Source organism: Podarcis gaigeae (assembly GCF_964106915.1).
Source record: "Podarcis gaigeae genome assembly, chromosome: 7".
Taxonomy (NCBI): Eukaryota; Metazoa; Chordata; class Lepidosauria; order Squamata; family Lacertidae; genus Podarcis; species Podarcis gaigeae.
Genome location: NC_139683.1, coordinates 65,159,582 through 65,403,374, shown reverse-complemented (window position 1 = coordinate 65,403,374; position 243,793 = coordinate 65,159,582). Strand labels below are relative to the sequence as shown.

Sequence of the window (243,793 nt, the reverse complement as noted above, 5' to 3'; positions counted from 1 at the left end):
CTGCCGCCCAGTGGCATAGCATGGGTTGTCAGCAACCGGGGCAAGGCAAGTAATTTGCGCCCCCAAACCCATGGATTTGCGCCCCCTAACCCGTGGATTTGCGCCCCCTAACCCTAACCCCCAGATGTTGTGCCCGGTGCGGCCGGGCCCCCTGCACCCCCCACGCTACGCCACTGCTGCCGCCCCAAGCCTCACGCGCCTGGCGGGACCTCCCGCCAGGGGCGTAAGGCTTGCAGACACTCGCCGGGGCTGCAGGCTGCTGCCCGCAAGCCTTGTGAGCCCGCGGGAACTCCCGCAGGGCTAGCAAGGCTTGTGGATAGCTTCCTGAAGCCTGGAGAGCGAGAGGGGTCGGTGCGCACCAATGCCTCTCGCTCTCCAGGCTTCAGCGAAAGCCTGCATTCGCCCCATAGGACGCACACACATTTCCCCTTCATTTTTGGAGAGGAAAAAGTGCGTCCTATGGGGCGAAAAATACGGTATGTAGCATTCTGATAATCGGTCCAGTTCATTCACATTTTATTTACTTGCATGACGGCTGCAACACTTCTGTTGCAGAAGTAGCATAATAATTTCCCACTGTTCCCTGACTTGGCTTCATTTCGGCTCTGCAGTTTTACAACACAATAAAAGAATCCAGACAACAGCGTGAAACACAAATGCCTTTTATGTTTGTATCAGACATTTAGACAGAAGACTTTTTCATAACTCTTTTGCAACTACTGTTACACAACGAGTAAATCTGCTGACAAAGCCAGCAGAGAAAGCACCAAGTTGAACTGAAAAAGCATGCATCAGCAGAGCTGAACAGACTGTGCCCCAAAACACTTGCCCCATTGCACTAAACTTGCCCCACTGCACTAAACCACCACCATCCTAAGCCTCGTCCTCCTCGCCTTCCTCCTCAAACTCTCCTTGCTCGTCCGCTGTGGCATCTTGATATTGCTGGTATTCGGAGACCAGGTCGTTCATGTTGCTCTCGGCCTCTGTGAACTCCATCTCATCCATGCCCTCTCCGGTGTACCAGTGCAGGAAGGCCTTTCGGCGGAACATGGCCGTGAACTGCTCAGAGATTCTCTTGAACAGCTCCTGGATGGCTGTGCTGTTGCCAATGAAGGTGGCGGACATCTTGAGGCCTCGCGGAGGGATGTCGCACACGGCCGTCTTCACGTTGTTGGGGATCCACTCGACAAAGTAGCTGCTGTTCTTGTTCTGGACGTTGAGCATCTGCTCATCCACTTCCTTCATGGACATTCTGCCCCGGAAAATGGCCGCCACCGTCAGGTAGCGCCCGTGGCGCGGGTCACAGGCCGCCATCATGTTCTTAGAATCGAACATCTGCTGGGTCAGCTCTGGCACCGTCAGGGCCCGGTACTGCTGGCTTCCGCGGCTCGTGAGGGGAGCAAAGCCAGGCATGAAGAAATGCAGGCGAGGGAAGGGCACCATGTTGACAGCCAGCTTGCGGAGGTCGGCATTCAGTTGGCCAGGGAACCGCAGGCAGGTGGTGACGCCACTCATGGTGGCCGACACCAAGTGGTTGAGGTCCCCATATGTCGGAGTCGTGAGTTTGAGTGTGCGGAAGCAGATATCGTACAAGGCCTCATTGTCAATACAGTAGGTTTCATCCGTGTTCTCCACCAGCTGGTGGACGGACAGCGTGGCATTGTAGGGCTCCACCACTGTGTCCGACACCTTAGGGGACGGCATCACACTGAACGTGTTCATGATCCGGTCGGGATACTCCTCCCGGATCTTGCTGATGAGGAGCGTCCCCATCCCAGAGCCTGTGCCACCGCCCAGGGAATGGGTCAACTGGAAGCCCTGCAAGCAGTCGCAGCTCTCTGACTCCTTCCTTACCACATCCAGCACAGAGTCCACCAGCTCAGCTCCCTCCGTGTAGTGGCCCTTGGCCCAGTTATTCCCAGCACCACTCTGGCCTAGAGGAGGAAGCAGAAAGGTGATGAACGAGCAGAAGCTACAGCTGCCAACACTTTCAATGCATAAAGGGTGGAACTGCTAAAGCAAACCAGCTGGAGCCTAAATGTGCATTTCTTTTTACATTTTGGTTATGACCTCTTCAGGGGGGCACAGTCTGTAACAGCCCTAAGAAATGGTTCTGTTGTGTTCTTGGATAAGCAATCCATCAAGTGCTAGAACATTGGTATTTCCTTCATATATCTTCTCCAAATATTTATTTGCATGCAAACGCTAAACCGCATGGCCAAGAAATTTGCATGCAACAGGGATCCATGGTCAATCTAGCATAGTGTCAGGTCTGCAGATATGGACAGGAATTTCCAATAAGAATTAATGAGCTTCTGACAGGTTTATAGTCTATTTACAATAACACAAAGAGAGCGGCACTGAGCCAACTTCTCTCAGAGTATCAGTTGTTCACTCTGAATCTCCTCCCCTTTTGCAGCAAGAGGGTTCCCTGTCCTTCTGCCCCTCTGCTTTCGTTGCTACTTAACCATTTCCTGCCTCCTAGTCCGAGGGGAGGGAGGAACATCCTCGCCGCTCTCAAAGTAAGAGCCTTCCAAACTCTCCCTCCCTCCTGGTTGCCTAGCAACTTTATCAGGGCTGTCTATCTCCTCCTCCTCTGACTGCGAGGTTTCTTAATCTACTGTTCTCTCTACAGATAGGTAGCCGTGTTGGTCTGCCATAGTCAAAACAAAAAAAATTTCTTCCAGTAGCACCTTAAAGACCAACTAAGTCAGTTCTTGGTATGAGCTTTCGTGTGCATGCACACTTCTTCAGATACACACCCTTGGTATGAGCTTTCGTGTGCATGCACACTTCTTCAGATGCACACTTCTTCAGATACTGTTCTCTCTGTTACTGATAACACTGAAGGAAGGGGGGCAATTACCCCCTTCCTCCTCATTAAAGGCTGCTCTGTGACTGCCTGCCTTCCTTGTCTGAGTCAGACCAGTCTCTGGCATCTGACACTGGCCAGCCCCTGACACATGGAATCATAAAACTGTAGAGTTGGAAGGGACATCGATGATCATCTAGTCCAACTCCCTGCAATGCAGGAATCTTTCACCCTACGTGTGCCTCGAACTCACAACCCTGCAATTAAGCGTCTCATGCTCTATCGACTGAGCTATCCATGGTGTGTTCTGGTTAAGGGAGAGAAGGCTGCCCTTTCTCTTGTGGCCATATGCCCCAAATCCTGGAATATCTCATCCATTTCACCATGGGAGAGATGCAGGAATGATCCCTTGACCCATTTTTCTGCCAATACAGGGGAAACAGGAAATGCATACTTGCCCATCCTACTCCTATTGTGAAAGCTCATAATGGCAGAACCCTACGCAGAGAATGATGCCTGACAACTTTAAAGAGGACCGCACATGCTGATGGAAGTGAATGCCAATTGGCTTCAAGCCAAGCTGACTGTAGCACTCATGCTTCGCTTGGTGGAGGAGAAGAGGAGGTACTGAAGGTGATCTGGAACAGATCGGTAGATTTCTAGCCAGCAAACCCTTGATCTAGGTAGAGAGGACCTGAGCTTCTGAGTTCATTTTCGCTTGGGCCACCCGTTTTAGAACAGCCATGATGAAACACTTACCAAAGACAAAGTTGTCAGGTCTAAAGATCTGCCCAAAAGGTCCAGACCTGACCGAGTCCATTGTGCCAGGCTCCAAGTCCACAAGGATGGCACGGGGCACGTACTTGTTACCTGCAGTGGTGGTGGTGGAGGGACGACAAAAGACACTCAGCGACAAAAGACACTCAGCGTTACAGACCTGCTGTCAGCAGATTTCGTGGGCTGGGGAGGGGAGGGAAATCTGCACAAAACCCAACACAAGGCAGCTCCTATGCTCTTGGCAACCTCATTACTATTCACCGGAGAGACACAGCAACTCTCTAAACAGATAAAAGGAGTGGGGGAGGTGCAGATTTAAAGGGAACAGCCTAATGAAACCAGGCTTGAATTTTAAGTAGGCATTAAAGCGTTGCCAAGGATTTCAGTAGCTGCTTAAAGGCCCCGGCTTGCCAGGGTTTTGTCACGCTTGCTGCTCTCCCAGTGCCCGTGACATTTTTTGAAGAATCTATCAGCAGCTTTCCTCCCTGGCCTCCCTCCCTCCCTCTCTCTCACACCCACACACCCCGCTCCCTCCCCAAGGTTACCAGTTGCTTCATTGTAGTAGACATTGATCCTCTCTAGCTGCAGGTCGCTGTCTCCGTGGTAGCTGCCGGTGGGGTCAATTCCGTGCTCATCACTGATGACTTCCCAGAACTGGAATGGGAATTTTGGAGAGCTATTAGCAACTGCCTTTGAAATGCCTAGAAGGCTGACTCCCCCTCCCCCCCCAAAACCCCCACATGCCGCTTGCTGGCACGCCTTGCCAAAATCCCGTTGTCAGGGCTGCCAGATTCCCAGCTGAAAAGAGCTTCTGCCGTGGGAAATGAGGCAGATCAAGGCAAACGCTTAACAGCTCTGGCAGCCCAGGTGGCTGCCTTGACAGCAGCTCGAAGCACAAAGAAACAGCACCGCTGCAATACTCCACATGCAACCCACAAAGGAAGCCACAATGCACCAGGATGCCATTGACAGCTCTTTAAAATCTCCGTTTATAATTGTGAAATACGTTGCATGGTGGGCAGTGAGGAAAGGATGGCTGCAGAAAAGTCTTCAGTACTGCTTTCCTTAAAAAAAAAAATCACTCCTTATGTTTATTGGTATTTCCTCTGCACTATCTTTTGTAATTCAAGCCTCTGTCTTGAATGTGCTTGGGTTTGTGCAGTTTTAACCATATTTAAAAATTGAATGATGATCTTTCGTTGTGTGCAGGAGTGGGGAGGAAAAGGTGCCACCAAGCCCATGTACACACCCACTTGCGCCCCACCTTAGCGGCGCTAAAAAGGCTATTGTCTCCTGGTGCTGTTCTCTCAAACACAAAACCAAACCAGCACCAGCCTCTCCGCCCATGATCATAACCAAAATGGCAGCAGAAAGCCACTCTTTGCTTCATATCCTTGATAAGGTAAGCTTAGAAGCTGCTAGGGAAACTCCCTTATGAAAGGACCATTGGGCATGTGTCCCCAGATCTGTGACAATGTTTTCTGAGCAAGCACTAAGGTCTAAGGTGTGTGTGTGTGGGGGGGGTGCTTTATGCTCACAGAAAAATGCCCTGCAATGTCGCAGATTAAAGACCACTTTCCATTCACTTGAGAGCCGCGAGATACATGCTGCGTGGACCACACTATTACTGCATAGCCTGCCAAGGTGGTAGCGCCAACTCTAAATATTTTCAAAGCGAATTCAGTATTTCTTCGTTCCCTTCCACAAAAGGGAAGCAGAAAGCCCAGCTGGGGCAACCAGATCCCCAAGTAAGTTAAGCTCAAAATAATAGGCTCATATGATCTTCCCAAACTGAATTCAGAGAAAGCACCTGTGACAATCTACCTACACAAGGGAAGCAACATGGAGATGGTGTACCTTTCATTGAACCTTAAAATCCCCTTTACTGCAGAATCTAGCCCAATACCGTATTAGAAGAGAGGATACCAGTGAGCCTAGAGATGACTATAGGACCCCCCCCCCACTTACTGAAAGCTATATTGTCTCTGTACCAGAATTGAGGGTGTGGCTGGGAATTGAGTTATCAGCTACCCTTACTTGTCAAAAATAAAACAAGCGGCTGGTAAAGCCCAGCCATATGGGCGGGGTATAAATAAAATTGTTAAAGCACCAGATCCTGTCCCATCCACACACAAAAAACCAACACCACCCGGATTTGGTATTTTGTGTGTGTGTGTGTGTGTGTGTGTGTGTGTGTGTGTGTGTCTTTGTGACATGAGCGCTGACTCAAAGCACGAAGTGCCTACAACAAGGCGGGATGAGGAAACGCCTTTTTCTAGACCCCTTATTAGAGCGCCGGTTCCTGCTAGCAGCTCACACATCAAAGGCAAGGAATGGGACTATCCAACGCGACCAGCATTTTCTATTCTCCTCCCTCCCCTCCGCAAGGGGCGTGTAACAAAGGAACCGGCTGCAGCAGAGGATGAACGCGCCGTCGAGGAAGCAGACCCGAGCGGGGGTAGAGGTGGTGAAGAATACATCTCTCAAAATTGTGAGACGAAGACATAAAAAGAGAGAGAGAGAGAGAGAAAATGCTGAGTTGCTGAATAGGCTCCTTCGATGCGCAGGAGGCCGAGGTCATTGAACCCCACCCGAGTTAGAGACGCGTGGAACGCCTGGAATTGGCGACTCCCTGCAGCGCGTGTAACAATAGAGACGCCCCCCTTTCCTCTCCTGCCCCTGTCCAGACCATACCTTCGCCCCTATCTGGTTGCCACACTGGCCGGCCTGGATGTGCACGATCTCACGCATGGCGACGGCTTGACTCCGGGCTGACCCCCCACTCGCTGGCCGCTTCTGCCTCCGGCGCGCCCACCTGCCTGACCTCGGCTCTCTTCTGCACCGGCAACAAGCAACAGGGAGCGCCTCGGCCGGGAGCTGCTTTTTATACGGGGAGCGCCGATCCCCGCCTTTCTGCAGCCCAAGCCCCACCTACTCCCATTCACAGCTGCCTCCTCGGCTCGGGTGATGTAATGCTCCCAGTAGCTGACGGCGGATGGGGGGGACGGGGGGAGACGACGGATCCGCAGAAGTCCGTCCATCCCCTCTCCCCCACCCCCGGTTGATTTTATTTTTTATTAGAATGCACTCAGACATTTGCTTCGAGGTTGTCTGTCATATCGTAATTGCTGACCCATCTCTCCTCTCCCTTCTTTCTGATATATATACAGTGGTACCTCGAGTTAAATATGCTTCAGGTTACAGACTCCGCTAACCCAGAAATAGTACCTCGGGTTAAGAACTTTGCTCCAGGATGAGAACAGAAACCGGCGGCGCAGTGGCAGTCCCCATTAGCTAAAGTGGTGCCTCAGGTTAACTACAGTTTCAGGTTAAGAACAGACCTCCAGAACGAATTAAGTACGTAACCAGAGGTACCACTGTACTTAACCAGAAGTACCACTGTACTGTATATTGGAGTAGCGGGGGTGGGGACAGGGTGGGGCAGCTGCCACCCAAAATCAATAAAAATCCTATGCCCATTTAAAATGTGCTTTTTGTAGGGGGGGCCTATTGGGTCGTTGTTTTATTTTTATTATGTATTTTTTGGTTTTATATCTTTATTTTATTATGTGAACCGCCCTGAGGGCCCCGTATAGGGCGGTATAATTAATAAACACAGTTAATATTTTATTAATACAATTAGTAAATACAACAACAAAATAAATAAAAATATATAGCCAACTGAAGTTCTCCCCCCTCCCCAACAAGAGGCCTGCCCCCTAACAAAAATCCTAGCTACGCCCTGCCCCTCCTTGGCGACGCCCCATGTATTTAAAGGCGGTTGGAAGCTTCAAGTTGAAATGGACCGGAGGAACAGAAACAGCCTCCATCCTCCTCCCTCTCTGTCTCCAGCAGGACTTTCCCCCTGAAATATACTTGGAATCGAAACATCCCCCGACTCTTCTTCTTGTTCTTCTTCTTGTTCTTCTTTTAAAGGATGGAGTGGAGTGGCTTTGTTCTCGACTCCCCCAGTGAGAAAAGATAACGTGATGGGGTCAGGGACAGAGGAGGAAGGGAAGAGAAAAAGAATCTGTTGCGCGCAGGGCTCCGGCATTTGCAGCATCCGGCCGCGCCCTCCGGCTCCCCCCCTCCTTTTGTTTCTTAAGAGAAGCCCCCCCCCCCCGCCCCCCGTTTGCAGCTGCTAACGCTGCAAGGTGGCAGGCAGGCAGGCAGGCAGGCAGCGCGCTCGGGCGCGGCCTCTGCTGCAGTTTCTCTCGGCCGTCCTTTCCCCCATGTGCTTTCCCGAGATTGAGGCCTGGGCCACTCTCTCCCCTGCCTGGCTCCCCATTTCTGCAGGCGGAACACGAGTCTGGGCGTGTTTATCAGCGAGCGAGACCAGTGGGGTGGCTGCATAACGGTGGGTGACTTGAATGAGGACGAGTCTCCCTGTTAGCAAGGTGGTGGTGGGAGGAGGCAAGGACCACGGCGCCTTTTAAGCTCTCGAGTCAGATCCACAGCTATATCTGGGTTGGCACTGCGTGTGGCTGGAAGCAGGCTAGTTCACGTGAACAAAATGAGGAGGAGCTGGTCATACAACTGAACAAAACCCGTAAGGCCCTTTCTCATCCCAGCTACAATGCTCCAAATAATTTGGAATAAGAAGTTTTAAAAAAGCTGGTTCGGACCATAGCCAAATAAGCGCATTGATTCTCTTTGCTCCTTGGATCAAAAGCAAGATATAAGGCAATGCACTGTTGTTGTTTAGTCGTTTAGTCGTGTCCGACTCTTCGTGACCCCATGGACCAGAGCACGCCAGGCACTCCTGTCTTCCACTGTCTCCCGCAGTTTGGCCAGACTCATGCTGGTAGCTTTGAGAACACTATCCAACCATTTCGTCCTCTGTTGTCCCCTTCTCCTTGTGCCCTCCATCTTTCCCAACATCAGGGTCTTTTCCAGGGAGTCTTCTCTTCTTATGAGGTGGCCAAAGTATTGGAGCCTCAGCTTCAGGATCTGTCCTTCCAGTGAGCACTCAGGGCTGATTTCCTTCAGAATGGATAGGTTTGATCTTCTTGCAGTCCATGGGACTCTCAAGAGTCTCCTCCAGCACCATAATTCAAAAGCATCAATTCTTCGACGATCAGCCTTCTTTATGGTCCAGCTCTCACTTCCATACATCACTACTGGGGAAACCATAGCTTTAACTATACGGACCTTTGTTGGCAAGGTGATGTCTCTGCTTTTTAGGATGCTGTCTAGGTATCACGCATACCTTCAAAAAAACAAAAGGAAATGATGAATTTCAGCCAGCCGGATAATTCATCATTAAAGGGTGAGGCTGCTTCCAGAACAAATGCATTCAGTCACCAGTCTCAAGAAGATCTTTTGCTCCGTCTGGAGCGTTTTACATGACCTGGGTAATCTAAACGGCTCACCCAGTATTTCCCTGAGGAGCGATTCAGCTATGTAGATGCATCAATCTCGTTTGATTTGCAGTGCGATTCGTGGGTATAATTTTATTGCTGATGTTATGTTATTCACCGCCATGGTTTTTTTTATTTTAATTGATGATGATGATGATGATGATGATGATTGCAAATAAGGTCTCAGAAGCTATTGTGTTCATTTTTAAAGTCTTTTCTGATTACGCAGAACTTCTTTCCTTCCCAGCCAATAAACACTGTTGCTAATCGGCGTCTTCTCTTTTCCCGTCTACGCCTTGCCCGGTGTTCTAGAGACAATGATGAGGTCAGCTTCCCATCTTCCAGGGAAGAGAGGATACATTTCAAGCTGGCAAGGGAGCTGCTTTCGAGCAACATAATATCGGGACGGGGTGACTCAGGGCTGCCGGCTGCCTTCTGCCAGATCGTCATTGGGAGGGGAACTCCGCCTTTTCCTCCCTCCCTCCCTGCAAAGAGGATGAAACGATCCAAGCCAGGGGGTAACAGTTTGGTATTTGCTCTCCTGCATATTTTGCTGCTGTGCCTGTGGAGGAACGGAAGACAGAGGGCGTGAATTGTATCACACCATATTCCTCGCAACGCAGCCTGAGTGGCTGGTTGCAGCAGCGCTTTATCTCAAACCTGCTATTAACAGAGGCAACGCGTTTCATTCTGTTTCTGTGTGCTCAGCAGACAGACAACAACAAAAGCAAGTGGCTAAAAGGAGCAGCTTATTTCCCCCCTTTGTTTTCTAGCCAGCTAGAACTATAACTGTATCACGTTTCGATCTGGTCCGTGTGTTTACTCCGGGGGTGGGGCAGATCCACCGAATTTAATAGCGCTTATTCTCCATTCCCATAAAACTATCCACCTTACTGAACACAGTGGATCTTCCTTCCGAAGAAACAAGACAAGCGAAACTGCAAATCCAAGATTACGCTTGGGAGTGAAGCCTCACTGAACATAAGTGGAATTGGCCTTCAAATAAAATTGGGTGAAATTTAATGCTCCTCCTTACTACTTAAGAAGCCAATTACCAATTCTTATCCCTTGAGTATTCACTATTTTCAATTCTTGGTTATCATTTATAAGATTTATTACCCACCCTTCTCAAGGAAATCCCAGGGCAAGTTACAACAAATAGAAAATGCAATTTTGTAGCAGATAAAAGTCCGTATAATCTTAAAACACATAAAGGTAAAAGTAAAGGGACCCCTGACCATTAGGTCCAGTCGTGGCTGACTGGTGTTTCGGCGCTCATCTCGCTTTACTGACCAAGGGAGCCGGCGTACAGCTTCTGGGTCATGTGGCCAGCATGACTAAGCTGCTTCTGGTGAACCAGAGCAGCGCATGGAAACACCGTTTACCTTCCCACCGGAGTGGTGCCTATTTATCTACTTGCACTTTGACGTACTTTCAAACTGCTAGGTTGGCAGGAGCAGGGACCAAGCAACAGGAGCTCACCCCGTCACAGGGATTCGAACCACCAACACATACAAGCGTTCTAAAATGGAATAGAGCAATATATAATTAAAAAGTGTCAGATATTCTGCTAAACTACCAGGCTGGTTTTTTTTTGTTTTTTTGTTTTAAAAACACCCTTATATTCCTTTTGTAAGTGACACAACTCCCAGACTACAGGATTTCCAAAAAAAATTGGAAGAAATTGAAATAAAAATAAAAGTATCAGTATTCAATTTTATTTCAGTCACAGACCAGCATAAGATTAAAAAACAACAACAAATAAACTGACTTAAAACAGGTAAGGGATAAAATAACCCTAGTAATTAAAAGGTGATTATATCATGCATACTTTAAAAGATAGAAACAAGGGCCGAAGATTAAAAGGTTATACCCAGATGGGTGGGGTATTTATTATTATTATTATTATTATTATTATTATTATTATTATTATTATTATGGGAGTGTGAAGGAGCACAGCTTCTTGGCCTTTTGGCTAAAATCAAGTGTAAAAATAAAAGTATTATCAAGAGACACCTACCGGTATGTATAACCTCATGTTTTCCATATTTGTGAGACAAGACTTTGCTGTTTTATTTGCAAAGCAAATTTTTAGACCTGAGCATAGAATTTTGTCAACGATATTCTTTATTCCTTTTCCAAGGAACAGAGTAATCCTGCCTTGCCTTATATACTCAATACAGCACTGTCAAATATTGATTATACAGACAGCATAGGATGCTCTCTGCTGCATATGAGCCAATTTTGGTCTATTATTGCGATACACACATCTTCTGTTTGACATGTTTCCTCTAGATATATGAGGGAACCACAGAACAGCACTCCATGGATATTGTATTTTGCTGTGTCTGAATGTGCTGGGATTCCTGACAAACTGCCTTTCCAACACATGCACATGTAGGCAGAGGTTTTCCTGTAGGAGAAAGAAAGGGAGGGAGTGTCTGAAAGGGCATTTAACCCCCTGCAGTCTGAAAGAGAGTTGAGCAAAAGCAGCACTCGTTTGTGTAGGTCGCCTCTTTAAAAAACTGGACTTTCCAGGCCTGTCATCTTGGTGGCGGCAAGGATCAGCCAAACCCAAAACTGCAGTCCTGGATTCACCACCACTCCCGAAAAGGCCTATTATATAATTAACAGTGCAACTTTGATGACACCCAGAGTTCTTGGCATCCGTCTGCCTCGAGAGGCAATGGAGTGTGCCTCCGGGGGTGAAGTCAAACCGCTGTGTTAGCAGCACCAAAGCGGCCTCCCTGGGGCGCAAGCCTGGGCAGCGTGTATGAAGGTCCTGGGCTGCCTAGCTAACACGACCCCCTTCTTGGCCTCACTGATGTGGTCCAAAGGAAAGCAGAGCAAGACGTTTGGCACCAGCTTGGCTGCGGGAATTGCCGGAAGGAGGCGTAGAAGGCGCCATCCAACCATCTTAGGAACTCCACTCCAGATTTGTGTAGGGTTTACTCCAGGGGTCAGCAAACTTTTTCAGCAGGAGGCCAGTCCACTGTCCCTCAGACCTTGTGGGGGGCCGGACTATATTTTGAAAAAAATAATAATGGATGAATTCCTATCCCCACAAATAACCCAGAGAAGCATTTTAAATAATAGCACACATTCTACTCATGTAAAAACACCAGGCAGGAACCACAAATAACCTAGAGATGTATTTTAAATAAAAGTACACATTCTACTCATGTAAAAACATGCTGATTCCCAGACCGTCTGTGGGCCAGATTTGGGAGGTAATTGGGCCAGATCCGGCCCCCAGGTCTTAGTTTGCCTACCCGTGGTTTACACCTTAGCTTTTTCTTCTCCCAAAGATATTTTGCAAGGCAGTGGTGGTTTAGGATCTGAGTTTTCCTTCTCCTAGAAGGGCTACCTTCCCAGGTTGATGAGCCCCGTCTGCCCCTCACTTCCTTCTGCGGCATGTGCAGAAACCGCCTTCTTGACTGTTGGACCCACTGATGGTCTTGTCTGCTCAATCTGCTGGAGCCGGTCTTTAAGTACAGGGGATGTCCCTAGCTGCGGGTTTCAAACCCGTTGGCTACCTTCAGCTAGTTTAGCCGGCCAGTCAAAGCCATTTCCTGGGGTGTGGCCATTGTCACGTGCTGACTGCTCCTAGGAGCTATAGGTAAGAACTGAGTGCAGGATGGGGACCAAAGGTGGACAAACTACCCCAGAAGGAGCACGGCGTGTCCCCCAGCAGAGGTACTACCCCTCCCCTAACACCCTATACTCCCAACACTCACATTATTCCTAAGCCAATGCAGCTGTAGTAAAAAAGGTAAATGTAAAGTTACCCCTGCCCGTACGGGCCAGTCTTGCCAGACTCTGGGGTTGTGCGCCCATCTCACTTAAGAGGCCAGGGGCCAGCGCTGTCCGAAGACACTTCCGGGTCACGTGGCCAGCGTGACATTGCTGCTCTGGCGAGCCAGAGCTGCACACGGAAACGCCGTTTACCTTCTCGCAGCTGTAGTAGGTGGGTTTAATTTTCCGAATGCCATCAGCAGAGTGACATTTAAAAGATCCTAATTTCCCCCCTGGGGACGCAGGTGGCGCTGTGGGTTAAAGCCTCAGCGCCTAGGACTTGCCGATCGAAAGGTTGGCGGTTCGAATCCCTGCGGCGGGGTGCGCTCCCGCTGCTCGGTCCCAGCGCTTGCCAACCTAGCAGTTCGAAAGCACCTCCGGGTGCAAGTAGATAAATAGGGACCGCTTACCAGCGGGAAGGTAAACGGCGTTTCCGTGTGCGGCTCTGGCTCGCCAGAGCAGCGATGTCACGCTGGCCATGTGACCCGGAAGTGTCTCCGGACAGCGCTGGCCCCTGGCCTCTTGAGTGAGATGGGCGCACAACCCCAGAGTCTGTCAAGACTGGCCCGTACGGGCAGGGGTACCTTTACCTTTACTTTACCTAATTTCCCCCCTATTTCTGGGGGAAGTGATTGGAAACAGAATGTGCTCTTTAAAGGAAACAAACACTAAACGCTACTTCCATATATATGTTGAGAAGATGCACCATCATATTCAATACCGATTTCCTCATTGTCTTCCCACAGCTCTGACGCTCCGTCTGGCCATACAGGCCATCAGATTCCACCTTCTGCAGTTTCCTAGGCAACCAGCCTAGTCTTGGAAACAAACTGCATTTAAAACAGGATCTCTGCCACCCAACGCCCTGTAACCTTTTCATTCTTGGCTGCATTCTTCCCTTGCTTAAAAGCAGAGAATATGAAGACTAGCTGCTATGCCAAGAATATAGAATTGTCTTATTTCTCGCATACATTGAAAAAAGACATCTCTTCGAAAGTTGGCTTAAAATCAACTTACAGACCAAATTAATTTTGCTGCCTTTTCCTCATCACACACATGGCTGCAATACCAGACACAAAGGTGATTGTGTAAATTCCTTTATCCAGGTCAGTCAGAAGTGACAGATTCTCTGGACATATATTATAAAAATGGTTTCTGACTTAAGTAATAGCAGCATTACATATGCTGCAACTCGTCGAGAGATCTGGAGGGTGGCAACACAAGAACAGGGCCTTTTCTGCAGTGGCTCCCTGTCTGTGGAATGCTCTCCCCAGGGAAGTTCGCCTGGCGCCTTCATTATACACCTTTAGGAACCAAGTAAAAACATTTTTTAAAAAACTAGGCCTTTGGCTGACCTGGTGGACATCCTATACCCTTTTTAAATGTGACTCATTGTGTGTGTGTTCTTATTTTGATTTTATATATCGTGATCTTTTCTGTGAACCGCCCTGAGACCTCTTGGTATAGGGTGGTAGATAAATTCAATAAAATAAATAAAAAACCCTGTACTGTACCTACTTACCAGTACCTGGGAGCAAGCCTTACTGAACTCAGCATGACTTGTCTCTGATAGGATAGTGCCATTAGCATTTTATTTCCTTTCTATAGGTTATCTTAGTACCCCTTACAACAGCACTGATCGCCAGCTGGAGGAAGGGAAGAACAGGTGCTGAATTCAAAGCAGTCCCCCATTCCCCTCTCCTGACCACAAAACAGGTGACCAGCATATCATCAGGTGACCAGTACATCAAAGATGGCAACAGCCACCATCTGTTGATGGGTGGGTACCGCAAGTGCTGTAACATGTGTAGCCTTCTGATTCTTTGGGTTTAGACAATGACCTCTCTGTAGAAATAGGTTCATTCACAAGACTGAGAAATGTGGCAAAAGTACAACAGCAAGAACTGGTGGGGCTAAGCCAGGGGTCAGCAAACTTTTTCAGCAGGGGGCCGGTCCACTGTCCCTCAGACCTTGTGGGGGACCAGACTATCTATCTATCATCTATCATCTATCTATCTATCTATCTATCTATCTATCTATATATTGGGAGGGGGAATGAATGAATTCCTATGCCCCACAAATAACCCAGAGATGCATTTTAAAGAAAAGCACACCTTCTACTCATGTAAAAACACAATGTTTCCCAGATCATCCATGGGCTGGATTTAGGTGATTGGGCCGGATCCGGCCCCCGGGCCTTAGTTTGCTACAAGGGTGGCAAGGATAGCCTCCCAAACTTTCTTTTCCAGAATTGAAGTCCACTTCCACTTGGTGTGAAGTTCCAGCAAGCCAGGATGAAAAAAGCACCGAGGACTTAAGGGATCTTTGCTTTATTTAAACATGTGCAAGCAGAGCACAGTGGAAGCTTACTTACAGCAAGCAGCAGAATCTCAAAAAACAATGGACTCAGCTACTAATTTGCATCCCTACATTCAAATTGCTCTGCTCCCTTCCCCCAAAGTCCGAAGAGTGACCTTCTCCATGCTCTGCTGAGTATCTCATGCTCAAACCTGAGTTCTCCAGCCATCAGGAGACCAACCCAGCTTAACAGGAATTTTCAGTCAGTAGCTATTAAACTATGTAAATTGCTTTCAACATTTTCCCCTGCGAGGAAAACACGTAGCTGTTTTGGTTTAGTGGTTGAGTCCCCAACTTGGTGCCTGTGGGCCGTGCTTTTCTTCTGGAAAAAGGGGGTGCCGGTACTGTGTACCATTGAGTACCCCCATGTGTGTGTGGGGGAGCACAGCCTGTGGGCACTATGGAACCCTCAAATACTCTCCTGGTGTCCCTTGAGACTCCTTGTGCTTTCAAATTTTTAGTTTTGTTTAAAATGAGCTCTCCCTGCTTTTGTTGTTGTTTTTGGTTGGATCTGTGACAGGTTTTTTTTGCAGGAAGGGGCTTCCTTTTGTCAGCTTTATTTATTAGGGGGAGTGTTGATGTTTTGCCTGGTTTTTTGTGTTTTTGGGGTGGGGTCTCCCCAGCTTTTTACTTCTGTGAAATAGGTATTTTGTGGTGTCCTTGAGTTTCTTTGAAGAAGAAGAAGAGTTTGGATTTGATATCCCGCTTTATCACTATCCGAAGGAGTCTCAAAGAGGCTAACATTCTCCTTTCCCCCCCTCCCCCACAACAAACACTCTGTGAGGTGAGTGGGGCTGAGAGACTTCAGAGAAGTGTGACTAGCCCAAGGTCACCCAGCAGCTGCATGTGGAGGAGCGGAGACGCGAACTCGGTTCCCCAGATTATGAGTCCACCGCTCTTAACCACTACACCACACTGGCTTCCACTTCTTAGACTTCCAAATGTGCCCCTGGACATGAAAAGGGCTGGTGACCTCTATTTTGGACCACCAGCCAGCTTGAAGAGCACCCACGACTCAGGAGTTTACACCCTGTTCTGCAGAGTAGCTTGTTCCCCTCCCATTCTGCTGGACATCTCACACATGCAAGCTCTGTTTATTTTCTCTGCACAAACGTACACGAAGGCACATCCCTGCAATTAAAAAGAAAAAGTCACAATGAACAAGGTGAATTTCTGAACGATGGCAACCCTCAAAACCACAGCCACTAGAAAAAGGAGGATGGAGATTGCAGAAATAACTGTTGGTTATTTCTGTTAAGGCAGTGTAGTGCCAATTTTACAGGATTGTTCTTTCAAGCAAGGGTACATCTTTAAATAGACACATTTCCCCTTTAAATTCAGCACACAGGAACAGAGAAAAAGTTGAATCAGCAACTCCTGGGTCCCTCATTAATATTTATAACAGGCAAGAGACCCCAGGCAGGAATAAGAAGTATGCTCCATCTAGTGGTCAGATGAGACATCACTCCTCTAGATCGCTGGTGCCTGTCTGACATTTACACTCTGAGATGTTCCACAGAACCAATTGATTTGTTGCAGATCTCTCCCCCCGCCGTTTTTTTCAGGAAAGGAATTAAAGCAGTGGGCGTGTAAGCAAACAGATTATAAAAAGGTAAAGGTAAAGGGACCCCTGACCATTAGGTCCAGTCGTGGCCGACTCTGGGGTTGCGGCGCTCATCTCGCTTTATTGGCCGAGGGAGCCGGCATACAGCTTCCGGGTCATGTGGCCAGCATGACTAAGCCGCTCCTGGCGAACCAGAGCAGCACACGGAAACACCGTTTACCTTCCCACCAGAACGGTACCTATTTATCTACTTGCACTTTGATGTGCTTTTGAACTGCTAGGTTGGCAGGAGCAGGGACCGAGCAACGGGAGCTCACCCCATTGCGGGGATTCGAACTGCTGGCCTTCTGATCGGCAAGTTCTAGGCTCTGTGGTTTAACCCAAAGCGCCACCTGTGTCCCAAACACCAACCCTGTGACGTAGGTTAGGCTGCAAGTTGGTCTGAACTACAGCATGGATAACCTAAGAGGTCTTAAAAAAGAGAGCCATATTTTGCTAGTTCTTTGATGGGCGATAGCTAATAAAAAAAGGGAGGGGGACCATTCTGTGAAAAGCTACTGCCAAGTTACCAGATTAAAGCTGTTATCTTATGCAAATTTTCCAGGAAGTGAGTTTCACTGAACCCAGACCTTACCGGTACTTCCTTGTAAGATCTGAAACACACCTATGCAGTGGATTGTGTAACAAGGCTTAGGTGTATTCTAACTATGTATAGGAAAAGGGCTGTACTTGAACACAGGATCTTTGCCTTACTGGGGAGTAATTCCTATTGAACTGCCATTGAGCTTCTCAGTAAAACAGACTTAGGACAAACTGAAAAACCACAATAGGGCAATACCCTATTAGGGCCAACCAGAATGTCACAAAGTTGTGAGCAGTCTTTTGTGTTCTCCAGTACTTTTCCTTCAGCTCATGAGATGGGTCATTAGGCTTAGTCTAATAAAAAGCATTCAGCTTTGAGTTGTTGTTGTTTTAACTGGACCAACATGACTACCTGTACTTTTTGTGTAATTAGAACTCTGCCGCAAAACACCTTTGGAGATGATGATGATAATGATGATGATAATTCATTACTTATACACTGCCCATTTGACTGGGTTGTCCCAGCCACTCTGAGCGGCTTCCAACAGAATATAAAAACATAACGAAACACCAGACATTTAAAACTTTCCATACAGGGTTATGTTCAGATGATCTCATTAGATAAAATAATGCAGTGCACACCCTCCACAGCAAGCACAGTCAGAACCACAGTTTAGACCTTGCTGTGAACATTTAACTACTGGATTTGCATCTAGTCCAGACACTTCGGAAATCTATGATCTCATCTTCATTTTCTGCTCAGCAGGTATATCCTGGAAAGAGAGTTATATGCAACTCAAAGCTTGCACCTGAACTTTAGCAAGTCCATAAAGCCTATGACACAAACACACTTTCTTCCCTTGTTTTTGGAGACCTCACATGGTTGTAAGCCTCACCCTCCGCCAAATTGGAAATAATAATAGTCATAATTTTATTATTTGTACCCCGCCCATCTGACTGGGTAGCTCCAGCCACTCTGGGTGGCTTCCAACACATAACAATCTGACCCAAGTCACAATAACTTTAAAATAAACAACTTTTATCAAATAAAGCAGGGATGCACAACCTGTGGCCCTCCAGATGTTTCTGGACTATAACTCCCATCAGCCCCAGCAAGCATAGCCAGTGATCAGGGATGATGGGAGATGTAGTCCAATAACATCTGGAGGGTGTCAGGTTGTGCACCCCTGAAATAAAGCAATATTCAATAATCCAGTGCTTTTTTCTCGGTGGGGGGGGCGGACACAGGGGTACGCATACTCCTAAACATTTTATGATTATTTTTTTTACTTTTGTCCATGTGCTGTTCTTATTTCCTCCACTTTGAACTACAAAATGGTGATTTTTCTGGAGTCAAAATTAGAGTACCCCTGAACATATTTTTTTTAAAAGCACTGCAATAATCCATTAGGCTATGATAGTTAACAGTCAGTGTCGGATTTACATATAAGCTAAACAAGCTATAGGTTAGGGCCCCACTCTCTTGGGGGCCCCACAAAGATTTAAAGGGAAAAAAACCTGGATGTACATTTCCAAAATATAAGATAAAAAAATAAAATAAAATAAAACCCACATACAGCGTTTTGTGTATACATATAGCATATATTCAACACATATAGCATATATTCAATACATATAGCATATATTCAACACAAAAAACAGCGACAACTTGTTTTTGACAAAGGACAGCTGGACATATAAAGGGCCCCATTGCCTTCAGTAGCTTAGGGCCGCATCAAACCTAAATCCAGCCCTGTAAACGAATACTTTTTAGCTCCCATTATCCTGGCCTTCCGACAAAAGGAAAGGAAGTTGGGCTTGATCTCCTCTCTAAAACCAGCCGCCCTTCAGCGCCGTCTGAACGGGCACACACATATATATATATAAAAGGGGAGTCGAGCCCAACTTGGCCGCCTTTGACAAACTGAAAGTGAAAAGCCTGCCGGAAGGGCTCGGGGATCGCTTGCTTTGGCCTGCCTGCGGCGGCTGAACTGCAGCAATGGAGGAGCTGCCGGAACCGGGCGAAGAGGCCGCCGAGCCGGTCTCGGCTATGGGGGCGGCGGGCGAGCAGATCTCGGTGCACAACTTCTGCGGGCGCCTGTCGGAGCAGCTGGTGCACTTCCACGCCATGCGCCTGCGGGACTCGCTCTTCCTCTGGGTCGGGGAAGAGCCCAAACTCGGCAACCTGGCCGTGGCCATGTGCACCCCGCGCGTGAGTCCCCTCTCTCGGATGCTCTGAACCCCGGTGTTGGAGGAGGGGGGGTGGGACCGGGGGGGGCGGGGAAGATGCGTTGCTTGCAACTTCGCATCTCCCCGTCGCGGATCGGTGGCGCATGCACAAAAGACATGAGGAATGGAGGTTATCCCCCTCTTTTATTGTCCATTCCGGGTGGCCCAGCCCCTGCCACACTGTCCTTTTTCTCTTGGCAGGCAAGTCAAGATGAGCAGGTGACAGCAAAGGTTGCAAGGTTTTTAGCTGGAGCAATCGGAATCAGACCCACTCTTTGACTGTGGATTCAGACCCCCCAAATGTGTTTTATATAATGTGACTTTTTATTTCTATTCTTTGTATATCGCATTGCTGGGGCAATCAGAATCAGATCCACTCTCTGACTATGGATTCAAACCCCTCAAATGTGTTTTATATAATGTGACTTTTTATTTCTATTCTTTGTATATCGCATTGCTATGGCTGATGCAATTAAATATTCGTTCCTTCCTTCGTTCCCCCGTCCCGCCGTCGCACCACTGGCCTCCCTCTTTGCAGGCTGGAAACGGAAAGAGAGCCATGGTGCTACCCGATGTGGAGAGGACGTGCGCGGAGAAAAGCTTCCCCGGGCTCAAATCGGGCTTCTTCTCCCTCTCCCCGGAGAAGCATGCAGAGGCTTTGATGATGATGATGTCCACAACCATCCTATTCTCCTAATAGGATCAGTTAATGGGAGTGTTTTAAGATCCGGAAAGCGCAGCTGCTGACACATCAGACATTTAAAGCAGATGATTCTTCCACTCACCCCAAAGGATCCTGGGAGCTGTAGTTTACCCTTGCAGAAGAAAAATTCCTAGAACTGTTAACAAACGAGCGGGCAGCACAGTTAACAAACTATAGCGTTCCCAGGATCCTTTGGGGAAAGGCAGGTGCTGTAAATGCATGGGGTGCTTGCAAATTTATTAAGGTATAAGTTTTTCTGATGGTGTTTCCTGCTTGGCAGGGGGTTGGACTCGATGGCCTTTGTGGTCTCTTCCAACTCTATGATTCTATGATTCCTGGTTCATGGTCCACTTCATTATACACATACACACACACACACATATACACAGTGCTCTTTTTTAAAAAAAATAAAAAATGTTTAGGGGTACTCTCATTTTCCTATTCATATTGAAACACTGTCCCTCAATGAGACCAAACTTAGATTCACAAGATGTTTAAGGGTATGCGTCCCCCTGCGTCCCCCCAGATAAAAGCACTGTGCACACACGCTCGCACACACACACAGTGAGTTGTGGGAGCTGCAGGATGTAGGGGAGGTGAGAGGGATATGAAATGCAAAAAGAACAAGGAGCTTTTCACCAGCCTGGCCCCCCTTCCCTTTCTTAGATATGTAATGGCTTGTCCCTTTCACCGTATTTGAAGGAAGATTCATTTCCTGGGTCCAGTCGGACACCCTTGGCTAGTTTGCAGGTGAAGTTTGCTTGAGTGGTTCTTCCACAAGTTTCTCTTCTGACATTACAGGGTCAAGAGTTATTACAAGCAAGTGCATCTTTTTTTCTCTCTCTCGCTAATGTGGCAGCCACAGGCCTTTTTCTGTTCCTCTGGATCTCTGCTTATTTTGAATTCTGCTTGCTGAGCTTTCCTTAAGTAGGATACGAAGCAAAATACTCCGTAGCCAGGGAGTGACTGAGTCCTTCTCCAGCTAATCTTGAAGGGGTTTGTGTGACAGGTGTAGCACAGAAGTGACATAACTCCAGCCTGAAAGGGATATTGTGGCACTGCGGTTGGATTCTGGTTAATGATATATAGCAGGTATCTTCAACCTTTTTAGACACAAGACCCAATTTTAACCAAAACATGCACCTGGGGCCCTGCTTCTTAATCTTTTGCACATATTTGCATAGTGGTAGAGCCCCTGTTATGACACACCTTAGATCTAGCTGCAAGGCATTGGCTGAAGACCAGTGATGTATTATAAGGTAAAGGGACCCCTGACCAGTCGTGGTCGACTCTGGGGTTGCGGCGCTCATCTCGCTTTATTGGCCGAGGGAGCCGGCGTACAGCTTCCGGGTCATGTGGCCAGCATGACTAAGCCGCTTCTGTCAACCCAGAGCAGTGCACGGAAACACCTTTTACCTTCCCACTGGAGAGGTACCTATTTATCTACTTGCACTTTGACATGCTTTCGAACTGCTAGGTTGGCAGGAACTGGGGCCGAGCAACGGGAGCTCAACCCACAGCAGTGCTGAGTGAAATGCTTCTGTATACCTCCCTCCAAAACCAGGCTTGGGTTTCTCTGCTAGCTGGATCTCAGTAATAGGACAGACTTTTAAAGTTGTCTTGTGCAGCTATTTAAGAAGCATGGAAACATTTTTCTAGGCCAGGCTCTGATGGCTCTACTTGTGTCTGTGATCTGTTTTAAATTGCCATGACCCAAGTATCTCTTGTGCGCGCTCTCTCTCTCTCTCTCTCTCTCTCTCTCTATCTCTCTCTCGTATCTTTAAGAGATAAGAAGAGAGTCACTCGTGGAGGATGGAGAAAAACTCACCACCCCTTTTTGCTTTCTTTCTAGGACTCCATTCCAGCATCTACCTTACTCTTTGGCGATTCCTCCAGCAGCACCTCCAATTCACTAGCCCAAAAATTAGGTACGTAATTGTGTGCACCTTTAAACCTGCCGTGGTCTGGCTGGATGCAGAGGACTGGTGGGAGGCACCAGCTGGGGAACCCCCCCCAAGGGAAAAAGGCTTAGAGCCTGGAGATTGGTGGTGGGTCAGAGGGAGAAGACTGGGAGCAGGCGGAAGTGTCAGAAGCTGAAGAGGTAACAGGGAGCTGGGAGAGTGTGAGGCAGAGAGAAGTCCAGAATCAGAGGCAGAGGCAGAAGAAGGAGAGGAGGGCATCCAAGAGGCAAAGATGAGTCTGGCTGGAGTCATGTGTCTCCTCTCCTGCAGTAACCAGCTCCGCTCTCTCTCCCCCGCCCCCCGGTCCACCAGAACCAGGAGAGGCACCAAGAAGGTGAAGTTAGCTTCACGCAGGCACAGTCTAAGATTGCTTGGGTAGGAGCTGTGGAAAGGCAGGGGGACCTTTAATCTCTGCCACACAGGGGCAAGCCCTTCCGAGAAGAGTTGCTGTGCTCATTAGGCCTGGCATTCCTGAGCAGACCTTGCATCCTTGAACAAAGAGTTAACTCCACTTACTCAGTGTGATTTATTGCTGGCCTGCCCCTGACACATGAGCAGGGAGCTGTAGGCGTGGAGGTCAAATGTGCCCCCGCCCGGCCTCCCTTGGGACTCTTCCCAGGCATGCACCCTCTGCCTAGGTCTCACCCTTCTCCAGCTCTGCTTTGCATCTGCCTCGAGTATATTTGTCTGGCTGGAATGGGTCCTTGGACTCTGGTTATGCTGCTTGCTTGCCTAGATGGAGGATATAGAGGGGTATGTGTCTAAACAATTTTACTGTCCAAAGCTTAACATTTATATCCATTGCTCCATCCACTTTAGAGATGCGGATGGTGCTGTGGGTTAAACCACAGAGCCTAGTACTTGCCGATCAGAAGGTTGGTGGTTCAAATCCCCGCCACGGGGTGAGCTCCCGTTGCTCGGTCCCTGCTCCTGCCAACCTAGCAGTTTGAAAGCACATCAAAGTACAAATAGATAAATAGGAACTGCTCTGGCGAGAAGGTAAACGGCATTTCCGTGCGCTGCTCTGGTTCGCCAGAAGCGACTTAGTCATGCTGGCCACATGACCCAGAAGCTGTACGCCGGCTCCCTCGGCAAATAAATCGAGATGAGCACCGCAACCCCAGAGTCGGTCACAACTGGACCTAATGGTCAGGGGTCCCTTTACCTTTACCATCCACTTTTGGCACGGGGATCTGGCCCCCAGAAGGGATTGTGGCCCTCAGGCTGAAAATGGCTCCCTGCTCTTCCTGTAGCACAATCGAAGAGAAATAAGCCTATGGCAGTGTGGGCTCTTTTTAAAACATATTCATTCTGAGTTATTCAGATAGTTTGGGGTGTTAGGGGAAGGGAGGTGTAGTACCTCTGCTGGAGGACACGTCATGCTCCTTCTGGGGTAGTTTGCCCACCTCTGGTCCCCATCCTGCACTCAGCTCTCATCTGTGGCTCCGAGAAGCCATCAGCATGCGACAGTGGACACACCCAGGAAATGGCTTTGACTGGCCAGCTAAACCCGGTGAGGGTAGTCGATGGATCTCAAACCCTTGGCAAGTTAGGGACGTCCCCTGCATGCGAAGACAGGCTCCTGCAAATTGAGTGGATGAGACCAATATTGTGTCCCAACGGTCAAGAAGGCAGTTTCTGCACGCAGTGGCGTAGCGTGGGTTGTCAGCACCTGGGGCAAGGCAAGTAATTTGACCCCCTAACCCGTGGATTTGCACACCCTAACCCTAACCCCCAGATGTTGCACCCAGTGCGGCCGGACCCCCCTGCACCCCCCACGCTACGCCACTGTCTGCACGTGCTGTAGAGGGAAGCGAGGGGCAGATCCACCTGGGAAGGAGGTGAAGGAAAACTCTTGATGCTAAACCTCTGTTGCCTTGCAAGACATCTTTGGGAGAAGAAAAGGCTAAGGAGTAAACCCTACACACATTGGGAGCGGAGTCCCTAAGGCGGTTGGATGGCGCCTTACACGCCTCCTTCTGGCAACTCTTGCAGCCAAGCTGGTGCCAAACGTCTTGTTCTGCTCTCCTTTGGACCACATCAGCGAGGACAAGAGAGGGGTCTTGTCTCCTGGGCAGGCCAGGACCTCCATATACACCACCCTGGCTTGCGCCCCAGGGAAGTCACTTTGGTGTTGCTAACACAGCAGTTTGACCTCACCTCTTGAGACAGAAGGATGCCAGCATCAATACAGGTAGCTTACTTCAGATGCCACTAGGTTATTTTATCTCCTCCTCCCCTTAACCAATTGCTGACCCTCCTGTGGGATTTGAAATGCTCTGGTCCATGGCGTCACGAAGAGTCAGACACAACTAAATTGAGTAAACAACAAGAACAAAAATGTATTTTTCATTAGCTCCTTCATTTTTTTTGCTCAGTCTTTGCATCTGTTTTTCTTTCAGCCAGCAAGACGAGAAAGCAGATTTTTGTCAGCTATAATATTCAAAATACAGACAGCAGCTTCACACTACTTGTGGAAAACCGAATCAAGGAGGAAATGGCAATATTTCCAGACAAGTTTTAGCTTTGCATCATTGTGGCGTGCCTGCATTTTTGTTTCTGTGTTTTTTGTTTATTTGTTTTTAAAATAATGAATGGGATGACATGCTTTTTTCCTGTCACTGAGTGAACTTCATTTGCTTTTTGTATCAGGCCTAGAAGCTGTAAGGTTTGGCTGAGGGTGCCATCTACTGGATGTGCTGGGAACTACACACATGATAACACAATCTGTGTTCTTCCCACTATGGCTTCCTTCTGGCTTCTAGTGTATTATGAGGCTAACTTGTTCCAGGGCAGTACCACTTCAACCATGGGGGACTCAGGAAATCCAGTTATCTTGAGAAAAACAAATCCCTTCCTATCAAAAACCACATGGCAAGGAGAAGGGCTGACTGCCAGTTTCCTCTGTGCAAGGAGGTACTGCATTTTATTGTAGAGAGAACGTTAAATCATGTGAGCCTCCCCTGCAGTCTTAAATGGTATGGCCTATAACAGGTTTACAGCCCTGTCTTAATAGGGAAGGAGTAAACATATTGAGTTGCATCTGTAAGAGGAAGTACTGCTGGCATGAATCTAGTGGAGTCATTTAGTGCTTCTTGCTGTGATTCTGTTAACAAGTTCCCTGTTCTTTGTGGGTTTTGTTTTGTTTTTAAATGAGAGGGAGGTAATCTTGCTTTCCCACAAGAACAACAGGAATAAACTATTGGAGCTACTACAGCATCTGGGCATTAATAAAATGAAGTCCATAGGCGCCAGGTCTAGGGGGCCTTGGGTGTCAGAAACCCACAATTTTTTGGGGGGGGGTGTGCTTAGCACCTCATACGCGATGCACCTTAGCACCTCATATGCGAGTTCTGATTTTTTTCTTTTCTTAAATCATTTTTATTGATTTTCCAATAAGAAACATCCAATCATAATACTTCGATTAAAATAAAAAACTAAAATAAAAAAGACCAAATTATAATCCAAATTATAATTATTAATTTTTCGGGGCGCCCCACGGTCTGGATCTCTGAAGCAAATCTCCACATCTTAGTCCTGCTTCTCCTCGTTTTTTTTCCATATTTTCCACATCTCGATTTTAACGCTTCATAATTCTTTGTCCCTGCGAGTTCCGGCTTCTACTGGAAGTCACGTTGGAGCCCCAATGCAGCCTCCCAGAGGACGTTGAAGGCCCTGCCAGGCCTCTGAATGCAACTTCTGGTAGAAACTGGAAGTCATTTTGGAGGCCTCACAAGACCTTGGACATAACCTCTGAGAGACCCTACAAGGCCTTGTAAGTGATGCTGCGCCGCCACGTGATGTCATGACGTCACAACGCGTCACGGCAGTCATTGGGCACCCATAACCCGGGGCCCAGGGATGTGGGTGGTGCTGTGGGTTAAACCACAGAGCCTAGGACTTGCTGATCAGAAGGTAGGCGGTTCGAATCCCCGTGATAGGGTGAGCTCCCATTGCTACTGCCAACCTAGCAGTTCGAAAGCACATTAAGTGCAAGTAGATAAATAGGTACCACTCCAGCGGGAAGGTAAACGGCGTTTCTGTGTGCTGCTCTGGTTCGCCAGAAGCGGCTTAGTCATGCTGGCCACATGACCTGGAAGCTCCCTCGGCCAATAAAGCAAGATGAGCGCCGCAACCCCAGAGTCGGTCACGGCTGGACCTAATGGTCAGGGGTCCCTTTACCTTTAACCCGGGACCCAAGTCAGTGCCCCTGACGAAGGTAAATCTGAAGCTGGAGAGATGCTTCAAATGCACCTCCAACCTAGTGGCCTGTAGTTGGACTACAACTTCCACCAGCTGCTGCCATCACAGCCAGTTGCCAAGGATGGTGGGAACTGTAGTTCCAGTTACAGCTAGAAGTCAGCAGATTGAGGGAGGAAGGCTGCTTTAAACAAATGGATAATGCAAGAACTTCCAAACGGGAAGTTCTCCTGTGTGAGCATGGATGCAGGAGGAGAGCTTAATGAGATACTAGTCATGAAGACTAAGGCTCTCTCGGTTTGAAAAGTTTAATAGGTTGGCGTTTCGCAGGGATGGCAGTGCCTTGTCGCTCATCTTTGATGGGAACATGAGACGTCGCTTTATGCCCGATTCAAGCCGTGGGGCCAATCTAGCTCAGTATTGTGTTCAGTGCCTGGCTATGGTACTGTAGGTTCGTAGACTAGATCCCTTTCCCAGACATATCCCTGAAATGCTGGAGACTGGATCAGGATTGCATGTACTTGGTTAGTGAGCTACAACTCTTAAAACTGATGGGATGGATCCAATGGAGAGCAGGTGTGATATGATTTTTAATGTTTTAACACGCTTTTATGGATGCCTATAAGTTGCCTTGACACTAGACACAGGTATATTTAAATATTTCAGTTAATAATAATAATAATAATCAGGTACCTGCCTAAAGAGGTTGATAGTGTACCACTGGCAAGACAGACGAGTGTGGGGTATTGTTTTTTTCTAATGGGGCAATGTCTTTTATTCCTGTTCATTTACATATAAAGTTGTTCAGCAGGTACAACGGATGTGACATCATGCAGACATTTAGCTTTTAAGATGGTTCTTCAGTAGTTAACTTTTAAGCTTGTGCTATGAAGCACCACCAAACCACCCATGATTTATTTTAATAAAAAAAAGAACAACTGTAGAGTAACAACGATTAGTTAGTAGAATATCATCAAACTGAGGGGAAGGGGAAGGAAATCTCACCCACTACAGACATAAGCACACTACTCCATTCTCAAGAAAATGTTTTCACAGAGTACATTTAAAAATGAGGTTTCGTTAACATTTTTTTAGAAATTAAGTGTGGAAGATCTGCCACGCTTAACTGGTTTCTTTCTGTCCCAGCTACAGATGCAACTTGACATCACATCCAGAATTCATTATAATGGCACTTCTGCGTTTGGTGATTCCCCGCCCCCCTTCTATTTGGCTTTCGGAACTGGCAATATAAATGAAATACTTCCAATTAGTAATAATCAAGCAGCCTGTATCTCAAAACATCCCCATCTCATAGAGGGGATGCATCATTATAACTGCATTCTACCCCATCTTTATAGTGTTTTGGTAACATAAATGGACACAGAAAACCTAAATAAATAAAAATCAGTCCTGATTAATGCTATTAAAATGGGTTTTTAAGTAAAATATTTCAGTGCTAAATTTAAAAATGAAAAAGCTAGACAAACTGACCAATCTTGGCTCATAGAAAAGTGGGGAAATGACTGAAGTCTATACAGTGGTACCTTGGTTGTCGAACTTAATCCGTTCCGGGAGTCTGTTCCTGCACTCCCGTGTCGGACGTTTGGCTTCCAAATAACATTCGAAAACCGGGATACTTCTGGGTTTTCGGCGTTCGGGAGCCAAAATGTACGTGTACTAAGGCGTTTGAGAGCCAAGGTATGACTGTAGTTGATTACTAGTGCTTTCCCTATTAGGATGAACTCAAAGTGAGGTTTCTGTTATCTTCAGACCTGGCAACTACTTGAGGTTTTATTAATTGGAATGACTGGCTGCCTTGGTTCTTGACCTCCACTCCATGGGTTTCTATGAAGAGTACTGAATGTTATGTGTCCATCTAGAATCACCTGGCAATCAACTTTAAGTCATCATCCTGCAGCAACCATGGGTCTTCAGCCATCCTGTGTACTAAAGCTGGTCTTTTAGTTGCATTGCTATAGGCTGAATCAGTCTTTGGCACAGCCCCACTGACATGCTTAGTATGGCTTGTGGTAGCATGGCGGAAACTGACCTGAGCACAAGATGTCCTCAAGCACTCAGCTCCTTCACCTCAGTCACAGCTAGAAGTCAGTAGAGGTGACTGAAAACCACAACTGCTACAGACTGAGGCTGCAGTGACTGCTACAGTCTTCCTTTTCCCATGAACTCTTCCCTTGTATTTACCAGCAAAGGGGGGGGGGGGAACATGGCACCAGATATCTGGCCAATGTCAAATTATTACTTTTAATGGAGTGTTCACTGACTCTGTGAAGGGAACAAACAGCAAACACTACCAATGAAGGCATGGTTGCATGATCTGGTTCCCTCGCTCGTATGAGGGTGATCTTCGAACAGCCTTTTTCTGCTAAGGAAGAACTGACCAGGACCAGCCTGGAGGTAGAAGATTGTTTTTAAGCAGAGATGAAGATGGTGCAACAGAGGATGCTTGCTTGCTTGCTTGCTTTATTTATTTATTTATACCCAGCCAAAGCTTGTGATGTACACAGTTGCTCCTTTTAATCTCTGCTCAAAACAGGTGTGCAGTAAGTGGTTGCAGGCTGAATTATTATTATTATTATTAATTGAATTTAGATAGTGCCCTATACCTGGAAGTCTCAGGGCGGTTCACAGAACAATGTGCAAACAATGTGCACATGGTCAATGGTGCCCCTACAACCTTCCACAAAACATCGCCTGCCTCCCTTGTAAGTAAAAGGTAAAGGTACCCCTGCCCGTACGGGCCAGTCGTGACCGACTCGGGTTGTGCGCTCATCTCGCTCAAGAGGCCGGGAGCCGGCGCCGTCCGAGGACACTTCCGGGTCACGTGGCCAGCGTGACGAAGCTGCACTGGTGAGCCAGCACCCGTGCCGCACACGGAAACGCCGTTTACCTTCCTGCTATAAAGCGGTACCTATTTATCTACTTGCACTTAGGGGTGCTTTTGAACTGCTAGGTGGGCAGGAGCTGGGACCGAATGACGGGAGCTCACCCCGCCGCGGGGATTTGAACCGCCGACCTTACGATCAGCAAGTCCTAGGCACTGAGGTTTTACCCACAGCACCACCCGCGTCCCTTGCCTCCCTTGTACACTGTTGCAAAGCCTTAAAAAGTGAAATGGAAACCAGACAGCCAATGCAAAAACAGAAAGCCAATTCAAATGGCTGACAAGCTTTGATACGCAGCTGACAGGCCTGTCTTAAGGACACAAAGGATATGCGAATGAGGAGCTAACAACTGGGCAGTCCAGAACCCCTGGTTCCTAAGGATATGTCAACATCACATTATGGTAAGGCTTTAACAACTTGCAACCGGTTTAGGTGGTGAGCTGTGTTCAGCTACATGCTATGGAGATATCGGGGCTTCCAGAAACCTTGGTTGCCTGAGACTTACAGAACAGAGCACCTGGCAGGGCACAGTGGAGAAGTACTTTTCACAAGTTATACAGGACCGTAGTGCAGCAAATTCAGTAGAGATCTTTGTTTGGATGGTAAGTTAATGCTAATCTCGTCTCTTCATTGAAAGCTGATTTGAATCTGTTAAGCACCATGAGGTACTGGATGCTATCAAAATAATGTTTAAAGTACCATATTTTTTGCTCTATAAGACGCACCAGACCACAAGACACACTTAGTTTTTGGAGGAGGAAAACAAGAAAAAAAAATATTCTGAATCTCATAAGCCAGAACAGCAAGAGGGATCGCTGTGCAGTGAAAGCAGCAATCCCTCTTGCTGTTCTGGCTTCTGGGTAACTGCGCAGCCTGCATTTGCTCCATAAGATGCAAACATATTTCCCCTTACTTTTTAGGAGGGAAAAATGAGTCTTATAGAGGAAAAAATATGGTATCTTCAGCAAAAGTACTATTCCGAAGGGAAATGAACATTTGCTTTTGGACCGAGGGAAAACTGTAAAATAAGCTGGAAACAAAATGTGAAGTACTGATTCAAAAAGTGAGATTCCCAACGATATAAATAAAAGGGGAGAAAAATCGAAAGGTTAATTTTTATATAATTCTTTTTTTAAAAAAATCACCAAGTGCTCCCATCACTTTACACAGTCCATTAAATATGTTGAGAAACTCCTTTTGCTTTTGTTTGTTTGTAAAGTTAAGGAGCATCACATCAGAACAGGAAAGCAGAAAGCGCAGCAGGCGAAAGAAATGAGCACAACAAAGACTTTAATGGCGTTAAAATGCAATGAACTCCACAGGCTGGCATGTGGTCCACATGATTCGTTACACTATTCTAAGACTATATGCACAGAGACGGGGAATTAAAAATCTGTTTTGTACCACAAGGATTGCAAAAGTGCTCTATGTGTTGGCCTGGAACTTTTGCACGTCCATAACCAAATTCTCTCTCTCTCAAATGCTTTTCAGGGCCCCACTCTAGTTTAAAAACAACGAAAAATTTATATTATACTTCATAGATTTTACTGAAATGCTAGGATGTTCCTGATAGGTCGCTTGCTAACAAGCATTATATAAAAGGCGTTACACAAATTTGGCACATGAATACTGCACAATTCAGAGGCCTTATCTTTTCACTGCGAGGTTGTAATAGTCTCGACATAAAAGAAGAATGGAGAGGAAGAAATGGCCTTTTTGTGGTTGAAGCCAGACAGTTTATTAGAGAGTGTAAGAAAGAGGGGGCTTGCACTTTTTCAAGTCCCACGCGGGTGAATGCAGTAGTGGCACTTCTGGGGGGAAATTACACACACACACATATATAAACCACTGATCTATTCAGTGTTGTTGTCTTTCCCTCAACGGGGCTTGAGAAAGATTTCCCCAAGTGTCTCATCCTCTGTGTGAAAGTTACCAGCTTTACAACAACGTCATTTTTTCTTCTCAAGTACATACATTCTTGCCTCTTAGATCAGGCCAATTTTGCCCTCCTAGCAAAAAGCCAGCACTGAAATGCTGCACAACTTGCTATACGACAAGCCGCTTTGTGGGCTTGGTCGCAGGAACGCAAAAGGCAGCCTGACAGAGGAAGGAAGAAGAAACACAAGCAAGTTAACAGACAATATATAGAGCAAAGAAGGGTCACAGCAGGGAGGAAAGCACACGAGGGGGAAAAGAGTCCCTTTCCTTCACCCACAAATGCAAGGTGTACATCAAACAAAGTGACAGTCAAATGGATGGATCTACACGTCACCACACATCTGGCTGCTGCACTCATTTAAATGGCTGTACCACTGGGCAATCACAAATGCATGGTCTGAGTGGAAGGGGAGGGAAGGGGATAGTTAACTATAAGCAAAGTAGCTGCAACTCCAGAACATCCTTGCACAAAGCTGGCTCTGCAAGGCTCTTGCGCAACAAACACGGCTTGAGCAGCCAACATCTGTTTGTGTTAGGAACATTTAAATTGTTGCTAGCTTTTGGTGGAAGAGGAAGGAAGAGGGCTGTTGGTGGGTTGCTCTTTCTTTTTTTGCTTAGTTGACATCCTGATCCTAAACCCATTTTAAGCAGGAGCAACCTCTGTTGAATTTCAGTGTCTAAATACATTTAGGATCAGGGGACGTCTGTTTTCAGCCAAGTGAACCACACGGGGTCAATGCATTTGTTCATTTGGGGGAGGGGGAGGGGAGGAAAAATCCTACAAGAGCACTTGGGATTTTTATTTTGGTGCACTTCAAGTGGCCATTTCCCATAAGCTTTCACGTTGGAAAATGGCAGCCAGCTGATAATATGCAAACCTATTCTTGGAAAAACACTATTACAAATCTCATAAGGAAACCACTCTGGTCTCCATTAAACATCCAAAGAGCCTGTTTGGTTTATTATTCCCCATCTCCCCATCTCCTCTTCCCCTAATCTGAAGCATTAATTTATCATATCATTTCATTTACAGCTTATCGCTCATATTAGTCCATTAAAATCAGTCTTTGGGGGACAGGGAGGGCTCGCAGCTAAGCCAGTGTTGGGTTAGACAGAACTTTCCAGTCTAACCACTTCTGGACCAAGCATGTTCAAGTCTTAAGCCCTTCTGGCCATCTTTTTCCCTTCCCAAATTGGAAATATTCTCATAGAAAAAGCACTACCTTATAGTCCCTAGAACCTTTGTTAGGTCAGAACCACTTTAGGTAAAGCCTTGTTTACCACTGAGTACCGAATTTTGAAATTGCTTATTGTTGTTATCATTATTATTAGTAAACACTTGTAAGAATTCCTTATAAAGAGACACGTTCCTCTTTTAAATCCACATGCCTGATCTCCATAGGAAAAACCGTAGTTTGCTTGTGCAGTGGTTTCTTTTAGGCTTGAAACTGCAACTTTTCAAGTTTAGAAAACAGCTTTTTAAAAAACAGACTACAGCTCCCTAACCAAACTCTATTTCTGCTGCCTAGAACGGAGTTGGAATTTTAAGTGAGAGCTTTGTATGCACACTTATACAGTAGGTAAACTGCAAGACGGGGTGGTGGTAGGGAGGACTGGATTATCTGGAGAGTCAAAGGAAATTGGTTGAACCTAAAACGTCAGTAGTCAAAGAATTCTTTGTCGCAGCAAGGAGATGCTTCATTCCTCCAACGAAAGCACAAAGAGACAATAAAAAGCAAAACGAATATCATGATTTCTATCTTGGAATGTCTGCTCTTACGGAGAACAACGCGGCTTCATGTTTGTGGTCAACAAAGGAGAAAAGGGAATAAAGTGCTTCATGGCGGGGAGAATCATTAAAATAAATAGAAACATTTCATGGCAGGAAGAAAAGAAAAGTTCCGACAGGCAGTTTTGTCTCCAGCCAGATGCTTTGAGGATGCATTCCCCTCCCATTACTAGTTCCAAAGCAATTTGCACCCCAGTCAAAAGATTCCTACGAGAAGTGGCTTTAGCAGCAGAGTCCAATTCCCCCATTTATCTGTCCCTTTAATTTCACTGGTCTGTAAACCTCTTGTGGAAAGCACTGCCACACCAAAAGTGCCTTCTCCTCCAGCCGGCCAGCTACATCGCCTTCATCCCGTTGGCCGTGACGCTCTCGGTCACTCCATCGTTCACGGCGGCCGAATCATGGAGGCCAGAGTAATCCTTGAGTTCGGAGTTTGTCAGAAGCAGAGGCTGTTCCCCCTTCTTGTGCGGCAGGAGGGGCTGGCGGGTGTAATGTTCGCCGTCTGGAATGTTCTCCGGCAGGTTCTGGTTTTTGCTCTCGGGCAGGAGGAGGATACAGATGATGCAGATGAGGGTGCAGCAGGCAAAGATGACATGGTGGAGGAAGTAACCTTTCTGGTTGTGGAGCTCCATGATGGGCGCCGTGAGCATACCAAAACCTGCGCTGGCCTGGACGAGGCCAAGCCCACCACCCCTGTGGAAATGAGCATGCAGATATATATATATATTTGGGTGACAAAAATCAGTTTGGTTACAGATTTACCAGTTAGCATCATAAACGGATCAGAATTGGATGTGCACTTGCCCGTACGGCGGAGTCGCCTTCGAAACGATTCGCTTCGCTTATGCACCAACTTCTTTTTAATAAGGAAACCCAAAGCAGTTTGCAACAATTAAAACATCGCAATTAAAACACCAAGAGCAACAGTTCTACATGTTTCATAATGTATACTTCTGAAAGGTCTTTAAATGCACCTCAAAAAGCAGAAAGGTCCGACTTTGTGCTAGCAAGTTCTACAGGAATGGGTCCTTAGCTGTGTACCTTCTGCTGCTTCAGACTCCAAAATCATGCTCTCTCTCCTGGAGCATCGTAAAGTAGTTCTTTCCTCCATCCCTTCAGTAGAGAAAGGGCAATCCCACTGGCAACTTAACCAAGCTTAAACTGTGTCAAAAAATGGCAATTCGTAGCCCCAAATGATTCAGACATCTGAAGGCAGCCCTGTTTAGGGAAGCTTTTAATGTTTAATAGATTATTGTATTTTAATATTCTGTTGGAAGCCACCCAGAGTGGCTGGGGAAACCCATTCAGAGGGGCGGGGTATAAATAATAATAATAATAATAATAATAATAATAATAATAATAATAATAATAATAATAATTTAAGTTTCCTCTTGGAATAAGGAGGCTCCCCAGCCATCCAACCTTAACATTCTTCGCCTTCAATTCCTAATATAATTATTACTGTGAATGTATTTTGCCCATCTTTAGCAGGGGGGGCAGGGGGAGCACATGATGGAAGATAGCTCAGATTTTGGATTAAGCAGCTAGTCTCCTCCTCCTTCTAGGCAGGGCTGCCTTAAGCATATACAGTGCTGGGGTGCAAAGATCTGCCCAGATCTGGCTCGATTGCCCCCAAATTCGTGGCGCAGAGCTACCCGCAGCAGAAGAGCCTGTCTCAGCACTCCAACTGATGGGCGGGCTTTTCCCCTGGACTCAACTCTTGGGCCCCGGACTCTCAGCCTGGCGCTCCTGGGTGCCCCGCACCCCTAGCGCCTATAGGTAAGACGGACCTGCTCCTAGGGTTGGCAAGGGCTATACAGTGGTACCTCGAGTTAAGTACTTAATTCGTTATGGAGGTCCGTACTTAACCTGAAACTGTTCTTAACCTGAAGCACCACTTTAGCTAATGAGGTCTCCTGCTGCTGCTGCGCCGCCAGAGCATGATTTCTGTTCTCATCCTGAAGCAAAGTTCTTAACCTGAGGTACTATTTCTGGGTTAGCAGAGTCTGTAACCTGAAGCGTATGTAACCTGAAGCGTATGTAACCCGAGGTACGACTGTAAAAGTAAGAGGCACCTAAGAATGAAAATGGGTTAGACTTCGATTGGTACTCCTCAAATTTATCTGTACTTTTGAAGGAAAAAACTAAGAGTTCTGTAAGAGTTAATTTCATGTCAATTATACCCCATCATCTTACTCAGATTTTACCTGGCCATTTCAATTGTCCTAGATATTTACTATCCTTCACACACAGTTGGGGGGAAAAAATCCAGAAATATCAATTTTTATGCCCTTGAAAATCCAAATTCTGTATGCTTTGAGTAAAAATTACCCCACACAACCCAACCCTGGCCATTTAAAAAATAAGCAGAGACAATGAAGTCTTATAATTGTGAAACTAGTGTGGATATGTTGCCTAGTTTAAATTTGCAGCAATTCACCAAACACCGCTTAATAACATCAATGATGGAAAAGGAGGATACTTATGCTAGGATATAATATACAAAGGGCAACCACTCATAATTGCCCATCTGTTGCTTTCATGAGTGAGTCTACTTTCTATCTCCAGATCGCTAAAAAACTTAACTTGTGAAATTCTCTTTTGTCATCACTAGGGAGCAGGCTTTCCTCAGATTTATACAGAGCCACTTAAAAATAATGAGGAACCACAGTGATTGAAAAAGACATTTTTTTAGTTACTGTTCTTTATCATTCTCCCTCTCTAAAATTCTGAATATTTCTCTTCCCATCAGTTAGTCGTTCAGTCAGCCAACAGGGTGCCATCAGATTAAAGAACTCTCAGCTGACCAATTGGATGAATTTTAGTTGATTAATGAAATCTGCACACATTTACAGATGAAGGAATCATACTTTGTTTTCAGATGATACAAATTCCTGTCACAGCAGTCCCTATCCTGGATTCCATTCCATTCCATGTGTGAGAGGGAGGAATGCCACTTCTACAAGGGCCTGCCACCCTTGGCTTGGGTAGCTTCACATTTTTAAAAGAATATAGTGCTTAAAATTAATTAATCCAAGAGCTGGTAAAGTGCTGCATCTTATCTACAAAAAGTGCCCAGTATGAATCACTTCTCTGTCAGAAATTCGTTAGATGGCATCAGGGAAACCACTGTCTCAGGTGCAACACTGGCCATAGGCAATATGGGGACAAACTGCGTTGGCCCAGTATACCTGAAAGAGCATCTCCACCCCCATCGTTCAGCCTGGACACTGAGGTCCCTTTCTGAGGGCCTTCTGGCAGTTCCCTCACTGCGAGATGTGAGGTTACAGGGAACCAGGCAGAGGGCCTTCTCAGTATTGGCGCCCGCCCTGTGGAACGTCCTCCCATCAGATGTTGAGGAAGTAAACAACTGTCTGATTTTAGAAGACATCTGAAGGCAGCCCTCTTTAGGGAAGTTTTTAATGTTTGATGTTTTATTGTGTTTTTAGTATTCTGTTGAGAGCCGCCCAGAGTGGCTGGGGTATTTTATTATTATTATTATTATTATTATTATTATTATTATTATGATGCTCATCTTGACCTTGCAGTACAGTTGTATAGATTAAAAGATAAACTTTGTCAAAAGCTCTGAATATGCTAACAGGTTCTCTCTAAATGCTAACTGTTATTTTTTCCCTAGCTTTTTCCTCCGATTAATCAACTAAAAACTGGAGACCTAACACTGAAATACCATCCAATCAGGAGCGGCGGCTGCTTACCAGGATAGTGCAGGGGCGTTGCAGGGTGATGGTAAGGCAGGGCTATGCAAAGCCAACCCAACGCTCCTGCTGGCACACCCAAGCAGGCCCAACCTCACCATTATCTATGCCACCACCTCCTGTTACCGCAGATGGCAGCAACACCATTGTTGGGAGAGTGGAGGCATGGCACTGCCCCCCCCCGCCCCCCCCCCACCAGCCAATCCTGCCAAGAGAAACTTCAGTGCTCAGAAATCAGACCCACAAACATCATACCACCCTTCTTTTCTGCAAGAAGAGCATTTCAAGTCTACTTCATTTTTTATTTTATTTTTTGCTGTGGGCTCAGACTTCTGATAGAGCCGTAAGACTGCTTAGTCCTGCACGCTTTGCAAATCCCTATGGATATAAAAATTGCATCCAGATTTATTTTACACTATCCTGTTCTTGTCTGTCCTGGTCCCAGTTAGGAGAGTCCAGCCATGAATGGCTAACCAATGCAGATTCAGAGAGCTGCTGTTCCACTGGCATACACAGATGTAAGCACTGTGCTACTGCTAGTACGAAGGACTTGCGTTTAGCAAAGCCTTCATCACAAGCACTTGGTCCCTGCAGTGAGTCCAAATAGCGGCCCCCAGAATGAGCTGCCAATGTAAATAAATTATGTCACTGTTTGATGCAGATGACTGGAGGCCTTTGCATAAATATAGCAGGTTGTGCCAGCGCTGAACAGAGCAGGCCTCTTCCATCTTTTCATTCACCATCTGGCTGCGGTGGATGAAGGCTGCGTATGCCTTCGCCTCCCTTGGCCAGCCCCCAGAAGTGATGTACAATGGCACAGTACACATCTGTACATGGGCTGCACCTGCTTCGCAGGACTGGAGTCCTGAGAAACCTTCTCCTCTTTACTTACAAAGGGGTGGGGAGCATTTTAGAGCACACCCCCAATCTCTTGCTAGCTGCCTTGGCTCATTCACATCCTTATCTCTATTTCAAATGCTCAGGCTGTGAGTGACACTGCTTAGGTAGCCAAAATACCGCCACCATTTTGCCAACTTGCGTCCCTGCTACTCATCGTTCGCTCTTCCCAAAATTACGGTAACCTGTTCTATAAAAAAACCCTCTCTTGTTCCATTTTGTAGCAGCAAGAACACACACAGCTGTTTCGTCAACAAGTTTACTGTGGCAGGGTTAGGAGTTTCATTTTGTTAAGTGCCCGAAAGAAGCTTTACAAATGAACTCCTTGGCATAAATAATTAGAAGTCTTCAATGACGCCTAAAGTACTTGGCAGCATGGGACCAGAGGAACCAACCAAAACTAAGGCATCAGCATACTAAATGCTGTTATATCAAGGAGCCTCCATTCTGCAGCTCTCAGTGTTGTAGCTTTTGGGAGACAAAACACACTCTGGATGCTTGAATTTGGAGCTGTCCACAACCAGATTTTTGCTTGTGACAAAGGAAGTAGAAGTTCCTATAAATGATATTGACTGACCTCCGTCCTTTACATTTTTCTTTTTGTTCTTGCTTTATTTGAAAAGACTATGTGTGCTGGTAAGATTTCTATTAGTTTCATCTTGAGCTACGACACTCTTAAAAATCCAACTGAGTTGATGCACAAAATTAACCTAAAGGTCAATAATGTATTTTTGTAAGAACAACTTAATTTAATACAGAGAAAAAAAATCTACTTATTTATTAATATATCACCCTTTTCTTATTAGAGTTCAAGGTGGCAAGCAACAGAAATGAAACAAAAGCAAGTGAATTAATTTATGTTTTTACTGATGTAGTGCTTTTTTCTCATATTCAGAGCAATTCACAATCTCGACAATCCTTGCAGCAATTTTAGAAGGCTGAACAGTACTATTATTACTGCCGCTGTACAGTCGTACCTTGGAAGTCAAACGGAATCCATTCTGGAAGTCCGTTCGACTTCCAAAATGTTTGGAAACCAAAGTGTGGCTTTTGACTGGCTGCAGGAAGCTCCCTTCCAATGCTACAATTCTATGATTCCATGACCATGCCGTGCTCAGCGGCTTGCTTTTCTAGTGATCTAACCAAAAATATACAAACACACCTTTATTTTTTTATTATTTTAAAACAGAATCCCAACATGCATCCAAAGAGCTCAGGGCACAAAGTCCATTTGCCTTTGCATCCTCATATCAACCCTGGGATAGGAGGGTAGCAACTGGCCCAAATATTTCCTACTCAGCTGTGCATCCTGAAAACAGAAAACAGCACATGGGGATATATCTTTCTTTCTTTTTTAAAGCTCTTTTTGTCCCATGTTGCAGTACTGATGGAACCTTCCCTGCAAAAGCTACCATTTACTACTAATTGGGGAGGGTTTAATGTATCATTTAATGGAGTTGGTTCCAAAGTGTCCATCCCCCAAAACTACCCCAAAAAGGTACCAGTGGACTGCCTTGTGCAAAAACAAGAGACCTCAGAAGGTCTCCTCAAGCTTGAGTGAGCTTTTCATGGCCATACCTGATAACCGTTGGTGTGATTTCCGCACAGAAGAAAACGCTGAGACTTCCTACTGCGTGGGATGAAAACATACCAACGATGGAAAACGCTGTAGAGAATTTGTCCTTTACAGTGTCGCTCATACCTACGAGACACATGCAAAAAAAAAGCTTAATCTCCATCCCATTCATGATCAATAGGTAGTAGCCTTTTAAAGCTGCTCCCCTCCACCAAACACTATTATTATGTCCAAATAAAACCAGCCATTTAGTTACAGTATTAGTTTTGGTTATAGCTCTCCCATCACTGGCTGGTCTCAGGGCAGTTTACAAAAGTATGTCAGTATAAGACAGATATGGTTCTAGCCAATGCTAGTCCTGCTCAAAGCAGGCTCACTGAAGTTAAGGAATATGACTTAGTTTTATTAGTTTCCGTAAGTCTGTTCTGAGTAGGACAAGCACTGGACAAGCACCCATGCAAATTCCAACAAAATCACTGTCTAAAAACACAAAACTAACCAATGGCAAAACGAAACAGCAGCACAGAACAACAATGCAGGAGACAGTAATGCAGAGAACAGGTTCAGCTATTATACTAGTGGTTCCCTATGTGAACCTTTTCACCATTTCACATAAGTAAACTGTAGTCATTCATTCCTATTGAGAAGGGTAAAGTGCCATGTTTTTGGACACTGTTGAAGGGAAGGCAAAACCTGCCTTCCACTGGATGACCTACCCCTCCCCAAGGATGGAGAACGGCAGGAGAAATGTTTTCCTTGGTGTAGCTTTGTTTATATTATATTCAATTTTCCTTAGCCAACTGAAGCACAGCCACAATTACAGATGCTTGAGGAAGCCAGTGTTTTTCTAAACCTGCACCAACCAGTCTAATGTGTGGCTCAGAACTTGGCTATGCACCAGACTTTACCAATGTTCCAGTGCAGTTCTCAACTTATAAAATGTATCTAAATGGTTTAGACATGCATATTTTGAGAGAAAACATGCCTAAAACTAAATATTTATATATGAATGTAATTTTGGGGCAATTTTAACAGGTTTTTGTTTTTTGCAAATTAATGTAAAATGGACATATGTGTGAACACAGACTGGAAATAGACAGATTCATTCCTATCCACCACTTAAGACCCGTGTAAGAATACTACTGGCCTATATAGAAGCATGTGGAAGGCTGGTTCAAACAACCATGTTCATTACTTGATATCTGCACACTGGCTATGTGTGCAAATCTGCTATCACAGATTTTAAAAAACACCCAAGACACTTTTTTTTTTTTTGCATTTTCTTCTGTAACCTCAAAACATACTATTTTTCAATGAATGAATTTTACATTATTTCCTAACAGTTTCGATTGTCATTGTTAGTGAGGTGCCTCCAGTTCTCTAAATATGGGATTGCTAGCTTCAGACATTCAGCTGGGGGGGGGGGGCGAGGAAAGAAGTGTGTGAGCCTGAGGTGCAGATGCATTGTGGTTGGGAGGGAAGTAATGTCAGCATATCGTGGCTCAACAAAAATAAATCACATTCGAAAATGGACTTGAAAACTATACCTGAGTCTGGAAGTTGACTGTATTTTCCTATCACTGGATTCAGAAGCACAAATGTATTAAAATAAGAGAGAGAAAAAGAAAACGGACCATCAAGAATATGCATAGAAAAACATGACAATTAAATGCCAGTTATTTAAAAAGTAAAAAGCAAATCACACCATAAAATAGCCCCTTTCCCCACCCAACATGACAGGACATGCAATTTTCTGTCCGATTCCCAATGGAAAGATTGAATTCTAATGAGAGATAACAACAATGGAAGGCACACTACTGAAGCTTTCTAGGCCTGAAATTAGTGCAGAAACCAAACAAAGGCCTTTATGCTGATAATGAAGGGAGAATTTTAAAAAGAGTCAAAATTAGCTGTAATTCTCAGAGGGGGTTCTTTAGAAAGCAAAACCCTGAATCTTTCCCCCTCCCACTAAGTTGTCTGTGCCAAAGCTCAACCATGAGTGAACAGATTGAAACACTATTCACCAGCTATTTAAGTGTGTGCGCACATCCAGTATGAACAATGAATGGAACTTTAATTTTTGCATAAGCCACAGGAACTCTGAAAACTTTTACATAACAGAATTTCAAAGGTTCCCACTTGGAAGTCATACTGTAAATCTCAGGATTCGAAACTTTGTGGTGATCATAAACTGAGATCCTCCTCTCCATGCCTTTCCCTCCATTTTCGGCATGTTTGAGCAATTTCCATATGAACTGCTAATATACACAATGAGCAGATAAAAGACTTGGAAGCAGGGGTGGGGAATCTCTGGGGCTCCAGGTGTTGCTGAACGATGATCTCTGACCATTGGTCGTGCCAGAGGGGATGCTGGGAGCAGAGTCCAACAACATATGGAGGGCCACAGGTTCCCCATCGCTGCTTTTAGCTTTTAGATGTCTTTTAGCCTGTATGTGTACTGCATAAGCTAATCATGTAAAGAGCTGTGCTTAGGAAAATGCATTCGACACTATAGGAAGCTCCATGAGACATGCAGTCATTTGGAAAGACCTGCCTCATCCACAAGTATCATGCAATCAGATTTCTCTTGAACAGGCGCTAAAGGGAACTTCCATAAGGCACAGTTGATGCACTTTTAGCATCTGAAAGGGAGAGAGTGCTAGGCTAAAAGTAGGGAACATAGTAAAAGTAGTCTGGTAGTAGTTTGCCCCCAGTGGTGCTTTATGTACTCTGGGAAGAGAAATTGCCTCTGCATCCAATCCTTATGGGTGGCATTCAAATGGCCCAGGGGTGTTCTCCCTTCCTATAGCTGGTTGATGCAACCTACTCCTGCAGCAGCAGAATCCTCAGAACTTGGGAGAGCTCTACTTGCAGTGCTGGAAAAAAGGCACACCAGCCAACCTTCTCTTCTCTGTGCAACCCTTAAAACTTTTAACTTTAAAGAATTGGACTCCTTTTCCTACACTGACTCTGCCCAGTCTAGAGTGTGCAGACCTTTGTAGAAACAAAGGTCAATTTTGTGGTTCATGTTCAACCACAATACACGTTCCATAGAATCACAGAATGCAAGAATCTTTTGCCTAACCTGGGGCTTGAACTTATGACCCTTAGATTAAGAGTCTCAACCAACTGAGCTATCCCAGCTTCTTATGACTATGTTTGAATGTGAATGAGCAGGTGCTGGCGCATGCTGCTCCAAAGTCCTCACTCTGCTCCTCCCTGCACCAGAAGCAACAAAACATTCAAATTCAGGCTTGCAGTTCATTCCCCCCAAAGAAACAATGAGTGGAAAGTCAAGAGCACTGTTTCAGATCACATGGCAAACCAAGGGTTTTGTTTGTTGGTTCCAACATGCTGAGGAGCAAGAGTGCAGCCAAGTGGGGACTTCTATGCACCGAGCACTAGTAATGCATTCATTTGTATTAAACCACTGTAAACATTAACTATGGCTTTAATTTGATATGTGAATACAGTCAAACTGTGCAGTTCAAATGTAGAGAGCGATGGCCTTGAATCAAAGGAGAAAAGGTTCTAGGATGCTTGCACTGAAGTTAATCAATACCAATAATCTATTGGATTGCCAGATAGTAATTTGCTTTAAAAAAGAAACCACTCAAACAAACCTGATGAACTCTGAGCTTTGTCAATATGAATGTATTTGCAATAGGAAGCAAGCAAAGAAAATGGAACAATGTAAAGGCCCTTGCTATAGCCATTAGTTTTATTGGAAGAAGGATGAGTCAGTACGATATCTGCACCCCAAGGTGCTGGATTTTCTAGTGCCAGTTACCGCATGACACTTTTTCATCACACAGACAGTTTCTTCAGCAATACTGGATGCTCAGAGTTCCAGGACTGAGTAAACGCTAAATGAAATAGGCGAGAATCACATGGCAAATCAGTGCTAAAAAATTAAAACGGAGAGGAGGACGATCAACTGCAATGAAAAAGCTGGAATGTGGACAAACCAACCCTAAGGGGGGGAAAGGAACAAAGGGCCAACATGTATTTTTGTTTTCATTGTTCCCTGTTTAGGACTTCACTCTCTCCAAATCAGATTGGCACAGCTAGGTTTGGGGGTTTTTAAAAATACTTCCCTACAAGTGAATTCCCCACCTACAGCTGAGAATAGCAGCAGGCTTGAAACCTTGTACAAATCAGAAACACAGTACTTTGCAAAGTGAACCCAAGGCACACAGAAGGGATGTGGTAATTGGATGCCTGCACTCACAGTTGAGAAGACCTAGTTGTAAAAGTGAAGCCAGAGCAGTGAGGATCATGAAGAGCAGCAATCCCCCTCTTCGCCCAAGGAATCCGACCACAGGGCACATGGCTAGGCAGGATGCCAGCGTTATCCCTGCCATGGTATAGTAGTCCGCATAGAAATTGTTGGTGAGTGACATCTTATCTTCGTGACCCATCATACTCTTTGCAAAGCAGTGGTGTATCCCATAGCCAGTCAGCCTTTGGGAGACAAAACACAAGGATGAACAGAAGAGTTTGGATTTGGATTTGATATCCTGCTTTATCACTACCCGAAGGAGTCTCGAAGCGGCTAACATTCTCCTTTCCCTTCCTCCCCCACAACAAACACTCTGTGAGGTGAGACTTCAGAGAAGTGCGACTAGCCCAAGGTCACCCAGCAGCTGCATGTGGAGGAGCGGGGAATCAAACCTGGTTCACCAGATTATGAGTCTACCGCTCTTAGATAATGACATACAACTCAAAGCTGGAATGCAGGGAGGGGAAAAGACTTAGGTTAGTCCCAAATGCTTTGCTCTTACAAAAAGTAGAGGGAGAAAATCTGAATTCCACATCAATTTATTTTATTGTTAGGGATGCGGGTGGTGCTGTGGTCTAAACCACAGAGCCTAGGGCTTGCTGATCGGAAGGTTGGCTGTTTGAATCCCTGTGACAGGGTGAGCTGCCGTTGTTCAGTCCCAGCTCCTTCCCACCTAGCAGTTCAAAAGCACATCAAGTGCAAGTAGATAAATAGGTACTGCTCTGGCGGGAACGTAAATGGTGTTTCCTTGCGCTGCTCTGGTTTGCCAGAAGCAGCTTAGTCATGCTGGCCACATGACCCAGAAGCTGTCTGTGGACAAATGCTGTCTCCCTCAGCCTATAAAGCGAGATGAGCACGCAACCCCAGAGTTGTCCGCGACTGGACCTAACAGTCAGGGGTACCTTTACCTTTACCTTATTTTATTGTTACATTTATCAGTCATCTGATAAACATGGTTCTTCCTCCCATTTGCTCTAGATGCCAGTGTCAGATTTAAGGACATATGGTTAGGGCAGCTGCAATATCAACTAGCAACCACTGATGAGAGAGCTAGGGTGATATCACCTTTTGTGTTCTATACAACATCAAATGTACCATTGGTACTAGGTTAAATATTAATCAGGGCTGTGAAATGTTATGCTTCACAATTATGTGACCTGTACATGGTATACAAATTTATTTTATACATAATTGCTTGATTTTGCACAGCTTATCCAGTCTTACTAGTTTGGTGCAAAGGACAAGGAACTATGTAAGATATTGAAGCCATGTCCTCTGAAAACAAGAAATCCTAGACCTGTTCTTCAGCAATATTTCACTGGACATTGACTATATCACCGTGAAGCCAGTCTTCAACGAAATAGGGGAAGGCACCCGCATTTAAAAAAGCAAGCAGAGACTCAACACACAGTGTCCAATACAGTTCATTTTCTGCACTTGCATGAGACTGCAGAATACATACAACCCTGAGTGTAAGCCAGGGCTGGCCCTACCATGAGGCAGAGTGGGACAGCTGTCTCAGGTGGCAAATCCTGAGTCGTGGAAAGTGGCTAGAAAGGTGTACCACGTGGTCTGCCCTGCAGCCCCTAAGCTAGTTTACTGCTGTAGCATGGGAATTTTAATCTTTATTTCAAAATGTTTTGCTCCAGTTGCAGGTGACAAAGACTTCTGGCAAACCTGAATGCTTTCAGTCATGGTGAACATTTCCTACAGATGTCTTCACTTTTAACAAGAAGATCTGGATGTTTTGTACTTCCTCCCTCTGCCCCCTTGAGACATCCATTGATTTTTTGTATCATGCTCTGTTCACCTTAACAGCACTGCATGTACGGTGTTTTTCACACACAAAAAATTGCTTTGTGATACTTGCTAACAAATAACACAAACCGCCAGAAAATGCACTGGAAAAAGCCCCAGTGTGAATCTGCCATAACACCCCTCCTGTTGCCTCTCCACCACGAAGCAGTATTGGAAACATGTAACCTGGAGACAGTGGGAGGGTGGATTGAACCCTCCCGCAAAGCTGCTTTCCCCCCAATTAGAGTTGTATTCCAGTGTTCCCACCACAAACATGGAACAGTGGGAGAAAGCAGTTGGTGGAGAGGGAGTTGGAAAGCAAAAACAGAAGGCAGGGAAAGGGCTTCTTCTAAACAGTTGCAAAACATCCCATTCCAATGAAGAGGTGGCGACAACTGCAGGTGTTAACATTCAGTTCTCTTTTGAGTCTGATCCAAGGGCGAACTAACCACTTGGGAGAATGAAGAGCAACCAGATTTTCACTTCCAGAGCTCAAATCCAAGACAGTAGGGGGTACCCAATTTTAGCCATACTCCAAGAAGATCCATAGAAGTGAGTAAGTCCACTGATTTCAATAGGTCTACTCTAAGTTGGAGATCACCCCACTGGGCTTGTGTGCTAAAAGGTAGAGCATTCTTCACCTTTTCCTCATTGCCCCATGGACACCAATATGTTACACACTGTACAGGAATATGGCTGTACTTACGAATTAACACACAGCACAACAATGTTTTTCCACAGGTTCCTGGTTCCCACCACTTTAACAATGCAGACCTTCTTCGGCCTCCTGCCAAGTTCTCTCTCCAATTCTGAAACAAAAGTAACAATTGACTTTTTCAGGGGGGAAATAATCATTAATTTTGAAATGAGGCAGAGCAACCCAGCAATATGGATTCTCCATCACTTCCTTCCAAGTTCCATAATACGGTGAACTCTATTCGAGTTCTTATAGACCTCTCAGGTCTGGCGATTGTGCAATATAAAGAGTTTGGTATGTCTCATTTAATCTTGATCCGATGACTGCACTCTTAGTTAATTGTACCCCCCTATGTCTCATAGCTACAGTCTCACAGAACTTGAGGATTAGATGCTCTTTCTCTCATTATATTTTGCACGGGCATGTAGGCATGTGTAAGAATTGAAAATAAGTCAGGAATTAAGAACTAGGGTACGCTTGTAAATACCCAGTTGCTTTGTTGTACGTTTAGAACTCTCCAGGAGACAATTTTGTATCCTCCCCTGACTTTAAGGGCTTCTGTATGAGAGAGAAGGTAGACAAGTGTTTTGTTTTGGTTGTTCGGGCTGGCAATTTTCTACCTGCAAGCCTCTTCTCTGCCTGACTCCAGCTTCAGTTGACTCCCAACAGTGCTTTGTCTGGTCTTTTACTCTGATGGCTATTGTGTCTGACCACCAATATGTGGACAGCTTGCAGGATCCCCTTTTAATGGTCTTTACCCAAATACCCAAAGACCAGTATGGACTTTTGAGTAACGCTCAGTACTCCAATCATATTAGTCCTTTCTAAAGGCCGCTGATCAGTGCAAATATATCAGTGACATTCACTTTGAGCACTGCTAACTGCCAGAGGTGTTTCCTTCCCTAGTAACTGTAACCAAGGTGTTTTTTTGCCAGACCCACCTACATTATAACCTTCACAAGAGGCCTGACCAGATGCAATTTCATCTCGGGTTTCATCTCAAGTAGAGATATTTAAGCAGAAATCTTAACCTATTCACAATACATTCTCAACACCTGTGCTTTTACCTTAAGCAATAATACACAATTTGCAGTGGGGAATACAAGTTTGTGGATGGGCAGGCAGACCTGACTCAGTTAAGAGACATGTAACTGCTCATCCCCTTTCACTGTGGTGAAAAGAAATGACATTCTTATCCCATAAAATATAGATAGGAAAACACCTGAAACAGTGTGATTTCCCCCCTGTGCAGTGACTTACATAGGAGTAAAAGGAACCAGAGCCTGATTTTATCTTTTCAAATTATTTTTAGAAAGTCCAATGGAATAGGACTTTTTTTTTTGAGGGGGTATTTCCCCCCCCCCTATCTTGAAATGCAGATGTTTCATAAATTCTCCTAGGATCCCTTTGTGTAACTCAGCTTTCCCCAGCCTAGTGCCTTCCAGGTGTTTTGGACTACAAGTCCGATCAGTCATGTTGGCTGAGGCTGATAGGAGTTGTAGTCCAACTACATCTGGGGTGGGGGGAATACCAGGTTGGGGGAATTTAATTTAAAGCACCTTAGCAAATGGATGCCCAATATTTGTCTTCAGCTTCTATCTTGGGTTTATTATTATTTACAGTAACTCAGATTGTTTAATATATGAAAAGTGATTTGCAAGTTGGGGAAGGCTGGTGTAACCAGAGTTCTTTTGCACTATATTAAAATTAGCATGCCTAGGATTTGCCATTATTGCCCTAAGTCTGATACAACTGCAAAGTCAGCTTAACACCATGCCCTTACACAGAAACATAACCCCAAAGCTTATTAACTGATTGGTCCTGTGAAATACATTGCTTTATGGTCCCTGTGCATTTTTTTCCCTTGACATTTGTAACACGTAGGAAGACGAGTCTCTCCCAGAGTAAATTAGTCAAATTCCACTACCCCACTACAAACACAGGAAATTCTATTTGACATTTTCCCTTCACGTGATGTGAGGAAAAGCCCCAAAGGGGAAAAAAGATGTTTTACTCATCTTCTTGCAAACTTTATTGGAGGCTTTCCTGTACACTGCAGGCATCATTCTCTGTAACCTCACAAATTCGAGGACGCAGCTGGAAAACTATCATACAGATAAACCATACCATTTGCTACAAAATAAGAAGTTCCAAACAGCATAGGAGTCATCAGTACACACATGCACCTATTCTTTTTCTTTACTGCTGTGGAAGTGTAGGGCAAAGCAAGCTCATTTTATAAGCATACAAGCAACCTTCCCTGTTACCCTCAAAGGGTTGCATCCAGAATTTCTATGAGTAAGTAGGAGGTGCCGGAACAGAGTTTGTAGAAGAGTTATCTTAAAAACACGCAAACATATTGTGGGAGACTACAGGAGGAGGATGTTCTCATAACCAGAGTGTAAAACAATGGCAGGCATAGGGGCAAAATAATAAGATCAGGATTCTTGGGTATGTTGCCTGTGTTGCTATTATATTATCTGTTTGTTACATTTACACTGCTTTGCTTCATTGTGGGGCTCAGGACAACATACAGGGGTTTCCACCAACAGTCTTCTATCCAGGCACTGACCAGACCTAAAGGTAAAGGTAAAGGACCCCTGGATGGTTAAATCCAGTCAAAGGCGACTATGGGGTTGCGGTGCTCATGTCACTTTCAGGCAGAGGGAGCTGGCGTTTGTTCACAGGCAACTTTCCGGGTCATGTGGCCAGTATGACTAAACCGCTTCTGGCACAACGGAACACCGTGATGGAAACCAGAGCGCATGGAAATACCATTTACCTTCCCGCCACAGCAGTACCTATTTATTTACTTGCACTGGCATGCTTTCGAACTGCTAGGTTGGCAGGAGCTGGGACAGAGCAACGGGAGCTCACCCTGTTGCAGGGATTCGAACTGCCAACCTTCTGATCGGCAACCCCAAGAGGCTCAGTGGGTTTAGAACACAGCACCACCCACACCCCAGACTTAGACTTGCTTAGTTTCGGCAAGACTGTTCCATCATGGAGGCTCAGGCCATGCAGTACAGTAGATTCATTCTACTAGTACAATGGAGGTCTTATCATCAACATAAACAAAGAAGTGCATCTCTAATTGTCAAGCACACCTCATCAGATTCCTTCCACTGTTTAAGGCCTTGTAAACATAAAATAAAAAATTCAGCTGAGTCTTAGAGGAGTCACCACTGGATTTCTCATGATCGACTGCTGTTAAGGCATAGCTAGGTATGATTATATTAGCAAAACAACCAAGCAAACTGGAATTGCAGAAGGGGAGGTTGTTTTAAAAAAAGACCTGCTTTTAAATTTATAATGTTTTAAACAACCCCACTTCCAGTGCAATTTGTTAATTGTTCTATTATTTTCCTTTTTGGAGATGTTTGACATTACATATCACCTGGCAAGGCTCATCAAAAGCTTAAAACCTGTGCCTTAAGATGTGTTGTACCTATATCCAGTGTTGTTGTTTTCTGGGGGGGTACGCATGCTCCTAAACATTTTGTGAATCTAAGTTTGGCCTCATTGAGGGACAGTATTTCAATATGAGTAGCAAAATGAGAGTACCCCCTTTTTAAGAAAAAAAAGCACTGCCTATATCCATTAATTTATCCATTTCACAACCAAACTTGTACAATTGGAAGAGCTCCAGAAGTTGAATGGTTCAGGAGGATAGCTTCACTGTTAAAGAGTCGTGCATAGAACTCTTCTTATATTGTAGTTTGCCTGCATTTGAGACACTGGTCTTGTGCTGTCACAAGTCAAGGAGGCAAAATTCAGAGCCCTAGCCTCTACAAAGGTTTAGAGCCCTAGCTTTACCTAGACTGATGCTAAAATGTATTTTATATGTGCTGAATTGCATAAGAACATTAGAAGAACCCGCTGGATCCCACAGTGGACAATCAGATGCCAATGGGAAACCTGCCAGCAAAACCTGAGACATCAGCGCTCTCACCTGTGATTGCAGAAACTGGTATTCCATAGCATCTGCTCTCAGAGACAGTATGCATCCATTGGTTAAAGAATGAACAATTAATGAGCATGCCTCCATTATATCTACATGAACTATGGACACACCTTATTGGCTGCCTAACCCATTCTACCTGCCTCTTTTCAATATTTATTCAGCAAGCTGCTCTGAAGGTTGCTTACACACCAATATCATTTTCTAAGTTATTTCCAGTCTGCTTCTTGGAATGTTAGCAGTGTCTTGCCAGATCAGATTCTCGTTTGGAGGTAAGAACAGGCAGGTATTGCAAGAGCCAGCAGGTGAGGAATTCCTACAGTGCCTCTGATATTATAAACATCACAATCTGCAGGGAAAGTATCCGTCGATGCCAGTGGGACTGAAACCGAAGGCAATTTTACGGAGCACAGATGAAAAATATATCAACAAAGGGCACATCAATGTAGCCAGAGAGGCAGCTTGTTCAAAAAGATGCCCACAGCCCTCTCCTGTGCACATGTGTTTGTGCATAGAGGATGTATCAGTTGATCAGACAATTCAGCCTTAGAGGGAAAAGAGGAACCACTGTATACCCCCTACTTTGCCAAGCAGCCTGATTGCTGAACTGTTACTTCTTCTTATTGCAGGTAAGGGATCAAATATTTGAGTGCTCCCTATATAGAAAACATCCCCTCCATAGCAAGCGATGGAACAAATTTCCAGCCTAGCATTATCCCTGGCACATAAGGGTATTTTCATGTAACTCTAATTTCATTACATTTCCATCTGCATGTGCAGGATACGTCCTTTGACACGGGGGAGCTTTCAATCATTTGATCCCTACCTCCGGTGCAGCCTGAAGAGATACAGCTGATTCACAAACGAATCAAGTGAGGCTGCTGATCATGAAGCCTGGGTTTGAGGGTGAGCTCCTCTAGGGCTTTTGTAGAACTTCTGTAATCTTGCAGCCTGGAGAACATGGGCTTTATACATTACCTCCAGCCTGGCTGCTTCCCTCATCCCCAATCTGGAACGCCCTGATAGCAAAGCCATTAGCGCTCTGTGACGGGTTGTCCTGTTCGTCACTTCCTGGCATGAGGAACCATTTCTGGCCTGTGATAGGGAGCCAACCAAACAGGTCAATGGAGCTTGGTCAAATAAGTGAGGGAGAGGTGTCAGCAAAGGCTTAGCAGCATTGTCACAGCCTGCCAGAAAACAATAGAAGCAACATGCACATTCCTACCTAAGCCATGTTCATCTAGGCCACTTTGTTTTGCCTCCCCCTCCAACTCATTGCATCCAGTCCCACGGGCCATAGGACATCCAAGCACACAAACTATGTTGACACCCTGCTAGTTCCTTGGATTGCAAGGCTGTGAGCTGAGTCATCCTTATCTTATCTTCTCTCTACCAAGCTACTGTGACTTACTCAGTTTCTCTCTACAACCACAAAGGCTAAGAACTTATTTAAAATTATCTGGATTCTAGGAAGTTATTTATGGACTCAAATAATCACATGAAGGCATGTGATGTGCTGCCATCTCTGGAACAAAATGGGCCCAGCCAGTATTTAGATGGGAGCTCACCCAGGAACACCCAAAATACCACTTTGAGTGCCCTGGCAGGAAGGGCTGAGTACAAATGTAACCGATAAGCAAAACAAACAGGTGCTGTTGAGGGTAGCAGCTTACTTAAGTTCTGCCACCGATCCAACATTTCAGCTGCATTATCCAAGTCTACCACATCAGACCAATTGACAATTCGCACAATCACTTTCAGTGAGGTGAGTTGTGGGCTATTACAGACCATTTAAGGGTTGCAACATTAACACATGGTAGCTCAATTCATAGCCGTACCCAAAATATGAGTGAATTGTTTGTGGTGGGAGTTTTACTCTCAAAGCCACCTCACTGTGGCTAAACTACAATGCAGAACAAGTCATCATACCAATGAGGGCAGTAGAAATTGGCTCAAAATTTGATAAAAATGTGTCAGAAGCTGTTTGGGGTGTGTAAGGTTGTTTTGTAAGAGAAGCTAAAGGGGTACACATTTCTGCTTCGGAAAAGATGGTGCTTGATCAATTTGCACTAGTGAATATGCAGTACTCTTCAGTTTAACACACCATTTGGGAGCTGAAGGTGAGCTCAATAGTGAGTCAAGTGATTACTTATTAAATTGCTGAAGTGTAAAGAATATAGAATGATTTGCAATTATGCATTTTTTTTCCTGCATTGAAGTCATCGTTTTCTTCCCATCCTTTTGTGGGCAAGCACTTTCCCCCTCCATTATATTACATTTCTACTTCGTACATTGAACAGAAATGTTATTTCCTATTTTCTAAGCGATGCACTGCCATCTACATTTAAGTCAGCATGTGCTTTCAGCGATTAGTCATTGTCCTCTCCTCATATGAGATGGTGCAGTACTCACTTTAGCAAACTTGGGGGTGGTTGGGGGGGGGAATCCAATATGCTTGTTGCCCATTGCACTACTATGTTCACCTCTCATGCCTCCCCCCACCCTGCCAATAAATTCCTACAGCAGTGCAGAAAGGAAAATGCTTAATATATGGGGTTATTGAGATGGTCTAATACATTGGAGGTGAAAGGAAAGAACAAGCACTATTGGCTTCAGTAAGAATACAGAAACAGATGTGTCCTGTTTCCTAACAGTAACTCAAAAAAATAATAATTGCAACTAGCAACATAGAAGCATATATCTGGGATGCTTTGCATTCCTGTAGAAGAAGATTAAGCACAAAGAACTGAGAAGTGAGCCAATCTTCCTGTAGGTGGGAGTTAACAGGCCTGGCTTCCTTAGGCAGTCCTGTATTGGAAAGCTTTTAATGTTTGATGTTTTATTGTGTTTCTAATATTCTGTTGGGTGCCACACAGAGTGGCTGGGGCAACCCAGTCAGATGAGAAGCATTAAATAAAAAAATAGTAGTAGTAACAACAACAACAACAGCAACAATGTAAAATCAAGGAAAATGTCACCAGGATAGGGGAAGCAGATCCCTCTTATTCAGAAATGATACCTTATCTCTAAAGCAGAACTTCAGAGGAGGGATCAAACCATTATTTCCCTTACTCCTTTGTATTTGTTGTGTGGACATTCTGAAGTCAAACTGCAGAAAAGCCTAAACTTCCAATGAAATCATGAGAACGCATTCTTAAGCTAGAGTGAAATAAGTTAACTTCCCAAAAGCAAAGCAAGCCAAAGATCATAATATTTCACTCTGTTGAAGTCCAAAGGTTCTATTAGGTAGCATAGAAACCGTTCATATCTTTGTATTTTCATAGCCTGTCCCAGGGACAAACACTCACCGGGCAATACTCCTTTGATATCACATTCCGTGCTTGTCCTGTCCTTGTGAGTGATGTGAAGGATGAGCTTCTTTGCAGCTTCGAACTGTTGGGTGGCCATCAGCCACCGAAGGGATTCTGGGAAAACACTTTAGAGATGAAAAAAAATGTGTTAGTGGAGGCTTACAAAGAACTAAAGCAAGCAGGAACTAAAGCAAGGTTGGGGAACCTATGTTCCTCCAGTTGTTGTTGGACTCCAACACCCATCAGCTCCAGTTAGCAGTGTCAGCGGTCTGGGTGATGTGGGTTGTAGTCCAATAAGGAGGACCACCCCTAAGCTAAACTGTATATCCAACTAGTGATGCCTCTGCTAGTACAATAATGAAGCTGATATGGACATTTCCTGCATGAAATCAGACACTCTCAGGGAAGTTTGCTGTACTTTAAGTCAAGGAACCAATATGTGAGCTTCAATGCATGTGGCATCAGAACCAGTTCCAATGCTGAGAGTGCTTTTGGCATTATTCACGTGGGGAAGAATAAGTAACCAGTGTAGATTTTTCAGACCAAAGTGGTGAGACAGATGCCACCAAAGAGGTAGGAATATCAGTGGCCATGATTTACACCACAGACAAAACTCTCTTTCCCCAAGAGAGCCCTGGGAACTCTAGGCTGGGAGTGGAGGAAGAGGAATAGCTAACCAAGTTTTGAAGCGCCTTGACCAAAACCAATAACACCCAGGATTCTTGGGTTTGGGGGACATCACAATAGTTAGATTGGCATAAAACCAAAATAAATATGTAGATGTGGCCAGTGTGTATTCTAAAATTGTCTCCATAGATCTCCTATGCTGAAATACCCACTGCTTGGACAGTGTGCGTTTGCAAAATCTCTATGTGCAGCCACACACCTGCATCCAGAAATGACAAAATAAATAAATAAATAAAATCCATCCTTATCCATGGAGACTTTTTGCCTTTATAGACTGATGCCAGAATACTTTATTTGGCCAGTCTTACACCCCTGTAAGTCATTTTTATCTTTCTTGACCTCCCAGATTTGCTGATGATCAACGTGAGAAGAGAAGTGAGGGATATACGCTCTTTCAACTTTGTTATCAGCAGCAGCAAGACATGGCAATAGAAACCCAATGGAGAGTGCTGACCTGACATAAACATATAGGAGAAGTGGAATGAAGAATATGCAATGCAAATGGGAAGAGAAATCCAGATAAAGAAAGGGAAATGTGCTTTGAATACACAAAATTATTAGGTACCTCAACTTTAGAAAATTGCAAGCTGGAGCCATACTAAAATTACTTTGATTCCCCGCCCCCAATCCTTTTCAGAAGGAACAAACAGGTACCTCCCCCAACAATCTCAACAGATATTCTTATCTTTTTTTTAGCTGTTATCTTTAAGGGCAGAATTTGCTGATACACTCCAGAAGTAACAGTGATGGGGGGGGGGGTGGAGATGAAGGGGAAGGGGCATTCAGTACATGCCATATTATTATTCTGTGTGTGTGTGTGTGTAATCTAAAGGGGTATTAGGCACACTAACATATTTTTTCTAAAGTACAGTCATTTTTACATTTCCTTTTTTTAAAAAAAGATTTGAAATCCATACTAAATCTGGGTTGCAACTACTTTCTGAGATAAATGCTACCAAGTAATTCTGTAGCGGCCAATATAGCAGTTGTTTTTGTTATTTGAACTCCAAATAACATTAAACCGTTTGCTTACTGGATTGATCTTTCCTCCAAAATAATCAAGGATGATACCACTGGTAGTTTAAATAGCTTTTTCTTTAAAAGATGTAACAAGTTTTGTATCCTCAAGAATTCATCTGTAACTTAGGAGAATTGTTTTCTCTAAAAGTATCAATAAAAAAATCCATCTGCAACAATATGCGTAAAGAGTTAATGTTTCACTGGCAACTGTTTTATATTTTTATGTTGTGAACCAACCTGAGATCTACAGCTGACAGGTGGTATAGAAATTTTGATAATAATTAACAAGAAGTCAAACTTTTGATAATGTTTATTGGAAACCAGGGGGGTGGGGAGCAGACAGTTTTCTAGCATATGTTACATTGCCTGTGGCCAATATAATGCGGCCAATGTAACATATGGCAATTACCACATTTTTCCGTGTATAAGACTAAAATTATTTCCCCCTAAAAAATAATGTCCAACATTTGGGGGTGTCTTATACATGGATAGATCCCCCCCCCATTTTCTTAAATTAGAGTCCCCCAAAATAGGGGGCATCTGATACATGGAGGCGTCTTATAGATGGAAAAATATGGTAATTGGTAGGCACCCACAAATAAGTGTCTCCAAAACACGCTTGGGTTGCAAATGTGATCCGTGCGGCAGGCATGTTCGCAACCTGCAGCGTTCCCAACCTGCAGCGCCACATCTGCGCACGCATGGGTCACAACTGGGTGCTTCTGTGCATGCACAAAGCGTGATTTAGTGCTTCTGTGCATGCATGAGCACCGAAACCCGGAAGTAACCCGTTCCGGTACTTCTGCGTTCAGCACGGTGCGCAACCTGAATACACACAGCCTGTAACCCAAGGTATGACTGTACTGTGCATTCATAAGTTGCAGGTCAGCATCAGGCCCATGTGGCAAATATACGGTCTCAATCCCATGTCTGCTGAGATAAAGGGAGGTGCAAGGGATAGGGGGCATTCACAAAGGAGACTCCATAAACAGAACATCCCCTCTGCCAGCTGATTCCCTTCCCACTAAGTCTGTCTTACTCATGCCTCATTTTGGAGCCTCTCCTACTATTTGCAAGGGAGAAGCTGCAGTTAGGAAAAGGGTTAAGCACCTACTCCTGCCTAGTAATTATCCTATGCAAATGTCCCGAGTCACCACATTAGGAACCCTGGCCTTGGGAACCCATGTTTGGCCCAACATGTCCAGCTTTCTCAGTAAATATTTCTGAAAAATGAGAAAAGGCAAATACTCACAACCAGTACAACAACATCAGCAGGAAGGGGGAGATGATGACAGCCTGGAGAACTTGCCAGTCCCGGCAGAGGGCAGCCAAACCCGGCATGAGGAACTGCCCCGCCATTGCTACAAAACTCGCCACCATCGTTATCATGAAACGGTGACCAGGAGGACAGAGTTCTATTCCTGAAAAATTAAAAAAAGAGTTGAGAGTGAAATGAGTAATGATGAAGGGGGAAAGGATTCAAGTAAGTTCTCTTTGGAATTGCTGTTCTTGGTTGCTTATGAAACTTCAGATGATAATAATAATAATCCTGTGGATTATTTAACAGGGCACACACCTCGTAAGACATTAGAAAATATATATATATTATTCCACAGGTATGGTTCAAAATAGTCATGCAAACCATTGCCATGTCTACATTAACAACACTCCTCTATTTCATTAGTTCTCTCCTGACAGTCATATACTTAAATATACCATATTGGCCTGAATATAAGCCTTTAAAATTGGAGGGGGGAGAACTGCCCCCAATATAAGCCACTCCATTCCTTGCTCTCTCCCTTCCTGGCCTTGGGGGAGAGGACGGGGGACCAGGCATGGGGCAGGCCCCACTTTGCTCCTGGCACTGTTTGCCCCACAGTCCTGGCTGCATACCGTAAGGTAGCACTTTATCTTTTCACGGTTGGAATTCGGGGGGGGGGGGAGAGTGAGGTTTATATTCAGGCCAATATGGTACAGCCACTGTGTGAGAAGGGTTTTTCATTTTCTCCACAAACCACAGAACAGAACCTAAAATTAGGAAGATTACACACCTGAGGGGATGGCATGGTGCCTAGTTTCTCAGCAATTAAAACAGAAAAAGGGAGTAACTTAAACCTACTTGTGTTTAATGTGGTTCCATTATTCACTGCAAATAAATGCAATAGACGGGGGGCTCCAATCCAATGAAAGCAAGTCGTGACTAAATGCTACTGTATACTGTTTGACCCTCTGGTTCAAATGAATGGGACTTAGCTGAGTAGATACATAGGGGACTGCACTGTAAATCCCATCAAAACCAGTTAAAGGCAACAACTAACTCATTGTTTTCAATGGGACTAAGGTTATGACTAACTATATTTGCATCCATTTGCACTAGAACCAGAGGCAAATAAATTATTTATTTGTTTGTAGCCATCACAGAAAATGAAAGTTTGCTTTAAACTGCGAAATATCTATTTGAACACAGTGAGGTCACAATAAAGTCCTTGATGACCTGTCCCACTGACACAGTGAATGGCTGAACTAGATTAAAATTGGTTTATTTACAAGACATTTCTAAAACCAGGTCACAGACACAAATCCAGACAGTTGCTCTGGATGTTATCAGTCAGGCTGCATTTTTATTTCCCTGCAATGAGCACAACTTTTGAGTCAGCTTATCTGCATTTATCCCTGGCGAAATTTAAGCAGAAGACATACTCATGCAGTCCCCTCTTTTGCCAGCAGGACCCAAAAGAGAACCAGAGCAGTGCAATAAACAAAGCAGAATATACAGACATGCACCTAAGGGAGCTCGTGGAAAAGATCACTCGCAGATTCCACAGTGACTCCCATTTTTCACAATCTTCTCTGAAGTTTCTCGACTTTTTAAGTGGTGGTGATGACCACCATATCTTCCCCACCTTCATCACCAAAATACCTCCCAAAAATCCCAAGGGAGTTTCAAATTGTGGCCATTAGATGCACTGCATCTGTTGACCCCATGGCACGTATTGGAATGAAAAGTTAACGTTGAAAATACGTTGTGGCACACTCACATTACATCTCCAGGTGCACGCATAAAATGCTTTTCGTGGGCATAACTTTAAAAGTGCATCTGTAAAACAGCCTTACCTGCAGAACTACCTTGCCAAATAAATCTACACAAGTTACTAGTCCATGGTATTTTCCCTCCCAAGGCCAGTTGCCTGGCACACAAATTCAACTTCTTTGTGTCACAACATTCAGAATGTTTCCTTACCTCGTTACAAGCAGGTGTTTACAAGCTAAAAAAGTAAAATAAAACCAAACACTAAACATTTTTAAAAAAGTAAAATAAAACCAAACACTAAACTCCAGGCACGCCTGGAAGAAGCGGACCATTTGGATCCCTTCCAGTCGGGATTCAGGCCTCATCATGGGACTGAAACTGCCTTGGTCGCACTGGTTGATGATCTCCGGCGGGCTAGGGACAAAGGTGAGAGCTGTTTCCAAGTTCTACTGGATCTCTCAGCGGCGTTTGATACCATCGACCATAACATCCATCTGGACCGTCTTGAGGGGCTGGGAGCTGGGGGCACTGTCCTACAGTGGTTCCGCTCCTTCCTCCTGGGCCGTGTTCAGAAAGTGGTGGTGTTCAGACCCCTGGGCTCTCACTTGTGGGGTGCCTCAGGGTTCTGTCCTCTCCCCCATGCTTTTCAACATTTACATGCAGCCGCTGGGAGAGATCATCAGGAGGTTTGGGCTGGGTGTTCATCAGTATGCAGATGATACCCAGCTCTACCTCTCTTTTAAATCAGAACCAGTGAGGGCAGTGAAGGTCCTGTGTGAGTGTCTGGAGCCGCGGTTGGATGGCGGCTAACAGATTGAGGTTGAATCCTGACAAGACAAAAGTACTGTTTCTGGGGGACAGGAGGCGGGCAGGTGTGGAGGATTCCCTGGTCCTGAATGGGGTAACTGTGCCCCTGAAGGACCAGGTGCACAGCCTGGGAGTCTTTTTGGACTCACAGCTGTCCATGGAGGCACAGGTCAAATCTGTGTCCAGGACAGCTGTTTACCAGCTCCATCTGGTACGTAGGCTGAGACCCTATCTGCCTGCAGACTGTCTCGCCAGAGTGGTGCATGCTCTGGCTATCTCCCGCTTGGACTACTGCAATGCACTCTATGTGGGGCTACCTTTGAAGGTGACTCAGAAACTACAACTAATCCAGAATGCGGCAGCTAGACTGGTGACTGGGAGAGACCATATAACACCGGTCTTGAAAGACCTACATTGGCTCCCAGTATGTTTCCGAGCACAATTCAAAGTGTTGGTGCTGACCTTTAAAGCCCTAAACGGCCTCAGTCCAGTATACCTGAAGGAGCGTCTCCACCCCCACCATTCTGCCCGGACGCTGAGGTCCAGCGCCGAGGGCCTTCTGGTGGTTCCCTCATTGCGAGAAGCAAAGCTACAGGGAACCAGGCAGAGGGCCTTCTCGGTAGTGGCGCCCACCCTGTGGAACGCCCTTCCAGCAGATGTCAAAGCGATAAACAACTACCTGACATTCAGAAGACATCTTAAGGCAGCCCTGTTCAGGGAAGTTTTTAACGTGTGATATTTTACTGTATTTTTGTTTTTTATGGAAGCCGCCCAGAGTGGCTGGGGAGGCCCAGCCAGATGGGCGGGGTATAAATAATAAATTATTATTATTATTATTATTATTATTATTATTATTATTATTATTATTATTTTGGTAATGCTCCCAGTTTCTGTTTCAGCAGGACCTTAGTTATAAGGGCAAAAATGTTGATAGAAAGAAGTGGTCCTTTTAGACAGCGGCATGTTTAATTTAGTAATAACCTAACATGGTGGAAGAAGCAGAGGTCGCACAAGCTATGAAATCTGCATGGCAATTTGGTGTTCCTTCAGCAATAAGTGTCACTCCCCATCAGTCCTCCTCTGTGTATTTCAATTACTGTCACTTTCTGTTCCAGCGAGTTGCACACGGAAAGAAAAGAGAAAGGGACACATATGCCTTCAGCCAGATGGCATGCTTTTCACCACCACCATCAACCTGTTTCAGGTCTGTTAGGCATTTCCAAACCATCTTTGAATGAGAGATTGCGTCTCGCCTGCTGGTGGGGCTATAAAAAAAATTGTGACAGCTAGTGTCTCTGGGCATCAAGTCTATTCAAGAAGCAAGTGCACTTATGGGATAAGTTTTAATAGGTTTCTGGCTCAAACTCCCCTAATAGGATTACTAATTTGCTGGCAAACATGAGACAAGAGGGGTTGATTCTGCTGTAAAATATTCAGCCTGCAACCAGATTCCCACCACATGTTGTCAGATTCCATCAGCCCTGATTCCATTGGCCATGCTGACCGAGGCTGGTGACAGTTTCAGGGCAACAATATCTGAAGGGTACTAAGAGAAGGCTGAAGTAAGGTTTATTGAATCGTAGACTTGTACAGTTGGGAAAGGACCCTGAGGGCCATCTAGTCCAACCCCTTGCAATGCAAGAATCTCAACATGCGGTCCCCCATCCAATTTGAAACCATACCGGACCCTGCTTAGCTCTGCAAATGTGCTAGCAGTTTCATCGCAGATGCTCTATCACTGAGCTATGGCCCTTCCCCAAATGACAATGGAGATCAACACCATTTTGGTAATTTACTAACAAGCCCCTCTTGGCCTATGGTCTGTGATTTTCACAACACGTCATTGGTACAGCTGACTAATTTCCCCATAAAATTTTGTCAGCTAAAGGGGCCCTTCCAAGTGGCCTGGCCTAGGTCCCATCATTTTTCAATATGCTGTATCGTGTTTGTTTTGATCATAATGCTGATGAAAGGTGGGGAAAAAATCATTAAGTGATCCACCACAACCCTCAGCGATTTTCAAGAGGTCTGCGGTGGAAAAGCGTTTTCCCTGCTCTGATGTGCACCCACAGACAATAAACATACAGTACAGCTATACATGATAGTAAAGATACATAATGAGGACATTGTTACAGGTAATACCAGCTGAATTGGAAGGGATGAAGGTAATCTGTAACCAAAGAAATGGAATGGAGGTTTAAGTTTTCCCCTCATACATCCTTTCCCATTAAAACCTCTCCCCCACCCCCCTCATCCGAATCTGCTATCTGACACATGGGGTAAAAATGAAGGAACCTCTATAAGGAAGGGTTAAGCAAAAAGCAAGACCCCACTACTGCAGCACAGACTAGTTTTGAAATGTATGAAAGAAATTGGTTGGTATTCATCAATTTCCATGAAAACAAGAGAGAGAGAGAGAGAGAGAGAGAGAGAGAGAGAGAGAGAGTGTATATGCATACGTGTACATGTGTGCACACAGACAATTTGATTTTTCCTTTGGGGATGGCTAGCTGACAGTGGTAATGCGTTTTCTTTAGCAAACGCTAATCCCCCCCCCCCAAATAACATTACAAATAGTGCAAAACACTGCCAATAAGAAATGAATAATAGAAATGGAAAGACCGAAATTATTCAGCTCCATGTCTTGTATTCTGAAAATGGTATCAGAAGCTGTATCTGATCATATGGAACGAATAACCGGGATGAGGCATATGACTTCAATTGCAGACTTGCTTCACATATCAAGGCATTGTGCTTGAGCTGAAGAGACTGATCCACTCCTGTGCAGCTGATGGCATCAAGCTGTCTAGATGAATTACTAAACACTCATTTATGCATACACGGCTCAAGACGAGTTCACATTTGACCACCTTGCAGGTGCAATTATTTCTTCAGAAGGTCCTTGAATGTGTCGGAATAAGTGTTTGCTTTAAAGGCAAGAGAATACTGGGATCCTGACAGCATAAATATTGCCTGTTGCCTTCTGTGTGCACTCACCTTTGTTCTGTCCGATTACGTCAATGCTAATAGGCGAAGACAAAAATTCTGCAGTAGTGCAGAGTTAAGAACAGGCATAAGCAAACTCTGGCCCTCCAGATGTTTGGGACTACAATTCCCATCATCCCTGACCAGTGGCCCTGTTAGCTAGGGATGGTGGGAATTGTAGTCCCAAACATCTGGAGGGCCGGAGTTTGCCTATGCCTGGTTAAGAACATAAGAAGGACCCAGCTGGACCAGATCAAAGGCCTATCTAGTCCAGCATTTTTTTCTCATGACAGACAAGCAGATGCCGATGGGAAGTCCACAAGCAGGACACGAGTGCAACAGAGATTTCCCCACTAAACTTCCCCAGAAACTGGTATTCAGAAGCCACATAATATAGCCACCAGCACTAGTAACCATTGACAGACTTATTCTTCAGTTCATAATGAAGTATTTGTACACCAGTAGGTTAAAGCCTTGTGGCACTAGAAATCTCTGATTCAAGGAGGTAAATATGTACAAAGGGGTTGAGCTTACTTTCAAATGGCAAGGAAGCCCAAGGGCTTAGCTACAGACAGCTGTCAGTAGGAAGCCGGCATCTGGGAGCTGGAAACCAGGAGGCAAGAGTTGCACTGGGAAGTTAGAACCAAAAGCTGAGCCAAAAACACACACCAGAGCAAGGAAGAGTGTTAGAATAATAGAATCAAAGAGTTGGAAGGGACCATGAGGGTCATCTAGTCCAACCCCCTGCAGTGCAGTAATCTTTTCCAAACATGGGGCTCAAACTCATGAGATTAAGAGTCTCATGCTCTACCGGCTGAGCTACCTTGTTTTTGATCACGCAAAAGTCTTTTATAGAAAGCTATGGTTTTCCCAGTAGTGATGTATGGAAGTGAGAGCTGGACCATCAAGAAGGCTGATCGCCGAAGAATTGATACTTTTTATATATGGTGCTGGAGGAGACTCTTGAGAGTCCCATGGACTGCAAGAAGATCAAACCTATCCATTCTTAAGGAAATCAGCCCTGAGTGCTCACTGGAAGGACAGATCCTGAAGCTGAGGCTCCAATACTTTGGCCACCTCATGAGAAGAGAAGACTCCCTGGAAAAGACCCTGATGTTGGGAAAGATGGAGGGCACAAGGAGAAGGGGACGACAGAGGACGAGATGGTTGGACAGTGTTCTTGAAGCTACCAGCATGAGTTTGACCAAACTGCAGGAGGCAGTGGAAGACAGGAGTGCATGGCATGCTCTGGTCCATGGGGTCACGAAGAGTCGGACATGACTAAACGACTAAACAGTAACAATCTAGAACTACCCAATAGTCAATCTGGGTGGTTGGGGCTAGAGCCTGAAAATACTTCACTGACAGGAAGTGGTTCCAAACCATCATAGGTGAGCCTAAGGTTCCTGGTTTTCCAAGCTCCAGTGACTCTTGACAGGAAATAATGTTTGCTAATACCTGGGCAGCAATGGCAACAGCAACTCTGCCATGGTTTCAAAATGGGCCATGCTCTTGTGGGTTTGATTGTCTGCAAGTAGCCTTTGCTGTGCAAATGCCACAGGCAGTCCACGAAATCGGGAAGAAAATAAGTAAATAATGTGGGAGGGTGCCGGCTGCTTTCCATCACTGAACTATGCAAGCTACCCAAGTAGCAACCAACTCTATGCATATGTTCAAGGAACCTGTCGATTTGGTGTTTTTTTAAAGGAATCTGTGGGAGCATCAAGAGGGGTGCATGCCTTCTCCATCTGCTGCACCCCCAGTCTTCCCACATTGAGTGGAAAGGTCTGAAGGGAACCCTCCCTTACAACTAGAAACCCTCATGTTGTGGAGTTTCTGGCTGCAGGGAGGCTTCCAAGAGCATTCAGCCAAGCTTACTTAGAAGCCACCTTCAATGCATGGAGGTTGAGGGTGGGCTCAGGGTTGGTGGGAGCATGACTGTTACTACTGCACTTGATTCCCTTCCATATTCTAGGAGTGAAATAACAGGACAGTAGGAATGATGTCATAATCACAACCATATCTCTGTTCAATATGGAGTTCTGTGGGAGAGCCACGTGAAAGCAGGTAATAATAAATGGGTTTTGTAAAAACAATATCTTGTTTACACAACCACTTATCCCAAGTCACTAGCTCCATAATCTTCCTCAATATAATTTGATTATGCATTCACAGAGTGTTGATCAGAAGAGAGCTGAAAGCAATAGGAGCATTCAGGATAATTACAGGCTCTTTTGTTTTGTCTCAGCAAAACTAGCCCTGGAAACAGCAGCAGAGTCATTTTCCCAGGGATACAGAGTTGGGGCATCTAAGAATGGAATATATAGTGATTTGCAAAAAGCTCACTATAGGTCATGATGCTTTGCTTGCTGTGGTCTTTGCACCAGCTCCCAGTGCCAAAATCACTGTTCTGTTTAAAGCGACAACTTCCCATTTATCTTCTTCCCCAGATATATGTAGCTACAGGTTGGGCATATTCAAGGTTTCGCTAACTATAAACTATGAACACGCCAGGCCAGTGCCACATGTACCCTAGCAAATCCCCCAGAATCCTTTGCAGTAGTTATGCTGTGAAAAGGGCTCTATTAAAGGTAGCATATTTCAAAAGTCCTGCCTATGAAAAGGAGACAGAAGACATTCAATTATAATTTAACTTTCTCATAAAAGTGATGACAACTGGCTTTGCAAATAATATAGGTCCATGGCTATTCATATAAAATAAGGAAATCTTAGGTGAGGCATGAGCTGCAAGGGAAAGTGAACTTCCCATTAGTCCAAAGGGTATATACACACATGCATTGGTTTTGAACAAGCTGATGGACATCTTATGGATTATATACTGCTCTACTTGTTACAGTGTTTGATATTACTAAAGGAAAAAGAGGGTATCCTTTCCCACTTACACCCACCTTTTCACTTTCCTAAATATATCTATTGTGGACTTTATAAATCATCATGTAGGCTTCCTCCATGTCTTTAATCTGCCTCTCCTCTGACCTGTGACAGACCTAGTTCACGTTGAGATGGTAAGCCAGTGCCTGGGGCCTGAACCACTTTGGGCTGCAGGTAAGAACTTGCATAAAATAATTTTTTCTCCATAAAAATAGGGGGAAATATATGTGTCCACATAGAAAACTTGCTGTCTGGAAGACGAATTGCAGCCTAACCTCCTTACTGACATCTGAACGCAGGGATTTATTTAAATTAAACTTTAAGGAAAGCGCTCTCTACAGCAAAGTTTGACAATCCCTCTCGACATACACACTGCAAATGCTTTGGCAGGTGGAAAGAGGCTACAAAATATCCCAAGATAACTGACGGCGGATAGGCTTCCAGATTCAATCTGTCAGTCACACATACAGAGCTCAGACTACACATGGCATTTCGAAAGAGAAAATGCCAGCAAACTAGAAATATAGGGCTGTAGCCAATGCCAGCCATATTCAGAGTCAACCAATTGAAACTAATAACATGACTAAGTCGGGCCCATTATTTTCATTGGGTCTACCCTGCATAAAACTTAAGTTGGATATAACCCATGCTCTCTAGCGACTTCTGAAGGTTACTCTGAAGGCATCTGCCAGCTCCAACTCTTCGTGTAGCAAGACATCTCGAACACTCCCCACCCTCTGGCTCCTTCCTCGCCCACACCTTCATTTGGAATGTCCTCACCATTCCCCTTCTTGCCCTTTGCATTCTTAACAAGGTATTAAGTCGTGTGCAGGTGATGTTTTCCTTAGATTAGTCACCCTAAGGGAATATGAGCTACAGAGGATTAATTCCTCAAGTTTAGTGTCCAGGGTTTGATTGTTTTTTTATCAACTGCAGCATATCCTATGTGGATCCAGTGCTTAAGCCATCAAGCCAGAGTGGATTTCCAGACCCCACTTTTTTCCCTGATGTAGAAAAGTCAGTAGATAACAAATGGACATCATGATCCCTATCCAACTCCCTCTGACCTTAGCTGCTCTTCTGGCAGAAGAAGTCTGTACTGTGGTGGCTGTATCAGCACAGAATCATTGAATTGTAGAGTTGCAAGGGACACGGGTAGCACTGTGGGTTAAACCACAGATCCTAGGGCTTGCCGATCAGAAAGTCGGTGGTTCGAATACCCGCCACGGGGTGAGCTTCCGTTGCTCGGTTCCTGCTCCTGCCAACCTAGCAGTTTGAAAGCACGTCAAAGTGCAAGTAGATAAATAGGTACCACTCCAGCGGGAAGGTAAACAGTGTTTCTGTGCGCTGCTCTGGTTCGCCAGAAGCGGCTTAGTCATGCTGGCCACATGACCCGGAAGCAGTACGCCGGCTCCCTCGGCCAATAAAGCAAGATGAGCGCTGCAACCCCAGAGTCGGTCACGACTGGACCTAATGGTCAGGGGTCCCTTTACCTTTACCTTTAAGGGACCCTGAGGGCGTCCAAGCTAGTTCAACCCCCTACAATGCAGGAATATGCTGCTGTCCCACCTGGGGATCAAACCTGCAACCTTGGTGTTATCAGTACCATATGGGATCGATGATCAAAACAGAGAGGTCTCCTTCTGTGCTTCAGGAGGAGCATGTTCCTTCCTTTACTTTCCTCATTTTTGTAATGATTTGATTAGGAGGCTCAGGGTGGGCTCTTCCCTCCAGCTTTTTCATAATATCGGGATATAGCCTGTGCAAACAGCCCCTCAATTTTTGCACCGGTTCACAGTAACCGCACCCTTGTTAACAAGCTCATAAGAATTAGTAGTTCTATAAAACACACACACACACACACACACACACACACACACACACGGTCTGCCCATGTGTCCCAATGTCAGTCATTTGGGGCTTGCTTTTGACCTGAAGTAGTTTCTGTTAGCAAAATTTTGAGAATCTCTAAGCTAGCTTCACCACTGCTCTCAAAAAACCTCACTGTTAAAGAGTCACAACTTAGCCTTGGAAAAGGCACTGCACCCTGAACGTTATTCCTCCACTTGGGTTTCTGACTATCCTTCATTTACAGGACCCTTTCTTATTGTACATACAAATGCAATAAATAAACTCAAAGAATATAGGGACATTTGTTTCTTTTCCATATTAGCTCAGTCCTGCGTATGCTTATTCAGAAGTAAAGTTCAATGAAATGAGTTCAATGAAACTTATTTTCAAGCAAGCATATATCGGATCATAGTCTCAATTGCACAGGTATAATTTCTCAAGAATATCTTCTTAAAAAGAAAGGGGGGAAAAGGCCTGCTATATCAAGTTAGCGAAGCACCCAGAGCTGGGAATGTTTTGCAGATCAGGTAACTAAGGAATCTACGGAAGGAAAACTTGTGATGTTCCATGAATATTAATAAATTTTGATGAGAAACAAAGCCATCTGTTTCAGCTTCTATTCTAAATCCAGTTTAGTTTTGATTCCTCACCCATCTGTGAAGGATTCCTCTCCCTCCACAGTCATCTTAACAAAATGCTCTAAAACAAATATCCTGCTGTTGAACACTCATTTAGGTTCTCAAGTTATGTGAGAGGACCCTCAGCCGAAGCACAAAACACCTTGAGAGGGGGAAGAATGAAGTAACCCGTTTGTGTGAAGATCCTCCTGCAGCAGGCAGAATTTTCTTTTCCACTTTTCTACAAGCTAAGAATTGAGTGGGCTGAACGTCCCTTTGGTCTTTACAGAGCAGTTAAGGTTCTATACGAGGGCGGTCCAACTTTTCATACCAAGTGGGCTGCAAGAGTACTTTGACACAGAACCCGTGGGCAACACACTGCCTTGTTGTGCAGGGGGTTAGGGAGCGAGATCAAAATTTGATACCCCTTCCCAGCCCTCGTATTGCTTTCCCAAAGCTGGCTAAGTGAGGCACTAGGGTTTGGGAATGAGGTGGAAGGCTCTGGCAGGGAGAGCGCTAACTAGGTTTTGAGAAGGAGCTGGGAGGACTCTAGGACCCTGTCAGAGCATCATGTCTCATTCCCAAAGCCTTGCTTACCCAGCTTTGGGAAAGCAGTGAGAGGGAGAGGGGCATCAGATGTTGCCAAAGGCCACCAAAAAGACATTGAAGGTTGCATTTGGCCCTCAGGCTGCATGTTGGACCCCCTTGCCCTATACACTCTGTGTGTGTGTATGTGTGTGTGTGTGTGTGTGTGTGTGTGTGTGTGTGTATATATATATATATATATATATATCTCCCTAAACATTTTTTAAAATTAAAGATTTTCTTGTGCAATGTCTCTCATATTTTTTCCATGTAACATTTTTACAAATCAGTTTCATTTGTTGAGACTTTAGGGGGGGGAGGGGGGAAGATGGGTGGGGGTGGGGGGGTCAGGTGGCGATGTTTCTATTTTGCTTAATGTAAGTAGGGTTTGGTGTCAGCGTTGCTTGTGCAGGTTCTCTGCTGTTCACTTGTGTTCCTTTGGTGGTGAGAGAGGTTGGGGTTGGCCTCGGGCGTGGTTGTTTGTTTGTGGTTGGCTGTGGTGATCTTTGTTTTCGTGTGTGAGTGGGGTGGGTGGGTGTTTTGGATCAGGCTAGCCATATTGCCCTATGCACTGTTGACACTGAATGCTAACGTTGATCTGTACTGGAAACAATGACCAGTTCTCTCTCGTGTGCACACAGCTATGAGAGTGCAGAGAATTCTAATTCAGAAAGGGACTAACCAGCTGACAGAATTTTAGCACACCCACAAACTGCAATTTCCTCAGTTCCTTGTGGAGAAGATATGAGCACAGGTGCAGCCTTTTGAGGGTACCCCAGTGGCTTGAAAGGCAAGAGAAACATCTCTGCTCTGGGTGGTGAATTGCTTATGACGTCCATGCCTCCCTGCTGTTGGAGCCAATGTAGCCCAGGAAGACAATGAAGGACTTAGTTTATTTGTGAGGGGAAGCAATGTTAAGAAGTGGCTAATTATATTATATTATATTATATTATATTATATTATATTATATTATATTATATTATATTATATTATATTATATTATATTATATTTTTATATTGCTAGGTCCTCTGTGTGAAAACAAAAATTGGAATTTTTTGTGATGTGAAAGGCATAAGCAGACACTATGATTTTGGGAGTATTGTACCTCTTTATTTCTGCATTTATTATAATATAAATAGTAGTTTATCAGATAGCATCTGTTGCATTAGTTGTGGCTTGAGTACGAACATAATTTATTCAGCATCTTCTCAAATGTTTCTGTTTTAATCACACACACACATCACTCCATCCACACTGAAAATGACAATTTTGCCCCTCCTTTTGTTTTTTCCTAGAGGAAAAGCTTTGTTACAATTGTCTCTAAAATGTTACAAGTTCTGATACTCTTTTAACTAAGCAACACTTTATAATATTGTTTTTCCTTTGGCCTGTAGCTGACAAACCTGAAGGAGCCTTTTAACATGGTATCTTAGCTTGGCTTGCAGCCAAGATCCCCTGTTTATGAAATACATTGCTGCTAGAAGAGGGAAGACATACATGGAAGAAGAAGAAAAACATACCAAATGCTCACTAGATATAGGATATACAAAAGGACTTTGACTGAAACCTTGTCTGAGAAGACTGTGTTTTGTGATTGTTCCCCAATCATTTTGATTACAGACTTCCCGAGATGGGAGCTGTCAGTTTATTCGCCTTCCACACCATCTGGTACAATTACGCTCAACCTGCTTCAGGCTTCTCTAGGCTCTATTCCTGTGTGCATGCCGAATCAAAACAGGAATGGGGAGCTCAGCTTGCAGCTGCTCAAATTCCTGGCAACCAAAGCTGGAAAAGCAGAAAGAAGCCTGATCGAGCTGTATCAATGAACAACAGTTCTAGGCTTTATTTGCAACAAGCGACCACTGCTGTGCTGCCCACTGTTATATTAAGTCAAGCAAAACCCACATCCACTGCCAAGTTACTTCCATTTAAAAAAAGGTAAATATATCTGCAAGAACATGGACCTCACATCCAAAGAAATTTGAGGCCTGCTAAAAGGTAACGCACAACCAATATGAGCATTTGAAAGGCATTTTTTTAAAATTCTTTATTCATATCAGGAGAGATATGTCTACTCAGAAGTAAGTCCCATTAAGATCTGGCTTAATCCCAGATAAGAAGGTATAGAACCGTGGTCCAAGCATGCCGGCTCTACCATTAGGCAGGGTGAAGCAGCCACCTCAACCAGCTAATTTGGGTTGTCATGAAAGGGCAGCAAATGGCTATTCATTATCGTGCTCTTAGTGCCAGGGAAGAGGGAGAGAAACTTGTGAAATTTTCTGCTCAGATGCCAAAATACCTTGACTAACACCAAGTGCTATATATCCTGATGAGGCTCGGGGTGAGACCAGTTCCTGTTCCACCTCATGCAGAAAAATGCCTTGGGTCAGCACTGGGCCTTAAGGCACAGATATCTGAGGGTAGGGCAAACACTGTGCTGATACAAAGAAATGTTAATGTGTATAAACTGCAGCTTTTTCACTCTAAAATACTGCAAGCTGCAAACAGGAACTGATAGGCCCACACTTGTGAGTAATCTGAAAAGAAAAACCATGATATATAGAAGGAGGCACCTTATGTGCCTGAGGCAATGTGCATTTATCTGAAGCTTCGTGTCTCAATCTGATTTACAAAATATCTCAAGAAGTCCAATGCCTATTGCAAATCAGATTGAGACACCAAGCTTCAAATAAATGCACATTGCATCAGGCAAATAATGTGCCCTCCTTCTATATTTCTAGGCTGTTTTACAAACCAGTAATATGTTACTGCTTTGTAAAACAGCCTAGAAATGTTTTCTGCAGGATATAAATCCATAAAACGAAGAGGTAAGATAATAGCAAGAAGAATATCCAGATTTCTCAACCACAAGGAAAACGCAAGAATTTTACTCAGAGAAGCAGCTTACAATATGGCCTTGCCCAGGAGAAACTGTCCTATGAAAAGCTACACTCCAAGAGCAGGCAAGTTGGAGGAGGTGCTCCCCTAGTTCTGGAGAAGTAGGCACAAGGATGAAAGAGAGTGAGAGCGAGGAGAGACTTGGCTAAATGCATGGAGGTGTTGAATTATAGAATCTTGTCCACAGTATAACAGCCTTTCTGCAGTATGTATTCTCTGCTTGGGAACTTGTACATTCTCCATCTTAACCAGCCTATCTTCACAGGCATGCCGAGTCATAAGCAGAGTGTTGGCAGTCGAGGCATATTCAAACAAACGAACAAATTACAACAACCTCACACCTCCCAATGAACAAAGCTGGCTCATGAAAACTGCTTCAACTGGATCTAAGATTACAATTGCTAAGCTAATACCCACCATAGTATAGATTTCAACACACCTCCTGAGGGGGAAAACCCACATTCATCTTTCTGAAAGCTTCTAATCTTCTCCAGAAACTGAGATCACTCTTTTGTGTTCCCCAAACACCCTGTGTTCCCCAAACACCATTGCAAAATCCAGATACCTTTCACCTAATTATGGGATCAAAGGCTGATATATTTGCTGACGGCCTATTTGCCTGGGAGAGTTGAAAGCTGAATAAGAGACAGCTAAACTCTAGGAGTCTGATCCAATCCACCACAGGAACAGCAACTGCATAAGGGGAAAACCCCGTAACAGAGCTCACTTTACCTCCTCTTCCCCATCATTGTAGAAAACGGAAGGATTGTTCAGGTTTCCCATATGATCAGCTCACTCCCTATGATCAGTGAAGGAACATGAGCTCAGATCAATTAAAAAACTCTTACTAAATACAATGATCAGTGAAATCGTAACTTGGAAGAGATAATATAATTCCAGCAGCACAGGACTAAAAACAAAATGAAACCCTGAAGGAACAATAAACAAAACCTATGAAATCTTAGCTGACCTTGTGGATGTCCAATGGATGTCCAACAGATGTCTACCAAAAGATGTCCAATGCCACCTGACCCTTTGTCAACGTGGTACTCTCCATAGATTTTGGACTACCATTCTGATAAGCCCCCTCCAACATGCCCAGTGGTCAAGGATGATAGAAATTGTGGTACAAAAACACCTAAAAGGCACTAGGCTGGAGAAGGCTGGCCTTACCTCTAACAGTGATGTCGTATAATAGAATATCTGACCCAGGCCTCAGTTTAGGAGTTGGGGCCATAGAGGAGCCAAACTGTTTAGGGCCTTAAATGGTCAATTGGAATTTAGCCCAGAAATCAACTGGAAGCTCTCATGAACTGGTATGATATGTTCCCTGTAGAAAGATGAAAAGCCACACTTTCACATTCTAGACCAGTGAATACCCTAAACTGTCTTAGCTCTGCTGGGATAGCTCAGTTGGTAAAGTCTTAATCTCAGGGCTGAGTGTTCTAGCCCCACAGTGGGCAAAAAGATTCCTGCATTGCAAGGGGCTGGACAAGATGACCACTACTGTGGTCCCTTCCAACACTACAGTTCTATCCCATGTAGAATGCACTTAGTAGTTGTTGAAAAGTAACCGGAGCCTGGGGCACAGTGATATGATATTTGTTAATTAGAAAAAAAGCACAGCTAAAACCAAAGGGGGAAAAAATCATGCCAAAGCTTCCACCAGATAGCCTTGATACAAAGCATTATCCAAGAGCACTGTGAAGCTGAAAGTATTGCCCTTTAGCATGACCTCCTATAGGGCAGCTGAATCCTTAGCCTTGCATTGTAAGTTAACTCCATTTTATTGGAGTTGAAAGCCAGTTCATCCTCCTCTTCTGATCCATTATCAACTCTAGGCAAGCTCTCAGAGACTTCATTACAAAACCTGGATCTGATGGAAAGGAGAAATTTAGCTGCATTTTATCAGTATACAGAGGAAACATTATCCATCTCTTTAGACAAACTTTCCCAGCAGCTTCATATGGCTATTATATAGCACTGGATTCCAGGAGAACCCATATAGCAATTGACATGGTATCAGAAAGCAATTAACATGCAAATGAACAGAGGAAGCTGTCTTGTGTGTTTTATGTAAACAGCTTATATATTTTGATGAATAAGTGGCATATAAATCCTAATAAAATAAAATAAAAAAGTAATTATACTGAATCCATTTAGCTGGGTATGTCTACTATGACAGGCAGAGTCTCTCCAAGATTTCAGGCAAAAATCTTTCTTAATCTCACCTGGAGATGCCAGGGATCAAACCAGGGACCTTTTGCATGCAAAGCAGAAGTTTTACCACTGAGCTATGCACAAGATGTCCTCACAAAAGCAAGCATTATTGATGTTATGGATGCAAGCAACCACTAGCCAAGATGGGCATGGATCAAGGGATAGACATGATAGCGTAAAGCCTTGAGGCATTTAAGATACCTTATCAATAGCCAATACCTGAATCACCAAAGGAAAACACCCAAGGTCAGACAGAACAATGGCAGTGCTGATTCATGTGCAATAAACACCACACTAAATACTCAAGAGAGACCTCACTGATACATGCACTGTCCGAAGTACATATGGTTCCTTGTGCTCAGGTAAAAGGACATTTCATACATCTTAGCATCATGGAGGGGGAGCAGTATTCAAGAGCAAGTCACAGAGGTTTGAGTTGTCCCTCAGCTTCCCAGGCCCCAGGTGTCCAACCATTCAAGGAAGAGGATCTGGGATGCTAGAGAAGACAAAGGTTAGCCCCACAAGCAACCACATCAGCTGATCTTTGTCTCTCTTAACAACCAAGAACCAAACAGGGTGTACTTCCTTGGTGGCAAATCAGAGCCTGAAAGAAGCACAACCATATCTATCATTTTCCATTTACAATGGCCCATCCTGATTGGGGCTGATGGAAGCTGGAGTACAACATCATATGGAAGAGAACAGATCCCCCAACTCTGCTCTAAATTACTCTGCAAAGTTATACTACAACAGGACTCACCATTTGGCTGGGACTTACAGCATACTTAGTTTAATGATTAATGCAGACTGCCACAGCAGTCCACATCTTCTAGGTTTCTTTATATGCAACACAATGCAGAACACTAGCACAGCTACACCACACTACTGCTACTTCCATGAAGAATTTACTTATTGCCCCTGTTTATCTTTTCAGTCCTAACTTAATCTCTGTTTGTGTATTTCCCCCAGTGTGTGAACATTTAAAATATGCTATACAAGGCTGCAAGCGTAAATGTGAATTGGGTAGAGGGGGAAAGAGCCAGAACAAAACAAGATATTGCAGACCTGACAGTGCAATTGGTATGCTCAGAAGTAAGCCACACCAAGTTTGACATGGCCTACTCTCAGGTAAGTGTATACAGGATAGCAGCCTGGAGCACAAAAAGCTGAGGTATTAAATTGAAGTATTAAATTGATTCAGTCTTTGATTTTTTACAAGCACAACTTAAATGGCTCCAACAAATTAACAAGTTTCAATTATTGCTGGGAAAACAACTCTGAATTGTATTCGGAACCACAAATCTTCCGGCACATCGTCTATTTATTAATATTGTATTAAGAACCACTTAGGCACTGATTATAGGAAAGCCCCTATAATAATGCACTGGGCCTCGGGCAAGATTCAATTAAATACTAGTAAGGCTGCACTGGATATTCTCATGTGAATACTGTCTGCACAAAAAGGAAGCTTTTGTGGAGTTGAAACGTTACCATAAATCTTTCCATATTTAATCCTTTTAACACCTGCTCACTAGTATTTGCAATGCCTCTCTACTGCTGCTGCTTAAGTGCTTCTTCCTTGTTCCTCCAGTCATGGTACCAGAGGATTGATGTACATGTGGTTAAAGTGATGTCACAAAGCTGCTTGGCAAAATTTGGTTCTGGGTTAACAGCACTTAAGCAATTCAAACTGAGAGCAAAGTTACCTGACCTGAACTGGATGTGTGACAAAGCAGCTTAGCCAATCAGAACTGGCTATATGATGAAAGCATAAGACCATTCAGAGTGAGGACAAAAAGCACTGAGACTAGGAAAAGAGCTGCAAGCACTTTTGCCCTTGTTTGCGCGCGCGCGCACACACACACACACACACACCCTTGCTGGAATAGGGACACTCTTCATGGAGGTGAAAATGTTTGTGAGATATGCTTTCTCCTTTTTTGGCTCAGCCTTACATACCAGCAATAATTGCCTTTTGTCCAAATGCCCCTGAGCAGCCTCTAAAGAAAGAGGGGAATGCAAGTCCCAGCATAAATCAATTCAAGATTTGTTTCTGCAGCCCTTGGCTGCTTCCCAGCTTGCCTGAGTGATGGCGCTGGCCCTCAATTATTTAAAAACTTGGGGAAATAGGAGTGTGGGAACTTTGTTTACACAATTAAAGCCTTGTATTTATTCATTCATTTTAGATTCATAGACTCTGCCATCCCTGCCTCACAGTGACATGGGAAAACACCAAAATTAAATCAGAAATTCTGTTTGCTATGTCTCCTCCTTTACATTGCAGCAATAATTGTTTTTTAAACTGAGATATCTTTGGCTGCTTATTCCTTAAACTCTTGCCATGTAAAGATACGTTTGTTCTATATTCAGTGGATAACATCCAGTTATTGTGGTCACTTTGGCGAGGGTGGGGATCTTCTTACCTCTCTTTATTTTATTTATTTTTAAATATGGACATGAAGAGAATAATGTTCCAGCTACAAGCAGTGGCAGTAGCTGAACAAGCATGTTTATTGTTGCAACGCACAGTTCTAACTTGCTAGCCATTATAACTAATGTACAGATCTAGTCACTTCCTGAGAATAAATCCCAACCCGTATTTTTCTGAATACAAAGCACACCCTCCCCAGAAATGTTGACTTTTGTCACTAGGTGAAGAAACTTGGTTCAGTTTGCATTTTAATATGATCCTACCTAATTTGCCCCTCCCCAAACACACAAACTGATATGTAAGCATCCTTTGAAATTTGCACCTCTCCAAATTTCTCAATCAACAAAAAAAAGTGTGTGGCAGTTCTAAGAAACCTCCTCCCACATTCTATATGCTTGTGGATTGCAAGGAACCCATCCCCATTTACTGCAGCATTGCTAATCAATTATTTCAGGGCATAGGAACCTGCAAGGTCCTGTTGCTAGACCACATGCCATAGGGCTCTATCTTGTCTCCCATCTATACGAAGCCTCTGGGAGTGTACCTAGGGAGTCAAGTACCATCAATTTTTTAAAAAAAGTGTACATTAGGGGAAAGTGCGCCTAAAAATGCATTTATTTGTGAAATAAAATACAAAAGGGCATTGCATTAGGGAAAATTCCTTGCAAAGAAATGATTTCTTTTTTAAAAGGAAAAATGCATATTAAAAGGCTGAAGAATTTTCATGAGGCCTTTTTTTTTAAAAAAGCATCATGGACTAATGCAGAAATGTGGTAAACTGAACTTAAGATTGGAAAATTGGCAGATTTACCCATCCCTATAGGATACCTAATTATTTTCTGCTTTTGCAGAATGCCTTTCAAGTCTGTCCTATCTGGGTCTCAAATAAATACTCTTTTATTTTCCAGGCCTATTTAGCTGGCATCATCACTGACACTTTTTGTTGGATTTAAAAAAAAATGTTTTCAGCAAATAAATTTATTTTGAAACAACACTGAAGATCTAGGCAATGAAAAGCAAGAACACTGCAAAACAATAAATCACTAATTAAGGGGAAAGGTAAAAAGGAAACTCACTAATTATATTCCTTAATATATTGTGGGTGGGCTTGTAGGCAGTCTGAATGAGAAGCTAGCTAACTATCGAGAGTGTTTGAAATTTTTAAGCTATGAAGCTAAATTGCAATCAGGAAAAAGAAGAAGAAAAAGAATCTATCGCTGATTGGAAGCTGGACAAAATTTCCAAGTAGCAGGCTGGTTGAATCAACTGATTTTTAAACCATTTCATTATGGAACATAAAACTGCCTTGAGCACAGATTACAGAAAGGCATGGTAAATTACACAAGCCCACTGCTGAACTAATTATGTCCCAGTTACACCCCAGTAAATGTTTAATTTTCTGAAGCATGGTCAGCGTTTGCTAGTGTCCTAATTAAAAGAAAATGTTCCTAACGACCAAACTTCCTCTGCTTGTAGGGGTAATGCAATAAGTAATGACTGAGATCTTCTGTTTTATACCTGCTGCAAATGCACTTTTAAAGTGTGCAGCCCAAATGACTCTCATGCAACGTTCGTCTGAAGCAGAGCCAATGTTGTTTTGTTTCTCCCCACTGAAATTAGTGTAATCCTGGAGAGTGGTTGGCATCACCTCTGTGGAGAACAGCTGACATACATTGAACCCACTCAAAATGATGAGCTAATTAACATTCTATGGTCTTTCCCAGCAACCGGAGACCTATTTTTAGACCATGGCAAACTACCCTAGGAAGCACCAGCTAAACTTCATTTTGTGCATGCTTCTGTCTTAATATTCTGATAAATAATTCAGCTCAGTTCATAAACATTCTTGTCTCCTTTCGATATTGCTCCTCTGTCAGACAGGAGACAGAAACATTTTACTTATAGGGGGGAAAACCGTATCTGAGAAATGTTTTCAAGCTAGGCTCCTTCACCTCACCTGTTTAAACTCAGGGTACAACCAATCACTCTGCTGCAAATTATAGTTGTGAATTACAGTGGTACCTCTGGTTATGAACTTAATTCGTTTTGGAGGTCCATTCTTAACCTGAGGTGCCACTTTAGCTAATGGGGCCTCCCGCTGTTGCCGCACCACCACCGCGCCATTTCTGTTTTCATCCTGAGGTAAAGTTATTAACCCGAGGTACTACTTCCGGATTAGTGGAGTCTGTAACCTGAAGTGTTTGTAACCTGAGGTGTTTGTAACCCGAGGTACCACTGTATAGGATACAACTGGCATTTTGGCATATACTTGCAGGTCAGTTTGCAAGTGGGATTTTATTGATTTTTTAAAAAAATCCTTCTTAAAAAGATTTTTATTGCTTTAAAACTTGATCCCCCCCAAATATATATATATATATATATATGCAGGTTTTGGTGTCCTCGGGTGTCTTCCCGTGTAAAAGTTGGGGTGTCTAGGCGACGTTTTGACGAGGTCTCACTCGTCATCTTCAGGCTGGTGCTTTCGGCTTCTTGTTACTGGAACAGAGCGGGATCTCAATGTTTGAGTTCCTATAAATACTGTAGAGGGGGTGTGGTGTCTAGCCTCCAATGTTCTGGGCAGAGAGGAAGTTCCCAGGCTAGTGTGCCTTTTCTTCTTTTGTTCCTTAATTACTTGAGAGATACCTTGAGTGATTTCTTGAGTGATATCCTGAGTACCACTTAGGTGGGTCATTAGGTGTGGATTAGTTGCTAAAGTCTTTGTGTCTTGACCTCTTGAACTTTGTGAAGAGTTTTCCTGAGAAGATGGCTGTATTGCACTTAGTTGTGCTTTGGCTTGGCTTCGTGTATAGGGGCGAGCTGTGGTTTTGTGGCTTGTGTCAGCCAGATCTGTGTAGGGATTGCAGGGGGGTGCAGCATCCGGAGGTGCCACCATGGATTGGCTACTGGATGGTGTCAGTAATTCATCTGTGGAGAGGGTCTGGGTTTGGGTCTGGTGTGGTTGATTGGTGTTGGCGTTCTGTGTGCCTCTGGATCTGGTGTCAGTTTTTGTGGGGAGGGCTAATTTCCAGATGTCTGGCAAGCGGGATGTGTCGTCACGCTTGTTCATGTTGTGAGGGTGTTTCTCTATCTCGATGGCTTCCATGATTATTCTCTTGTGGTGATGTTCCGTGTTAAAGAGCAATTTGGAATCTGCAAAATTAATTTCGTGTCCTGTTTCTTTCATGTGTTGGAAAAGAGAGGAAGTTTTTTCTTCTTTTTTGACGGCATTCTTGTGTTCTGCGATACGTGCATTTATTCGTCTGTTTGTTTGTCCAATGTACGTGGCTGGGCAGACTTTGCAGGGTATTTCATAGATCCCTTGGTTTTCCAACTGGATTTTATCCTTGGGGTTTCTGAGGATATTGGCTATTTTTTGGTTGGTGCAAAAGGCTGTTTTGATATTGTGTTTATGGAGGATTTTGCTAATTTTATCTGTAGTGCCCTTGATATAAGGAAGGAGGGCCATGCCATTGTTTTCTTCTGTGTCTTGGTTTTTGGGGGGTGTTTCCTTTTGGATTAGCTTCGTAATCCTGTTTTGCTGGTATCCATTGGCAATTAACACATTTGAGAGATTCTGTAACTCAGTTGTCAAGTGGTCTTTGTCAGCCAGGCGTTTGGTTCTGGAGATGAGAGTCTTGGCTACGGAGTTTATTTGTGCAGGGTGGTGGTGTGATTGTGCATGTAAGTAGCGGTTGGTGTGTGTTTTTTTCTGGTAGATAGTGTGTCCTAGGGAGCCATCAGGTTTTTTGTAGATTAGGACGTCAAGGAAGGGAAGTTGGTTGTTGGCTTCTATTTCCATAGTGAATTGTATTTTGGGGTGTAAGTTGTTGAGATGTGTGAGGAAGCTATCCAGTTTTTCCTTCCCGTGTGGCCAAATTACAAAGGTGTCGTCAACATATCTGAGCCAAAGTTTGGGTTTGTGTTCTGACTTGTCTAAAGCATTGGTTTCAAAGTGTTCCATGTACAGGTTTGCGATGAAAACATCATATGCGGAGTCGAAGCTAGCCTAACCAAATTCAACCCAGATGAAGCCAATAAAATCAGACTTGAAGTCACCAACATCCTCTGCTCCAGCAAACCACCCAGAAGCAATTTACACAAAGAAGAACAGAAAGCACTCACCAACCTGAGGAAAGACAACAACATAATCATTCTCCCAGCAGACAAAGGTAATGCCACAGTGGTGATGAACACATCGGACTACCAAGCAAAACTATCAAAGCTACTCCAAGATCCTGCCTACAAACCTATAAAAACAGATCCCACCACCTATCTGGAAAAAACCACCAAATCCAAAATAAAAGCCTCTCCTATCAGTGAAGAAATCCAGCTAAGAATCATCCCCAGAGAAAAATCATCCAGATGCCCCAAACTCTACGGCCTCCCCAAGATACACAAAGAAGGAACACCACTCAGACCAATAGTCAGCTCCATAGGCTCACCTCTACAAAATCTCGCTAAATTTCTCGCCAAGCAACTTCAGCCCTATGCAGAATCCATCTCTTCACACGTACCAAACTCCTTCCAGTTCATAGAAACAATAAAGAAACAAAACCTACATCCTAATGACCTACTTGTGAGCTTCGATGTTGTATCTCTCTTCACACAAGTGCCCATTAATGAAGCCTTGACAGCTATTCAAAACAAATACAATCCCCCCGAATACATCTTGGACCTGACCAACCACTGCCTAACCAACACGTACTTCATCCACAATGGACAAAGATACAAACAGATAGAAGGAGCACCTATGGGATCACCCCTCTCACCGGTCATCGCAAACCTGTACATGGAACACTTTGAAACCAATGCTTTAGACAAGTCAGAACACAAACCCAAACTTTGGCTCAGATATGTTGACGACACCTTTGTAATTTGGCCACACGGGAAGGAAAAACTGGATAGCTTCCTCACACATCTCAACAACTTACACCCCAAAATACAATTCACTATGGAAATAGAAGCCAACAACCAACTTCCCTTCCTTGACGTCCTAATCTACAAAAAACCTGATGGCTCCCTAGGACACACTATCTACCAGAAAAAAACACACACCAACCGCTACTTACATGCACAATCACACCACCACCCTGCACAAATAAACTCCGTAGCCAAGACTCTCATCTCCAGAACCAAACGCCTGGCTGACAAAGACCACTTGACAACTGAGTTACAGAATCTCTCAAATGTGTTAATTGCCAATGGATACCAGCAAAACAGGATTACGAAGCTAATCCAAAAGGAAACACCCCCCAAAAACCAAGACACAGAAGAAAACAATGGCATGGCCCTCCTTCCTTATATCAAGGGCACTACAGATAAAATTAGCAAAATCCTCCATAAACACAATATCAAAACAGCCTTTTGCACCAACCAAAAAATAGCCAATATCCTCAGAAACCCCAAGGATAAAATCCAGTTGGAAAACCAAGGGATCTATGAAATACCCTGCAAAGTCTGCCCAGCCACGTACATTGGACAAACAAACAGACGAATAAATGCACGTATCGCAGAACACAAGAATGCCGTCAAAAAAGAAGAAAAAACTTCCTCTCTTTTCCAACACATGAAAGAAACAGGACACGAAATTAATTTTGCAGATTCCAAATTGCTCTTTAACACGGAACATCACCACAAGAGAATAATCATGGAAGCCATCGAGATAGAGAAACACCCTCACAACATGAACAAGCGTGACGACACATCCCGCTTGCCAGACATCTGGAAATTAGCCCTCCCCACAAAAACTGACACCAGATCCAGAGGCACACAGAACGCCAACACCAATCAACCACACCAGACCCAAACCCAGACCCTCTCCACAGATGAATTACTGACACCATCCAGTAGCCAATCCATGGTGGCACCTCCGGATGCTGCACCCCCCTGCAATCCCTACACAGATCTGGCTGACACAAGCCACAAAACCACAGCTCGCCCCTATACACGAAGCCAAGCCAAAGCACAACTAAGTGCAATACAGCCATCTTCTCAGGAAAACTCTTCACAAAGTTCAAGAGGTCAAGACACAAAGACTTTAGCAACTAATCCACACCTAATGACCCACCTAAGTGGTACTCAGGATATCACTCAAGAAATCACTCAAGGTATCTCTCAAGTAATTAAGGAACAAAAGAAGAAAAGGCACACTAGCCTGGGAACTTCCTCTCTGCCCAGAACATTGGAGGCTAGACACCACACCCCCTCTACAGTATTTATAGGAACTCAAACATTGAGATCCCGCTCTGTTCCAGTAACAAGAAGCCGAAAGCACCAGCCTGAAGATGACGAGTGAGACCTCGTCGAAACGTCGCCTAGACACCCCAACTTTTACACGGGAAGACACCCGAGGACACCAAAACCTGCATTCCTGTACCCGTGAAAATCTACGAAAGCATATATATATATATATATATATATATATATATATATATATATATATATAGTTGTTTCCCACCAAAAGAAGCAACATGTAGCTTATCTCTGCTCCATGCCTCCTCCTTTATTTTTGATCCATTAAGAAACAAATTAGTACTTCTGGTTGTAGCTCCCTGTTGAGAGTACACTGTGGCAAACTCAGAGCCGTTCCACCTGGCTATAGTAGAGGGAGGGACAGGGCCGTAGGGCTCAGCTGAGATGCAGGAACCTTTGGTTCCTCCTCTCCTTAAACTTTTCCAATTCCATCTGGTTGTTAAAAGAACTCTGGAACTAAAAATGAGTGCTTGAGCTTGCTTTTTTCCTCCTCCTTCCCAACTGCTTTTCCTTTTGTGACATGTCTTTTAGATTGCAATCCTTTGTTTTTTGGCTGAAAAGAATGGCAAAAATACTTTATATAAATGAGCATAGTGTAAAGTGGTTTTGAACCACATGCCTACATATATTCAAAAGGTACAGACAAGCCAGAAGGAATCACAGCTGTCTTGGCCTCACACAGCAACCATGAAAATGGTTGTTGCTTGGCACCATTTTGCCTTTTCTAGTCGCAACAGATATCACAGCCGTATGCTTTATGTCACTTTGGAAAAGGAGAGTGAAGAGCAGACAAACATATATTTATTGAGCACATGCATCTTTCAAGTAAAATTAATAATGCTCTTAATCATTTAACATCCAAAAGCAAAATTGGATTCTGTCAGGCTTTTTGTATGGGGTACAGTCCTAGCTCCCTATTTTGTATTTAGTTCTTTAAATAAATTTATACATCGGTGTGGCTAACATATATCTCTATTGACTTCTGTTATCTCGGGTTTAATGTATGGAACTGGCTTTAGTACAGTGGTACCTTGGATTACATACACTTCAGGTTACATATGCTTCAGGTTACAGACTCCGCTAACCCAGAAATATTACCTCAGGTTAAGAACTTTGCTTCAGGATGAGAACAGAAATCGTGCTCTGGTGGCATGGCGGCAGTGGGAGGCCCCATTAGCTAAAGTGGTGCTTCAGGTTAAGAACAGTTTCAGGTTAAGAACGGACCTCCAGAACAAATTAAGTACTTAACCCGGGGTACCACTGTAATTTGAACTGAACTTTATCATCACCTGAAGCTGTTCTGATTGTAACATGGCACATTAATAGTGTGGTTTGGTGGTTTTCCACGTTATATTTTAAACATATATAAATAAAAAAAGGTTAGCAGAAAATTAAGCACTTGAAGGTTGCTCACAAAGTTCCTGTTACAAGTGGACTGAAAGAAACTTATTTCCACTAATTCCCAACATTTACCAGGAACGGACATTTTGCATGCCACAAGTTATAAAAAGTCAAAACATTCCTGACATCTCAAAGTGGGATTTCCAGCCATTAATCATCAGTATCTTCCCCCTCCCCAAATGTTAAGATGTGCAAGAAAGCAAACAAAGCAACGCTTTACTGAAACAAGCCATCTTCAGAAGTACACATGATTGGTATTTTCATGGTATTGGGGATGAGCTACTCAGGCATAGATCCCAGCAGGAACGCTTAGAAAGCATCAGAAAAGTAGGAACGGAAACTGCTTCTCAGAAAGACGCTAACAACCAACCTCCACAGCTTGCAGCAGGATCCTCCCACCGCTTCTCTGACCTGCTGCAATTAATTCCATAGACCCAGGGCTCCTTGTTTATTAGGACCCCACACAGTGTTTGAGTAACATTACAGCCTTTAACTAGCGGCTTGTTTCATAATTCAGGGCCACCCTGCCCTGCGAAACTGAGGAGCGGGACTTTGTCATTCAGGCTTAACGTGACACAAAGATTACAGTGCCTCAGACTCAGGCACAGCAGCTGCTGTGTGTGCCTGAATGAATAAACAGCACTCGTGTGAGGAGGAACAGAAAGCTTTACTTGGTCCTAAAGAGGATGAGGGAATACACTAAAGCAGGCATGAAAGTCACACAGGGTGAGCTTCTATCCAACTGCATAACAAGGCTCAACGAAAGACAGGCTGCTGGGGCAGGAATGCCCAAATTGTGTGTCAAGGGCCCACCAATGTGCTGTCAGAGGGGACAAAGTGTCCCTTCATAAATTAAGCAATTCTGTTGACGGCATCCGACTCTCCATGCTCCTCTTTAACAGAGGCCCAAGCAGATCTGTCCTCTTTTAATATATTGGTAAGAACATCATCCTGAAGGACAGATGATTAAGCCTTTGAGATGCCCCAAAGAAGCCCCCACTATGGCTGTTATTGGCATGGGGAAATCTCAGGGTCACCGCCCTTGTTCAAAAAGTAAAGTCCCACCTTTGAGACACTGTCCTGGGAGCCAATAGAGAGAGAGAGAGAGAGGATGGAGAACAGAGTGAATCACACCTTCCATTTTAACTGAGAGAAAAAAATGTTTGGGAACCCTTGGTCTGGTCCAAACAACAGTAAAGAAACCATGGCTTATACTGGGAATAAATAAGTGTGCTGGTATGTGTTGTTCAAGTCACACAGCCATTTGCCAATCAAGCACAGAGCTGAACCCCATCGAAGTAGCCACGTCTCAAAAGATTTCTGAGCTCAATCAACTTTGCACAATGGAAGAAGATTCCTGCATCATATGGGGTTAGACTCAATGACCCTTGGGATCCTGTCCAACTCTACAATTCCATGATGCTATATTTCTGGCTTACGACTGCATGCAAACCAGTGCTCATGGTTTGTTTCTCTCCAAAGAAATCACGGTTTATTCTTTTGGTTTGTTCACAACACAACCCAGTCTCTGGATGACCTCTCAGAGTGTTAAGCACATCCTTCTTCAACAGATCTCCCAGGAAGAACCAGTACCATGGTAGATTGATGCTTCCAAGGCCCATCTTGGCCAGGCAAACCAGAAAGATATCGCCAATAGTATCAAAAATGAAGCCAATAGGGATGTACTGCCTTTGTCCAGGTCCTGGGGACCAACCAAAGCAAGTGAAATTGCTTGTTATCAGAGAGCTGGTTTCTTACTTAATGGATCACAACTTCAAAAAATAATAATTAAAATTTAATCACTCCTGTGTCAGTCTCTATTATTATTTTTTCCCTTTAAAGTTTCACACAAAAAAAACATTGAGCACACATCCTGATAGGACTGCCAAGCTCTCTCTGCTTATTATCTGTCATTTCAATTAGATTCCTCTTCGGTCTAGAGCATCTTCATCACTGGGGAGTACTCCTGCCAGACCAGACAGCAAACATGATGGCAAACAACCAACCATCCATCAGATTTTTATTGAATAATTGTGCCAAATAAACAAAGCCAATAAACATGACACAAGGAGCTTTGCTAATGACAGTGCCACCATTCAAGGGAATGTTTAGAATTAGAATTAATGCACCCATTTATTTAAAGATATAGTGTTTTCAAGGAGATGGGGATTTGTTTTGGTTTTTAATTTGGTCTTTCAAAGTTTGCTTGGGTCCTGCTGAGCAGATCACTCCAGATGCCACTTACTGTGTGCACCTGTTCCCTATTTATGGATTACTGTGATCTAGATTGCATACACTGATTTCTCAAGTGTGGGAGCAAAATACTAGAGGGGGTCGGCTAGGAGCCATTTCCATCCCTCCCAATGCTGTTCTTTGAAAAGGTCATATTGATATGCAGCGTTTCACAAAGGTCACTCCAAGTTAATTCCATAAATTTAAAACCCAAGATCTACCCACGCTGGAAGAATGGCAGATGCAGCTGATGGACTATATGCAACTGGCAGAGATGACTGGCAGAATTCGAGACCTGGGAGAAGAGAGGGTTGAAGAAGATTGGAGGAAATTTAAGACTTATTTACAAAAATATTGTGATTTGGTGGAAAGTTAAGTAGGATGTTTGATCATAAATAATTGGCCACCACAAAATCGGATTGGAATGGGATGTAAAGCGAGACTAAGAGAAACAAATTTTCAGAGGACTATATTTAAATAAGCGGTTATAAAATTTGCAAACTAGATGATAAATTGCATGGAAAAAATTTATGATGATGAAAATGGCGGTGGGAGATGTGAGGAAGTCCAAAGAAGTTATGAAACTCTGTTGAGATAAAAGTAAGGTTGTTTATTGTCTTTGTACTCCATTCTGTAAAAAACCCTAATAAAAATTTTTATTAATTCCATAAATTTATAGATTACTTCCTAGCTGAAGCAAATGGAAGACAAACGAGTAAAGTCATCTGGAAATCACTGCCAATGCGCCACACACACAGAAAGGACCAGCAAGCGTTATCAACCATTTCCTCTGGAAATCTCTAAGGACACATTCATTAAGTTTAAAATTGCATAGTTGCATTGACTGAAGTGAACTAAGGAACAAATATATAAGTATTCAGATAATCAGCATTTGTTTAAAGCAAGAGTCTATACACGTTGTGTTCAACAGGCCAAGACCAGCCCAATACATTTCGGCACCTGCGGCGGAAACCAAAATGGCTCCCCTGCCCGCTTCCCCGCCAGGGAAGATGTAGCTCAGGAACAAGGGGGGAAGAAAGATCAACATTGGGAACTGACTGTCACATGCTTCTAATTATTTTAGGATCACTTTTATATAACTCTTCTTACTCCTTTTCAGAAAAGTATCTTCAGGTCCACAAGACAATATAGGATCATGATGCAATCCAGGAGACAGTCCCTAAATTGTGGAACTTCCTCCCCACAGAAATGCACCTAGCACCTTCGTTATACAGCTTCCACAAAATACTGAAGACATACTTCCTTACCTGGCCTTTGACAGTAAATGTATTTTAATGGGCCCTAACTCTTCTGTTTTGTTTAACTTATCCTGTGCTGTTTTTGTTTGGCATTGTTTTGCTTGCTTCAATTGCACGATGGTATTGCTACAACCCACCATGGAACCTTATGGTAAAGGGTGGATAAGAAAGAAATGTGCGACTAAGCAAATACATAAACACTCATAAACATGCATAAAGAAGCACTCTTTGTATCAGGGTACTATCAGAAGGAGCTGAGTGGTTGAGTGGGAGAAGGGACTATTTTAAGACCAGACATGATTGTTCCTCAGAAACACTAATACCTACAGTCATTAATAAGGTATAATTATTATCATAATATACTTCGCTCTTTAATTTTGAATATATCCAAGATGAAGCTTCTGAAGCTTGCTGTGCATTTTGCCACCCCTCCACTGAAATGTCTTTGACCCCCAGCTGAACCCCCAAATGCAACGACATTTGAGCTTATCGCCACACTGCTCACCCTTTGTTTCAAGGACCTGGTGTACTTAACACAATTGGTATATCAAGACTGCCTGAATTTATGAGCCATGACTGTTGTGCTTGGCAAAGAACTAATGTTAACACAGCAGCATTTGCAACGCCAGGGCACTTTGCTGCTTTACAGCAGAAGGCAATCTGCAGGGGCAAAAGACTTTTATACAGTACTCGATTTGACAGAGGGTCAGGAAAGCTTTAATGGAAAATTAAAAGCACCATAGCTTGAAGGCATTTCAAAACGCAGACCAAATGTCTGAGCATGTAATGAAAACACTGCCTGCACCACATTACTGGAGTCCTGAAATACAAATGTTTGATTTACTAGGTCTGTTGACTATCTTAAGCAAGCACATTGTGTAAGGGACACAGGGAGGGGTGGAGAAGCCTTAATCAATTACCACATTTCATAGATAGGTTTCTGTGGTTCCAGGAAGTACTAGAAGACAACACCATTACATCACAGAGTATCAGCTAATAAGCATGTGGCCCATCTAAACTTGAACCAATGGAAATTCTTTCCAATTCAAGTATCTCAACATTATAGACTTTCTCCCCACTGCACAACAGCATAAACACCACACAGCTACATTTAACTGAAAATCAGATTAACATTTTTATTGTCCCATTAAAGAAACCTGGTAGCACTCATTTTCTGCATACCATCATGCAAACTATAACACTGTGAGAAGGTGGAGACTGTGACTAGAGGCCCTGCATTTAATCTTCCTCTGGACCTGTCTTTTGCTGTGAGTATGCAGAAACCAGGAATCTTGTGCTTTTTATTAAATGTACATTTGCACATCTGCAACATTAGCTCTCTCCTAATGTATAAGCCCAAGAGAAGTGAAGGTGCAGAACTGCAATGAAGCCACACTGTAATCTCCTGATCAACACAGTGTTCCTTCAGTGCTGTAATGCTAAACTGATGGTTTATATTTCCCTTCCTGAGGGTAGAGTGACTGCCAGATCCCTGGACAAAATGCCTTACTCCAAGGCCCAGATTATTCACTGGCATCTGCTCTCTGCAGGCTTCTATTTATTTTCGGCCGCGTCTCCTGAAATGCTGTTAACAAAAGCTTACTGTTTGTGACCAAGTCAGACTACAGTCCAGTAATTGAGAACTGGTCACATTGGTTCTCTAATAATAGTTCAAAGACCAAACTGGGGTGAGGGGCAAGTGGGGAGATATAAAGCCCTCGGATATAGTCTTCTTATTTGGAGAACTCAAGTGTGTTAAACTAAATGATAGTATATTAAAAGGACTATCATTCTGTTTAAACATTTGCTGTCCAAGGTAGTACAGTACAGAACTGTAACACATCACAGTTTCTATGTGGGAAATTCCAACTGTTTGAAAGTGACTCAATTTAAACTAACCACTTCAAATACAAGAATGCTTTCCAAAAGTTCTCTCCAAAGCAGTGCATTTTGACACGATGTGTTATTTTATATAGGGGGAAATTTCAAACGCTTCTAAAAATTCAGGGAGTGAATATTTGAACTGGTCAACTGAAGATAGTGCAGCATTTGAAGTGCAGAATACCTAGTGTTACCAATTTCAGATACAAGATGTCTTAGGACACATTTTAATCCACATGATGAAATTTACTTTTGGATCAACCCGCAAGTGAGCATGCTTATGACCTTGTAAACCAAACCAAGAGATTCACTGTTCTGTTTGCAGAAACTGTGATCATGGCCAACTTGCCTTCTGCCCTTGCTTGTTAAATTAATGGAATCAAAATACACATTATCAGCGCATTCTACTTTAGCAGAAAGTTGTAACAACAATCCACATCATTACATCAAAATTTGGCTGTTCGTTGTCCTGCCTTTAATGCTATTGCTTGGTGCATGTGCATCAATACATTCTGTACCCCTTTGCTCCTTTTCAAAAAGTTCCAGATATTGATCAAAGCAGTTCACCAAAAGAATTGCTTAAGCGGAATTATAAATGTAGGAGAATTGATAAGAGGAAAAGGTTCCAGCTGAAGAAAAAGTGCAGCATCTGATGAGCTAATATACAATCAAATTTCAGCACAAATTGGAAACCAGCAGAAATCCTGACTTGTTTGCTCAAAATACAGACAGGGTCTTGGAGTGGATAGGTCTGTGTTTTTATATGCTTTAGAAATGCTCACTTGATTAAATGGAAAGGGGGCTGTGTGTTGTTGTACAGTCAACTGGACCAACTACTCAGCTACAAGATCTCAAATAAGCTTTGTAGTGCAAACATAGCACAAAGCCTTACTTTCTTCATGCAGTTTTAAAGAACAGTCTGGTTAGTTTCCCAGTGAAACCATTCGTTTGTGAGACCATTCATTTTGAAAGACAGAAAATTTTCTTTTTCTTTTTAAAAAATGCTTATTTTTTTTAAAAAATGAAATAAAACAGTCAACAAAAACAATCCAAAATCGATACATATTACAAAAAAAAAAAAAATTAGATTCGTACATAACTACCGGTAATTCCAACATGACTTCCAATCACTCCATTGTGGTTCCTAAATTACATTTTCGACTACACACTTTAATTTATCTCTCCTAAGTTGTTTTCAATTGGCATGTCATTACCAATAGATCTCTTTTCTTAACAAAATTAGAACTTTAAGTAGGTTTTCTAAAAAATAATAATATTGCTATACAACCAGTCTGAACTTTTTATTAAGAAAGCCAAAGTATTAAAATCTTAAAATAAATAAATAAATCTGAAACCTGTTAACTTTTCTATTTTCTGTCTCCAGTTGAGTGAGCATTAGAAGCAACTAAGGCTGCTATGCACACTAAGCTTTGAGTAAACCCTACTGAACTCAGCAGGACTTACTTCCAATTAAATAGGAATATGAGAGCACTGCACGATCCTTTGAAAGCAATGGAATCAGTTAGTAATACCTAATGCAAGTTTGATTTTCTTTCATTAGGACTTAGCAACAGCTCACTTTTGCTGGAATGAGGCCTCTGTGTTTAAATGTCTTATTTCACAAATTTAAATATGGATTATACATTTTCAATGACATTATGTTCTGTAACTATACAACCCATAGTAAGTAGAATACACATCTGCTAAATGTTATTGAAATGACCTTTGTTCTGGGCCAGCTAAGCTTGAGTTGGAAGAGTGACTGGATCACTGAGATTTGCCAAAACCATCTACTTCCAGTATGTTCACATCACTGCTTGTTTCCCTTTCCCAATAAACTGTGTAAAGGTAAAGGTAAAGAGACCCCTGACCATTAGGTCCAGTCGTGGCCGACTCTGGGGTTGCGACGTTCATCTTGCTTTATTGGCCGAGGGAGCCGGCATACAACTTCCAGGCCACGTGGCCAGCATGACTAAGTCGCTTCTGGCGAACCAGAGCAGCGCACGGAAATGCCATTTACCTTCCCACCGGAGCGGTACCTATTTATCTACTTGCACTTTGACGTGCTTTTGAACTGCTAGGTTGGCAGGAGCAGGGACCGAACAATGGGAGCTAACCCCATTGCGGGGATTCGAACCACCAACCTTCTGATTGGCAAGTCCTAGGCTCTGTGGTTTAACTCACAGTGCCACCCGCGTCCCTAATAAACTGTGTAGGCAGGTATAAATGTGAATGAATTTGCCTTTTGTATGCCATCCCCACAATCATAGAATTGTAGAGTATTGTAGAGTTAGAAGGGGCTCTGAGGATCATCTAGTCCAATCCCCTGCAATGTAGGAATCTCAGCTTGATCACATATGACAAATGGCCAATCAACATCTGCTTAAAAACCTCCAAGGAAGGTGAGTCCATAACCTCTCATGAGAGTCTGTTCTGCTGTCAAACAGCTCTTACTGTCAAAAAGTTCTGGTGTTGAATTGGAATCTCTCTTCTTGTAGCTTAAATCCACTGGTTCTGGTCCTAGGAGCCTCTGGAGCCTCTGGTCCTCTGGAGCAGGAGAAAACAAGCTTGCCCCATCCTCCAGGTGACAGCCCTTTGGATATCTGAAGATGGCTCTCCTCTCAGTCTCCTTTTTACCGGGCTAAACACACACAATTCCCTTAACTGTTTCTCATTAGGCTTGGACCTCTACTTCAATTGCCCTAACTTTTCACAGCATGATCACATTTCACAGTTAGGGAAACCTGGGTTAAGAAAGGTTAGTCACACCCGTCTTGAATTTCTTCAGCTATCAATCAGCTCAGCACTTCTGGGAATAAAGGAGCTGTGAGCTCACCAAAGTAATAAGAGATCATCAGCAGTGTATGATATACAAACGAGTCTCATATTTCAGATATCTTAGAAAATATGTCCTGTTACTTTCGGTCAACATTATCAAGGTCCTCTCACTGTCCTCAGCCAGAAGACCTATGAAGACATGACCTACACTGCCAAGGGAGAACTGGAACTTTAGTATGGCACACCGTAACAGGATTTCTTGTGTCACATACACAAGATTTTTTCTCTTTAGAATAGATTACTTGCAAACCAAAAAAGGTTGACAGCTGTAAGTAACTTAGGAACATAGGAAGCTACATTTGGATGTAAAGAATTGTTATCAAACAAAACTGAGCACTTCACCAAACTATAATATCCAGTGTGTGTGTGTGTGTGTGTGTGTGTGTGTGTGTGTGTGTGTTTGTGTGTGTGTGTTGCATAGATATGTCCAAAGAGAAGGGAAAGGCAACAAGGAGAGAGAACATCAAAACAACTAGAGAAAAACACAAGTCTTTTACGAATGCACTGGAATAGCACAATGATATTTTAGTCTTCAAAGGCAGAGCTCTGAATGCTCCACTTGGGAAATCCCCAATTGCCATTAGAAAAAAAAAGGATTTTAGATCTGAAAACTGCTTGAAAAAGAGCCTTGGGATCTCAGAGCCACGGCTAGCTATTCAGCTTCCTCCTGAGCCCAGTGTTCACCCAGGAGGGCGGTGCACCTTGCAGCTGAACCTCTACCTTGGAGCCCAAACTGTCTTTGTGTTTCTAAACAGAAACTTCTACTGATTCACCGGTAAATATCTTCTCTGTGCACAGTCCCAACTGCTAGCACTTGATGTTTAAGTATTATATCTCAACCCCCAACCTCTGAGTTAGAAGATTTCCCATGCCAAAGTCTAACATGCCTTTGTCAAAAACATAATGCTTTCAGAGTAGAAAATTGCAACGAGTGCACAAGAATCCAGTGAAAAGTTGATTAATTTAAATGATAAAAAGCAGCAATGTTTTAAATTTGCAGTGCAGCAAGTTCAGAGAGACAAATGGCCTCTACATGAAACCTCCCAGCTATCCCTGGATCCCATGTAACAAATACCCAATATTACAATTTCCATTATCTTTATTTTTATATTTCCATTATCAAAACAGCACTTCCAGCAGTTTTTTGAATTATGCAACCAGTAAGAGTGTTTCCATGGAGCACTGGCACAGGGATGAGATAATAAGGAGGACATTTTACTAGTGAACTAGCCCTATTACTAGTGCTATTATTATTATTTCCCACCTTTTCTCTAAGGAGCTTAAGGTGGCATACGCAATTCTCCCCCTCTCCAAAAAGTGAGTTACAGTTTTTCTGTGATTATTTTGAGCAGCTTTATATATCTATAATCTTGTGGTCTACAGCCTATATGCATGTTCATTTCCAAATGGTCTTGGTGACAGTTTAAAGTAGTTAAGTAACTGGCCATTCAAATAAACAGGAGTGGAAGATTCACATAGACCAGGCAAAACTGAGTAACAGCAATTTGACTCTAGATCTGTGCAGGAACTCACAAGCAGCAAATAAATTTGAAAAACAAAACGCTGACAATTTTATTTAAGGTATTCATATTCCCCCCTCTTAATCACACTGATTAGGCAGATATCATTAGGCAGATAATGATATAAACATCTCAGTAAGACAGTTTAGCATGGCAGCTGTTAAAGCAGACATCAAATGACAACGGGGGAAAACAGTCGCAGTGTTATACCTGCTAGCCTATGCACACACACTTCTTGGGAATAAGCCCCATGGAACCCAGTCAGATGTACTTCTGATTAAACACACATAGGGCAGATTTGTGTGTTGCATTAGACACTGACAAAAGCTGCTTGCAGACACTTTATGGCTCTTCAGGAAACCTCTTTACAAAACGGCTACAGGAAAACTTTGACAAAAGATTCAAGTGAGATGATCTAGTGTGTCCTGTGGCATTAGGAATTTATGTACCTTGCTCAGTTCCAAGATCCTAATCTTGGTAACTGACAGGATATTCAGGATGGAAACAAGACTTCCCTTTGAATCTACTGCTTCCTTTGGAAAGAGGCTGTAGCCACAGATATGTAGGAGTTATGACTATGCTGCTAATTTATATTCTGTAACATATAGGGAATGTCATCTTTGCGGTTTCAAAAGTTACTCCTTCTGCACCTAGTTTCTTGTAAAGAATACTGCTGGGGCTATGAGGGGGAAAAAACCTAATACATCTATCGGATTTTTGGATTTGTTCAGATATATATTTTCCAGATAGCTATCATTATGATTTTGACAGGGGACCTGGGGAGGGAGTTCCCCAAAACCTTTTGGCACCACAAAGAAGCAGTGAATAATTAAAAACTAATAAATAATAAATAAAACAACAGATTTTGGAGTGGTGGGCACAGAAAATCTTTGGGTGGGAGGCTATGGTCCATGGGCTGAAGTTTAGCCACTCCTGATATAGAATGAGGATCAGGATTGGTTCATTTATCTCTGTCAATGGAGCTGCATGCTGAGCTTGTTCTTCCTGCTTTTTGCTATTTCTGACCAAGAGGCAAACTTCCTAAATGGGGACAGACTCTGCCTCTTCTGTACTCTACCCTGGTGATGGGGGGGGGGAGAGAAATCAATTCAGTTCACATCTAACAGCAAATCTACCTAATTTTCACTTCTCAAAACAATGCAAGAAACTGAAAACACAGCCATCCTTTGAAATTCACAGCTGAAGAGTATTCATTAAAATGCATTGTATTAGGGGAAACGGTTTGCAAAAAAAAAATGTGTTTATATTAGGAGAAAATCACACTAAAATGTTGATGAATTTTGCTGGTGATTTTTTTTTTAAAAAAATTGCAAATTGTGGCAGAAATGTGGAGAACTTAATTTAAGGTTGGAAAGATGTGAAACGGAGAGAACTGAAAGTGATGGATCTGTCCCTACCTCAGCACAGCCTGCCTTGATGAGGTATAGAGATGAAATTAGTTCATGCTTCCCAAAGCAAACACTGATATGCTTTGAAATTTGCATTGCTCTGAATTTTGCAGCACAGTTCAACAACAACAATGCATACAGAAATGTGCACATTGGTGAAAATAGCATACAAAACTGTATTATATTAAGAAAAATTAAGTCCACATCAAAATGTGTACAAATGTTTGGGCAGGCATTTTTTTAGTGGGTTGAATCGAACATTAAGATTAGAAAACTGAGCGAAACCAAATCTGACAGATTAATTCATTGCTACCCAAGCTACCATCTGCTGAGCAGACATCCTGGCAGGAGGGTCTGCCTGCTAGCAGCTATGCCAAATCTAGGAATTATGTTTGGTAAAGTACCTCATCAAGCAAGATTAGGGCAAAAAGCAAAGTGAATTAGGCGTTTGTCAACTGTCCTTTGGTGGGTTTCTTCTCCTTCTTCTTTTTCACCTAAGCCTTTGTAAGAGCATAAGAATAGAATCATAGAATCATAGAGTTGGAAGAGACCACAAGGGCCATCGAGTCCAACCCCCTGCCAAGCAGGAAACACCATCAGAGCACTCCTGACATATGGTTGTCAAGCCTCTGCTTAAAGACCTCCAAAGAAGGAGACTCCACCACACTCCTTGGCAGCAAATTCCACTGTCGAACAGCTCTTACTGTCAGGAAGTTCTTCCTAATGTTTAGGTGGAATCTTCTTTCTTGTATAGTTTTCTTGAGATGGCTGATTCATCGGCTGTGACCCTATCTGGGACCTGCTCACAATAATTCATGTTCTGGTTTCATCTAGATTAGACTAGCGCAAAATGCTCTACACAGGACTGCTTTTCAAGGTGATTTGGAAGCTTCAAGCACTGCAGGTTGTGGCAGACCTGTTGCTCATGGAGGGCAACTGATTGGCACAAACAACAACTATTTTGTACTGGCAGCAATGGCTACTATCACAATTCTACACCCAGTTTAAAGCACCTTTAAAGTCCTTAAATCAGCCTCCCCCAACCTGGTGCGATGCGTATTTTGAGACTACAGCTCCCATCATAACACTAGAACTCATGGGTGTCCAATGAAGCTGAATGTTGGAAGATGCAGGAGAGATGAAAGAAAGTGCAGCTTCATTAAACTATGGAGTTCGCTCCCACAGGAGGCAGTGATGGCCACCAACCTAGATGGCTTGAAAAAAGAATTAGACCAATTCATGGAGGAGGGCTATCAAAGGCTACTAGCCATGTTGGTTATGTTCTGCCACCACAGTTGCAGGCAGTGAAGAAGAGGAGCCTGGATTTGATAACCCGCTTTATCCCTACCCTCAGGAGTCTCAAAGCGGCTAACATTCTCCTTTCCCTTCCTCCACTACAACAAACACTCTGTGAGGTGAGTGAAGCTGAGAGACTTCAGAGAAGTGTGACCAGCCCAAGGTCACCCAGCAGCTGCATGTGGAGGAGCGGGGACGCGAACCTGGTTCACCAAATTACGAGTCTACCACTCTTAACCACTACACCACACTGGCTCTCATGGCTCTCAGTAATGCTTCTGAATGCCAGTTTGCTGGAAGCCACAGGTGGGGAGAGTGTTCTTGCACTTAAATCATGTTTGCAGGTTTCCCACAAGCATCTGGTTGGCTACTATGAGAACACAATGAAGGATTAGATGGATCACTGGTGCGATCCAGCACACTCTTATGCTCTTTGTCCTTGCTGGCTGGGACTGGGGGGGGGGAGTCCCAAAGGGCACCAGGTTGGGGAAGGCTGCTCTAAATAGTTTGAGGCCAGATTACCTTCAGGACCACCTATACCTACACAAACCTTCTCAAGACCTGAGACTGGACCAACATTGAGATCCACCAGAAGGGTTGGCACATGAGGCTAATGGTGCTGCTGGGTTTGTGGAGGGCTTCGGGCAAGATGCTCTCCAGGACAATCGCTGTACCATTTTCTTTCCCCCTTTACACTAGCCTGGTTTTAGGCTCCTCCATCCTCCTATTTATCATTTTAGTGGCAGGAAGGGAATAAAAGGGTCCCTTCTTTTCCTGTGTGAGGAGTGGGGGAGGAGAGAGAAGGCGAGAGAGACAAGGGACCTATCCGTTCCCTTCCTTGCTCACTGGCTGCTTGATAAGAATGGATCCCTTTTTTATTTCTCTTCCCCACCCCCCACCACTGAAAGAAAAAGGGACCCATTCCCCTATCCCCTTCTTATCAAGCAGCAGAAACGGGAATGAAATGTCCCTATTTCTCATTCTTTTTCTGTATTTCTTTTAGAGGTGGCTGGATGCACTGGAGCCAGCATGCATGGCCACTTCAGATCGGAAAGCGACCTCTTCCATTCCCTCCTCAGACAGCTGCTTCCACCTGCCTCTTCTCTCCTCCATCCCCATTTCTCTCTCTCTCTTCCTGCTCCCTCTCTTCCCCTTTACCAGGTAAGCACGATCAGGACTTCTCTTTTCAACTCTGTATAGATCAAGTGGGAGGCTACTAGAAGCAGGGCCCAAACAACTGCACCTGCCATCTTCAGTTTTCAGAGTATCCTTGGACCCACTCTGGGGAATTTAAGTTTTCTTTCTTCTTTTTCAGGGGTTTGTGTGTTACTGTCTGGAGCTCAGCGGAGTGCCTTTGGTTTCCTCCTCCTGCAGCAGCAATGCCAAAGCTCTAGAGACTCAGTAGATGGCAGAGATCAATTGTATAAACTGAACAAGCCTGAAAACCTTGACCTTGGCCCCAGATAGCCTTGTACCCCTTGTGTTTATTCTATTCCGGCTAAAGGTCCGCGAGGTTCGGTGGCTGTGGGGGAGAGGAGAGAAACGTATAGTTCTTTCCCCAACTTAACATACCCATTCTTCAAAGAGAGGCTGTTTCTGGACAGATAACTCCTACTAGCGCTATTAAAACCACTGCTTCCCACACCATCATTGATACTGTGTTCTGTTGCCCCTACCACCCTGGTATGTTCATAGCTGCTGGGAGTGGGAAAGGTGAAGTTCCAATTCAATTGAGCAGACATAGGTGGGGGGGGGGGGAGGAACTGAGCAATCCTTTAAAGTCAACTATATAAAGCACACATGCATTTAAAGATGTTTACCCAACACTACCCATGAAATGAAAAAGAAAAAAAAGAAAAGTCTCTGATTCTCTCCCACCCCCCAGTGGATGACCCCACAACCCACTAGGTCTCCCCCCCCCCCAGGTTCATCCTCTCCCCATTGTGCACTCTCCCCCCCCCCGGCTCATCCTCCTCCTGACTCTGCCAGCCCGTGACAGTTGCTCTACTAAAACTATTTGCTTTTCAGGGAGGGCTTCCTACATCTTCCTCTGCCCCCTGTACACACAGACCACGGTGGTAGCAGGGAGACCTGTGGCAGCGCATCTTCCTCCCCATCTTCGAACTCAGTCAGAGCTCTACTCTGCAGACTGCTTATCATAATGTGAAAACCTCTATTTCAATTGCAGCAGAGGTTACTTTGTCATCGTATTTTTCCTTTGCCGCATTTTAAAGCAGCCCGACAGCATTTTCAATAGGCACAGCGACTTAATTCTCTACTACAACAAGATTATTTTCAGAGGCCAGCCACCTATGCTTCCTAATATTGCAAGATGATTTTTAGCTCGACCATCCATGAAATTACTGAACACGCCGCAACTGTGTGCAGATCTGTGCCACTGTGTATATGCTTTTGTGCTCTAAGGTTAAGGTCGTCATAGAGGTGGACCACAGCATTTTAACGAGGTAGGTGTTAAAAATGACAGGAGCATCTACCTGAAAAATGGAAAATTATTTCCACTTGCATAGATTTATACACTTCACCATTTCGCTAAGAACTACTGCTGTCCTTAGGTGACCCTGTTAGAAGTTTTAAAAAACAAGAAAGGAGGAGAGAGAGAGAACCTTCCTTGTCTTCTAAGAAGAAAATATGACACATTAGCCATTAGGTAATGAGCAAAAAGGCATCTGCCCATGCTTAGATACACTCTTCATAATTAGTTCTTCCACTGGCTGAGCCTTGACTGAAGGGCTCCCATAGTCAGAGGATGCTTGCTTGTCAGATTTAAGGATGATTTGACAGTTCTAACTCCCTGGTGCTCACTAATTTGGCTTTGACTCTCCTCAAACAGCATATCTTTATCTTTCTCAATCCTGTTCTTTCTTAAAAGTTTATGATGGCAGTAAGGATTAAGATTTTCCTTCTGAAAGCATTAGCCATAATCAAATGTTATTGTCTCCAATCACATGACTATTGGGCATCAATGTTTGTACAGTATACTGCATGCCATTTGAGTGACAGTAAGCAAAAGCCTATAAGAGTCTACTCAGAAGAACGCTACATTGACTTCAGTGGCACTGACAGGTAAGTGAATGTAGAGCAAAAATGCATTCACAGCAACAATGCATGTTGAGGTTAAGAGATACAAATTTAGACTTGATGTTCATAAGCGTTCAAAGGACTGGAGAGGATCTAACAAAAAACCTGTCAAACAAAAAAAACTCTCTGCTGATTTTTTGATTGGGTTTGCCATGTGATTAAGGGACTGCCACTGAAGAAACACAAGGCTCAAAATATGGATCCTATCAATTAGTCCATGAGATTTCAGTTTCAATTTCTGTTGAGTGGAGATTATAGGTCTTAAGCTTATAAAATAGTCAGATTCACCAAAATGGTGAAAGAAATTGAAATGCTACAGTGTCAGGTGATTAAATATAAAATATAAAATAATTCCACAATTGCATTTTGTATCAGCACTGAAAATTAACTGCATTATTCTTGTTTGGTGGAATATTTCTTCCCCACCCCCATCCCTTTCTATTCAACTTGGTAAGCTCAGTACATTAGATCTGTGGATAAATGCTATAATGCTTTGAGCATGGTGTAATATTGTTTCTGCAAGCTGCCTTGAGGGCTTTTATGGTGGAAAGCAGTGTATGCATATTTAAACAGACACGCAAATATCCCATACTTTATTGACATTGGCTTGGTTCCAAAGATGCCCTTCCACTAGCAGAAAGCCTCCTCCACTTACAAGAGTGATTTCTAACCAAGCGAAAGAGTGTTGCATTCTGGTTGTTTTTTTAATGTGTCTGTACTAGAGGAGGGGTAAGGGAGCTCACAAGCCTGGGGCTTGTTCAGGTAATGCTAAACCACAGTTTAGTGTTACATCCAAATGAAGCAAATCACCCATTTCCTGCAACTACATGTAAAACTGTATTAAGGATGATGGTTTACCATGTAGGGTAAAATAATATTAACAACTGCATGATAATAATTGCAGAATCCTGCACTCTACTGATACTGAGGCTTTCTTTTTCAACTCGGGGCCTCCTGGAGATACAGATAAAAAAGCAGTACTAAATTATTACCAGAAACTCCTTATAATGAACCAATGCATCAACACACAGCTTTCACTTTAACTGAGGTCTCACTGATCTCAGCCATTTGAAAACAAAACAACATTAGCAAATTAATGGAAAATGTCTCTCTCAATGTATATCGGTTTCTGAGAAGTCAAAGAAAGCTTCCATGATTAGATACAGGGTACCATAGATGACTGAATGCTGGAAACAAATAATTATGCCACATCTGTGATCTTGCAGAGGCACCTGACCGGCCATAAGTGGAGACACACTGTTGGCCTGGGTGGACCTTTGGAGTGATCCAGCAGAGTTCTGCTGATGTTCTCATAGAGGGGTACAGATTTCAGTAAGAAAGCACTGCATTACTACTGCTTCTGTCTTGATACTGTGGTTATGAACTAGATGCAAGACATTCTGTCTAGTTTCCTCAACAACACGACACAAGAAAATGCATGCTGAATTAACATTTCATCTCTCTTTTTTTCTGCATAATGTTGAAACACAGTCTGCAACAAATTCTGGCATACGGAAGAAGATACGTTTCTTAAGGTAGGCAGGATGCATTACAAAAGCAATACTTACTCAGAGCGTACAACGAAAGGATTATTCCAGCCAGGCAAAACCCTTCGAAAAACCTGAGTGTGCTGAACATCGTCACATTCACGGAGAGGGCCACAGATAGTCCAAATATCAAAATGAATAGAACAGAGAAGAGCAGCACTGGCCGACGACCAACCCTACAGAAATAAAAAGAGGAACAAAGCCAAATGTATTTCAAATTCCACACTCCATTTTTCAAATAAGAGTTCTGCTCTGGATGCAACATTCCCCATCCCCCAACAACTTTGATTCTTAAATTTCTCTATGGAGATACTTAGGGAGCAATATCACACAGTAGGTCTGTAAGCAATATGTCTTGCATTTTGAAATAATATGTTTTTAGAACAGCAGGATCCACTCATGTGTTCTTAGGGAGGGGGATGCTACAACCAGGGTGCCCATCTTCAAATGCCACCTACTCCTCTTAGATAGCCTAATACCATTCATGCTTCTTCATGGGTTAAAGGGTGAATAGAAAGGAGACGTGAAGTTCAGTGTGGAATGGGCACCCAGAGAAGGGTCTCCAATAACAATACTGATGAGTGCTAAGGCTCAGATGGGAGCAGCTGATCCTTCAGAAACCTTGGTGCCAAGCTGAATACGGCTTTGCCAGCTCCTTGAATTGTCTCCATAAACAAATGGTAAGCCAGCTTCTCATAAGTCAGGGGCAGGGGGCCTGTGACAATCTATCAGTGTTTGCCAAACTTGGGTCTCCAACTGTTTTTGGACTACAGTTCCCATCATCCCTGACAACAGCTCTTGGTGGCTAGGGATGATGGGATTTGTAGTCCGAAACCAGCTTGAGACCCAAGTTTGGCAAACACGGATCTAGATGTTGTTGGACTACAATTCCCACCAAACATGATCATTGGCTATACAATGTACTGGCTGCGCTGATGGGAGTTGCAGTCCAACAACACAGAGAGCCTCAGGTCCCCCACTTCTGTCATGGGCATCAGGATCTGCTTTCCAGTGGGGCGGTGGGGACAAAGACCCACTGGGTGTGTCTAAAAGCTCTCTAGAGTTCTTTTTTAATTTCTTATATTTCAATCCTGACTGTAGACTTAGCAGTTTCATCAACATTTGGTTTTGATGGGTGGTTTGGGGGCGAGAATAAAAGCAAACCCCTTTTCATTCACAAACATTTTGGTGTCCTTATTATCTAGCAAAATGCACAGCACCCAGTGGCGGAGGAAGAGGAGTGTGGGGGGAGCGCACCGTCCCCAGCAACGTGATCCCAGTGGGGTGCCATCGCGGCTGCCCCCCCCCCGCCTGCACTGGGTGCCACGCCCCCACAGGTGGCATGCCACACACCCCAGGATGTGTGCCAGACCCATTCCTACCTGCTCTCCACCCCCTGGTGCCGGAGCGTGAAGCTCCGCCACTGACAGCACCTACTTAAAATTGAATTTCTCAAAATCGCTATTGCTTTACATTGAAGAAGAAGAAGAAGAGTTTGGATTTGATATCCCGCCTTTCACTCCCTTTAAGGAGTCTCAAAGCGGCTAACATTCTCCTTTCCCTTCCTCCCCCACAACAAACACTCTGTGAGGTGAGTGGGGCTGATTGGTACCTTTCAAATGGCCAAAGATACACACTGGAGCTGTTCTTTTCAAGACATCTTGGAATAAAGGTCTCTCACAACACACACAATTGTTCTAGTGCCATTCACATCTTGCGCACCAGTTCTCAGTCCACAAAGCAAATAGACGCAGCTAAAAGGAAACACCCCTTGAAATCAAAAACCCTACACAAAAACTCTTTCAAGTATGTATGTGTGTATATAATGTATCTTATTCCTTAAGGAGCCTGCTGTGTGGATTACTATTTCCAACCAGCAAAGCAGAAGCAGGTGGAGATGCTATCTATGACCGCTGTGCCATAGATTGCAGCCATTATCCAGATGAGATCAACGTCCTAACAGCTAATCCAGCCTCAAGTAGCGAACATGTTTAATAAACCACAGTTTTGGTTTCTGCTGGTTGCCAAGCAACAGGAAGATGGTCTAGCAGGGGTCTAACAAGGGATTTCTTAGTTTGGTCTATTTACATGTATGTAAGACCATTTGGAGAAATATTTTCCACAATAGCTTTTTTTGTTTTATTTGTTTGTTTGAAGACCAATAAAGGTATTTTTTCTGACTGCAGCATAGATTCAGTGTTTTGCATCTCCTCCCACCCACTGCCTCACTCTTTTTGTTCTCCATGGAACTAGACCTGCTAAGAAGATACTCAGCTGTATCAACAAGTTGCAAGAAAAACTATGCGCTCACTTCCAATATGCAATGTATTTAGGAAGGCTTTTTTATTTAAATAAAGTTCGGGGCGGGGCATTCAGTAGTGCCAGAGGTTGTTAGCCTTTCATTTTACTGATCATGAAACATGCCTGACTATGTAGGTCCATGTGGGTCATCAGTTTCCATGTGCATCACTTGCAGAATCAGGTACTGGAGGCACATTTCTGATGCTCATCAGAGAGTGGGAATTCTATATGGAACACACATCTCCATCTGCATACTTGCATAACTGGTCATGTAAAAATACTTTGTTTTGAAGCACAATTAAATTTGGATTGGGATGCAAGAAGGAAGAGCTCCTTTTGCAAAACACAAGAATTTAAAAAAAAAAATGCATTTTTTATTAGTATTAGAAGCAACTATTTTTTCTATTCAGATTTGTATATAATTTGTATGTCAGTGTTCTCTTCTCTTACATGATTGGGCAGGAATAAATGTATGTGTCTCTGGAGGAATTACATCTTTGTACTGGGGAAATACTGCGTATCATTTCAGATTAAGTAGCACTTTTGTTTTCCTTGCTCTCTCCGTCTTCTTCCCTTTTTTAAAAAAATGTTGTTACATAGTGACCCAAAGCTGGTCCAGCCACCTCTGCAAGGCTACCGCAGTTTAATAAAATTGGGCTGCCAGCTAGCTTTAGTGCAAGTACATCAGGTTAAGCCACCCGTTATCTCAAGCACCTTCTTTAAAAATTTAAAATGACTTCATTTTCCACAACAACAATATCAATCAGCGGCAAGTCAGTTGTGAAATGTGCTGCGCTTGTGACACACGCATTGAAGTGGAATGCCAAGGAAGAGGTAATAGCATTCAAGGGGGAGAGAAAAGCAGTTTCATAATGCTTTAGAGAGACATATTTATCGCTTTTAATCTCTGTGTGAATTTGCACTTACCAGTCAGCTATACATCCTGTTATTAGGTAGCCAAAGATTAATCCTACAAGCAGGGAGAATTTTGCGATGTGGACTTTCCAGGCAGAATCACAAACAAGATCCCACTGGAAAAGAAGAAGAAAACAAGATGCATTTAAAATGTGCACTCATACACCTGAATAGAATTACTTATACCATCAGAGGGCAAAACACTCATCATCCCTGATGGCTGGTTATGATGAAGTTTGGAGCCCCACAACATCTAGAGAGCAAGCTTTTAAAGCATCTTTCCAGAGTATTTTTTATACGTAGCTGTGAATACCAGATTATACACCTGAGCTTGGTCACCTGTAATCATCTGTTCAGAAAATCTGGGTTTACTTTAAACCTTTAGAGTTCTGGAAAGTTTGCATGCACTCACTAACATAAGCTGTTCCAGTAAAACGCCTTTGGCATTAGGTATCAGTGACTACTTTTAATCTAGCAGTTAACAAAATGAATTCTGCCCTAACGTTGAAGCTAGGGCTGTGAACTAATTCATGATTTTCAAATCCAATTTAACTCCCCCCCCCCCTTCTCTTAAGCAGGGTGGATTTGTTTTAAATCAAGATTTAAATCATGATTTAAATCACAATTTAAATCATGATTTAAATCATTAGTCAGTAAGACTTGATTTAAATCTTTTTTCTCTTTTTTTACAGAAAGACTTATTCTTGCTGGTATAATCTTAATATTTACAACCAGATGAAGGTTTCATTTTTGGATTAATAAATTTTCAGAGTAGTTTTTATAATTATATAAAAATTACCGGTATTGATTTGGTTATACTATTAGAAATACATAGACACAGAGAAGGCGGGGGCAGGGCTGGCATGGGGCGCCACCCGCAGGAGCGTGGCGTGCGTCCTGGGGAGCAGCCGTGATGGCAACCCACCAGGACCGCGCTGCTGGGGGCAGTGCACTCCTCTTCCACCGCCAGTGCTGAAGACAAACCACCATGAAAAACCATGGTGCTGTCTGAGGGGCCATTGCTTTACATGCAGATTCAATCCACAACACCTTCATTTCAAAGGTTCTCAGGTAGTTGGGTTGGGGAAGACCTCTCATTGAAACCCAGGAGGTCTGCTCCAGGTTGGAATAGCAGGAGACATATTGGAATACAGACGGACTCATAGCTTGATTCAGTATAAAGGCAGCTTCTTAAGTTCTTATATAAATAATACTTTTTTATAGATCCTGCTAAAATGTATAATACCAGAGCATCACACTTTCTGAGAAAGGTTTTGGACAGGTGACGCAGGATAGGAAAACTTGGCTGATATTCAGCCTCATCATCCAAACCTGCTCAACAAGCTATTTTAAGGGTTTTTTGTTGTTGTTGTTTGTTTTTGCAAGAGTGGGAATGAACAGGATACGGCACCAGGGTGTCTGTTCCTCTGCTGCCTTCAAACAGCTGAGATAACGTTTTCCCAGGCCTAAATGTTAGCTGGAAGGCATGTGGAACACATAGTTGCTGTATCACAAGACACAGTGGCTAAACCACATTAACAGGATTTCCCTGGGTTTCTCCACAAAAGCTCTTCTCATGACAGAAGAACAGCCTGACCACAGTTTTCTGCATGAGGAGGTCTGCAAATGACAAGAGATTCTGAACTCCGTGCATACAGTCAAACTACATGAAAAAGATGGGGGAACCTGATGTGGCCTCCCCAGATATAGTTTTCAGAACCTGAGCTGGAAGATCAAAGGAGGACTACGTATATAACCTCAGAGGTAGTCAGAGGTAGATCTGAGTTGCTAGGTAGCTACTTATGAAAAAAGCTTCAGCATGATTCATGCATGATTATATGAGGCATATTTAGCCCGATTCACAAGACATTACATAGAAAGAAGACATCAGGTACCTGTAGAACAGGGGTAGGCAATCTAAGGCCCGGGGGCTGGATGCGGCCCAATCGCCTTCTCAATCCGGCCTGTGGACGGTCTGGGAATCAGCGTGTTTTTACATGAGTAGAACATGTGCTTTTATTTAAAATGCATCTCTGGGTTATGTGTGGGGCTTTCCTGGTGTTTTTACATGAGTAGAACGTGTGCTTTTATTTAAAATGCATCTCTGGGTTATGTGTGGGGCATAGGAATTCATTCATATTCTCCCCCCCCCCCCAAAAAAAATATAGTCTGGCCCACCGCATGTTCTGAGGGACGGTGGACTGGCCCACCACTGAAAAAGTTTGCAGACTCCTGCTGTAGAAAGCTATAGCATTCTGGCTACTGATGCAGCATTCTGCTGCTAAGGACATTTCCAAGCAAGGGGGCTATACCTTGCTTTTTTCCTGAGAGTCTGACATTTGTTACTTTCCTAGCTCATACTTGCCTTGGTAATGAACTGGAGGAGAGCCAATAAACTGAAGCTCAATCTAAAAAGGACCTGAGACACTGTGAGTGGGTGGCTCCCTAGACCGGATGGGTGGGTGGTTGCCTGTTCTTGATGGCATTACACTCCCTCTGAAGGAGCGGTTGCACAGCCTGGGGGGGTACTTGTGGCCTCGGTGGTGTGGAGTGCCTTCCATCAGCTTCCCAGCTGATGTTCCCCTATCTGGACAGGGATAGCTCAACCTCTGCCATCTATGCTCTGGTAACCTCAAATTACATTGCTGCAATGTGTTATACACGGGGCTGCCTCTGAAAAAGGTTCAGAAACTCCAGCTGTTGTAGAGGGAAAGTAGGTGGCAGAAAGAGAGGAAGGAAGGAAGAAAATGGGGTGCCTAATCCTGGCTCCAGCCCACCACTAAGCATGCACCCTCTGACAGATTACAGTGCCCCCGCCAAGCAAATGTTACCCTCCAAAGAGAAAAAAGCTTCCCATGCCTGCTTTAGCTCATCAGGGTGTTGGCTGGCACTCAGCAAAAAGTAGGTTGCAAAAGATCGCTTCCTACGTTGGCTGCTCCTGCCACCGTTAATGCCCTTTCTGGAACTGTCAGCAGCTGCCTCCAGGTAAATGGCTTTCCCCAAGGTGGCTATTAAAAAATGTCTGAATTGAATGCTAGCAAAGCAGCCAGGGGAGACTGTGCAGACAGAGCATCTAACGCCTCCTAGTTCTGTACACAATTAACACAAACCAAATTCCCAAATTCGCCAGCCTGTACCCTGAAAGGGAACCCCTTAACGAAACCTTGCATGTGTCATGGGACCTGTTAGCTTCCGCCCTTAACAGAGGGCGCAATATCACATTCATTCCCTCAAAAACAGCCAGGTGCCATTCCCATCACGACATAGCACAGTTGCTCATTTCCCTCTAGGCTACTCCACTGAATAATATTTTGAAATGCAAAGCTATGCAGCAGAGCTTTCTTTCTTTCTTTCTTTCTTTGTGTGGTTTTATTTAAAGGAAACAGATTCATGGCTACATTCAATATTTTCCAATCACGTACCACTATGTACATAGCAGCACACAGGACTAAAGCTTAGTTTCAATGAGAAATATTTTCACTCTCTGCTGTCGCTTCTTTGTTGTGTCTGTGGGTTCTGCCTCTGAATGAAGCTTAATTGCATGTCCCCGCTGGGAAGTCCGTCTGAAGCAAGACTCACTAGTCTGGGAATTACTAGGCACATTGGTCCAAATCTCTCAGGTTCCATTTTGAAATTCCATCTTTGAGTTTATAAGCAGCTCATTCCTAAGGTCCTACTGCTATATTTTTTCTCATCCACCCCAGGTGGCTGTGCTTATTCCAATCATAACCCCTCCAAACTCATGGAGCTGAGTAGGCTATTCCAAAAGCGTTCCTATCTCACCTTTGAAACTTGAAGGCTTCTCAAAATGTCCTGCCAGCAACACCCACATAGACCTGCAATCAGTCAGCCCAGGGAGAACATGATCTGAGCTATGATGCAACCATAAACAAGGCTTTCTTCTTTCTATGCTAGCCTTTGCCAGTCTGGTGATCTCTTAGACTTAGACTGTGCAAGACCTATTGCACCCATAGAAAGACTGCCTTGTGTAAAGCTGGGTTTAAGTTGAATGTTAGTTCCTGGAATATCAGAACACACTTACTAGTAGCAGTAAACTCCACTGAACATAATGGGGCGTATTTCCAAGTAAAGGTGATTTGACTGTAAATCTAATTAAGTTAGAATAGAGATTCAGCTATCACAGAACAATATAAAAAGGCATTTTTATATTGCCTGGGAGGAGAGAGCTATACAAAAGCAGGGATTCTGTTACCGTAACAGGATTTAATTTCTCCCCACCACCTTTTAAAAAAATCCTCCCAGATATTTTAAAATATTTTTTTTTTGACATTGCTACTAGTGGATTGTGTGTTGTTGTTGTTGTTTTTAAAAAAGGCACAGCGGAAATTCAAGTCATTTGCCATCTCAATTTACTTGTTTATTTGCCACAGCAGAGAAATGTGCAGACTAATTTAATGAGATAACCTGCCCCTTTGGCATTCTGTCAGCCCTAATAATATTACTTCTTGTTACAGTTCATAACATTGTAACCGATGGAATTCCCCCCTGGCCACAAAGTTTCAGCAATTTAAATGCCACACAGCCAATCTACAGCAGATTTCGAGTCTCTCTCCTGTGGACACAGGGGGGTGGGGGTGGGGAGGGATATACAACACAGCCTTGGCAAAGCTGCCAGCCCCACCAATTTGTGTACTCCAGTAGTAGGCAAACGCATGCTTTTCCCAGCTCCGACGTTGGCTTTACTCCTTGCATTTGGCAATATAAGGAAGCGTATGCTAAGTAAATTCCAGATACATGGTTAACCCCAGCCTTTTCACCAGAGGCAAAAGGGCTGAAGCTGATCTGGCATCCCCATAGCTGACTAGCCCGCTCTGGCAGTAGTGGCACACCTCCAGGTTGGTGTCAGGTATCCTAAGTATGTCAACCACCCTAATATGCTCAAGGGTGGCACCATTCTAAGCAACATGGCGCCACCTTAAAGCAAGGAAGGGCAGAATTCAGGCTAGCAGACTCTCCTTTGTGTTTCAAGAAAATCTCTAACTGGGACATATGACAAAAAGACATATGGTTGGAATCCAAGAACATTGTGCCCCTGAGCAGCTCTGGAGTCTTCAATGAGGCGAGGTGAAGCAATTTGCCTCAGGCGCATAGCTGTCAACCGTCCCTTATTTGGCGGGAAACTCCCTTATCCCAGCGCCGTGTCCCACTGCTGTCCCTTATTGATGATGTCCCTTAAATTTCCCGGGTTTCAAAGGAAGCAGCTCCTCTCCCTCCCTGCCAGCCAGGGAGGAGGGAAGCTCCAACTGTGTTGCTTGGCTGCCTGGCCTGCCCCTCTCCGGCCTCCTGTCACCAGCCTTGGCTCCCGGGAGCCCCTCCCCGCCGGGACTGGCGGGAGCCTCGGGCCCTTCCGCCGCCATCCTCCTTGCGGCCGCTGAACTGACCGTCTCTGCCTGGGGCCTCCCCTCTGCCCATCACCATTGCCACCGCTCCCGCTAGGCCGTACTGCGGCTGCACCACCAAAGGACCTGGATGAGATGGGCAGCCTGGCGCGGCCTATGAATTGCTGAGGAGCCTTGAGAGGAGTGCGAGGGCAACCATAGAGAAAGCAGTTCAGAGAGAGGAGGCGGAGGCGCGGCCAGGTGTTCCAAGGGCTAACCATAGAGGGGGAAAGCAGAGGAAGGACCGCAAGCGCTTCTCCCATAGATTTGTAGTGGTAGACTAGCATAGATGGTCTGATCTGCAGGTTTACTTCGGGCGCTATTCCCCCCCCCCCTTTCCTCCTGCCCCACTTGATGGAACTGAGAGCTGCAGATGGAGCACGAGAGAAAAGATACAGAGCTGCAGCACCATCTTCATAGCTTGGACTTTGTTTTGCACGATAAGTGGCTGCTGCTTGTAGTTATTTAATTGCAGTGTTTTATCAGCTGGTGTCTTGAGCAGCAACCTCTGGAAACGAAGGGCTAAAAACCAGCACTGCTCTCCCAAATTATCTGGTCCCTTTTAACTTCGTATTTCAGCTGGTTGACTAAAATCCCTTATTTTGGCTGCTGATCCCTTATTTTCGAGGCTGTTGGTCCCTTATTCTCAAATCTGTAAGTTGACAGCTATGCTCAGGCGGCAGATCCAACTGCCTCCTCACCCCCGCCACTGCTCCACTGCCAGCCGCACTGCGGCTTTGCCCGCACCACTGGCATTGCTGTCACATGGCCCATGGCCTTCCCACTCATGCTGTATGCTTGCTGCTGCATCGTGGCAGCAGTGCGAGTGCAATTGCAGACAATAGTGCAGTCGGGGGGGGGCATGGCAGCGTAGGTGCAGGAGAGCCCCATATTTATAAGTGGGAGGCAGCAAAATGTCCTGGGGCACCCCTGATGGAGTGCAGCTTTGGAGCACCAGAACTGAGCTGGTCTTACAGCCCTTCCACATCAAAATCCATTCACGATAATCCCAAATCATCCAGCCTCCATCCAGACAAGTAAAGAGGCATTAGAGTTCAAAGACACATCCCAACCAGGCAAAAACCACTCAGAAGTGTGATGTAAAAGGTCAATGAGGGGTGTGGCCTGCAGAGAGTGGGTCTGTCCTAAGGAGAGTCCTGAGGCCCAGACAGAGAAGATAAAGTTTCTCTACACTACCTTAACAGTTTAGAGATCTGTGTTCAGTGATCCTCAGCATGCACTCTTCCTCAAGAACACAAGAAGTACCCAACTAGATCAGATCAAGGTACATCTTGTCCAACATATCCTCCTTTGAGAGGAAAGGTGGAATGCAATGTAATGTAACTACTAGAGGGAGTGGGTGGCGCTGTATTCTAAACCACTGAGCCTATTGGGCTTGCTCATCAGAAGGTCAGCAGTTTGAATCTGTGTGACCAGGTGAGCTCCCTTTGCTCTGTCCCAATTCCTGCTAACCTAGCAGTTTGAAAGCATGCCAGTGCAAGTAGATAAATAGGTACCGCTGTGGCAGGAAGGTAAATGGCATTTCCATGCTCTCTGGTTTCCATCACAGTGCCCCATTGCACCAGAAGCGGTTTAGTCATGCTGGCCACATGACCCAGAAAGCTGTCTGTGGACAAATGCCGGCTCCCTCGTCCTGAAACGAGATGAGTGCCACAACCTCATAGTTGCCTTTGACTGGACTTAACCATCGAGGGGTCCTTTAGTTTTTACCTTACCTAATGTAACTAAAAAGGTTACAATTTTTTTACCTTACCTAATGTAACTAATAGGGACACGGGTGGCATTGTGGGTTAAACCACAGAGCCTAGGGCTTGCCGATCAGAAGGTCGGCAGTTCGAATCCCTGTGACGGGGTGAGCTCCCGTTGCTCGGTCCCTGCTCCTGCCCACCTGGCAGTTCAAAAGCACGTCAAACTGCTAGTAGATAAATAGGTACCGCTCCAGTGGCAAGGTAAACGGCATTTCCATGCACTGCTCTGGTTCGCCAGAAGCGGCTTAGTCATGCTGGCCACATGACCCGGAAGCTGTACGCTGGCTCCCTTGGCCAATAAAGCGAGATGAGCGCTGCAACCCCAGAGTCGGCCACGACTGGACCTAATGGTCAGGGGTCCCTTTACCTTTACCTTTAATGTAACTAATAAATGAACAGCCTTTATAAGTATCCTAGCAATCAGCAAGTCATTGGCTGCCTACTAGAAATGACCCTGTGATCCACCATTGGGTGACAGGCAGCCTCTCCTCCATAGGAACAAGTTCTTATCAGAGTTTTCTCCCAGCCCTTCTCTTAGTTCCCAACTGCATATAGCAAGGCTCACTGCAGATATATTTTGGAAATCAGAAAACCAACAAGTTTAATTAACCATGCAGTTTCACGCGGGGGGGGGGGGGGGGAGGAAGGAACAATTTTGTGTGCAGCAGAGAACAACTGTGCCAAGGACGGAACACATAATGGAGTGAAGTAAGCAAACAAAAGAGGAAAAAAAGTTCTTCCAGTCATATTTTTAAAAAATAGGTATAATTGTCTCCATTCTCTTCCTGGCATGCCCCCAGCTCCAGTAACACAATATCCTATCCCTACACAATGGGAGTGGGGGAAGGCTTAATGTTTGAAGTGGCAGATAAAACATCACTGGCTGCTTTTTAAACAACAAGACAAAAGAGTGAATACAGGTATGGCAGATGCAGAGCATTCAAATAACTGTTTCTTTTAATATACATTTTTAAAAAAAAAACAGAAAGCAGAGTCTTCAGATAATGAGATTTTAAAACAAAAGAGAAAGCAGAGCCTTCAAATAACTAGATTAATTTTTATTTTATTTTTTGAAAAAAGTAAAGCCAAACCAAAATGGCATGGGTAGAACTACTGTCCCTGGGCAGGGTACAGTGAGCATGCTATGGTACTATCCAAGTTTTCCTGTGCAGAATCGTGCTCAACTTTCAAACGTAAAAACAAAACAAAAAACCAAGTTGAAAAAACAGCAGTGGGACTGAGGATCTTCTTTTTTCTGTGGAAGTGGTTTCAGAGGCACTATTCCACTTGACCTGCAACATTTATACAACCCACAGAACTCATGGTAGGTGTGCAATCTGGGCCATGTTCACTGTACAGTGGTACCTCAGGTTATATACGCTTCAGGTTACAGACTCCGCTAACGCAGAAATATTACCCCGGGTTAAGAACTTTGCTTCAGGATGAGAACAGAAATCATGCTCCGGCAGCGCGGCAGCAGCAGGAGGCCCCATTAGCTAAAGTGGTGCTTCAGGTTAAGTACAGTTTCAGGTTAAGAAAAGACCTCCGGAACGAATTAAGTACTTAACCCGAGGTACCACTGTACTTGCTGGGCCTGGCTTGGCTGGCCTCTAATAAATGTAAACCTACCCAATACTGAGCAGTGTAGCTAGCCAGGGTGGGGGAGCGGGACAGTCCACACTCTTGTGGGGGCTGTAGGGCACCACAGGGGTCTGTACTGCAGCACAGTGGCTGTTGTGCATCAAGTATTGGGATCCTGGGCAGCAGAGCTTGAGGGCAGTATGGCAGTTGATGGGTGTTTTGGGCGCTGCAGGGGGGTGGAGCCATTTCCCATCTCTGAAATCGGCGGCTGCCCTAAAAAAAAAAAGTTTGATCTGCCCCAGGTGCTGGAGGGGGTTGCTACACCGCTGCCAATTGGCATGCTTTAGAGTTTTGTTGGCATGCTTTAGAGTTTTAAGAACACAGAGCCTGCTGGCTCGGGCTAATGACCCTTCTAGTCCAGCACCCTCTTCTCAGTGGCCAATCAGAAGTCTATGGAAAACTCAAATATAAGAGCATTCTCCCTTTCTTGGTTTTCTGCTGCCTTCAACCATGGAGGTGGCATATATCCTTTGTGGCTAGTAGCCTTTGCTAGCTTTATTCTCTGTGAATTTATCTAGTCCTCTTTTCAAGCCATCCCAGATAAGAATAATTTTACCCTCCAAGATCCTAGGTGGCAGTTTTGCAAAAGTTTCCTTCAAGGACATGTGCTGTTCTTGTAATAATTTAAAGCCTGAAACAGTCTCCCATGTGTTATTGCTGTTTTTAAACTGTAAATTCTTTCAAGAGGTCAGAAAATGCATAAATTGCCATGAGGTAGTCCCTAGTTGGTCATTAGGGACCCCTTTTAAGTATTTTCCTCAAGGGGTCTAACCAATCCATTACTGAACAGGTGGTGATATATCTGAATGTTGTAATGTCTCTAATGAAAATGATTTATAGGTGGTACATGACACCAGTCAAGCTTGCAAAAAATTATAATTTACCTGACAATAAATGTTGGAAATGTAATGAGACTGAAGGTACATTCTTTCACCTTTGGTGGACATGCCCAAGGATTAAGACATTCTGGGAGATGATTTATAATGAAATGAAAAAGGTATTTAAATATACCTTCCTGAAGAAACCAGAGGCCTTTCTCCTGGGCATGGTCGGCCAATTGGTGCCAAAGAAGGACAGAATTTGTTTTATGTATGCAACAACAGCAGCAAGAATACTCATCGCGAAGTATTGGAAGACACAGGATTTACCCACCCAGGAAGAATGGCAGATGAAGTTGATGGACTATATGGAACTGGCGGAAATGACTGGCAGAATCCGAGACCAGGGAGAAGAGTCGGTGGAAGAAGACTGGAAAAAGTTTAAAGACTATTTACAGAAATACTGTAAAATTAATGAATGTTAGAAAAATGTCGGAATGAAGTTATATGGCTTTTGTAGAAATGTTATAAGGAACTAAGTCCAAATTGATTATTAGTGTATTAAAAGGAAAAAATAAGGTTAGAATATGTAAGATAATTACAGGACAGAAAACAGAGGAAGATGGAAAGGAATTGCTGAAACAATTAACTGAAGTGGAATACAAAAAGGGAGGTGTGTGGAGGTCGTTGAAACAAGTGAATGAAAGATAAGATATTGAAATTGTTTGATGTGTATTAAATTGTTTTTGTTTTGTTTTATTAGTTTAATGTCTTAGTGTTAGTGTTATGTAGTGTTTTTGTATTGTACTGTATTGTTTTGTTTAATTTTTTCTTCTTCTTTTGTAGTGTTTAAATTGTTGGGAAAGTAATAAATATTATTTTTTTAAAAAAATGAATGTTGTAATATCTCCTTGACCTGCTATGGTTGCCTGCTTTTAACCTGTCACTTTTTCTTCTTCTGAGGTTGAGATTATTATTTTTAACAGTTCCTCCTTTCTTTAAGCATTGGCTGACCACAATAAATATTTGATTGGTATTGGGGCGTGAAGGACAACAGGTTAGCATAGTTAATTAATATTCTTTTGAGTGTTAGAAAAATGTGATTTTTTTTCCAAAACAGAAGTGCTGCATTTGTATTAAAATTCCTTAATCTCTTGCAACAAATGATTATTGAGTTCATATGTACTGTACCATACTGGGGGCGAACGGAGTACTGTTTCAAAAGCCAAGCAGCCAGAAATGAGGGTAAAAGGACAAGCTGAAGACCAAAAAATGGCATTTACTCAAACATCTTCTAAATTTAGATCCTATTTAGGAACGTTTTGGAAGAGATAAAATTGCTGTCTTTCCTCAAAACCTTTATACAAAGTGCAAGCTGAAATAGAAAATGCTATTTTAAGAAGACGGGTGATAATTGCTGCGCGGCATACACTGCACTTAAAAAAACCCATACTGCTGTATCACCCAGCACTATATTTACAATCTGACCCCATTAAAGGAAGGAGGAAAAGACTGACCACTGAATTACACAGAAATTAAATGCTTTCTGAGCAGTTGCCTGGGCACATTCCGGTACAAAGACAAAACATTAAACATTTGATTGCACTAAATGTTTCTACCCTGACAAGCAAACAATGTTCCTGCAAAAGTGGAAGGTGCAGAATTAACTGCATCCTTAGGTAGTTCTCCATCATGGGTATAGTAGCCCTTAGCATACACATCTAGTCAGTCCAGGTTTTGAAACAGCTAGCTGCCTGGTGACCTGTGATGAGTAACATATTGCTTCCAGGGGACTAGAAAGGGGAAGCTTTAGTAAAACTGGATGAGAATTGGTTCTTTCAGGCTAGTTAGGGTCTAATAACTTGAGAAATCCAATTATGAGATTTCTGCTTTGTGTAATCCTGGGACAGACAAGTTTAAGCCATTTTACAGTGCAACCATCTGGTATGTCTACTCATTAGTAAGTCTCAGTGAACTCATAGGAATTCGAATCACTCCAAAGGATACATGGGGTATCTACTTTAATTTTCCTTTGGTATTCATAGCTAATTTTCAGAAGCCAAGATAGCAATGATAACTCAGCTGGTAGAGAATGAGACTCTTAAACTCATGTTCATGAACCCTGTGGTCCCTTCCATTCCTACGATTCTATGAGCCACGAAACCTGAAAACATTTTCCCCTATTAAATATACAGTGATTGCGACTGGCCCAAAAGACTTGTCATTTCTTGAATGTGCTGACAAAACTATCACTCAATTGGTTCCATACTCCCAATCACTGAAACAGACTTACACAAGGAGATGGTTCCATCTTAACCAGAACTGGTTATACATTGGAGGTTACATGTTGATCCAAATCTCAGCTAAGAATTTGTTGTGGGGGGAGGCTCCCAAATCACTCACAAACAGGAATGATGGTAGAACTGGCCTATGTCACAGGGTTGATGTAAGATACACTATGCTATCTGGGAAGGAGAATGTTAGCCGCTTTGAGACTCCTTCGAGTAGTGATAAAGCGGGATATCAAATACGAACTCTTCTTCTTCTCTTTACTCTAATGGAGGCAACTGAATGAACACCTGCTCCATGCAAAACATGATTTCAGTGACCAGAAGTTGGCCATCTCCCATTAGCTTCAAGAGGGCTTGTTCAAGAGAACCATTTACTGGATTCTGTTTTATTTCTGTTTACCTATGTACTTCCACATAGCTAGGGCTATTATCTTAAGCATGCTTGGTAATGCTCTCACATTACTCCTCCAGTAATCTCCTGAACAAAAGCTTCTTCCATCGCTACTTTTCTTCTCCTGCAAGGTATAACTACCGGAAAATATTGGGTGGGTTCCAAGGCTCATTCACATCTGTGAAGCTCACTATTGTCTTGCCACTGTCCTACATAAACTGAGAATGCTGTTGAACAGCATTCTTCCACCTTGGGTTCCCCATTGTTGGAGAACTACAGCTCTCATCATCACCAGTCAGTGATCAATGGTCAAGGCTGATGGGAGTTGTAGTCCAATAACATTCGGGGACCCAGGATTGAACAGCACTGCTGTAGAACACATCCCAGAATCCTCTGCAATAATACACAAGGTGTCTTTGGCCGGCTAACTTACATGGTCAGAGTCCTCTGAAGGTTTAAAGATTGAGGACCATTGCACTATATGTTAGCTTAAAAAAAGAAAAAGACTGAAAAGAATGTAATAAATGAGACTTTCAAATAAATGTAGTCAGCAGAGTGCTGTAAATAGGTTTAATTCCCAGGACTGTGGCTTAATTGAGTTGTGGACTGAGTCATTAGAATGTGTGCTTATGCAAAGCATGACAGATTACATATTTTGACATGCACTTGGTCCTGAAAGAGTTGGTGCCAGCTCTGTAAGCACCCTTGAAATAAAATGAACTTTCATGTAGCTCCCCACAGTCAATAAGACTGAAATGAACCAAATCAAAGTGTTCAGGGGGACTCAGCAGTAAATCCATGTCTTCAGACTGATACATCTTATTGTCATGCCAATAACCATATACATGTAAAACCTGGAAAATTCTTAGAATCTTTTCTTTAAAAAAACAACACAGATATGACTTGTTATCCTCATGGTCATTAGCCATTTGCTTAATCTATAATCCTACTTTGCATAGGATAAAACTGTAATTTTGCAGTAATGGATGCTGTTGCTCTAAATTAATTAGAATCTCCAATTCTCCCATAACTATTTATGGGAAGGAAGGAGACGACCACCGTCTCACAATCATGATAGAGCAGTTGCTCAGAATGTAAACCCACTGGATAGGAACCATGTCATTCTATGATCTGTGAAAAATAACTAGTGTACTCTTGGAACTCAATAAATGTTTAATAGTGGAATTTGGGGTTGTTGTTGTTTTAATGCAATTCTTCTTCGGGTTATTGTTGTTTTTAAGTGCAATTCTTCTAAACAGCTGCCTTGACTGACAGCAAGTTCTGCAGGAAGAGATCTTCTTTCTGTACCCAATGCCAAATTATTTTCAACCCTGTAAAATATAGATTGATATATTTAACCCCACTGAACGGTACTAGGACCTCAACGATCCATACATTAGTTCATTTGATGAAGGACGTTAGTGGGGTATACTGCTGTTAAGAGTTGTTGGTGATCTAATAAGGCCTTATAAATAAGCAAAAATAAAAAATGTTGCCTGCCTGCAAAAGTAAAGTTCACTAGCCTACTGATTCCTGGAAGATATGGGACAGAGAGCTCTATCCCTCCTGAAGAAGATCACTACATCTCCTCTTCAGGCAGGCAGCTTGGTTTCTATGCTGGACACAGAAGAGGGCCAGATTGTGCCATTGCTCCTCCACCACCCTATTCACTCATACAAGTTCTCTTTTGCCTATGGCTACTGTGGGTTAAACCACAGAGCCCAGGACTTGCCAATCAGAAGGTCGGTGGTTCGAATCCCTACGGTGGGGTGAGCTCCCGTTGCTCGGTGCCTGCTCCTGCCAACCTAGTAGTTTGAAAGCACATCAAAGTGCAAGTAGATAAATAGATACCACTCCGGAGGGAAGGTAAACGGTGCTTCCATGTGCTGCTCTGGTTCACCAGAAGCGTCTTGGTCATGCTGGCCACATGACCCGGAAGCTGTACGCCGGCTCCCTTAGCCAATAAAGCGAGATGAGCGCCGCAACCCCAGAGTCAGTCACGACTGGACCTAATGGTCAGGGGTCCCTTTACCTTGACCAGGGTAATGCTTAAATACATGGCTGTAATAATAATGCCCAGTGGGTCTCACACTGGAGTTCTATACATCACTCAGAAGTATCTCCTACTGAACTGAATGGGACATACTCCCAGCTAAGTGTATATAGACTACAGCCTAGGCTCACTAGACATTTGGACTTGAGAAGTAAAACAGTAACACCAATGGATTGCTATCTCTTCACAGTTATATTTCCTATGTCATTCTATTTCACGCCTAGTGAAGAAATAACAGCATCTCTTTCCTCTACATTGCTCTAAGATATCAATTCACAATCCTGTGTCGGATAGCTAGCTCTAATGAATACACAATTTGTCTCTGAGAGTTGATTTGATTTATTGCTTTTCTATGTCACTTTTCATTCAAATGAATCTCAGACAGTGTTAGAAATTAGACAGGCACCAAATGTGTTTTGCTACTGGCACGGGTCCAATTGACTGACATCTCCATCTGGCTGCCCTCTCCAGCCTTCTTAAGCAGGTAAGCAGAAGAGCTTATTACTGCAATTATATCCCACCTGCTAATCTCTACAACGACCCTGTGAGGTAGCATAAGTGGCTGTGACTTAATTGGCTTCCAAGAGTACTTTTGCTATATAAATTAAGTAGGTAAATAAGTTATATAAATTAAGTAGATAAATAAATATAGTGTTATGTACTGAGTTGAATAGGATTCAGAATGCTGCAGTCTGATTGGTCCTAGGACAATGCAGCAGTATGATTGGCCCACAGGAGCCACCCAATCCAGCTCCAGGTGGAAGTGAATCCGCAACCTGATTGGCCTACAGGAGAATCCCAGAATTAGCCAATCACGTGCGACCCATTATGTAAATAATGTATATAAAGCAGATATTTTGGGGAAACTTTCATTCCTCACTACTATGAGCTGAATAAAGAGCATGAAATCCACACTCGACTCCGAGTATATTTCATATAGGAAAAGCAAAATGTCACTTATTTTCCTTGAAGCTTGAATTTGTTTTATTCTGTATTATGTTTTATTGTGTTGTAAACTGCTTTGAGGTGTTTCCTTTAAAATATAAAGTGGTATAAAAATGAAATCCAAATAACAAGAAATAAAGTGCCTAGAACATTTGTTGTGGTGACCATAACCTAGGTTTAAGGTGCCATTTGGCAATTAGCTTATACATCTGATCAAAGCGGCTTACAAACCAAAGGCGTAGCTTAAGAGCCAGGACCTTCAATGCCCCATGAGCACATTACCTTGGCCAAGAATATAATGCCGAAGGGAAGGTATGAAGTTTCAGAAGTAATTCCAAACACAATTAAATGTTTCTTTAAAGAAATACAGACAAGATTAATCTAGAGCAAGAGATTTACTGCCACATCGCATTACAAGCTTTGAGTTATAACGCAGTGTCAGGACTTCAACCTAGACCTGTGATTAAATAAACCCATTGACAGTTCCAAACCATATTGTCAGCTCTTTTCCTATGTATTTGTTTGAGTAACTTGGGTTTTTTAAAATCATGCTCAATCCCTAATGACTGCAGGTGACAATTTAATTTGTGGGAGGGCTCATCTTCAAGAACCTGTTCTGAATGCCTGGGTGCAATCCTAAAATAAGCGAGGAATGACAAAGGAGAAAGTGTAACCACATTCAGAGAGCCTTATCTGGGATTAGGATGATAGGGAAGATCTCAGAACAGAGGGATCTTCTAAAACTGCTTGAGCCCCAAATCACCTCACCCTTGCTATAAAAGCTAAGAACATAGAAAGCTGTCTTATATCAAGTCAGGGTATTTGTTAAGCTACTTTATCCACACAGTGCTAGAAACTCAGATATGTAAGCTAGTTGCCTAATGGCACCTTAAACTAGGTTATGGTCACCACAAGAGAAAGTCTAGGTGCCATTTCCTCACTCCGCCCCCCCCGGGATGAGATTTATTATTGTTATTATTACCTATCTATTAATTTCAACGAGTCTACTATGAGTATGACTTGATTGGCTACAACCCTGTAATATGGATGCTGGAGTAGATAGAGCTTTGGCCTGATCCTGCAGGCTCTTATGTTCTTACACGTGTGTACAGAGAGGTGACCAGTGATTTGATGAAGGCTTTGAGGGGACCCCTTATAATATGTATAAGAGTCAATAAGGAACCATCTTTTTCTGCCATGACTGTGCTGGCAAGCACCACATCTGTGATTTTTTAATGGTTTAGCCAATGGAGACAACAGCATCATTACTTGGATTAGCAAAGTGTTTAACAGGATTAGCAGGAATGTGCCGTCTGCCAATTACGGCATTTGGAAACATTGCGGCTGTAACAATATCAAGATGCCTTACCCAATGCACACATTTCCACACACACCCTTTGTTTTAAAAGCAGGTATGATGGACCCTTCACAGGCTTTAAAGGGAAGCTGAAATGGTTCTGTGCCAGTGTTGGTGGCAAGAGAAAGCAAGACCGTAGTTACTTGATTACTGCATACCTAGTTCACAGCACAGTTAATCCGAACGCAGAGTTTCCAGGAGGAATGAGTTTTGCTGAGCTTTGGGTGTTTGGGATTAAGGGAACTACCATGATGATGATGATGTAACAGTTTCATTTCACACTGCAGTTGTTTACTACAGTAACACTGGGAAGGCAGTAGGTAAGTACCCTCCAAACCTATTATTAGGGCAAGTGAGTTGTCTGCAAAGGCAAAGGGCGATCCGGCACCCACACTAATTAGTAAATATGGAAAATACAAGTGGGGATCTGCAACAAAATCTTGCAGCGTATCTCCAGCCTTGGCAATAATGCTCTTCCTGTCCAGTCATCCTACAACAGGAACCATGCAATGCTGTTCAGGGCTAGGAGCGGGTGGGGGGTGGGGTGGGGTGGGAGGAAGCGAGATGGGAGAGAAGGGGAAAGCTTTCTTTCACACCTTCCTGCAACTTCCATCTGCTGTTGAAGGACCAGGCACCAGCTATGACCCTGAAAAATTTGCTATAGAGGTCGGGTGAGGTTTCTGGAAAGTGGAAATGAAAAAGATGTCCTTTTCTTCAACCCCTTCTTGAAAGTGGCCATAATATCATGGCATCCCTCAGAACCTAGTCCCCTCCTCCAGGATATTGTAAACTGTTAGGGGTTCAAGCAGGCCTCATCTCAACCCCACCCCCAAAACTAACACCTTCAATAATTCATGGTTCAGGCACCATGAACTATTCTGTATGTCCTGAAAGTCACTCAGCATAGATCTTTGGCAGACACAAAAAGTAATGCACTTCCAATGAGTTCTCCAAGTATGCAAAAGCTCCCATCCTGTTTTTGGACAAACCCCATTTGATTACATAATGATAGATACAGAACCAGCCAAGTTAGAGGGAATGATGCAGCTGATAATTTCATTTTATTCACCTCAGAGCTTTACAGCTGGTGGCCTTTATGAAACAGCAATCTGTTTAACATACATTTAAATGAGAGAATAGGATATTTTATTCACAGTGTAATCCTGCACAAGGCTACTTATTAGTAAGCCCCATAGAGTCCAGTGGGACATACTACCATTGCAAGCACCAGCTTACAGCCTTAGAGAGTTACAGAAGTCATTGAAAGAGAGGTTATTGCTCATAGTGTGTAGAACATTCATCCTCAGTCCAGCTCTGATAAACAGGTTTTTGGTATTGTTTTAGAAATGCTGCAACGCCTGTTCGACTAGGGCCAGTGTGGTGCAATGGTTAGAGTGTTTGATTACAACCCGGAAGACCAAGGTTTGAATTCCCACTCAGCCATGAAGCTCACTGGGTAACCTTGGGCCAGTCACTGTCTCTCAGCTTGACTTGCTTCACAGGGTTGTTGTGAAGAGAAAGTGAGTAGGGGAGAACTATAAACACCACCTTGAACTCTTTGGGGGAATCAAGTGGTATATAAATGTAAGACAGAAAGAAATAAAAACAGAAATACAAAAGAAATGTGTGCATACTGCAGAGGAGTTCTCACAGCGCCTAGCAATTTTCAGATTATAGGCCTGACTTGCACACACCGTCAAGCCATGGTTTAGTGTTAAATGCATGAGCTTCCCCCATCCTCGCTCTGCTACAGCCACAAAGAGATTGGAATTTTTCAGCTCCCTTTTAAACTAACGGTGGTTTCTTGTTATGTCTAAAATAGAAACTATCCCTTGCGGCAGAAGTTGGATCCCTCTTTCTCAGGCTGTGGGAATTTCTAGATGTTGACTGAATAGTGAGAAAGAGTGGGCTGTTGGAGTATGTTGTTGTCCGAAAGCACCAAGCAGCAAGATGAGAGCATGATGGGAGGGAGTTAATGAGATATTTTGAGGATTCTCCAGGATTATAGCCCCATCCCAGCTACCCTGAAAGACAACAGCAATTGGAGGAATTTTAAGAACTGGACAGCAGACAAAGGCCAAGGACTTTATAATTGGACATATTCAGACAGACACAAAGAGAAAAGGAAAATGATTAGAGAACCTCATTTGAAATCCTCTGGAAAGATAGATAAGGCATTAACACGCATAGTAATTGCTAAAAATGCAGCTATTATCTTAATAATTAATATACCAACTGAAATGTAATCAAAAATATGAACCGCAGCCATATAAGAACTGGACAAAAAACACTGATCAAGGAGTGCAGGAAACAACTTTGATTAAATTGTATAAATTTTGAATTAACTGGAATTATTTTGATGTTAATTGGAATCTGTATAAATGACAAAACTGTGGTAATATTAGGTAAATATTGGGAAATTGCTTTAATTAAAAAAGAAAGAAAGAAATGGTGGTTAGAGAAAGAAGCCAGGATCAGTAACTGTGGTTTGAAGTTGACTATAAAGCAGTGAAACTAGATAACACTAACCACAGTTTATCCAGATTTGGGGAGAATGAGTTATCATATTTAGCTGAAAATGGAAGTGAAAGCTTCCAATTTTCTTCACATGAGCACATCAGAGGATAAGGGGGTGAGAGTATAAGTGCACAAACCCAACTATGGTTTAGTGTTACATGCAAATGTAGCTGCAGCCATAACTAGAATAGAGTTATTCTAGCACCCCTAAAGCTCCAGTGCTTTCTTATCATACACTGTGGCAAGCAAGCTGTCTCAATACAGTACAATCCTAAACAGATTTGGTCATAAGAAAGACCTACTGGACTGAATTGCCTCACATTATAAGCTAACCTTGTTCTAACTTGCCTCCCACTGGCAAATGCCTCAAGTCACATTACTGTATAGGGATGCTCTATTTGTTGTGAGTAACTCATTACAGAAATATCATGGGTGTCAGCAACGGCCGCAGCTCCTGACTGAGAAACATCCACATCTAGACACACTTTTACAGGCAGTGCAAAAGAATGTTTCAGTAGCATGTGATTCAGAGGGTAAGAGTACAGACACTTTATCACAGGGGGGGAAACATTTACCCAACACAGTTGCTGTTCAAAAGCAGAGTGTTGTAACCACTTGTATTAAAATTGGGTCACTGGGAGTTGTAAAGGACCATGAAAACAAATGCAGTATCTTATGGGCTGGAGCCAATAAAGATTAGGCCTGCTTTTTCTCTAGCAAGACCAGACGACACCCCTGGGGTGTCCTTACATGTCCTTACATGACATCATTGAATGCACTAGGTAAAGATATCCCTGCATTCCAACCCTTACAGCACACCCTTCAGAATAAGTTTATACTCATGGGTTCCACTTGATTCACGCTGCTGCTCAACCCCAACATCATCTCCACCACACTCTCACACACAGTATCAAAGAACTTCAATCCTCAGCACAAAGAGATGAGCTGCATTGAAAGAGAGAGACCGGACATCTGATCTGAGGTCCTTTCCCCTTCATTGCTTCGCTTATTCAAAGGCCAGTTTAGACGGCAGCGTTGGCCACACAAGATACTGCCAAAATGCCTTCTCCCCAAGTAGCATAACATTTACAAGTCCTTCTCCCCAGTGCCACACGGTTATTTGGCATGCCCGCCAGAGCTGGCGTTTCAGCAGAGGGGCTGGACTACATACTTTGCATGTTGTTGGACACTCATTGGCCCAAACATTGCCTCCTCCACGCAGAAGGCAACTTTTTGCAATCTAAACCAGGTGGCTTTGCATGGCAACGCAACTCAGGGACTGAGACCTGGCACAAACTGATCCCTGCACCAGATGCCCTCTCCTTTGCAGTTCTACAACTGAAACTGTACCCTCTTGCCTCATTCCAGCGCACAGCTCAGTTGCAGGGCAAAGAGTCTGCATGCAGCAGGTGCCAGGTTCACTCCCAGTTAAGAGGGTCACAGGTGCCAGGGCTGGGACGAACGAACGCCTCAGTCCTGACCCAGCTGCTACTGGGCAGTTTAGGGCAGCTTCAGACGTCTGCATGTACATTATGAGTGCTTACCTTGCTGACTATGTTCTGCTGAAGGCCAGCCGAGATCCGGTGATACCTCTCCCTACAGTCACAGTAACTGTCGTTCTTCCCCTCGGGGGTGGGCAGTTCTGGCGCCGCCAGCATCCCCCTGCTGTAGCTGCTGCTGTGGTTGTAGCTGGGGCTGGTGGCGAGGCCCCGAGCAGCAGCGGGCAGGTGCGGGTGCCCCGTCCAGTTGCCCTGCCCATCCGTGCCCTTGCACCAAGAGACAGGCTGCACCAAGAGGAAGCTGTCCGAGAACTGGCTGAAGCCGATGAACAGGGCCGGGATCCAGGTGAGCAGGATGAGGGTCTTCTGGTGCCCGCCGCCCAGCCCGCCCAGGAGAGGCAGCACCGAGCCATCGTAATCCAAGAGCAGCGGGTTGCACGACCCGGAAGGAGGCGGAGGCGGAGGCAGGCTCTGGATCTCCGCCGCCAGACCCCCGGCGGGAGGGGCGGCCGTCGCCGCAGCAGCCGCCGCAGGGTCCGCCTCCCCGGCCGGCAAAGAGCCATTCTCCTCGGGTAGCTGCCGCCCTCCTCCTCCTCCACCTCCGCCGCCCTCCTCTCGTCGCCGGTCTATCGCCATCCGGAGAAGCTCACATAGAGAAGATCGGGGCCGGTGCTGTTGCTGCTGGTGGTGGTGGTGGCGGCGGCGCGCCGCGCGTACCGGCGACGGCTGCGATCCAATGGCCGGCAACCCTGTGGCGATCGGCGCGATCCGAGGAGGCGGCTTTCCCGTCAGGAGTCTCCGCCAACACGCACATAGGGGTCCGGTTCGCGATTACACGCGGAGAGGGCGGCGGTGGTCTCTCCCGCTTTTGCCTCCCCGCGCGTCAAGGCGCGCCCATCCTCCGCCACTCCCAGCCCGCCTTTCTTTCCTCCCCAGATAACCTTCGCGCGTCTCCGTCGACGTCTTCCCTACACACACACGCCGGCCACCAAGACTCTGCTGGGCGGCCTGGAGCCCAGGGTTATCCGAGCTATTATTTTTTAAAAGGTCCCTTTCAGGTCACTGCGGCTGCAGCTCGCGGAAGGACCCGTCGCCTGGCTCCTCGCGGGCTCTCGCTTGCCGCACATCAGGCTCGTTCGGCCCTGAGGGCGGCGTTTTCCCCCTCGCCCGGCGAGGAGGGTCCGAAGGAGGCGAATCCCTTGCGCAGCGGCGGCGCCTTCTCCTTCTTCGGTGGCGCGTCGCCTCGGCTCTCCTCAGGAGACGGCCGGCTTCCCTTTCTCGGGAAGGGGGTGGGGTGAGTGGGGAGGCCTCGCTCGTCTCGCCCTTTCTTCCAGCGCTCGCCTCGCAACCTGAAAGCCCAGCCCCCTGACCCACAGCCCGCCTACGGCTCCGCCTCTCCCTGAGGTAAAGGTAACGAGGGCTGCTCCGCCGCAGCACCTGCTGCTGCCGCTGCCGCCGCCGCCGCCGCCGCGGTACTAACCCGACGCGACCACCCGGCTCCCCCTGCAGGGGACGCCCGGGACGGCCCCGCCCCCTCGACCCCTGAGGGAGCAAGCGGCGCGAATTGCGCCCCAGAAGTGGGCGCCCGGGGAAGGGGCAGGCGGGCGGGCGGTTCGTGAGGGGACTTCTCGTGGGGCAGAGGGGCGGGGAAATTAGGTCGTGTGGGTCGCAGCCAACACAAACCCGGCGTCTCGTTTCCCCGTTGAGCGTCTCTGCGTATGTCCCAGCCGGAGAACCGAGCGGAGTGTCCTGTGAGAATATAGAGAGGGGTGTTCTCCTGACTGGTTTAAGCTGCAGTCCTGCGCACGCTCAGTCAACCTCGAGTAAATCCCATTGAATTCAGTACGTCTGAGAACAGACGTGAGCTGTCCTGCAGCACCCAGCCCTGTACCTTTGCACCAGCCTAGCTGCCTGCCTGCCTGCAGTGCCAACGTAATATTACCGCAGTGCAAGTCTAACCTTTTGTTCTGTGGCTGATATTGCTGGTATCTCAGGTGCTTTCAGTTAGAACGGGGCTGTGGATAGATTATAAGGGAAACCCAATGGAAATCAGAGGCATTGTGTTTGGTGGGTATCCTGATTGTTCTTAGATGAGCATTTTATTTTTTTCAAAAGGCCCTGACATGTTTGAATTAAGATATAACAACCTGACTGAAATGTGGTTTTTTAAAAAGATTGATTGATTGATTGATTGATTGATTTATTACAAATCCAAGTAGTATCTTGAAGTCAGGTGCTATTTATGCAAGATGTGCTAATATGGCCACATTTCCTTTTACAACACATTCTATCATTATTTTCTGGGAAACCTCATATCCCGTAAGGAAAATAATAAACCAGCAGATGCTCATTTGTGATGCATCATACGTTTAAGAACTACTATAGTTGTATTGTTTGGGCTGCTGGAAGCAAAAATGGCTCAGTCCTGCTCAGGTGAGGAGCAAACAGAAGCAAGGGTGAACCAACAGGGACTGCCTCCCAAAGCATCACCGCACACATGATAAACTGTCCGCCAAAAGAAAAGGAGAAAGAGAAAGAGAGAGCTTCCATAGACAGCATGCAAAACAGGCTTTTGTTTTTACTTGAAATGGATTTTCCGCTGCAAAGGGAAATCTGTGTTAACTTCTTTTTTAAGTACGAAGTGGCTTTTTGGTGACAATTATGTCATGTGAACAGTGTGTGCATGAGCACACCGATTCCACAGCAAACCTCTGACCAGTTTAAGCCACTTTACTTCCAAGTGGACACACACAGGATTGTGCTGTACAAATGTCACTGGCACTGCAATCCTATTAAAGGTAAAGGGACCCCTAACCATTAGGCCCAGTCGTGGCAGACTCTGGGGTTGCAGAGCTCATCTCGCTTTACTGGCCAAGGGAGCCGGCGTACAGCTTCCAGGTCATGTGGCCAGGATGACTAAGCTGCTTCTGGCAAACCAGAGCAGCACATGGAAATGCCGCTTACCTTCCCGCTGGAGCGGTACCTATTTATCTACTTGCACTTTGATGTGCTTTCGAACTATTAAGTTGGCAGGAGCTGGGACCGAGCAATGGGAGCTCACCCCGTTGCGGGGATTCGAACTGCTGACCTTCTGATCAGCAAGTCCTAGGCTCTGTGGTTTAACCCACAGCACCACCCGCATCCCTCACAATCCTATTACTCAGAAGTAATTCCCACTGTAATAAGTGGAACTCGCTCTCAGGTAAGTCAGGATTGTGGCACAGTTTGAGGGGTTTTTTTATCAGCACCCAACATTTTAAGAACATGGCTTCCCCCCCCCCAAAGAAGCCTGGGAAATGTAGTTTACACACACATACACAGAGCTACAATTCTCAGCACCCTTAACAACTCACAGTTCCCAGGATCTTTGGGGGGAAGCTGTGTGCTTTAAATGGATAGTGTGGCTGTAGCCTGAGGCTCTGCTTTGGAAAACCAACCTTGGCAGGTGCACCTCACCCACTTCCTGCTGAAAGTTTATTAATTAACTGGTTGGGCCAGTTTTGAAAAGGTCAAGTGATCACCTAATTCCTGAAGAGCACTGGCCCCAAGTTTGTGCTGCGTGTAAGATTGACTGGTTTTGCTGTTCCTCTTCTCTTCTCCCCTTGTCTTTGCAAATTGGAGCTTGAGACTTTCTTTCTTAGTGGTTGCTGTACAGTGGTACCTCGGGTTACATATGCTTCAGGTTACATACGCTTCAGGTTACAGACTCCGCTAATCTCTCTGAAAAACAAATCAAGCTTTGGGTCCCTCCAGAGTAGAGGTGTACAGTGGTACTTCAGGTTACAGATGCTTCAGGTTACAGACTCCACTAACCCAGAAATATTACCTCAGGTTAAGAACTTTGCTTCAGAATGAGAACAGAAATTGTGCTCCGGCGGTGTGGTGGCAGTGGGAGGCCCCATTAGCTAAAGTGGTGCTTCAGGTTAAGAACAGTTTCAGGTTAAGAACTGACCTCCAGAACGAATTAAGTACTTAACCCGAGGTACCACTGCACCACTTTTAAGTAGCACCAGTTTAGGTAACGTAAGTCATATCTGAATCAGATTTAGCATACATGTGCTGGTGATTGACTAACAGAAATCTGTGTGCGGCTATAACCAGTGGTGCAGTTAGAAAGGTAGCAATTATGATGCTTTAGATAGTAATGTGTGCTTCTTCACTAGCTAGCTAGCTAGACAGACAGCCCTGCTGTGCTTGGAGATTCCCCTTCTCATCCTGTCTACTAGCATGGCTCTGGACCTCTGCTTCCCAAAATTCAGCCATGATAGTATCCCTGACTGCTACTGTTCTGGGCTGCCCCAATTGTGTTTGGGGGGGGGGAGGATTTGGAAAGAGACTTAGTGCTGACGTTACCACTCTCCCACCCACAACATGTTGTCCCAAGTCTTTCTGAGGGGCATTTTGTGGCCACTTACTTTCTAAAGTTTCACATAACCAACCCTGTTCTTGGTGGACTTATCTCTGGGTCTAAGATAACTGATTTGGACGTCTTGGATTTCCTGGGCTAGCCTACCTCTCCCCCCACCTCTTTTTACTTGTCTTTGTTCTTGTACTCCGTCTATATCTCAGCGTATGCTTCTTTCAAAACCCTTGTATCTCTTCTCTGAGTCTGATGTTCTCAGATCTTATTTTTTTACTTCGTTTTTGTTGCGTGTTTAATGTTTCCCTGTGCACAGTTTATTTCTTTTTGTTTTTTTAAAAAAGTAGAAATATACAAAACCACATGCACACAAGTCTAAAAAGATTACAAATCATTATCAGGAAAAAAGGTTACTACTGCTAAAGAACTACAAACCCAGCCTAGATTCTTGTGCATGGGACCTATTTTCTGTTGCTAACGTTCTGTCATTTCCCCTTTTATTTCTTGCTTTATATTATGCGGGAGCATAAGTTTTCAGTCTCACACCGTGCATCTTGATACATAGGCTTTGTTGAAATTTAGCGTGACTGCATCAGGCTATGTCTATGACATCACTGGTAATGCCAATACGACGTGGTATTGATAGATAGATAGATAGATAGATAGATAGATAGATAGATAGATAGATTCTTTATTGTCATTACACAAGTGCAACATTGCACAAGTGCAACGAAATTGGATGCCATCCCTTAAAAACAACAAAAGCAACACAACAACAACAACCAAACAAACCACATTCCAGCCACACCCACACCCACACCCATCAAACTCCCAGGTCACACTATCGAGTTACTGCATTTAAGAAGGCCACAGCTCTTGGATAGAAACTATTTTTCAGTCTATTTGTCCTTGACTTGATGTTTCTGTATCTCCTGCCAGAAGGCAGTAGTACAAACAGACTGTGTCCCGGGTGAGATGCATCCTGTAGGATATTATTTGCTTTCCTAAGACAACGGGAACCGTACAGTTCTTCCAAAGATGGGAGGGGATGACCAATAATCCTTTGGGCTGTGGTTATGACCTTCTGGAGCACCTTCCTCTTCCTAGCTGTACAGCTGGAGAACCAGGCACAAATACAGTATGTGAGAATGCTCTCTATGGAGCCTCGGTAGAAGGACACCAGCAGTCTCTCACTCAGATTGTTCTTCTTTAAAAGTCTGAGGAAATAAATTCTCTGCTGGGCCTTCTTCACCAGAGCAGTGGTATTTGCGCTCCAAGTCATGCCCTGATCGATAGTCACTCCCAAAAACCTGAATTCCGCCACCCTCTCCACCCGTTCCCCGTTCATATACAAGGGCTGAATGTCCGCCTTTTTTTTCCTGTAATCCACCACCAATTCCTTGGTCTTAGTCGTATTAAGAGCCAGATTGTTCTCTCCACACCAAGCACAAAGCCGCTCCACCTCGTCCCGATAGGCGGACTCATCCCCTCCTGAAATGAGCCCCACCACCGTAGTGTCATCAGCAAACTTGATGATTTTGTTGCTGGAATAAATGGCTGTACAATCATACGTATAGAGAGTATAGAGCAGGGGACTCAACACACAACCCTGTGGTGAGCCGGTGTTAAGGCTAAGGGCTGTGGACATATGTGACCCTACTCTAACCCTCTGAGAATGTTCTGACAAAAAGTCCAAAACCCAGAGACAGGTGGAGTTGGAGAGTCCAATCGCCTCTAGCTTGGACACCAGTCTATGGGGGAGGATAGTGTTAAAAGCAGAGCTAAAATCCACAAACAGCAGCCTCACATAACTCCCCGGCTGCTCCAGATGGAACAGAGCAGCATGGAGAGTGGTAGTGATAGCGTCTTCCATGGATCTATTTGCCCTGTATGCAAACTGGTAGTTGTCAAAAGTTGATGGAAGACAGGAAATAATGTGACGGCGCACCAGTTTCTCAAAACACTTCATGATGATTGGAGTCAGTGCAACTGGTCTGTAGTCGTTCAGACTACTGATTGTGGATTTTTTAGGCAGAGGAACAATACGACGTGGTATTGAGCCAGGATGCAGTTGTGATTCTGTAGTCCAGCCTTACCCTGTCCTTCACTCTGTGCTTGGAGTTGTTGACTAATGGAGGATTTGTCAACATTGTGCTTTTCTAGCACAGCAGATTTATGGAACCCATTTGTCTATGTGAGTCTAGCTCCCTTTGCATTATATTTCTACAGGGAGTATCTGTGGATAATGGAGGGATCCACACGGAAGAGGAATGGTGATGCTGACAATACACAGTTAAGATTTGTGATGAATGTTGGCATACCTGTACCCATCTCACACTTTGCACCTTATTACTTATTTCTGAGCCTTGTTCTGCACAATCATACTGGCCCAGCTGCAATGTCCAACTCCTATGCCCTTTTGAAGTGATGGCTAATTTTGCTATGCTGTCACAAGGGCCAATAGATGTGATCCTATCCTGTAGGTTTATTCCATGGGGGGGTATAATTAGACTATGAAACTGTTTGTTTCTTTATGCCAACCCTCATAAAACAGTAGTCAATGATTTGTTAGTGGGTGTATGTCAGTTCCTCTGCCGTTCCACTGCATCAGTTAAAACAAACAACCATAACCAAACCTTCAGCTCATATTTTATATGGCACATATATGCTACGTTGAGAGTTTGCATTCTCCTGGGACAGGTTATTACACTGAAAATGGAATTGGTTTGATCTTTCTACTCCATACAGCAAGACCAGAACATATGAAGGATCATGTCTCTTAAAATACAGAACAGCCAGAAGATATTTTTTTTGTTTCTTGCAATGTTTCATTGTTTAGATTAACAAAAACAAAAAACTTTCAGGGAAGCTGAGAATAGAAACATGAGAATAACAATGAATTTCTTTTATTAAAAAAAGTTATTTAAAAGAACGCTAGTACAAAAATAGAATTGGAACAGAAACAAAGTAAAAGACTCCAGATCATAACAGTGCATTCATATGTACATTTTCGCAGAGGCATTGGTGTCAGCAGGATTCCACCCTGCCCCCCCCCCGGGAGATGGAAGACAAAGTAATTACTACAAAAAAAACACACAAAAAACAACAAGCCTACATAGTGTTATGAGTTGGGGGGGGGGAGTAGACTGTATGCTGAGACCCTACTAATCCTTGGATCCAGCAGGTGTTAAAATATAAGGAAGGATTCAACTTCCTGGAATAGCTTCCTGGTGAGGTGATAGCCTAGGTAATGGGCCATTAAGGGAACAAAGGAAGTGGATCTATGCCAGATAGAAAATGGGCTCCCTCAAATGATTGGTAGTTAGAAAAACCACCGGAGTGGAGAGTTTGAGTTATGTGAGCCAGCAGGCTAAAAGCTGCATGTAGTAGGCTGGGAAGCGAGAAAGACAGAGCGATGCCTGATCTCTGCTTTGAATCCAGGCAGAAGCAATATCCTCTCGGGGTGTTAATGCTGTGAACCCCTCCATCATAGGCTCAAGTTGTATATATGTCCATATATCCTAAAGACGCCTCTGCTGTACCTCATTCCAAAGGTAACACGAACCCTGGCAAGCGCTTGGAACCCCTGGAATCTTGCACCGCACAGAGATTGAGGTGGTGTGCAACAATATGTTCCTAGCAGCAGAGAACTGGTCCATCATGTCAGGTGGATCTGGTGATTGATGGGCCATGGGGCCTGGGTGGCCCTAGCTGCTGAGAAGCTAATATTGCAGGTGTAGCTCTCCAATGTTTCTCAACAGGTATGAACAGCTGTTCATCCATAGACTTGGCATCTAGACAATCTTGCTCCATCAGCAGCTGAAAGGCTCAGTTCTTTCGACCTGTTGTCACTTGCATTGCTGCAACAATAAGCTTCACAGCCACCCCTCCCCGATTTCCCTAAAGTGCACACACCCACACCCCAGGATAAACAACACAGAATGTTATGTACTGAGTTGAATAGGCTCCAAAATGCAGCTGTCTGATTGGTCCTCAAACAATAGGATTCAGATTGCTGCAGTCTGATTGGTCCTAGAACAATGCAGCAGTATGATTGGTCCACAGGAGCCACCCAATCCAGCTCCAGATGGAAGTGAATCCGCAACCTGATTGGCCTACAGGAGAATCCCGGAATTAGCCAATCATGTGCAGCCCATTGTGTAAATAATGTATATAAAGCAGCTATTATGGGGGAAGTTTCATTCCTCACTACTATGAGCTGAATAAAGAGCATGAAATCCACTCTCGACTCCGAGTATATTTCACAGGACTAAACTTCAGAGCTGGCCTATACTACTATTAATTCTTCCCAGTAAAATGGGTACAATAGTATGGGGTTACTTTGTATGGCTGGTATAGTCCATGCACTCTGAGCCACAGCTGCTGCCCCTGCAATATGAGTATAATGGGTATGAGTTTTAACTGCATTGGCAATGGCGAGGGGAGCAAATTCTTTTGGGGCTGAAACAAGCTCAGAGTTAGAGAAATCACAAACTCCCATTTATGGTGGGGGTGGGATGTCCTATTTTGAATAAACGACTGTAGAGATGATACACTGTTATAGGTTCCATTTGTTCTGATTCTCACTTGTTCTGAAATATTGTAAGACAGGGATGATGACACTGAAACAATATTTTGCTTTGCCTGTATCACAGAGGACAATATTCTGGACTCAAATACTTTATCTAACTTATTTCCCTTTTCACCCTAGAAAAACAGATTAAACTATTCCCATACAAAATTCTCTGAAAGTAAAAATATTTTAGATTAATTACACATGCATAAAACATAAGAACTGTAATTTCTTTCCCACAAACAAAAGTGCTATCCAATAGAGCATTGTGGTTAAGAAATCAATCTTTCAAAAATCAATGTTAAAAGTTCAACCTTCATCTCGTTCTTTATGCACTAAAATGCAAACTCTTAGATCACGGTAAATTATCTAACACAATTGTGAACTTTGCTGCATGGCATTACATCTATAGGCATTTGCCAGCAGAACAAAATGTCTTAGCAACTTAAGTGTCAATTACCGGTAAGTATACAAATCAAAATGAAGAGAAAATTAGTCCAACTGAAGCCAAAGAGTTTGAGGCTCACAACTGTGAGCTAGTGTGCATATAAACTTGCCTGCTTCCATCACCCTGCATCAAAAGTGAATAAAGTTTAAACTTTACTTACAGTTGGTATCATGAGCTAGCAGATCATTTCGTTCTCATCTTAAAGGTCTGTCTGTTCCCCATTAGTAATAATAAGAGACAACATAGTTTTAATATCTCTGGTGAAATCAATAGCTGTATTATGACATCATGCTGAACCCTGGTTTGTGTTAATCATGATTTGAGCTTCCAAATGTACAAAAGCCAAGACGCACCAGACCACAAGACGCACCTAGTTTTTGGAGGAGGAAAACAAGAAAAACAATATTCTGAATCTCAGAAGCCAGAACAGCAAGAGGGATCGCTGCGCAGTGAAAGCAGCAATCCCTCTTACTGTTCTGGCTTCTGGGATAGCTGCACAGCCTGCATTCGCTCCATAAGACACACACACATTTCCCCTTACTTTTTAGGAGGGAAAAAGTGAGTCTTATAGAGCAAAAAATACGGTACTTCTCTACTTTTGATTTACATCCTCTCAGCAAGGTTGTAAACTGACAATGTAATAATAGCCATAACTATGGTTGGTCAATTTCCTGTGTGATCCTATACATGTCTGTTCAAAACTATGACCCTTTGAGCTCAGAGGGAGTTTCTCCCAGGTAAGTGAATGTAGGACTGTAGACACCTACAGCAAACCACCATTGGCAGAAACCATGTTTTGCAAACCCACTTCATACAATGGTTTTGGATTATAGTTTGCCCACCACTCCCAGTCATCATGCCAAATCATTTCAGTCGTCATGTTAAATCAGGGGTCACCAGTGGTCCTGCCAGTGGTCCTGCTGGTACCTGCTATGGCATGTGCAAAAGGTCTCAGTAAATATCTCCCCACAAATACACAATACACGAGAGGCTGTTTGCTTTTCCTGCTCAGTTCCTGTTTATGGTGGCTAAGCCTCTCCTGCTTTAAACACATCCCTTTAAACAAACCCAAATTTCATTGCATGAGTGCTAGCCTGCTGAAATTTTGCTCAGTTTCTGCCACCATCACAGACAGTGTGCCAAAAATCTGTAAGGCTATGCAGGCTTCAATGAAACTTAGTTACAGTCGCATTTGTAAATCTCATTAAATAAGATAAATGGTGGTAGTTCACATTCCTTTGGGAAGATTTCATCTTTTTCAGGTGAAACATTTCACAAGGAAATTTTTCCTGAGTGATCTGTAGGTTCTTCCAATTCCTCAGGCCCTAGCTTTTTTTTAATTTTTTTTTTTTAGGGCTCAACAGAATATAAAGCAACTGTCCTTTGTTCCTTTGAATCTTTGCTCTAAGTGAAAGGTAGAATTGTTCAAAGTTGCTTCAGAAATATTCTTTCTGAATTAAGATTCTGGTTCATTTTCAGGGGTAGTGGCAGAACATGACTCCTCAGGCTATTTCTTACTTCTTTTCTTTGGAAATTGTCCCAAGGCCCCCAATAACTTCTCCTGAAAGACATGTTTCCTGCAGAATTTTGGGCCACCAATCTCTGAGTTGTTTTCGTTCTTCAACAATACCAGCAGTGTGAGTTTACTCTGATTCGAGAAATATTCCTCTGGCTTGCAAAAGTTTGTATCTGTCATATATAATGCTTGAAAGAACTTTGGACCAGAACTTAGACAATAAAAGGTTTGAAAATTAACTTTTCGGTGCTTACATATGTTATCAGTGGCAACCAATCCAGTGTTTTCTCTAGTGTGTCCACAAAGCCTCAACTTTGCCAAGGTCCTACCTTACTCGCAGGTAATAGCAGTCCATGTGATGGGCGGGGCCAGCCTCCTGATATCAGCTGAAGCAATGCTTATCTCAGGAGGTTGGACTCACCATCACAAGGACTACTGTTGCTTGTGATTAAGATTAGTGTGTCAAATTTAATTCAAAAGCATGCACTAGTGCTTCCAGAATACTTGGAAGACTGTGTGTTAGTGGACAGGCAGCTTTGGCATGTGTCAGACTGAGAATGGAATGAGCCACATATCTTATCTGTTACAATCTTCCAACACACAGGGCCAGGACTGAAAAACACAAAATGTCACAGGCTACTGCGGTAATAACTCCCAGAAGATTTAGAGAATGGGAAGCACATGGAGCATACACAGCAAATTAGTTTTTTGACACGAACACCTTTTATTTCCCCTGATGTATTGAAGCCATTATCAAATCCTTGACCTCTACAGTTGTCAAGAGGAATGCCTTGATGTGCCAACCTTTCAGTTAGCATTTCAGCTTCCCACTTTTTCCTATTAAGGAAAACAAAAGCATGGGTAGGTAAACTAAGGCCCGGGGGCCGGATTCGGCCCCATCGCCTTCTAAATCTGGCCCGCAGACGGTCCAGGAATCAGCGTGTTTTTACATGAGTAGAATGTGTGTTTTTATTTAAAATGCATCTCTGGGTTATTTATGGGGCATAGGAATTCGTTCATATATTTTTTCAAAATATAGTCTGGCCCCCCACAAGGTCTGAGGGACAGTGGACCAGCCCCCTGCTGAAAAAGTTTGCTGACCGCTGCCCAAAGGTTTATGAACTCAGAAACCTTTATTAATATTCAATGTAAAAAGGTAAAGGTAAAGGTACCCCTGCCCGTACGGGCCAGTCTTGACAGACTCTGGGGTTGTGCGCCCATCTCACTTAAGAGGCCAGGGGCCAGCGCTGTCCGGAGACACTTCCGGGTCACGTGGCCAGTGTGACATCGCTGCTCTGGCGAGCCAGAGCCGCACACGGAAACACCATTTACCTTCCCGCTGGTAAGCGGTCCCTATTTATCTACTTGCACCCGGGGGTGCTTTCGAACTGCTAGGTTGGCAGGCGCTGGGACCGAACGACGGGAGCGCACCCCGCCGCAGGGATTCGAACCGCCGACCTTTCGATCGGCAAGTCCTAGGCGCTGAGGCTTTAACCCACAGCGCCACCTGCGTCCCCGACAATATTCAATGTACCATTGTATTAATTACAAATTGCAGTATCAACTCACATTTTTCCTGGTGGGAGACATCAGCAGTGGGATAAGATTGTTTGTGTTTGTGCCCTTTTCATTCCTTGGAAGGGTGGCATTCTGCACATTGTTGCCACGTAAGTCAATATACTCATTGTGACTCCCCCATGAGTGATAAGCAGCCTGTTCTGTCCTCACAACTGTTCTGCCCTCCTTTTGCTTCTGCTTCACTTTAGCCAAATGATTGCAAAGTATTGCTTTCAGAATGCTGCCAAACTAATAATAATAATAATAATAATAATAATAATAATAATAATAATAATAATTTATTTATACCCCGCCCATCTGGCTGGGCTTCCTCAGTCACTCAGGGTGGCTTCCAACAAAATATTAAAATACAGTACAGTGGTACCTCGGGTTACATACGCTTCAGGTTACATACACTTCAGGTTACAGACTCCACTAACCCAGAAATAGTACCTCAGGTTAAGAACTTTGCTTCAGGATGAGAACAGAAATCGTGCTCTGGTGGTGCGGCAGCAGCAGGAAGCCCATTAGCTAAAGTGGTACCTCAGGTTAAGTACAGTTTCAGGTTAAGAATGGACCTCCAGAACGAATTAAGTACTTAACCCGATGTACCACTGTAATGCATCAAACAATAAAAGTTTCCCTAAACAGGGCTGCCTTCAGATGTCTTCTGAATTATTATCTCCTTGGAATGCAAAGCCACTTGAAGCAAGATTTAAACACTCAACCATCCTTCTGCTATTTCTTTTATCTTGTTGTATCTGTTAATTTATGTTTTTTACCCTCACTGTCCACTTCATGCCCACCCAGCAGTGACTGCAGCGATTCCTTTCACTGGCAGCAATGAGTGTTATGCTCTATGCTCTTTCCATATTCACAGGAAGCTGCCTTGAACTGAGTTGAACCCCAGGCCCAGCTAGATTGGTACATATTGTCCACACTGATTGGCAACATCTCTCCAGGGGTTCAGATAGAAGACATGCTTAAGCCCTACCTGAAGGTACCACACATTGGAACCTGGGACCTTCCGAATTCAAAGCGCATGCTTTGCCACTGAGCTATGGCCCTTCAGGTATTTTTATTATTTTGATTGCAGCATTTCCCCCCACAATTGGTGAATACCCTTCATTTGTTTGCCAACACACTACCAGGAAGAGGATGGAATAAACACAATGCTCAAATGCCACACACTACAACCGTGTGATTACTTTTTAAACTTCTTTTGGAGTGGGTGGTGCTGTGGTCTAAACCTCTTGGGCTTGCCGATCGGAAGGTTGGTGGTTCGAATCCCCGTGACGGGGTGAGCTCCTGTTGCTCTGTCTCAGCTTTTGCTAATGTAGCAGTTCGAAAGCACACCAGTGCAAGTAGATAAATAGGTACCGCTGCAGCGGGAAGGTAAATGGCGTTTCCTTGTGCTCTGGCTTCCGTCACAGTGTCCCGTTGTGCCAGAAACGGTTTAGTCATGCTGGCCACATGACTCGGAAAGCTGTCTGTGGACAAACGCTGGATTCCTGTTGGATCACCTGTGTTTTCTTCCTCCCTCCCCCTGCCTCTGGATGTGTGCCTCTTGGCTCCAACTTTGGGGATATTCAGAAGACAGTTAAAAAGAAGCCTTTTTTATCCAGACTTTTATAAATATTTGATCACTGTTCATCCTCTGTTAATGATTTTACTGGCTGTGCCATTGGTGTTTCCTAAGTGATTCATTATTTATGTACTGCATTTTACTTTTTTATTGTGATCTAAGCTGCCCTGGGACCTTTTGTGAAGGGTAGGTGATAAACTTTTTCTCATCATCATCATACAACTTGCTTCTGTGCTTTTAACAGCAGCCAGACTCACTGCAATTTGACTGCTGAAACTCCCCACCACTTGTCTACTTGGGGGGGATGCCTCCCAAACTGCTGCATGATTAAAGGTAAAGGGACCCCTGTCCTTAGGTCCAGTTGCAGATGACTCTGGGGTTGCGGCGCTCATCTCGCTTTATTGGCCGAGGGAGCCGGCGTACAGCTTCCAGGTCATGTGGCCAACATGACTAAGCAACGTCTGGTGAACCAGAGCAGCGCACGGAAATGCCATTTACCTTCCCGCCGGAGCGGTACCTATTTATCTACTTGCACTTTGATGTGCTTTCGAACTGCTAGGTTGGCAGGAGCAGGGACCGAGCAACGGGAGCTCACCCCGTTGTGGGCATTCAAACCGCCGACCTTCTGATTGGCAAGCCCTAGGCTCTGTGGTTTAACCCACAGCGCCACCCGCATGATTAGGTTATCATTAAAGGCACAGGAGCAGTTCCTTAAAAAAAGAAGCTGCCATGCACTTTGTAATCTACTAGATAATATGAATATCTAAGTGTTTAATGCCTACCAGTCACATTTATTTTTTGCTTGATAAGCTAGTCTAGCTAGATTTCTGAGGTTGAACAAAGATTGAAGTCTATTCCTGAAATCTGCCTTCAACAATACTTAATACTATCTCTATCTCTATCTCTATCTCTATCTCTATCTCTATCTCTATCTCTATCTCTATCTCTATCTCTATCTCTATCTCTATCTACCTCTACCTCTACCTCTACCTCTACCTCTACCTCTACCTCTACCTCTACCTCTACCTCTACCTCTACCTCTACCTATCTCTATCTCTATCTCTATCTCTATCTCTATCTCTATCTCTATCTCTATCTCTATCTCTATCTCTATCTCTATCTCTATCGCTATCTCTATCTCTATCTCTATCTCTATCTCTATCTCTATCTCTATCTCTATCTCTATCTCTATCTCTATCTACCTCTACCTCTACCTCTACCTCTACCTCTACCTCTACCTCTACCTCTACCTCTACCTCTACCTCTACCTATCTCTCTCTATCTCTATCTCTATCTCTATCTCTATCTCTATCTCTATCTCTATCATCTCTATCTCTATCTCTATCTCTATCTCTATCTCTATCTCTATCTCTATCTCTTTCTCTATCTCTATCTACCTCTACCTCTACCTCTACCTCTACCTCTACCTCTACCTCTACCTCTACCTCTATCTCTATCTCTATCTCTATCTCTATATCTATCTATCTATCTATCTATCTATCTATCTATCTAATCATCTATCTATCTATCTATCTATCTATCTATCATCTATCTATCTATCTATCTATCTATCATCTATCTATCTCTATCTCTATCTATCATCTATCTATCTATCTATCTATCTATCTATCTATCTATCTATCTATCATCATCTATCATCTATCGATCATCTATAAAATGCCTGGCATTTCACTTGGTAGGGCTAAGACCTGATTGACTTAATGGACCAGCCTCCACTGACTTTAATCAGGAACTAGGAGAAATGAAGAGTGGAAAAACACAACAAATTAAATTGCTAAGACTCAACTATGGCAATTCATTATTTGCAATCATTTTTCAAAGGTATCCTCTCAGTTAAAAATTGTATACAAATAACTTGCTCCCCCCCCCCCTGCACAGCCAGTGGCATGGTCCCCTAATTCTGCAATACTGTACGTACTTATAAATCTGCCGTTGGTTGAGTAAGCAAGGTCAGACCGTTGGCATAGGAACATAGTGCATAGGAATAAAAAAAAACATGGCACAGAGTGTTGTGGTGATATGAATCAGGAAACATTCTGAATTTACTGTAGGTTAGATACATGAATAGGGGGGAATTAGCACAGAATATTTTTAACCATCTAATGCCAATGAGTAAAAAAACCCAATCTTTATTATCTTTCTACGGCATGATTGTTGTTAGCCCCTTTCAGCTGCTAGGAAAGGCAAGGTATCTATCTGTTCAGTATATCAATATTGCTACTAAATGCATAGTGCTATGCTTGGTGCATTTGGAAGATGACTCACAGGCACTGTCACTGCTGTTGGACACATTTCTTTAGGTCACTGGCTTTTCTGCTAAGCAAATATATCTTCAAAGTCCAGTTTACATCTAGAAGACAGAAAACCAGAGATTACAGCATTAGTTGCAAAATTTTGCATAGCACCCTACAAAACAATCAGTTGTTCTTACCTATTGGGTATACACAGACCATTTATCTCTCTTTTGAATTACCAAGTCTTCATAATAATGATAATAATAATAATAATAACAACAACAACAATTTATTATTTATACCCTGCCCATCTGGCTGGGTTTCCCCAGCCACTCTGGGTGGCTTCCAAGAAAGTATTAAAATACAATTGTCTGTTAAACATCAAAAGCTTCCCTAAACAGGGCTGCCTTCAGATGTCTTCTAAAAGTCTGGTAGTTGTTCTTCTCTTTGACATCTGGTGGGAGGGCATTCCACAGGGTGGGTGCCACTACCGAGAAGGCCCTCTGCCTGGTTCCCTGTAACTTGGCTTCTCACAGTGAGGGAACCACCAGAAGGCCCTCGGCGCTGGATCTCAGTGTCTGGGCAGAATGATGGGGGTTCCTTACTTAGCATTTTATTTTACTTTATTTTCTCCATACTAGTTTTTGTTGTAGTATTAAATAGAGTATACTTTTTAAAAAATTCTTCTGGTGGCCACATTATAGGGTAACTGGTGGCAAAGAGAACTTTTCACTGAGCCTTATATAATAAAATGGACCAGCAAAGGAACCCAACTGTGGTTGTTGCCACAGCTTAGGTTTCCCTTAAGGAAGAGCACCGGGTCTTTTGCAGCAACACTTTCCCAATCTGCAATCTAATTATTCCATGCAAGCCCATGCTTCTTATTAGCATGGAGGCACTGCAGTGGGTGGGAAAGGCTAACTGGGCAGGAAGGAAAATGGGGGAGTTGTTTGTGCACAGCTGCCAGGGATGAACGCCAACATATATTTTTTCCCAGGTAGAGCCCTTGTGTTTTTAACAGATGTGTGAAAAGTAGAAAGATGGTAAATGAAGCCTTTCCTAGCCTACAGTGCTGAAGGCGTAGGAGGTTGCAAGAAAAACTTCAGGTGGACAGCTCCAGGGTATCCCTCTCTTTTACAGTAAAAGGTAAAGGTAAAGGGACCCCTGACCATTAGGTCCAGTCGTGGCCGACTCTGGGGCTGCGGTGCTCATCTCACTTTATTGGCCGAGGGAGCCGGCGTACAGCTCCTGGGTCATGTGGCCAGCATGACTAAGCCACTTCTGGCAAACCAGAGCAGTGCACGGGAACGCCGTTTACCTTATCAACTTGCACTTTGACATGCTTTCGAACTGCTAGGTGGGCAGGAGCAGGGACCAAGCAACAGGAGCTCACTCCGTTGGGGGGATTGGAACTGCCAACCTTCTGATCGGCAAGTCCTAGGCTCTGTGGTTTAACCCACAGCGCCACCCACACCCCACGTTTAACAGAAGTATAAGAATTAGACAGATAACTGCTAGGATTTCAGCCTTCAATGCATCTTCATATTGGGGGAACATCATATGGATGTTTACAGGAGCCCTGGATTATTATTTTTTCTGGTGGGGGGGAGTAGTAGTAACTCAGCATGTCTTCACTGACTGAATCCTCACCCCTCATTTTAGAGATGGTTGTGCCCGATGGAAGGCATAGGAACATAGCCACTCTCTCAACCATAAACTGGTTACACCTGCAAGCTGGCCTGCGAACTCTGGGATATATAATAAAACAGGGCAGTTCCAACAGGTAATTCAGGATAGTGTGGAAAGATAAAGGATTCTGTGCTTATGATTGATTACGGTACTTATATACACATACAGTTTTGGGTTTTTTTAGTTTTGTTTTATAAGGACTTGTAAAGCAAAGGCCGCCAACCTTTTGGAGACACATTTGCAAACTGGAGAACCTGTCATGGGCACCACATATATACCACAATTTTAAAAAATCAATAAATGTTGGCAGCTATGGATTTCACTAGACAAATGGAGTTTCACCCCCAATGAAAGGCCATTTGCAAGACTTCTTGAGCTGTGCAGAAACAACTTATAAGAGTCAATTATTCCTACCCGGAGAGCTGTACTTTTAATACAGAAATAAGCAGGCAAAGCCTTTCGTAACATGGCACTGAATAATGACAAAGTGATGTTAAGAGGATGGCTACAGGGTCCAGTTTAGAAGCTGGCAGCTCCTGGGATTTCCTTCAGCATGCTTGTCATTGCTCTTTTAACTACTTGCAAAAGAGGGGGGTGGGGAATTACTATATAGATCACTCAGCATAATGCACTTCCTTATTGCAGCAAGTCCTCTACAAAATTTCCATTGTTTTCCTCCCAGAATTGCTCCCATTTTACAGAGGTTCAGTTTCTTTCTTTACCAAATTGTACAACAAAGGAGAGGGACACGGGTGGCATTGTGGGTTAAACCACAGAGCCTAGGACTTGCTGATCAGAAGGTTGGCGGTTTGAATCCCCGTGACGGGGTGAGCTCCCGTTGCTTGGTCCCTGCTCCTGTCAACCTAGCAGTTCGAAAGCACTTCAGAATGCAAGTAGATAAATAGGTACCACTCCGGAGGGAAGGTAAATGGCGTTTCTGTGCGCTGCTCTGGTTCGCCAGAAGCAGCTTAGTCATGCTGGACACATGACCCGGAAGCTGTACACCCGCTCCCTTGGCCAATAAAGCGAGATGAGCGCCGCAACCCCAGAGTTGGTCACGACTGGACCTAATGGTCAGGGGTCCCTTTACCTTTACCTTTACAGCAAAGGAGGTGAGACTTTTCCTGGCAGGGAAACGCAGTGATGAGAAAAGCTTCATTATGCCCCACATCCCACCCCACCCCACTGCTGCTGTTAAAAGCTTCCTGAGTTTCAGCAATCTGAGAAGAAATATTGGTGGCGGTCGGAGAAGCTGCAGTTTGTAAAGAGCTTCCTGCAGTTTCTAGGAAGAGATGGGCTGTTCTTTTCACTCCAAAATTTCCCCTGGTCCCCCTCCATCCCACCCCCCACTTGCTGCTTGTTATTAGACATTCTGCTAATGTTACCAACTTCCAGTCTGACGTCTTCTGGGGCTGCTTCTGCTGCGGGAAAAATAAGAATGTGCATCTTCTGTCAAAATTTAGTTTTTCAACACCCCACTCTCATAATACTGTGTTTCTACCCAAAGGAAGCGGGAAATGCATCTAAGGTCTTGGATGAATGAGAAAGTGCCGCAGTAGAACCTATTTTATGCCAGCCAGGAAAATACAGTGCCAATCCCTGCCTCCCAGTCCAAATCATTCAGCCTTTGAATGGTTAGTGCTACCCAGCAACCCAGGACAGGAGAGCCTCCTGATTGGCTGCAGCGAGAAGAGCCCTGCTTTGTGTCTGTGTGCGCTGGGAGACCAGCCAGCGCTCAGCGTCCTAATCTGTATGGGAAGCGGATTGCCACACTCATTCATTTCCCTTACAACCTTCCTAAATCACACACCGGGCATGGCTGGCTTCGACTCTGCCCTGCTGTGCAGAAACTTGAGCAAAGCAGCAGACGTGTCATGTGCTTAATTTCTTACCTGCACCGTGCCCTGAATATGACATGAGCTGCCTCCTTTTCCTTCTCCTCCTGTGCCAGTTTTGTTCAGCATTTTAAGGTTGAGAAATCTGGGGATGAAGACACTGCAGTTTCATGCTGCAGTGAAGTAGAGGTGGAACTACGAGACTGGGATTCCCAGGGCAGCTGGCAGGTTCAAATAAAAATAAAATTCGCCTTTGGGTGATTAGCTCAGTAAAGGCTTCAATGTATTAGGGACTGGTCTATGTTCTAGTCCAATCAATCAATCAATCAATCAAAATAAGGGGTGGCGGTGGCTGGGGATTAAAAGCTTCCTAAAAACTGTAAGGGATGCGGGCGGCACTGTGGGTTAAACCACAGAGCCTAGAACTTGCCAATCAGAAGGTTGGCAGTTCGAATCCCTGTGAAGGGGTGAGCTCCCATCGCTCGATCCCTGCTCCTGCCAACCTAGCAGTTCGAAAGCACGTCAAAGTGCAGGTAGATAAATAGGCACTGCTCCAGTGGGAAGGTAAACAGAGTTTCTGTGCGCTGCTCTGGTTCGCCAGAAGTGGCTTAGTCATGCTAAGTGGTCAGGAGTCCCTTTACCTTTGCCTAAAAACTGTAAGGCATGTTCACATATTACTAGGATCAGCAACTGCGAGACCCTGGGCCACATTTCTTATTTGCCCCCCTAAATACATTAGCAGAAATAAAAGGGATTGAAAGAGTTGCCTCTATGGAAATGGGATTTAGCAGATTCATTTTTAAGGGCAGGGCTGTTTAACTCTCCCTCCCTCCCTCTTTCTTTCTCTAGGTATGTGAAACTAGCTGCTAATATGGGCAGATATCAATTTACCCCAAGTCAAAATAACCCCAACCTTTGCAACCTGATGAAGGAATGCCCCAATAAGTTAGGTTCCTGTGCTCTTATCCTTGCAATCTCAAGCAGAAATTTAATTAGACGAAACTTTCTATTATCACTTATATCAGTCGCAGAAATGTCTGGCTCAGTTGCTTTCCTGTGCCAGCTCAAGTGCCCAGGCATTTTGATCCAGCTGTAGTCTGCTTGGTAAGGAGTAGCTGTGGACCTGGAGTTTCCAGAGGAATCTGTGAACTAATCTAGCCTTGACGAATAGAATTAATAAAGTAAAATAAAAAATCTAGCATTGTACTTTGCATTATGGCCATCTCATCTAAGAAGCACTATAAAGCTGGATGTGATCTTGGCAGGCCATCGAGCAATAGCACCTGAAAAGACCTAGCACATCTCTCATAGAGTCCCACTTTGTCAGCAACATCATACAGGGAGATGCCCCACTTTCTATTGCAAACCTGTTCAGTCATTTGGCAGCTCAGTACAGTGGTACCTCGGGTTACAGATGCTTCAGGTTACAGATTCTGCTAACCCAGAAAAGGTACCTCAGGTTAAGAACTTTGCTTCAGGATGAGAACAGAAATCGCACAGTGGCAGCACGGCAGCAGCAGGAGGCCCCATTAGCTAAAGTGGTGCTTCAGGTTAAGAACAGTTTCAGGTTAACAGCAGACCTCCAGAATGAATTAAGTTCTTAACCTGAGGTACCACTGTATTCTTCTGCAACCTGAACACCTATCTTCCCATCTCTTTACCACAGTGGATCAGAGGATAAGTTGTCAGTGGAAAGTTGAGGCAGAGTGGATTGCAAAAAGCTTTGCTGAGGAATCAAGGCTTGAAGAAGTATTTGAAGAGCATTGTGTGTTTATGTGTATTAAAGTTGGGTTGTTGTTTTAGACTACAGGGCTTGCAAAGCTGCTTGTTGGGAGTTTGTGAAGAGCTGTGATTAGGCTCAGCAAGCCCTTTGAACTTTCTCACCATCCCACCACATGGGTCATCCTTGACAGCTGTCAGTCACCTCTGATGACTGACAGGTAGGCCACCCTGCCCATCTTTCAAAGTTGGCCCACAGTGTGATCCACCCAGCCAGGCCAAAATATTTCTCCTGCTATACAGTATAGTTTTCATACATGACAGTAAGGCTAGCAAGACAGGGGTTCCTCTGGGCCAGCTCTGCAATGTAGGTAGCTGATGTGAACTCCTTCAGGTGGCATCTTGGAGCCTTCTTCGCAGTGTGACTTCAGTCCTGCTTTCTGCAGGGAACATCCATGTGATTGAGTTCCCTATGGTGAACTTTCAGACATATCTCTACCTGCCCCTTACCTGACACCATGTATGACATCAGTTATAGAGCAGTAGTTTGAGGGAAATGTGCAGATAAATTGGGAGTATACTGGTGTAGGAATGATCGCTGGGTGCGGAGCACACTCCCCACCCGCAGGCAGCCTCAGCTGCCTGCACGCGTGACCTTGGGGTGCAGGGCACACTCCCCCTCACAGACAAAGCCACAGCTGTCTGAACATCTTGCCCTCTGTCTGACCTTTTGCGGTCTCAGTAGTCTGCGATGTCCTGTCTGTAACCTTTGTCTCTGAGACCTTTGTCTCTTTCATCATACACTGTGCAAGGGGAAAATGACGCAGTGCAAACAGGTGCCAAAATAGCTTTGTACCACCCCATAATCTCGGGACTGGAAGATGTGTAAAGGTCACAGCCCAAAATGTATCTGCCTGGGTTTGCATATTGTGTCAATAAAAGGAGCCTCCACAGAGCTGGCCGGCAGCTTGCTTGCAGCTCACCTGTGCATAGCTCACCTGCATTATCAACTCCTGCCTCATGTCCTTCACTTCATACTGGGCCAGATTTGGCCTGTGAGCTGGAGGCACTGCACCTTGTTCTGTTCTCACTCACTGTCTGGGACAATTTCCCTTTGTTCTTGGGAGGGATCACCTGGATCACCAGCCTGGATTACACCAGCCAGCTTTAGTAAGCCATTACACACGTGGGAATTGCCTAGCAAATTGTTCTGCTTGCATTCTAACAGAGTGGAGGATAATTTCACCCATCATTATGACAATCAAGGAAAGTACAAAGTTCACCTTGGGAGAGGAAGGGAGAAGGTGTGTGTGCATAGCTTTGGGTGAAAGAAAGTCAACAGCTACTGAAAGCAAACAAAGGAAATGTTCCTTAAAAGAGCTTGTACAGTTTCTTCTATAATTTGCTGCTGATTTCCACAGTTCATGCCTAGATCTGTGTGCCAGTCTTTTCATTACCCCCTGTGGCATTTATTTTCATTTCACATTCTCCCTTGAGCTGGTACAAATTTTTGAGCACTGTGCAAATGTAAATGCCCCACTCCCTGAGGATCTGAGGGTCCACTTTGCCTCTTGAAGAGGCAAGCTGGTGCATCCACATGCAAGCAGAGCCCCAGGCCAGTGGTGTAGTGGTTAGAGCAGGGGTGGGGAAAACCTATGGCTTTTCAGGTGTTGTTGTCCTGAATTTGAAAGGGCATTTTCACAAAGATCTGGACTTGGACCAGAGAGTCCCTTAAATGATAACGGACACAGGTGGTGCATATATATGTATATATCAATCACTCATTTTTCCATTAATATGATCAACATGCTTTTGATATTCTAAAATCCTAACTTTGTGACCTCAGGCATGCGCTTTTAGCCATGCATATAGACAAACACCCAATTAATGCATCTACCCCTAGCATTACAATAGTTTGATGCTGATTAGAAAGCTCCTATCTGCAGCAAATTAACATTTCAATCCAAATCTTTTCGCTCTGCAAAAGTGGCAGACTAACTCCAAGCAATGATAGCCGTTTAATCTTACCTAATTTAGTCAGAAAGGAAATGGAAATAGTAGGGGTTCTTCCCTCAGAGAGCTGTCCAATTTTTTCATCACTCCTCAGCCAATGAGTTTTTCAGTGACTGAAAGGAAACACACACACACACACACACACACACACACACACAGTCTTTGAATTGCTCAGAATACTCTTGCTTCCAGAAGCATGGGATTTTGTTTCTCCAGCAGGGTATCTCGCAGTTTAATTTTAATTTATTTCAAGCTGGATTGCACAAATGCAGGGAGGCAATGGGCAGTTTGGAAGATCAAATTCAGACCCAGGCTCCATAAATTTCCTCCTCTGAATATATATATTTATATATAATATGCTAGCCACAAAATCCCGTCTGTAAATTTCACAGAAGAGACTGGGAGTCAGAGGAGACATCCCAGGAGAGGCCCCTTTCTACAATCTCAGTTCTGATGGCAGCGGATGTTTTCAAAATGGAGCCTTACAACATAGACAAGAACCTCAAAGAAGCACCGCTTTTTTATTTTTTTACTTTTACTCTGTTGCAGAACAGCTCTGATGGGTAGAGACTTCCTGCGTGATGGTGAAAGAGCAAAACACTTGAGAAGAGGTAAATCAGAAGCAGGGGAAGGAAGAGATTCAATCTCTTTTATGGACATTTTGCATATTGAGCTGTTGGTGGTTTGGGCAACAAGGCTATTGAACGGACATCAAACGCAGCTGCTTTCAGAAGTTCTGTCCTGCATAGGGAACTGTGCGGCAGAAAGCGGTTCGAAAAAGAATGACACCACATGACCTTTCGCTTCTCATTTTACTCAAAGCCATCTTGGCTTCGCTTTACACTTAATGGGGAGAAGTTGCTCAGGCCAAAATCAGGAGAGCAGAAAGAACACAAGATTAGGACAGACAGAAAGGATTATCAGTTAATATTCTTGTTCATTTGACATTTCCATTAGTCACTGCCTTTGCTCTCTCTCTCTCTCCCCCCACACACATCTTCAGCCTTATCCACAGCTCTGCTGAAGAACTAAGTCAGCTAATTTTCATTTAAAAATATCCTAGACCCAGGTCTAGGTGTTCCATTTATTTACAAGTGTATTCTGCTGTTGGGCTGAACACGAGAGGGTTGTGTTTCCTTCATGTTCTGCTTATGGGTTTCATCTGGCATTGTACTGGCCACCGTAGAAATGAGGATGCTTTAGTATAATAGATGGTGCATTGGTCTGATTCAGTAGGGATTTTACATTCTGAAGCATGACTGAAGAACTGAATGCCCAGCAAGCACGCTTGTGCAGCCAAACAGCTCTTATTAAATGAAAAACGCTTTGTTTCTTATGGCATTGAACCAGTCCTTTAATGATTGTGAACATTCGTGAGTAGTCTCTCTGGCTTCAAAACCTTCACCACTTCTTATTTCTAAAGGTTAAGGCCTGATCTTGCACCTTCGTAAGCTGGTGAAGGGTCAGTGCACCAATATGACATAACAGCCTATTTCAGTGCATCATTTCTGTTGGGGCAGGTGATCAGGACCAGGAGCAGATAAACAGATAGGCCATTACAACTTTTCTGGCAGCGTACAAACAGGCAAACCCATTGGCTCAAATAGACCCATGCAGAGGAAGAGGTCTACTGGAAATACATCATCACACAAAGCCAATGGTCATTTACTGGGGGAGGACAGTAGTTCATTGCTGGAGCAGGTGCCTTGAGTGCAGAAGGTTTCAAGTTCGACCCCAGTTAAAAGGATTGGAACCTGTAGTTGCACCACACACCTGACCTCCCAACAGCAGAGTCTCTGCTATTTACCGGGAAGGAGAGGGGTCACGCAGTGGGGATGTCACTGCTGTGCAGATGCACTGGCTGAGCCAATCCAATGTCCCTGACATTGTGCCCAAACAGGGCTGCCATTTTACCCCACTGCTGGGAGGTCGGGTACACAGCATCGCCCCTCCCTGCCAGTCACCAGAGACTTTCTCAGCTTTAGCTCTGAAAATCCACTACAGTCAGAGTAGACAATAGATCTACTCTAGGCTAGATCAAGAAGTATAAGTAAAGTATTTTATCATATGTGGTGGACATGTCCCAAGGTGAAAGACTTCTGGGAAAAGATTTATAATGAGCTGAAAAAGATGTTGAAATATACATTTATAAAAAAAAAACCAGAGGCCTTTCTACTGGGAATAATTGGTTTGGAATTGCCCAAGAAAGACGTTAGATTGTTTTTGTATGCCACAACTGCAGCAAGAATTTTGTTAGCCAAAAATTGGAAACTACACGAAATGCCTACAGTGGAGGAATGGCAGATGAAGATGATGGGCTTTCTGGAGCTGGCCGACCTGACTGGAAGAATCTGCGAACAGAAAGAGGAGGAGCACCAAGATGAATGGAAGAAATTTAAGGATTATTTAGTTAAACATGCTAAGATAAGATAAGTAGAATTATTTGTAAGTACCAAATTGGCCTAGGAGTTAAATATGTTAAATTGTATAATATTATGGATACAGGATCATATGAAAAGAAAGAAAGATGTTAATTGACTAAGTTTATTTCATCTGAAAGAAGTATTGGAAAACCGCTACAATGACTTATATGGAAATTCAGCTAGGGGGATTTGAGGAAGTCGCCCAACTATGATAATAAAATTGGGATTTTAACAGTTAGGATAAATGTTTGTTTGTTTTATATTGTAATGTTTTTCTTTCATGTTTGTTATAAATTTGGAAAATTAATTAAAAAAATGGAAAAAAGAAGCATAAGTCAAGTATAAGAAAGAAGTATTAGCTTCTTTCATCTGTGCTGGGACTGCTACAGGATACGGCCAACGATCTTCTACCTTTTTGATTTTAAAAAGTGCAATTTTTCACATTGTCAGCTGCAGAGAATTTTAAAGAAGCAAGAGAAGCAGATGCAGCTGTTCCTTTCGCCATAGGGCTCTGTCAGAGAATTGCATAGCAGCAGGGAGCCCTACATTCCTCGTTTACTTTGGTTACTGTACACAGGATTGAGCCCTGCTCTTTCGATCATCGCTGTTCAAATAAATACACAGCAAGAGAGGGAGGGGAGGTCTGCACCTGCATGCACCGAGCAATGCTGAAAATGTAATTGTGAAGACAATAACGCGAACAGTTGGGTGTTGTGGTATTCAAATGGCACAAGGAAGGGAACAATCTGAGAATGTAATATAAACAAGGGGTGCAAGTGAAGGTAAACAATGGCAGCCTGCTGAAATGTTCCGAGCGACTGGCTGGAACAATACGAAGGAAGCAAAGAATACAAGGAACACAAAAGTGGAACCAACTCTGCTGAAAGCACAGGGTGTTACGGACACCTTAATTAGGCACACAACAGAAAGACACACAGAGTTTTATGTCTATGGAACATGAATCGCTAATACATTGTGAAGGCAACACGCAACAGATGAAACCTTGATGCTGGGGAACACTGTTCCATAATAATAGTCCTGAGATGACCAGGGAGATGGTGACCTCTGAGCAGCAGCAAGTGGCTTGCAAGACATTCTGGTCAAATGTGAAAGGATTAAGAGGGTAGAGAAAGTCTGCATAGCTTTCAGAGAAGGACTGTGTACATGCTGTTGTTGTTTAGTCGTTTAGTCGTGTCCGACTCTTCGTGACCCCATGGACCAGAGCACTCCAGGCACTCCTGTCTTCCACTGCCTCATGCAGCTTGGTCAAACTCATGCTGGTAGCTTCAAGAACACTGTCCAACCACCTCGTCCTCTGTCGTCCCCTTCTCCTTGTGCCCTCCATCTTTCCCAACATCAGGGTCTTTTCCAAGGAGTCTTCTCTTCTCATGAGGTGGCCAAAGTATTGGAGCCTCAGCTTCAGGATCTGGTTGTGTACATGCTATACCTCTAAAGCACATTCAAAGCACATTCCTTCCCTCCAAGAATTCTGGGCCCTTTAGTTTTACCCCTCACAGAGTTACAATTCCCAGCAACCTTTAACAAACTGGGGTTAGTTAGTTGCAAATGTGCTTTAGAGGTACGTTGTGTACAAAGCCATGGAGCAGGAAGGAAGGAAAGTGCTCTATCCTACTGCAGCTTAAATGACAGAGAGTTTAGCCAGCTGTTACGCCAGGAACCTACACCCTGTTAAGATCCATATGGCACATTTGCAAAGTGGAGTCTTGTAAAACAGCTGCTGCATACTTGTATCATTCTATCCAGGGCCAGGCAGATCTCCTATCTGCTGAATTCCTGTTCTTCCTGTCATCTCATGCTGCTGTTCCCAGCCCAGCTAGGCAGCTGTCCCAGCCTAATAGGCAGGGACGTAATGTAGGTCAGGTGTGGTTTGTGCCTGCCGAAGAATAGGGTGGCAGAACAGTGCCAAGGCGAAATCCTAGCCAGCTGCCAGAAGTAAGCTGGGAACCAGGGGTTTAGTCCGGGCAGCGTGCACACACACACACACACATACACACACACACGAACGCACACACGGCCTAACTGCACAATATGCTAATTGCATCACTTGCAATTATGTCAGGGGTCAGCAAACTTTTTCAGCAGGGGGCCAGTCCACTGTCCCTCAGACCTTGTGGGGGGCCGGACTATATTTTGAAAAAAAATATGAATGAATTCCTATGCCCCACAAATAACCCAGAGATGCATTTTAAATAAAAGGATACATTCTACTCATGTAAAAACACACTGATTTCCAGACTGTCCACGGGCTAGATTTAGAAGGCAATTGGGCTGGATCCGGCCCCGGGGCCTTAGTTTGCCTACCCATGAATTATGTCATAATTTTTGTCTTTCTTCAGTGACAGACATGGGAGGCAATGTTCACTGGGAACACAGCAGGTCAGGAAGGGGGACCTTAATCCTTCCCTCTGCATTTGCATTGTGAACCACCCTGTGGGCACTGCAGTAAGCTTTGGAAACAGGTCCCACTCGTGCCAGTATGTCAAGGACCTGTCAAGCAAGTCAGGACAACCACAGGGCAGGCGCGCGCGCGCGCGCGCACACCCACACCCACCCACACACACACACACCCAGAGAGAGAGAGAGGAGGCACGGAATGCAGTTAGCTTTTTATTCACAGTCCGTCTTAAGCCAGCTGAGACATTGCTGAAGCTACTAGCTCTTCCCCTTCCCCTATAGTCTTTCACTCTGGATCTCTCTGAAGCAAATGAAGGCTGCGTCTAAGCGGTGAGCTCCTCCTCTGGGCCTGTCTGGCTCAGCAATGCGCAGGATTCTCCTCATGTGGGGTGTCAGAGGGGGAGGAGAGCCAGCAGGACTGCGACTGGCCTGCTGCTGGGTAGCCAGGACAACCTCTGACTCTTCTCTGTCTGAATCTGCATTCACACTGTGACTCTCAACCTTTAACACTGTCTGGGAAAGGTCTCCTACTCCTGACCTCCGTCCCCCTTGATCGCTCAGACCCTCTGCTTCTAGCATCTCCCAGCTCATCCCTTCTGCAGACTGCTTTTCAGTGTCCCACCACAGGATCCAGGATCTACCATACGTTGTTGTCTTTTGTACCCTCTTGGACAGATGGTTCTCACCACTCTTCCTCATCCAGCCAGTCCCTGACACAATAGTAAGGTAAAGGTAAAGGGACCCCTGACCATTAGGTCCAGTCGTGACCGACTCTGGGGTTGTGGCGCTCATCTTGCTTTATTGGCCGAGGGAGCCGGCATACAGCTTCCGGGTCATGTGGCCAGCTTGGTTCACTCCGGCGAACCAGAGCAGCACATGGAAACGCCGTTTACCTTCCCGCCGGACCGGTACCTATTTATCTACTTGCACTTTGACGTGCTTTCAAACTGCTAGGTGGACAGGAGCAGGGACCGAGCAACGGGAGCTCACCCCATCAAGGGGATTCGAACCGCCGACCTTCTGATCGGCAAGTCCTAGGCTGTGTGGTTTAACCCACTTCGCCACCCACGTCCCTGACACAATAGTACTCAACACCTGATGGAGGGCAGTTCCCCTGGACAGGGTGCTGAGCCGAGGGGGTGCAAAACTGAGAAGATACATGATTGAGAAGATCCATTTGGAGGTGCCAAATTTTGGCCTCACGAAGGGCACCATATTATGAAATATTACCAAAGTCCTCCCACCTGCTTCTTCTTCTTTGGTGATCTCTTGTAGCCGAGTAAGATTGTCTTCCATAAACACAGTTTTAACAATGAGTCCGTAAGTGATGGTGGAGGCCAATTCTGGATCCACACGTCCTTCCACAGTGGGGACATTGGTTTCCGGGCGGGAGTTGATCATGGTGTGGATTTGCCAATAGCCCTTCATCTCAAAGAAAGACACCTGTGCAATTTCCTGATCTTTTCCCTACCGATAGCAATGGAGAAGATGAACCCGGTTTTAGCAATCTATCCACAGCATGATGTTCTTTAGAAGTTGTTGCCATGAGAGTGTCAGGGTCACTGTCAGTAACACTGTAAGCAAAATAATTAGTGTCAAGTGTAGCACACTCTACCCTAGTATATAATAATAATAATAATAATAATAATAATAATAATAATAATAATTTATTATTTATACCCCGCCCATCTGGCTGGGCCTCCCCAGCCACTCTGGGCGGCTTCCATAAAAACCAAAAATACAGTAAAATATCACACGTTAAAAACTTCCCTGAACAGGGCTGCCTTAAGATGTCTTCTGAATGTCAGGTAGTTGTTTATCGCTTTGACATCTGCTGGAAGGGCGTTCCACAGGGCGGGCGCCACTACCGAGAAGGCCCTCTGCCTGGTTCCCTGTAGCTTTGCTTCTCGCAATGAGGGAACCGCCAGAAGGCCCTCGGCACTGGACCTCAGCGTCTGGGCAGAATGATGGGGGTGGAGACGCTCCTTCAGGTATACTGGACTGAGGCCGTACATATGCATTTTTGTATATATGCATTTTTGTACGCATTACTTGGCTGGAGGACAGCATTACAAATCTCGGAGAAGTGCAGATTTCAAAAGGGGGCTGTGTTTTGGTTTGTACATTGTTTTGGAAAATGCAATCTAGGTAGGTTTGCCTTTAAATGCAGACTAAACTGAATTCAAGACAACCAAGGGCTTGATGCCCTTTCTACGGTTTTGCCTTCTCATGCCACTGCCTCTTTGTAGTATTCTCTGCCCCTTGGGAGAGAGAAAATACAGCAAACGGTGGTGCAGCCACCCGGAAGAAATTTGGGAGGCACCAACTCCGTAATTTATTTGTAACTACAGGTTGCTGAAAGTTAAGAGTTGCCAGAAATTAATTTTGCTTCTTATGCAGGGTTCAAAACTATGGGCAGAGGGAGAAGAGCAGAGTATTAACTTTGGGTTGGATCCATTTGCCCAGGGATGGAAAGAAGAAAGAGCCCCATCAAAAGAAGAACGGATAATGAAGATGATGGACCATGTGGAGATGGCAAGGCTGGCCGGGAAGATGAGGCACCAAGAGGATAGCAAATTTAATAGAGAATGGCATAACTTTATAGAATATATTAAAGAACACTGTAACAATCTTAAAAACATTAGCAGGATTGACATAGCACTTGTAATTTAAAATAGCAAAGGATAAAAATGAAGTACAATAATTTGGATAAATGCAATCAGATGCAGTTTAAAAAGGAAGATAAATTTTGGAAGCTGGGGGGGGGGAGTCCAGGGGTTTAGGGAACCCCATAAATGTACTGATATGGGCTATGGTTTAACGTAAACAAGTGTGTGTGTGTAAAAAATAGTTTCTTCTTTTTGAAACTTGGGGGGACGGGAAACCCCCCCCCCCACAAAACTTTGACTTGGATCCAGACTTAGTTGCTCTTAGTTCCAATGGGATTTAGGTGAAGTCATGATGATTGACTTGCCCAGTGCCCTGTTAATTTCAATGAGGCTTCAGATAAATTAACTTAAGAGTCAGTGTAATTGTACAATTCTGCTGAGGCTGTGAACTTAGCCAACTGTCTGTGGTACAACAACAAGATATGCTATACACCCCAGGGAGACAAATACCTCTTTGATATTACTCTCTGAAAGGACGCCGGGTAGAAAAAGATATCTAATAATAGGAGTAAGAGTCAGCAGAGCAGAAAAACGGCAGTGCTGACAAAGCAGTGTCTAATGACAGGTACCAAAAAACTCCCATTGCTCTGATACCCTGAGACCTCTGCCTCAGCAAGTTCCAAGGTTGGATCCTGGAGAGCAAAAAGAGATAACTAAGACCTGGCATCCTATGCTTCTGGTTCAGCATGGTAGCACACAACTGGCAACTTGGGAAGTTCTTCTTTGGCGATTACTCGTAGCCGAGTAAGATTGTCTTCCATGAACACAGTCTTAACAGTAAGTCCTTAAGTGACTGTGGAGGCCAATTCTGGACCCACATGTCCTTCCACAGTGGGGACATTGGTTTCCAGGCAGGAGCTGATCACGGTGTGGATTTGCCAAGCGTGCCTTCCTCTTAGCACGTTTCTTCCTTTCGTCCTGCATCCAAGTGTCTTCAAAGCCCATGGCACCTTTGGTAAAGGCTGTTCTCCAATTGGAGCGCTCACAGGCCAGTGTTTCCCAGTTGTCGGTGTTTATACTACATTTTTTTAGATTTGCCTTGAGACAGTCTTTAAACCTCTTTTGTTGATCACCAGCTTTATGCTTTCCATTTATAAGTTCGGAATAAAGTAGTTGCTTTGGAAGACAATAATCAGGTATCCGCACAACATGACCGGTCCAACGAAGTTAATGTTGAAGAATCATTGCTTCGACACTGGTGATATTTGCTTCTTCCAATACACTGGCATTAGTTCGTCTGTCTTCCCAAGTGATGTGTAAAAATGTTTGGAGACACCATTGATGGAATCTTTCGAGGGGTTGGAGATGGCGTTTATAAGTGGTCCATGTTTCACAAGCATGCAGTAAGGTTGGTGGTACAACAGCTTTGTAAACAAGCATTTTGATTTCCTATGGGAAGTATTATGGGGTTAGCTCAGTTGATTAGAGCAGAGTCTGATAACGCCAAGGTCGCGGGTTCAATCCACACATGGGCCACCTGCATATTCCTGCATTGCAGGGAGTTTGGACTACGAGGTGATCCCTTCCAACACTACAGTTCTAAGCATCTATGAATTTTGGGGGATGCATCAGCTGTGAATGTAGGGATCCTGTTCTGTGGGTTACACTAACCATACTTGTCTGGCTGCTGTTGCATAGGCTAAGGGCCTAAGCTATGGAAACAGGATGTGTTTCTTCTCCCTCTTTCTGACATCAGAGTAGTTTGGCAGTGCCTCCAGGCTGGAATCAAGCACATACCAGACCTTCAGGTTTGCAAATTTAAAGTGGATTGAAGTGCTCTGTCACCTAGCAGAATAAACCCACTTAAAACAAACAAAGCATACTTTTTTTCCGGTTCGGAGAGTGGTGGGGAAATGCATTTAAAAGTATGGGATGAATGAAAGATCAACAAGAAGTTATATAAATGCCCTGCGAGCAAATCAAGATGATTGCTCAGTGTCAGATAAGTGCCCTGTAAACAAATGCTCAGGAAATACCAGGCATAGTTGATCCAGCACTAAGTTTCGTGCAAGTGAATCAGGATGGATATTGAATACTTTTAAGTCAAGAAGCAAAGTTATATTCTAAGATGAGCATACATGTAAATAAAAAGAAGAAGAAGCCATATGCACATTTAGAAAATATTTCGCTAGGCATCTCAGTAATATTAATTCCCCAACCAATTTCAGGTAATGTGGTTAAACGTTATATTTTAGTACAGTCTAAGTTTCCAATAGCCAACAGTTATTTATTGTTCATTGAATCTGAACAGGCAGAGATGTCATGAATCATAATTCAGCCTTCTCCAATATGGTACCCACCAGATGTTTTGGACAGACTGATGGGAGTCATATTCCAAAACAGCTAGAAGCCACCACCAGGCTGGTATAAATACATTAATCTGGCATGCATTGGATTTTGCAATTAAAGCTACTTGTGGGGTGCTCAGTCGTGTGAGTCTTCCCAAGTTTTTTAAAACTGCAAAGCAGTCCTGGAGGCTGCTGTTGAGAGCATGATGAGACTCTAAAGGAAAGGGGTCACCTAATACTTTTCCTTCCCACATCATGTCTACACACAATTTCCTGCCCTCTGGCTGTATCTTGCAGGGGTAGGAAAATGGAGAGTGGGACATTTTGAGCAGCCAAATAACAGGAAGAATTAAACTCCTTCCTCTAGTCACTTCCCACTCTCAATCCCATTCTTCAAAGTTTATAAAAAGTGTTTTATAAAAAGTGTGGGGAGGGGGGGAGAGAATTGCACGGCTATGTGTCATGTGCAATTTGACCCACCATCTATATTGTTTTCGTCTGCTCAAGTTTGTCGCAGGCAGCTTAGAAAGCTGAACGCGGCAAATTGCAGGAGCTAGAGCTGAGCCTGTAACTTGGCACCACTCCAGGCTGGTGTTTTTCTCGGGTTTTCCCTGCAGCATGCCATCCTGCTTCCAGACTCTTCCTATTTTGGACAAACCCAGGCTACACAATTCAAGAAGACTGAATTGGAGCTCCGGCAAAGCACTCTTGCTTCCCCCAAAGATTTTTATTTTTATTTTTGCTGTAAGGAAAGTGACAGGGAAATGCCCTGGACAGTGTGGAACTACATTTGCTTGACACAATGCCATCTGATCTCCTCACAAAGAAATCAGGAAGAAGGCTCGTTAAAAAGCCGAGCTCATCTAATCTCTCTGCAAACAAATCAAGCTTTGGGTCCCTCCAGAGTAGAGGTTTACTGTTATTGATGCAATAATAGTGCATTAGTGGTGGATTCATTCTGTTTTATTGATTCTTTGTCTTGTTGGTTGGAGATGCCATGCATTTCCAATGTTACCATACTACTGCTGTCCAGAAAGGCTGTCCGGATGTGATGTAGTGCAGGGGTCCCCAAACTAAGGCCCGCGGGCCGGATAAGGCCCGAGAGACTCGTTTATGTGGCCCATGGCGACCCCCACTGCCCACTCTTACCACTGCTGTGCTGCGCAGCTGCCCACTTCTGGGTCGGAGGAGCATCAGAAATAGCTTGTGCGCATGCATTATTTGCGCATGTGCAAGTGTTATTTCCGGTGCACATCCAGGTCGGAGAAGGCCCATGCACATGCGCACAAGCTATTTCCGGTGCTCCTCTGACCTGGAAGTGTGCTGGAAATAGCGTATGTGCACACATATGGGCACACACTCCCCTGCCCTCCAGCCCACTGCGCAATCGGCGCTGGAGACACCGACCCAAGGCATGGTAAGTTTGCTGACCCCTCCTGTAGTGCATACATACGCACCCCTGAGAAAATTACATGATTTCAGTAGGCAGTTACAAGATAAGCAATGTTTGGGAAAGAAGCCGTATGACTGGCCTGCAACTTCTGCAGGCTCAAATAGCATTGTAGACAGAACCACATATCATAGAATTGTAGGTCATAGAATCAGGTCATCTACTCCAACCGCCTGCAACACAGGAATCTCAGCTAAAGCATCCATGACAGATGGCCATCCAACCTCTGCTTAAAAATCCCCAAGGAAGGAGAATCCATGATCTCCTATGGGCAGTGGAGGAGCTGCATGATCCAGCACTGGGAGCGGAGAACAGGAGTGGGCGTGGCTGGCACGCCGTCCACGGGGATATGGCACGTTCCCTGTGGGGCATGGTGCGCTGCTTGCAGGGGATGGTGCCTGGTGTACATCCCAGTGGTGCACAGTGGGTGTCTGTGATGGCATCCCACCAGGGATGGTACCCGGAGCAGACCACTCACCCCACCCCCTTCTTCCCCCAATGCCCAAGTGAGACCATTCAACTGTCGAACAGCTCTTCCTGTCAGAAAGTTTTTTCCTGATGTTTAGTCAGAATCTCCTTTCTTGTAACGTGAAGACATTGGTTCGAGTCCTACCCGCTTGGACTACTGCCATGCACTCTACATGGGGCTACCTTTGAAGGTGACCCGGAAACGGCAATTAATCCAGAATGTGGCAGCTAGACTGGTGACTGGGAGTGGCCGCCGGGACCACATAGCACTGGCTCTGAGAGATCTGCATTGGCTCCCAGTACATTTCCGAGCACAATTCAAAGTGTTGGTGCTGAACTTTAAAGCCCTAAACGGCCTCCGTCTATTATACCTGAAGGAGCATCTCCACCCCCATTGTGCTGCCCGGCACTGAGATCCAGCACCGAAGGCCTTCTGGTGGTTCCCTCATTGCGAGAAGTGAGGTTACAGGGAACCAGACAGAGGGCCTTCTCGGTAGTGGCAACCGCCCTGTGGAACGCCCTCCCTTCAGATGTCAAGGAAATAAGCAGCTATCTTATTTTTAAAAGGCATCTGAAGGCAACCCTGTTTATTATTATTACCCTCCAGAGCAGGAGAAAACAAGCTTGCTCCATATGACTGCCTTGACAACATAATGAGCACAAATCATAATGAATGTGCATTAAAGAGGACTTTCTGGAGGGTCCCCTGCTCACCATGATCTGGGGGAAGGCACATAGCCCAGTGGGGTGTCAAACCCAAGGGCACAGCTCAGATGCAATCCACTAGACCAGACAGCCGATCAGAAGAGCCCCGCATGCCTCCTGCATTATCAACAGGCTTCATTCTTTCCCCATGTCTGCCGCACTGGGTGGCTTTTTTCTTTCTGCACAAAGCTCAATAGGGAAACAAAGCATTCTGTGGCCTGATCTTTGAGGGAGGGAAAGGTAAGGGACACAGAAGGAGGCTCTGTGCACAAAGGCAGTAGAGCTGGCACAGACATTCCCAGCACATTGCAGGAGCCAGAGAGGTTGAGATGACAGCTCTCTTATTCTTCAGCAGATGTTTCAGTAATGCTGTTGGAAGGTAGAGCTTCTGAATAAAACCTTACTGGGTGCACACTGCAGTACTGGATTAAAATATTTCTCCTTCTGCGTATGTCCTAAATCAATCTGATTGCTTGTACAGTGGTACCTCGGGTTAAGAACTTAATTCGTTCTAGAGGTCTGTTCTTAACCTGAAACTGTTCTTAACCTGAGGTACCACTTTAGCTAATGGGGCCTCCTGCTGCCGCCACGCGATTTCTGTTCTCATCCTGAAGTAAAGTTCTTAGCCCGAGGTTACTATTTCTGGGTTAGTGGAATCTGTAACCTGAAGCATCTGTAACCTGAAGCATCTGTAACCTGAGGTACCATTGTATATTCAGAAGTGAGTCTTAAGTAACCATGAACGCTGCACTGTGGTGTAGTGGTTAAGAGCGGTGGACTCGTAATCTGGGGAACCGGGTTCGTGTCTCCGCTCCTCCACATGCAGCTGCTGGGTGACCTTGGGCTAGTCACACTTCTCTGAAGTCTCTCAGTCCCACTCACCTCACAGAGTGTTTGCTGTGGGGGAGGAAGGGAAAGGAGAATGTGAGCCGCTTTGAGACTCCTTCGGGTACTGATAAAGCGGGATATCAAATCCAAACTCTTCTTCTTCTTCAGTCCTTTAGGTCTGTACTTGAGACTAAGTCTCACTCAGTTCAATTTGAGCAGCTCCTGAGTGGACATTCAGAGGGCTGGGCATTATTGATCTTGCATTCTGTGAAAGTGAGACAGAAGCTGCTGTTGCTTTGGTCTTCAGTTGGTGGCAGGAGCCACTATTGGTTGAAGACTGACAGTATTTTTTCACTAGTGGCACTCCCACCATGTGGTGGGGAAAAAATCTAGAAATGGAGCCCCAGTGCATGATTAGGTTAAACGTTATCCCAGGTCTTCTGCACTCTTGCTCTCTTCCTCCGACATCAATCCATTACACCCTCGGTTGTTTTGGAAGTAGCAATTTCAGCCTGTGTGCTTGATTCTGCGTCCTCATGATTCGTCCTCATCCTGCACAAAGTGGTAATTACAAAAGGCTAAATCGCGCTCTCATTCACAAACAAAACCGGCCCTGCAAAGACTGTGCCAACTTCCTCTCTGGAGGAGGAGAGAGCAAGGAAGATCTGCTTTGGAGCAAAGTGGAAAAGTGCAAAAAAGAAGCAGCAAATTCATTCAAGACGACAGCACAAAACACACGAACTGAATTATTACAACCTTTTCGTGGTTGCAAATACAAATCTAAACCATCTGCCAGCATGAGTCAATCTCTTTGTCTCTGTCATTTTAGGCTTTAGTTGAAGGTGTCATATTTTCCCCCCGCAAGGCAGTTGTCGTGGCAAAAGTGTGGCGATTCATGCTGTGGTGTTCTATTTGGGCCTGAAAGAAGTACAGTGCGCAGGGATGTTGATCTTATTTTAAAAGACAGGAATGGCTGAGGGCGAAATCCAAGAGTAGTACAGTGCTACCTCAGGTTACAGACACTTCAGGTTACAAACTCTGCTAACCCAGAAATAGTACCTTGGGTTCAGAACTTTGCTTCGGGATGAGAACAGAAATTGCGTGGTGGCAGCGTGGCGGCAGCAGGAGGCCCCATTAGCTAAAGTGGTGCTTCAGGTTAAGAACAGTTTCAGGTTAAGAACGGACCTCCGGAACGAATTAAGCTCTTAACCAGAGGTACCACTGCAGAGACATCCTCTCCATCTACCTCTCCCCCTTCCTCAGCGCATACACAGCTTAGGTTGCCAAATGTGGATATTAAAAAAAAAAAAACCTGGCCTGATGAGCAGATGCAGGGGATAAAGCAAGGCTGTGCAACTGGTGACCCACCAGTCTGAACGTAGGTCACTATCCATAAGTTGTGGCCTGCAACACCTCTCTTGGTTTGTGTGTTTGTTACATTTCTATTCCATCTTTCCTCCAGCAAGCAAAAGGCAACATACATGGTTTCCTGATTTTGATCCTTCAAACAGCCCTGTGAGGTGGGTTAGACTCAGAGACAGGGATTGCTCCAGACACTGTGATACAGTCCAGACATTGTCTGGTGGTACCCTACAGACATTGCAGACTACTGCAGCCCCAGCAAGCATTGCTAATTACATTATTATTATTATTATTATTATTATTATTATTATTATTCCACCCATTTGGCTGGTTTGCCCCAGTCATCAGGGATGATAATAGTTGTAGTAAAACATATCCCTCCAGCCTTCTTAGATACTGGTTTCAAGTTCAACTTCCAGGTTTTTGTGTTGTATTCTGCCATAGCTCTCTTTCTCTCATTGTAATTTTTCAACCAATGAAGATAAAAGCAAGGAAACCTGGTATGCACATTGAATGCATAATTAGATTTCAAGTGTGTTTGCTAATCCTATCGACCCAACAGTTCTTGGACCAGGGCACAAACTAAACACATTTCTTTAGTCCAAAAGTTCTTTAGAATAAGGATCAATCTATGATCTAACATGTGATGTACACTGATGGCCCTATACAATTAACTACCAATCAAAGCATAGATAGTGGTTAGACTACAGCTGGTCTTTATTAAGCATTCACACTGATTTGTTTACAAGGAAGTTATATGACAATGAGCATTCATCTTGATTTATTAGTGGAGTGTTTACACATCTTTCCATTAGCCGTTCACCCTACATTTTCCAATGTATTTCCAAACTGCAAAAAGTCTATTGTTGTTTTTAAAAGTTATGTGTTGTGCTCTGGTGGGTTTCCATTCCAGCATGCATTTGAACACCTTCTGCAAAACACTGATGCTCTGGAGGCACTTGTACTCAGAAGAGACCCATTGAACTCAATGGACTTAAGCTAGCCATGGCTAACTTAAATCCATTGGTTTTAATGGATCTACACCGAGCATTGGTTGTTTTCAACCCATAGTAACAAATGGGGGGGGTGGGTTTTCCCATAACCAGTGACTCAGAGTGTATCTTATCTTCCATGTGGCTTATTCTTTTATGTTCGCTTGCATAAAGGGATTGGCTGGAGGTGAGTCAGCAGGAAATAGCCTTTCACACATTAGGAGAAAAGACCTGACAGAGAGAGACAGGATCTGCCAGGCTAAAACTTTTGACTCACGGGCAGCTTTCACACTTGTGGATCTCGCTCATTCGCTGTTTATTGGGTAGGTGTATAGAAAGAAATTGCACAAACTTAATGTGATGGGTCACTTTGGACAAAGCTGTTTGTCTCCTTTACATCAGTGCTGACTGGGGAGAAAAAACAGCCATGCCATTTTTTGTGGGAGAAGGATAATTATTTTCTTGTAATGGCTTGTGAGGCCTTTCTCTCTCCTAAGGGAATGGATGAATGAAAACCTGAACCAGGAAAATGACACAGGGAGAGACAAAGGGCTGCCTCTCCCATACATCTTCTTCATAACTTGACGACAGCAGCATCATGGGTTGACTTTTGAGTGGAGACTGCAGATATAACACTACAGATAGAACTACTGTTGGCTTTCAGTACAAGGCTTTCAATGGAGTCATTTAGTAGCAAGCCGTCAAATGCACTGCACTCAGTTGATAAACTGAGAGATATTGCTACAGATGTGAACCAACTCTAAGAACATCCTTTTCAGAGGGAAAGTTACCATCAACCTGGTCTGGTTGCTCCAGTTCCTAGGCATTCTTGGGTACAAGAAACCACATATGAGAAAGCAGGGGGAGCCAATCAGTAGCCTGAATGCCAACTTACTCGGTGTTATGGGCTTTCAGTGGCAAAATCCAGCACCCACCACCTCTCTCCTTCCATTCTAAGTCATTGTTTCAGTGCCCAATGCAGGTGAACCGGTTGTTCTCTCCTAAATCCACCCCTGCCCTGAATATACCCTTGAAGCTCAACTCTATGCATGTTTACTCAGAACTAAGTCTCTCTGACTCCTTGGTAAATGTATATAGGATTGCATGCCTAATAATCTGAATGTGAAAAAGTAAGGAGCAAGACAGGATGGCAGAGTAACAACAACAATTGGCCAAATCCAATTTGTGACCTTACTTGTTTGCACAGGACTTAGACCCAGCAGAAGAGGAATGGAGGGGATTTATGCCGATTCTCCCTTCCCTGTGCAGTCCCCCCCCATGCCACCTTCCACCCTGTTCAGGAATTTGTTCAACTCTCATGGGGGGAGGGGAGCTGCTTGGCGTTACAGGAGAGGGGCATTGTCAGGAACGAGCCAGCTCCGAGCAAAGGTTTGCAGCCAACTGCAGAAAGCAGCCAGGAACAGAGAGGCTTAGATGTTAGTCAGGCAGGGGAGAGCCGGCTCTTCCTGACCTTGATGGGCAGATTGATAAGGCTGTAGCTGAGAGCAGACTAGAACGCAGCCAAAGCTCACAGGAAGCATAAATAGGAGCAAATAGATTCAGAGACAGCCTCTCAGAACAGGAAGAGGTTGGAGCTCATCCATTAAGTCCGAAGAGTCGGCGAATGGGAGGGCTGCTAGATAGGAAACAAAACAAGAGACGTAAGGGTCATAAGTTCAATATCTTCTGCTGACACTGGAAAGAGTCTTCAGAAGGGTCATCTTGACTAATGATGTCAGAAGCTTTGTCAGAGTTGTCCGGAACTTTCTGTTTGTTTTTGCAATAAATCTTCCTTTTCAATTACCATGCTTACTGTATTATTAAGCTGGGCACCTGGACTCCTGACAGGCAGCAGCAAAATGCCTTCCCTTCCCCACTCTCTGCCTTACAAGGAGAATAAAGGGACCATTTCGATTCCACCCAACAATTCCTAAGTGCTCTTGTACGGATCTAACCTAGGAGTGATAATGCAGTGTGTTGATGGTTGCTAGGTGAGGGTGTCACACCCTCCAACATTTCAGCAGATAAAAATAGGGACAAATCCCTGCTCTTGCAACAGCAATTACTGCCTGTGTACACCCCCCCTTCAACTATTATCAGTTGCTAAAAATTCACTGCTGCCTGCCCAGTCCTATAATGATGTAAATGCAAGTAGTGGGTCCCCCCTCCTTTGTTACTCCATATATATGTGTGTGTGTGTGTGTGTGTGTGTGTGTGTGTATCACTGTTGTTGTTTAGTCGTTTAGTCATGTCTGACTCTTCGTGACCCCATGGACCAGAGCACTCCAGGCACTCCTGTCTTCCACTGCCTCCTGCAGTTTGGTCAAACTCATGCTGGTAGCTTCGAGAACACTACCCAACCATCTCGTCCTCTGTTGTTCCCTTCCCCTTGTGCCCTCCATCTTTCCCAACATCAGGGTCTTTTCCAGGGAGTCTTCTCTTCTCACGAGGTGGCCAAAGTATTGGAGCCTCAGCTTCAGGATCTGTCCTTCCAGTGAGCACTCAGGGCTGATTTCCTTCAGAATGGATAGGTTTGATCTTCTTGCAGCCCCTGTGACTCTCAAGAGTCTCCTCCAGCACCAGAATTCAAAAGCATCAATTCTTCGGCGATCAGCCTTCTTTATGGTCCAGCTCTCACTTCCATATATAACAAACACTATAGTAAAATGGGTCTACTGCAAGTCAACCTGCTAGGCACCAGATGAAAGAAGAAGGCAAGAGTGGTTTTCTGTAGATGGTAGAGCAACTTAAGTTTTCAGGAAAACATTTGGTTCTTGAAAACCAAGTCTTGATTCTCTCCTGCCACATATGCACCACCGCCAAAAGAGGGAATAGATCCCCACAAATTGCAGCAATTACATATAGATGGGCATCTATTTCTTTAAATTAGCATGTGCAAATTTTATTCAGAACTGCGCCAAAACTGTCTTCTTTTTTTAAAAAAATTGATACATTTCCTCTTTAGGGTGCAGTGCATAATCATACACCCTACTACTGAATCAGCTGAAGAACTAAAGGGAAAATGGTTTTCTGGTGACAACATGACACAAAAAAGCGAATTCTTTCTCTAAACATCAGAACCCAGAAACACATTAATTCCCTCTACAGTGAAACACAAACAAACCGCAATCTCCTGCTGGGAATGGCAGCCAGGGAAAGTTCAGATCTTTTCTTTGGTATGGTAAACCATGAACAAATAAAGAATAGGCTTGTCAAGGGTATGTGTCAGAGCAGGGAGTTTTTTTTATCATCTGGAAACGCCCGAAGTTTCACTGTATGTGTCAGACAAATTACAGGTTCTAAGGATGGCCATTTTTATACACAAATGTGCCCTGAAGGACAAACCGTATAAATTTGCAGCACACTTTGAAAGCCAGTGCAAAGACTATGAGAATAACATCACCATCCTCTCTGTGTTTACTTGAAAATAAATCCCTTTGGATTCAATGAGGATTATTCCCTAGTAAAGCTATGTATGCACTAGCGGCTTAAAATGCAGGGAGGTCGTCTGTTCCTCCTTCCATGTCACATTGCTGTACAGTGGTACCTCAGTTTATGAACTTAATCTGTTCCGGAAGTCTGTTCATAAACCGAAACCGTTCTTAAACCGAGGCTCACTTTCCCTAATGAGGCCTCCCGCTGCCGGTGCCCTTCCACCGTTCGGCTTCCATTCGTAGACCGACATAAAGTTTGCAAACCAGGACAGTATTTCCAGTTTTGCTGCGTTCATAAACCGAATCCTTCGTAAATAGGACTGTTTTTAAACTGAAGTACCACTGTACTCGAAGGGACGCAGGTGGCGCTGTGGTCTAAACCACAAAGCCTAGGACTTGCCGATCAGAAGGTCGGCAGTTCGAATCCCGGCGATGGGGTGAGCTCCCGTTGCTCGGTCCCTGCTCCTGCCAACCTAGCAGTTCGAAAGCACGTCAAAGTGCAAGTAGATAAATAGGTACTGCTCCAGCGGGAAGGTAAACGGCGTTTCCGTGCACTGCTCTGGTTCCCCAGAAGTGGCTTAGTCATGCTGGCCACATGACCTGGAAGCTGTATGCTGGCTCCCTCGGACAATAAAGGGAGATGAGCGCCGCAACCCCAGAGTCAGTCATGACTGGACCTAATGGTCAGGGGTCCCTTTACCTTACCACTGTACTCACCAGAGAGGGGGCAGGTATATCTTCCCCCATGTTCTTTACCTGTTTGGTTTCTCCACCTGGCCAACTCTTTATAAGTCTTTAAAACTTTGTGAGTCCTCACCATCCACATCCCTTTTTGTGAGGCAAGCCCTGCTCTCTAATTATTCAGCAGTGAGAGAAATGCACTCTGTAGTTGCTCTGTGGAACTTTTATCTGTTCGATAGGAGGAAGGAGCTCTGGCATTGACAACAAATGCTGAATCTGAGCCTTACATTGCAATTCTACTAAGAACTTGGCTTCGCTGAGTTCAGTGGGACTTACTCCCAGGTAAGTCTGCACCAGACTGTAAGGTAAAAAGTAAAGGACCCCTGGATATTTAGGTCCAGTCAAAGGTGACTATGGGGTTGCAGCACTCATCTCACTTTCAGGCCGAGGGAGCCAGTGTTTGTCCACAGACAGCTTTCTGGGTCATGTGGCCAGCATGACTAAACTGCTTCTGGCGCAACAGGACACCGTGACGGAAACCAGAGCACATGGAAATGCCGTTTACCTTCCTACCACAGCGGTACCTATTTATCCATTTGCACTGGTGTGCTTTCAAACTGCTAGGTTGGCAGGAGCTGTGACAGAGCAACAGGAGCTCACCCCGTCGCGGTGATTCAAACCGCCAACCTTCCGATCGGTAAGCCCAAGAGGCTCAGTGGTTAGACCACAGCGCCATCCGTGTCCCAATCACCAGACTGGGTGCTGTAGGACTGTAGCCCTAGTGAACACAAAATGGACTCTGAAATGGCTACATTTTAAAAATCAGCCATTTATTTTATTTAAAAGCCCATCTTCATGGTGGCTTACACAAGAGGCTCTGACTGGGCAAACTCCAGACCTGGACTCAAAGACAGGATTTAAGAATATAACTGGATCATCCACCCTCTGAAGGGAGCTGGAATAACTATGTGATTTGGACATTTGGCAGACAGATAATAGAATTAACAATGATTCATTCCAAACTGAGGGGTTGTGTTTGGGTAGATTTCCTAGAAATGTGTGGCTATGCTCAATATTTTGATAGGCTCAAGATTATTTCTCTCTCTCAACATTTGATCACAACTGAAATATACTCAGAGTCCTGTAGTGATTTCATGCTCTTTATTGCAACTTGTAAAACAGTGATTCAATTGCCCCCCCAACCTCAGGCTTTTATATACATTATTTAAACACAGAGTCCCATCTGATTGGCTGATTCTGCTTGCTCCCCGAAGCCTGATTGGTCTTTTCCTGCAGGCCAATCAGTTGTTGCATTCTACGATCCTACCAGCCTAATAGGCTGATTAACTTCTTCCTGGAGCCTGATTGGTCTTCTCCTGCAAGCCAATCAGTTGTTGCATTCTAGGATCCTACTTGCCTATTGTTCTAGGATCCAAGGTTAGTACATAACACCAATGAAGTCTGTTGCTTTGCAAATTTGCATCCCCCTCCCGCCCTTAAGAGAATGGCACCTTCTACTCTGTTAAACAATATTGCAGAGTGCAATGCAAATCTGAGACCTGCGAGGGCAGAACACAGCTTTCCATCGCAGTAAAAAGAAAAGTGTTCTGCTAGGACACAGAAAGAAACAAAAAGTTGCCGATGTAAGAGATGGTGGTAAAGCTCATTATTATCAGGTGGGGTCCGATAACAAGCCGCAGCACATGCTGACCTCCTAATTCTGTTCTTGCTGTTATTTTTTTCACACACTCCCTTCTCATAGCTGCATGTAAAAATCCTGGTATCAGGATTAAGGTAAAGGTAATGGGACCCCTGACCATTAGGTCCAGTCGTGGCCGACTCTGGGGTTGCAGCGCTCATCTCGCTCTATTGGCCGAGGGAGCCGGCGTACAGCTTCCGGGTCATGTGGCCAGCATGACTAAGCTGCTTCTGGTGAACCAGAGCAGTGCATGGAAACGCCGTTTACCTTCCCGGCAGAGCGGTACCTATTTATCTACTTGCACTTTGATGTGCTTTGGAACTGCTAGGTTGGCAGAAGCTGGGACTAAGCAATGGGAGCTCACCCCGTTGCGGGGATTCGAACCGCTGACCTTCTGATCAGCAAGTCCTAGGCTCTGTGGTTTAACCCACAGTGCCACCCGTGTCTCTTATGGTGTCAGGATTAGCCTTATGTAAATGGTGAGGTCGGCTGGAGGGAGAAACTTCAAACCAATCAGAATATGGATTCTGTTTTCTGCTCAAAACCAGCCCTCTGTATAAGAATCTGCCACCAAGAATGGGTTGTTCCAGTTACTAAAGTTCCTGTCCTCAGGGAACCTTTCCCCCCTTGCGCTAAGGATCTACTGTGCTTCGGTCACTGAACTCCTGTGCAACACAGAGAACATTCTGGGTAATGTTCTAGAGCACACATTTAGTTCATGAGGGAAACCAGTCAGACCTGTTGGACTTTGCTATCACCTCATAAAGAAATGGAAGTATTTCTGAGGGCCAAACTAGGCATGAATATTTGTTGTTCTGCTGCTGGGGGAACCAACTCCAATCTAAGCAAAGGGAGGAGAGGAAAGGCAATCAGTTTCCCAGTCAAAATCGCCCCCAGCTGATTCATACCCTTATAGGGGAAAATATCATTTGAACCAATATTTTTTTTCCCACCATGGGTAGGAATGTAGGTGGGGAGAAGGTTTTTTTTTAAAAGGAAATGTCGGCTGAGGAAAAGGTTAACCACACATCTACACCTCTTGCAATCAAATTTGGAGTTCCCTGTAGCTTCGCTCGAGTAAAAACAAGCCCCCATATGAGATGTCCACATATCTCCTACGTCGTGTGTTGTTTTGCCCTTAGAACACACCCACGCCATCTTCTGTCAATGCACATTCCAGGAGACTATCGGCAACAGTGAGCATACTGTGACAAATTCATCCATCATGGGATTTGTCACTGGCGTTGCTAAAATCAGTTTGAATCATGTGGTCTGGGCACTGGTTTACATCAACAACTTATCATCCTTAGCAGATAAAACTCACTGGGTCTATTCCATGGTTCACCCTTTTAGGAGGGCAGTAAAAAGCCTGGATTTTCATCAGCCTTGGGGGTCATATTGATGTGCCTTGCAATGAATGCAAAATTCAACACACACCTTTTAATGGGAAAGCAGGGTGCAAATTGGTAGAAATATAGGCCTTTACTGTACTTCATGTTTTCTTGTCTATTGTGATAGGAATTTTGAGGTCTTAGATATATGGTAATGTTCATAAGTGTACCAGCCAAGCACGTGCACAGATCAGCACAGGAAGACTGACCTGGAACCATTTTGATTCCTAAACTGAGCAAATGTTTTCTCTGCAAGGTCAAAGTGGGAAACCTCCCATTGTCTCTTTCCTCACAAATCCTGTCTTAAGGGCACATTTAAGATATGAATAGGGTGTGAGCCTGTGACCTGGCCCAGGAACTAAGTATTTATCACTACAAAAGATTGGCCAGGCTCCCCAGGCAATCCAACCTGCCAGACAGGAGGAGATAAACAAGGACAGGAGAAAAACAACATTCAAATTTCTGTTTAGACCGCCTTTTCTGTGATGTAGGTGTGATGTATCTGAGGGGTGGTCTTAGGTTACACCCCTTCTGTGATGTATGTATGATGTTTCTGGGGGTGGTCTTGATCTACAGGGTGGCAATTTCAAAAGTCTTTATAAGGCCTTGCACGCCATTATTCTGGGTTCCTCCTCCTCTCCTGCGGGTGAGGGGAGCACCCTGTTGCAACAGATCAATAAAGATCAAGCTTACTAGCTGCTTTGCTTCTCAATATTCTCTGGTTGGCCTCTGTTATTTTCTCCTACCAATAGGGAACCTATGTAAGGACTCTATATGGGCTCTTGGATACCCCATAAGGGAAAAGGGCAATTTTTATTTACAGCACTATAGGGGCAGACCTAATTTGTCAGAGCTACAGATGCATTGATAACATCTGATTCTAAAATAATAATAATAAATCAGGGTGGGTCCAAATAAAGAAACTGACCCTCATATAATTGCCTTGTGTTTTTCTTTGACATGCCCCTTCTGGGTTTTCCATTTGCACAATCTGTTGGTGTATTGAATGGGCACTCTGCACATGCCCCAACACTCCTGTCCTGCTTGTGGGCTTCCCATGAGCATCTGGTTGTCATGTGTGAGACCAGGGTGCTGGGCTAAATGAGGTTTTTTTTGTCTGATCCAGCAAGGCTCTTATACTAAATCAATTTATGCAGCCTTTAGGGAGACAATAAGGCATCATAAATTAATAATAAGTATTATTAACCTATAATAATATACATCTAATATTACTACTAATAATAGAGCACACTCATCGCAACAGCTTTTTTATTATTATTGTAATGAATAGCTGTTGGGATGGGTGTGTTTCACCAAAACCTTTAATGACTACCTTTCATCTCTCTCTTTTAAACTTATGCTGTAGCTCCTCTACAATACAATATTTTGTTTCGCTCCCGGTCTGCTAAGGTTTCCGTAATACTCTGTACGTTATTATTTGTACATGTATTCAGAGCTCTGTCACTGAAACAGGAATTGACCCAAGTTCCATTAAGCCCTGTTCCTAAGGTGTATATTCTGTGCAATGCAGCCAGATAGTCTCCTCTTCTTCAAGTGCACAGTTGAAAATAAATCAATGGTTCAACCGCACCTGGAATACTGTGGGCAGTTCTGGTATCTCACTACATAAAGGATATAGCAGGGTTGGGAAAGGTTCAGAAAAGGGCAAGCAGAATGAACCAAGGGATAAAGCAAATCCCTAATGGCTGCAGCATTTGGGGGGGTGTTTTTTTTAGTTTATAGAAAAGGCAAGGAGGAGGCAACATGAATGGAATTTATAAGACGATGTGTGGCATGGAGAAAACGAGAACTCTTCCTAGGAAACTAAATGTTGGAAGATTCAGAACAGATAAAGAAAATACTCCTTCGTGCAATGCATAGTTAAACTATGGAATTCTTTTCTCACAGGAGGCCTTGATGGGCAGCAACCTAGATGGTTTTAAAAGAGGGTTAGACAAATTCGTGGAGAAGATGGCTATCGAAGGGTGGCTATATTCCACCTCCGCAGTTGGAGGCAGTAACGCTTCTGAGTACCAGTTTCTGGAAAATGAGAGGAGGGGAAAGTGCTCTTCAGCTTGAATTCTCCTTAAGCTCCTTCAGCTTGAATCCTGCTTAAAGGTAAAGGGACCCCTGACCATTAGGTCCAGTCGTGACTGACTCTGGGGTTGTGGCACTCATCTCGCTTTATTGGCTGAGGGAGCTGGCGTACAGCTCCCGGGTCATGTGGCCAGTATGACTAAGCCGCTTTCTGGTGAACCAGAGCAGCACATGGAAATGCCGTTTACCTTCCCGCCAGAGTGGTACCTATTTATCTACTTGCATTTTGATGTGCTTTCAAACTGCTAAGTTGGCAGGAGCAGGGACCGAGCAACGGGAGCTCACCCAGTTGTGGAGATTCGAACCGTCGACCTTCTGATTGGCAAGTCCTAGGCTCTGTGGTTTAACCCACAGCGTCACCTGTATAGGTGTCTTATAAGCATCTGGTTGGCTGTTGTGAGAATAGGATGCTAGACTAGATGGGCCATTGGCCTGATCCTGCAAGCTCTTCTTAGGTTCTTAAACCAAAGCTGATATAACCATGTTCATTTGCATTTATTATCATACCACCCAGAAAGCAGGACACCCTACAAAACCTGACCACCTGGCCAGAGATTTCTAGATAAACTGGCAACATTCCGTAGCAAGGTGATTGTTTGCGTTTTGTTTGTATTTCATATGACACATACTCAGCCTTGATTTTTACCTTTAGCAGAACATACCTCATTTGCTATATGAATTTTCCACTCCAGGTTAACAACAATCTGCTTGCCATCAAAATAAGACTCTACATACAGATTTATGCCCAAAATATTTTGTGCAGTGTGTGAGTTTCAGCAGTCTTGTTTTGGTTCCGATTTCCATGTTAAGAGAACCATCTAACAGAGGGCCCCACCCCCACCCCCCGACAAAGCAGGAGAAAAAATGGCTCAGCACATTAACACAGGTTCGTTCTGAAGTTCCAGGTTAGCACTTTCCCAGCAACAGAAGAGTCATTTAAAGAAACAGCTAAATCAACATTTTAGGGCATAAGTCACAAACTTCTGCCCCTGTTCTGAGGCTCATCTTCTTCTCACCTTGGCAAGATCCATGCATACGTGGAGAGGATATTTCATGGCCTACAGGACACCAACAAGCAACACTTCCACCATCGGTTGTGATGAGAAAGTTTTGCCAGGCAATTGTTGCATGGTTTATGGACTGTGTGGGAGGGAGGAAGATGAAAGAAAGAAGTGAAGGATAAATCCAGCTTCCTATAACCAACATGCTTAACTCTAATTAATGCATGAATGGGTTAAGACCATAGAGTAAGCTATCCTGTCAGACTTAGCTAGGTCACTAGGGTTACCAAACTCATGGTTCTCTGTTTTTCCACCATGTGAACCCCTCCAGTAAGGAGATCTAAGCTGGATACTCCAGCTTCCACCACATGGCTTTAGCAAGCCATCCTTGTGTTTCTATACAAATGTTTAGAAACTCTTACCACTTTTGAAAGTCACACTGCCTATCTTTTCTTTCTACTGTATGGAAAAGGACTGGATCTGTGTGCTGACTCTTTGGCTTCCTGGGTAAGGGCAGTGGTGTGGCACATCCATGAGCCTGATATCTTCAGAACTCCTAAGAGGGATGGTGAAGATTCTGGAGGACCATCTCTCTAAGGTGGTGGTAGGGGACATGCTTAAGGCCTTTCAACAGGTTATAGAGGTGACTATGAAAGACAACATAAACTGACAGAGCGATAAAAGTTGAAGGGTTGTTGGCTTCCCATATGCTTGCAGGACCCATCTTATCACCCACATGGAGCTTGCAATTCAACATTAGAGCATTGATTACTGTTTCACCTTGAGGTGCTTCATACTTATCAATATTTGCTGCTTATTTACTGGCCTACTGTGTTCACTTTCTAACATTGATTATATCGTGTTACTGATTTTTAAGGGTGGAAACCATAGTTCCATTTTGGAACTGGAAAAATGGTGTATATAAGATATCTAACAGATAAAATAATGGGGTCTGGGATTTGTTGTCACTTTCCTTCCAGTTGCGTGGCTTTTAGGCATCTATAACAGTGCAGTGGAGTCTCAGAGATAAGAATCTGGAAGGCAGGAATAATCCAATAGTTGAAATACAATCCTTTGCTAGCTTGTGTATACTCCGCTCTAATTAAATATTTAAAAAAATAATCCTATGCTGAAGTAAACCAAACATTGCACCAAGAAAAGCTGAATTCTCCAGCCAATATAAATTTGCCCCTTTTTTTGCTTTTTTCCTGCTTCTGCTGGTTATGCAGAAGAAGAGGCAATATGACAAAGATTGGGAGTTCTGCCAATAAAAACTGGAAGTCTTATTCAACCAAACCTCTACCTTCTAAGATTTCAGCAAGCCTTTTACACACACACACACACACACACACACACACACACATTTTCACAGGCTAAAGGGTAGAAAATGTGAAAGGCCACTTTTTATAAAGGGTCGATTTTGAAAGATCGCAGAGGAATTCTGTTCCTGAACTTAAATACCGAATATGAGCCGATGGAAAGAAGGGTATTGTCATCAGTGACTGAAATATCAATTAAGCACAGAGAAAGGAGTTACTGCTGCAATATGACCTTAGAGGCCCAGACTGTTGTTGTTCCTTACTTCAAATCAGCCTTTCAGGTAAGTAAACTTCGAACCAAAATACTGAAATATTGCAAAACAGCAGAGATTGCCAGCGACCTTTTCAAAATGCTGAGAGCCAGACACATGCATTGATCTCCCACTTTTGGCATGCATCCTGTTCTTCCTGCTATATGAAACGAAGGCTGCATTCCTAAGTGTATTTGCTGTGGGAGTCAGTTCTGTAGGAGCTTGCTCTATGAGCAATGGGCCTCAGCCTGGCTGGGCTGCACACAAAACAGGCCAATCCTTAGCTAGTGAAAAGGGGACTGTGAAAAAGGATGCAATCCTATGCATATGCATACTTTCCTGGGAGTAAGTTCCATTGAACTCAGAGGGACTTACATCTACGTTGCCATATTTTGAAGCGCAAAAAAGAGAACACATTTGCTGACTTCTACTTTTAGCTATGGATCGCTATGATGACTCTACCCATGAGAAGGAGGAAGACATGTCCTGGAAAAAGACAGTATGGGAACTTTTTGTTTCAATAATGCCCTTTTTCTTTCTTTTGTGGTATCACAATTAGGCTTTAAAGCAGCCTTTTGTAGGTTGCAAGCAGTGTTTTTTCCCTGGGGGTACGCAGGGGTACGTATACCCCTAAACATTTTGTGAATCTAACAGGAGAAGAAACAGTTTTTTAAAAAAGTTTCTTCTCGAGCACGGTGAAGCCTCATTTTCGTTGCTACTCCTGATGGCGGCCTCATTTTCTGTCATGGTGTTTCCTGAGTCTCAGATGGAAATGAGCATTTAATGTGTGAAGTAGGAGTTGGAATCTAGCATGGTGACTGGTCAGTTTCATTGTTATTCCTGACGGCAGCTTCATTTCCTTTCCCACTGTTTCCTGAGTCTCAAACGGAAGTGAGCATTTAATGTGTGAAGCAGTGTGGAATATGGATGTGTGGTGTTTTATTGATGAAAGTTTGGTCTCATTGAGAGGCAGTATTTCAATATGAGTATTGCATGTTCTTTGTACTTTTGTCCATTTGCTGTATTTTTCCTGATTCGAACTATAAAATGGTGATTTTCTTGAGTCAAAATGAGAGTACCCCTAAACATTTTTTTTAGAAAAAAAAGCACTGGTTACAAGCCATAGACGGATGTGACAGCAGAGGATTACCTCCTTCCCTTCCACCTGTGACCCCCCTCCCCCAAAAGACCCACCTACAATTAGGCTTTGTTACAGAAATTACGGGGGGGGGCACATCTTTAAAGCTAAATTTTACAAATATTATGCCTGAATGTATCCTCTCAACTTGACAGCTCAGGGAAGTTGCCTAGCTTTAAAAATAATATAAAATCAACTCCTTTGCCAGTTTCCTCCATTCCAAAGCTATTTTCCCCTTGAAAAGGGACTCCAGGAAGTTCCCAGAGGTAGCAATTGCTGGGCTGATTGTTGGCCAAGGAAAGCCTAATCCCATCACCAAACTTGCCAAGGTGCCAGACATGCAAAGGAAGTTCTATTGTACTTTGGGTGGTGGGACTTCAGAGGTGTTTGCCTATGCTAATCTTATACCTGAGTCTTGCCCTGCCATGTCTGCTTATGTTAATCTTGTACCAAGGACTTGTTTGGACATGTTTGCCAAGGTTAAACTAGTGTAACCCCTGTCTACCCATCCCCTTTTCTGACATGTCAGCGATGTAGCAATGATGCTGTAGAAACTGTATTCTGGGATATGGTGGGAAAGTTTTAAAAGTCTTTGTCATTCCATCCTCGGGGTTCAAAATTCCTCTTTGAACCTGTTGCGCAATAAACTTTGGTCTACAGCTATTTGCTCCAGTTGGTGGCTGGACTCCTTCCTTAATTCCGCAAGGACCCGCGGGCTCTGCCCGACAAGTTGGGTGACTGAGCAGCCTCACACCTAGATTTTTCCTAGATGATGACAGAATCAACCCTAGTTGCAATTTCAGGGGTTGCAACTGTGGAGGTAGGAGTTAACCCTTCCCTCATCAGCTATGATCCTCTCTCCTGAAATCACCTCTTGAACCGCTGCAATTAGGCTGGGGGGAGGGAACCTAGAAGACTTTTTTCAAGTCTAATTGTTATGTGGGGCAGGGAGCAGTATATGATCTTCCTAGAGACTGTGGCTATGGAGGGAAGGTTAAGTGAAAACACCTTTTTCAAACCTAATTGCGGGAGGTGGGAGAGAAAGAATCAAGCGTTCATTGATTCATCATACCAATTAACTGCAGTCCTTACAAATAGGGCAGTTTTGATTCAAAGTGGTGCTAATTGTTGGGTTTCTCATAGCCAGGACTTAAGCCTTTAGATCTGCTTACAGCAGCATATGTTCTATTTTACCTGCCATGGATTAGCTGTGGCTTTCTTGCCCTTGCAGTTGGAAAGTAGGTAATCCTACCTAGTCTTCTTCACAAATATTGCTAGGGCTGAGTTTCTATGGCCCTCCAATCCCCTCTGTATGGCCCTTGGAATCCCCCCCACAGGCCACACACCCTTCCCAGCCATACCCCAGACTGTTTCTGTTTCACACCCTCCTTAAGGGTTTTTGCCTGGCTGGAATGTGTCCTTGAACACATGCCTCTTGATTCCCTAGAGAGAGGGTGAAAAGGGTTGTGTGAGTGAAACGAGCCTATCGTACAAAGGTACATTTTGTATTCATTGCTCCGCCCACTTCTGCTTCTGACGCTGCCCACCTGAAAAGAACATGGCCCCACAGGCTGAAAAATATTCCCCACCCCTGCAGAGAAAGCTAATGGGTTTCCTTAGACAGCTGTCCATGCTTAAGGTCTGGGTACAGGGCCAGCTCAAGACATTTTGGCACCTGAAGCGAACCACAAAATGGTGCCCCCTGTCCTCCCAGAGAAGAAGAAGAAAGGAGTGAAGATCTACATCAGGTACAAGGGGGTGGGAACGAAGATCAACATTGAGAAGAGGGCTTGGGAGGAGACCAGCAGCGCCTCTTATTCACTGAGAGAAAGCATCTGTGTCCAGGGCAGCTGTCTACAGCCTACCAGCTCCATCTGGTAAGCTGGCTGAGACCCTACTTGGCCACGCACTGTCTCTCCAGAGTGGTACATGCCCTGGTTATCTTCTGGTTGGACTACTGCAATGTGGTGTACGTGGGGCTGCCTTTGAATATGACTTGGAAACTACAACTAATCCAGAATGTGGCAGCTAGATGGGTGAGTGGGAGCAGCCACTGGGACCATAGCACTGGTTAGACTGCAGCCCTCAGCATAGGGAGTAAGCCCTATTGGATATAGTGGAACATTCTTGTTCGTTTGTTTGTTTCTTATTTCTTATGGCTGCAGTAGGGTATTATGTGGCACCTGTAACTGTGCCAGTTCTTATGAATAGACATACATAAGACTGTGCTGCAAATATGTTATCTCTACATGTGTCAAGAAAGGTAGGCCCCAGAGCAAAGGGGAAAGTTTCAGCTAAGGGGAAATCCCAGCCAGTTTTCCACTATGGTCATCAACAAGATCCCAAGGCCATTTGCAGCCTTAATGAGTCCAGCGTTTGAGCTATGCTCTTTCATAAAGACCATCTGAGGGCAGGCAAATCATATTAATTTATTGCACATAAATGTTTAACCTGCTATACCCCCAGTGGTTTGGGGGTGTTAACTTTAACAAAGCAGCTCTAAAACCTGCATTTGAAAGCTCTGTAATCACCGCCCTCACACAGAGTGTCACTGGCCATTTAATGCCTTCCTCGGGAACGCACTTGAGTTTGTCCTTTTTCCACGAGTCTCCAGAGGATGGGATAATTGCGGGGGAACAGCTTTGCAGAAATCAGCGGAAGATTGGAGGTGGCTGGAGCGGGAGGCTAGTCTGTGGCTGCAGCTGTTGCAGGTAAGGTAAAGAGCTAAGTGTGAGTCATTCAGTCACACTCTGCGGAGCTGTTTTATCAAGATTGGCTCCATGCCACAATCCCTCATGAAAAGGAAATCAGGCATTCCTCCCACAGGTCAGTTGCTGGCTCTTTTCCGGATTAACTGGGCGAGCGCCCCTATCCTGATTACCAAAGCATTTCCCTCTCCTAAGCTTGATACATCTAATTCTGGACAATTAAGCCATGTGTTTTTCACTGGAGGGTTTTCTCTTGATTTGGCACCAGAATACGGGCTTGTAAAAGAACCACTTACCCACCTAGGTACAAAGGCTGCTTTCTTTTAGGCCACAGATAGCACAGGTACTTGTATGTGGGCAGATGGGCCCATACAAATGCATAGGCTAGGTAAGGACTGGTTGGTAGACCTGTCTGAATATGCTTCCAGCTTAATTTCAGAATACCTGCGCCCCAATCCTGCCTAAAGGTTGGGAAAGGGCATGAAAAGACAGATGATTGCCACAGATCAGCTTCTCTCAATATCCTGCCATATTGATTCAACCCCCTACAACAAGCCTGGGAGGAGGAGGTGTTGGAAGCTGAAGAGGTAACAGGGTTTAGTGAGCTGGGAGAATCTGTAGCAGAGAGAAGTCCGGAGGCAGAAGCGGAAGCAGAAGGGTAGGAGGAGAGGAGCCAAGAGGCAGGTGTCATGGGTGTCTCCCTGTCCTGCTGTGACAAGCTCCCCTCCTCCCTGCCTCCCAGAACCATAAGAGGCATGAAGACGTCGGAGGAGAGCTTGGTTGCACGCAGGCGCAGTCTCTGATTGTTTGGGGGGGGGAAACTCTGGAAAGGAGGGGACTTAGGCAGATGCAGAGAGGTGGGGGACTTCAGTCTCAGCAACTGCTTCATGGGGGCAAGACCTACCAGAGATGAATTGCTGTGCTAATTAGGCCTGACACTCCTATGTCATACTCTCCAACATTTCTCCGAAGAAAATAGGGACGTCCCATTCCATAATGATAAGTTTACTATTTATACCCCACACATCTTACTGAGTTGCCCCAGCCACTCTGGGCAGCTTTCAACATTCATAAAAACATGATAAAATAAATAAAAACATAATAAAAAAAATCTTCCCTATATAGGATTGCCTTCAGATGGCTCAGGGGTCGGATACCTCCATACCCTCCAACATTTCTACAGTGAATATAGGGACATCCTAAGGATAAGTGGAGGGACGTGGGTGGCACTGTGGATTAAACCACAGAGCCTAGGACTTGTTGATCAAAAGGTTGGTGGTTCGAATCCCCACGACAGAGTGAGCTCCCGTTGCTCGGTCCCTGCTCCTGCCAACCTAGCAGTTCGAAAGCATGTCAAAGTGCAAGTAGATAAATAGGTACCGCTCCGGAGGGAAAGTAAACAGTGTTTCCGTGCGCTGCTCTGTACGCTGGCTCCCTCGGCCAATAAAGCGAGATGAGCGCCGCAACCCCAGAGTCGGCCACGACTGGACCTAACGGTCAGGGGTCCCTTTACCTTTACCTTTAAGGCTAAGTGGGGCATTCTGGGATCAAATCAGAAACTGGGATGGCTTCTCTAAATCAGGGACAGCTCTGGAAAACAGGGACACTTGGAGGGTCTGCTATGTTGATCGTGTTTTACTGTGATTTACTGCTGTCTCACTCCTGACAATGACCTCCATAGTTCTTCTCCTCCCTAACAACATCTGAAAGGCCACATTTCCCCCACCCCTGAGCTGCATCTTCGGTCCAGTCTACTTTAGGCAGTTCTTATGTCCGTGTTCTTGGTTTCTAAGGAAGCTCTTTTGTTTATTGAATTAACACGCATTCTCTACGCTGAGGCATTTGCTCAGGAATCATGCCAGCTGACAACAGCGACCCCTCGGAAACCTCTGGTGGTTGACTTCTTGTACTCATTTGTGGTGCCACATAATTAAGAATGAGAGGTTGAAGCAAGGCTATCACAGCTATGTCAAGTGAAACACAATGCTGCCCGTTTGTTTTGGTCTCAGCTGTCATGCTGATGCTCCTCTATCAGCTGTGACAACTTATCAGCTAGGACGCAGTCCAGCATAATGAGAGCCTTCTGTCATCACAGGAAAGGGGGGGGGGAAGGGAAGCTGAGCACTGCGGTGACGAATCAGGAAGCAGACAAAGCCAGATTGTCCTTTGGAAGTCCTGCTTTTCCATGGGAAATGCCCAGTTTGCTTTTTTACAATCCTGACGTCCCACAGGGCCTTTGCAGATCATTGTACATTCCCTGTACAATAAAGCAATCGTTACTCAGTTGCTGGAAGGGACCCAAATGCATTCCCCAGATAGCACAAGTATTGTGGAAGGTCGGAAGAGGATTTAAATTCTCTTCTTTCAGCTAGCACATCAGTTACAAAGAAATTATGTTTACCCCTCCCAAGACTGCAATTTCATTTCTTGTTATAGGTGTTATTAATTCATTGTTTTTAGGATCACAATGAACATTGATCTATGCAAGTAAGTAGAAAGGCAGTCTGAACATCTTACAACAAAATAAAAATGCACACACTGGGGCACTGCTGCTATTTGCAATCTGCAAAGGATATGTAATTAATGACATCTCCCCCTCCCAATTTGCATTGCATTTCCCTTGCATTGAAATGATAGATATGGAATAGTGTAATAATAATGCAATTAATTATGCAAAATTCCGCCCCAGCAAACGGCAAGGCAGATAATGGATTTTTTGTCAGAAGGCGAACTGCAGCAGAATGGTAACAGTGCTGCATAATCATGAGCATGGATAGGAATAGAAATCAATCCCTTGTGTTGTGGGCATCTATTGGTGAGTGACTGTGACACCACTGAGACATCCTTTGCCCTTTCATTTACTGTGTTAGTTTAGCTTCTGATTTCGCTATTTGGCCTAGCAATGTCCTCCCATCCTGTAAAACTTTTCTTTCTCTTTTCAAAAAGTAACACCTGGCAGTACATTCCTTCCTCTTCTAAGAGCCAAAACACATAGGCTACCCCTGCTAAAATACACATCTCTCAATCTCCTTGTAGCACAAAATATTTCCCACAAGACGTATCTCAGCCTAGATCTCTGAGAAAACCACACTGCATCATCAGTGGGAGAAACACCTGCCTTTCCCCCTATCATCTGGAAAGGCTAATAAGAACTGGGATAACTGTGGAAAACCATTTTTTCTCACTTATTTAGGATTATATATTTCCCCATTTCCAGACGATATTATGGTGTATTGATGGACTCAGGAGGGATTAAAGCACAGCTGTATTTGTGCACACACAAATTGATGTAGGATGAAGCCCTACCAGCATTAAATGGTGCTGTTCTTCATAAAATGCTAACAAACCTCTGATCACATTTCTAAACATAAACACTGCCATTCAACCAGCTGAAGCCATTTTGAAATTGTGTGCCTATTTTCACAATGCTTGGTAAAATAGAATTATTTGCAGTAATGATTTGCTGTCATTATCTCCTAATGTGACAGAAAATTGCAGTTATGGATAACATTTACAATATGTTTATGAACTGCTGGAAGGTACCTGCTGTGCTTTTGAGACTCAAGAAGCTCACTCAGTCTTTTTCAAGCCCCATTGATTGCAGCTAGATTTTGATTTAACATGGTGCTCTTATTAGGGTCAGGTTGCGTGAGAGTGTTTTTTTTAAAAAAAGCATTATTACAGCATCATCTAAACGCATGTTTGTTCAGAAGTCCCACTGAGCTATGTTGGATTTGCTCTCCCGCAAATGTGCTCAAGAATGCTACACACTTACAGAGAAAAGGTCACATTGAGTTCAATGGAACTTAGATCTCTTCCAGATGACCTGTTTATTGAGTATTCATCCTGATTTGCTTGCAAATAGTGGGACGTGGGTGGCGCTGTGGGTTAAACCACAGAGCCTAGGACTTGCCAATCAGAAGGTCGGCGGTTTGAACGGGGTGAGCTCCCGTTGCTCGGTCCCTTCTCCTGCCAACCTAGCAGTTTGAAAGCACATCAAAGTGCAAGTGGATAAAAAGGTACTGCTCCAGCAGGAAGGTAAACGGCGTTTCTGTGCGCTGCTCTAGTTCGCCAGAAGCGGCTTTGTCATGCTGGCCACATGACCCAGAAGCTGTACGCCGGCTCTCTCGGCCAATAAAACGAGATGAGTGCTGCAACCCCAGAGTCGGTCATGACTGGACCTAATGGTCAGGGGTCCCTTTACCTTTACCTTTATGTTGGATGATGTCTGCTCTTCAACTAGCATTTGTCCTCATTATCTACAGGGCTTTCTTTTCCAGCCAGTGCTCTCCAGAACTCAGTTCTGGCACCTCTCAGGTGGGCGTCATTGCCATTATAAGAGAATGAGGGAGGAGTTCATGGTGAGTTCTGGCATCTCTTTTTCTAGAAAAATAACACTAGGAAGGGGGATGTGGATCATGTATCTCCCTACAAGTCAATGTGTTTTCAACATGCTATCACACCCCATGATGTTGATGGTGATGATGGTGATAGTTTATACCCCACCCAACTGGGTGGGTTTCCACAGCCACTCTGGGTGACTCCCAACAGAATATTAAAAACACGATAAAACTTCAAATATTAAAAACTTCCCCAAACAAGGCTGCCTTCAGGTGTCCTCTAAAAGTCAGATAGTCAGAGAGCCAGTGTGGTGTAGTGGTTAAGAGCAGTAGACTCGTAATCTGGTGAACTGGGTTTGGGTCTCTGCTCCTCCACATGCAGCTGCTGGGTGACCTTGGGCTAGTCACACTTCTCTGAAGTCTCTCAGCCCCACTCACCTCACAGAGTGTTTGGGGGGAGGAAGGGAAAGGAGAATGTTAGCCACTTTGAGACTCCTTTGGGTAGTGATAAAGCGGGATATCAAATCCAAACTCCTCTTCTTCTTCTTTCCTTGACATATGATGGGAGGGTGTTTCACAGGGCAGGTTCCACTACCAAGAAGGCCCTCTGCCTGGTTCCCTGTAACTTCGTTTCTTGCAGTGAGGGAACCACCAGAAGGCCCTCGGCACTGGATCTCAGTGTTCGGGCTGAATGATGTGGGTGGAGACACTCCTTCAGGAATACTGGGCCGAGGCCATTTAAGGCTTTAAAAGTCACCACCAACACTTTTGTGCCCAGAAACGCACTGGGAGCCAATGCAGGTCTTTCAGGACTGGTGTTATGTGGTCTCGACAGGCATTCCCAGTCATCAGTCTAGCTGCTGCATTCTGGATTAATTGCAGTTTCCGGGTCACCTTCAAAGGTAGCCCCACATAGAGAGCATTGCAGTAGTCCAAGTTAGAGATAACTAGAGCATGCACTACTCTTGGTAGTTTGGACCGTAGTCCACAATAGTTTTGGGTCTCCAAAGGCACCTCCATGTCACCAAGTGCTTGTCTTGACTAAATTCAGGTCTGCATTAACTCTCTCTTCAGTTTCTCCTTGTTTCTTATGTGTGTGTTACTTTTCAGTGGTTTTGTTTTTCTCACTGACCAATGTACTGTAGGCAATGCTGGGGGTGAATCATTTTGCCTGGAGCTGACGAAAAAATATGTCAACACCATCTTGAAGTGCAGAGCTGCCCATTCTTATTTCTTTCTGGTCACTGGACTTAGATGTATCCAGTTCCCTTTTCAAAGAAATTCAGCACCACAGTATAGCTAAACGAACAGAGGAAAACCCTCTGACGGTTTCTCTCGTTTAAAATTGCTTTCTCCCTTTTTTGCTCTGACCTACATTTTAGGTAATATATGCAATCTGTATAGCAACAGATCATTTCAGAGAAGCAGCGATGCCTTGCCAAGCACAGACATGTAGCTTGCATTTGAAATGGATCGGCTTTCCTTCCATACCAGCTTTTTAACGTAGATACTGCTAGGGTTGGTAGCATAAACAAATGTAAATGATGTTCAGCCTGGCCTCAATATTGAAATAAAACTGCTATGCTCTAAGAGGAATATCATATTAATAATTCTTAGCAGCAATGCAAGCAGGATTATCGTCATTTATGCAACACAAATGGAAGAAAGAGTGGATATCACAGAACAGAAATTAGATGCAGTACAGATATGGACATAGACCTACTTGGTAGCACGCTTGGTTCTGCTACCTCCCAGAGGGATCAAAATTGTGATAACACAGTTATCCGGACATCAGTGATCAAAATCTAAATGGATAAATTACCCAAGTCTCTATGTCAGTTCAATACAGTTTAATTAGCATTGCAACCATTCCTATACACTGGGATCTTGGATGAAAACAATCTTCTGCAACAAATGATCAATTCTGAATACTGTGTTGCCAATCCTCTGTTATCAGAGCTCTCTTTAGATGCTGGCTGAGTCTACACAGATATTCAAAAACGTTGTGAAAATGTTTTTTTTAAAAAAATGTACTAAAATACATACGGAAAATTTGCCATTAGCTCATCAGCAACATCTAGTGTCACATTTGTATAATGTACTTAAAACACACTTAAAATGTTATATTTGCAACTGTATAACTGAGTTCACAGGGACACGGGTGGCGCTGTGGGTAAAACCTCAGTGCCTAGAACTTGCTGATCGCAAGGTCGGCGGTTCGAATCCCCGCAGCAGGGTGAGCTCCTGTCATTCGGTCCCAGCTCCTGCCCACCTAGCAGTTCAAAAGCACTGCTAAGTGCAAGTAGATAAATAGGTACCACTTTATAGCGGGAAGATAAATGGCGTTTCCGTGTGCGGCGCTGGTGCAGGCTCGCCAGAGCAGCTTCGTCACGCTGGCCACGTGACCAGGAAGTGTCTCCGGATAGCGCTGGCTCCCAGCCTCTTGAGCGAGATGAGTGCGCAACCCTAGAGTCGGACACGACTGGCCCATACGGGCAGGGGTACCTTTACCTTTTAACTGAGTGCACAGAAGAAAATAGTGTATGCATAATCAGCTATAAATATTGGCTGCAGTGTGAAGCCTCTGGGTTGGCTGGGTTGAGCACAAAGACTAGGATCCTGCCTTTGCCTGATCAGCTCAGTCTGCCTGCTGAATTTCAGGTGCTAGCCTTAGCTTTGGGAGCCTTGGGCTGGAGACAACCCATTCAAGGTATGGATTTATGTATTGCTGCCCGTGGTTCCTCTAGCCTAGTACTGATATTGTGGATATTCACATTCAACAGTTTGAGAATCTGAGTGCAAAGCACATTTTTAAAAATTCTGTACATTAATAAGCAAAAACTGCCAATAGGTTTCGCTGTAAATATTAAACCCTGAAACTTGTTTGGGTCAAGAATGATCAGGGTGAGCAGACACCTGCTATATATTTTGAGAAATAGTTTTGACCCCTTGATGGGCATTTTGGACACCTCTTAGGAAACTGCAGCTACGTTTTGTATGATGGTTCCTGAGATGAAGGCGCAGGTTTGTAGGACTGCAGAAAGCAATCTGGAGCTTCCAGTCATTTCCCAGGTGTGTAATCTGGCAGAAAGCATTTCATTGTATGATAATTTCTGGTTATCTATGAGAATAGCATAACCAAACAATATATCTACTGTACTTGTTGTTCCTGATGGGGGGAACAAGGTTATATTTATGTCAAGGATGACTGACGTATAGAAGCACGGCCTTACCCTTTTGCTATGTTTCAATTAGGGAGGCAGATTAATGAGAGCAGAGGCTGGTATGTAATACAGTGGTACCTCGGGTTACAGACGCTTCAGGTTACAGACTCCGCTAACCCAGAAATAGTACCTCGGGTTAAGAACAGGATGAGAACAGAAATTGTGCAGCGGTGGCGTGGCAGCAGCGAGAGGCCCCATTAGCTAAAGTGGTGCTTCAGGTTAAGAACAGTTTCAGGTTAAGAACGGACCTCCGGAACGAATTAAGTTCTTAACCTGAGGTACCACTGTATTCCAAGTATGTAATGTGGATTTGACTCAATTTTGTGATAGTGGCTCAAGCACTGTTACGCCCATATGGCTTTTAGAATTCGAGCTGTCCTTTTTTCCTAAACCTGCACCAGCCAAGTGGGAATGCCAGATCCTACACAAGAAAACAAATGATGTGGTTCTCTTCTTATGCTAGCAGCATCTGCCATCTCCCCAGGACTTGTTCCTGCATTCCAGGCACCATTCTTCAGCTGCTTCAAACAGCTGCCTGTAGAGAAATGTTCTCTGTGACTTTCTTACGAAGATGGAACGTCTTCCTTTTAAAAGTGCACTGTCCCTGGGCCCAGAATAGCATTCAAAATAAATTTTATTTTTGCAAGTATAACAGAAAAAAGAAACATCGCCAGCTGTGACATTACGAATAAAAATATTCCAGTGATCTTGACTTAGTCTTAAAAATATAAATATGTATAGGCAGGCAATCAAAAATATAAATTAGTATAGGCAGGAATACATTCAGACACAGAATGGGCTGGAAGGCTTCAGACCACTGAGCAGTGGATTTTCATCCTTCCAGCCCTGCAGTATCTTTGCAAACTATAAGGTAGGGTTGCCATATTTCAAAAAGTGAAAATCTGGACACAAAAGTGGTTGAGGAGGGGGTTTTTTGGGGGGGACGCTATTTCCAATGGATAACTCTCAAATATGTCCATCTGCTAATCTCCACACCACAGGAGTATAATTTAAGAGTGTGTGAGCACCTACAAACACCAAGGATTCCCCCCTCCCAAAATACAGTGGTACCTTGGTTCTCAAACTTAACCCGTTCCAGGAGTGCGTTCGACTCCCGAAACTGTTTGAAAACCAAGGCACCGCTTCCGATTGGCTGCAGGAGCTTCCTGCACTCAAGCGGAAGCCATGTCGGATGTTCGACTTCTGAAAAATGTTTGCAAACCGGAACACTTACTTCCAGGTTTATGGCATTCGGGAGCCGATTTGTTCAACACCTAAGCTGTTCGAGAACCAAGATACCACTGTAAAGTTAATATGGAGAGACAAATCTGACCAGAAAGGGGACATGGGACATCTTAAAGAAGTGTTAATCAGCATTTCATTGCCAGCATCTACCTGAACTAGCCAATTCCTTCCTATAAAGGTGTGGTAAATTTCAGTATACCTGGAACGTTTAATTTTGTTGAATTAATCTCCATGTTAAATCTAAAGAAGCAATGCATAGAGATGCTAAAGTAACTTTCTATTGACTGAACTCAGTGGAACACTAATTCTCTCTTAAGATCCCGAACATCCAATTTACAACATTTCAACAGATGTTTATAAACAGCTATTCTGGGTTTTGCTTTCTGCAAAGACACTCCAGCAAAATAGGAGATGTCAAGTAACTCAAAGCTGCTGGTCCATAAATAGACATCAAAAGCCACTGTGGTGGAATATATTGCTATTCATCCCTAGCAGGTAAGTGGTATCTAAATCATATTTTCCTTTGCCTGATTCAGACCAGAAGTGGGAGGCAACTGAGGACAGGGACAAGAACTCAGATTGGAAGGAGGTGTAGGGGATGAGACTATGGGGCAGGTTTGGTGCTGTCTCCCAGGGAGAGGTGGCACATCAAGAGAAAAGAGAGGGGGGTCCTCCTGCAGGCCAGGAATTATTGCAGGAATGGGGATTCTTGAGAGTAGCTGAGCATTCTCCACCTCTGCTTAAAAGCTCGGCAGGGAGGTGTAGAAACTCCTTGGAACAGCTCCCATGCAGTCTTGGAATTCTTATTACTAACCTTGGACTCCTGAACCTTGGTCCTTGCTTCTGGGCTGAACTTACTGTTGTTATTCCTCTGTCTTGTAATAGTAGATTCTGCTCTTTCCTAGCTGCTGAGTGTGCACTGCTAGACTGCTCTAGTGGAAGTTTACTTCTTTACTTGCAAGCAAGTACACCTGTTAGGGCCTTGGGGTAGGAGCCAAAACACCTACATATGTTAATGGAATGCTAAAGGAATATCTTACAGCATCAGGAAATGACAAATTATCACAGTTCTATAAACGTTCTTTACACTTGTTAAAATTAAGAAGAGGAATGATGCAATCCAAGATGCCTAATTAATTTTGTTTACACACAATCTCCTCTTCTAGTAGTTGGTATGGTTGGTATTTCATGCATATGAATGTCTAAAATGTTCACTGATTAGTTGAAGAGGGGAAACATGCTTTACGGAGTTGAATATGGACTTAATTGCTGTTACATATTCAGCTGCTCTCTAAGGCCAAGTCTTCCTCTCTTTTTTCTTTTCAATTAATTAGCAAGCTTTGTTACACATTAGCTTTAACGGTTCTCAACAACCTCATTTTCGTTTCCCTTTCATCCTGATGATTAAGGCTTTTACGTGTTCGGTAAAAAAAAAAAAGCCATTGGTATTTCTTCTCAAAATGAAAGACAGTATATACATTTCTAAAATAAATCATCACCACTATCATATTCCAATGAGGCGTTTGAGGAATACCAATGGGAAGACTCCAAGGCCAGCTCAAGACATTTTGCTGCCTAAGGCAAAAGTCAAGATGGCGTCTCCCCACAATTCCACATACAGTGGTTGACTGGACTGGCAATTACCATACTTTTCTGTGTATAAGACTATGTTTTTTTACTCTAAAATAATGTTCTAAATCTGGGCTTGTCTTATACACAGATATTATGTCCCCCCCATTTTTTAAATCGGAATCCCCAAAAATAGGGGGCGTCTTATACATGGGGGCGTCTTATAGGTGGAAAAATACGGTGAATCTTAATTCCACACTGACAGGATCCTCTACCACACCTGAGGGCAGCAGACTGCAAGTCAAGTGGTCTAGTGAGTTCTGCCTCCAATACCTCATTACTACCATCGTCTCCCAGACCAGCTGCTGAGGTGGCTGCCTCACTGTGCCCAATGCTAGGGAGAGCCCTGCAAAGAGCCTGTCATTCAGTGCTTGTACTTACAAATCTTTCTGTTTTATTATGTATTTTATTCCACATTCTCAAGAATCACAACCACAGTTTTAAATCCATGTACCATATACCAAATAGATATAATCATAATGTCATGATGTAACTCACCATATAAAATTCCCATTACGGAAACAACCTACAGCATCAGTTACCTATTCAACAGATGTGGCATTTGCCCATTCTTTGGGGATACGTTTGTACTGGGGGAGAGAAAGGGTTAATAGGTTGACCAATAAGAAAGCCCAGAGGCGGAGCCTACCTGATTTTGAGGCTCAGCCCCGAGGTTTTGACTGTTCGGTTGGTTCTGTTTTTTGGAGCGGGTGGGGAGCTAGAGGAGTCAGAGACGGACAATACTGAGAAGGAATAGAGTGACAGCGTTTCAAATATAATTTAAAACTTGTTTGTATTTGAAATAAACTTTAATCTTCATTGTTAACTCTACCTGATTGAGACTCAATACTTCACCAGGGAACCCTGGGTCTTTTCCACAAAATTGGTGGAAGCGGAATAATAAAGTACAGTGGTACCTCAGGTTAAGTACTTAATTCGTTCAAGAGGTCCGTTCTTAACCTGAAAATGTTCTTAACCTGAAGCACCACTTTAGCTAATGGGGCCACGTGCTGCTGCCCCGCACCGCCAGAGCACGATTTCTGTTCTCATCCTGAAGCAAAGTTCTTAACCTGAAGCACTATTTCTGGGTTAGCAGAGTCTGTAAACTGAAGCGTACGTAACCTGAAGTGTATGTAACCCGAGGTACCACTGTAGTGGTGTACATGTCAATAGTCCATGAAACGACCAGGGGCTCTGTACAAACGCCACAATAACGTTATACATTAGCTACATACACCATTTTAAGATACACTTGTAAGCAATATATAATAATAAACTCTTTGTTTCTGGTTCCCATTATGCTCAACATGCTTAAATGTATCCTAACAACAGCTGTAGATTTACTGAGTTCTGGACTTCGTTATTCCACTGTCAAATTACTACTACTACTATTTTATTTGTACCCCCGCCCATCTGACTGTGTTGTCATGCTCCATTTCTCTGCAAACATGTTTTCACACTGACTTCCCTCTGGTTTCACTTCAGATCATATAAATCTCTAGCCTTCCAATTCTCTCTTAACATAGAATATCTAAGGTCTGGTTCACTTTTGCTGTTTTTCTTTAGGCAGTCAACACAAAAACATGACACGCAGGGCTGCTACCAGGTTCACAACTGGGCACTGTTCAGGTAGAATTTCCATTGTTTTCCTGTATGGCTGGACCTTAATATAGTGCTGCCACCATCAAATAAATATTAGTGACCAGTGGGAGGTGCTGATGGCCACATTGGTGCTTCTTTATGTAGGTGCTACAGAATTTATCAGCAGCCCTACATGCTTCTAAGATAGATACTAAGCCTGGACTAAGTCTGGACCCTAAATACAGTGGAACCTTGACTTACGTACAGCTCTACTTATGTACGATTCCAGTTACGACCTTCAGTAGGAGCTTCAACTTATAAACTTTCCTCTAGATATGAACAGAGGCCTTGCCAGCAGCCCAGAGCTCGCCCGGCCAGCTGTGGGGCAGCGCTCGGGTCTCCATCGCCAGGGAGAGGCCTCTGGTTTGCCAGAGCTTACCCCGCCAGCTGCGGAGCAGCGCTGAGGCCTCTGCTCCTGGGGAGAGGGCCTCCATCCCACTCCCGAAGCTGTGGAAGAGGTGCCACCTGCAAGTGGCACAGCAGGGCGTACTGCAGCCCCAAACCCCACCGAGGAAGTAACCTGAGGAAGTCCAGAGAAGAACCTGGCCTGGCAAGAAAAAAAAGTGACCCTGGCCAAAGTGAATCAGCTCTTTACTGACCCTTGCCCCACCCCCAGCTTGTAGCCAGGTAAGCCCACCCACCCTCAATGCACATAAGGGGAAAAAATTTAATTTTTTCATCTACAATACTGTCTTATTTATTTTATAGTACAGTACATTGATTATTGCCTTCATTTTATGGATCTATGGTCTTGTTAGACAGTAAAATCCATGTTAAACCGCTGTTTTAGGGGGTGTTTTTTATCATCTAGAATGGATCAATTGACTTTTCCATTACTTTCTATGGAAAAGTGTGCCTCTACTTATGTACATTTCAAGTTATGACAGGACCTCCGGAACGGATTATGGTTGTAAGTAGAGGTTCCACTGTATTCCCACATGCAGCAGCAAGCAAGCGTATGCAAGAGGTGTTCAGCTTGATCCATGGCAGTGTTGAAGGGATCAGTCAGTCAACAGGTTTGGGAACAGTGAGATGCAGTGCAATCCAATGTATGTATACTCAGACATAAGTCTCGTTGAGTACAAAGGGACTTACTCCCAAGTGAGTGCAGATAGAATTGAAACTTTAATGAGAGTTTGGAACCAGTGGTGTAGCATGGGTTGCCAGCAACCGGGGACGCACAGAGGGCGGGGGTGGGAGGGAAGGAGGGAAACGGATGGAGTGCACATGTGCATTCAACTGTGCATCACCCAGGAGATCACAGCTGCAGAGCTAAGAAAAGAAGAGTCTTCTGTTGTCTGGAGAGGTCGCTTCCTGGTTCACATGGAAAAGCTGTTTTCAATGGATGGAAACCAGCCAGATGGGCGGGGTATAAATAATAAATAATTATTATTATTATTATTATTATTATTATTATTATTATTATTATTATTAAAGTGCACAGCTGTCTAAGGCAGTACCAGGTGCCGAAATTTTGTGCCCCTAACAATTTTGAGCCCGGGGCAACTGCCCCGATGCCCCTCCTCATGCTACACCACTGTTTGGGACTAAAATCCAGGCAGCCATGCACAGCAACCCAATTTACAGGAACCAAAGAACACATTTCCTAGTAGCACCAGGCAGTTTGCAATATTACTTGTAGTGATGAATAATGCACTGTCTTAGGCCATCAGTAAATGCCTGCAGAACAGTCTCTTTATCAGGCAGATGTTACCTCACTGAAGGATCATTCATGGACAGACAACAACTGCAGCTCCTCATCAGCCACAGCAAAAATCATCAGGCAGTTTCCTCTTCGTCTTCATGCATTCATTTATCAAAGCTATTTGAAGCCATCATTTCCCAGCTGCCGAGCGAAGGCTGTGCGGTTGCTAAATATTTCACATTTGCATAACATTACAACTTTAACACATTTCTCTTATGAGAAATGAACATTACACTGTTGGCAATGCGGAATCTGTTAGCACCAAATTACTGCTCAAAACCTACAGTTTTAATGTTACCATTCATAATCTCCTGCACGCACAAACACACAATGAGCCTTCATACTCCTGAATTGAAATGTGGCAACTGCTTTATTTCATGGGAAATGCTTTTAAGTTATTCTGTAACATTCAAGGCTGAAGCTAACAGAAAAGTATCTATGATGAGGAAATTAAGGGAGAAAACAAGTCACTCAGTCCTCCAGGTCTCTGTCTAATTGACTGTTTATGTCTCTAGTTAAATCTCTTCTAGTTACACCAGACATCTGTCTCCTCAGTCCCTTCAAGTAAGGGATCATCTTAGCATCATCAACATGTCATTTCCTCTCCAGCAAACAGATTTTCGGCTGTTTGTGGTGTTTTCAAGAAACCCACAAAAAACCTCAAGCCCTGTTTGGCTAGAAGTGGCAGTGGGACAAAAGTTTGTTAAAAGTTTGACAGCAACAGCCAATAATTAGAAGAAGGTTCCATTCATACCTTGAAAGTTAGGGTAGCTGATGGGTTCTTTTGATATTGCCTTTTAACTGATCTTGTTTTTGTTTTTTAAAAATATTTTTATTAAGCAATTTCAACATAACAAATTATCAGTCCATATAATCAATTACATTATTCCTCCCCCTTTTCCCACTCCCCATCCATCCATCCCTCCCCTCCCACCAAAGACATCCCTCACCTCACCTCTCTGATTTCTTTGCACATATCGCTCCCTGCATATTATAAAATTGTACATATCTTTATTTTGTTGATCATATGTTCACCTAATAAATTTGTGGATGTTTATTCAAAACCTGCCAAGGAGTCCAGTTCATTTTGTTGTCTTTTTAGGTAACTTGTAAAATGTTCCCATTCTTCCTTAAAGTCACAGTTGTCCTTGTCCTGCAGTTTGTATGTCAATTTAGCATAGTTCATCAGTTTTTTCTTGCCATTGTTCTTTCGTTGGGATTTCCTCATTCTTCCATCCTTGTGCAATCAAGTCGCTGTTGTGGCATACATAAATAAGTTCTTTGTTTTTCTTGGCAGGCCTTGTTCTACAATCCCTAACAAAAATGCTTTGGTTTTTTTACATATGTCATTTTAAACATTTTTTTCCAATTCATTATATATCATTTCCCCCCCAAAATTAATTTCTCTGCATTCCCACCACATATGATAAAAAGTACCTTCTTTTTCTTTACATTTCCAGCATATGTTTGACCCAGTTTTGTACATTTTTGCTATTTGTACTGGTGTGATATACCATCTATGCCTTTTAACTGATTTTGGCAGCAACCCAGCAGATGGTTGCAGACTGGTTGAGCGGCTTTAGGAAGTCATATCAGTGGGACATCTACACCTCTAGAGATCCCTCAGAAAGCTTTGCCTGTATAGATCTCCTAAGGGAAGAGTGGTCATGGGCCCTCAGTCTCCAAAGCCACCGTACCACCCTGATACTGTCAGTTTGCATTTCTTAGTGAAGAAAGTATTGATCTGATGTGTAGAGATCTTTCCTATTCTATTTAATTCAGGAAGGTTCTGGAAGGTTCTCTGTGTGAAAGAAGCAAGCAGAAGGTTCGTGATGTTTCAGTTATTCCTTCAGAGAAGCTGAGTACAGCTGGCTTAAACTGGTTCTCTTATCTTTTTCTGTCAAGGTCATGCTGACTATAAAATTAAGGCCAGAAGGAGGCTGGGCTTCACTTCTCTTTCTATCTCTCTTCCTTCTGGTGTGGTGTTCTGTACATAGTATGCATAGCGTTAAGGTTTAGACTTATTAGAAGTTATTGTTAAGTTTAAGTAAAAGTTTTTACTCTGCTAACCATGCTTTGGAATCTGCTCTGGATCAATATTGAGTAGAATTTCATGACAGATATGCCCACCAAACTGGCCTGAGACTATGGCAGGTGTAGTTCCTTCCCTCAAGGAGAAGGAAAAAGAAGAATTCTGCCTACCTCCTTCCACCCTGGCCATAGTGAACTGGCAGGGCTAGGAATATAGGACAGCATCTTGCATTGAGTCAGACCACTGGTCGATCAAGCTCGCTATTGTCGATAATGGCTCACAGCAACACTCCTGTGTATTAGACAGGGGTTATTTAAAGCCCTATCTCAGGGGTCAGCAAACTTTTTCAGCAGGAGGCCGGTCCACTGTCCCTCAGACCTTGTGGGGGGGCTGGACTAGATTTTGAAGGGAAAAAATGAACAAATTCCTATGCCCCACAAATAACCCAGAGTTGCATTTTAAATGAAAGCACACATTCTATTCATGTAAAAACACACTGATTCCCGGACCATCAGCAGGCAATTGGGCCGGATCTGGCCCCTGGGCCTTAGTTTGCCTACCCTATTTGGAGACTCCAGAGATTGGGTACGCAGGGTATCCCAAAATGCACACAACCCCCCCCCCCAAAAGAGAATTGTGTCTGTAGCTTGTATATTTGCTCTCTAGGGATTCTTTATTACTAGCGCAGCCATGTCCTGGTTACCATGGCAACTATTGCTCAGTGGTAAATTCCATCAAAGCACAAAGGCAGACTGAAGGGAAAGGAAAGAAAAAAAAGAGGTTGCATACAAAGAACTGGAGTGTGTCTTATCTCTCCCCCCTTTTTTCTATGTATGCGGCGAGTTCCGTATTATTCCAGAGAAGCAAAAAAGAAGTTATAATGCAGAAATCCCAACCGTGACCCCCCAAAAAAGATTCTACATTTAATTTCCCCAGTGCTATCCTCAGCTCCACCTCACACAAGCTCTTCTGTTCATCTCTTTTGACCATGATATATCTCATGATATATCTGCTACAGTTGGGAATCACGATATTGATATACTTCACCATTATATGGCATATCGAACAACCTGAGTTGCAGAGCATCTGTGTGGAAGTCTGAGTGTATACAGGGGAGGGACCACAATTTCCTAAGCCCTGCTGGCCTCACTCCGATCAGGGTGGAAGAAGCAGGAGGGAAAACAATGATGCCAGCACCAAGACAGGCATATCTCATCTGCCTTGTCAGAAACATGTCAGTGGAATGGGAGAGTTTGAATCCTGTGGATTGATTCCCGGTCGCTCCTGATGGCTGGCTCTGTCATTAGGTAGAGTGAGGCAACTACCTGAGACGATAGATACTGTAGGTCAGGGAGTGGCAGGAATGTGTTGGAGGGCAGAGGTGTATACAGTGGTACCTCGGGTTACATATGCTTCAGGTTACATACGCTTCAGGTTACAGACTCCGCTAACCCAGAAATAGTACCTCGGGTTAAGAACTTTACCTCAGGATGAGAACCAAAGTCGTGTACTGGCGGCCCGGTGGCAGCAGCCGGAGGCCCCATTAGCTAAAGTGGTACCTCAGGTTAAGAACAGTTTCAGGTTAAGAACAGACCTCCAGAACGAATTAAGGACTTAACCCGAGGTACCACTATATGTCATAGGACCTGTCCTGCGCTCTCCTAAACTAATCTGCTGTCCTCAGCCACATTTAAGGACACTTTCCCATCGCCATGGTTGATTCAACTGCTTCTGAACCCACAGCTTGTTATTCACTTCATGCTACAAAACGCATTGTTTCCTCTGCTGCTGCTGCTGCTACTTCTCTGCCCTCATTGTTGTTACTTCGATAATTTATTCTTTCAGTCATTAGATTAATTTGTATCTTATGTTTTATTTCTTGTTTATTTTATTTCTCTTTTGCCTGCTTAACGTAGGCTGGGTTTCTAGTTTAAGATCTGCTGGGTCCTGGTTGAGCTGGAATAATAATAATAATAATAATAATAATAATAATAATAATAATTTTATTTATACCCCACCCATCTGGCTGGGTTTCCCCAGCCACTCTGTGTGGCTTCCAGCAAAATATTGAAAAATAATAAAATGTCAGACATTAAAAACTTCCCGATACAGGGCTACCTTCAGATGTCTTCTAAAAGTTGTGAAGGGATGAGGGAAATATACTGGCATAACTCTGTCTGAGCCGAGGATGTGGAAGTTAAGCTGCCATATAGCCTGTTTGTGCCAAGAACCTCCTGGACCATCTAAGGATCCTCTGGATCCTATACCACTGATGGATCTTGCTATAGGACCGCTCCCTGCAAGTGTTTAGACTTGCAGAGTTTGCCAGTTGAAAAATCAATAATGAACCAGTCAGGGAAAGAGGAAAATGATGAATTTTTGTTGCAAAAGACTGTCGTTTTCACCTGACAGATTCCTTAGACAAGTGAGTTATTGTCTAGGAAAGGTTAATCTGCATGATCCCCATTTTGTAGGACTGACAGTTGAGCAAGCATGTTTATAAAACAAAGGCACTGTGTATGTGATTATGTCAGCTCATCTCTACGAAGGCAGTTTTCGATCTATAGACTACCGTAACAACAACCGAAAAAGACTTTTCTGGCATTAGAAACTTACACAGCTTTGCAGCAATAGCTTCCATTCCATCCTATCTTCTACCTGCACCTGCCTGATAGATACCATTTCTATTTTCTCAGGCAGCTTTATTGCTTTTATCTAAAAATGAGGAGTTATGAATATATTAGAAGTAGTAATGTCTAGATTAGAGCACCTTGCCATTGTGCATTTGTTGCTCCTTAAGAGTTCCCCAGGGCACAATTAAAACTAAATTGCCAGACTTGGAAAGAAAAACTGTCATTATACATTGCATCATATTGCTATAGAAAATCTTCCATATGTTGAGGCTGTTTTCATTTCCTCAGCCCTTCCCTGATGGAGCCTTATCCAAATGTGCTTGTTTGACAAGCCACCGACTTTGTTTCCAGACCTGGAGAGAATTGCACTTGTATGCCTAATAATCTGGAGATGAGCTTGTATACCACATTTCCACCTTCCGTCTCCAGTGACAAGTCAAGCTAATCCAAATCGATGGCGCATGATGTGTATGGACCTGCATAATGCAGCGTTGCCAGTGTAATAGTCCCATCTCTGGAGTTTGTCACAGATTTAGAGTTATTTCGCAGTTCCTTGTTGGCTCATTGAGCTATAGATTTCTCTGTACACACACACACACACACACAGACACAGTTTGGCTCATTGGAACAGAATATATGATCGTTCTCCAAGTCAACATTTCTAACAGCTTGGGGTGAATACAGAACACACAGCAAGTTCATTATGTACTCCTGGAACATCTGTAGTCATCCTGGAGGTTTTGTTTTCCCCCCGCTAACATCTTTTCACAATAATAATCAGACTGCCTGCTGCGATTTTCGTTTCATAACTAATGTCTTGACCCCTGGTGCCTACACTTCTTTCATTTTTCATTCATGGTTTTGCAGATTGCTAAGCATCAGGAAATCAAACGTCATTGTGGTAGATATCTAAAAATTGAGAAAACGCTTGGGAACTGGCAGCACAGCCCCAAATCCTAAAAGTGATACAAACAGCTTGTGAGATGCTCTTATAAACTCTGCATAGCACAACCCAAGGTGGGGCAAATTAACCAAACCTCCTCTTACAATATTTGTTTCTTCCAGACCCATCATTCCCTTTCAGGTAGGCATAACTGTTTATGGCATCTCTCTTCTGTCTGTTTTCTCTAGGTCTTAAAGGCCACCAGGTTAGAAGAGAGAATTGTGACAGGGGCAGCTCATTATGCAAGAATGGGGGGGGGGGGAGTTCACCTGCCAAAAGGAAGAGTGCTTATAATTTTCAGCTGAATATGACCTCTTTGAGGGGGCGGCCCCCACAAATATTTTATTGGAGGTGCCAAAGGGATCTTGGCCCCAAGGAGTTGGCTCCTATGTCTGCATGTATTTGCTTGTGATTTGACAGGAGCTACGATACATGCCAATTTCACCCACCTCTGTCAAACAAGAAAAGATGTAGCTATTTTTAAACTACTCCTGGTAGTGAAATTTGTGTGTGGTGGTGGGAATGACACCTAGTTGTTCTTGTTTTCTGAATCAGCCTCTGACTCCAAACTGAAGCTTCTGAAGTACTTCAGGCCAAGGCAAGCTATTTCCTGAAGTGCCAGGGGCCAAACCAAATTTTATGGCCAGTGTAACGCCATACCCCTAATGCCATGTAACCTTCCGTGTGCCTCTCAAAATACCCTGCTGCCCTTAGGTGCCATGGAGGATGAGGTGCCCGTTCTGGAATTAAGATTCAACTCACATTGCAGTCAACATCTCTGTGTGGTACCAGAGAAGCGGGGGGGGGGGGGGGTTGCCTACCTCAGGCTGTCAACAACAAAATGTATTTGCTCAGGCCTGCTTGCAAAATTAGTCCTTCGGGTTACTTAGATCCTTCTTCCGCACCAGACCTACTTACAGCTCAGTTAGAGAAGAACACTGACTCAGCAAGAAAGCAAGGGAAAGCTTGCGGGTAACTGCTGGAAAAGAGAAAAACTCAACCCAAATGCTGCTCATCAGTTGCTGCTTATTTACTTAGGACTGCACTAATTTATTACATTCTTGTTCCTGCATGTAACTGCCTATATATATATATATATATATATATATATATATATATATGGAGCTTGCTATTACAATTATTGCTATTATAATTAGGAGCTTGCTATTACAAAGTGAATGTCCTCAGGGTTGCTCTCTACCCTAGTGAGCCTTTTGAAGGATGTGCTGATATATATATATATATATTTTTTATATATATATATATATATATATATATAAAATATAATTTTTTCCCCCTCTCATGCAATTTTTATTCTGAATGTTAATGGAGCCTCAGTGGGGAAAGCATTCAGGAGCAGCTTGTAAGATGCAGAGTAACAAACATATATTCCCTGTGCTAACACACCCAACTGGGGAATACTAACAATGCAATCCTAAGGATGTTTACTTGGAAGTAAGTCCCATTGTGTTCAGCAGGGCTGAATGTCCATAAGTGATTTTTCTGGCAGAAATTGCTGGCACTACATATTCCCTTCAATATTATCAAATTTTGGTATTGACTTTTTGCATGTACGTTGACTAAAATCCATACACACTAAACAGATCAATTATGTCTCATACAGTCATAGAATTGTAGAGTTGGAAGTGACCATGAGGCTCATCTAGTCCAACCACCTGCAATGCAGGAATCTTTCCCCCAACATGGGGCTTGAACCCACAACAGTGAGATTAAAAATCTTGTACTCTGCCAACTGAGCTTGCTCCACCATCTGGAGATAGAATCTCGACTCACAGATTCTTGACCCAACTCTCTTTCTCCTGCAGTACTGTCCATTCTGCGAAAGACCTACATCCCTTGTGCCAAATCAGTGGAGAATTATGTTGTGCTATCAAGAGAGATTTATTAAGGCATGGGCATTTGTGGATTCGAGCCAGTTTCATCAGATGCATGAAGTGTTGTTTTCGGTTGGCAGATATATGCACATCTGGGTGTAGAGGGGAGGGGTGGCACTGTAAATTGTGGGGCCAAACAGCCATGAAATGCAAAGATACCATCTGTGGCAATGCTGTGCAATGCTTAAACGTACAGCTGCTGCACTTGGCAGCACCTTCTAGGCGGTTGGACTGTCTGATCCTGGCAGCGGCAGGAAGGAGCAAGCATCCAGGCACCAGAAGCTTGAAGAACATTGCTCAACATGTCACCCAAGGCAACTGTTATTGCACCTGGGTTCTCCCTCTCTGCCCTTGGGCAATGAAAAGTCCTCCCATCTTCAGGGAAAGCGAGGAGGGAGCATTTGGACCAGTATACCTGAAGGAGCATCTCCACCCCCATCGTTCTGCCTGGATGCTGAGGTCCAGCGCCGAAGGCCGTCTGGTGGTTCCATCATTGCAAGAAACAAAGCTACAGGGAACCAGGCAGAGGGCCTTCTCGGTAGTGGCGCTCGCCCTGTGGAACGCCCTCCCATCAGATGTCAAAGAGATAAACAATTACCTGGCATTCAGAAGACATCTGAAGGCAGCCCTGTTCAGGGAAGTTTTTAATGTGTGACATCTTAGTGTATTATTGGTCTTTGTTGGAAGCCGCCCAGAGTGGCCACACTAGCCCTATTTACACCTTCAAACCATACTCATTGAAATATACTCGGAGTCAATAGTTTTTTCATGCTCTTTATTCAGCTCATAGTGGTGAGAAGGAATGTAAGTTCCCCCAGAATGTCTGTTTATATACATTATTTACACAATGGGCTGCACGTGATTGGCTAATTCCGGGATTCACATGTAGGCCAATCAGGTTGCGGATTCACTTCCACCTGGAGCTGGATTGGGTGGCTCCTGTGGACCAATCAGACTGCTGCATTCTGGACCCTATTGTTCTAGGACCAATCAGACTGCTGCATTCTGAATCCTATTGTTCTAGGACCAATCAGACTGCTGCCTTTTGGATCCTATTCAACTCAGTACATAACACTCATCAAACACATCGGGGCAGGGATTGATCATGCTTCTTGTCCCACCTTTGTATATCTAGCAGGAGGAATTAAGAACTTCTCTGTGCATGTACAAAGTGTATATACATAGACAGTGCACAGCTGGAGGCCCAGATTGTGCATGGGTCGCAAATCATGCCCCAAAGCCTCTGTATATTTAGGTGTGCAATACAGAGTTTTCCTTGGCACTTTCTGTGAGCGCAGAGAGATTTGGGGGTAGATATAGCAGGCACACTCTCACCCTGTTGTCATCCATGTGTTCAGTGAATGCTGTTTGCAGGTTCACATGAGCAGATCTCCCATTTTGTAGGTTACATGCTTTGGTCAGTGAGCACAACTTAAGAATCTGACAGCAATTATATTGATGTAAAATGCATTCCTTAAACACATAGATGTGGCTCTGTCTAAAGCAGTTCAAACTGACCGTTAAAGGGAGCCAAGGAATCACTCCCTCAAAGGGTTTTGCTGATATTATTTTGTTTTGCAAGGAAATGCATGCAGTGAGGCTGCAATGATACTGATGCAATGCACCTGCTGCCATTCTGGTGCCATTTCAGCAAGACAAAAGCAAATGGTTTGTTTCTAAGAAATTATTATTACTTCATGCTGTCATCAGCTTCAGAAAGCAGCCATAGCATCAAGCACAGCTAAATTCATCTTTTGAGCCGTTTCTTTGGAAATAGGAGTGTTGGGTGGGTTGTTGTTGTTTTTAATGTGACATCAAGTACAGTAATGACCTTGTGTAAAAATGATGCCAAGCTGTTATGCGCTGATTTCTGTATGTTGAGGAGGAATGCGTTTGGGTTCTGAAAACCTAAATGGGAAACAACAATGGACTTTACTCCAGGGGCTCAAATGAAACCGCAACATGAATAGACCACAATAAAAAGAGATTCTTAAAATGACCAAGAGTTATTACCACAACGTATGTTAAGCACTCAAGTAAAGGAGCAGCTTTTACAGGATGATTTGATAATTACTTTGCTGGCACCGACTACGGAAAGCCTTTTAAAACAAACACAGCAGCCAACGTACTTGGACAATCTCTGGCACAAAGGTACGTAAAAGATAATCCCTGCCTCACTGAATTAGTCAAAAGTGTTGTGATTATATTGCTAACAGTAGCCAGCCAACCTAGACAGCATCTTAAAAAGTAGAGACATCACCTTGCCATAGTAAGGTCCATAGTAAAAGCTATGGTTTTCCCAGTAGTGATGTATGGAAGTGAAAGCTGGACCATAAAGAAGGCTCATCACCGAAGAATTGATGCTTTTGAATTATGGTGCTGGAGGAGACTCTTGAGAGTCCATGGACTGCAAGAAGATCAAACCTATCCATTCTGAAGGAAATCAGACCCGAGTGCTCACTGAAAGGACAGATCGTGCAGCTGAGGCTCCAATACTTTGGCCACCTCTTGAGAAGAGAAGACTCCCTGGTAAAGACCCTGATGTGGGGAAAGATTGAGGGCACAAGGAGAAGGGGACGACAGAGGACGAGATGGTTGGATAGTGTTCTTGAAGCTACCAGCATGAGTTTGACCAAACTGCGGGAGGCAGTGGAAGACAGAAGTGCCTGGCGTGCTCTGGTCCATGGGGTCACAAAGAGTCAGACATGACTAAATGACTAAACAACAGTAGCCAGCCAGGAACCCCTAGAAGTTTACAAACAAGACATAGAATGAGATGGTTTGATCATTCCCAGCATGGCTATTGTAAAGGTAGAGTGCGCTTCTACATGGAGGTGCAATGGTGAATAGCTGCTGACAGCTATATCTTTTTTGATTTTTTTCCTAATCCCTTTTCAAATTCATTATTAAAATTCTAATACTTAAGCCAATGGCCATCACATCTCATATTTGCTTAAATTCCATCAGTCATTTCTATGCTGTGTGGAGAAAAATATATATCTCCTTTTGTTGTCTTGAACCTACTGTCAATCCCCTTTATTGCATAATTCCAAATTCTAGTCAATATTTTAACGGAAGAAGTATTTTGCTCTCTGAGCCTTTGTTTCCATTTCCAGTGATTGCATTTTTTTTTCACATTCAAGTCTCTGTCCTCACAAGTCAGCAGAAATAAAAGTTTCAATTTCCAGAATTGAAGCAAAAATTAACCAGTGCGTAGTTTTATTAAGACTGTGGCAAGTTGTTCCCCCCCACCCACACAGCCCCTTAAAGGGCTGGAATATAGTAACATGATTTGACTCATAATCTGGACATAACACTTAATTATGTAACCTAACTAACGGCAAGAATTGACATAAATGATCACTTTATAGGTTACAATTGGTTAGTTCTGTGCTAGAAACAGCTTGAGGGCAATCCCCAGATTGCTTCACCAAAGACAGTACAGTTAATCCATCTCAACATTTGATATTATAGAGCAGGATTTCCCTTTGGGTATTAATGACATCGCAGTGCCATTGATGGAAGCAGAGAAAAAGCAACAGCAGTGCAGCACATTGCTCTGTCAGTCCCAGTAAAGAAATAGTTCTGGGTTCTCAAGGGATCATTTTTAGATTTCTCTCCCACCAAGCCAATACATTGTGATGTACTTAGACCTGGGAGACCCAGGCATTAAGCCCTGCTCAGCCAAAGAGCAAGTTGCTATTGCTTTGTGTAGTGTACCTTGTGAGGATAAAATTGTGTAGTACAGGGACAAGGAATCTGCGACCCTTTCAGAGTTGTTAGACTGCCATTCCCATCAGCTGCAGCCTTCCTGGCCAGGGCTGATGGGAGTTGGAGTCTAGCACCATCTAGAAAGCTTCAGGTTCCCCATCTTGAATAAGGGCAAGTGGCAAGTGCAAGCCATGGTCCAACTGTCTAGTGATCCAGTAAGAGTGTTGGGCAAGCAAACGAACATTGAAGGTAAACCATGTTACAGAAATAAGCAACTCCTCTTCAATATATGGTAACCTCAAAATCCCATCTTTCTTCCAAGACAATGTGTTGTCACTTCAGTTCTCTGTGTTAATGGGGTCCTGCTTGGTGCCACGATGATGTGAGGCTCCCATGCTGCTGCTCTGCATGGGAGCGTGCTGGGTTTGCCTTGTTCCTCACAGCCATTCTGTCCTTTAGAAAGCTACTCCCATTCTCCCCCTTCTCTGCCTCCAATTCCCTGACAGCCATCCAGAGCAGGAAGTATCAAACTAGATGGACCAACAACATATGGCAGTTTCATATGCCAAATACCTTAAGATCACGCTCAACACCAGGTGTTACACGTACAATGAGTAATATTTTATTTCATTAAAATATATTGGAAACATCTCTTGCAAAAGAGGTGGGTTCTCAATAATTTATTACTATTTACATTAGCAAATTTTGTTTTACAATCATTATACAAAAGAATACTGAAAGGTTCACAGGAGAAAGGGACAATGTACCATATTCTTCAGAGCTTGGGGAGAAACAAATGGAGCAAGGAACTTGGAATGTATTCTGTTCTTCATTTCCTACACACAACTTCTGGCAATTTCACTAAACACCTCTATCAGTTTTATCTCAGTTTAACCACCATTTCCCCTTCCTCTGGGAACTATAATTTTCAGTGGGTGTTGATAATACTCTGCTGGAGCATGGCTCACAGAAATACAGTTCTTCATATTCCCCCTGAGTAGAAGGAATGACAATTAAACCAGTTGAGGCCTATAGTTTAGATGTGCCTTTATTAAGCAGCTTCATCACAGTATGTGGTTGAATAAGCTGTGAAAACAGGTGCTTTGCCATCCTATGAGCTGGAGCCAAAACCAAGCTTAACACAGCACTATTCAGTAGTTAAAAGGCTTTGAGGCCTGCTTCTGCTGTTACCTCAAATGCTTCATGTTAACAGAGCCCACTACTGTCACCACAGAACCAGTTCTCCCACCTCATCCATGCCACTCAGGCCTACAGAAATTGTCTCTGTGCCATGTCCTCCTTCAGGGAATGCAAGAGTTGTTTACTCTTTCCCCCAAGCCAGTGGCAAGCAGAAAGGACAATGTGGCTGTCACTTTCAAGGACCTCCAAAATTGCACTTGTTTTCTTAATAGCTGTGCATGGAAGCTCTTTCAGGGCCAAAACTCTGCCTGCTGTAGAGCTATTTTGGTCAAGCTTCCAACCCCAGAAGGCAAACAGAGGGGAAGGGCCAGAGTCATAGTGGGCTAGTGGATTTTTATAAGGCTGCACCTGTTGCTGTAGCACAGCTTTAAAATGTCCACATGTAGATGGTTGAAGCTTATTTCTGAATGCATGAGAAGGAAGAATAATGGGAGCCATAGAGGGACTCCCATCAGTCCCAGTTGGCATGGACACTGGTCAAGGATGATGGATGGAAGTTGTAGTCCACAAATATATGGTGGTCCACAAGATCCTCATTCCTGCCCTAGACAGCCAGCTGACAATTCAGATGGAAACCCTGCAACAGTGAGAATGGGAAATTCTTGGTTCCAAGACAGGGGAGAAATCCTAACAGCATTTCTAGCAGACCCATCCAAAATTCAGGTACAGTTAAATTTTTTTTTAAAAAAATTGTGCATTTCTTTCCCTTTCCCCCAACTTGGGATGTAACTTGCTTGTTTCCTTTATAATTATTTTTATTATTAATTATTATTTCAAGTGAAAAAGACAGGCCCTCGGATGATTATATAAAACCACAGGCTTAGAATAAGTTAAATTAAGCAATCCATTTATGTGCTTATTTTCTGCAGGCACGCATGACATAAGGCATCTTTCAATGAATGAACTACCATGACACTTGTTAGAAGTTGTCACTCTGAGGAATGAAAACTGAACACAGGAGGTCTTTCATTGGGAAAGGTTAAGAATGTACTTCTGGTAAGCTCGAGGGAGAAGAAATGTGGATGGTCTTTGCAAGTTCTACCGTATATCAGTAAGAACCGGCGCCACTGATTTTTGCACATTCACCAATGATTTGTCAACAGCATGGTTGCTGCTGATTTTGCTGCATGAGATAGTCCCTTGGCCTATGATGCTCCAGGTGTCTTTGCTTCATTCCTTTGGCAAAACTAATGTCTCTTTGTCCATTAGAATAGAACGGCATCTTCACAAGCTGCTTCCAGGAACCATGATAAAGAACCAAGCAGAGGTGGCAGCATCAAGACAGGTGTAGCAAGCCCCTTTCTGCCTTGCATCTCAAGACAAATGCAAAACTATGGGATGGTGAACGCCACAAAGTTCGTTTGGCACTCTTAGTCCAAAATATCAGTTTCAAATGGAACCAGGTGGTAGTATGACAAGTTGGTGACATATGCTGCTGGGTCATCGCTGCCCTCGAGCTCGGAGGTAAATTCGCCAACATTTTCAAACCTAGAATGGGACAAAACAAGGAGTTCACGTCATTCCTGCTTGGTCATGCTACTGTATTAAAAAGGGGAAATGTGCCTTGGGATGGAATGCACGTAAGGAAACAGAAATTAAGCTCCTGAGAAGCGACAGATGCCCTTGACAGAAAGCACCATGGGATAATATATGGCATCAGTAGGCAAACTCAGGCCCGGGGGTCGGATCCAGCCCAATTGCATTCTAAATCTGTCCCTGTGTTTTTACATGAGTTTATTTAAAATGCATCTCTGGGTTATTTGTGGGGCGTAGGAATTCTTTCATTCCATATATATATATATCGGCCCCCACAAGGTCTGCGGGACAGTGGACCGGCCTCCTGCTGGAAAAAAAAAGTTTGCTGATCCCTGATATATGGTTTTGTTGTCCTAATCACAGTGCTCAAAACCACCAGCTTGTTCACAACAATACCAATGGTGCTAAAAGCCTTTCGCACAGGAGATAATGATTGGGACATGGAGAGTTTTCTTTGTTGCCCCAGAAATTCTTTGTTCAGGCTCCATATTCCTTTGCTCAAGCAAAACAATGGTTTGAATTGACTGGCATGCAGACCTAGTAGCTGAAAAGGCTTGAAGGGCTACCGGACGTTGTAGCACAACTTGGTATGCAGATTATGCTCAAGTCATTCCTCTTGGTTATGGCAAGCCCACTAGGCCTCAGAGTCTACCCTCAAAATGTCCACAGGCCACCATTTTCCATGTCACCGAAAGCTCCCTAATAACTATATAACCAACAGACCAAAATCCTGCACCCCGATTGAAAACAAGCATTTTTCTCTCTGGGTCACCAAATAGTGTCATGTCAAATAGTCATGATGCTTCATTTTATTATAACTTGCATTGGAGGATGAAGAAAGGCAGTTAACTAGAAAGTGCTATGGCCATGGTTTTTGCAACGAATGCCCACATCTTCACTCTGAGAGCCTTTGACAGCTTCTCCAAAGGCCTTTTTACTTATCACATACCAAGCAGTGCAGAAAGAAATCCAAGCTGATATTCAATGCTAGCCCTACTCTAAGCAGGCCCATTGACATTAATTGGCACAGCTAAATAAGGTTCGTTACTTTCAACGGGTCAACTCTTGACCAGAACTCGGTTGAATACAGTCCCTACTCTTAGTTACAGCTAAGATGATAAAAATCTCCTGTTTCTTCCATTTTGATTCCTGTGAGGTCACCCAATGACAGTTAACATGACTAAAAATTAATGTGGATGGAAAATGTTGATTGGATCTGGGCTGAGCTTGGCATCTGATGAAGCAAGTGGCTGGCCGCATACTGGGGGCTCGTAACTCACCCATCTTCTGCTTTAAACAACTGCATAGCTACCCAAAGTGGCTTGATGGGAGTGTAGTAAGCTGAGCTGGCATATTTGGAAGCAAACACTTCATTCCTGGTGTAGTTCCATTCTGTGCACTATATAAACTGGCCTTCATTGCAGGCTGAATTCAAGCAACCACTGACGTTGTTGATAGTCACGTGGTATCCTGAATTGAAGTTCACTTGTTCCGAAGAGATCATGTGGGAACTCCACTAAATGCCCAGGTTAATATTGGCTGCAACGCCACACATTTTCCCTAAGCTGGTGAGAGGACAGAATGTTCAGTTGTGCATCACGCCTGTTGTTGGTGGCCTTCCATGATCTCTTCCTTGTGAATTTGCAACATTTGTAGGCATTATTTGAAAATAATAACCGCCACAGAGAACATGACTTTGTATTCAGTGGCTATGAAACTGCCCCTCATTTTAGTCATGATCAAATAAGCTTTACATTTTAGCTAAACTAGATGAAAGATGTTTGCATTCCCTGCCTCTCTCTTGCTAGGGCATTTACCATCGCAGTGTCATGGTCCTTGCAATCTAAGACTTGCTTCTTTGAAGCTGACAAGACACTCTTAGAACATCTTGCTAGGCATGAGAAGGGGCTGAGCTATAAATACTTTATGGTATGGCTGGATCACTTCAGCCGTTCTTCTGAACTAATATAACTGCAGCGATTAAAACACCCGGAAGGCTGAAACAATCAAGCCAATCTAATGTTCCACATGCATGAAAACCCGAGAGGAGAGACTGCCACCTACTGAATCAGAAACACCTCCTTCTGAAGGATGTTGGAAATATTTGTTTGCTTCCTGTTTAACTGAAATTTAAACCAATCCCCCCTGCTGCCTCAATCATCTTGCAAGACTATGTAGGTAAGGTAAGGTAAAGGACCCCTCGGCGGTTAAGTCCAGTCAAAGGCGACTATGGGGTTGTGGCGCTCATCTCACTTTCAGGCTGAGGGAGCCGGTGTTTGTCCACAGACAGCCTTCCGAGTCATGTGGCCAGCAGGACTAAACCGCTTCTGGTACAACAGGACACTGTGACAGAAACCAGAGCACATGGAAACACCGTTTACCTTCACACCACAGCGATACCTATTTATCTACTTGCACTGGTGTGCTTTCGAACTGCTAGGTTGGCAGGAGCTGGGTCACAGCAATGGGAGCTCACTCCGTCAAGGGGATTTGAACCGCTAACCTTCTGGCCAGCAAACCTAAGAGGCTCAGTAGTTTAGACCACAGCGCCACCCACATCCCTACTATGTATTCTGTGTGCATAAGCAAGTTTGCCTGCTTCAAGCCCCCACTGAAGCTCATCCAGTGTGACTTCTGCTTCTTCTCCTGACATTCATTAATATGAGCAAGAGTACCAGGGGAGGATTTAGCTGTGTGGAATATGATTGCACAAGTGTTGCAAGATCCTTTTGGAATAGCTGGCCACTCAGATTAGTGTATGTACACTATGAGATCCTTGCATGCTGCTAAGAAAAAACAGGCCACTGCTATGTGCAAGGATCTGAAGACTGGAACCACTAGATCTAGTCCAAGAATGCTGCAAACCAACTGTCGATCCATTTTATTGTAATCGTTTTGGTTTTCAATCTTTTCTTTCCTCCTCCTTTCTCTTGTCTTCTGTCTTGACGTATGAAGAGTTCAGTTTTTACACTGCAAATATTTAAGTTCTTGAAGCTACTGTTATCTGAAGCTAATTAACACTACTTGAGGTGACACATCAGTTACCTGCCAGAACAGAATTTCCCAGGGATCTTCTGCAGTGAAAATTGTCAACATAGCTGCCTATGAAGACAGCATTTAAAAGTTTGGTTTGGTTGCTATCTGTAAACTCTTCTCCTATCATTAAAGCAACATAGAAAACAATATTTGCAGTGGAGGAGAGAAAGAAAAAAAAAAGAGTGTTTTCAGCACCATACTAATGCCAACTGTGATTCAGCATTAGTAATATAATAACCCCCTGCCTGACTCATAGTAGCTGTATTAAGAGAGTGTGTTGTTTGTTTCTTTGTGTGTGTGTGTGTGTGTGTGTGTGTGTGTGTAAAGCCCACTCAACAGCAAGATTGGGTTGGGTTTTTCTTAAGGTTCAATACACAATCCCAAGCAATTGAAGGGAAGTTCACAACATAAAAAAATATATATTCAAAGAGAAGACAACATAAAACTGATCACACAATTGGAATCTGTTGCTGCAAGGGAGCAGTTGTGCTGATATAAAAACTAAAGGAGTGCTCTTGTGCTGGACTGGTACATTCCATCCGTAATGACTCCCTGCCACACATTATAATGGAAAACGCTGTCGGAGGAGTCCCACTTTGTATGTTAAATTATACAGGAGATTCAGATCTACAAGAGACTCATTGCTTGTAAATCTAAATTTCTTATGAATGCCCAAATAAATTCAAGACTTCAGATGCTCAGCCTCATCATGTTACCGTGGTAATGGGATAAAGACTGGCGTTTCAGAGCTCTGCCACTGGGGTGGGTGTCCAAATTATATTCAGCTAGGTGAAGGTATACGGAATTTCATGGAATTTCATTCCTTGACCCAGGCTGTCTCCTCTCACTACCTGCCCTGGCTCTGCTTTGACTCTCCTCTTCAATGTCTGCCCCTATTCAATTCCTCATACTTTTACATTCAACCCAATCTTGGTAGAATGAAAAAACATATTGCCTAACACTGGGCGATACCTGCTTTTCAATATTGAACTATAGCTAAACTTCGCTATATATCAATATATCACAATGTCTGAAGCAAGGATGGAACTATGTAGAGGTAAACAGTAGGCTTTTTAACAACAACAAAAAAGAGGTGCCAGTACTGCGTACCCTTGCGTACCCCATTTTTTTAAAAAAGCACTGCTGATATATCACAATGTCTGAAATAAGAATGGAGTTTTGTAGAGGCATTGGCTGGCTTCACAGTTTTTCCCATATTGTGATTTTTGCATAGCACACAGACACACACATCATGATCCATCCCAGTATTGGCAGGTCAAAATTTATGAAACCGCTATCACAATAGGGACTTCAAACGAGTTTTGGACGATATATCGTCTAGCCCTAATATTGTTCCCTCCCTGTCATCTTCCACCTCAATATTAGTTCTCAAATTTGTATCTCCAGTCTACTTTTCCTCCAGATTATGCTGCTCTTGGTAGTATGGGAGGCATTTCCCCACGGTAAACTCTCACCCCAAACTTAGATCCTGTTTGGGGTGGGGCATGGGAAAGAGGCAATATATTTCATCAAACAGCTTCGTCTAACATTTTGGTTCTTGATCAACCCTGGGATGACACAAAATGATGTTGAGAATGGGCATTTATGTTTATGGGTGGAAATAGTCATTCAAATACCATGTATACTTACAAATGTTCTGCTGAATCGACATCTAAGTGCTTTTCTTTCCCATTTGGTATACTGTGATCAATGACTATTGTTTCAGTGTTGGCTAAACAAAACCCATTAGATCGCATGATTTCTATGGAAGAAGAAAGGAAAAGGGGAAACATCAATATATGAGGACTAATTCCAGAAAGGAACGTGTGCCTACCTAACAAATGAGATCACAAATCAAACGTTATTTGAGGAAAAGGAGACATAAATATTTCCCCCCACAAAGGAACACACTGATACAAATTTACTGTAAGCATCTCTGCTTTATGGATTAAGCCTTAGCGAAAGGAAATTTATGAGCCATCTCTTGGATAAACAGCCTCTTTAGAAATCACTGGCAAATTCCAATTGTTCTCAGACAGAAAGCATCTTATGGTCTTTCTAGCTGTCAGTGATGTAAACATCCTTGAGGAGTCCACAAGGGAAAAAGTGAGGGGGTGTATGTTGTTGTTGTTGTTTAGTCGTTTCCGACTCTTCGTGACCCCATGGACCAGAGCACGCCAGGCACTCCTGTCTTCCGCAGTTTGGTCAAACTCATGCTGGTAGCTTCAAGAACACTGCCCAACCATCTCGTCCTCTGTCGTCCCATTCTCCTTGTGCCCTCCATCTTTCCCATATCAGGGTCTTTTCCAGGGAGTCTTCTCTTCTCATGAGGTGGCCAAAGTATTGGAGCCTCAGCTTCAGGATCTGTCCTTCCAGGGAGCACTCAGGGCTGATTTCCTTCAGAATGGAGAGGTTTGATCTTCTTGCAGTCCATGGGACTCTCAAGAGTCTCCTCCAGCACCATAATTCAAAAGCATCAATTCTTCGGCGATCAGCCTTCTTTATGGTCCAGCTCTCACTTCCATACATCGAGGGGGTGTAAAAGAAGTGGAGCAATTGGTATTTAAATAACCCTACCTCCCAATAAGATCCTTTAAGCCCATGGTCTAAAATTACCAATTGGGCCAAACTGAATCATGGGACATGCCCAATCAGACACCCAAAACTGAACTTGGAGAGCTGAAAGCATATTTTAGGGTACAATGCTGCCCTCCCACCCCACCCCGAGAAATTGAATTGATAAGTGGGATCTATTGAAGCGTTAATGTTGTGAACCTTTCACTTATTCCCACGTATAGCTCTGGTGGCAGCGACTCAAAAGTGCTTTATTTGCTAAGCAGAATCAACAAGGGCAAAAGGTTGGATGGGCGACTACATGAGAACACTGACTCCTGCTGGCTATATGTGGCATTTCATTCTTCTTTGGGTCAGCCTGGATAGCTCAGTTGGTTAGAGCATGGTGCTGATAATGCCAAGGCTGCAAGTTTGATCCCCGTAAGGGACAGCTGCATATTCCTGCATTGCAGGGGGTTGGACTAGATGATCCTTGGGTTCCCTTCCAACTCTACCATCCTATGATTCTATATAATGTGTGTAAACAATGCCAGTGACCTTCTTCCAAACAAACTGACTCTTGCATGAGCACTGTACCCTTGGAATAGCTCCCCACTTGGAAGTGGGACGCATATGCATAACAAGAAACATTTGACCTTTGATTCCTCAACTGTGACAGAAACCGTTATGATGGGGATTGTAAACTTCTCAGTATTCAATTAGCGTGGGAGGCTGCAATTCTGTTTGTCTTGAACTGAATTTTGCCAAGAAATGACAGCCTTTGGTAACAGATTTTCAATGAGAGGAAAAGAGAGGGGGGAGGAGAGAGAATGAAAGACCTCTTGTACCTTACACACCAGTGTTTTGTGCAAAAATAATGGAGAAATTCTCTAATTAGGTACAGGATTTTAAAGCCAAAAACTTTATTCCGGGAACCCCTAAAAGATTTTGCTCACTTTGTCACACTAACCTGGCTGTGCAAGATGAAACTAAACCGTCTGTTATTTTTGGTTTTAAGCATATTCTCATTATCTTCACTCAGACACAACACTTGAGCAGAAGGATGATTCTTCTGCCTATTCTGAGCTTAGTAAAAGCACATTTATTGTTAAGTTTTCTATCAGTTCCCTGTCTCTGCTGCCCTCCTTCTCCTAACCCATCAGGAAGTGCACTTAAAGTATGACTCATCTTCTGCAACAAAGGATTCTACTGCAGACTGAGACGTAAACTCCAGACTCAAGCCTCTTACCATCTGGTATGCTTTCCTTCCTCTTTAATCTGGAGAGAGACTGTTTTGGGAACAGGCTTTTCTTTATCGAATACAAAATATGTCCTCCCTTTCCCCTTTCCAATCTTCTTTGGATGATAACAAATGGCCAACAAACAAAACCGCAGCAGATCCAATGTGAAATATGACCAGAATATTATTTTGCTTTGCTTTTCTCCCCACACAGAATCATAGAATTGTAGAATTAGAAGAGACCCTGAGCATCATCCATTCTAACACCCTGCTATGCAGGAATCTCAACCAAAGCACACCATGATGGCCATCCAAACTCCACTTAGAAAACTCCAAGGAAGGAGAGTCCACCACCTTATGAGAGAACACATTCCAATGTCAAACAGCTTGGAATCGCCTTTCTTGCAATTTGAATCCATTGGTTTGGACCCTACCCTCCAGAGCAGGGCAAGCTTGCCCCATCTTCCTCACCCCATGACAGCCCTTAGATATTTGAAGATGGCTATCATATCTCCTTGCCAACAAAGGTCCGTATAGTAAAAGCTATGGTTTTCCCAGTAGTGATGTATGGAAGTGAGAGCTGGACCATAAAGAAGGCTGATCACTGAAGAATTGATGCTTTTGAATTATGGTGCTGGAGAGTCCCATGGATTGCAAGAAGATCAAACCCATCTGTAAAGGGAATTGGGGTTGCTCGTGCGGAAGTGGCCACTGCTCTAGGCAACGTTGTCTGGCTAAACCTTTCCCAGGCTGGACAGACCTTTCTCCGTGGCTGTGTCAGTCACTGGCAGAATCCGTCAGTGGGCGTTTCCTGAACTTCTTCCAGCATAAAAGCTCTTTGACACCAAGTCTCTGCCTAGCCTCCCTGCGCGGAAGTTTTCTGCGCAGAGTGGGCGTGGCCAGCAGAGGTCCTGGGCTCTCCCTGCTGGTCTCTGTGGAAGAGTCTTGGAGCCATCTCTCCGAAGTCCTTCCCTGCTCCCCTTTCTTCCTGGTGTAACGCTGATTTCCTTCCTCAGAGGAAGTGTTCCCTCTCTCCCTGCTGGGCCCTTCTCCTGCATCGCTAGGGAGCCTGACCTCCACTCTTGGCTCCGATGGCAGTTCCCTGACACTATCCATTCTGAAGGAAATCAGCCCTGAGTGCTCACTGGAAGGACAGATCCTGAAGCTGAGGCTCCAATACTTTGGCCACCTCATGAGAAGAGAAGACTCCCTGGAAAAGACCCTGATGTTGGGAAAGATGGAGGGCACAAGGAGAAGGGGACGACAGAGGACGAGATGGTTGGGCAGTGTTCTCGAAGCTACCAGCATGGGTTTGACCAAACTGCGGGAGGCAGTGGAAGACAGGAGTGCCTGGCGTGCTCTGGTCCATGAGGTCACGAAGCGTCGGACATGACTAAACAACAACATCATATCTCCTCTCATTCCCCGTGGATCACCCAGTCAACAGAGCATGAGACACTTAATCTCAGGATTGTGGGTTCGAGCTCCACATTGGGCAAAAGATTCCTGCACTGTAGAGGGTTGGATCAGATGAGCATTGTGGCCCCTTTCAACTCTACAATTCTATGAATCTTATCCAGGCTAAACATACCCAACTGCTCCTCATCAGGCTTGGCTTCCAGACCCTTGATCATCTTGGTTGCCCTCCTCTGCACATATTGCAGCTTGTCAACATCCTTCTTAAACTGTGCCTCCCAGAACAGCACACAGTATTCCAAGGGTGGTCTGACCAAGGCAGAATAGAGTGGGATTATTGCTTCCCTTGCTCGTGACACTAGACTTCTGTTGATGCAGCCTGGAATAGCATTAGCTTTTTTTTCTTGCATCCTTGAGACTACAGCTTTTCTGTTCCAAGGTTAAATACTACCTTAGCAGTTAGCAAAAACACTGGATAATTCTACCCTGCAAGATTCTAGGAACATAGGAAGCTGCCTTACACTGAGTCATCCGTGCATCTAGCTCAGTGTTGTCTACACTGAATGACAGCTGCTCTCAAGGGTCTCTGAAGATGCCAGAGATCGAACCACAGTTGCTTCACCAGTGAGTCACTGCCTTTCTGAATGGGACATCAACTTTCAAAGGAAAGGAGAGGGAATATACAGATCCTATCTCCCTCTCTCCTGCCTGAAGTGGACCTCTGCCCCCTCTGCCTCTTTCCAAGTCCTTCTTTAAATGGTTTTTTGATTCAGTTAGCTCTTCTTCTTCTTCTTCTTGACGACTGTGGAGGCCAATTCTGGATCGCTCAAACCCCCTGCTTCTAGCATCTCCCAGCTCATCTCTTCTGCAGACTGCTTTTCTGTGTCCCACCATCAGGATCTGGGATCTAAGTTGTTGTCTTCTGTGCCCTCTTGGACAGATGGCTCTCACCACTCTTCCTCATCCAGCCAGCCCCTGACACAATAGGACTCAGCACCTGATGGAGGGCAGTTCTCCTGGACAGGTTGCTGAGCCGAGGGGGTGCAAAACTGAGAAGATACATGATTGAGAAGATCCATTTGGGGTGCCAAATTATGGGCTCACAAATGGCGCCATATTATGAAAGATTACCAAAGTCCTCCCACCTGCTTTTTCTTCTTCTTTGGCGATCACTCGTAGCCAAGTAAAATTATCTTCCATAAACACGGTTTTAATAATGAGTCCATCAGTGACTGTGGAGGCCAATTCTGGACCCACACATCCTTCCACAGTGGGGACATTGGTTTCCGGTCGGGAGTTGATCATGGTGTGGATTTGCCAAGCGTGCCTTCCTCTTAGCACATTCCTCCTTTTCGTGCTGAGTTTGAGCATGTTCAAAGCCCATGACACCTTTGTAAGGGATGTTCTCCAACTGGAGCGCTCGCAGGCCAGTGCTTCCCAGTTGTCGGTGTTTATACTATATTTTTTTTAGATTTGCTTTGAGAGAGGCTTTAAACCTCTTTTGTTGAAAGCATTACGCTTTCCATTTTTAAGCTTGGAATAGAGTAGTTGCTTTGGAAGACGATAATCAGGCACCCGCAAAACATGACCAATCCAACGAAGCTGATGTTGAAGAATCATTGCTTCTTTATATGATTTTTGCTTCAGTTAGCTAAAACATATAAGACTGAATCAAACAAAGCTTTACATTGTGCTTTAGAATCAGAGAACTGGAGGGTTTGAAAGGACCACTAGAGTCATCTAACCCATGCCCCCTGTAATGCAGGAATCTTTTGCCCAATGCGGGGCTCAATTCCATGACCCTGAGATGAAGAGTCTCATGCTTTGTCAACTGAGCTGTCCCAGGGAGTCTTTAGTATGATGTCCAAACACAGCCATTATAGAAAGCTGGTGTAGGCAATGTGGTTCCATCCAGATGTTGTTGGATTACAACTCCCACCCTTCCTGCCACGCTGGCTGGGCCTGTTGCAATCTGGAGTCCAACAATGTTTGGAGGATGACAAATTGGTTATTGTTGAAAGGGACCTTGGAAGCATCTAACAACTTTCGGAAGCATTTTACAGTGGTGGTAGGAACTGCTGTTACTCCAACATGTGTTCAGCTCCCTGTGTGACTGTCCTGAACAGTATTATCCAAGATCAGCACACACAAAAACTAGATTACACCCCCTAACCACTTTAGATAATAGCTACTGAAGAAAAGAGTGGGTTAAAGCCTCAGCACCTAGGACTTGCCGATTGAAAGGTCGGCGGTTCGAATCCCTGTGGCGGGGTGCGCTCCCGCTGCTCGGTCCCAGCGCCTGCCAACCTAGCAGTTCGAAAGCACCTCCGGGTGCAAGTAGATAAATAGGGACCGCTTACCAGCGGGAAGGTAAACGGCGTTTCCGTGTGCGGCTCTGGCTCGCCAGAGCAGCGATGTCACGCTGGCCACGTGACCCGGAAAGTGTCTCCGGACAGCGCTGGCCCCTGGCCTCTTGAGTGAGATGGGTGCACAACCCCAGAGTCTTTCAAGACTGGCCCGTACGGGCAGGGGTACCTTTACCTTTACCTACTGAAGAGGTTACTTAAGGATTATCACAGCAGCCCAGATCATCTTGTCAATTACCATGTCTCCAGTACCATCCAGTTTCAAAGAAAATTAGAAGGCATGGGGAAACAATGAAGTAATTCTCATTTGTGGAGTAAAATCCTTTGAGAAGCCTTAGGATAGGGGGGAGGATAGAGTGGAAGTGACTATCTTTTGAACCATATGGATGAAGATGGGTCAAACAATAAAATTAACTATTGTCGCTAAAGCAAGTTGATAACTCTTACCTGATATTTTAACTGGACTTTGAAAGCTTGGTTGAATTTTATGGACATTGTCGTTTTTTAACACCTGATCTAAGGGAGATCTTTCGAAGAAGGTGAGGACGACTTCTGATCTGGAGTACTGGAGAAAAAGGATAAAAAAGGAAATTATAATTACAAGAGCTCAGGAATGGGAGGAAATCTCATCTGAGAGTTCGTTTTCATGGTTGCCTTTATTTACTGAAGGAGCACGTTCTAAGCTTGGGGCCGCAAATGTCAGGGTCAACAAGACACAATAATGGCAGCCATGCATGTTTAAACATGGAATTGCCCCAATAATATAGGAAGTGCAAGAGTGGGATCTGGTTTTAACCACAATGGCAACACACAGTGAAGGGTCCAGGATCCCCTCTGGACTTGCCACCTACTTCTTTGCTGCCCCTAGAGAGAAGACCATAAGAAAAGCCTGCTGGGTCACGTCAATGGTACATCAAGATTACAGTGCCCAACTAGATGTTTGTGGGACACCAGGGAGCAGAACATGTAGGCAAAAGCATTCTCCCCACCCCCACCCCATAGTTTCCAGCAACTGATATCCAGAAGCATTACTGCCTCTGACGGTGGTTGGTAGGCACCTGTAACTTTATCCTCCATGTCTAATCCACTTTTAATCCAAGTTGGTGGCCTTAACTGTCTCCTACGGGCAGTCCCCTGGTCCTAGATCAGGCATAGGCAAACGTGGCCCTCCAGATGTTTTGGGACTACAACTCCCATCATCCCTAGCTAACAGGACTAGTGGTCAGGGATGATGGGAGTTGTTGTCCCAAAACATCTGGAGGGCCACGTTTGCCTATGCCTGTCCTAGATCTTCCAAAATTCAGTCCTATGGGTTGTCCATGGGTTCTGGTATCATGAGAGAAGGAGAAAAACCGCTATCCACTTTTCTCCATACCATGCCCAGTTTTAGAAAGTTTTCAAAATGGATGGAAGCTGATTTGAGAGAAAACACATCCAACAGCAGTTTCCCCCAAGAAGCTCCTGGATAGATGTGTATTGTGGCTACTGTCATGAGTTTGCGTCTTCCAACGCTAGTGTGGCAAGAGCACAGGAGGCAGGATAAATGGTACCCAGCCTACATCCCCCATGAGCTATGCACCATGCTGGATACATCCTGTCACTCCCGTTGGGTCAAATCCTTTTATGAAGAGGGAGGGAAGATAGGCCCCATTCCCATGACAGCCCTGCTTCTGTGTCAGCTGTAAATCTATGACGTTTCTCAGCATATGGTTGACGGATTTGTTTCTGCATTTCTTAGTGGTGACGAAAAGGTGAAATAAACTCTCCCACACAGTAAGCGCACATAACAACCGCTAGCATTAAGCAAGCAACGTCCAAGCATCTCTCTCAAATTGCAATGGTAGTGATTTCAATGGGCAATCATTGCAGTGGCTGTTTGATTCAGTGTTGGACTGAATCAGACCACTGGTCCACCAACTTCACGGTGGTCTGCATCCGCTGGCACTGGTTTTCAATGTTTTCAGGCAGGGGGATTTCCCAGCCCTACCTGGAGAGACCAGGGATTGAACTTGGAACCTTCTGCATGCAAAGCAGATGACGCTACCATTAGGCTACAGCCCTTCCCCAGTGCAGGCTGCCCAATGGATTGAGTTTCACATGAAAAAAATGCTATTCGCCTATTACCTTTTACGGATTTCCATAAATTCCAAGAATGGATGCAACCGAATGGAATGAGGGCTTTATTTAGCAGGAAGAATCAGAAGCCCAGAGACCAAAACAAGGGAAATGGCCCATGGGGAAGTTGAGAATACAGAGCTATTGTATCACAGCTGTAAAGACCACAACCTATAAGGTGGTAGCCCCGGTTTGCATCAGTAAGTCTTCGCATCTGCTCCACTTACCTTCCAAGGCATGTTTATAATATTCTTAAGGAGCTTCTCTACATCATTAAGCCTGGCTTCTATGTCGTGAGACTCCTTAATGGTGATTAGTCCTGGAAACAAAGAAGATATGTAAGGAACGTGGGGTGTGGAGAGACCAAACACACAGCATCGTATAGAGGAACCGGCTTTTCATTTTCTTCAGTTATATGCATTCAAGTATACATTTAACGCTGAACCTATCCTAGCCTGAGGACTTCTACATGGCTAAAAATCAATTAGACAGCTGATTTTATTAGAAGGCTATGATGCATATTCCTCAGCCCTTTGCTAGATTATCTAAGCCTGCCCCCCCCCATACATCATTACTCAATGGCAGTCTTAAAAGATATATATTAGGTCTTATGGCAATCTGGATTGCATTATGAATGCTCCATCTATCATTGGCAGAACACTCAGAAAGCAGCACAAGGGAGGTTCAAAGACCTCAGGTGTAAAGGGTTTCTAAAATTAATCTAAATTTTAGCTTTGTAGAGTGTCCATACAGTTCCACAACTGCAAGGTCACCACTGAGAAGGCCTCCTCTTATTTCCTAGACGTGGCACACACTAATGCTAAGAACATAGGAAGCTGCCTTCTACTGAGGCAGCCCATTGGTCCATCTAGCCAGACAGTGTCTACCCTGATTGGTGGTGGCTCTGTGGGGTTTCAGATGGAGGACATTCGCAGCTCTACCTCGAGATGTTGGGATTGAGCTAGGGACCTGTTTCACACAAGGCAGATGTCCCACCACTGAGCCACAGCTGCTCCCAACCCTTGGTTGACCTTTAAGATTTCCCTGCCCCATGTTTCCATCCTGGGTCACAACTCTGATTCTAGGGAACAGCTGCCTCCATGGAAACTCATCAATGCCAATTGTTCTGGAACTTCTAGAGGCAGATTAAGACTTAGTTTTAACCACTTTCATTGAACATATATCAGATTGTTATTGCCTTCTTTTAAATGTGTGTGTGTTTTAATTACTGGTTTATGTTACCATGAACTGGCAATACATCTACCATAAGGGAAAGGCATATGTGTGAAGGTCACAGTACAGTGGTACCTCGGGTTACATACACTTCAGGTTACATACGCTTCAGGTTACAGACTCTGCCAACCCAGAAATATTACCTCAGGTTAAGAACTTTGCTTCAGGGTGAGAACAGAAATTGTACAGCAGCGGCGCAGGAGGCCCCGTTAGCTAAAGTGGTGCTTCAGGTTAAGAACAATTTCAGGTTAAGAATGGACCTCCAGAATGAATTAAGTTCTTAACCCGAGGTACCACTGTACCTCTGGATGTGCTTTATTTTAAGCCATAGGAATGAATGAACACCACTCATTAATATGAAAAGGAGGGCATGTCCTAGGGATGATACTGGGATAGGTTTAAGCCTGTTCTCTACTGTTGTTGTCCCAGCCACGCAATATCAAATGGTTGAGAGTCAAGCCTGATTCTATCTGCATAGTCCATCCTAGGTTCTGTCTCTTCGTCACTTTAGTGTGTGATGCTGAGAAATGGTCTTTTAAAAAGGTATCTGTTCCTATTATCTTATTATGTATCTTGTCTTATGATTTGGTATGCATTTATTGTATTTAATTAAAAGTAAAGCTGGCTTGATGTCAATGTAAAAGGCAGAGGAGAAGTTCAGGAATCAAAACGCAAAATAAATTTTAGGAAGTGCTGTGACAATCGCATGTGCAATGCATCCAAGCGCTGCTATCTGGAGAGACAGATTAAAAATGTCAATTCCACAGCAATTTCCAATTACAGATAGGTAGCCGTGTTGGTCTGCCATAGTCAAAACAAAAAAAATTCCTTCCAGTAGCACCTTAAAGACCAACTAAGTCAGTTCTTGGTATGAGCTTTCGTGTGCATGCACACTTCTTCAGATACACTGAATTTCCAAGACATCCAGCAGAGAGCAGCATAACGCCACATATAACCTAAGATTACCTCATAAGGGAAAAACAACTATATAATATGCAAGCATCCTGAGATCATTTGGCAAAACCATCTTTTTCCTCAAATTTATTTAGTATTTATTGCAAACCACCGTGAGAACGTTTGACTGAAAAATGATGCAGATGTTTTGGAAGTAAATGAGCAAGCAAAGAGTACAGATCTCTGCCCCAAGGAAATTGCAGTCTAGTTGATGGTGCAGGAAACAAGTAAACAGAGGCTGAAGGAAAAGAAGGGGAGGGTAATATGCCAAGGTTATAACTCACATTTCTGTTTCACTTAGAGACACTAATAAGCGGCAAAGTTGTCTCTATGTGAAAGCTGCCTATTTATAATCAGACAGCCATCTGGCACAAGTGCAGTTTCAAGAATTCCCTACATGGTGACCTCAAAACCACCTATAGAAACTTTGTTCCATTAATGAAATAGAGCCAGTAAGTGCTAAAACTTAACTTTTCCACTCCAAAAGCCATAGATGGGAAATACAGTGCAGTTCACAATATACCACCCTCAAATTGCACTGTACCTAGTGTCGCCATATTTCAAAAAGTAAAAACCGAAAGTTGTTTTTCACTGCCTCTAACCATATAGCACCAGTATTGAAAAACCTACATTGGCTCCCAGTACGTTTCCGAGCACAATTCAGAGTGTTGGTGATGACCTTTAAAGCCCTAAATGGCCTAGGTCCAGTATACCTGAAGGAGCGTCTCCAACCCCATTGTTCAGCCCGCACATTGAGGCCCAGTTCTGAGGGCCTTCTTGTGGTTCCCTCACTGCAAGGTTACAGGGAACCAGGCAGAGGGCCTTCTCGGTGGTGGCACCCGTCAGATGTCAAGGAAATAAACTACTATCTGACTTTTAGAAGACATCTGAAGACATTTGAAGTTTTATTCTGTTTTTAATGTTTTGTTGAAAGCTACCCAGAGTGGCGGGGGGTGGGGTAGAAATAATAAGTTGTTGTGGTTGTGGTTGTTGTTGTTGTTGCACTTTCTTTAGACAAACCCCAAAGTTGTTGAATTTGACTTGCCTAAGATTCCAGCAGTCCTAGCTGTATCTAGACCCCAAGACACATGTGCTGAATAGGATATCCCAATGGTCCCTTTTGAATGCAAAAGCCCCTTCCAGTGAGGGCTCCTTAACACCATCTTCTCCTGCCTTTCTGACCGTTGAAGTAAGGCAGTTGGGGGAAAGAGAAAAAGCCTTTTCAGTGGTGGCACCCTATTTTGGGAATCTCCTCAGAGTGGCCCACCTAGTACCAACACTGTTCTCTTTTCAGCAACAGTCAAAGGCATTTTTTCTTTCCTCATCTTTTTTTTTGGGGGGGGGGCATATTTTTGGTTTTTAATATGTCTGAGTTTGGTTTTGTTGCTTTTTAAAAATGAAATTTCTATTATCTTGGGAAACAGCTCTGGAAGTTCTGCTGAAGGCTTTTAAATAAATAAATAAAATGTGTCCACTACTCAGAAATTTCCAGGGTTCGTTGAACAGAAGCAACTGCAATTCAACTGCAAGCATGTCCTAACAAATGTTAGCAGCGTGTTTGGAAAGAATTTTCCCTTAGGTTAGATTAACTGAATGTAGAAGTGTTTTAGAGGGGTGGGGGCGCAGGTTGGCCTATGTCATAGTTACGAGCTTGCTCAGATATTTAGGTGGGGTCATTTAAGTGTGTCTCGTTAGATCTTTGCCTTGATCTGCATGCACTGCTATCATGGTATACTCACTCTGACTGCTTCTAGCTTGCTATAATCTCCAAGATATGAACTCTGGGTTGTTGGATTGGAGGAGGACACTCAGTTGTACAGACTTTAAGGCTCAGAGCCACTGCAGCCCCTTAATCCACAATACATTTTAGAAAGTGGCTTGCCTGTCTGTCTGTTCTCTGTGCATTCGGGTGCTTCTCGAGATATCATCGCAAACTCAGCAAGCGGGTTCCAGAAGCGAGAGAGGCTGTGTCTTCATTTGGATGCTGCACGGCATATTAAATCAAGATGGCAGACCAAAATGTGACTTTGGTATGACTTCTCCCAATTTTGGACGTGATGGGTCCAAACTCACAAATTACACTATTCATCATTATTTTTCACCACAATGTTGGTTGGTTTCTAAGAAATCCCGGGCAGCACTTGCATAGGCATAGCCAGGATTTGGGGGGGGGGGGCAGAACCGATGTGATTGGTCAGTTAGTTATTATTTTACTTGATCTGGGGGAGGGCAGCTGCCCCCTGCTCCCCCTTGGCTACTCCCATGGCGCTGGGCACTCCTGCTAGTACTGTTAACAAAGGTCTTATAATGACCACCTACTTGCACTTTGCCAAATTCTGGACGAAATTTGGGTGAGATGCAAAGAACTGCCTGTTGAGAGTTCCTCTCAACCCCAGAACTACAGTTCCCAAGCACTATAGGAAGAGGGAATAACTACTCAAATCAAGTTAAGAATGCAGTCCTGAGCTCATCTATCAGGAAGTAAGTTTCACTGAGCTCAAAGGGGCTTACATCTGAGTAAACCTATCTAGGATTACAGTGCACGCACATAGCCATCAGTGAAGCTGATGGCAGCAGTGAGCAAATCCCCTTGAAAAGAATAAGTGGCACGTGTATTTGTTTGCAACACTCCTTGTCTGGTGACATTAAATGGCATAATACAATTGGTAGGTGGACAGAGTTTGGTAAAAATGGCCACACAGGCCAAATGAGGCCTGTGAGATGGAAGGTCCTCACCCCTAGACCAGACTCTCAATACAATGATGAACTTCAGGGGGAAAATGATAGCTGTAGCGTTCATACAGTTACAAAATTCTACAGTGTCATCTTGGGTATTTTTACAAGCAAATCGCTGAAATTTGTTTCCTAGTTTACTCTCTAGTAGAAACCATCTTCCAGGAGAAACAATCTTCCAAACCTGTGAGCAAAAAAACACCCCCCAGAGCTCTTCTTATATTAAGGACCTAAAATTAGCAACTCTGTGGTCAGATAGTTTGGAAAGAATAAAACTGCTTTGACATATATGAGTATCCGTCTCCAAACTGTCAAACATGAGAAATGTTACCCAACTTCATTGTTACATGGGTAAAACTTGCTGAAAGAGCAAGAAGAGATTTGTGTTGTTCTCTGTGGGCATTTTGTCTGAAAGAAGATTACAGCATTTACAGCTGTCATTTGAAATTACAGTTAACAGCCGTCTTTGAAATGCAAACTTCTTCCATACCTCATAGCCTCCTCTGTTACATATAATTTCAGAAGTGTGAGGAACTATGTTTAATGTCATCGCGCTTAGTCAAACTTACTGAGGTGCCAAGTCATCCCGTAATCATGAGAAACACCACATCAGCTTCACGTCTCTCTTCTGGGCTTTCACAAAATGGTGCCCAGATACTTCCAAGCTAATCTCCAGAACTGTAATGCAAAAAAAAAACTTGCTCTTTTAAAGGTGAGATTCTGAAAATGCAGAATCCCACCAAATTCCATCGTTCTGCAACATATTTAGAGAACTGCATGATACAGAGCCCTGTGGATTATATAGGTTCCCATATCATATTTGCTATGATCATTTATATACTTGCAAGGTTGTTCTTTAGTCGTTTAGTCATGTCTGACTCTTCGTGACCCCATGAACCAGAGCACGCCAGGCACTCCTGTCTTCCAGTGCCTCCCGCAGTTTGGTCAAACCCATGCTGGTAGCTTCGAGAACACTGTCCAACCATCTCGTCCTCTGTCGTCCCCTTCTCCTTGTGCCCTCCATCTTTCCCAACATCAGGGTCTTTTCCAGGGAGTCTTCTCTTCTCATGAGGTGGCCAAAGTATTGGAGCCTCAGCTTCAGGATCTGTCCTTCCAGTGAGCACTCAGGGCTGATTTCCTTAAGAATTGATAAGTTTGATCTTCTTGCAATCCATGGGACTCTCAAGAGTCTCCTACTTGCAAGATAAAGGTAAAGGCAAAGGGACCCCTGACCATTAGGCCCAGTCGTGACCGACTCTGGGGTTGCGGCGCTCATCTCGCTTTATTGGCCAAGGGAGCCGGCGTACAGCTTCCGGGTCATGTGGCCAGCATGACTAAGTCGCTTCTGGCGAACCAGAGCAGCGCATGGAAACGCCGTTTACCTTCCCACTGGAGTGGTACCTGATTATCTACTTGTACTTTGCGTGCTTTCGAACTGCTAGGTTGGCAGGAGCAGGGACCCAGCAATGGGAGCTCACCCTGTCGCGGGGATTCGAACCACCGACCTTCTGATCAGCAAGTCCTAGGCTCTGTGGTTTAACCCACAGCGCCACCCGTGTCCCATTTGCAAGGTAGGTAAAGGTAAAAGGTAAAGGACCGCTAGATGATTATGTCCAGTCAAAGGTGACTATGGGGTTGCGGCACTCATCTTGCTTTTCCAGCTGAGGAAGTTGGCCTTTGTCCACAGACAGCTTTCCAGGTCATGTGGCCAGCATGACTAAACCACTTTTGGTGCAACGGAACACTGTGACGGAAACCAAAGTGCACAGAAACTCCATTTACTTTCCCCCCCACAGCAGTACCTATTTATGTGCTTGCACTGCTGTGCTTTTGAACTGCTAGGTTGGCAGGAGCTGGGACAGAGCAACGGGAGCTCACCCCGTTGCGGAGATTCAAATCGCCGACCTTCCGAACGGCAAGCCCAAGAGGCTCAGTGGTTTGGACCACAGCGCCACCCATGTTCAACACATGTGTGCACATGTACGTACATATACACAGTTTCCAATTGCTTTTCACGTGCCCTGTTGCCTACCTTAAATATAGCTGGAAAGCTATGAAATCTGTAGTCTTGAGTTGCGATCAAGCATTCACGTGACCAAAATGAAATTAGGAAAGGAGTGCCATAGCTGATTCCTGGAATGGTGAAGATGACTTTAAAAGAAGATTGGGCAAATTTATGGAAGATAAGGCTACCAGTAGCCACTAGGCATGATGGCTATGTTCCTCCTCCGCTATATGCCTCTGAATATAAATTGCTGGGAATCACAAGTGGAGAGCACTGGTCGGATACAGTGAGAATGGACTGCTGAACTAGATGGACCTTATATGTGATCTACCAGGGTTCATCTTACATTCCTTTTAAGACTGCAGTGAGATGGGGCTCTGAAAGGCTTTTGCAAGTCTCCTCCCTCTTCCCTACTGAAGTCCCTGAGACCAGGAACTTCGAAGGGAAGAAGGAAGAAACCTGCAAAAGCATTTCCCCTGCTTTAAGTCCCCAATCTTGTGCCAATCTCACTCTGATCTTTAATTGTTGCTCATTAGCTGATGGATGAAGAATAAACCCTAGGCTATGGGATCCTGTTCCCAACGGGATAAAACCCTGTCCGTCTCTCACACATCAGGTGGTGGGCAGAGTTTGGGGAAATGGCCTGGCAGGTTGGCATTGGTCCATGGACTCAAGATTCTCAAGCCCTGTTTTAGTGGGATGTTCCTGCAAGCGCCAGTAACAGCTAACTGAAAGGGGGGTAGATTTGCTGCCAGGGGGAGAGGTAAAGCATGAAGAAAGCTTTGCTGTGGAGAGATAGCTGTGCTTCTCTTCAGCAAGGTTAAAATCAGGCAAGATGTGCACTCTTTGCCCAGATCCAATGACCATCTTTTGCATGTGCTAGGCATCCTGCATGCATGGAACAGGTACACTGTTCACACAGAACCTCACAGAATCCTACTATGAACTGGAAAACAAAAGTAGATACTTGTATTCTGTGCATGGGGACACATGAGATCTTGTTGCAGGAGACAGGCAAGGCCTGCAGATTCACTGCCATATATTCAATGTGAATGCATGTTTATATTTACGTACTGCACACAGTCAATGCTGCTATGATATTTTCATGGCTGGATATGTAAACAAACTCCTGAATAAATTATAGCAATTAAAGGTATATTTTTATACTTTTACTTAGGCCTCTCTTTCTGTTTTCATACTATTCCTTTATAACACAATGCTAACCATGATTACGAGTGGCGCTGTGGGTTAAACCACAGAGCCTAGGACTTGCTGATCAGAAGGTCGGCGGTTCGAATCCCCGTGACGGGGTGAGCTCCCGTTGCTCGGTCCCTGCTCCTGCCAACCTAGCAGTTCGAAAGCACGTCAAAGTGCAAGTAGATAAATAGGTACTGCTCCAACGGGAAGGTAAATGGCGTTTCCGTGCGCTGCTCTGGTTCTCCAGAAGCAGCTTAGTCATGCTGGCCACATGACCCGGAAGCTGTACGCCGGCTCCCTTGGCCAATAAAGCGAGATGAGCGCCGCAACCCCAGAGTCGGTCACGACTGGGCCTAATGGTCAGGGGTCCCTTTACCTTTTACTGCACACAGTAGGAGGTCTGTAAAGAGCCATTTCAGGGTGCATTTCTACGAACCAAGTATCTCAGCAATTGCATACTTCAATAGCAGCCACTTCCCATCACTGTCAAAGACACTAGGACATTTTCTGTCAAGGCTGAAACTTAATGGGTAGGGTAATTTGATGGAGGAAGAATTGGTCCAGACAGTAAGATTGTTTTAATGGTCACGTGCCAATTTAACCATGGACTTCATAAACCCAGAATTTCACTGGCTTTCTTCTGTCTCCCTGGTGAGTGCCAAAACTTTTCTAATTGGAAGAGTCATTTCCATAGAGGAAACTGAGTATGTTGACACAGTGTCAGCTCACTGAATTAATTTTGAGTGACGGAATAGCAAAGAAATGAATTCTGAATAAAGCACAGCATTCTACATTGCCTGACTGGAATGCACAAGTGAAAATTTGTAGCAGTTGGTCATTATATAAATGGGATCTGAATATTTGTTTAAGTTCTAATTCGGCTCCATCAAGAGATGAGGAATGAATATTCACAAATGGAGTTTGATGCTCAACTGCTGCATTTTATGGATGTGTGTTTGGACCCAAATTCTCAAAACAGCTGTAGTTTGCTCCAGCAGGAGAATCAGGACAGAATTCCTCCACTTCTGTATTATCTGCACTCACTGGAAAGTCAGATGACTTCTCACCAATTTAACAGTCCAGTGTACAGAAAGGGAAGTGCTAAATTTACACATCTTCCATCAACTATAATCTCATACTATGTCCCCTTCCAACTCCTCTTTGCTGGGGCAAAGTTATATACTAAGGGAGCAATCCTAACCATGGGAAACCATGGAGGTCCAATTGCAACTACGTGGAGATTTCTGGGCAGCAGTTTGGCAACCACAGTTTAAAGACCTCTGCCTTAGTCCATAGTTAATGCATTTCCATTTCTTCTCTGTGTGTTTCTGCTTCTTACATATTGGAACAAGTGAACTGCTGTAAGAAGCAAGCTACAGTCAAGCAATGTACTGTAGTTTTCCATGTATAAGATGAGGTTTCTTTTACTGTAAAATAATCTCCCAAAACTGGGGGCGCCTTATACACTGCTCCTCTTATACACGGGTAGTGGGTAGGGGTAGTGGGTAATGATTGGTTGCAGCCGCGAGCTGCAGATTGTCATTGGTGATTTGGTGTGTGATTGTTGGCTGAGTCAAAGGCTGCTTTGTATTGGCTGATGCTGCATTAAATGGATGCGTGATTGGTTGCTGTGGCAAGGGCGGTTGTGGATTTGCAGCCACTGCAGCAATTGGGCTTGCGATTTCCTTCCGCTGTTGGCGATCGGGCAGACTCATTTTGCAAACACGGGTGATTGTTAGCAAACCACGCTAGCAATTGTAACCGTCGGGTTAGTGATGGGTTAGCTCAACTCTGGTCAATCCTCTGGTTCATCCCCAAAAAGCTCAACAACTTTGAGCCATCCTCTCCCCAAAAGTGGTGCTGTGGGTTAAACCACAGAGCCCAGGACTTGCCAATCAGAAGGTCGGCGGTTCGAATCCTCGCGACGGGGTGAGCTCCCATTGCTCGGTCCCTGCTCCTTCCAACCTAGCAGTTTGAAAGCACATCAAAGTGCAAGTAGATAAATAGGTACTGCTCCAGTGGGAAGGTAAACGGCGTTTCCGTGTGCTGCTCTGGTTCGTCAGAAGCGGCTTAGTCATGCTGGCCACATGATCTGGAAGCTGTACGCTGGCTCCCTCAGCCAATAAGGCGAGATGAGCGCCGCAACCCCAGAGTCGGTCATGACTGGACCTAATGGTCAGGGGTCCCCCAAAAGTTCAACATTTGGCCCATTCAACTCTGGCCCATTTTCTTAATTTGGAGTCCTCCAAAATAGGGTGCATCCTATAAAAGGGGGGGCGTTATACATTGGAAAGTACGGTATGTGAGCTCACAGAATCATAGAAGAGACCCTGAGGGTCATTTAGTCCAACCCCCTAGTGAATAAACATTCCGCTGTGATGACCGTAACCTAGGTTTAAGGTACCATTTGGCACCTAGCTGATATACCTGAGGTTCTAACACTGCTCTAAGGTCCCCTCTAGACTGTTGGTGTTTTGCAGGATGGATTCAAGTGCATATTGGAAATTTAGTTTTGCAGCATTAAAGTGGATGATAGCACTCTGTTGCAACAAATTCCCTTTAAAAAACAACAACAGACCTTTTACAGCAAGGAAAGTGATGGGGGAACACAGTGAAAAGGACAGACTAAACAATTGCTTAATAGGAAGGTGCATAACCAACCACACAAACAAATCAGAATGGGTTCAGGATGAATGCTCGCTATCCTATCCCCTCCCGGCAAACAAATCAGAGCAAATGCTCAAAAAAGATTGGACACAGTCCAACCAGTAAGTAAGCTTTGTGCAAACAAATCTGGATTTACTGCCCCATAAACAGGTCATCTAGGGGAGCCCTGGATGTGACAGGGGAGAGGAATATTTCACTCTGAAGACAGATAACTTCTCTCTCTCTCTCGGACTGCCAAGTCCTGATGCCGCTGTATCTTTGGGAGTTGAATTTCATCAAAATTTGGAGCAGAATTCAGGAGCTCACAATAAACTGCACATCACAGATTTTGATAGCTTAGCTCAGACTAGTAATGTGAGTAAAGATTGTATCCACTCTGTGGTGAAGCTTTCTAAACATCTGGTCTCTCTTTTTTCCTTTTCAGGAAACTCAAGCCTAGCATATACAGCGGTACCTCGGGTTAAGAACTTAATTTGTTCCGGAGGTCCGTTCTTAACCTGACACCGTTCTTAACCTGACGTACCACTTTAGCTAATGGGGCCTCCCGCTGCCGCCGCACAATTTCTGTTCTCATCCTGAAGCAAAGTTCTTAACCTGAGGTACTATTTCTGGGTTAGCGGAGTCTGTAACCTGAACCTGAAGCGTCTGTAACCCGAGGTACCACTGTAGTGGGCACACAGCTAGCTTTAAAAAGAAGGAGGAGGAGGACTAGTAACCTCTGTGACTTTGTTTTGCAAGCCTGGCTTAGTTACAAAGTCAATGTATTCAAGTAACCCTGTGACAACATAAATCAGCTAAAAAAACCATTGTCTTGTTCGCAGTACAGTGGTACCTTGGGTTACAAACGCTTTAGATTACAGACGCTTCAGGTTACAGACTCTGCTAACCCAGAAATAATACCTCGGGTTAAGAACTTTGTTTCAGGATGAGAACAGAAATCATGCTCTGGCCTCTGGCAGCGTGGCGGCAGTCGGAGGCCCCATTAGCTAAAGTGGTGCTTCAGGTTAAGAATAGTTTCCGGTTAAGAACAGACCTCCAGAACAAATTAAATTCTTAACCCGAGGTACCACTGTAAATTCAAAATGATTGGCAGCACATCATTAAGATCTTTTTACCAGGGCACTTAAAAGCAAGTAATTCATAACAAAAGATACAAACTGGCTCCTTTTTCGGCAAGCTGCACTGCCAGGGTGTACAGCCCATGCCATATTAAAAACAACAACTGCTTGCAAAGGAGAATGAGGCAGCCAAAAACTTACTTTCAGCTAGATAATTAAAGAGCCAGAGCCTTTGTTTGCCGGACAAAGATTCTGAGCAGGCTCCGTTAATGCACTGTTGACACTGCCGACAATAAAATGTGTCACAACTGATGCGGGGCATCAATTGTGAAGCTATCTTTACTGCCACAGCATAGCAACTGCAGCCGCTGCCTTTGGAAGCGCTTGGTTTGCTTCAACAAAGTTACAGACTGCCAGGAGACAAGGAGAAACCTGTAGAACAGTGTACATGCCTAATGCATACAGTGGTACCTTGGGTTAAGTACTTAATTCGTTCCAGAGGTCCGTTCTTAACCTGAAACTGTTCTTAACCTGAAGCACCACTTTAGCTAATGGAGCCTCCTGCTGCTGCCGGAACACAATTTCTGTTCTCATCCTGAAGCAAAGTTCTTAACCTGAGGTACTATTTCTGGGTTAGCGGAGTCTGTAACCTGAAACGTATGTAATCCGAGGTACCACTGTATGTACAAATGCTCTTCACCACTATGGAAGAGCCCAAAATTGTTGAGCGCTTTTATTTCTTTTACAAGAATGCCAAAAATACATGATGTTTCGATTGACTTGTCTAAGTTCCAGGACCACCTTTCGGAAATTCCTCTCAGCCATCAATTCCACCTTTGAAATCCAGGTAATGTCCGGGAAAATCTGGACTTATGGCAGCCCTAACTTCAGCTATCCAGAAAAACACTGTAGTACTCTGTAGTGTTGTGACTCCTTAACTGCAGTGGCTAAAAGTCACAATTCAAATTCCAGGGTAGTGGAGTTGTACTTTTGGGCACCTAGGCTGCATAGACACTATACATTTAAAGCACATTCAAAACACACCCTTTCCCTCAAATAATTCTGGACAATACAGTTTACCTCTTACAGAGCTATAACTCCCAGCAACCCTTAACAAATTAGAGTGCCCAGAATTCTTTGAAGAGGAAAATCTTCTCCAAATGTGCCTTAGAGGCCAAACAAGACAACTTATTAAATACTATCTAAACATCATGATTTGAACCAACTAGTTTGATGTAGGAGGATCTTGGAATCCAGGGTTCAAATCCCTGCTCAGCCCTGGGCCATTCACAATCTCTGGCTGCATCTACACAGCCTTGGTGAAGATTTGATGTTTTCATCCCCAAAAAGTTTTTTATTTGAGTTTCTACTGAAATGAGGCTGTATTTTAATGTTGGATTTTAATCTTGTTTTTATGTTGTATTTTAATCAATTGTTTTTATACTTGGTGTTGGCTGCCCTGAGCCCGATCTTGGCGGGGGAGGGTGGGGTATAAATAAAACTTCTTCTTCTTCTTCTTCTTCTTCTTCTTCTTATTATTATTATTATTATTATTTAGTATATTAAAAAAACCTCTGAAAAACCCCTCACAATGGAAAAATTCATAGAGTTCTACAGCACCATCTGGTGTCACAGTGTTATAACGGACTGTATTTTACTAATACAGTGGAACCTCGGTTTTCAAGCATCTCGGAAGTCCAATGTTTCGGCTTTCGAATGCCAAAAACCCAGAAGTAACTGCTTTGGTTTTCGAACGCTTTTCAGAAGCCAAACATGCCGCACAGCTTCCGTTTTGAATTTCTCTATTGTATTGAGGATTCCGTATTGAGTTTTCAGTTTTTGAACATTTCAGAAGTCAAATGGTCTTCCGGAACGGATTACGTTCAAAAACCGAGGTTCCCCTGAACAGTGGTACCTCAGGTTACATCCGCTTCAGGTTACATCTGCTTCAGGTTACATCTGCTTCAGGTTACAGACTCCGCTAACCCAGAAATAGTGCTTCAAGTTAAGAACTTTGCTTCAGGATGAGAACAGAAATCATGCTCTGGCGGCGCGACGGCAGCGGGAGGCCCCATTAGCTAAAGTGGTGCTTCAGGTTAAGAACAGTTTCAGGTTAAGAATGGACCTCTTGAACGAATTAAGTACTTAACCTGAGGTACCACTGTATAGCTGAAAGTCTCAGCCCAATGTACCGTACTCACAAAGTGGTTGTTGAGGAGTAGAACGATGTACATCACCTTGAGTTCCTCGGACAGGTGGCATAAAAATGTAATTATGAACAACATAAGGCCGCTATAGGAAACAAACAACTTCTTTAAAAATGGCCTGCATGATTTGATTCCTACCAAGTTGAACAACCCACCAGCTCTCTTTAAGTGGTCTGCCTGACATTGCTCCATCCCCAGTGTTCGAAATTAGCCAGGAGCCAGGCGCATTTTGCACCTGGCTATCAACCACTGGGGAACCAAGTGAAGATGCCTGGGTGCCAGGATGGCGCCTGACAACTCCACCATCTGGGGGTCATTGGTTCTGGACTGTTTCCACACACTAATACCCCATCCTGTAGATGATTATCAGTTATAATTTATCTGCACACTTGGAATGAATTTCTGGAACCAAAGTACTTTTTCAGTGCAGCCTGAGAAGCAGCAGTGAACAGCGCTGGTCTTCACTTACCTCATCACACTGTCCTGCCCTATTGGTAGGAATAGGCCAATATATATGCGGACCAGTGTTAGAAACTGAGATATGAAAGCTAGGAGCTAAATGGCACCTGAAACCTAGGTTATGGGCGCAACAATGGAACTTTTTAATAACAAGAATACAAAGCTGAAAATGAATGAACTGCAGCTAAAATATTATATTCATTTTTCACATGGTCCAGTCCTTCCCCTGCCCACCCCCCTAATATTTTTAAGAGGGTCTCTTCTCCAGTCTTCAAAGAGTAGCTGGAAGTGGGGAGGCAGAAAAAGGTCCTCCTTACCTTCCACTCAGCAGTTTTAATCTGAAATCTTAGGAGCAGTACTGAGCCCAGAGCTGAGAAACTGCTCGCACTAATGAAATTCCCAGTTGCAAAATGCGCCTAGAACAATGAGAGTTTTGAACACTGATGTGATATGCCCCTGGATGAAGTTCTCAAAGTTCTAAACCCAGCTCAAGGTTGTCATCTGAGCTAGCCAGATGTTTAACTGAGAATCCATCACTGTCTGTGAAAAATATGACTCTAGAGCAAACAAACTGCTAGGTTGGCAGGAGCAGAGACCGAGCAACGGGAGCTCACCCCGTCGTGGGGATTCGAACCACCGACCTTCTGATCAGCAAGTCCTAGGCTCTGTGGTTTAACCCACAGCACCACCTACGTCCCGTCAAACGTATTAGTTTGCTGTAAATGAATCCATAAGGATTTGAATGTTTGCCTGTTAGCCACACAACTTCTTGCCCTGCAAATTTTCATTAATATTTGGGAGAGTATACAAAACAAGCTATATAAACCCAAGGAACAGATAGCTTTTCGTGCATACTTTATTGAACAAATTGCTACTAGCAAAGGGCTATGCAAATGGATGGTACCTCACAAAGTATTCTTTAAAGTTTGTTGTAACTCTCGACACCCTCATTTCGCCTTATCAACAGGAATCGCAAAATAAACTTCGTCTGTTCTCTGTTCCTAATGTTAGAAACACAGATCCATACTGACCAGCAGCAGCTGTCTTGGGTATATCAGACAGGAATCTTTTCTGAGCTCTACCTGGAGATTGAATCTGGGGTTTTTACAAGCAAAATGAATAGACCTACGGCACTATTCGATGGTAGTACATGGTATGAAGTCACATGCAATTCACTGGGAAGCTAGCTAATAAGACCTTTTCCCCCCCAAGGAGACCAAATACACACCCACAATCTGATGTGCAAATGGCAGAACAGCAAGAATGCTTGCAAAGTATTTTAGAAAAACAAACCCGATTGGGTTCGTCTCCAGGTTTCAGCAGCAGTGCACCAGAGCTGTCTGTAGGGGGCGCTTCAGGACAGTGAGTATCAGCCAAATTCCTCCCTCCTTCCCGCTGCCAGCAAAGCACAAACCAATGTGGAAACAACTTCACATTTCCAAGATCACAAAAGGAAACAACAGCCCAAAAAACAATGCAGTGAAGATTGAAGTGGCAGAAGCAGAGCAGAATGAAATAGTCCAAATACTTGAGGGGGTGGGAGCAGTAGCGGTGGTTAGGGGAGGATTCCATTAGAGGCAGAGAGTGAAGAAACTTGACATTAGAGGCAGAGTGTGAAGAAACTTGACTAGCTTAAAGACCTAGGGAAAGATGGGGAAGTGAACTGAAGGAAATGCAGCCTGGCACTGACAGAGCATGCCACAGCTTCTATGGCCCATGAGCTGAAAAGGAACAAAAAGGCTGGCTGAAGAATTTCTCAGTAGGCTGGTTAGCCGCCTATGGCTGGGTGACCCGGGCCGGCCACTTCATACATCCATGTACACCCCTTGATTTCTCTATACAGTGGTACCTCGGGTTGCAGACGCTTCAGGTTACAGACTCCGCTAACCCAGAAATAGTACCTCGGGTTAAGAACTTTGCTTCAGGATGAGAACAGAAATCGTGCAGTGGCAGCAGGAGGCCCCATTAGCTAAAGTGGTACCTCAGGTTAAGAACAGTTTCATGTTAAGAACGGACCTCCAGAACGAATTAAGTTCTTAACCCGAGGTACCACTGTATTGATTATTTAAGGCACAAGGCTCTTTGCTGCACCCAGTGGCCTCGGCGCAAGGTGACTTCCAGGAACATGGGGAGCTGAGAGTGATCGCGGCCTGCCTGGGATCATATGCTTGCGAGTTTTGATGGAATTAACTCGATGCTGCTGGACCACAACTCCCATCAATCCCTGACCAATGGCCATGTTAACTGCGGCTGATGGGAGCTGGAGTCCAGCAACACCTGGAAGGGCACAAGCGCCCCGTCTCTGCCTTAGAATGTGAGTGTAAAGTCATCTCAGGGTTGTTTCCAGGTAAGTGTCTAAAAATACATAGCCTGGCCTCAAAACAGTGCTGCCCAGCAGGCTTTGCTAGAGGCTTATGGGCAGTGTTAGAAACTCAGATATATCAGCTAGGTGCCAAATGGCTCCTTAAACCAAGGCTGCAGTCGCCAAAACGGAATGCCTAGTTGCCCTTTGGGGGCAAGGCAGCTCTAAAGAGCCAGAGTGGTGTAGTAGTTAAGAGCGGTAGTCTCGTAATCTGGGGAACCGGGTTCGCGTCTCTGCTCCTCCACATGCAGCTGCTGGGTGACCTTGGGCTAGTCACACTTCTCTGAAGTCTCTCAGCCCCACTCATCTTCACAGAGTGTTTGTTGTGGGGGAGGAAGGGAAAGGAGATTGTTAGCCACTTTGAGACTCCTTAGGGTAGTGATAAATTGGGATATCAAATCCAAACTCTTCTTCTTCTTTGAATGCTGGACTGACTGTGATTGAGTCTCAGTTGAACATCTGGCTAGTTCAGATGGCAACCTTAAGCTAGGTTCAGAGCTTTGAGAACTTAAAGAAGAAAAGTCCCATGATCCAGGGACAGTCCATATACATATTGGCCGATTCCAACCTCTTTCTCTTAAGGATGACTGCGCCTGCTCAGGCTGCTCAGAAAAAGGCATGTTGGTTCCAGAAATTCATTCTGACTGTACCTATAAAATATAACGGACAGGATTCTACAGGATGGGGTATTAGTGTGTGAAAACAGCCCAGATCCAAGGATCCTCAGACATGCACCTCCAAGATGGAGGAGACGTCAGACGCTACCCTGGCACTGAGGCATCTTCACTTGGTTGCAAGCGGTCGAAAGACAGATGCAAAATGCACCCGGCCAATTTCAAACACTGCTTATGGGATATTTATGGCCATCATAAATATTGGTCCAGTATACCTGAAGGAGTGTCTCCATTGTTCCGCCCAGACACTGAGGTCCAGTGTCGAGGGCATTCAGGCAGTTCCCTCACTGCGAGAATCCAAGTTACAGGGAGCCAGGCAGAGGGCCTTCTCGGTAGTGGCACCCTCCATGTGGAATGCCCTCCCACCAGATGTTAAAGAGAAAAACAACTACCAGACTTTTAGAAGACATCTGAAGGCAGCCCTGTTTAGGGAAGCTTTTAATGTTTGATGCATTACTGTATTTTAATATTCTGTTGGAAGCCGCCCAGAGTGGCTGGGGGAACCCAGCCAGATGGACAGGGTATATATTATTATTATTATTATTATTATTATTATTATTACTACTGCTGCTGCTACTGCTACTACTACTACAAATATGAAATTCTCTATAAGATGGTGACACACAGGGTGAGACTGCCAGTTTCGTTTCTTTTGCCAGTCTAGTTGCAGCATCCAGTAAAACCTTCAGCAGACTCTGAACTCCTCTGTCCAAATAGATCAGTCCTTGTTTTGCAGTTTGGTGAAGTAGAGGCAGCCATTCAGGCTCTTCTCTGTGCCCCTCTTTTCCTTGCCTGCCTGCAATTGTACTCAAAGTCTCCCGCAGCGTCTAGGTGCAGCCTGTGTACATAGAGTTTGATTGCCCAGTTCAGTTTCCCAGCAATCAGAGCCAAACGGTGACAACAGATCCCCTGCTGTCTGCCCAGTGTTTCCACGTGACTTTGTAGCGTTTCTTCTTGACATCCAGCTGGCACATGCATATATAATATATATGGCTTGATGCAGTGTCACACAGGGGACACCCAATCCCATTCACTTTGCGGCATTTTCCCACCCCAGCTGACCCTTGTTGCTTCTCCTGAAAAACTTTTTATTTATTTCACTTTTACCCCACCTTTTGCTCCAAGGAATTCATGCTTCTCCCCTTCCCACAACAACCCTGTGAGGTAGGCTAGACCAGAGGTCAGCAAAATTTTTCAGCAGGGGGCCGGTCCACTGTCCCTCAGACCTTGTGGGGGGGCTGGAAATATTGGGGGGGGGGAATGAACAAATTCCTATACCCCACAATAACCCAGAGATGCATTTTAAATAAAAGCACACATTCTACTCATGTAAAAACACCAGGGCACACAAATAACCCAGAGATGCATTTTAAATAAAAGGACACATTCTACTCATGTATAAACACACTTATTCCCGGACTGTCCGCGGGCCGGATTTAGAAGGAGATTGGGCCTGATCCAGTCCCCAGGCCTTAGTTTGCCTACCCATGGGTTAGACTGAGAGGCACAAGGTCACCCAGTGAGCTTCATGGTTGAAGGCAGGGGTGATTTGAACTCTGGTCAACCAGGTCCTAGTCCAACACTCTAACCACTACACCACACTACCATTTTAGAGTAGAACTTCACAGAGCTACAATTCCCAGCACCATTAATAAGCTACAGCTCCCAGGTTCTTGGGAGGTGCATGTGCTTAAAATGTATTTTAAATGTATGGTGTGCACGCACAGCCGTGAACTGAGATGTAAGGCACACCTATCCTTTTTCACTCCCCTAAAACAATTGCCAAGAATAGTAATAACAATTAAAAAAAAACCTAAAGCAAAACATTCTCCTTGGACTACTGAGTTTGCTGTTATGGGCAAGCAGCTATTTATCACAGAAAGCAATGCTAAAAAGACAACCCACATGCCTAGGAAAGCTTGCAGTGGGAGCGAATTTCATAAAACACATGGGAGTCCTTTTCTACATCCCAAACTTCCAGTGCATAAAAAGTGAGAATGTCAGCAAAAAGCTAGTGTCATTTTTCATGCGTGCCAATTTTTTGCATACTCAGTTGCTGCTGTTTAACGTGGTGAGCGCAAACAAACTATTAGTAGTAGTAGTAGTAGTAGTAGTAGTAGTAGCAGTAGTATTATGCTCTGCTCCCTTGCATTCTAAAGTGGTACAATTCCAGTAAGTGTTTATTATGTGCATAGATTGGCTATAAGATTGCCATAAAACCACTTTTTCTACTGTACTGGGGGGGGGGGGAGATATACTTCATTATGGATAGTAATTACATGCATATGCCATCAGTTATATTGGGCAAAAATGGCTAATACCATAATTCACACACTTAAGTCCTAAGCCTGCCTTTCTCCTTCGTTTTCTTTTGTCCTTCACTTTAAAGAGTCCTCAACACAATTAATGAAGCTGCTGTAAGCCACCTTAGTTTACAATGTAACCCTGTTGCATTTGGGATGTCATTAGCAGAGGATCAAGGTGCTGTGTCACAACAGTGACACCTCACAGACTTGTTGCAAGGATAAAAGTGGCTTATGTATTGAAAGTGTTGATCAACCATTATGAAAAATGCAATTTTTTTTGTTTGTAAATACTGCAGTTTGTTGAAAGCCCACACTGGGCATCAAATTAAAAGTGCTGTGCTAGACTCTCAGATACGGTGACCCTCCTGACTGGCTTTGTTTTTGTTTTGTTCTGCAACGTCTCGTGGACACAATAATTATGCATTAGATTTATATTAGCCCATTCACAAATCAAAATTAGTTGTCCTGCGATTCATCCCCACCTTTGCTGCGTGACTGCCATCTGAAGGGCCACTCTTGCACACTAGCACAGCAAAAGTGGTGCCAAACTGCACTCCCCTCCCACCCCGGAACATTTGTGGTATAACAAAGCTACGAGATTTCAGTAGGACACTACAAAACGTGCACCATTCGGAAAAGAAGCAGTATGTCCACACCAGAACTTTTGCAGGCACAAACGACATTAACTCCATATAACCGTCCTAATACAATCATGAGCAGAAATTATGAATGTACAATTTAAAAAGATGGGTTCTTAGTTCATAGATCATAGAATTATAGAGTTGGAAAGGACCACAAGGGTCATCTCGCCCAACCCCCTGCAGTGAAGGAATTTTCAAATCCACAGTCCTGAGATTAAGAGTCTCATGCGCTACTAACTGAGCTGTATGATAGTTTTACTCAGAGTAGACCTACTGTGATTCATGGGCCTAAGTTTAATGTTCATTAAATTCAGTGGATCAACTCTGGGTAAGAATAGCATTCGATACAATCCAAAATCAGGGGTGCATGGGTTTGTTGTCCATTATTTACCACACATTTGCAAGGAGAGAGCCATTTCAAAACCAAATGCAAAACTTGCCAACATAGTTATTACTTCTGGATTGCAGTCAGGAAATGCATAACTCTGTATAATTGTCACTTGTCAAAACTGCCTCACAACTTCCTGTGGGGCTGTTCCTTCCTGATTATTTGGAAGAGTCATTCAGCCCTGAACGTGAAGGGCCAATGCTCCATAGACCCCACTCTGAGACTAGGCCACCTGAGATAACTAAGATATGCTGAGTGGAAATGGGGCATTTCTTAGGTTGCTATGCTACCTATACTTTTTAATATCGGTGCCAAGCCAATCACCTGCCTGGAGTCTTTTAAGACCGGAAGGTTTAGAAATCTGAAAGACTAGACTAGAATGGACCAATCAGCCCTCCTACACTTCCCAAGATATAGGATGCTCTGCAAATTAGCCTCCTGCCTCTGGCACAGATCACTGGGCAAGATACCTTCATCTCAGGCTAGTACCTGACTCACTTATCAGCATGTCCAAAGACTGTTTGCACACGTTTGATGCCATTTGCTGAATCAGCACAACCCAACACTCAAAAGCGTACACAGGGCCAGAGATCAGCACTGAGAGTCGAAAAGGCTATCAGCAATCAAGGTGGGTGATTGACATGGCAGGGGGAGGGTTTGCTCACTAAACTCCTGCACAAAATTACCAATCAGTGTCCTCGTCTGCTTCTTATTCCGCACGAGTGTCATCTAAAAGCATGCCAAAGTGCCAGCAGAGCAGACAGGTCTAGATAAATGCAGTTCCTCATACAGCAGCTATCAGAGCTACAGCAGTTTTAGGAGTGAATTCTAGCAATCGCACCCCTAGTGTTATACGCATGATGAGAGTCCACAGGATTAAAGGGCCAAAGACAGTACGCAATCTGGGTTCACACCGTCATTACCAGCAGTTACGAAGTGTGCATGCACACGAAAGCTCATACCAATAATTAACTTAGTTGGTCTCTAAGGTGCTACTGGAAGGAATTTTTTTATTTCATGATCAGCAGTTACTTTTGCACATGCTCAGAGGCACTCTGTACAAAGCATTCTATACATCCCAGGACTTAAGTCGTGGAGTCGAAGCAGTCCTTGCAGCCAAGCTCGAGGACCCTCGCCTCCAATTAAGCCTGGCTATTGGATTCCCACCCATCCCACTCTTCCTTATTTCCCTTCCTATGTTCCGGCTGGAAAATCGAACTCGGGCCCTAGGGCGTAGTCCTGGCTGTAATCCTGCCCTGCAGCTAGAAAGGCACTCTGCACATGCTCGTAGTGAAACCCACCAGCAAAGGATTGAAAGGGGAACGAGAGGAAGAGGACCCTCCCCACGTCTCCCCAATTCCGAGGAAGGAAGCTCCGCTCTGATTTTAGCTCAACTCCCTTCCGAGTTAACGGAGACGCGGCAAGGAGCGCAAAGCGAAACGAGGGCGAGGGATAGAAGGGGGGGAGAGGGAGAGCGGGGAAACCCGTGCCAACCTTGGAGCAAGGGGGACTGTGACAGCTCGGGGCGATCCTCGGGGAAGGAGTCGAGCAGGCGCTTGAAGAGGCGGCCCAGATCCGAGTAGCTGCGGTGCAAGTAGAGCACGTTCCTGTCCGACCACTCGGTGCGGATCTCGAAGAACTCCTCCTCGTCGCCTCGCCGGTTGATGATGAGCCTCCGGATGCCGTTGACCCAGCAGCCGCGCACGAACATGTTCACCAGAGAGGTGCCCTCAAACACGGCCGAGGCCATCCCGCCGCTGCCCGAGGCGCATAACCCCTCCGCCGGCCGGGGACTGGACGGGAGCGGACCGCCTCCGTCCTCCCAGGCGCGCCGATTCAGCGGAGAGGACGGGAACCCGCCATCGTAGGACTAGGCGGCGTCGCTTTCGGCCAGGCGCGCTCCCTTCGGAGCTGCGCGTAAAGCGGCCCGGCGCCTCCTCTGCGCTCTTGGCCCGGGAAAGGGGGAGGTCTCCGCCCTCCTCCTCCGGCTCCTCCTCGCTTCGACTTGCCTCCCTGCGTGTCCACCAGCGCGGGATCGCGCCCGGAGAGTTGCCCTCGAGCCAACCGGCCCCTTTTCGCTTTGGGGACACTATTTGAAGCAACGGCGAGGATCCAACGACGGCCCAACCAACGCCACGGAGGAGCGCCTTAGTACGTGCTGTGCGCGCGCGTTAAAAACTCTTCCCTTTTTCTCTCTCCTTTTTTTTGCAATCTGAGCTTCCGAAGAATCCGAAATACTTCGCTGGCGGGGCAAAGAGCTTGTTGCAAAACACGCACGCGAAAGGGCGGTTGGCTGGGCGCGCCAAAGGTGGCTTCCGATTGCCCCAATGCAACACGTGGAAGGAAACTGGGAGACAGGCAGCCCACTCCCCGAGAGTCCCTTCCTGCGGCTGCTGCGCGGATCAGCTATTGGTCGGACATCGGTAGAAAACAGTGGCGTATTATTATTAGTATTTAACGTAACTGGGAAACGGAGACAGGTTAATGAAGGGCGGGTGGGATCGGAAGCGGCGACGAAAAGGAGCGCATTCCTTGCTTGCGTTTTCCTCCATCGCGGCCATCCCTAAGTTTCTAGTCCTGGGGAAGAATAGAATGGCAAGGAGGAGGGTTCATTTCCCCCCAAGAGGTTTTCCTTGCAAACAAACCGCAGCTGGTTTTGGCGAAGATAAGTTCAGTGATTGTTTTCCCTCTCCGGAGCAGAGCAGGTTTGCCCGTCGAACAAGCGGCGAGTTTGCGGCTTCCACGCGCGTGTTTGTTTCCACGCAGTCCTGAGTATGCGCGGGCGTCGAAAAAGCCGAGCGTGGTGCAGCTTTGCGCGCTCGCCCTACCCTACTGGGGACTGTTCCGGAAAGAGAGAGAGAGTCCAAACTCTTCTCTCTCTCTCTCCCCGCCTTCGCAACAGCTGGAAAGGGCGGGGCAGATCTGTCCAGAGAGCAAGGGAAAAAAGAGAGATACTCTTCCAGCACTTCCTACGACAATCCTTTCCAGCAGCGACAGCCTGAAAACAAAACAGCAGCCGCACACAAAAGGCGTCTCCGATTGTTTTAAGAAGCTGCATAATAGAAATCCTGTTCCAGAGCCGGCTGTAGGTTTGAGGACCTCATTCCAAAGCGCCCGCTGGCGGTGGATCCCGCTTCCACCCGCGGATCCCGGTCACGGTGGGCTTATTTGGACAGCTGGGTCCAGTCACCATTCATATTTCCCACAGTACTCCTTGGAAATGGCAGCTAGACCCAGGCAGCCACCGCTTGCCAGGAAGCAAGCTGTAAAAGGCACTCCGCCATAATGGTGGGGGCCTAGTGGCTGCCCCAGAGATGCTGATGTGGGGCTTGCCCTATTTGGTCAACATGTTATTCCATCAATTTCCACAAGCGCACATTTAAATGATCTTAACGCTTTTGCACTCTTATGCCAGCAAAGTCTTTTTCTTCCTTTGCTGGGGTGGAGCTTCAGCAGAGGAGGAGGTAAAGGTAAAGGGACCCCTGACCGTTAGGTCCAGTCGTGGCCGACTGTGGGGTTGCGGCGCTCATCTCGCTTTATTCGCCAAGGGAGCCGGTGTACAGCCAGTAGAGGCCAGTATGACTAAGCCACTTCTGGCAAACCAGAGCAGCGCATGGAAGCGCCGTTCACCTTCCCGCCAGAGTGGTACCTATTTATCTACTTGCATTTTGACGTGCTTTCGAACTGCTGGGTGGGCAGGAGCTGGGACCGAGC

General features: G+C 44.3%; 4 protein-coding genes and 2 long non-coding RNA genes across 11 annotated transcripts; 3 read left to right on the top strand and 3 right to left on the bottom strand.

Moving 5' to 3' along the window:
- Positions 1-646: 646 nt before the first annotated feature.
- LOC310848353 (tubulin beta-2 chain) lies at positions 647-6,454 on the bottom strand. The gene is made up of 4 exons (XM_083747369.1): positions 6,284-6,454; positions 4,135-4,243; positions 3,572-3,682; positions 647-1,934 (listed from the first exon to the last, which is right to left on the bottom strand). Exons 1-4 carry the CDS (start codon positions 6,338-6,340, stop codon positions 874-876), a joined length of 1,338 nt encoding a protein of 445 aa, XP_083603495.1. The 5' UTR covers positions 6,341-6,454; the 3' UTR covers positions 647-873.
- Positions 6,455-15,058: 8,604 nt separating this feature from the next.
- Positions 15,059-125,726, bottom strand: SLC22A23 (solute carrier family 22 member 23). Of its 6 annotated transcripts, none has more exons than XM_083747269.1 (11): positions 123,912-125,375; positions 103,199-103,302; positions 99,992-100,146; positions 56,171-56,339; positions 53,209-53,336; positions 50,879-50,995; positions 45,949-46,051; positions 43,395-43,627; positions 40,711-40,743; positions 39,166-39,289; positions 15,059-16,233 (listed from the first exon to the last, which is right to left on the bottom strand). In XM_083747269.1, the coding sequence occupies exons 1-11, from the start codon at positions 124,500-124,502 to the stop codon at positions 16,197-16,199; spliced, it is 1,794 nt and encodes a 597-aa protein (XP_083603395.1). In that variant the 5' UTR covers positions 124,503-125,375; the 3' UTR covers positions 15,059-16,196. The 6 variants fall into 6 exon arrangements, with proteins under 6 accessions (XP_083603395.1, XP_083603396.1, XP_083603393.1 ...); XM_083747267.1 differs by lacking the exon at positions 15,059-16,233 and adding an exon at positions 30,518-33,664 and having other exon boundaries at positions 123,912-125,726; XM_083747271.1 differs by lacking the exons at positions 15,059-16,233; positions 123,912-125,375 and adding exons at positions 30,518-33,664; positions 104,062-104,360.
- Positions 19,211-25,360, top strand: PSMG4 (proteasome assembly chaperone 4). The gene is made up of 3 exons (XM_083747465.1): positions 19,211-19,460; positions 22,033-22,108; positions 24,544-25,360. The coding sequence occupies exons 1-3, from the start codon at positions 19,248-19,250 to the stop codon at positions 24,663-24,665; spliced, it is 411 nt and encodes a 136-aa protein (XP_083603591.1). The 5' UTR covers positions 19,211-19,247; the 3' UTR covers positions 24,666-25,360.
- On the top strand, positions 35,034-38,936 carry LOC310848508. The gene is made up of 2 exons (XR_014566470.1): positions 35,034-35,665; positions 36,612-38,936. It is a non-coding gene; the product is annotated as an uncharacterized lncRNA (long non-coding RNA).
- A 37,347-nt stretch (positions 125,727-163,073) lies between the features above and the next one.
- On the top strand, positions 163,074-164,819 carry LOC310849029. Its single transcript, XR_014566749.1, has 2 exons — positions 163,074-163,339; positions 163,514-164,819. It is a non-coding gene; the product is annotated as an uncharacterized lncRNA (long non-coding RNA).
- A 39,513-nt stretch (positions 164,820-204,332) lies between these two features.
- Positions 204,333-242,929, bottom strand: PXDC1 (PX domain containing 1). Its single transcript, XM_083747441.1, has 5 exons — positions 241,574-242,929; positions 219,423-219,514; positions 217,528-217,645; positions 211,156-211,267; positions 204,333-206,421 (listed from the first exon to the last, which is right to left on the bottom strand). The coding sequence occupies exons 1-5, from the start codon at positions 241,827-241,829 to the stop codon at positions 206,304-206,306; spliced, it is 696 nt and encodes a 231-aa protein (XP_083603567.1). The 5' UTR covers positions 241,830-242,929; the 3' UTR covers positions 204,333-206,303.
- Positions 242,930-243,793: the final 864 nt, after the last annotated feature.

What these genes read in the sequence shown, in the direction of transcription:
- LOC310848353 (XM_083747369.1), bottom strand. Translation starts at nt 6,340, where the DNA reads ATGCGTGAGATCGTGCACATCCAGGCCGGCCAGTGTGGCAACCAGATA. An exon ending in CTACTACAATGAAGCAACTG is followed by an intron (nt 3,683 to 4,134) that starts GTAACCTTGGGG and finishes CCACCACTGCAG; the next exon opens with GTAACAAGTACGTGCCCCGT. An exon ending in ACCTGACAACTTTGTCTTTG is followed by an intron (nt 1,935 to 3,571) that starts GTAAGTGTTTCA and finishes TTCCTCCTCTAG; the next exon opens with GCCAGAGTGGTGCTGGGAAT.
- PSMG4 (XM_083747465.1), top strand. Translation starts at nt 19,248, where the DNA reads ATGGAGGAGCTGCCGGAACCGGGCGAAGAGGCCGCCGAGCCGGTCTCG. An exon ending in TGGCCATGTGCACCCCGCGC is followed by an intron (nt 19,461 to 22,032) that starts GTGAGTCCCCTC and finishes CTTTCTTTCTAG; the next exon opens with GACTCCATTCCAGCATCTAC. An exon ending in TTCACTAGCCCAAAAATTAG is followed by an intron (nt 22,109 to 24,543) that starts GTACGTAATTGT and finishes TTTTTCTTTCAG; the next exon opens with CCAGCAAGACGAGAAAGCAG.
- SLC22A23 (XM_083747267.1), bottom strand. Translation starts at nt 124,502, where the DNA reads ATGGCGATAGACCGGCGACGAGAGGAGGGCGGCGGAGGTGGAGGAGGA. An exon ending in CCTTTCGTTGTACGCTCTGA is followed by an intron (nt 56,340 to 99,991) that starts GTAAGTATTGCT and finishes TTAATTTTTCAG; the next exon opens with GAATAGAACTCTGTCCTCCT. An exon ending in ATCACACCAACGGTTATCAG is followed by an intron (nt 33,665 to 39,165) that starts GTATGGCCATGA and finishes TCATTTCCACAG; the next exon opens with GGGTGGTGGGCTTGGCCTCG.
- PXDC1 (XM_083747441.1), bottom strand. Translation starts at nt 241,829, where the DNA reads ATGGCCTCGGCCGTGTTTGAGGGCACCTCTCTGGTGAACATGTTCGTG. An exon ending in ACAGTCCCCCTTGCTCCAAG is followed by an intron (nt 219,515 to 241,573) that starts GTTGGCACGGGT and finishes CTTTGTTTCCAG; the next exon opens with GACTAATCACCATTAAGGAG. An exon ending in TTATAAACATGCCTTGGAAG is followed by an intron (nt 217,646 to 219,422) that starts GTAAGTGGAGCA and finishes CTTTTTCTCCAG; the next exon opens with TACTCCAGATCAGAAGTCGT.